Genomic DNA, 288,358 nt, shown 5'->3' with positions numbered 1-288,358 from the left:
GGAACCGCACATTGTACAAACTCACGGAAGGGGGCCGAGTCTACCAACTGAAAAGGCAGCAGTTGAAGTGCTAGCAATTTAGCCAAGCTAGCATTCAACCGCTGGGCATGTGGATGGCTGGGAGTAAACCTCTTCCGCCGGTCCAGCAGCTGGGGCAGGGACATTTGCCTGCTATAATCGGACGTGGATGTACCACTAGCAGAGTTCCCGGAAGCACTTGGCTGTGACACACCTAATTCTACACCTTCATTCCTCTCAGAGCAGGTTTCAGAGAGGACTGAAGGTCTAGTGGGTTTGGAGATGCCAGCTGATGAGGAGCAAGGAGAGGTCCGCTTTGTTCTTTGGTGTGGGTCTCTGTGGAACGCTTGCCAACGAGCTGCATGGCAGGTCAACATATGTCTGGTCAAGCATGTGGTGCCCAAGCGGCTGATGTTTTGGCCACGTGAGATACGCTTGAGACATATGTTGCAAATAGCAGCGGTGCGATCTGATGCACTCGTCTCAAAAAAGGCCCACACCAAAGAACTTTTAGAATAACGCGCAGAGCGGAGCTCTGCGGTGTGATTCAGTCGGTGTGCTGCCCCTAAGCTGGCCCCAGGAGGGCATCCTGCCTCGTTGGACATGTGCCTCCTCCTCTTCCTCCTCCTCCCTCCTTCCAGGCACCCACGTGGAGTCAGTGCCCTCATCATCCCCTCCCTCTTCATCGCTGTGGCAAACCTGGCAGTATGCTGCAGCTTGTGGAACATGACTGTCAGATTGCTGTCCTTCTTGAGCATCCCCTCTCTCTGCGCTCACGCTACTGCCTTCCTCTAGCTGAGTGTCATCATCAGAGCCCACCAAACACTGGGCATCCTCCTGGAGCATGTACCCAACACTGTGCTCAAAGAGTTCAGGAGACTCCTCAGGAGGACGTGGTGGGTCTAGGGAAGGAGTCACTGATGATGACATTGAGAGGAGGGAAGACGATGCGTTGGCAGCTGCTTTGCTACTACCCTGAGGATGAGGAGGATGAAGAGGGCTTGGTCATCCACTCTACCAAGTCGTTGGCATGTTGCGGTTCAACATGTCCAGCTGCAGAAAAGAAGGACAAGCATGTCCCATGGCCACGTGCTGATGACAATGAACCGCGTCCTCGACCAGCACTGTTGTCTCTAGACACAGAGCCTGCTTGCCCTCTTTTATCGGCTCGCGCCTGTCTGCCTCTCCTTGCTGGCCTTCCAGACATGGTAATGGCCTGAAAGGAGTTGGGTAAAACAGTAGTTGGGTAGTTTATATTGAGCTGGAGGCACACAACACCCACTAACTCCTGCAGATGCCTTTTTTATAGAACAGCAGAGATAAAGGGCTATATACAGATGTATACTGTGCTGTGCTGGAAGCACACACAACTTCCAATAACTCCTGCAGATGACAATTAGGCCCAAATAGAGAACAGCTATGTAGGTGGATTATAGCGGTATGTACTGGGTACAGAGCACGCAGACAGCACGCACTATCTCCTGACACTACTGACTGCAAGCTCTATTGTTAAAGATGGACCACTAGTTATATAGGTGAGGTGAATATCACGGTGTATACTGCGGTCAGGGCACGCAGACAATAACCAGAAAACAGCAGAGTTAAAGGGGTATATACAGATGTATACTGTGCTGTGCTGGAAGCACACACAACTTCCAATAACTCCTGCAGATGACAATTGGGCCCAAATAGAGAACAGCTATGTAGGTGGATTATAGCGGTATGTACTGGGTACAGAGCACACAGACAGCACGCACTATCTCCTAACACTACTGACTGCAAGCTCTATTGTTAAAGATGGACCACTAGTTATATAGGTGAGGTGAATATCACGGTGTATACTGCGGTCAGGGCACGCAGACAATAACCAGAAAGCAGCAGAGTTAAAGGGGTATATACAGATGTATACTGTGCTGTGCTGGAAGCACACACAACTTCCAATAACTCCTGCAGATGACAATTGGGCCCAAATAGAGAACAGCTATGTAGGTGGATTATAGCGGTATGTACTGGGTACAGAGCACGCAGACAGCACGCACTATCTCCTAACACTACTGACTGCAAGCTCTATTGTTAAAGCTTGATCACTAGCTATATAGGTGAGGTGAATATAGTGGTGTATACTGCGGTCAGGGCACAGACAATAACCACTACACAAGAGCGAGATAGGAAATCAGCCAAAAACTATTGGTGTGTACTGTGTTGAAGGTACACAGAACACCCACTGCTTCAGATGCCAACACACTACACGAGGCCGCCTCAAAGGCGGCCTTATATAGTGTGGGGTGTGCACTACACAGCCTGAGCTATGATTGGCCACAGGCATCCTGCCTGTGGCCAATCATGGCTCTCCTCGCTGCTGGCGCTGCGATTGGCCAAGCATGCGGGGTCACAGTGCATGCTTGGCCAATCATGAGCCAGCAATGCACTGCGCCACCGCAGTGCATTGTGGTCCGCGCGCGCCACACGAATTTTGACGCGAACCGACCAAGAGTTCGGATTTCGCCGAACGGACGAACAGCCAATGTTCGAGTCGAACATGCGTTCGACTCGAACACGAAGCTCATCCCTAGTCCCAACGTACGTGTTGTACGTCACCTCGTTAAGAACAATCAGATTTTCTGACAACTTTGTCTCACCGCGTGTATGCAAGACAAGTTTGGCACAAAATCCGTCGAAAAAAATCCAATGGATTTTGTTGTCGGAATGTCAGCCCGTGTGTACAGTGCATAAATCTTCACAGATCAACCAATACCTGTCACAGTGTACAATGAGGCCCCATCCCTATTTCCTTTTTTGTTTTGGATAGATTTATTTGGGATTAGAACCCCTATCAGGTTTTTACTGCAGTCTTTTTCCCTAATTTTTGTGTCAATGAGACTGAAATTGATGGAAGAGTCAAAATTTTTAATCAATTCACCAGAACAGAAAGGGGCACATTTTCTAATGGGAACACTTGTTCCAGTGACAACTGTCTTAGAGAAGATTCCACTTATTTGGAAGACATGTTCTTTCACTTTTCACCCAGACTTGATCCCCCCCAGAGTTTCCTGCAACTATTTAGGTCAGACTCCTGCTCTTGGCCTTTTTTCCTTCCTTCTCGTGCGCAGACACTGTGAAAAGAGGACTGTGGGAATATTGCCCTAAGCCAGCCATAGATGGTTTGCATCTCAGGCAGTTCAGTAGGGCCTGGCCAAGATTTGGTCCATTTATGGGCAAGCTGAATGTACCCAAGTCAATCCATTGATCGACTTAGGTACAACCAGCATGACGGATTTCTAGCATGTAATTATTGCCAGTGGCTAAAGTTTTTATTTGTAAAGAGGAGGTGTGAATGAGGCGGGAATTATTAGTGAAAATGGGAATAGAACATGGAACATTTGTTGTCGAACTTTCCGCCAACAAATGTTGGCTAGCAGGTTCTCAAATTTTCCGCCAACAAATTTTGTTGTCGGACTTTCTGATCGTGTGTACACAAGTCCGTCACACAAAAGTCCATGCATGCTCGGAATCAATGCTCATCAAACACAACATAAGCAGAAGGAGCCCAAAGGGTGACGCATGACTATTGAACTTCCTTTTTATTGGCTCGCCGTACGTCTTGTACGTCACTACGCTTGTAATTGTTGGCCAACATCTGTGTGACCGTGTGTGACCGTGTGTATGCAAGACAAGCTTAAGCCAACAACCTTCGAACAAAAATCCACGGTTTTGTTGTCGGAAAGTCCGATCGTGTGTACAGGGCACAACTGTTTTTTTTTTCCCTTCAACCCAGTGGGCTGAACAAAAAAAAAAAACTGAAGAGCTCAAGAGGAGCCAGTGTACTAACAATCCAATATGATCTCTATTGAACAAACCGATGCTGCCCCATAAATTCAGCCCATGTGTACGGCCCTTAACCACTTCAGCCCCAGAAATATTTACCCACTTCCTGACCAGGCCATTTTTTGCGATACGGCACTGCGTCGCCTTAACTGACAATTGCGCGGACGTGTGACACTGTACCCAAGCAAAATTGATATCCTTTTTTTCCCACAAATAAAGCTTTCTGTTGGTGGTATTCTCTGCATTTTTAATTTTTTGCACTATAAACAAAAAATGCGTCAATTTTGAAAAAAATAAATTTTACTTTTTACTATAAAACATTTCTACTACAAAAAAATATATATTATTTTATTCATCAGTTTAGGCCCATATGTATTCTGCTACAATTTTTTAGTAAATAAAATTGCAATAAGCGTAGATTGATTGATTTGCACAAAAGTTATAGCGTCTACAACATAGGGGATAGATTTATGGCATTTTTTTTACTAGTAATGGTGGCGATCTGTGATTTTTAGCATTACTGCGACATTGCAACGGACAGATTTGACACCTAACTGACATTTTTTACACTTTTTTGGGAACCAGTGACATTATTACAGTGATCAGTGCTAAAAATATGCCCTGTTATTGTACTAATGACACTGGCAGGGAAGGGGTTAACATCAGGGGCGATCAAAGGGTTAAGTGTGTTCCCTGTTTGTGTTTTCTAACTGTATGGGGGATGGGCTGCCTGGGGAAACACACAGATCCATCTTCCGACATTGCAGAAAGACAGAATCTGTGTGATCTCCCCTGTCAGAATGGAGATTCACATTCTGTCACTGTGGGGAACAATTGTGGGTGGCCGGCGGACTTCGAGTCTGAAGGACCCACTAATTGCCTCCCCTGCTGGCCAAATGGAGCCCACAAAAGCGAATTCCTGCGCTGACGTACAGCTATGGGGATTTGCGGGAAGAAGCCACATTGCCACAGTATAATGATAGCAGCTGATCGGGAAGTGGTTAAAGGAGTTGTAAAGTCTTGAGGCTTTTCACCTTAATGCATTCTATGTGTGGTGCAGGCGGCCCCCCAGAGCCCCCCTTTTACTTATCTGAACCCGATCTTTCCAGCGACGAGAAGGAGCCCAGCAGCTCCAGCCGCTGTCTCAGGTCCTTATTGGATAAATTGATAGCAGCAGGAGCCATTGGCTCCTGCTGCTGTCAACCAAATCCAGTGACACGGGAGTCAGGGGGTGGGGCTGAGTCCTGTTGTCTGTGTCAATTGATGCAGCAGCAGGACTCGAGAAAGGGCCTGCATGGGTGCCCACCCATGGAAAGCGGCTCCCTGTGGGGGCAATCGATTTTGGAGGAGGAGCCAGGAGTGCCGCCGGGGGACCTCAGAAAGGAGGATCAGGGCCGCTCTGTACAAAACCCTTGCACAGAGCAGGTAAGTATAATATAAATAAAAAAATGAAAAAAAAAACGAAAAAAAAAAACAAACCTTTATAAGCACTTTAACCACTTACAGACCGGACCATTTTGCTGGTCAAAGACCAGACCCCTTTTTGCGATTCGGCACTGCGTCGCTTTAACTGACAATTGCGCGGTCGTGCAACATGGCTCCCAAACAAAATTGACGTCCTTTTTTTCCCACAAATAGAGCTTTCTTTTGGTGGTATTTGATCACCCCTGCGGTTTTTATTTTTTGCTCTATAAACAAAAATAGAGCGACAATTTTGAAAAAAAAAACGCATTATTTTTTACTTTTTGTTATAATAAATATCCCCCAAAAATATATAAAAAAACATTTTTTTCCCTCAGTTTAGGCCGATACGTATTCTTCTACATATTTTTGGTAAAAAAAATCGCAATAAGCGATTATTGATTGGTTTGCGCAAAAGTTATAGCGTTTACAAAATAGGGTTAGTTTTATGGCATTTTTAGTAATAATTTTTTATTATTTTTTTTTACTAGTAATGGCGGTGATCAGCGATTTTTATTGTGACTGCCACATTGCGGCGGACACATCGGACATTTTTGACACATTTTTGGGACCATTGTCATTTCTACAGTAATCACTGCTATACAAATGCAGTGATTCCTGTGTAAATGACACTGGCAGTGAAGGGGTTAACCAGTGGGTGGCAGTGTAGGGGTTAAGTGTTCCTAGGGGTGTGTTACTAACTGTGGGGGGGTTGGGCTTTCATTTAGTGAACACTGATCTCTTCTCCAATCACATGGAGCAGAGATCAGCGTCACTAGTTGCTAGGCAGAATGGAGAAATGCTGTTTACACGGCATTTCCTCCATTCAGCCGTTCCGTGTGACGATCGCGGGTATGCCCGCGGCGATCGAGTCCGCCGGACCCGTGACCGGGCTCACGGGGGTCCCGACCGGCACGAGAGAGCGCCGCCGGCTGGCAGGGCGGCATTGAAGATTGGACGTACCTGTACGCCAATATGCCTGCCCGTGCCATTCTGCCGACGTACATCGGCGTGCGCTGGTCGGGAACCGGTTAAAGCACATTAAAGGGGTTGTAAACCTTTGTGTTTTTTCACCTTAGTGCATCCTAAGCATTAAGGTGAACAAACATCTGGCAGTGACCGTCCCCCCAGCCCCTCCGTTTTACTTACCTGAGCCCCGTAATTCTGTTAGCGGTGACGCGCTCTCCCTCTCTCCACGGTGTCCTGGCTCTTGATTGGATAGATTGATAGCAGCGCAGCCATTGGCTCCCCCTGCTGTCAATCAAATCCAATGACGTGAGCGCCTGGGGGGCAGGGCCGAGTCCAGCATTCGGCAGCTATGGATGCAAATGCTAGTCTCGAGAGTAAAAAAGTATAAATGTTAACCTTTTAAAATTAATACCTCTGGTATACACATTTTGCCAAGTCAAGATCTATATTTTAAAATGTTTTTTACCTGCACATGGCACCTCCAGAACAATGCATAGAACATTTCCTAGCATTCATTTTAAGTGTAATTATCGTTTACCTCCCCTCCTCCCTCCTACCTCCCCAGGAGATGGTCTTGAACCCTATAGGAATCCACTGAATGACCAGCGCACCATAGGGTTAGCACTAAAATGTAAACAAAGAGCAGGGCAATACTGCGGCTATAAATGTGGGAAGGGAGGGCTAGATGAGCAAAGCAGGGGAGGGGAGGGGGTTAAAGAGGGTAAGTGCACTTCAATTTCAAGTACACTTGTACTCTGCAATAAATGGCAGCTTTTTTGTGCGGTGTATTAGTTTCTCTTTACAGCTGCATATGAGAAAATGAAGAAGCAACCCCATGTGATATTTCCACTTCACTCACTAATATTTAGTCATGCAGCCATTAGGAAATCTTTCTAACGTGTGACCTCAAGCCTACGTTTAGTCTATTTGTAAAACAAAATCAGCAAAAAAAGATGGTACTTACAATCAATCAATGTGAAGTGTCCCTTATGTTGCTGATTGCAGTTTTAGTTGAAATCCAAAGTCCTCTGATACCCACCCCCTCCCACCCCTGCAACTGTAATCAGCGATGTATCTTGGCCTAGGCCAACAAGGCCCAGGCCTAGGGCAGCAATTTACAGGGGTGAGGGTCAGCAAAAAAAGCCGTTCACTCCCCCCAACCCACACACAAAAAAAAAGGCCCTTCTCCTGGATCCCACACAAAAACATACAGCACGGCCCATACAAACCGTTGACAAGCTGGCAGCAGTTGTCTACTGGTATTCCAATGTAATCTCACATGGAGCAATTACCTGGGGTTCGGGACAGATGATCACTCCAGGACACAAACAGCTTGTGTCCAAGGACAGTCATCTGTCCCTCACCATAGATAATCATTCCATAAAGTGATTAAATGTAAACATCAAGGATGCCTGGGGCTACTGTCAGCCTTTCATTGCTTTGAACAGCCTGAGCAGCTTCAACTGTCTTCAAGCACCCTAAAAATCCAACTGCAGGAGTTCACAGCAGTTGAGGTGGAGCTCTAAGAGCAAAAGGTGGAGCATCAAGAGGAAGGGGTGTGGTTTACTAATGATAGGGTGGGCATTAACCACTTCAGCCCCGGCGTATAGTCATATGGGATCTCCCATCCTGGGTGGGCATCATATGACGATTCCTGGCCATCTAGGGGGCGTCATGGCATCGCTTGGGACCCGGTGCGTGTGCCCGGCAGCCACGATGTCTGCCGGGCACCCGCGATTGGCCGGGAACACAGCAGGACCGTGGATCTGTGTATGTAAACACACACATCCACATCCTGTCAGTGGAGAGGAGACCGATGGTGTGTTCCCAGTACAGAGGAACACCGATCGGTCTCCTCCCTTTGTGAGTCCCCTCCCCCCACAGTTAGAATCACTCCCATAGGGAACATATTAACCCCTGCAGAGCCCCCTGGTGTTAACCCCCTCCCTGCCAGTCACATTTACACAGTAATCAGTACAATTTTATAGCACCGATCACTTTGTAAATGTGAATGGTCTCAAAAATGTGTCAAAAGTGTCCGATGTGTCCGCCATAATGTCGCAGTCACGAAAAAAATCGCAGATCGCCGCCATTACTAGTAAAAAAATAAATAAATAAATGCCATAAATCTATCCCCTATTTTGTAGATGCACAAACCAATCAATAATCGCTTATTGCGATTTTTTTTTACCAAAAATATGTAGAAGAATACGTATCGGCCTAAACAGGAAAAAATGTGTTTTTTTTTTATAAAAATTGGATATTTATTATAGCAAAAAGTAAAAAATATTGTGTTTTTTTTTCAAAATTGTCGCTCGTTTTTTTGTTTATAACACAAAAAATAAAAACCGCAGAGGTGATAAAATACCACCAAAATAAAGCTCTGTCTGTGGGAAAAAAAGGACGTAAATTTTGTTTGGGTGCAACGTCGCACGACTGCGCAATTGTCAGTTAAAGCGACGTAGTGCCAAATCGCAAAAAGTGCTCTGGTAAGGAAGGGGGTAAAATGCTCCAGGGCTGAAGTGGTTAAACAGGAAGGAGTGTGGCATTGACAGGAAGGGGTGGGTAGGGTTGCCACCTTTTCTTCAAGCCAAACCCGAACACTTTAGCGACACGGGGCACATTTTTATTCGTAGTATACACTATAGGATTATAAAAGACCTGAGACACCTTTGGGTGCCCCAAGCAGAGTGGTAATGCAGCAAACAGTGGGTGTGGCCAAACTGTTTTTGCTGACATCATGCCCCCCCCCCAGTGATGCCAAACCTGCCCCCAGACAGCGTCCCGCAGCTCACGAATGGCAACAGGTTTTTGTGTGACTATCTCAGTTACTTGAGGAGCCACAGCTCAGTCTAAATAATGTGTCCGGGTTTCAGGCAGACTGAAACCTGGACACAAGATTCCAAACCCGAACTGTCCGGGTGAATCCTGGACAGGTGGCAACCCTAGGGATGGGTCATATTTAAATCAGAGGGTGCATGAGTTTAGTCAGGCTTAGGGCAGCACAAAAACCTAAATACACCACTGACTGTAATCTTCTGGTGCTGTGGAGTTAATACGAGTCCAGGGACCTGTCATAGGTATTCGTCAAGAGTGAAGACTATGCCCACCCCTTCTGCCCACCTTCTCCATTACTAGAAGCTGTACTATAGCTTCTATGAATGGAGGAGGCAGACCTTTCATTCATCTATCCCCAGTGGTGGGGGGGGGCAGCCGCCCGCCACCTCCTCCCCCTTGTGGTCGGTAGGCAGGTTAGTCGCACTCCTCACCCCGTCGCTCGATCGTCAGCCCATCCAGCTTCGCACTTAACCCATCTAGGTCGAGGGCATCGCTTCCTCCTTGTCGGCATCACCCAGCGTCTTCTCCTCCTCAGCTTCACGGCGGCTTCCCCTGCACCTTCTCCTCTTCCTCGTGTTCACGGCGGCTTCCCCTGCTTCTTCTCCTCCTCCTCGACGGCCAATACAATTGCTTCTTCTCTCGGCCAATCAGGTCTCAGGATCTGCTTCCTGATTAGCCGGGAGGAGAATCAAGAAAGCAATAGCGAAGATTAATTCGCTATTGTCACACAACTGGGTGGGTTGGGGCACAGTGCTCTGCTCCCCGAGCCCACCCTTTTTTTAAGCCAATTAAAGCCTCTGGCTCTAATCATGTGCTTCTAAGAGAAAAAAAACCCCATTGGAATCCATTCGTTCGTCGCTCTGCATGTAGATTTGGGGCTGGATGCATGGATTAGGGGGGCAGCGCCCCTGTGCCCTGTATGGACAGGCTGCCCCTGTTTATACCACTTCCATTCATAAATCATGTTTCATTGATTGAAACTATAGTACAATTTTTATGAATAAAGAAGGGGCAAAAAGTGCAAGCAAAGTTGGCATTCTTGACAAGTGCCTATGACAGCCCCCCCAGAAGATTATGGCTGTGGGGAAAGAGGGGATCAGAGGATTTCAACAAAAACTGCAGGCAGCAGCACAAGGGACATTTCACACTGACCATCAGTACTGTCCCTTCTGGGGATTTCTTTTTTTAATTTTTGACTAAACTTAGGCTTAAAAAAGCAAATAAAAACTGACAAAGGTTTATAACTCATTGTATTCAAAATGATTTAAGAAAACAGTACTGTATGTTTTGCATCTATTAACCACCAGGTCCTTTTTTGCAATACAGCACTGCATCCCTTTAACTGACAATTGCGCGGTTATGCAATGTTGCACCCAAACAAAAAGATGTCCTTTTTTCCCACAAATAGAGCTTTCTTTTGGTGATATTTGATCACTTCTGCGTTTTTTATTTTTTGTGCTATAAACCAAAAAACACCAACAATTTTGAAAAAAAAAAACAATATCTTTTACCTTTTGCTACAATAAATACCTCCCTCGCCCCCCAAAAAAATCGCAATAAGCGTATATTGATTGGTTTTCACAAAACTTATGGCATCTACAAAATAGAGAATAGATTTATAGCATTTTTATTATTATTATTTTTTTACTAGTAATGGCAGCGATCTGTGATTTCTTTTAGTGGGACTGCAACACTTTTTTGAGACCAGTGACATTTATACAGCAATCAGAGCTACAAAATAGCCACTGATTACTATATAAATGTCACTAGCAGGGAAGGGGTTAACACTAGGGGGCGATGAAGGGGTTAACTGTGTTCCCTCAGCGTGTTCTAACTGTAGGGGGGTGGGCTACCTAGGACATGATAGATCACTGTTCCTGATGACTGGGAACAGAAGATCTCTGACAAGTCACTGGGTAGAATGGGGAATTGCCTTGTTTACATTTCCTCATTCTGCCTCTGTGCACCGCGATCGCCAGCAGGCATTGAGTACACGGGACCCGCGGGCACGTTAGCCTCCCTGCAAAGACCGATGTACACCTATGGCGGTTTGTGCAGGATAGCCGACCTGCTGCTGTATAATGATGGTGGCTGGTCGGCAAGAGGTCTGGTCCTTTAGTTAAAGTGGAAGTAAACCCATCAATTTAAACAGTTAAAAAAAAAGGCATGCCGGGAATGCTAACGGCACATTGGCTGCGCTCTCAGCCAAACTATCAAACCATCCAATGGCTGGTGTCATAACGAATCACATGTGCAGCACCATAGCAGTTGAAGATTAAACAGAGGCAAAGATGGCAGCTTCCTTGGCTGAAAACGATAGGGGAGTTTACTTCCACTTTAAGCAGTCAGGTTGGTTGACAGCTTAGCTGCCAGTCATTGATATACATGTAGCGTTGGTTATGCATCTTCATTGCATTGCTAGGCTGGCCTGGACTCTAAATGGACAGAGATACAGTATGTCAGCTTTGCACAAGAGACTTCCCCCCTTCCATCTTCTTCTTACAGACAAGGCAGCCCACTCTGCCCTTTTGCCCTAGTTCTGTATAGGCAGAGGTGAGTGAGCCAATCAAGGGAGAACTTTGGGAGATGCAAGGGACTTTGGAAGATGGAGTTCCTAGCACATACTGATTTTATTTATTTATTTATTTCAGTTACTTATATAGCGCCATCAATTTATGCAGCGCTTTACATATACATTGTACATTCACATCAGTCCCTACCCTCAAGGAGCTTACAATCTAAGGTCCCTAACTCACATTCATACATACTAGGGACAATTTAGACAGGATCCAATTAACCTACCAGCATGTCTTTGGAGTGTGTGAGGAAACCAGAGTACCCGGAGGAAACCGACGCAGGCACAGGGAGAACATGCAAGCTCCAAGCAGGTAGTGTCGTGGTTGGGATTTCAACCAGCGACCCTTCTTACTGCTAGGCGAAAGTGCTATCCACTACACCACTGTGCCGCCCATGACGGATTGAGATAAACACGCAGAGAACTACAGATCCCTAGAAGCACTTTTGCATGGGAGAAGTTTTACCAGAGGAGCTTTCTGGGAGGAAATCAGAGCTACCACGAGGCATAGAAGAGTCTGGATGCGGGGACAGAATGCTGCAGCCTTAGATCTGGGGGAACGTGCCTGCTACAGCCTGGTGGACATCTGGAGCTAAAGGAGGCCCCAGAGGGCATCCCCATCAGCGTGCGATGTTCCTGTGAGGAGGTGTCAAACGGGCACTCATAAGGACCGGTACTACAGCATCTTCCTCCACTACACAACTGCCAAGTGGGCCAGTGGGGTTGAGTCTGTTCTTGGGGTTGAAGAGGCAGAGTAGGGAACCAATAAAATTCAAGCGGCTCCTGCGAAGGTAGCGCTACATACAGATGATATTAAATCCCTAGATTTTATACCTATTTTTCCCTCTGAACATTTTGTAAAATCTACAGCAGTAAATCACAAGCTTTTTCTTAGAGACACGTCAGACTGAAATGTCTGGTAATATAAAATATGTACCATCAAAGATCTGACAGTTCCCTTTGTGCAATCTAAGGTTGATACCCAAGTCGTATCTGTCAGTTTGCAACCTCGAATGACCGCCATCATTTAGTTGCGGAAATTCTGAGCATTATCTTTTCCTGCCAGTCACACACCACCTCATCCACTGCAAGGATGTATATTTAAATGTGGACTTCCCACGGGTATCTGAAGCCAAATCCCACAGTGCTTTAAAGATGAATCCAACTTTCTGATGTGTTATCGTACTTTTTTCTGAATTTAGAAATGTTTGATATCAGAGATAAAGGCCTTGCTTTATGATGTTCAAAATCATACGACAACAGTAGTTTGCAAGGACAATTCTTGCTGAGAATCATAAGATTCTGTTAATGAATAAAATATTTCCCATAGCGGAAGAATGATTTCAAAGAAGAAGCTGGGTGAAACAAGTTAATAAAGAAGATGTGGGCTGGCATATTTGCATATTCACTACTATGTAGGTGGCAATGGATGATCCCTATGGTGATGATATAATATTCATTTTTAAACTACTAAGAAAATTAATGGATGCTCTTTGTTTAGTTTAAATATATAATATTTATGGTTTGCATGTATTAGAGCTGAATTTCAGCTTTAAACATTTGCTGTTGTGTGGCTGCTGCCATACAGATCTGCATTATCAGTCCCGCAGTATCATCAGTTATCAGTTATCAAATGGTGGGAGCCACCCGTGCTCTATTTTGGCCCGTTTCTGGAATTTCCAGCGGTGAGCCGTGTGCTTTGTAGTATTAAGGTGTTAAAAATATTCCGCAAACTGTGATTTTGAGATGTTTTGAGATGTTTGTTGCATTATGCTAATAATAATTATGTTCAGCCGTAGATTTGTACCAAGAAATTTCCTGAAGAAGCGGCTTTCAGTCACGAAACTAGTTGAAACACACGATCAACTTGGACATTAGTCTCTGTACCCTGAACTTTCTTATGTTATAAGGCCGGGTATCACTTGATTGTACAACTGTTTATTGTTACTATATTGACTGTCAACAATCATTTCTTAAATTTATAATTCTTTTCAAAATAAAAATTATTTTATTTATACTTGTTGTTTTCACCTGGGTATCAAGATAGTCCTCGATTCCATTGGGGGGTGCGTGGTTGCCTGTTGTCGGAGTAGCCCATGTCAATGTTTTTCCTCCCCCCTGCTTCTTTTGTCTCCCCTGCTTTAAACTTCTCTGCAACTTTATCCCTGACCTGTCTGGTGTGTTCCTTGGCCTTCGTGATGCTGTTTGTTCACTAAGGTTCTCTAACACACCTCTAAGGGCTTCACGGAACAGCTGTATTTATACTGAGATTAAATTACACACAGGTGAACTCTATTTACTAATTAGATGACTTCTGAAGGCAATTAATTCCACTAGATTTTAGTTAGGGGTATCAGAGTAAAGGGGGCTGAATACAAATGCATGCCACACTTTTCAGCTATTTATTTGTAAAATAAAATTGAAAACCATTTATCATTTTCCCTCTAGGTCACCATTATGTGTTACTTTGTGTTGGTCTATCACATAAAATACATTTACGTTTTTGGTTGTAACATGACAAAATGTGGTAAATTCCATGGGGTATGAATACTTTTTTAAGGCACTGTACATTACAGAAGTGAGAAACGAGCATACAGGGCCATTGGACCAGGGAAGGCTCACATATTATCATTCTCAGCCTTGCTTTTTTAACTAGTTAGCCCCTAATTGTGATCTAGCAGATTTCTTATGTTACAGACAAGGATAAATACAACTGATTTTATGGTCAGGTAAACTCAACTTAAATATTATAACAAGTCAGTAATAGCCTAGGAACAGAAAATCTTCGGATCGGTAGCACACCCACACAGAAAGTAAAGTATAAAGTCTTTATTGAAGCATAAATATTAAAAGCACTGGATGGGTACAAGCCGGGGAAATGCAGGTAGATTAAAGTAATAGCCTACCTACATATAACAATATTACACCCCTATATATCACTATATGTTGTTCATCATAGAAAAGCACACAAAAGCTTAGAATATTATTTTTCGCTGGTACGTTTACGATTATAACCCTTTTCCTTCATAAACGGGAGTCTTATGCCCCATACACATGGTCGGAAATTCCGACGGAAAAAGTCAGATCAGATTATGTTGTTGGAAAATCCGATCGTGTGTGGGCTCTATCGGACTTTTTCTGTCAGAATTTCCAACGGAAAAAGTTTGATGGCCGGATCTAAAATTTTCCGACAACAAAATGCGATCGGACTTTTTCTGATCGTGTGTAGAGAATTCCGCCACACAAAGTGCCATGCATTGCTCAGAAAAAATTTGGAGATGAAAGCTATTGGCTACTGGCCTCTACTTAGTCCTGCCGTACGTTCTGTATGCCACCTCGTTCCGAACGATCGGATTTCCCGACAACTTTGTGTATGCAAGACAAGTTGCAGCCATCATTTTGTGGTTGGAATGTCCGACTGCTTGTATGGGGCATTACTCACTGGTGGAGTAATGACATTATCAACTAACCACTGTCTAAGAGAAGGGTTCTTTCTATATATAAAATTAGGTGTTCTGGGCAATAAAGGTCCCAATGTTTTGTTTATGGGAAGGATAGGCCAGTATTTCTTAAAAACATATTTTTAATAATGTACACAAAAATAAAAAAATAAGGCATATTCATAATTAGAAATCTGTCTCCCTTCCTTTTACCTAAAAGAAGAACCCCTTCCTGTATCCTCAAACTCTATAAAAAAACCTTTTCCAAATGTCCTTTATCATAACCTTTCTGCTCAAATCTATTTCTTATTATATCAGCTTATTTCTTGAAATCCTCAAATCTTCAGCCCCTCTACAGTTCCTCCTAATCCCGTTCTTTTGCGACATTATTTTTGCACTTTGAATAATCACAGATATGGGGATGTATCTATTTTGATCAATGTTTTTGTACAAATAGTATTTCTATCCTTAAAAATAGCCAGATCTAAAAAATTATTACTTTGTTTACAAAAATCCCAATGTAAATTAAATCTCCTACATTAAAGCGGAGTTCCACCCATTTTTTTTAACCTGCAATCATTCCCATGCCCATCCGCAGAGCAGTGGCATTACTGTGTAAGATCAGGAGGTGCATGCTGGGTAGCCAACTGAACCGAATCCCCGGAATAAAGAATAGCGGACTTCAGATGCCCACAACCGCAATTGACCCTGCCCGCTTCTGAGATCAGGTTAGAGTTATGCCGCGTACACACGAGCGGACTTTTCAACATCCAAAGTCCAAAGGACTGATTCCGTCAGACTATTCGATCGTGTGTGGGCTGCAACGGACTTTTGATTCGCAAAAGTCTGACGGACTTTAGAATATGGAACATGCTTCAAATTTTTCAGACGGAACTCCGCCGGACCCTTCGAAAAATTTGCTCGTGTGTATGCTATTCCGACGGACTAAAACCGACGCTAGGGCAGCTATTGGCTACTGGCTATGAACTTCCTTATTCGAGTCCAGTCGTACGTCATCACGTTTGAATCCGTCGGAGTTTGGTGTGATTGTGTGTGGCCAAGTCCGCTCAGTCGAAAAGTCTGTCAGAACTCTGTCGGAACTCCAGCAGAACTCCGGCAGGACTCCTTCGGAAGTCTGTCGGACATAAGTCCTCTCGTGTGTACGAGGCTTTAAGCAATTCCCACCCGGCGGAAAAAGGTTTCACGTATACGACCAATATCTGATATCCTTGTAATCTTTCACTACATGTTCTTTAATTCTTCTGTTTGTTATATTATGACCTATGCAATGTGATAGATAAGTAATGCCAAAACAACTGTAATTAATATTGTTGGATCTGTATACTTTAGCCACTATAGATAGCACAAAACTCCCCCAAATTACCCCATTTTGGAAATAGACGCCCCAAGCTATTTGCTGAGAGGCATGTTGAGTATTTTGCAGATCTCGCTTTTTGTTACAAAGTTTTGAAAAAAGAAACAAGAAAAAAAATTTTTTTTTTCTTTCTTCATTTTGAAAAACAAATGAGAGCTGCAAAATACTCACCATGCCTCTTAGCAAAAACCTTGAGGTGTCTACTTTCCAAAATTGGGGGGGGGGGGGTTGTGCTTTCTAGACATTTCAAAGCCTCCGTAACTGTGATAGGTAGTGAGGAGTGAAATCACCATTTTACGCCATTAGAAAGCCTGAAGGCGGTGATTGGTTTTTGGGGTCCTGTATGTGGTTAGACTACCAAAAAGTCTCACACATGTGGTATCCCTTCCTCTTTTAGCAGATGATCAAAGCTCGCCACAGCGCCTAGAGGCGATTCAGTTCGCATTGTGCGCTATATAAGTATTTCATTCATTCATTCATTCATCCCCATTCTCAGGAGAAGCAGCAGAATGTATTTTGGGGTGTAATTCCACATATAACTATGTCATGTTTGAACAATATATCATTTAGTGAAAAACTACATACATTTTTAAAAGCTTTTAAAAGCCTTTACATGTTACCAATTTAGATTTACAGAGGAGGTCTACTGCTAAAATTACTGCCCTTGATCTGACCTTCACGGTGATACCTCACATGCATTCTGCAATAATTATTTTTTTTTTTATTCTAATATAGTTTTTCTTTAGAATTTTTTATTTTTTTTAATGTGAATGCACTTTTGTTTATCGAGGTGTAGGGGGTGAATAGAGGACAAGTGCACCAAAAACGAAATGTAAGTATACATATGTTATACCTTTGGGGGCCACAGTGAAAAAGGGAAATCACTGTAGTAGCACTGCTAACTACAGTGATCACTTTTGTCTTCTGGGCCATGTGCCATTCACAGAATGCCTTGCATTTCACTCGGTAAATGAAATGCATCCTCTGATTGGAGGAGGTGGAGAGGCAGGGCAGGGATGTCTCAATTTCCATGTCCATTTAGAGAATGCATTGTTTTCATTGAGAGAAATGAAGACAGTGGAGACCACTGTAGTAGTGGCAATACTACCATGATTCTCTGCTTCCATAGCAGTCCCACAGGTGTGGCTTTTACATACTAATGCCCTGTACACATGTTCCGATTATCGTAAGACAGATCATCCACATTTTGTTGTATACAACTAAGATCGAATACAACAGTGCAAAATGTGTGTAAGATTTTTGTTGTACGATTCTGGAAAAATCTTCCGTCGTGCGTAGCTACGTATTTTAAATGATGTCAAATACGTGTGACCTGTGGTTTATTTTCATGTTTCCGATCATGCGTGGTGTTTGTCGAATTACTTTTATTGGACGCATACTGTACTGGCTAAAACGATTGTCGTACGATGGGCTGTCATCTGATCAAAGTTTTCCTGTTTGTCCCTTCGGATTTGGTTGGACGGGCTGTCGAAAGCTGCGTACTAATGATCAGATTATCGAACAATCTGTCCGAAAGCGACTTTTGTGGTCCGATAATCGGAAAGTGTGTACGGGGCATTACTTTAGTCCTAGCTGGATAAATCCAACTATGTAATAAAGTCCATACCTGAAGTTCTGTTTTAAAAGATGTGACCTATTTTTTTATGTACTCTTTGACAGAAAGTTTCACACATTATTGTTTTTATGTTTTTGTTATACCCATTTGCTATTGGAGACTGGCAAGAGACCTAAGCAAAGTGGTCAATGCTGATCACTAAAAAGAGTTATGCCCCGTACACACGACCGGACTTTTCAACATCAAAAGTCTGACGGAATGATTCCGGCAGACTATTCGATCGTGTGTGGGCTGCAACGGACTTTTGATTCGCAAAAGTCTGACAGACTTTAGAAATGGAACATGCTTAAAATTTTTCCGCAAGAACTCTGCCGGACCCAGTTCCTACCGAGAAATTCGCTCGTGTGTATGCTAGTCTGACGGACTAAAACCGACTCTAGGGCAGCTATTGGCTACTGGCTATGAACTTCCTTATTCGAGTCCAGTCGTACGTCATCATGTTCGAATCCGTTGGAGTTTGGTGTGATTGTGTGTGGCCAAGTCCGCTCATTCGGAAAGTCCGTCAGAACTCTGTCAGAACTCCGGCAGAACTCCTTCGAAAGTCTGTCGGACATAAGTCTGGTCGTGTGTACGCGGCATTAGAGATATAAAGAGTTTTGGAAACCAGTAATGCCGCGTACACACGAGCGGATTGTATGGCATACTTAGTCCGTCATACAATCCGACGGACAGTCCGTCATACTTTCCACTGAACGGACTTGACCACACACGGATACCCAAACAGTCAGACGAAAGCTTGCGCGATGACGTGTACAGCACGTACGACGGGACTAGAAATAGGAAGTCCAATACACAGCAAAGCACCCTTCCGCCGTGTAAATCCTTTCTGGGCATGCGCCATTCTTAGTCCGTCGAACTAGCATACTGACGAGCGGATTGTCCGCTGAAACCAAAGTATGACGGACAGAATTTCGAAAAATCCGAAATACTTAGTACGCCAGACTGCACGCTGAAAAAGTCCGCTGAAGCCCACACACGAGCGGACTGTCCGCTGAAATGTGTTTAGACGGACTAAGTAGGCCATACAGTCCGCCCGTGTGTATATTGTAGATATTCAGATATTGTAGTCATCAGTTCTAAAAAGGCAGGGAACATATAGTTACATAGTTGCCGTATTTATCGGCATATAACACGTGCCGGCGTATAACACGCACCCCAAGTTTAGGAGGGAATTTAAAAGAAAAAAACTTTTAGGAGGGAAGTTTAAGGAAAAAAACTTACATTTAAATGCCCATCAATGCAGCCTTATCAGTGTCATTTGCAGCCTTGTCAGTGTCATTTGCAGCCTTCCATTGCAGCCTTGTCAGTCATTTGCAGTCTTGTTAGTGTGTTTGCCATTTAAAAATGGCTCCACCGAGATACAGAGCGGATGTCCTTTGTATCTCGGTGGCGCTGGAGATAGTTGGATTATCCAGCTAGGACTAAAGTAAGGCCGCGTACACACGCGGGGACTGTTCGCCCAACTTTGTCCGCTGAACAGTGTTTCGGCGGACAGTCCGCTCGTGTGTGGGCTTTCAGCGGACAGTTTCAGCGAACAGTCCGCTGAACAAGGTTTTTCGGAAATTCCGAAAAACTGTCCGCTGAAACTTTGTTTCAGCGAACAGTCCCCTCGTGTGTAGGCTTGTTCGTCAAACTAAGTTCCGCGCATGCTCAGAAAGGATTTACACGCCGAGGTTTGCATTGCAGTGTATAGGACGTCGTTTTCTAGTCCCGTCGTACGTGCCGTTCTCGTCATCGCGCACGGTTTCAGCAAACTGTTCGTTCGTCGTGTGTGGCCATGTCCGTCCATGCTAATTTTGAGCGGACTGTTTGCCGAAACTGTTTGACGGACAAAGTTGAGCGAACAGTCCCCGCGTGCGTACGCGGCCTAAGTATGTAAAAGCCACACCTGTGGGACTGCTATGGAAGCAGAGAATCATGGTAGTATTGCCACTACTACAGTGGTCTTCACTGTCTTCATTTCTCTCAATGAAAACAATGCATTCTCTAAATGGACATGGAGATTGAGACATCCCTGCCCTGCTTCTCCACCTCCTCCAATCAGAGAATGCATTTCATTTACCGAGTGAAATGCAAGGCATTCTGTGAATGGCACGTGGCCCAGAAGACAAAAGTGATCACTGTAGTTAGTGTTACTACAGTGATTTCCCTTTTTCACTGTGGCCCCCAAAAGGTATAGCATATGCATTTTGTTTTTTGGTGCGCTTGTCCTCTATTTACCCCCTACACCTCGATAAACAAAAGTGCATTCACATTAAAAAAAACAAAAATTCTAAACAAAAACGATATTAGAATAAAAAAAAAAATAATGTTTAGGGACTTTAAATGAACACATGACCCGGTGAGGACAATATTCCATCCCTTGGGACTTTGAGTGAAATTGTGGCCCGGTTAGGGATTTCCATCCCTATCATAATGAAAAGGGGGGAGAGCAAAAGCAAAACTTAGTTTGCAAAAAGAGTAGATTGGTGGACATATTAGGATTAGTGCCTCATATAGAGTCCCACCCTTTTGCTCTCCCCCCTTTTAAACAAAAACGATAAAAAAAAGTGCCAGTGCTTAAGATTAGAAAAATCGAAAATCAATTGAGTGATTAGGAACATCGATCTCTCTCCTCCTCCAGTCAGCCCAGCCCCCATACAGTTAGCAACACCTCCCAGGGAACACACTTAACCCCTTGATCGCCCCCTAGTGTTAACCCCTTCCTTGCCAGTGAAATTTATACAGTAATCAGTGATTATTTATAGCACTGATCTCTGTATCGATGCCAATGATCCCAAAAAAGTGTCAAACGTGTCCCATCTGTCCACCGCAATGCCGCAGTCCCGATAAAAATCACAGATCACCGCCATTACTATAAAAAAAATGCTAATTGGGATTTTTTTTTTTTTTTACCAAAAGTATGTAGAAGAATACATATTGGCCCAAACTGATGAAGATTTTTTTTTTATTATTTTGTTTTGGAAATTTTAATAGCAAAAAGTAAAAAATATTGTTTTTTTTCGAAATTTTCGGTAATTTTTTGTTATTAGCGCAAAACATAAAAATTTCAGAGGTAATCAAATACCACCAAAAGAAAGCTCTATTTGTGGGGAAAAAAAGGACATCAAACTAGTTTTGGGTACAGCGTACACGACCGCGCAATTGTCAGTTAAAGCGATGCAGTGCCATATAAAAATATAAAAATGGCCTGGTCATTTAGGGGGAAAATCTTCCAGTCCTTAAGTGGTTAAAGGGTCAAAGTACATACAATCAAATTAGAAAAAATAAATAAAAAATCACATCATACATTGCTCACTTGACCAGATCATAACAGACTGCTGTAAATGTAGCCTTTACAAAAGCTTGCTGGTTTCAAAGCTACGAATGTTCAGTTAGTTTTGTTACAATTGATAGCAGATTAGATTTATATCCCTATAGGGTTATTGTGATTTCTCCTTGTGCTCTGAAAAGATAATCTGATGAAAGAAAAAAATGAAAGCACACTCCTGCCCCAGCAAATGAATTGCTTTTGCAGTGACATTTCATCGAGGGCTGATTCATCAGAAGTCCAAATGAATTCATCAGAAGAGCACAAAGTGGTGCCCTTAATCCTGCCAGTTATTATGTGGCGGCAGAAATGAGATAAGCACTGCTGGCCTCCCTGTTCACACATTTACCATCCTCCTTATACACACGCTCTCCTGTCAACCCACAAAGTGTATTGGCTCCTTATACAGCGGACAGCATAATGCTTTAGCTAATTCATGTACTTACAGCTAGTGTGTTATGTAAGTGTCTGCGAAAAGAACTGATTAAAGTTGCATGTGGCATGCATCAAGTGCTTCTCTATGTGCTATCAGTGAAGTTTAGAAATATGAAAGTGAAATTCAGAGTTCTTGCTTAGAGAAATACAGGTGTGATCTATTAACTGGTCCCCACTGATACAACTGGGATGTTTTGTACCCGGTTTTGGGCACCGGTACTCAAAAAGGATATCGGTGAACTGGAGAAAGTGCAGAGAAGGGCAACCAAACTAATAAGAGGCATGGAGGAGCTCAGCTATGAGGAAAGATTAGAGCAACTGAATTTATTCTCTCTCTCGAAAAGAGGAGATTAAGGGGAATGTGATCAACATGTACAAATACATACAGTTGTGCTAATAAGTTTACATACCCTGGCAGAATTTATGATTTCTTGGGCATTTTTCAAAGAATATGAATGATAACACAAAAACTTTTCTTTCACTCATAGTTAGGGCTGCTTTACTCGGACGTGTCCGTGTATGGAGCTCGCTCTGCTCACCGGGGGATCGCTCCGTTAATCCCCGCTGAGCAGGAAGATGACAGGTCCGTCTCTGCACTGGATGGACCTGTCAGAGCACCGCTCTCCCCTATGGGGGATCGGATGAGGACGGACCGTAGAGTCCATGGTCACCCAATTTGATCCTCGGACGGATGGAAAGTCGTTTTTTCCTCCGTCACACTTTTTCGGATCGGAGCGGGTCAGATGTCAGTGGACATGTCACCGCTGACATCCGACGCTCCATAGAGGTCTATGGAGGGTCCATTCAGGTCCGCCTAAAAAACTGACAGGCGGACCTGAACGGACAGTCCATGTGAAAGAGAACTTAGAGTTTGGCTGAAGCCATTTATTATCAAACAACTGTGTTTACTGTTCTTAAATCATAATGGCAACATAAACTACCCAAATGACCCTGATCAAAAGTTTACATACCCTGGTGATTTCGGCCTGATAACATGCCCACAAGTTGACAAAAAGGCATTTGAATGGCTATTAAAAGGTAACCATCCTCACCTGTGATCTGTTTGCTTGTAATTATTGTGTGTGTATAAAAGGTCAGTGAGTTTCTGGACTCCTGACAGACCCTTGCATCCTTCATCCAGTGCTGCACTGACGTTTCTGGATTCTGAGTCATGGGGAAAGCAAAAGAATTGTCAAAGGATCTACGGGAAAGGGCAGCTGAACTGTATAAAACAGGAAAGGGGTATAAAAAGATATCCAAGGAATTGAGAATGCCAATCAGCAGTGTTCAAACTCTAATCAAGAAGTGGAAAATTAGAGGTTCTGTTAAAACCAAACCACGGTCAGATAGACCAACTAAAATTTCAGCCACAACTGCCAGGAAAATTGTTCAGGATGCAAAGAAAAAAACACACAAATAACTTCAGGTGAAATACACGACTCTCACATGTGGTGTGGCTGTTTCAAGATGCACAATAAAGAGGCACTTGAATAAAGGTGGGCTGCATGGTCGAGTTGCCAGAAGAAAGCCATTACTATGCAAATGCCACAAAGTATCCCACTTACAATACGCCAAACAGCACAGAAACAAGCCTCAAACCTTCTGGCACAAAGTCATTTGGATTGAAGAGACCAAAATTGAGCTTTTTGGCCACAACCATAAACGCTACATTTGGAGTCAACAAGGCCTATGATAAAAGGTACACCCTTCCTACTGTGAAACACGGAGGTGGATTGCTGATGTTTTGGGGATGTGTGAGCTACAAAGGCATTGATGGCAAGATGAGTGCAGTATGTTATCAAAAAATACTGGAGGAACATTTGCATTCATCACATAGGAAGCTGTGCATGGGATGTACTTGGACATTCCAACATGGCAATGATCCAAAACACAAGGCCAAGTGGACCTGTCATTGGCTACAGCAGAATAAAGTGAAGGTTCTGGAGTGGCCATCTTAGTCTCCTGACCTCAATATCATTGAGCCACTCTGGGGAGATCTCAAACATGCAGTTCATGCAAGACAGCCCAAGAATTTACAGGAACTGGAGGCTTATTACAAAGAGGAATGGGCAGCTTTACCATCTGAGAAGATAAAGAGCATCATCCAGAAATACCACAAAAGACTTCAAGCTCTCATTGATGTTAAAGGGGGCAATACACGGTATTAAAGTGGTTGTAAACCCTTACAACACACTTTGACCTACAGGTAAGCCTAGATTAAGGCTTACCTGTAGGTCCAAGAAATACACGGTTTAGGAGATATTTGCATGCGCCGTAGACAGCGGTGTGCAGGGGCACTGAGCGCGCCGCTGTCAACGGCGATATGCCGCGAGTGGCGGCTCCCGTGCGCATGTGCGGGAGTGACGTCATCGCGGCTTCGCCGAATGACAGCGGCGGAGCAGCGAGACCCACCGAGAAGATGGATGTTCCGGACTACAGGGGACAGCGGTGACTTTGTGTGTCACATAATGACACATAATGGGCTGCTATGCGATGCATAGTAGTCCATTATGCTTTACCTTTGCAGGGCATCAAAGAGGAAGTAAACTCATCAGGGTTTACTTCCTCTTTAAGAACTGGGGTATGTAAACTTTTGATCAGTTTCATTTGGGTAGTTTCTGAGTAAATACAGTTGATTGATAATAAATGACTTTAGCCAAACACTAACCACGAGTGAAAGAAAAAGTTTTTGTGTTATTCATATTCTCTGAAAAATGGCCAAGAAATCATCAATTCTGCCAGGGTATGTAAACTTATGAACACAACTGTAAGTTGTCCATATAGTGAACTTGGTGTTGCGTTATTCACTTTAACTGTGGGTATAGGTGTGGGTATATGGGATGGTATTATTATTATTTTTTTGGTTGAACTTGTGCCTTTTTTCAACCCGACTATGTAACTATGTACCCATGCCCAATCCCCAATAACATAATCATTTTAGCACACTTTTTATGGACAGCATCACAGCACATTGTAGGGAATAAGGCAACAGTGACAATAATATTCTTAAGTTTTGTATGCTTTTCTATGATTAATAGCATGCAAGAAAGCAGAGAAGGTATGACAAGGTACATAGACTACACAATTCATACATACATGCCTCCATTTAGGCCTATATGTGTTTTTCAGCATCACATTTTCAGGTGCGCTTCCATTAAACTCTACTAGAACTTACGCTTTGTGAAAGCACATCAAAGGTGCAAGAGTGCAGGATTTTGATGCGGTTTCATGATGAACCCGGAACATCTGAGTCAAATTTGATAGGTGCTGCGGTGGAGAGGAACCCCTGAAAGAGGAGGCTATATTGGAGATGGGGTGGTGGGGGTCTGCTTGGCACCATGTTACATCCTAAATATACACTTAAAGCGTAACTCTGCTTTTGTTGAAAAAAAAAAAACCTTCCCCCCTGGTTGATCTATGTACATGCACAGATTATAACAATCTCTGTTGCAGATTCCTACCATTTGTTATTCTGAAGAAATCCCTGTGCCTCTGAGCTGAGTGGGTCTAATGGGAGTGGTTTCATAATTATCAGTCAGCTGTGCAGCTGCACAGCATTAATGAGGGAAGCTGCTGTGCCTGCATCCCTTTAGATGTGTTCCTATTGGGAGTATCTCACCAAAAATGAAATTTTTGTTGCAGGGGATGCCTAAAATCTGACTTGTATCTTAGTGCAGACTTCTGGGAAAATTGGTGAGCCAATCACACAAGCAGGAAATGTTGTTTCTGGGAAGTGGTCAGTATATATTCTGTGTACAGAACAACTCCATGTAGCCATATTGCTTTCCATTTTCAGAAAATTACAGTGGCTGCAGATTGAAAAGGGAAGGTAATTTTTAATAACATTCAATTACAATATGACTTGTGTCGCAAATGTACACGCTATATAATTTTTTCTTTATTTCCTATTTTTTTTCCACACGAAAGTGGAGTTACCCTTTAAATGTGGAGTTAGCCTCAATAAAAAAAAAAAATTAATGGCAAAAGACCAACATTGCTTTGCCTGTATTCATGAATTCCAAAATAAGCAAATGTTGTGTTCTCTGTGTAGCACTACTCCACCACAAAAACACTGATATTTCGTGAACCATTCAGCGAAACGTTCCACAAAGTAATAGCACACCAATCGGGAACAATCCGCGTGTTTCGGTATATTATTGTCTATGTAGTGTAAAAGCTGTGGGAGGAGTAATGCCACCTACACGTGACCAGACTTTGACAGCAAAGGTCCGACAGAGGGAATCCGTCGGACAATTTGATTGTGTGTGGGCTCCATGCCAGACCCAGTTCCTATATGTATGCTAGTCCAACGGATGAAAACCGACACTAGGGCAGCTATTGGCTTTTGACTATGAGCTTCCTTATTCTACTCCGGCCGTACGTCATCACGTTTGAAGTCGTCGGACTTTGGTGTGATTGTGGGTGGCCAAGTCTGTTCATTCGGAAAAGTCAGTCGGAACTCCGCCGAAAGTCCGTCGGGAAGACCGTCGGGAAGACCGTCGGACCTAGTCCCTCGAAAAGTCTACTTGCTTGTACTCGGCATTAGAGTGGTAAATTTGGCTATAATAATAATATATATGTGAGATAACAGTAAGTGGTCTTGCTATGCAAAAACACTTAATAATACAATTTAGCATACGTAGTGATTAGCAGTAGGGACTAGGCATAAGATGACATTTGGTGTCCAGATCGGCATAAGCAGTAGCAAGGCCACCTCAAGTGTAGCAATGAGCAGTAGTAGAGTTTAATCTACTGAATGCTGGATATTTACTGCCAGAGTGCATTTTTGGTGATGCTAGTCCTAGACCGACTGGTTATGGACTGTCCAACATAAAAGGAGGATGGTAGCGGAGAGGACAGGGGAACAAAAGGGCTTGCAGAATAATTATTATGGGAGGGACAGTCCTCTGAGATGTTCTTTTTCTGGCTATTGTTGGGGCCCTTTAAGAGTGTTGTTGCACTTAACAGCAGTTCCATTTAATCTGCATGCAGTATAGGTACAGTATAGTCTCAGCAGAGGTGCAAGGTAGATGTGGTTGAGATGCGGTAAAGGTTTGGAATAATGCGGTATAGTGTACTGTATGGGTGCAGCATGGATTGGGTACACTTGGTGTCCTGCTCTCAGTGGCTCAGTCCCTGCAAGCAGTATCAGAACTGGGCTAATCGCTCTCTCACCAGTCCCTGGGATGCTACAGTGACCTTTCACTATAGGAGGTGGGGAGCGCCACAGTGTCTTCCCCAAAAGCCTCCAGTGATCAGCGGTGGCAAGCAGAAGGTGCTGTAATGTGGGCAACACCCCCCCGGCTGTCCTCACTCCCAGTCTCAGACTTAGGTCTCCACTGCTATGGTTTCCAACTGACAGGTGAATATCTAGACAAAGGTATCTCTAACTCCCTCGGAGCCAAGAGAAAGAACTATCCTGGGCAGTTAAAAAAATAAAAAAATAAATCTCTCTACTCCTCCTACTGTACAGTGCATATTGGGATCTGTAGTGTAAGGAGTTCCATTATATAGATATTAGTTGTGGGTTATTGGCGCTACCTCCGGCTATTTTTATTCACAATGTTAGATTTTAAACTTAAAACAATCTCCTTTGCCTGTCCCTAGGGACTATATAATTTAAACTGTGTTTCGTGTTATATCCCAGCTGTTATGATTAGACTAAACCTATTTTTACAACACCTTAAATTCAACCAAATGTGATTAGTACAGCACTTAGTATCCCCTACCATAGGTGAACTGATAACCCTTGTCACTTATTTACCCAAAGAGCTAGAAACCAAAAAACCCTAACCAAAAACAAATAAAATAAAATCACAAAAAAACACAAAACAAGCACCCGTGATACCTCAAACTATTTGTTAGTACTAAGGTCTCCCCATGAAGTGGGAAGAGTATCAAAAGTGCCTGCAATTTACATACACATCCCTTGTGCTAATTACTATTTACGCTATGACCCCCCCTCATTAGATATGCGTGTAAAAAAATTATTTTGCGTGTGAAACAAATTATATAAAAAAAAAATTTTTGTACAATTTCATCCAATATAAAAATTAAAAATATAAACAAAACCAGAAAGAATGTGGAAAATATATATACAATTTCATCCAATAAAATATAAACCAATCCAGAAAAAATGTGAAAAATCAGTGAAAAAAATATATAAAAAAATATATAAAATAAAAAGTATTTAGTCCACAATAAATCTTCTATCAGATATCACATTGTGCAATTGTACTGCTTCAAAAGACAGGAAGGTGACTTTCGTGAGAATGCCTGCGTTTATTGGTGACTTCCGTGCTTATTCCCCCTCAAGGGTCCCCACTCACCAGATCCACTCACCCCCTAGGGGGTTATACGCTTATAATCTGTATCCCGCTTATTCGAGGATTCCACCATTCGGTTCTGTCTTCAACAGGTCCTCCACAAGATTTTTTAAGGAGATGGAAAATAAGTTCTTATATCCGCTAGTAGTTCCTCAAAGGAAAGAGAATCCACTCATGGTGTAGTATTTCTGATTAAAGTTGGGGGAGGGGGGGGAACAATCTAATATTCTTCTTTGAAAAAAAATTATATTTATAGTTATCTATGAATAGTGGGAGACTGATAGCCACTTAAAAAATACTTTATTGCAAAAAGAAAGGAAAAAACCTTTTTGTACACCAAAAAACTTTTACACAGCGCTCTGTACAAAGAAGGTTTTGCACCAAAAATACAGTCAATAAAAGATGCACCAAATGCAGCAACGTATATATATTAATTATACGGCTCAAAGAATATATAACCAAAAACCAAAAAATAAAAAATTCAAGTAAGAGGATAATAAAAGAAAAACATATAAAAATAAAAATCAAAATGCAAAAAAAATGCAAAAAGTATATATATATAACAAAAAAGAAACTACGGGTTATAAAAATCAAAAATACCATACAGTCCTTTTCATATATGTGCAGGAAGCTACATTTAGTCCTATAAGCCCTATTTCCCCAAGCCTGCAATCTCCTTCTGCGATAGAGATAAGTAGTGATTGCCTCCCCCGGGGGTACCGTTTACTAGGCTGGTTTGGGCTATTTATAGGCTGCATAAAAAGAAAAGGTACTTATATAACTAAAAAATGTTTGGCATCCTTACACAGACAGGAGCCAAAGTGAAAAAACTGCCGGTTCTGCCAGTGCACGGAGCAATCCCCCTGAGCGAGCGGCGTGCGCTCCAGCTGCGCTCCAACGGGTCTGGCGCACCGGAAGTGATGTAGTGTGCGTAATGACGCTGTACGCGTTTCGTCAGAGACGTCCTCAGCAGCGAAGGACATCTCTGACGAAACGCGTACAGCGTCATTACGCACACTACGTCACTTCCGGTGCGCCAGACCCGTTGGAGCGCAGCTGGAGCGCACGCCGCTCGCTCAGGGGGATTGCTCCGTGCACTGCCAGAACCGGCAGTTTTTTCACTTTGGCTCCTGTCTGTGTAAGGATGCCAAACATTTTTTAATTATATAAGTACCTTTTCTTTTTATGCAGCCTATAAATAGCCCAAACCAGCCTAGTAAACGGTACCCCCGGGGGAGGCAATCACTACTTATCTCTAGCGCAGAAGGAGATTGCAGGCTTGGGGAAATAGGGCTTATAGGACTAAATGTAGCTTCCTGCACATATATGAAAAGGACTGTATGGTATTTTTGATTTTTATAACCCGTAGTTTCTTTTTTGTTATATATATATACTTTTTGCATTTTTTTTGCATTTTGATTTTTATATGTTTTTCTTTTATTATCCTCTTACTTGAATTTTTTATTTTTTGGTTTTTGGTTATATATTCTTTGAGCCGTATAATTAATATATATACGTTGCTGCATTTGGTGCATCTTTTATTGACTGTATTTTTGGTGCAAAACCTTCTTTGTACAGAGCGCTGTGTAAAAGTTTTTTGGTGTACAAAAAGGTTTTTTCCTTTCTTTTTGCAATAAAGTATTTTTTAAGTGGCTATCAGTCTCCCACTATTCATAGATAACTATAAATATAATCTTTTTTCAAAGAAGAATATTAGATTGTCCCCCCCCCCCTCCCCCAACTTTAATCAGAAATACTACACCATGAGTGGATTCTCTTTCCTTTGAGGAACTACTAGCGGATATAAGAACTTATTTTCCATCTCCTTAAAAAATCTTGTGGAGGACCTGTTGAAGACAGAACCGAATGGTGGAATCCTCGAATAAGCGGGATACAGATTATAAGCGTATAACCCCCTAGGGGGTGAGTGGATCTGGTGAGTGGGGACCCTTGAGGGGGAATAAGCACGGAAGTCACCAATAAACGCAGGCATTCTCACGAAAGTCACCTTCCTGTCTTTTGAAGCAGTACAATTGCACAATGTGATATCTGATAGAAGATTTATTGTGGACTAAATACTTTTTATTTTATATATTTTTTTCACTGATTTTTCACATTTTTTCTGGATTGGTTTATATTTTATTGGATGAAATTGTATATATATTTTCCACATTCTTTCTGGTTTTGTTTATATTTTTAATTTTTATATTGGATGAAATTGTACAAAAAATTTTTTTTTATATAATTTGTTTTACACGCAAAATTATTTTTTTACACGCATATCTAATGAGGGGGGTCATAGTGTAAATAGTAATTAGCACAAGGAATGTGTATGTAAATTGCAGGCACTTTTGATACTCTTCCCACTTCATGGGGAGACCTTAGTACTAACAAATAGTTTGAGGTATCACTGGTGCTTGTTTTGTGGTTTTTTGTGATTTTATTTTATTTGTTTTTGGTTAGGGTTTTTTGGTTTCTAGCTCTTTGGGTAAATAAGTGACAAGGGTTCTCAGTTCACCTATGGTAGGTGATACTAAGTGCTGTACTAATCACATTTGGTTGAATTTAAGGTGTTGTAAAAATAGGTTTAGTCTAATCATAACAGCTGGGATATAACACGAAACACAGTTTAAATTATATAGTCCCTAGGGACAGGCAAAGGTGATTGATATAAGTTTAAAATCTAACATTGTGAATAAAAATAGCCGGAGGTAGCGCCAATAACGCACAACTAATATCCATTCTACCAACGCAGGCTGTTGAACACAGCCCGTGTATTCTAGGGTGGCAGCAACCTCATAAAACTAACAGAACTCCTATAAACCTTTAAAATTTTTGAAACTGATAGGTTTAAAAATAAAAATAATAAAAAGAATTAAAACCAACAAAAAAATTATATAGATTAAAAGGGTCTGGGTATACATAATACGTCCATACATATTCCTGTTGATCAAGACCCATCCCATAAGCGCGGCTTCGTTTGCATAACTGTCCCAGTTCCATTATATAGCTGCCATCTCAGACTACAACTCCCAGGAATCTCAGTACTTTGCATAGAAATCTATGGGCTTGCTTAGCTTTCTGGGTGGGTTAAAAGTGCCCAGCTAGTGGTGCCAAAGCACCGCTATAACAGTGGTAAAGCGCCGTTAAATCTAGCGGCGCTTTACCGCTAACTCCTGCACCGCCCCAGTGTGAAACGGGTCTTGATGTGAATCTAATCATAATAACAAACATTTATTATAGTATTGTATCTCCTTCGAGATAGTGGCTGTGTTAGTTTTCATTTTTCATGATTTTATTTTATTTTTTGTAATTTGTATCTGGTAATCCTGCAAACAGCACAGGGTGACTACTTTTACTCCTCCGCTGTGTCTATGGAGGGAACCAGGCTTTACTACTAAGAGGTCTGCTGTTTTTTTTTTATCCCCATTACATGGTGACTCATGAAACATTTTTCCTTCTATACTTGTTAAAAGTGTACTAAGCATAATAAAAGAAAACAAATGCAGACCCCCCCCCCCCCCCCCCCTTCCAATCTAAGGACAAGGTGAGCTATATAGCAATATTTAAAGTAATTAATTTAATTTCTGTTCTTGGGTTTGTATTCTTTAACAGAGTCCCAGCATAAGTGATAACAATTTTGCTGTGTGTTTAATAAAGTGGAATTAATTTGCAAACCGTTGAAAGCCAATTAAAGTTTTTAAACAGATTAAAACTAGTTTTCAGAGGTCAGGATTATTCCTGTATTCTCCTGTGATCCCATATCTATGCGAGGTAATAGGAAAAAACTGTAGATAATAAGAAAAAATGTTAATGAATCTCAAAAGAATTACTGTGTCTCTTCATTTTTTTTTGTTCTGGAAGCTTGCTTAAAGTGATCGCTAAACTAAAATAAATAAATAAATAAATAAAAGCTTTCCCTGTGAAGAAGACAGTAGATGCTTACCTCTCCTGCTGCCCATGGTGCCAAATGCCATTCTATTAATGAAGTGAAAACCCCCCGAAGCAGCAACCAACACTATCTGGAGTGTCAATCTCCTGTTCCCCTGCTGTGCACAGTGGTTCCCTCTGCCAACCCTTACATTACCATTGATGTCCTGCAGTAACCTGGGAGTTAGCAGAAGTAACCATAGAGTGCAGGGGGGGGGGGGTAGGAGTTTGACATTACCAGTAAAGTTGGCTTCAGGGGACAATTTCACCTTATTAGAGCAGCACAGTCAGCAGAAGAGGTACATATCTTCTGTCTATTATTTTTTAAAGACTAAAGCCTCGTACACATGATTATTGGTCAACAAAACCGTGGACTTTTGTCCGAAGGGCGTTGGACCAAACTTGTCTTGCATAAACACGGCCACACAATTGTTGGCCAACAATTATGAACATAGTGACGTACTGCATGTTTTTTCAGCTCTTTAGCGCCACCCTTTGGGCACCTTCTGCTAATTTTATGTTAGTAGAAGTTTGGTGAGTGTTGATTTGCGCTTTTCATTTTGCACTTTTCAGTTCGTTTCTGGCTGTTTCGAACGGCTGTTCATCAACCAGACATGTTGCGGAATCGGAGGAGATGATGTGTTATTTATTATTGGCCTTGGAGTTATTGCTTTGACATTATTATTTTTCTGTTAAATAATGATTTGATTTGGTATATTTTCTATATTTTTGGATGCATAAAATGCACTTTTTGGTTAAGTTCTATTGGCAGATAGCATGTCTAATTTTACTTGTTTTCTTGTTTTAATGCACAGTAAAAATGTAGAATAATACTTGGCTATGTGTTTTAGTTCAAATGACAGTTTGGGAGTAGGCAGTTACATTTAAAAAACACAATGTAAAATTGACAAGGGACACCAATATAGTTGTATCTTTGATATAAAAAACTACGGGATAATGGTGTTGTGGTAACTTGACCAAAAAAATAAAAAAACATAATAATATTATTCTTGATATCACTGTAAAAAAAAGCCTTTTTAAATACGTTTGGCAGAACTCCATCACCAGCAAAGCAGCTTCATTATTATCCCATTAAAGAAGAAGAGAATTGTGCGCTGCATTTCGAGATTTCATAATTTGCCACGTCACAAAAGTTCATTATCCATTACGAGCGCTAGTTTACAAGACCGACCGCTACTGGCTCGTCCTTGCTTCCGAGTATGTGTGTTTGTACTTTGGACTTTTGTCCAACGTACTTGTGTACACATGCTCGGAAAATCCGACAACAGTCATTTGTCCATGGAAAATTAGAAAATCTGCTATCCAACATTTGTCCGTGGAAAATCCGACAACAATTGTCCAATGGAGCGTACACATGGTCGGATTTACCAACAACAGCCTGTCATCGAACATTTCCCGTTGGAAAGTCCAATCGTGTGTGCACGTGGCTTAAGGCTAGCCATGCATGGGTCAAATTCCAAAAGAATTTTAATTCTTCGAATTAGTGGGCCGCAGCAATGGACGATTTTCTTACAGCCATCAACTTTGTGTGATTGGGCATATTGGAAATTTTTTTAAAAACAAACAATTTTCTAATCAATGATGGGAGAATCGTGTGGGAATTACAATCAAAAGAGAAATGTGCAAGAGCGAAAGAAAAGAAAAATCCCCCCAAAAAAGAAAAGAAGATTCCCGGACACAAAAAATATTTTCTGTAGCAACGTGAGGTGAAATTGAAAGCCTGGTTGGTCAAATTTCAAAATCATTGGTGGCACCATCGGATCACAAAACACACAACATTTTTGATTTTTGAAAGAAAATTCATTCAGAATTCGACCTGCAATTCGATGTATGGTCTGCATAAATGTTATTTGATTTTGCTAATAACAGGTGAGAAGCCTACTGACTCATCAAGGTTTACAGAGAGAGGTTTTTTTTTAAGATTACTTTTTTTTAGGTTTTTTACATAACACATACAGGACACCCAGTCATGTATACACCTTGCTTTTGCTTTTTGTTTTGGCGTTGCTTCAAAAATTATACCCCATGTAGCCTCAGTGGGGCTTCAACGCATCTTCAAAGCCTCCATAGAAGTCTATGGCAAAGCTCGCTTGAAGCCCAACCAAAGCGTCATCGAAGCACCAAGCAAAAGCAAGGTGTAAACAGGCCTGTAAGCTAACTATTTTATATAGTGACAGGGGCTTTGACTGGCTTTCAGAGAGCTTTAACAAAGCGTCTCTGAAGCCATGTTTTGAAGCTCTTAGGGCTCATTTACACTTGCTTCGGCTTTAACAAGGCTTCAACAATGCTTTGGACAGGCTTTGTTAAAGCTCTCTGAACGTTAGTCAATGCTCCTGTCACTAAATAAAATGGTTAGCTTAGAGTCCTGTTTACACCTTGCTTTTGCTTTGTTTTGCTTTGGCTTTGCTTCAAAAATTATACCCCATGTAGATTTTGTGGTGCTTCAAAGCGTCTTCAAAACCTCCATAGAAGTCTATGGCAAAGCTTGCTTGAAGCCCCACCGAAGCAGCAAGCAAAAGCAAGGTGTAAAAAGGACTGTAAGCAAAACATTTTATTTAGTGATAGGAGCGTTGACTGGTGTTCAGAGAGCTTTAAAGCGGGAGTTCCGCCATTTTTTTTTTAAAAGTCAGCAGCAACAAATACTGCAGCTTCTGACTTTTAAAATAAGGACACTTATTTTATCTCTCGATCGTCTCTCGGGTGCTGCCGCCGCCATCTTGGGTATGGGAATCAGGAAGTGGAGCCTTGCGGCTTCACTTCCCGGTTCCCTACTGCGCATGCGCGAGTCGCGCTGCGCAATAAGGATGGTCCCCGCTGTCTCTGGGATTCGTGTGTTTCCCAGCGTACATCGGGGGACCCGCAGGAAGTGGCGTAAATATCCGCAGATTCTGCGGATATCTAGGCCGGAAGTGGGTGTAAATACCTGTACTGTACAGGTATCTGCACCCCCCTTCCCCCTGAAAGGTGCCAATTGTGGCACCGGAGGGGGGGAGGATTCCAATGAGCGGAAGTTCCACTTTAGGGTGGAGCCCCGTTTTAACAAAGCGTGTCCAAAGCCATGTTTTGAAGCAAGTGTAAACTAGCCTTAAAAGACCAACTCTGGGGAAAATAAAAAATTCTCCCATAAAGAGGCTGCATGGACTGGTTTTACAGCACTTTTAAAAGTGTATATACCGCGCTAATAATATTATTATGTGAAAAAAACCTGTGAAAGAAAGAGCAGTGACACAAACATGCGATATAATCATGTACAAGACTAATAAATGGAAATAGTCGCGCTAATTAAAAGTGAACAGACTATAAGGTCTCTTTCACACAAACGATCCATTCAGGTCCACCTAAAAACAGGCGTACCTGAACGGATGCTCCATAGACCTCTATGAAGCTTCGGACGTCTGCTGACATCCGACCCGCTCCGATCCAAAAAAGTGTGATGGAGAAAAAACCTACTTTTCCATCCGTCTGCGGATCGGGTGACGGCAGACTCTGCGGTCCATCGTCATCCGATCTCCCATAGTGTAGAGCGGCGCTCTGATAGGTCCGTTCATGCGCAGTGTGCAGAGACGGACCTGTCATCTTCTTGCTCAGCGGGGATCGATGGAGCGATCCCCGCTGAGCAAGCTGAAGTTCACGGGGCGGATCATCACGGATCCGCCCCATGTGAAAGAGGCCTTAGTCTAAAAACCAAACACGTTATAAATCATTGAAAGAATATATTGTATAAATAGTCAATATAGTAAGTGACTCATAAAGCAATGTCTCTGAAAAGAGCAAAAAGTGAATAAAAAAATAACTTGTGAAACAATGTCTCTGAGAAGTGGTGAGTAGATCAGGTTCTACCGCGATACAGATCTGGAAAGAGGAGAGATATTTTTGGGGTTTCCACCACCACCAAAGGAAAATTATGAATCCCTCCATGAGGCAAACGTCAGAAGAAATAAAAACTCTTACCAGAAGGAGTGGACCTCCTGTCGTAGCGTGGTCACACACACCAGCAGATATAGCCCTCTGAGGGGTCTGAGATGGATCCAGGTTCCAAAGTGTGTAGATGAACTCTGGGCATCCTCCTCTCTCAATGGCCACCACCCGTCCCCCTTCCTCGAAAGTTCGATCTCGGAGCAAATAGAAGGACAAAGGCTCCAATAGTGCCTTACTGTTTTTTCAAACACAACTCAATTATTGTATACATTTATTTTTTCAGTTAAAAAACAAAAGTACAAAAAACATCATAAAAGCACTTTCCTGAAATAAAAATTCAAATTCAAACGAACACCCGCACTTCCACAATCACGTGAGGCGTGATGATGTCAGAGTGTAGCTCCACCATCTACGAGCTCAGTTTCGATCCTGTCTTCTCTGATCATCTTCTTCCACTGTTTGTATTTTTACAGAGCCAGGGGACAGGCTGCACATTTTTGTGCTTAGGACAGTGCATCTGATCAGCACAGGACCAATCAGAATTGTCAAGACAGAGGGTCAGGGGTCCTGCATTCTCATAGGCCAATCGTGGGAGAATAAAAACTCCTCCTACAAGTAGACATGTGTGGTTTGTTTTGTTCCCAATTGAAATTCGGACGAAACAATTTGGAAATTCAGATGCATCTGAATTTCCGAATTACAATAGTACCGAATTTAAACGTATCTGAAATAACAAAAAAAAAACCTTTTTGGTGAAATTCGAGTGGTTTTGGATACTTTTTGAATTCGAACAGTTTTCAAATTCGAAACGTTTTTGAATTTGATTCGTTTTCAAACAAATTTAACGAAACAAATTTATGTAAATAACGAATCAAAACGAAACAAATTTTTTCATTCTGCACATGTCTACCTACAAGCTTTAACCAGACGCTGACAGATGTCACAAGACTGCTCTTACTGCTGATGAGAAAAGGTATTTAGCAGTTTATATTTACTAAAATAATTGCATTAAAAAAACACACACTTAATCCAGAATATGTCTCTCACTCTCACATTTACTAGGTAACTGGATTTTTCTTTATATCTGCTTATTGTTTAGTTATTTTTTTACATTTTGCCTTAATTTCCTATGGCCAATAATATCTCCACTTCTACTTATACACAAGTCCATTTTTCCTTTCTATTACCCCAGTACAAGGTTTCCATACAGCCGTTATTTGCTTCTAGAAATTCCCTTATTTCTTCACCTTACCATGCCTTCTTCTTTATTTTTTTTGTTCCCCTTCTTCTTTCTATTTGTATTCATTTTTCTTCTTGCTTTTTTCTTTCTTTATACATCCCCACTTGTTGTTTAATTTAAGATGATTATTCTCATATTTTTTCCTCCATTTCCATCTGACATTCTTCATCATACCAGTTTGCTCTTTTTGCTTTTCTTTCAATTTACAACAGTTGGTCTGCTCAGAGAACAATATGGACAGGAAGTGGAATGCAGGCTAGAGAAGAAAGGTTTGCATTTAAAAGATGAATGGAACTAAATTTAGAAAGCAGTCACATAGCCTGCAGACCTGTCCAACTAAATATTTATTCAGATATTATTACATGTATTTTTAAATGTGGTTAGTATAATTACCTGAAATTTATTTTTACAATAATCTCCTAAAAATCCCTACATAGCAGAAATCAACCTTAAACCCTTTCATGCCTAAAGCTCTTTCTGACATTTCTTGCTTACAAGTTAAAATCAGTATTGTTTGCTAGAAAATTACTTAGAACCCCCAAACATTTTATATCTATATCTATATCTATATATATATCTATATATACGCACACACACACACACACATATATACATATATATATATATATATATATATATATATATATATATATATATACGCACACACACACACATATATATATATATATATATATGTATATATATATATATATATATGCACACACACACACACACACACACACACACACACACACACACACATACACACATATATATATATATATATATATATATATATATATATATATGTATATTGTAGACATGTCACTGGAGAAGTGATCGAGGGGGTGTACATCTCACCTAGGTTGCTACACAGTGTGAGATGGTAAATCCAGGATGGTTCAGTTTCTCAGCAGCAATATGCTGCTGAATTGTTATTTAATTTTGCCGGGCCTGGGTTTATATGGAATGGCAGGTAGGTTTGGTAGAGGGACCTGTCATTCCACATCCCCCGATCCAGTTCTGGGTTTGAGATCAGGTGAGCTTTGATCCTAATTAGCCTGGGAAGCTAAAGGCTCTGTAGGGTCTGCAGGAGATTGCTCTCAGCCAGGGAATGAACAATCTGTGTGTTGAAGGAAGCTGCAAGCACAGCCACTGCTGGAGCTAAAACTCACCCTGCGATATCCAGGCGAAAGACGCTGTGTTTGTAAGTGTCAGATAGGTGAGCAGAACCTGTTAGTAAGCGCCCAGCCGGGCTAGGACTTTTATTTTTGTTGTACTTAGAAAGCACGGTGTTGCTGTATATTTTGTTTGCTGGACTGTTTGTACCACGAATAAACGCCAAGATCTGCTTTATAAATTCCAAGTCTGCTGTGAACTGTGTCCAAACACACCCTACCCCGGGAAGATCCCTTACAATTGGTGGAGAATGCGGGCAACGCGGTTGCTAGGGGCAACGGTGTGGACAGACTTGGCTACATCTGCTGATGTCCTGGGTGAAAGCTGCAACTACACTCCAAGAACAGTCCAGCAACATGGAGGAGATGCTGAAGCAGTTTATGCAAGTGAGTTTGCAACAACAGCAACGACATGAACAGTCCATGGCTGCACAACAGCAGATGCATAAGGAAGAGTTGCAAGCTTTGCGCCAAAGCCAACAACAACTTATCGAGCACCTGATAGTAAATCGAGAGGCGCCTGTGGTTGCTAATCCACCCACAATGGAGGGAGCCGCTCCAGAGATTTTTTTTGGGAGAAGGACTGTGCAGAAAGCGCTGCAAAAGATGACTGCTGAGGACGATGTTGAAGCCTATCTAACAGTATTTGAGCGCGTGGCTGAGCGAGAGAAGTTACCAGCCGCTGAGTGGGCAGAGGTAATTGCGCCCTATTTAACAGGTGAACCTCAAAAAGCCTACTATGACCTCAGTGAGCAAGAGGTTAAGGACTATACTCGGCTAAAAGAGGAGATACTTGCCCGACTAGGAGTTACTACTGCAGTCCGTGCCCGGAGGGTACGCAACTGGAGCTACAGTCTGGACAAATCAGCGAGGTCCCAGATGTATGACCTAATCCATTTGGCAAGAAAGTGGTTGGAGCCAGACACTTCTACTCCTGCACAAATCCTAGAGAAGGTCGTGATGGATCGCTACCTCCGAGCGCTTCCTACTGACTTGCAACGCTGGGTGGGACAAGGTGATCCTAAGAATGCAAACGAACTTGTCAACCTTGTGGAGAGGTTCCAGGCGACTGAGGACTACCTCCGTGATGTTCCTGCAGCATCTTCACCTCCCCGGAGCGCCAGATCTGTGCCGTCAGCTGGTAAGAGACTTCCATCTATTGGGGGAGTGTGGAGGGGTGCTGATGGGGGGAAAAGGGCTCAAGTGGTGTCTCAGGGACAAAAGACTGTTGATGGTCCCGGGTGGCTAAGGGGCTCTGAAAAGGACTCCTTGCCAAAGAGACCAGGCCCTATCCAGTGTTGGAGATGCCATGAGGCGGGACACGTGTCGGCCCATTGCCCTCTTACCTCTGAACCCATGGAATGTGACGCTAGCCGGCGTCAGTCGCTATTTGCGGAACCATCTTGTGCTGCAGTTCCTGGACTAGAGACTGAACCGCAAATCTGCAACATCACAATCAATGACTTTCCTGTTAAAGCGTTAATGGACTCAGGAAGCCTTGTAACCTTGGTGCATGCTAGCCTGGTGACTGGGGACTTAGAGTCTAAAAAGCATATGAGCGTTGTGTGTATACATGGTGATACAAAAGTGTACCCTATAGTGCTGGCTAAAGTCGGGACTGAACAAGGCACAGTACAATATGAAGTGGGTGTGGTTAAAAACCTCATGCATAATGTAATATTGGGGCGCGATTTTCCTTTATTCTGGGCTCTCTGGGAAAAAAGAAAAATCCCCAAAAGGAGTGAGGATACCTCTAAGGTGGTTGCTTTGTCCACTGTGAATGATAAAAGTGTACAGGATGAAAATGATTGTTTTCCTTTGCAGGTCCTGGCTGGGGAGGAGGAGGCTCCTCCCACTGAGCAAAATATACTAGACTTAGAGGTGTCTAGCGATAATTTTGGGGCTGCACAATTACAGGACCCCACTCTCAAAAATGCGAGAGAGCAGGTTGCTGTTATGAACGGGTTACCTCAGGAACCAGATGCTGAAAAAAGATTTCCACATTTTTCGGTGACTAATGATCTTTTCTATAGAGTCAATAAGGTTAAGGATGAGATTGTGGAACAGCTTCTGGTACCTAAGCCGTACCGGCGTCAGGTGCTTGACATGGCACATAACCATGTTCTTGGGGGTCACTTGGGGACTGACAAAACGCGAGAGAGGGTTCTCCAGAGGTTTTTTTGGCCGGCCATATATGATGACATTAAAAAATACTGTGAGTCGTGCCCCACATGTCAGGTTAGTGCCCCAGTGTCACATTTTCGCAGTCCTTTGGTTTCGCTCCCTATTATAGAGGTGCCTTTTGAGCGTATTGCCATGGATTTAGTGGGTCCCATTGTAAAGTCAGCTAGAGGACACCAGTATATTTTGGTAGTCCTAGATTATGCGACCCGCTATCCTGAGGCTGTACCCTTAAGAAACACTGCATCTAAAACAATTGCACGTGAGTTGTTTTATATGTTCTCTAGGACTGGGATCCCCAAAGAAATCCTAACTGACCAAGGTACGCCATTTATGTCAAAAGTAATGAAGGAGTTATGCAAACTATTTAAAATCTCACACATCCGTACCTCTGTATACCACCCCCAGACGGACGGATTGGTGGAGAGATTTAATAAAACTTTGAAACATATGTTGAAGAAAGTGGTGGCAAAAGATGGTCCTGACTGGGATCATTTATTACCCTACCTCATGTTTGCTATTAGGGAGGTGCCCCAAGCGTCCACAGGGTTCTCACCATTCGAGTTGGTCTATGGTCGTCACCCTAGGGGTCTACTGGACATTGCAAAAGAGACATGGGAGAATGAGTCCACCCCATACAAGAGTGTTATTGAGCATGTAGCACAAATGCAGGACCGTATAGCCACTGTAATGCCCCTGGTAAGGGAACACCTCCAGAGGGCTCAAGAGGCCCAAAGTAGAATTTACAACCGGTCCGCAAGAATCAGGACATTCAACCCAGGCGATAGGGTCCTTATACTAGTCCCCACTGTTGAGAGTAAATTCTTGGCGAAGTGGCAAGGTCCCTATGAAATTGTTGAAAAGATCAGTGAGGTGAACTACAAGGTGCACCAACCAGGTAGAAGGAAGCCTTTCCAAGTTTATCACATAAACTTGATCAAGCCCTGGAAAGACAGGGAATCCTTGGTGGCGACAAATACTGTTAATAATTTGTCACCACCAATCCCTCCAGTCAAGGTAGGTGATACTCTATCAGTGTCACAGAAACAGGAGGCTCAGGAATTTTTACAGAAAAACAAAAACAAGTTCTCTGACCTCCCAGGGCGTACCCACCTCATCCATCATCACATTGAAACTGAGCCTAGAAGCAGAGTAAACCTTAAGCCCTATAGGATACCGGAGGCACGTAGGGAAGCCGTATCTGCCGAGGTAAAACGTATGCTTGCTCTGGGGGTAATTGAGGTGTCACAGAGTGAATGGTCCAGCCCAATTGTGCTAATCCCAAAGCCCAATGGAACTTGGAGGTTCTGTAACGATTTCAGAAAGTTGAATGAGATCTCCAAGTTCGATGCGTATCCTATGCCCAGGGTAGATGAGTTGATTGAGAAGTTGGGTAACGCCAGGTACATAACCACCCTCGATCTCACAAAGGGCTACTGGCAGATTCCACTTTCTGGTGAGGCTAAAGAGAAAACTGCATTCTCCACCCCTGATGGGCTATTCCAGTATGTAGTGATGCCATTCGGGTTACATGGAGCGCCTGCAACTTTCCAGAGGTTGATGGACTTGATTCTGCGACCACATCGTGATTACTCAGCTGCCTACCTCGATGATGTGGTCATTTTTAGCCCTGATTGGGAAAGTCACCTCTGTAAGGTACAGGCCGTGTTGGATGCCATAAGTGATGCGGGGTTGACCATAAATGCCGAGAAGTGTGCTCTAGCCCTAGAAGAGGCCAAATATCTAGGCTACATTATTGGGAGAGGGTTGATTAAGCCACAGCTAAATAAAATTGAGGCAATACAGAATTGGCCTAGACCCCTGACAAGGAAACAGGTTAGAGCTTTCCTGGGTATTACGGGGTATTACCGTAGATTTGTGCCGAACTTTGCCTCAGTTGCTGCTCCACTAACTGACTTGACAAAGGGCGGAAAGACAGCAATGGTCACGTGGACCCCAGAGGCCGAGAAGGCTTTCCAAAGCCTTAAGTCTGCCTTGTGCCAACCACCTGTCTTAGTTACCCCCGATTTCAAACGAGAATTTCTGGTCCAGACAGATGCCTCTAACACAGGCTTAGGTGCAGTACTCTCACAAGTAGTGAATGGTGAGGAGCATCCGGTGACGTACTTGAGTAGAAAATTAACCCCGGCCGAGAAAAATTATGCCATTGTGGAGCGAGAATGTTTGGCAGTAAAGTGGGCCCTAGAATCGTTAAAGTATTACTTGCTAGGCAGGAAATTCAAGTTGGTGACAGACCATGCCCCCCTAACATGGATGAAGTTAAACAAGGAGAGAAATGCAAGAGTGACTAGATGGTTTCTCTCCCTACAAAACTTTAATTTCACTGTGGAACACAGGCCAGGGAAATTACAGGCAAATGCTGACGCATTGTCGAGGGTAAGTTGTCTGTGGGGACAAAAGGCTCAGCCCTCCGGTCTGAAAAAGAGGGGGGGGATATGTAGACATGTCACTGGAGAAGTGATCGAGGGGGTGTACATCTCACCTAGGTTGCTACACAGTGTGAGATGGTAAATCCAGGATGGTTCAGTTTCTCAGCAGCGATATGCTGCTGAATTGTTATTTAATTTTGCCGGGCCTGGGTTTATATGGAATGGCAGGTAGGTTTGGTAGAGGGACCTGTCATTCCACATCCCCCGATCCAGTTCTGGGTTTGGGATCAGGTGAGCTTTGATCCTAATTAGCCTGGGAAGCTAAAGGCTCTGTAGGGTCTGCAGGAGATTGCTCTCAGCCAGGGAATGAACAATCTGTGTGTTGAAGGAAGCTGCAAGCACAGCCACTGCTGGAGCTAAAACTCACCCTGCGATATCCAGGCGAAAGACGCTGTGTTTGTAAGTGTCAGATAGGTGAGCAGAACCTGTTAGTAAGCGCCCAGCCGGGCTAGGACTTTTATTTTTGTTGTACTTAGAAAGCACGGTGTTGCTGTATATTTTGTTTGCTGGACTGTTTGTACCACGAATAAACGCCAAGATCTGCTTTATAAATTCCAAGTCTGCTGTGAACTGTGTCCAAACACACCCTACCCCGGGAAGATCCCTTACAATTGGTGGAGAATGCGGGCAACGCGGTTGCTAGGGGCAACGGTGTGGACAGACTTGGCTACAGCTGCTGATGTCCTGGGTGAAAGCTGCAACTACACTCCAAGAACAGTCCAGCAACATGGAGGAGATGCTGAAGCAGTTTATGCAAGTGTGTTTGCAACAACAGCAACGACATGAACAGTCCATGGCTGCACAACAGCAGATGCATAAGGAAGAGTTGCAAGCTTTGCGCCAAAGCCAACAACAACTTATCGAGCACCTGATAGTAAATCGAGAGGCGCCTGTGGTTGCTAATCCACCCACAATGGAGGGAGCCGCTCCAGAGATTTTTTTTGGGAGAAGGACTGTGCAGAAAGCGCTGCAAAAGATGACTGCTGAGGACGATGTTGAAGCCTATCTAACAGTATTTGAGTGCGTGGCTGAGCGAGAGAAGTTACCAGCCGCTGAGTGGGCAGAGGTAATTGCGCCCTATTTAACAGGTGAACCTCAAAAAGCCTACTATGACCTCAGTGAGCAAGAGGTTAAGGACTATACTCGGCTAAAAGAGGAGATACTTGCCCGACTAGGAGTTACTACTGCAGTCCGTGCCCGGAGGGTACGCAACTGGAGCTACAGTCTGGACAAATCAGCGAGGTCCCAGATGTATGACCTAATCCATTTGGCAAGAAAGTGGTTGGAGCCAGACACTTCTACTCCTGCACAAATCCTAGAGAAGGTCGTGATGGATCGCTACCTCCGAGCGCTTCCTACTGACTTGCAACGCTGGGTGGGACAAGGTGATCCTAAGAATGCAAACGAACTTGTCAACCTTGTGGAGAGGTTCCAGGCGACTGAGGACTACCTCCGTGATGTTCCTGCAGCATCTTCACCTCCCCGGAGCGCCAGATCTGTGCCGTCAGCTGGTAAGAGACTTCCATCTATTGGGGGAGTGTGGAGGGGTGCTGATGGGGGGAAAAGGGCTCAAGTGGTGTCTCAGGGACAAAAGACTGTTGATGGTCCCGGGTGGCTAAGGGGCTCTGAAAAGGACTCCTTGCCAAAGAGACCAGGCCCTATCCAGTGTTGGAGATGCCATGAGGCGGGACACGTGTCGGCCCATTGCCCTCTTACCTCTGAACCCATGGAATGTGACGCTAGCCGGCGTCAGTCGCTATTTGCGGAACCATCTTGTGCTGCAGTTCCTGGACTAGAGACTGAACCGCAAATCTGCAACATCACAATCAATGACTTTCCTGTTAAAGCGTTAATGGACTCAGGAAGCCTTGTAACCTTGGTGCATGCTAGCCTGGTGACTGGGGACTTAGAGTCTAAAAAGCATATGAGCGTTGTGTGTATACATGGTGATACAAAAGTGTACCCTATAGTGCTGGCTAAAGTCGGGACTGAACAAGGCACAGTACAATATGAAGTGGGTGTGGTTAAAAACCTCATGCATAATGTAATATTGGGGCGCGATTTTCCTTTATTCTGGGCTCTCTGGGAAAAAAGAAAAATCCCCAAAAGGAGTGAGGATACCTCTAAGGTGGTTGCTTTGTCCACTGTGAATGATAAAAGTGTACAGGATGAAAATGATTGTTTTCCTTTGCAGGTCCTGGCTGGGGAGGAGGAGGCTCCTCCCACTGAGCAAAATATACTAGACTTAGAGGTGTCTAGCGATAATTTTGGGGCTGCACAATTACAGGACCCCACTCTCAAAAATGCGAGAGAGCAGGTTGCTGTTATGAACGGGGTACCTCAGGAACCAGATGCTGAAAAAAGATTTCCACATTTTTCGGTGACTAATGATCTTTTCTATAGAGTCAATAAGGTTAAGGATGAGATTGTGGAACAGCTTCTGGTACCTAAGCCGTACCGGCGTCAGGTGCTTGACATGGCACATAACCATGTTCTTGGGGGTCACTTGGGGACTGACAAAACGCGAGAGAGGGTTCTCCAGAGGTTTTTTTGGCCGGCCATATATGATGACATTAAAAAATACTGTGAGTCGTGCCCCACATGTCAGGTTAGTGCCCCAGTGTCACATTTTCGCAGTCCTTTGGTTTCGCTCCCTATTATAGAGGTGCCTTTTGAGCGTATTGCCATGGATTTAGTGGGTCCCATTGTAAAGTCAGCTAGAGGACACCAGTATATTTTGGTAGTCCTAGATTATGCGACCCGCTATCCTGAGGCTGTACCCTTAAGAAACACTGCATCTAAAACAATTGCACGTGAGTTGTTTTATATGTTCTCTAGGACTGGGATCCCCAAAGAAATCCTAACTGACCAAGGTACGCCATTTATGTCAAAAGTAATGAAGGAGTTATGCAAACTATTTAAAATCTCACACATCCGTACCTCTGTATACCACCCCCAGACGGACGGATTGGTGGAGAGATTTAATAAAACTTTGAAACATATGTTGAAGAAAGTGGTGGCAAAAGATGGTCCTGACTGGGATCATTTATTACCCTACCTCATGTTTGCTATTAGGGAGGTGCCCCAAGCGTCCACAGGGTTCTCACCATTCGAGTTGGTCTATGGTCGTCACCCTAGGGGTCTACTGGACATTGCAAAAGAGACATGGGAGAATGAGTCCACCCCATACAAGAGTGTTATTGAGCATGTAGCACAAATGCAGGACCGTATAGCCACTGTAATGCCCCTGGTAAGGGAACACCTCCAGAGGGCTCAAGAGGCCCAAAGTAGAATTTACAACCGGTCCGCAAGAATCAGGACATTCAACCCAGGCGATAGGGTCCTTATACTAGTCCCCACTGTTGAGAGTAAATTCTTGGCGAAGTGGCAAGGTCCCTATGAAATTGTTGAAAAGATCAGTGAGGTGAACTACAAGGTGCACCAACCAGGTAGAAGGAAGCCTTTCCAAGTTTATCACATAAACTTGATCAAGCCCTGGAAAGACAGGGAATCCTTGGTGGCGACAAATACTGTTAATAATTTGTCACCACCAATCCCTCCAGTCAAGGTAGGTGATACTCTATCAGTGTCACAGAAACAGGAGGCTCAGGAATTTTTACAGAAAAACAAAAACAAGTTCTCTGACCTCCCAGGGCGTACTCACCTCATCCATCATCACATTGAAACTGAGCCTAGAAGCAGAGTAAACCTTAAGCCCTATAGGATACCCGAGGCACGTAGGGAAGCCGTATCTGCCGAGGTAAAACGTATGCTTGCTCTGGGGGTAATTGAGGTGTCACAGAGTGAATGGTCCAGCCCAATTGTGCTAATCCCAAAGCCCAATGGAACTTGGAGGTTCTGTAACGATTTCAGAAAGTTGAATGAGATCTCCAAGTTCGATGCGTATCCTATGCCCAGGGTAGATGAGTTGATTGAGAAGTTGGGTAACGCCAGGTACATAACCACCCTCGATCTCACAAAGGGCTACTGGCAGATTCCACTTTCTGGTGAGGCTAAAGAGAAAACTGCATTCTCCACCCCTGATGGGCTATTCCAGTATGTAGTGATGCCATTCGGGTTACATGGAGCGCCTGCAACTTTCCAGAGGTTGATGGACTTGATTCTGCGACCACATCGTGATTACTCAGCTGCCTACCTCGATGATGTGGTCATTTTTAGCCCTGATTGGGAAAGTCACCTCTGTAAGGTACAGGCCGTGTTGGATGCCATAAGTGATGCGGGGTTGACCATAAATGCCGAGAAGTGTGCTCTAGCCCTAGAAGAGGCCAAATATCTAGGCTACATTATTGGGAGAGGGTTGATTAAGCCACAGCTAAATAAAATTGAGGCAATACAGAATTGGCCTAGACCCCTGACAAGGAAACAGGTTAGAGCTTTCCTGGGTATTACGGGGTATTACCGTAGATTTGTGCCGAACTTTGCCTCAGTTGCTGCTCCACTAACTGACTTGACAAAGGGCGGAAAGACAGCAATGGTCACGTGGACCCCAGAGGCCGAGAAGGCTTTCCAAAGCCTTAAGTCTGCCTTGTGCCAACCACCTGTCTTAGTTACCCCCGATTTCAAACGAGAATTTCTGGTCCAGACAGATGCCTCTAACACAGGCTTAGGTGCAGTACTCTCACAAGTAGTGAATGGTGAGGAGCATCCGGTGACGTACTTGAGTAGAAAATTAACCCCGGCCGAGAAAAATTATGCCATTGTGGAGCGAGAATGTTTGGCAGTAAAGTGGGCCCTAGAATCGTTAAAGTATTACTTGCTAGGCAGGAAATTCAAGTTGGTGACAGACCATGCCCCCCTAACATGGATGAAGTTAAACAAGGAGAGAAATGCAAGAGTGACTAGATGGTTTCTCTCCCTACAAAACTTTAATTTCACTGTGGAACACAGGCCAGGGAAATTACAGGCAAATGCTGACGCATTGTCGAGGGTAAGTTGTCTGTGGGGACAAAAGGCTCAGCCCTCCGGTCTGAAAAAGAGGGGGGGGATATGTAGACATGTCACTGGAGAAGTGATCGAGGGGGTGTACATCTCACCTAGGTTGCTACACAGTGTGAGATGGTAAATCCAGGATGGTTCAGTTTCTCAGCAGCGATATGCTGCTGAATTGTTATTTAATTTTGCCGGGCCTGGGTTTATATGGAATGGCAGGTAGGTTTGGTAGAGGGACCTGTCATTCCACATCCCCCGATCCAGTTCTGGGTTTGGGATCAGGTGAGCTTTGATCCTAATTAGCCTGGGAAGCTAAAGGCTCTGTAGGGTCTGCAGGTGATTGCTCTCAGCCAGGGAATGAACAATCTGTGTGTTGAAGGAAGCTGCAAGCACAGCCACTGCTGGAGCTAAAACTCACCCTGCGACATCCAGGCGAAAGACGCTGTGTTTGTAAGTGTCAGATAGGTGAGCAGAACCTGTTAGTAAGCGCCCAGCCGGGCTAGGACTTTTATTTTTGTTGTACTTAGAAAGCACGGTGTTGCTGTATATTTTGTTTGCTGGACTGTTTGTACCACGAATAAACGCCAAGATCTGCTTTATAAATTCCAAGTCTGCTGTGAACTGTGTCCAAACACACCCTACCCCGGGAAGATCCCTTACAATATATATATATATATATATATATATATATATATATATATATATATATATATTATTATTATTATTATTATTCAGGATTTATATAGCGCCAACAGTTTGCGCAGCGCTTTATATATATATATATATATATATATATATGTAGCGTTTGCTCCCGACAAGCATGCACTATATGTTTTTTAAAGTTAATATTCCTGAAACCACAGTTGGGTTTTAGGGCTAAGTTTACTAAATTATGATTTCAGTACCAGTCCAGCTGGATTGCACTGGGTTTTCCTTGGCTGCAGGTGTCGCTGTCACTGACAGCAAGTGGTAGAACGCATGTTTAGCTGGGTGTATTGAGTGCCATGTTTTTCTCGAAACCAGCCCAGTGTGAGTGTTCTACTGCTGAGCATTCTGGGAGGTGGTATTTAAGGTACTGACATCACGTGCTACGGAGTTCCGTGGCAGAGGATTTGCTGTCTGTTTGGTTCTGGTCCTCCTGACCAGCCCCCATGGCCCTCCTGGCTTGGGGTGCGGTTCCATGCATTTCCAAGTCCTGGGCTGGATAGCCAGAGGCAAAGTAACTGCAGGGACAGGCCTGAATGGATGCCGAGGCCTGGTGATTCAAGGGTGGTCCTGTGCCGTCTCATCTAAGGAGAGGCCCAGCAACTGGAGAAGCATCCAGGGGAGGACTCTTCAGGAGAAGGCTATGCACAAGGCTGGCTTCTCTGAAGGAGCCTGGAGGCTCAGTTGAAGGACACTTCATGGATCCACACTCATACGGTATCGCCGGACCGGCTGTGAGATACTGTGAGATATTTTTTTAGCAGAGACCCTAGAGAATAAAAAATGGTGATCGTTGCAATATTTTATGTCACACAGTATTTGTGCAGCGGTCTTTCAAATGCATTTTTTGGGGGAAAAAAGAAACATTCTTGAATTAAAAAACTAAACAAAAAAGTTAGCCCAATTTTTTTGTATAATGTGAAAGATGATGTTATGGCAAGTAAATAGATACCTGACATATCATGCTTTGAAATTGAGCACACTCATGGAATGGCGACAAACTGTGGTAACTGGCGATTTAAAAAAAACAAATTAACGGTTACCAGATTAGGTCTAGAATTATTATTGCTCTCACTCTGCCGATCACGGCGATACCTTACATGTTTGATTTAACCACTACAATACAGGGCACTTTCGCCCCCTTCCTTCCCAGCCCAATTTTCAGCTTTCATCGCTTTAGCGCTTTCAGTGACAATTGCGCGGTCATGCTACACTGTACCCAAATGAAATTGTTATCATTTTGTTTGCACAAATAGAGCTTTATTTTGGTGTTATTTATTCACGACTCCGTTTTTAATTTTTTGCGATATAAGCGCAAAAAAATCGGAAATTTGGAAAAAAAGCAATATTTTCTTTTTTCTATTTTAAAAGAAATCCAATAAAATCAAATTTTGTCATAAATTTAAGCCAAAATGTATTCTGCTACATGTTTTTGGTAAAAAAAATTCAGTTAAGTGTATAATAATTGGTTTGTGTGATCAGGGACATATGTACGCAAATGATCATGTACATATGTGTGCAGGTGATCACGTACATATGTGTGCAGATAATCATTGGGACATGTGGTTTTAGTGGGACATATGTGGGGGACATGTTTTTATTATTATGGACATGTGTTTTTATTATTTGGGGACATGTATGTTTTGGGGAAATTTGTGTTTTGGGGACATATGTGGGGACTGTGTTTACACTGTGTTGTGTGTTGACACTAGACTGATGATCAGTGAGTAAAAAGCTGTAAAAAACAGCTCATACTCACTGATCATCAGCCGGCTGCAGCGTTCTGCTCTCCTCTCCTCAGCGATGACTTCCGTGTGAGGAGAGGAGAGCCGATTGCCTAGCAACCGGCTGTTTGTTTACATCACATGACGGCCGTGATTGGACACGGCCGTCATGTGATCAGGAGGGCCAATCACAGAGCCCTCCTGCCGATCTGAGATGTGCCGTGTCCGGGTGACACGAGCACATCGGGATAGCGCCGCTGCGCAGGCACGCGCGCGCGCGATCCCGCTACTTCTGAAGCACGTTCCTGAACGTCCTATCAGAAGTAGACGGCTCCCACCCGGCCGTATATATGCATTGGCCAGGTGGGAAGTGGTTAAACACAGTTTACATTTGCGGGAGCGACTTACATATGCGTTTTCTTTGTTGGGTGTCGGGGTAGCTTTAAAAAAAAAATGCTTATTTATTTATTTTATTTTTTGTCCCTTAAAAAAAACAATCTGATCACTTTTATTACTGTCACAAGGAATTTAAACCCTTGTGACAGTGATAGGCGGTGACAGGTACTCTTTATGGAGGGAGCAGGGGTCTAAAAGGCCCCAAATACCTCCTTTGCACTTAAAAGTTTTCAGATTGCCAAAATTGGCAATTCTGAATACTGTAATTTTTTAAAAATTGGTGCCATTGGCAGCCGAGTAAACTGGAAGTGACGTTGTGACATCGCTTCCGGGATTTTACATTGGAGACCAGATCAGAGCCAAATACCGCTTTGTTAGGGTCTCAGCTTAACTGGCGGATGTGCCGGCTAGTGGCTCAGGTCTCCTGGTGGGACCAGAGGCCCGGGAAGAGCGGCGTTTAGCCGCATTGGTTGTTATCAATAAGGAGCCAACCACCTGCTCTAAAAAATGGTACCGGGGTGATGCCTGCAGCTGCATCATCCCGGTATAACCCGTTCAAGCCATAAACACAAATTTGTGTATGATCGGTGTGAAGGGGTTAAGCCTGGTATACACTATCAGACACCAGCAATAGGGATTATTATTGTGTCCACTGACACCAATGCTGGGAGTTATTACTGCTTTAACTGATACCAATGATGTGCAATTATTGCATATACTGGCATCAATGCTGGGGGTTATTATTGTGCCTGCTAACACCAGTGCTGGAAGTTATAATTGCGTCCACTGACACCAATGAGGAGTATTATTATTGCACTCGCTGACACAAAAGCTGGGAATTATTATTGTGGCCAACTTCTTCTTCAATGTGCATTGAGATATGCTTCAAAAAGAGCGTCAGGACCACAATTTTTGGGCATGAGCTGTATTATGGCCATTTATTTTGAATGGGCTTCCTAACTTGATGCAATGCACCTCAATGCATGACAACGTACTGCTTTTGTACAGCCCCCTGTCAGGAGCTGCACTTGAGTTTTGTAAATTTTCATGTTGACCACAATTTCTCTAGTACAATAGGAAGCACTGTTTTTTTTATACCACACACTGTCTATAATCTCTGTACAACTTCATATAGTCTTAAGCCCCATATACACTATCAGAAATTCTGCTAGCAAAAGTCGGATGTGAGCAGACTTCGAGCCAGCAAAAGATTGTTCTCTATTTTTCGTTAGGAAAAAGTTCAGATCGGAAATTCGGATCATCTGTACAAATTCTGACACGCAAAATTCCTACGCATGCTCAGAAACAATTCGATGCATGCTCGGAAGCATTGAACTTCATGTTCTCAGCTCGTCGTAGTGTTGTACGTCACCGGTTCTTGACGAACGAAGGTTCAGAGAACTTTTGTGTGACCGTGTGTATGTAAGCCAAGCTTTAGCGGACTTGGATGGTTTTTCCGATGGAAAATCTGCTCGTGTTTATGGGGCACTAGTCTATTTACTAAGCATTGTCATACGTGTCAACCACTTTGGAAAATTGCTTATGGAAAGTTTTTTTTTAGTCTTTAGTTTTTAGACTTTTTAGTCAGCTGCCTTTTACCTAAACTTCAACTGAAGGTGCAAATATTTCATTTTTTTTACATGTACAAGCATGGCAACTTCATGTATACATATAGAACACTCAAAGGAATGATAACCCTGCAATAACTTATCGTGAAATAACTACCAGGGTGACACAGTAAAGGAAAAAGCAGCAAACGGAAAATAAACAAGCCTGCTATGCAAGATAAGACCAATCTCAGAAGGCCACATGAAGCATAATGGAAATTAAACTCCCAGAAGACAGAATTCAGAGCAAATAAAAAGTGCATTCCTGCAAACGTACCCTTAAACTTTTACTGAGCCTAACTAAACAACTAAAAAAAGAAAGTGAAATTGATGGAAAGACATCCTAATCTGATGACTTCTTGGCTGGTAGTAGGCAAGTTAGTATTTTTTTAAGCTCAGCAGAAACTAGGGATTTGATTTTGTCTTCATGCAGCATTTTCTTTATTGTTTTTTGTTGTTGTTGTTGCGGTTCAGTCGTTTAGTCATGTCCGACTCTTCGTGACCTCATGGTCCATAGCGCGCAAAGCTTTTCTGTCCTCCATTGCCTCCCGGATCTTTCTCAACTTCATGTTCATTCTTTCAATGATGCTATCTATCCATCTTGTTTTCTGTCGTCCTCTTCTCCTTTTTCCTTTCATGTTTCCCTGCATCAGGGTCTTTTCCAATGAGTCCTCTCTTCGCATTAGGTGGCCAAAGTATTTTAGTTTCAGCTTCAGGATCTGTCCTCCCAGTGAATATTCAGGGTTGATTTATTTCAAAATTGAATGGTTTGATCTTCTTGCCGTCCAAGGGGCTTTTCCAACACCATAATTCAAAAGCATCAATTCTTTGGTGTTTAGCCTTCTTGATGGTCCAACTTCCACAGCCATAGATTAGTACTGGGAATATCATAGCTTTGATTATACAGCACTTTGTCTTTAGGGTGATGTGCTTTTTATAATGCTGTCTAAGTTTGCCATTGCTTTCCTTCCAAGATGCAAGCATCTCTTAATTTCATGGCTACAGTCACCCTCTGCCATGCTCTTGGAGCCTGGGAAGATAAAATCTGTCACTGTTTTAATTTCTTTTGCTTCTATTTGCCAGGGAGTTATGGGACTGATTGCCATGATTTTAGTTTTCCTAATGTTCAATTTCAAAACCAGCTTTTGCGCTCTACTCTTTCACCTTCATTAAGAGACTCTTTAGTTCTTCTTCACTTTCTGCCATTAGTGTGGTATTGTCTGCATATCTCAGGTTGGTGATATTTCTCACGGCAATCTTAATTCTGGCTTGTGATTCGTTGATCCTGTTATTTCACATAATGCATATAAGTTAGATAACTAGGGTGACAATACACATCCTTTCTCAAGCTTGAACCAGTCAGTTGTTCCATGTCCTGTTCTAACTGTTGCTTCTTGACTTGCATACAGGTTTTTCAGAAGACAGGTGAGGCGGTCTGGTATTCCTATTTCTTTCAGTATTTGCCACATCTTTTAGTGATCCACACAATCAAAGGCTTTGCTGTAGTCAATAAAGCGGAAGTAGACATTCTTCTGGAGCTCTCTCTTTTTCCATGATCCAGTGAATCTTGGCAATTTCATCTCTAATGTTTTAGAAACAAATAGAATTTATTATAATTTTTTTTTATTATTATGCAGCACGTTACATATTATATTTTCAGATATATTCAGACCAGTCCCTGCCCTCAGGGAGCTTAAATCCAGGACAGGAGCAAATTAACTTACCAGCAAGTCTTTGGAGTTTCCAAATAAACTCATGCTAGCACAGGGAGAACATGCAGATAATATCCTTACCAGGACTCAAACCAGTGACCCCAGTGCTGCATGGCAGAAGTGCTAACCACTAGGCCAGTGTTTCCCAACCTTTTCAAGGCACCCTTTAAATTTCTACACAACCAGACGTATGCGTGGTAGCTCATCAATTGGATGCCTGATCTGGGATCTCCTCACTGCTCTTGCCGACTAACCTCCCTGCACCCTCCACATCGGCAGAGCCCCGGTTCGATCCTTAGCCCATGGATCTCAGAACCCCTGGGGATCACCAGGATGGCAGGAGGAATGGCTGGAAGGGATATCTCAAAACAATTGGAGCCCAGAGCTGTGACTGCGGCCTTTTCCAAGATGGCGCCCACTAATATCCCACGAGGTGGAAAACAGGGGACAGAGAACTTCATAGCAGATCAGGATGCATGCACAAACGTGCTCCCAGGCTCCGCAGTGATTAACCAATGTCCCGCTGTGCTGTCACCTGCCTCCACTGAATCGTCATAGGCAGGACTCTAGATAAGATGCTCCTTACCCCCATGGATGACTTAACCACCAGCCCAGAGGATTATAGTGCTACACACCAAGGCCTCTCCACTACATCCAATGATTTTTTCTCCATGATGACAACTTTCTCCAAAATGCTCTCTATAGGTCTGGCCCAAACTGCAGCCAAGATCACCTCCACCATCCAGGCTGACCTACACCATTTAGGTGCCAGGATTGAGGCTATTGAAATGAAAGCTGACCAGACAAACAGAACAAATCAGAACACTACCAGGATACAGGAACTACATGACCAGTTGGACACTGCACTCTACAAAATAAATGATCTTGAATATAGATCATGGAGATATAACTTCAGAATTAGGGGGGTCCCTGAATCTCTCAAAGACATTCATCAAATAGTTCGCATTTTCTTAAAGGATTTTATCCCTAACATACCAGATCACTGCCTGGAGGTGGACTGGGCCCATAGAGCCTTGCAACCCCTACACCAAGACGAACTCCCAAGAGATATAGTGGTTAAGTCTCACTTTTACAAAGTTAACCCCCCTGACGGTATTCCCGAGTCTGACTCGGGGTGGATTTTTCATACCAAAAGCGGTATCCCCGAGTCAGACTCGGGACAGCGTCGCTGGATCCAGGAGGAGGTTTACTTACCTTCTCCTTCGGATCCAGCGTTGTCTCCCCGCTGTACGAGCGAGCCGTGTCTCGCTCGATGCATTACACCGCCGATCTCCGTGCCCTGCGAGCGTTGCGACGCACGGGCACGGAGATCGGCGCCAAATTCAAAAAGTGAAACAAACAGTATACATACAGTATAATGTAATCTTACAGATTACATTGCTGTATGTAAATATTTCACATCCCCGTTGTCCCTAGTGGTCTGCCCAGTGTCCTGCATGCAGTTTTATATAATAAAAACTGTTCTTTATGCCTGGAAACTGGAGATTGCCCATAGCAACCAAAACTGTCACTGTACATCAAAAATGATTTTAGACCAGCTAGAAAACAGCGATAATAAATTAGAATCACTCGCAGAATTGAGCGATATCGATTTGTGGGGAGATCCGTCATCAAATACTGAAAAGTAATGACAGTGACAATTCTGCAACTGAGCAAATTTCAGTGTTTTTGATTTGATTACATTATTGAATAATTTTTATTATTGTTATATTATTATTTGGTACAATTATTTATAATTATTTATTATATTATAATTTATGATTTAATTTTTCAAACTTTATCATACCCGGGATGTCTGCTAGACTCTGGTTTGGACAGATGTAAGAGAGTTATTCCTAAGAATTACAGGACTACAATATAAAACGCCAAATTTTCATGCAAAATAATGGTACCGCTTTTAGCACCTAAAATCCGAAATAATCGTACCGCCAGGGAGGTTAAATAGTGGGTGAGGTTGAAAAAAGACACAAGTCCATCATGTCCAACCTATGTGTGTGATTATATGTCAGTATTACATTGTATATGCCTGTATGTTGTGGTTGTTCAGATGGTTATCTAAAAGTTTTTTTAAACTATTGATGCTCCCCGCTGAAACCACCACCTGTGGAAGGGAATTCCACATCCTTGTCGCTCTTACAGTAAAGAACCCTTTACGCAGTTAAAGGTTAAACCTCTTTTCTTCTAATTTTAATGAGTGGCCACGTGTCTTGTTAAACTCCCTTCCCTCAAAAAAGTTTTATCCCTATTGTGGGGTCACCAGTACGGTCTTTATAAATTGAAATCATATCCCCTCTCAAGCGTCTCTTCTCCAGAGGGAATAAGTTCAGTGCTTGCAATATTTCTTCATAACTAATATCCTCCTCCTTTATTAGCTTTGTTGCCTTTCTCTGTACTCGCTCCATTTCCAGTACATCCTTCCAGAGAACTGGTGCCCAGAACTGGACAGCATATTCCAGGTGAGGCTGGACCAGAGTCTTGTAGAGCAGGAGAATTATCGCTTTATCTCTTGAGTTAATCCTATTTTAATTGCATGCTAATATTCTGTTTGCTTTGTTAACAGCAGCTTGGCATTGCATGCCATTGCCGAGCCTGTCATCTACTAGGACCCCCCAGGTCCTTTTCCATCCTAGATTCCCCTAGAGGTTTTCCCCCTAGTGAGAACCTCTGGGGCATATTTTTGCAATCCAAATGCATTATTTTACATTTTTCCACATTAAACCTCGTTTGCCATGTAGTACCCCATTAATTTGTTCAGGTCTTCTTGCAAGGTTTCCACATCCTGCAGAGAAGTTATTGCCCTGCTTAGCTTAGCATTGTCTGCAAATACAGAGTTTGAACTGTTTATCCCATCCTCCATGTCATTTATGAACAAATTAAATAGGATTGGTCCCAGCAGAGAACCCTGGGGGACTCCACTTTCCAGTACTTCCCATCTATCACTACCCTCTGAACTCGCCCTTGTAGCCAATTTTCAATCCATGTACTCACCCTATGGTCAATGCCAACGGACCTTATTTTGTACAGTAAATGTTTATGGGGAACTGTGTTAAATGCTTTTGCAAAATCCAGATACACCACGTCTACGGGCCTTCCTTTATCTAGATGGCAGTTCACCTCCTCATAGAAGGTCAATAGATTGGTTTGGCAAGAACGATGAATGATTCTTCATGAATCCATGCTGAATCCTGCTAATGATACCGTTTTCTTTACTAAACTTTTTTTTTTTTAAAGAAAGGACTTGTCCAAAAACTGTCTCCTGTAATTTTAACTTTTTTGACACTTTTCTGGTGAATGTGTAGGAGTACGATGTACCCGATACCCATTCACATGGGGGGGGGGCGGGATCTGGGGGACCCCTTGTTAAAGGGGGCTTCCAGATTCTGATAAGCCCCCTGCCCGCAGACCCCCATAATCACTGGGCAAGGGTTCTGGGGATGAGGCCCTTGTCCCCATCAACATGGGGACAAGGTGTTTTGGGGGGGAACCCCAGAACACCCTCCCCATGTTGAGGGCATGAGGCCTGGTACGATTCAGGAGCCTGTTCTTTTATTGCCCCCCAGAGCAGGGCTCCACTTTGTCAGCCTCATTTATTACTGTACTGTCCCCAGCACCAATTCCTCTGACTTGTCATCTGACTTTTTCCAATCAGGTTCTATTTGCTCACCTTTTAATCTGGACTTGTAGTCAGAGTCTTCAACCAGGAAATGCGATACTCCTAAGAACCAAGGCCTGAGGTGTGCCTTGGCCTAGCTGGTCAGTAGGCCTGAAAAGAGGGAATACCCTGAATGTAAGAATAAGAAAAAATACTATGAGTATGTATGAAAGGCTGGGGGAACGGGTGGGTGGGAACCCAGACAACACTGGCCCTGACAGAGAAGGAGGATTAAATAGCCCTCTCAGGCTCCTCCTACAGCCTTTCCACTTGTCTGGTGTGGTGAGAGGTTGAGCGCCGGTCTTTGGTCCCAAGCTGGGGGGCTTCCCTCAGGCATTCGGGCGGCTAGGCCCACAGGCGGGAGGAGGAGAAGTTGGGCAATGTGCTGCGGGAATTGGGATGGGCAAGCGAGCCGTGGATCTAAGCCAGCCAGCACTGCCGAATGCCACTGCCCGCCGGGGGGGTCATTGAAGACTCAGGAGTCAGGAGGAGACACAGTGAAGGTGCTCTGGCTGCTCTCTCTGGGTGCTGCTGCCGCAGCCAGGGAAAGATAGGAGGTGGGTGGACTTGGAGCGCAGGGCAGTACTGGGTAAAGGCCTTGCTCCTCCCCGACCTCTGAGACTTTGCGAATGTGACGTCACTGGTTGCTAGATGCCAGGCGGGCAGCGAGCAACCAGTTTGGCAATCTTCTATTAGGGTGGCTATGTGTCCTCATTTCATTCCAGGACACTGTATTGTCCCGGAATGAAGGTGCCCGGGACACAAATGTGAATTGCGTGACAATCCCAGACAATCCGGGACACGTGGGCACCCTAGTTCAGACCTCCATCGGTTACATGATGGAGAAAAAAATTTACATACTGAATTTCACTGAAAAACAGTTGTGTCTTATGTAACATTCTAAAAATGAATTGTATTCACTTTGCGTTATTTTTGGTTGCTAGCAAGTAGATGTTGTCTTTTGCATTTGAATAATATAAAAACCTCTCATGCTAACTGTAACTGGTAAGACAGATGGTAAAACAAATTAAAAATGTATGCTGTCATTCACTATTAGAAATTCATAAAGGTATGTCATTGAATGGATTTTATGGCTTACACTATTTGTGCTCTGTCTAGACTTGACATGAACTGAAGTACAGCAAAAATGTCATCCCGTTTTATAAGAGCGGCAACGAAGATCTCATTCTGTCTGAATAGACGTGTGCTTTCTGTTTTAGAGTTTGCTCACATTAGCCGTGCCAGAGAAATGATTGTTGATGCCACTTTTTTTTAATTTTTTATCTAGGAGTTGCTAAGAGACATGGGCTCAGCTTTCCTGTGATATGAAACATACAATTAATATTTACTTAAAGAGGAACTGCAGTCTGCTCACATAATTTGTAATAAAAACATCTTTGCCATTCTGAAGCTTCCCTCCAACCACTTTGCATATTATTTTATATATACTGTGATTCTGTGCTTGCCAAATGTGCTGCAGAAATCTCCCTCCACTGAGTCTGGCTGCAGCCATTTTAACTGTGGGCAGCTGAAGCTGCTGCCTGTTCACTTCCTGGATTTACACAGACGGCACACCTCAAGCTCTGCAGCTCTCCTTGGCCCTCTTATGACGCACCCCTCCTCCCTTTCTGGCAAACACTCACAAGAGTGATAGAGAGAGCTGTGCATGATGTCATAAGCCTAGGCTAATGATCAGACAAGAAACAGGAAGTGGGCTGTATAAGGTATTTACTGGCAGAAAAAAAATGCTTTACTTTCTAAAGTTAAAACATCAAGGGCAGAAGATTTAATAGATGGAAAGTTGAAATAGGGTTGCCACCTTTTCTTCAAGTCAAACCCAAACACTTTAGTGGCACCCGGCAATTTTGTTTTGTAGTATAAACTATACATATATTTTGCTTTTAAATAACATTTCTAATCCTATGAAGTTAATAACAAGAGTCCCCCTTTACATCAGAGTCCACAGAGTTCCCCTTTTACATCTGAACTCACAGAGTTCCCTTTCACTGTAAGGGGGGACTCTGCAGACTCTGATGTAAGGGAGAACTCTAGGGATTCTGACATAAGGGATGCTCTTGGAACCCTGATTTAAGAGGGAACACTGAGAACTCTGATGTACGGAGAGGACTCTGATTGAAGGGGGAACACTGTGGCCTCTGGTGTAAAGGGGAACTCTGATGTAAGGGGTGCTCTGAGAAAACTGATTTACCTTAGTGTACTCACTCAGGTGCTGGAGAGAGAAGGGGGAGACTTCAGTCACAGACAGGGATGGATGGTGAGCTCACTCACCCCTTGACAGTCAGGACCTCTCATCCAGATTTATCTGAGGCTGCTGGACTTCAAATTTCCAGCCCCCACTTTCCTTTTCTTAGGAGTGTGGGCCGACACAGAGGGGTAGGGCTGAGAGGAAGAGGTGCAGATCAAGCCCTCTCTCCTCTCCCGTCTGTGTGGGGGGAGGGGGAATTGTTAGTGCTGGCTTTGGGCAGCATGAAAGAGAGTGCAACATACACTCTCAGCTTAGAAAAACATAGTCCAGTCTGAATAATGTTTCCGGGTTTCAGGCAGTCTGAAACCTGGACACATGATGAGCAAACCCGAACTGTCCGGGTGAATCCCGGACAGGTGGCAACCCTAAGTTGAAAAAATGACTGAAGGTCCGCTTTAACTAGTATCCGATTCGGAACATAAATTTGTGGCCAGTGCATAATACAGGATATACAATACAAGGCGATTACCACTTTGACAATTATTAAACTTACAAAAATGTATAGATACGGTACTCTAATCTTTGAGTAACATTAAAAACACGCCTCAAATGCCTGCTTTTAATGCCAGTGTAAACAGGGCTCTGGACACACTATGGTTCTTATGTATGGAAAGCATAATAAGAAGAAAATGTTGTGTTTCCAATATCAAACAATCCAAATTGTTATATTATTTTTTAACCCTGTATTGTGGAGCAGTTAGCAGCTGATTGGTTGGCAACGCCAGTAACAGATTTTCTTACTAACACCCTTTTCATATAAAATCCCCAAAACGTAGTTTTGAAACACAAGCCAAACCCCATTCTTTTTATTGTTCCTATTTACTTTTGAGGATTCAGGCACCTGTAGCGCGAATGCCTGAAAGTGCCAATAGCACACCCCCCAACATTCTGAGATGGGAATGAGGGACACCTACTATCAAATGTATGTAGGCATAGGCCACACCCCCTGCCACACCCCTTGAAGGAGAATTAACCCAATACCACTACTATTCCTTTATATTGGCTTTTAAAATACAAATACATTTTAAAAGTACAAATACAGCAATTTAGAATTTGGATGAAAGGTTTAGCTCTGGGAAAAACTTTTTGAAAGACAAAAAGTGTATTTTAAAAACATCTGTATAGATCAGACCAAAATGAGGGACAAATGAGGAGGAATGAGGGACAGAGGGACAGTCCCTCCAAATCAGGGACGTTGGGAGCTATGCCAAAAGATACGTGCGCTACTTCTGGAGCAGAATGGGGCCTCAATGACTTCAATGGGAGCTGCTGTGCCAAAAACGCATGTTATGTTTTTATTTTTTTAAGGTATTTCCCTAATAAAAAAAAAAGTCTGTAAGCCAAAAACATGTGAATGAAGAAACTGTTTGGTGTTTCACTCCTAATAAATGTGTGCAAAAATATGCAAACATGCATAAAAAAGCCTCATAAAATAATACCAGGTGTGATTGGAGGCTATTATAGTGCCAACATCCTGAAGTCTATCAAACCAATAGCATTGTGGGTGTCTGGGACTTTCATGGCACCAATACAATCCAAATACATGACATTTCTACAAAAACAGTTTGCATCTTTATTTCAACACATAAAACCAAAGATTACATAACAAATGTAGGTTTAAAGAGGAAGTAAAGGGCCATTTTTTTGACCTGCAAAAGTAAAGGCATAATGAGCTAGTATGCGCCACATACTAGCACATTATGTTAAACTTACCTGCAAACGAAGCGCTCGTCGTCCCTGCTGGAGGCCGCATCCATCTTCGCCCAACTTCCTTCCGAGTGCCCAGACTCTGGCTGTGTGATTGGCCAGAGCCGCGTGACGTCACTCCCTCACATTTTTAGAAGCCACCGTTCACGTTACAGGCTTCCAAAGAGACGGCACAGGTGGTCCTTCCTTCAGAGCGCATGCATCGATGATGTAATCAGCGGTATATACAGTAAATATCTTCTAAACGGCACACATTTGGGAGATATTTACAGTACCTATAGGTAAGCCTCATTATAGGCTTACCTATAGGTAAAAATAATACACGGAAGTTAACTTCCTCTTTAAACCATGGAGGAACCAAAAGAAACCCCACAAACTCTCCTAAGTTAAAGGGGTTGTAAACCCTCAAGGTTTTTCACCTTAATGCATTCTATGCATTAAGGTAAAAAACCTTCTGTAGTGCAGCGACCCCTCCAGAGCCCTCCTTTTACTTACCTGAACCCGATCGTTCCAGCGATGGGGACGAGCACAGCAGCTCCACGCGCTGTCTGTTAGGAACCATGAAATCAGACCGAGACAGAAGTACAGTTAAATCACACTTGTTTAATAATAAAAGTAAATAGAACAAACATAGTCAAAACATACCCTGTTTCCCCCGAAAATAAGACCTAGCGTGATTTTTGGTGGTGGCTGCAATATAAGCCCTACCCCCCAAATAAGCCCTACCCTGTTTCCCCAAAAATAAGCCCTACCCTGAAAATAAGACCTACAAGGACTTCAACTAGGGCTTATTTGGGGGGGTAGGGCTTATATTGCAGCCATTACCAACAATCACGCTAGGTCTTATTTTCAGGGAAACAGGGTAGCCAGAGTTCAGGAACCGGAATGGATAGTCAGACAAGCCAAACATCAGGGAGCCGGAGATGAGCGTAGTAAAACAGCAAGCAGCATCTGGAGCCAGAAGTGATGTCAGCCAAGCAAGTCTTTTAACAGAAATGCAGGAGAGCGTCTCTGTGATTTTGACCAAGGCGAAGGCCGAGATCCTTTGGGCTGGACGGCTTAAGTAGGCAGGACAGACCAGCGGGATATCATCAACAGCTGAGTAACTGTGGAGAGATAGGAGCTGGCAATTATCCGGCAGCTGACTGGCCAGCTCAGAGAAGGAAGGGCCCAGCCCTGACACTGTCTCAGGTCCTTATTGGATAGATTGATAGCAGCAGGAGCCATTGGCTCCCATTGCTGTCAATCAAATCCAGTGAGACTGGAGGCAGGGGGTGGGGCCAAGTCCTGCTGTCTGTGTCAATGGACATAGCATGACTCGGGAGTGCCGTCATGGACAACGGCTCTCTGTGGGGGCCCTCGATGCGGGGAGGAGCCAAGAGCGCCGCTGGGGGGACCCCCCGAAGATGAGGAAGAGGAGCCACTCTGCAAAACCCTTGCACAGAGGAGGTAAGTATAGCATGTTTGTTATTTTATTTTATTTTTAAAAACCTGTACAAACCCTTTAAGGCAACACTCTTGAAAAAAAACTCCAAATTGCCTATATATATATATGCTTTAATCAAGTATAAATGCATATTAGGCAACAATGTAACAAAGCAAAAAAACAAAAGGTTCCAAGACTGGGGGATAAAGGAAGGTCTGCATTGAAGCTGGCAGACAGCATTCTAATTAACACTTAGAAGTAAATCAATATATAGTTGCAAAATAAAATCCCAAGGTAGTAAAACAGAAGGAGAAACAAAGAAAATGGAAGACTCCCTTGGTTTATTTATTCCTTAGCACACAGTTATTTGGGATTTCGGATGGAGGTCAAAGAAGCGGTCAATGAGATTTGATGGATTGAGTACTGATTCTTAAATAAGAACTCTTAACTAATCACATGAATGCACTTAAAGAAGGAATATATTTAAACAGAATTTGATTGATGTGGTTAAGTATTAGTTTACAAAAAGCAGCCAAACATTTTGCTAAAACCATTTTTTTTTTACAATTTTTGGAAAATTTGCCCCCCCCCCCTTCCTTCCCACAGTAACTATACATTTAATTCTCCCCACAACATAAAAAAGCTCTTGAAGTTGGTACCCACACGTAGCGCCTGTCCCACATTTGACTGTATGAAGAGCGAAAACTAGGTGCAAGCCATCCCAGTGGCTAGGGGAATGTAATGCCTATAACAAATCTTCCTGTTTTAGGCACATATTTTTTGCAAATCACTGCTTTAAGAAAATGATGTTGGGAATGTGACGTCATAAGGGGCGGGGTCACCAGATTATATCCACCCGGTGACCCCGCCCCATGTCTATACAAGTCGTTGCACACCGCGTACATGCCATTAAAGTGGGAGAGAACGTCGAGTCAACATCGGAAAAAGAGGGAAGAAGACAATGGAGAAGACTGGGCAACCGCTAGTAAAAGAGCGGGCAAAAGAGCAGAAGATAGCGGAGAAGGCCAGTAGAAGACACCGGAGAGCATGGAGAAGTCGGAAGAGAACCCCGAAGTCGGAAGAGACTAGCTGCCTAAAAAATTACTTTAAAAACCTGTAGTGTGTAGTGTGTTTTTTTTCTATTGACACTTTTTTCCCCAGGTGAATGAGCAGGGTTACGATGCGAGTATGTACCCCATACTCATTCACACGTGGCGGGGGGCCGGGATCTGGGGGGGCTCCCAGATTCCGATAAGCCCCCCCCGCCCGCAGATCCCGACAACCAATGGCCAGGGTTGTCGGGAAGAGGCCCTTGTCCTCATCAACATGGGGACAAGGTGCTTTGGGGTGGGGGGCGCAGGCAAAGCACCACCCTCAATGTTGAAGGAATGTGGCTTAATATGGTCCAGGAGAGGAGCTCGCTCGCCCCCCTTTCCTGACCTGCCAGGCTGAGTGCTCGGATAAGGGTCTGGTATGGATCTTGGGGGGGACGCCATTTTTTTTGGTGTGGGTTCCCCCCTAAGATCCATACCATATCATTCTGGTATCACCAATGGGGGGAACCTCACGCAAATATTTTTTTGAATTTTTGCTGATTTCCCCCCTCAAGATTCTCAGCACCGCAAGATCCTCTTGGTCCGACTTCTGGTGCGACCTCTATTCAAATCAATGGGCTCCCATAGGGAACCATTGATTTTGAAGAGAGACAAAGAAACACAGCTGAAAGCCAGCACGGAGTAATGTGCATTGAATTCAATGCAAAACGCAGATACAATCGCATTTTTAACGCTGCTTTTTCCTGACGTCTGTACTGGCTTTACAGCCCATTTTTAAAATGTCTGTGGGCATGTGACCTTAAGATAAAAAAAACATCTGTGTGCAGCAGCCCCCCTAAGGCCTCTGTTTTAAAGGCAGTGAATGGGCAGCACTTCTGAAGCGCCTGAAAAGAAGCTCGGAAGCGCTGCAACACGGGCGTTTTTAACCTCTTCTTTGGGGTTAAAAGCGCCCCACTAGCAGCTAAAAAGCACCGCTTAAACAGGGGTAAAGTGCCGCTAAAATGAGCACCGCTTTAACGATAATGCATGGGCAGCCCCGGTGTGAAAGGGGTCTAAAGAGATGCAGGTCCTGCGCTTTCCTCATTAGTGACCTGCAGGTGCACAGCTGATTGATAATTATGGAACCACTCCCATTAGATTCACTTTCCCACATGGGCACAGACAAACACACAGGGATTTCATCAAAAGAACAAAAGGTAGGTATCTGCAACAAAGTTTGTTAAAATCCTTGCAATGTACAAAGATCACCCAGAGTGCAAAAGTGGAGTTATGCTTTAACAACGCTGTTCTCCTTCATCCAGAGTGGGGGTACTCTAATACAGGAGGTGTTTTTCTGGCCAGATCACCAGATGAAAACTGAGGAAAAAGGCTTAAAAAATAAAACAAATATAGCCACCACATCTAATGATTGGTAAGCTGCAATATATTACAGTTTTGGGTTTTACCACTTGCCGATCGATGCGCGCTGATATACGTTGGCACAATGGCAGCGGTGGGCAAGTGGGCGTACCTGTACGTCCCCTTTAATTGGTGCCGCATACAGGGTGACTGTGCCCACGGGACCGCAGACTTGATGACCGCCAGTCTCCTGGTGATCGTGTCACGGAGCCACAAAACAGGGAAGTGCCTATGTAAATAAGACATTCCTCCGTTCTGCCTTGTGACATGACAGAGATCACTGCGCCCTGTCATCGGGAGGGGTGATCGCTGTCATGTGAGTTGAAGCCCATCCCCCTACAGTTAGAATCACTCCCTAAGACACACTTAACCCCTTGATCTCCCCCGAGTGGTTAACCCCTTTCACTGCCAGTATCATTTACAGAGTAATCAGTGCATTTGTATAGCACTGATCGCTGTATAAATGACAATGGTCCCAAAATAGTGTCAACAGTGTCTGCCATAATGTCACAGTCACAATAAAAATCGCAGATCGTCGCCATTACTAGTAAAAAAAATATATAATAAAAATGGACTAAAAAAACTATCCCTTATTTTGTAGACGCTATAACTTATGCGCAAACCAATCAATATTCGCTTATTAGGATTTTTTTACCCAAAATATGTAGAAGAATACATATCGGCATAAACTAAGGAAAAAAACACTTTCTTAATATATTTTTGGGGGATATTTATTATAATAAAATGTAAAAAATATTGCTTTTATTTCCAAAATTGACACTCCTTTTTTGTTTATAGCGCAAAAAATAAAAACCACAGAGGTGATCAAATACCCCCAAAAGAAAGCTCTATTTGTGGGGGAAAAGGGTATCAATTTAGTTCTGGTGCAACGTCGCACGACCACGCAATTGTCAGTTAAAGCAACGCAGTGCCGAATCGCAAAAAGTGCTCTGGTCAGGAAGGGTGTAAAATCTTCCGGGGCTTAATACTGCTTTAAGGCTGATCTCAGATTATATGGAACACTCAGTTATATTCTTTTTAATATGAGCAACTGATTTGCATTTTTTAGCATATTATTAAAGACACATGGGAAACATAAAATACATGAATATTATTCATGCTTCTTTAACCATATAATTCAACAGCTTTGATTGGGTGGATAGTTTTGGAAAACTTCTTAGCTCTGGGATGGAAATGGTACTGTCTGTGCCAAGAGTGCTGGCTGATGGTAAATGTTTATTAATTAAGTCCAAGCACCTGCAGTCAGTTTGGGCAGCTGCAGCGTGATTTCAGCCAAGTTGTGATGGGAAGGCCATGATACAAATACAGGATTTCATGCTTTTTCTAACCAAACACTGCCATGTTTTAAGATATGATCCTATAATTATACTTTATCCTTTTACGCAACAATCTCCTTAGCTGTTTCCAACATCGGGAGGATTACTTTGCCTTTTCTAAAATAACAGTATTCATCACAAACTAGTTATATTTTATTACACCTAATGGGACCCTGTCAAAACAGACATACTGTTTATGCAACTCAACTTTTGGATGGAACTAACCCATTGAGCAAGCAATTGTGCTGCAATTTTGAAAATGACTTTCTAAGCTATTGTTAGACTTGCCCGGCTTCACAAGTTTGTTGCAATATTGCAGCAAGTCCGCATTGCATGACTCCAGATCAACTTTCTTTCAAAGTTCTGGTTCAGTTATGTTGTGCAATAGTCATCCCACCACAGGGGGTCACTGTGGCTGAATTTGTATGCAGTAGACTTGCAGAGCTCTTGCTGTAGACTTACCACTGCAACTTTGCTCTTACTAGAGCAGTGATTCTCAACCAGGGTCCCACCAAAGGTTGCTAGAGGTTCCTTCAGCATTGGGCAATTTCTACCTCTCAGATAAGTTCCCACCGACACCATTGATCTTTTTAGATATCTGTAAGGAGGTAATTCTTCCCAATGACCACAAGTGTAAGGACCTTTCTTCCCACTGACCATCACACTATTATATCATGAGTTGTAGATTTCTAATTTTTAGCAGGGGTTCCCCCGAGACCAGAGAACTATTTTAAGGGTTCCTCCGTGTTGAAAAGGTTGAGAAAGGCTGTGCTAGAGACTCACCACTGCAAGTTTGGTCTTGCTGTAGAATCACCACTGCAACTTTGCTCTTGCTACAGACTTGCCACACATATTTGCTACAAATTGGAAAAGCGTCAACTAGAACTAGTGCTTCAAGTGCTCTGCAAGTGTACAACTTACAAAATGTGTAGCAAGTTAACAGACTTAAAATTTAACACAAATTTGTGGTAAGTTATCCTTGTTATCTGGGAATTTCAGAAGTATTTCAGGTATGGATATTTTATACACAAATACATTGGTCCAGCTTGGATCAATTTTACTACGTGCAGAAATCACGGATGTGAATATTGCTAGTCCAGTGATCTCTTGCTTTTGGGTCCCATGCCAAGCAGCTGTTCTGCTGCATTGAGAATACAAGAGGTTGTCTGCTGGGTAGGGGTGCCATTCAGAGAATGCTTTACGTTTTTTTGAATGAATAATAATAAATACTATAATGTTCTTTGATTGGAAGAGTTGGAGAGCAGGATGTCACTGCCCCACCTCCCCGCCTCATTCAAACAGAAAAAATGCAAAGCATCCTAAGAATGGCACCCGTACCAAGCAGCCGACCTCTTGTGTTTAGAATTCAGCAGAGCAGCCACTAGGCATGGGACTCAGAAGCAAGAGCAGATCCCTTGGGTAGAGGTGCCTACTTCATGGATTTCTATCTTCCAGGGGGATCAGCCAGGTATGGCTCTGTATAGACGTAGTTGCATTGGTCAAAGCTGGACCAATTTTTTGTGTATAAAATATGCATGCCTGGAATTCTTCTTTAAGTTCTGTCATCCTGATCCTTGTTTTACCACTTCCATTCACAGACATTGAATAAAGAGTCACTTTCACACTAGTGATAGGATCAATCGCGTGCCATCAGCCTAACGTAGCGGGCTTCTAGACATGTGCAATTCGTTTCGTTCCGAATGAGTTTTTAAAATGAAATTTGTCAATTTCGTTAATTCGGAAACATCCGAGCGAGGATTTGTGTGTACACATACACAAATCCCCATTCTGGCCGCCGGACATCGTGGCTGCTGGCCATGCGCATTCGGTACCCTGCCTTGCAGCAGGCATGAGCCTCCGGCGGCACCTGCTATGGCTCTTAAAGGAGCCGGCGTACGGGTACTGCGATTCAGGGGAACTAACCACTTTGCCGCCATATTTGTGCGCGAGCCGGATGGCAAATGGTTAATTGAACAAGTTGAATTTAGATACTGATTGGTTTCCATGCACAGCTGGATCAGATTTTGCCCTCTCCAGTTTTAGTAAATCAATCCCAATATCACCATAACAAAAGCTTGATTGGCCCGAAAATGGCCCATGGTGTCAGGGCTGGGCTCAGCCCTTCCTTCTCTGAGCTGGCCGCGCAGCTGTCTGCTAATTGCCAGTTCCTATCTCTCCACAGTTACTCAGCTGATGATGATATCCTGCTCGTCAGTCCTGCCTACTTAAGCCGTCCAGTCCAGAGAAGCTTTGCCTTTGCCTTGGTCAACATAAACGTTCTCCTGCGACCCTTTTCAAGACTTGCTTTGCTGACATTCCTTCTGGCTCCAGATCCTGCTTGCTGTTCCACTACATTGATCCCTGACTTCTGGCTTGGCTGACTATCCGTTCCGGTTACTGAACTCTGGCTATGTTTTGACTGGGTTTGTTCTTTTTACTTATATTATTAACCACTTCCCACCCGGCCAATGCATATATACGGCCGGGTGGGAGCTCTCTACTTCTGATAGGACGTTCAGGAACGTCCTTCAGAAGGAGCGGGATCGCGCGCTCGCGTGCCCACGCAGCGGCACGATCCCGATGTGCTCGTGTCACCCGGACACGGCACATCTCAGATCGGCAGGAGGGCTCTGTGATTGGCCCTCCTGATCACATGAAGGCCGTGTCCAATCACGTGATGTAAACAAACAGCCGGTTGCTAGGCAATCGACTCCTCCTCTCCTCACACAGAAGTCATCGCTGAGGAGAGGAGAGCAGATCGCTGCAGCCGGCTGATGATCAGTGAGTATGAGCTGTTTTTTACAGCTTTTTACTCACTGATCACCAGTCTAGTGTAAACACACAACACACCACACAGTATAAACACAATGTCCCCACATATGTCCCCAAAACACACATGTCCCCAAATAATAAAACACATGTCCCTAATAATAAAAACATGTCCCCCACATATGTCCCACTAAAATCACATGTCCCAATGATTATCTGCACACATATGTACGTGATCACCTGCACACATATGTACATGATCATTTGCGTACATATGTCCGTGATCACACAAACCAATTATTATACACTTAACGGATTTTTTTTTAACAAAAACATGTAGAAGAATACATTTTGGCTTAAATTTATGACAAAATTTGATTTTATTGGATTTCTTTTAAAATAGAAAAAAGAAAATATTATTTTTTTTCCAAATTTCCGCTTTTTTTGCGCTTATATCGAATAAATAAAAAGAAAAAAACGGAGTCGTGAATAAATACCACCAAAATAAAGCTCTATTTGTGCGAACAAAATGATAACAATTTCATTTGGGTACAGCGTAGCATGACCGCGCAATTGTCACTGAAAGCGCTAGAGCGATGAAAGCTGAAAATTGGTCTGGGAAGGAAGGGGGCGAAAGTGCCCTGTATTGAAGTGGTTAAACAAGTGTGATTTAACTGTACCTCTGTCTCAGCCTGATTTCATGGTTTCTGACACATGGAAAATGTGAGTTAAGGGGGGTTGGTGATGTGGCAATTGGGGTTGATTAGGGTATTTTTAGCCACCCAATTCCCTTCCATATGATTATACCACTATAATATATAATATATATATATCTCTATGTGGGTCACATATACGTTAAAGGATACGTGCACCTTTTGTAACATGTTACACCGATATGCAGGGTTTAACATGTTACAAATGAACCGCCCCCTGCACCTCCTTGATCTGACAGATAGCAGATTTGCTTGCCCAGCCGCGCCACTCTTTGCCATCTCTCTGTGAATGGAAAAACTACAAGGTCCTGCAGCCTTGGCAGCTGTCGGCTTGTAGTTTTCAACAAACTACCACAGCGCTGTGGATCCATGTGGTAGTTCGTTTTCTCTCGCTGCCAGATTGTTTCTGCTTGCCCATACAGAATGTATGGGGCACACAAATACACCAGAGACCTGCATGGCACCAGAAATCTGCTGATCGCTGGTGCAATGCTTTAGAGGCTCCAGAAACCAAAATAATAAATGCACATTTTTTTTACCTGCAAAAAAATTTGCATTTATTATTTTGTGTTAAAAGTTGAGCTTATCTTTTAATGCCGCGTACACACGATCGGACTTTCCGACAACTTGTCTTGCATACACACAGTCACACAAATGTTGGCCAACAATTACGAACGTAGTGACGTACTAGACGTACATGATATCTCCATTATGAATGCTAGTTTTACAAGACCGACGCTTCCGGCTCGTCCTTGATTCCAAGCATACGTGTTTGTACTTTGGACTTTTGTCCGACGGACTTGTGTTCACACAATCGGGATGTCCGACAACACACATTTTGAAAATTTAAGAACCTGCTAGCCAACATTTGTTGACAGAATGTCAGACAACAAATGTTCGATGGAGCATACACACGGTCGGACTTACCGCCAACAAGCTCACATCCAACATTTTCCGTCGGAAAATCTGATCGCGTGTACTTTGTAATTAATATATATACTTTCAATTAAGACTTTTGATACATGTGCCTCCCCCCTTATTTACTTGACAATGCAAATATTTTACTTTTCAACTTATATATATATATATATATATATATATATATATATATATATATATATATGGATTATACTTCCACTTATAGTATTATTTTTTGGTCAGCATATTCATGGCATATACGTGTGTTTGGTACAGATATATATCGCACTTGCTATTACGCCTGCAATTTCATATTGACAATACCCCCCCCCCCCCCCCCCCCCATCAGTTCACTGTTAGATATGGACTTACTATATATATATATATATATATATATATATATATATATATATATATATATATATATATATATATATAAACATACATATATCCCTTGCAAATTAGATTGTGATTACTGTGAATACACCTTTAATTGATGGATCATTTGTTTTACTATCCTTGCAGTTGCTGTAGTCTGCTTCCAATTTCCTGCGCTTCTCAGCTTGTATTGATTTGTATTGATTTGCGCACATCTTCTATACGCAGGTATTCCAATTTACCTAATTATGCATCCACTAAGTACTCAATACTACAATATATCAATTGTCAAGATTGGGGAACTATAATTCAGTACACTGTTCTTACTTTTAGGGACTTCCCCACTTTGGCCCCAGTTTATCCTTCTGGCCGTTTAACTGCCCTGGAGTGTAAGGAGACAATGCTCCTTGGAGTTGATAACTACAACACAGATTTTTTTTATTGTCTACTTTAGTTTTATTTTTGATTTTTGATACCCATATGCCTTAAAAATAGCCACCCCATTGGCACGGTTTCTTCGTGTTATTTGCCTACACTTTCTTTAAAGTGGTTGTAAACCCTTACAACCAACTTTGACCTGCAGGTAAGCCTAGATTAAGGCTTACCTGTAGGTCCAAGAAATATCTCCTAAACCTACATGGTTTAGGAGATATTTGCCGAAAGACAGGCACCGCTGTCTATGGCGCATGCGCCGTAGACAGAGGCGCGCAGGCGCACTGAGCACGCCGCCGTCAAAGTGGCGGCTCCCGTGCGCATGCGCGGGAGTGACGTCATCGTGGCTTCGCCGAATGACAGCGGCGGAGCAGCGAGACCCACCGAGAAGATGGATGCGCCGGACTACAGGGGACAGCGGTGACTTCGCTGGCTCCTGTGTCAGGTAAGTGACACATAATGGGCTACTATGCGATGCATAGTAATCCATTATGCTTTACTTTTGCAGGGAATGAAAGAGGAAGTAAACCCATCAGGGTTTACTCCCTCTTTAAATGTTACATAACGAAATATTGAAAATAATCGTACTATTCAACACTATGTAAGTGGATCATTGTAATACTAATATTTATTATGTATGCGTATGTATTTCGATTATGCTATAGATGAATTCCTCCTTCCTCTGCACCCATGAAGAAGGATTTAAATGTGTCCCGAAATGCGTTGGGTGTAAGGAGGTCTTTTCATATACCCCCACTTTAATAATTTGCATATTTGTTTATATGATACCACTAGTTGCCTTAAAAGTCCACTTCTTTCTTTCTTAAATACTGGATGTGGCACATCTTACAGCATAATTTTCCATTCTCTTTTTCTTTCCCGTGTGTATGCAGCATCACTGTTTTACCTGCAAAAAATATTTGTAATTCCATATAGGCAATCCGACACCCCCAGCAGACAGCAAAGGCAGATTTGTAGCCTCACTTTACCCTACTGCAGTAAACGGCAACCTTCGCTGATAAAAGGCGTAGGCTGACTGTACTCAATTCTCTTCTTGTGAGAAAAAAGCAAGTTGCCTGGCTGGTTGTCAGAAACCATGAATCAGGCTGAGACAGAAGTTCAATTAAATCACACTTGTTTATTAATAAAAATAAAAAGGTAAATAGAAAAAGCGTAGTCAAGCATAGCCAGAGTCCAGCAACCAGATCGGGTAGTCAGCCAGGCCAGAAGTCAGGGATCCAAGTAGAGCACAGAAAGCAGGATAAGGAGCAAGAAGGGATGACAGCAAGCCAGTCTTTAAACAAACCGCAGGAGATGGTTTCAGTGATGTGATCAAGGCGAAGGCAGAGGTGAAGTGAGCTGGAAGGCTTTACGTAGGAAAGTCAGACGAGCATCATCAGGAACAGCTGGTAACTGTGGAGAGAGAAGAGAGCTGGCAATTAGCCGACAGCTGAGCGGCCAGCCCAGAGAAGGAAGGGCTAAGCCAGCCCTGACACTGGTATGCTGATCCAAAGGCATCACTTTGTTCCTGATTCTTAACATGTGTCAGAAAAGGACTTTGGCCTCCCATGCTCGCCATGCTATTGCGCGCATGAGCAGCGAATCAGCTCTCGATGGTGCAGCGCGCATGTGTGCGCAATGGCACACGTGTGCGCGATTGGGGGGCGAGAGTGCGCCGTGGCGCACACGCTATGGCGTGGCTATTTTTTTATTATTTCAATCCATTTTTATTGGTTTACCAAATACATGCATACAATAATTCTCTTGGAACTAAGTAATAGCCGTCACACACACATTTATCCACAATAATATAAAAAGCCATAAACCCTTTTTGTGGTCATACCCTTGACTTGGCCTCAACTTCCTCCCCTCCCCCTCCCCCTGAATTTACACCACGAGTACCAATTTTTCCCAGTCGAGTTTCTACTCCACTGGATGGGAGAGATGAAACAGAGCGCTGGTGAAGCTAGGGGGGCGGGAGTCCTCAACTCGTCCGTCTGATATACCCAAATATGCAGTCTACTAGTTCCTAGAAGGGGGCAGAGGTTCCTTCCTCTCCCTCCACCCCTCCCCCCGTCAATGTACCAGGAGTTAATGGGGCGGTAGCACAAGCTACCCTTCCAAAATCCCACACAACAAACAGCCTATCTCATTCAGCCAACGGCTCCATAGGCCCTCAAATTTCTTTAAGTCATTTTGCTGAATATACCACACCCTCTCACACCAGATCATAGACAGTGGCGGAATTATAGGGGTCGCTGTGATCGCCAAGGCGACCGGGCCCCGTGCTGCAGGGGGGCCTTGAGGGCCCCCCTGTATAATTGAAGGAGCGGGCGGCTGTGACCGAGCTCCCCGATCTTCAGCCGAAGTGTAATCGGCACTGTGCGGGGAGCTCAGAGTCATCACACTGCTTGTAACTAAAGTGAAAGCAGTGTGTGCTCTTTGTCTCCCCCTACAGTGCAGTACCCGGCAGGAAGAGGTAAGATAAAGCACTGCCGTTTTTGAACAGACTTTATGTGTGTGTGCATTTGTGTGTGTGTGTGTGTGTATGTGTGTGTGTATTTGTGTGTGTGTGTGTGTGTGTGTGTGTGTGTGTGTGTGTATGTATGCGTGTATGTGTGTGCATGTGTGCGTGTATGTGTGTGTATGTGCATGTGTGTAGATGGCGAGCGGGCAGGGGGGGGCACACTGGCGGCATTCAAGGACACACTAGCAGCATTTGATGGCACACTGGCAGCGTTTAATGGCACAGTTGTAGCATTTGAGGGCACAGTGGCAGCGTTTGGCACAGTGGTTGCAATTGATGGCACAGTGATAGCGTTTGATGGCACAGTGGCAGTGTTTGAGGGCACAGTGGCAGCGTTAAATGGGCACAGTGGCTGCAGTTGATGGCACAGTGGCAGTGTTTGATGGCACAGTGACAGCTTTTGATGGCACAGTGGCTGCAATTGATGGCACAGTGGCAGCGTTAAATGGGCACAGTGGCAGTCTTTAATGACACAATGGCAGCGTTAAATTGGCACGGTGGCAGCGTTTGATGGCACGGTGGCAGCGTTTGATGGCACGGTGGCAGCGTTTGACGGCACGGTGGCAGCGTTTGACGGCACGGTGGCAGCGTTAGACGGCACGGTGGCAGCGTTAGACGGCACGGTGGCAGCGTTAGACGGCACGGTGGCAGCGTTTGATGGCACAATGACAGCGTTTGATGGCACAGTGGCAGCTTTTGTTGGGCACAGTAGCAGCGTTTGGGCACAGTGGCTGCATTTGAGGGTACAGTGGCAGCGTTTGACGGCACAGTGGCTGCATTTGATGATTTGGTTTATAAAAATTTTTTGTGCCCCCCAAAAATTTTGAGCACCAGCCACCGCTGTTTAGATGTATTTATGCACATTTTATGTATCTGCGTTTAATCCTGCCCCCCCTTCCCATATTAGAGCTGGGCGATTTTCTAAAAAAAAAAATGTTGTAATTTAAAAAAAAAAAAAAAACTAAATTCACAAATCGAATCCAGTTTTTTTTTATGGACACCGCGCCAGTCCTGAGGAGCTGCGGGCAGGAGTTTTTAGGTGAGGCCGTGGCTTCGTCCTAGTCCGCAAGTCCGGCCTCGCGGGCTAAGCGGAAGCCACGGCCTCACCTAAAAACTCCTGCACGCAGTTCCTCAGGACCGGTGCGGTGTCAGCACTGATCCTGGTGAAAAAAATAAATATCTGAAAAAAAACTATTTGCTGAAAATTTTAATCGATTTGACCTCTCAACTCAATTCAAGATTCAAATCGATTTTTTTCCCCAGCCCTACTCCATATGTGTACAATCAGAACTGTTTTTTTTTCTTGCTTGTTCAAAGTAGCAGCAAAAAAAATGCTATTACTCTGAAAAGCGATCTGTGCTCAGATCGCTTTTCAGAGGCATTTGACAGCTGGTAAAGGGGCAATATGTTGCCTCCTGACCACCTGTTTTAATCCCTTAATGTGATTGTAAAGGTTTTGCTTTTTTTTTTTTAATAACAAACATGTTATACTTACCCTCACTGTGCAGCTCGTTTTGCACAGAGTGGCCCCGAACCTTGTATTCTGGGGTCCCTCGGTGGCTCTCGTGGCTCCGCCTCTTATCAGACAACCCCCTAGGAGAAGCGCTCTCCGGGGGGGGGGGGGGTTACCTTGCAGGCGCCCCTGACGCTCGCCTCATTGGATTTTATTAACAGCAGTGGGAGCCAATGGTTGAGCTGCTATCAATCTATCCAATCAGGAGCCGAGAACCCCGGGCAAAGGAAGAGCGCATCTCCACCTGGTGAAGTTCCAGGGCTCAGGTAAGTAAAAAGGTGGGGGCTGGGGTTCCGGTGACTGCCAGGTGTTTTTTCACCTTAATGCATAGGATGGATTAAGGTGAAAAAACACAAGGGTTTACAGCCCCTTAAATGCATCATCACTATGCTGCAACTGCATGCAATGCACACAGTTGCAGGGTGGTTGCAATGCAGCCCCATTCACCTAGGGATGTACTTAAAGGGTGCCCTGACTGGAAAAAGCTTGAGAAACACCGACATAGAGGAACCCATCTCTCCATTTTCCTCTTGCAGCCGCTGAATGCCTGTGGGAGGGAGAGGTGGAGAAGTGGCGGCAAATGGAGAAATTGGTTCCTTTACATGTAGCCACCCACTTGCAACCGGGTCCTGTTGTTCCGCCACCAAACTCGGAGTAAAGGGCCCTGTCAGGGGGGCCCTTCATGGTTTCTTGCATCGGGGCCCTGAAGGTTCTAGTTACGCCACTGATCATAGAGCTAATGACTTTAATCCATTCTACCGAGGAGGGGGATATTTTAGACTGCCAGTTCAACGCTATTAATCGCCTAACCTGGTATAGACATCTTAACACTGCTATTTTTATTGGGGTTTGAATCCTGCCCTCTATTTATCCTCTCAACAATTTCCACCCAGTATCTGAACAGTTTTGGGCATTTCCATACCATATGTTGCAAATCCCCTGGTGCTCCACACCTAGGGCATTCATCTTTAGGTATCACTCCAAATTTACACATTCTTTTGGGAGTGTAATAAACTCTATACATAAAATATAAATGGGACACTCTTTGTGAGGGGGATATTGAGACCAGGCTCCCTTGTGCTAGAATCTTCGCCCATTGTTCCTGGGTTATTGCCCCTAGGTCTCTGGTCCATCTTATTCTACTCTTATTGGGTCCTTTTCCGCTTAGATTATTATCTCCCAAATATATTTTAGAGATCAAGCCTTTCCCTGACCTATGTTTGACTATTTCCTGAAGTAGAGGGGTTTTCGCCCCTTCGATAGTTAAAGACTTGAATTGAGCCTGGATTCCATGCCTAATCTGTAAGTATTTAAAGAAAGCCCTGCTTGAGAGGTTAAATTCTTGTCTGAGGGCTTCAAATGGCTTCATAAGATTGCCATCGTATAATTGGGTCAACCATCTAATTCCCTGGATTTCCCATTCTCGAGGTCTTTCTATGTTTGCTATTTCATCTAAGTTCTTATTGTACCACAGCGGGGTATACTCTGTCACACCGATATATCCCATCAGCGATTTTGTTACCTGCCAAACTTTGCTCATTAAGTCAATGCTGGGACACCTATGGGCGAAAGAGTTAGCCTCCAATACCTCAACTAGTAGGTTATGGGGTGCTCTTTCGATCGCCATTCTATTGCTGGAGGACTCGCTCCCCATGATCCCACCCCCTACCATATGCTGGAGTTGAGCTGATATAAAATATAGCCTTGGGTGCGGAATAGCCACTCCTCCCCTCCTGGCGGAAAGCTGCAATGTTTGCATGCCAATCCTTGCTTGGCCTTCCTTCCAAATTAAGTCCCAAAATAAGGATTCAGTTCTCCTGAACCATTGTTGGTTAATCCAAATGGGGAAATTAAAATGGGGGAATGATATAGCACTTGTGGGAGCCAGATCCTCTTAACTAAATTGCAGCGTCCCACCACGGAGAGAGGGAGACGGCACCAAATATCCATTTTTGTTTTAGTTTCGCTAACAGTGGCACTAAGTTGTCACTGACATAATGATTCACATCCCGAGAGATCCAAACACCTAGGTATTTCATGGTGTTTTAGACGGCTCTGGCGTCCAAACGGGTTGCTGGTTTGTTGTCAGCTTCCCGTTTTTGCCTGATTACCTGTTTTGACCCAGACTGTCCCTGACTACGTTGCTCTCACCCTCAATTCCACCCTCGGCTTGTTTAACTGACTTCTCCTGATCTGCCTTATGGACTCTCTTGTTTGATTACCCAGATTTGACCCTTGGCCTGCCTTACGGGCTTCCTGGCCTGATTGTACGGATCTGACCTCTGGCTTGCTTCACGGACTTGCTACTCTGTTGACTGATCTCTTGTTACTTCCCGGAATGTTTACTACCACGCACGGGACCCTCAGCCAGTTCCTGAACTCCAGTTACTCACTGCTCAGCTCCTCAGCCCTCTTCAGGAACTTACAACTTCTGGTGGCCAGTGCTTCTGCGTGCCACCCGCACCCTGTACCACCTCCGGGGGACGGGGTATGCGTAGTTGCAAGGGCTAACCGCTCTCGGCATCTCTGCCTCGGTAAGTACTTGTTGTGACAAAATGTCCTTTTATCTGACATCTGTGGTCAATGAGCCACAGAAAGTATGCAGATTATGGGCCTGCGCACTTATTCTAGGTCAGCGATTCACAGTATTAAAGCCAAAGTGTTATTAGAAGGAAAACTTGGCAATGGCAATATACATGTCAGGTTTCTCTCTAGATATTTGTGTACAAATGCATTTATCCATTTCTTCTATATATAGATGGAAATATTATTTGCTAAACAATTTTCCTCTGGATTAATTCCTTTTGATGTAGGGATAAATCAAGTTCATTCGACTGAAAGATGCATTGTGCCAATGCTAATTTGAAAGTGACAGTGTGACGGAAAATAATTATTCCGCAAGGGGTTTGCTATCTAAAAATAGGTCAAATATTAGTAGGAAATGATTGACTTCAAAGCTCAGGGAATAGCTGAAAGATTTACCTATTAGGCAGATTTAGTGATTCCTCCAGCTAATTCCCCCAACACAGGAGCACTGATATTCTGCAATGACCTAGAAACGAACGTGACACGGATTAATCCTGCACTTTTAATCTTCTGCAGCAATTACATCTAAATTCTAGATCTACTTTCAGGATACAGTCCAATGCCTCTGGTGCAGTTAAGGCCGTGTCTAATGCCGCGTACACACAATCGGAATTCCGGCCAGAAAAAGACCAATGAGAGCTTTTCATCGGAAAATGCGACCGTGTGTATGCTCCATCTAAATTTAGCTGTCCAAATTCCCACCAGCCAAAAATTGATAGGATGTTCTCAATTTTCCCAATGGAAAAACTTTCTATCTGTAATTCCGATCGTGTGTATGCCATTCCGACACACGCCAAAAATCACGCATGCTCAGATTCAACTACGAGACAGAAGCTATTGGCTACTGGCTATTGAACTTCCTTTTCTAGTCCCGTCGTACGTGTTGTACGTCACCGCGTTATAAACTCGGAATTTGGTGTGACCGTGTGTAGGCAAGACGGCTTGAGCCGAATTCTGTCGGAATTCCATCTGGAAAACCATCAGAGCTTTTTCTGACGAGAATTCTGATCGTGTGTACGCGGCATAAGAAGAAGGTCTGTGAGGGCAATGTCTCCTCACACAGCAGCCTGGGGTTTAGACAAGGAAAAATACAGAGGAACAGCCCCAAATGTATAAAACTGTTTTTTTGCAACCTGGGCACTGGGAAAGGCCTCATGCACACTGGGTAGGGATGCACCGATACTTTTTTTTTTTAGTACTCGCCGATACCAATTACCGATACCTACCGCAAATGTTTTCACTGCAGCTGTCAGCAATGGTACAAAGCATTGAAAAAATAATTACAAATGAAATAATTTTTTTTTAATTTTGCGCTTTTTCAATGTGTAAATATAAGTTAACATATATGTGTAAAAATATTCGCAAACAAAAAAAAAAGTTTTAATTCTTTATCGTTTATAAAAGAGACTTAAACAAACAAAAAAAAAAAAAAAAAAGAGGAAAATAATAATTAACCACTTCAGCTCCGGACCAATAAACACCTTAAGGACCAGAGGTCTTTTTGCAATTTCGCACTGCGCTGCTTTAACTGGTAATTGCGCGGTCATGCAATATTGCACCCAAACGAAATTTGCGTCCTTTTCTTCCCACAAATAGAGCTTTCTTTTGATGGTATTTGATTGCCTCTGCGATTTTTTTTTTTTGCGATATAAATGGAAAAAGAGCGAAAATTTTGAAAAAAAAAGATATTTTATTCTTTTTGTTATAAGAAAAATCGAATAAACTAAATTTTAGTCATACATTGAGGGCAAAATTTATTCAGCCACATGTCTTTAGTAAAAAAAATGTCAATAAGCGTATATTTTTTGGTTTGCGCAAAAGTTATAGCGTCTACAAACTAGAGTACATTTTCTGGAATTTACACAGCTTTTAATTTATGACTGCCGATCTCATTTCTTGAGGTGCTAAAATGGCAGGGCAGTACAAATCCCCCCCAAATGACCCCATTTTGGAAAGTAGACACCCCAAGGAAATTGCTGATGGGTATGTTGAGCCCATTGAATATTTATTTTTTTTGTCCTAAGGGATTGAATAATGACAAAAAAAAAAAAAAAATTTTTTTTTACAAAAAGTTGTCACTAAATGATATATTGCTCACACATGCCATGGTTATATGTGGAATTGCACCCCAAAATATATTCCGCTACTTCTCCCGAGTATGGGGATACCACATGTGTGGGACTTTTTGGGAGTCTAGTCGCGCACGGCACCCCGAAAACCAATCACCACCTTCAGGATTTCTAAGGGTGCAAATTTTTGATTTAACTCCTCACTACCTATCACAGTTTCGAAGGCCATAAAATGCCAAAATAGCACAAAACCCCCCCAAATGACCCCATTTTGGAAAGTAGACACCCCAAGCTATTTACTGAGAGGCATGTTGAGTCCATGGAATATTTTATATTTTGCCAAAAGTTGCGGGAATATTACAAACTTTTTTTTTTTTTGCACAAAGTTGTCACTAAATGATATATTGCTCACACATGCTATGGGCAGAAGTCAGATTACACCCCAAAATAAATTCTGCTGCTTCTCCCGAGTACGGGGATACCACATGTGGGGGACTTTTTGGGAGCCTAGCCACGTACGGGACCCCGAAACCCAAGCACTGCCTTCCGGATTTGAATATAAAATGCTATAAAAAACAAACTAACCAGAGTCACCCGTAACACTTATACGGTGATCAGTGGTGAAAGGGTTAACTAGGGGCAATCAGGGGGTTCAAATTTTTATTAGGTAGTATATGGGGGTCCCTGGCGCTATATAAAAACCTGACGGGGAACCTAAATAACTAACTGGCTAACCAGCGTCACCAGTGACACTTATACTGTGATCGCTGGTGAAAGGGGGTGAAAGGGTTAACTAGCAGCAATCAGGGGGTTAAAACCATTATTGGGTAGTATATCGGGGTACCTAGCGCTATAAAAACCTGGCGGTGAACCTAAAAAAATAACTAGCTACCTAGCGACACTAGCGACACTGATGCAGCGTTCAGAAAAATTATCGCTTAGTGACACTGGCAAAAGGGGGTGAAAGGGTTAACTAGCGGAAATCAGGGGGTTAAAACCATTATTGGGTAGTATATCGGGGTACCTAGCGCTATATAAAAACCTGGCGGTGAACCTAAAAAAATAACTAGCTACCTAGCGACTGTAGCGACACTAATGCAGCGATCAGAAAAACGATCGCTTAGTGACACTGGCAAAAGGGGGTGAAAGGGTTAACTAGCAGCAATCAGGGGGTTAAAACCATTATTGGGTAGTATATCGGGGTACCTAGCGATATAAAAACCTGGCGGTGAACCTAAAAAAATAACTAGCTACCTAGCGACACATGCAGCGATCAGAAAAATGATCGCTTAGTGACACTGGCAAAAGGGCGTGAAAGGGTTAACTAGCGGCAATCAGGGGGTTAAAACCATTATTGGGTAGTATATCGGGGTACCTAGCGCTATAAAAACCTGGCGGTGAACCTAAAAAAATAACTAGCTACCTAGCGACTGTAGCGACACTAATGCAGCGATCAGAAAAACGATCGCTTAGTGACACTGGCAAAAGGGGGTGAAAGGGTTAACTAGCGGCAATCAGGGGGTTAAAACCATTATTGGGTAGTATATCGGGGTACCTAGCGATATAAAAACCTGGCGGTGAACCTAAAAAAAGAACTAGCTACCTAGCGACACATGCAGCGATCAGAAAAATGATCGCTTAGTGACACTGGCAAAAGGGGGTGAAAGGGTTAACTCTAGGGGCAATCAGGGGGTTAAATCTTTATTGGGGGGTGATAGGGGGCTACCCTGGACCTAACACTAACTGTCCTGACAGTTTTTACTGTCACAACTGACACTGAATGCATTGATCAGTAAAGAAATGATCAATGCAATCAGTGACACTGTGACTGGGGGGGGAGGGGGGGCGGGGGGGGATCGGGGGGCGATCGGGGGGGGGGGATCGGGGGGGGGTTTGTGTGCCTGTGTGTACCTACATGTCAGTGTAGTGTTGGTGCACACTTACTTTTAGTCTTCTCCTCGTAGTCCGGTCAAAAAGACCGCCCCGAGGAGAATGACATCACTTCCTCCTTCCTGTGTAAACAATACACAGGGGAGGAAGCTTCTCATTGGCCAGGAGCGATCCAGAGGGGGTGGCCGAAAACCAACGGCCATCCCCTCATCACGGAGCGCTCCTGGACCGAATCGGACCGCCGTAAACAGCGGGAGGGGGTCCGATCGGACCCCCCACCCGCTGGAAGGCAATCACGTAGATGTACGTGATTGTGCCTGCCTGTGCCATTGTGCTGACGTACAATGGCAATACGGCGGTCCTGAAGTGGTTAAATGGAGGAGATTAGGGAGTTAATTAAGGCTGATTAGAGTAAATTAAGGGTTATTAAGGGGTTAAACAGAGGAACATTTGTTTGTCTATTGATCTGCAGATGAAGAAACAGAAAGATACAAAAAGAAACAATGTTTCTTTTTATTTTCGTGTTTTAATGGCTGAGCAATGATATTAATAAACATTTTTTTTTTTTTACAGCTACAATTACTGGATTTCTTTAACACTTTAGCTGTCAACAGGGAAGACTCACTGACAGCTCAAAGAACAGAGCCTGAAAGTATTGGTGCATTTGCACGAGTACCGATACTTGTGCAAATACTCTGTATCGGCACCAATACTAGTATCGGTGCAACCCTAACACTGGGTGTAAAAAATGCCAATTTTAAAAGTGTTTGACTTTTTTTTCTGCCTCTGAACTCATTAATTGATATTTAATAAAATATTCCATTAGTGAAATAAATATTGAATACAAATACTTTAGTGAATACCTGTGGTTTAAATTGGCCACGGCCCTTTATTTATAGGTGCAAATATTAACCACTTGACAACTGGGCACTTAAACCCCCTTCCTAGCCAGACCAATTTTCAGCTTTCAGTGCTCTCACACTTTGAAGGACAATTACTCAGGGGTGTCCGCAAAACTTTTTTCAGGGGGGGCATCATTTTAGGGTCAGCCATGCACCGTCCCTTTTCGTAATTATGTAATTATCACATTATCATGGTCAGAGACTGCAGACGTAGTACGGTCCCTAGGATAAGTAATGGATAATGGCCAACAGACCCAGCAAAACTACAGCAGTGATTATCCTCCCTCCAGCTGGACAATTGCTCACTCTGGATTCCCTGGGGGAGACTCTGGTCAGTAGTGTAGCGTGTCTGTACCCTGGTAGTGGCTCTGTCCTTCTCTCTCTGATGGTGCTGGGCAGCGTGGATCTCTCTGGTGGTGCTGGGCAGCGTGGCTCTCTCTGGTGGCGCTGGGCAGCGTGGCTCTCTCTGGTCGTGCTGGGCAGCGTGGCTCTCTCTGGTCGTGCTGGGCAGCGTGGCTCTCTCTGGTGGTGCTGGGCCTCGTGGCTCTCTCTGGTGGTGCTGGGCAGCGTGGCTCTCTCTGATGGCGCTGGGCAGCCCACCACACTCCTTATTCTTTGCCCTGTAGTGCTCTTCCCTCAGATTTTTTCCAGGCCACAGTCTCTCAATCTCTCTCTTGATCGAGCTGTAGAAAATGGGGCCGCCGATCTTTGGGACTACATGTTCCATGATGCTCTCCTCTTCTAGTCTCCTTTGATTGACCCTCAGTTATGGTCAATAGGAAAGGAATGGAGCAGGCAGAAAGCTGGGCAGGGAAACTGGTAAGAGCCACCATCTCTTTTCCCTGATGTGAGAAAGGGGGGATGAGTGGGGGAAACTTCTGATAGCTCGCAGCTCACCTTTCTCCTGTCAGAGTTCCGCTGAGTTCTCTGCTGGACTGAGCAGGGAAAAGAGCCCAAAGTCACACTACACTGATGGGGGGGCTTGACAGCTCCTTAATGGTGACAACCCATTGGTGGTTGGCACCCGGGAGCGGGCTGCCCGCACCACGATAGCAACGCAACTGTGCTGAATTTAAGATCCGATCCCTGATTCCAGGGGGGGGGGGCACTTGACTCCCCTTGTCCCTACCTGCGGACCCCCATGGCAACACTGTACCCATATGCAATGTTTGTCCTTTTTTCACACAAATATAGCTTTCTTTTGGTGGCATTTAATCACCACTGGATTTTTTTTTGTTTGTGCTATAAATTAAAAAAGACTGAAAATTCTGTAAAAAAATGTTACAAAATTTTTCAAATTAAGATTTTTTTCTTCATAAATTTTGGCCAAATTTTAATCCACATCAGTGTATATTATTTGGTCTTTGTGAAAGTTGTAGAGTCTACAATCTTTGGTGCCAATCACTGAAAACTGATCACACCTGAAGTACTGACGGCCTATCTCATTTCTTGAGACCCTAACAAGTCAGGAAAGTAAAATACCCCCCAAATGACCCCTTTTTGGAAAGTAGACACTCCAAGGTATTTATAAAGAGTTTTTTGAAGTCGTCATTTTTTCCCACAATTCTTTGCAAAATCAAAATCTTTTTTTTTTTCACAAAAGTTTCATATTATCGGGTTATTTCTCACACACAGCATATGCATACCACAAATTACACCCCAAAATGCATTCTACTACTCCTCCTGAGTATGGTGATACCACATGTGTGAGACTTTACACAGCCTGGCTACATACAGAGGCCGAACATGCAGGGAGCGCCATCAGGTGTTCTAGGGGCATGCATGTCTAAACTAATTTTACTACCTATTACACTTTGAGGCACTGTAGTAGCATGAATGTGAACTGATGTGGCATGGATAAGCTGTGGACAGGGATGGCTAACCATGATTGAGCCATGAATGTGGATGGCTGGGTACGGCTGAGTATGGATGGGATGGCTGAGTATGGCTGGGTGGGTATGGCTGAGTATGGATGGATGGATGAGTATTGCTGAGTATGGCTGAGTATAGGTAGCTGAGCATGGATGGATGGATGAGTATTGGCAAGTATGGATGGATGCATGGATGGATGGATGAGTATTGCTGAGTATGGATGAGTATTGCTGAGTATATGGATGGATGAGTATTGCTAAACATGGATAGGATGGGTGAGTATTTCTCAGCATGGATGAGCATGGATGGGATGGATGGATGAGTACTTCTGAGCATGGATGGGATGGATGGATGAGTACTTCTGAGCATGGATGAGTATGGATGGGATGGATGGATGAGTACTTCTGAGCATGGATGAGTATGGATGGGATGGATGGATGAGTATTTCTAAACATGGATGAGTACTTCTGAGCATGGATGAGTATGGATGGGATGGATGAGTATTTCTGAGCATGGGTGAGTATGGATGGGATGGATGGATGAATACTTCTAAGAATGGATGAGTATGGATGGATGAGTACTTCTGAGCATGGATTAGTATCGATGGGATGGATGGATGAGTACCTCTGAGCATGGATGAGTATGGATGGATGAGTACTTCTGAGCATGGATGAGTATGGATGGATGAGTATTTCTGAGTATGGATGAGTATGGATGGGATGGATGGATCAATACTTCTGAGCACGGAAGAGTATGGATGGATGAGTACTGCTGAGCATGGATGAGTATGGATGGATGGATGATTACTTCTGAGCATGGATGAGTATGGATGGATGAGTACTTCTGAGCATGGATGAGTATGGATGGATGAGTACTACTGAGCATGGATGAGTATGGATGGATGATTACTTCTGAGCATGGATGAGTATGGATGGATGAGTACTGCTGAGCATGGATGAGTATGGATGGATGATTACTCCTGAGCATGGATGAGTATGGATGGGATGGATGGATGAGTACTTCTGAGCATGGATGAGTATGGATGGAATGAGTACTTCTGAGCATGGATGAGTATGGATGGGATGGGTACTTCTGAGCATGGATGGGATGGATGGATGAGTACTTCTGAGCATGGATGAGTATGAATGGGATGGATGGATGAGTACTTCTGTGAGCATGGATGGGATGGATGGATGGCTGGATTGGACACATATCAGCGCTGTGGGCACTACACATCCAGCCCACAGCGCTCCAGCACTTGATCTCTCCCATCTCCCCGTACCAATAGGTACGGGGAGGGGAGAGAGGAACCGGACAGAACGCTTAGAAGTGATCGCTCCGTCATTTGACAGAGTGATCACGTGGTAAACGGGCGCTGCCATTTACCATGATCCGTGAGGACCTGGTGTTCCCGGGTGTGTGCCCCGGGGGGCTGGGGCGTCTTTCGGCTATGGTCCAGTCAGCATGTGGTTAAATCAATTTATATCAATATATATATATATATATATATGTAGCACTAACCCCGAAGGAGCTGCTGGTTATTTTTGGGCTTACCGTTACCTTCTGCTTCTTCTTGTGACACGTCTAGGGGATATCCCGTGGTAGGTGACCCAGTAACTTGAGACTGACAATAGATCCACTTGAATGGATTTTATTTGCGAACTTCAACCATTGAACAGGCTTTTAACTTGGGATCAGAGGGTTGGGAAGGAAAGTTCAGGTATTCTCAATGTCAAAGTCTAAACATTAAAGAACTTGCACTTTGATTGCATCCAGAGAATAGCCATTCGCAGCTGGATGATCACTCAGGTTGGACAGTCCCTCTCTCACAAGGCCTAGCAGCCAACAAGGTGCTTACTCAGGAACAAAATCTTTGTCAAAGACGTTGTTGCAGAACATGTAGGAAACTAGCTGTAGAACACTTGTAGGATACTTGGATCTTTCAGCCTGCTTGGCGATATCCACAAGACCGGATTCTCTCGGTTACTTCAGCCCTTCCAGGCTCTTGTTAAGAAAACCAAACTCACATGTACATAAAGAGTCCTCCCCTGGAATGCTCGAAGTCCAATGGGTCTCTCCTGGACCGGAGACAGCACCCAACCACCTCAGAATACTTCCTTCGTTTCCATGCCTTGGGCTAGCCAGCCCAGAGGCATTAAAGTCAGGTGGAACCGCACCCCAGGCCATAGCCTTCCTGGGGGCTGGTCAGGAGGACCAGGACCATGTAATCAACACAGCATACTGGACTGGAACCCCGAACCACGTGACGTCCACATCTTAAATACCGGCACAGCGAGAGGGTCACTCCCACTGACCTGACTCCGAAAGAGAGCAACTTAAGCGCCTGAGTAGACCATAGTTCCACACCTGCCACCAGAGACAGTGCCCCCCTGTGGCCAGGCTAAACATCTCACAGTCCAGTCAGACTGACACAGAAGTCAAATTTAGACAAATAGTCCCAAACCAAACTGTAGTTTGGGTAAAGTTAAATTTTGAAAACGCATAGCGCGTGCTCTCCAGGAGCCCACCGCTGCATATATAAATAGCTTAGCCATTTAAGCTCAAGCTATAATTGTAACATCAATTATAACATCCCCTTTCAAAGGAAGGAATTAAGCCTCATAAAACAGGCCACGACAGAGAGGGAGGGAGGGATGTGCTCCTCTGCTGATCTTCGTCGTCTTCTGCCCCACTAATCACGCATCCTCTTTTCTTTTATAGGCTGAGACTCGTGCAAAAGGACAGTTTTTGGAGGCAACTGTCAGTTTTTCAACCAATCTCTGGTAAGTATTATTTATTTATTTTTTTGCCTTAACCACTTGCTGACCGGCTCACGCCAATATACGTCAGTAGAATGTCATGGACAGGCATATTAACGTCAGTGTTGCCAACCCCCGAAGTGAAATTTACTGGCAGAAAGCCAAAATTTACAAACGGCACCAATTTTTTACTGGCCAACAGTCATGAAATTTACTGACAGAGCCAGTTTTTTTACTGACACTGCAAAAATGCACCTAAATTTGACGTTTCAGTGCTAAACCATGCACATGTTAATATTAAAACTATAAACATGTAGCTAGTGTGATTAGCAATGTGTTTAACCACTTGCCGACCGCCGCACGACGATATACGTCGGCAGAATGGCACGGGCAGGCATATTGGCGTATATATAAGTCCATGCCTGCCCGCGGGTGGGGGGCCCGATCGGGCCCCCCCCCGGTGCCTGCGGCGGTCGGCATTCGTTCGGGAGAGATCAGGGATGAGGGGACGGCCATTCATTCATGGCCACCCCCTCGCGATCGCTCTCGACGAATGGAAATCCCCCGTGACATCACTTCCTCTCCTGTAATGTAAACACAGGAGAGGAAGTGATGTATTCTCTCCTCCGTGTCGGTATTTTCCGTTCCGACACGGAGGAGAGCGGATCGGTGAGTTGCACCAACACTCTACACACACAGTAGAACATGCCAGGCACACTCACACCCCCCCTTTACCCCCCGATCACCCCCCCAATTACCCCTGCCCCCCAGTCACAGTGACACCAATGTCATTTTTTTTTTTTTTTTTTTTTTTTTGCATTGGTGTCATTTGTGACTGTAATAACTGTTAGGGCAGTTAGAGTTAGCCCCCTTTAGTTCTAATGTACCCCCCTAACCCCCCCAATAAAGGTTTAACCCCGTGATCACCCCCCGTCGCCAGTGTCACTAAGGCTGGGTTCACATTGCAGCGGTTTATGAGAACGAATGTGATTCGCACCGCACTGCAGTGCAAATCACATCCGATCTCTGTGCGATTCGAGTTCAGCCATTCGCCGCACCCGCCGCACCCGCCACACCTGCCGCACCCGCCGCAAATTCGCACGGGACCCTTTTTTTGGCCCGCAGCAGAATCGGATCGCATGGGTGTTCACACCATGCGATCCGAGTTTGCAGATCGCACTGCGATATGCGAACTGATCTGGGGGTGTCAGTAACATTTCACTGACACTCCCAGCAGTTCGCATAGGGCAGTGTGAACTGCCGCCGGGAGGCATGCGATGCGGGAACCCGCCGCGGATTCGCGGCGTTTCCGCATCGCTCCAGTGTGAACCCAGCCTAATAAGCGATCATTTTTCTGATCGCCGTATTAGTGTCACAGGTGACGCTAGTTAGGCAGGTAGGTATTTAGGTTCGCCGCAGCTTTTTATAGCGCCAGGGACCCCCATATACTACCGCATAAAGCCCCCTGATTGCCCCCTAGTTAACCCTTTCACCAGTGATCACCATATAACTGTTACAGGTGACGCTGGTTGGTTAGTTATTTTTTTATAGTTTCAGGGCACCCGCCATTTATTACCTAATAAAGGTTTAACCCCCTGATCACCCGGCGGGTGTCATTTGTGACTAATAACTGTTAGGGCAGTTAGGGTTAGCCCCCTTTAGTTCTAAGGTACCCCCCTAACCCCCCCAATAAAGGTTTAACCCCGTGATCACCCCCCGTCGCCAGTGTCACTAAGGCTGGGTTCAGATTGCAGCGGTTTGAGAACGGATGTGATTCGCACCGCACTGCAGTGCAAATCACATCCGATCTCTGTGCGATTCGAGTTCAGCCATTCGCCGCACCCGCCACACCCGCCGCACCCGCCGCAAATTCGCACGGGACCCTTTTTTTGGCCCGCAGCAGAATCGGATCGCATGGGTGTTCACACCATGCGATCCGAGTTTTCAGATCGCACTGCGATATGCGAACTGATCTGGGGGTGTCAGTAACATTTCACTGACACTCCCAGCAGTTCGCATAGGGCAGTGTGAACTGCCGCCGGGAGGCATGCGATGCGGGAACCCGCCGCGCATTCGTGGCGTTCCCGCATCGCTCCAGTGTGAACCCAGCCTAATAAGCGATCGTTTTTCTGATCGCTGTATTAGTGTCACAGGTGACGCTAGTTAGGCAAGTAGGTATTTAGGTTCGCCGCAGCTTTTTATAGCGCCAGGGACCCCCATATACTACCGCATAAAGCCCCCTGATTGCCCCCTAGTTAACCCTTTCACCAGTGATCACCATATAACTGTTACAGGTGACGCTGGTTGGTTAGTTATTTTTTTATAGTTTCAGGGCACCCGCCATTTATTACCTAGTCTCACTAGTGTACCCCTAAATTTAGGGGTGTCTACTTTCCAAAATGGGGTCATTTGGGGGGGGTTTGTGCCATCTTGGCATTTTATGGCCTTCAAAACTGTAACGCCCTTAGAAAGCCTGAAGGCGGTGCTTGGTTTTCGGGGCCCCGTACGCGGCTAGGCTCCCAAAAAGTCCCACATATGTGGTATCCCCGTACTCAGGAGAAGCAGCAGAATTTATTTTGGGGTGTCATTTCACATATGCCCATGGCATGCGTGAGCAATATATCATTTAGTGACAACTTTGTGAAAAAAAAAAAAAAAAAAAAAAAGTTTGTAATTTTCCCGCAACTTGTGGCAAAATATAAAATATTCCATGGACTCAACATGCCTCTCAGCAAATAGCTTGGGGTGTCTACTTTCTAAAATGGGGTCATTTGTGGGGGTTTTGTGCCATCTTGGCATTTTATGGCCTTCAAAACTGTAATAGGTAGTGAGGAGTGAAGTCAAATATTTACGCCCTTAGAAAGCCTGAAGGCGGTGCTTGGTTTTCGGGGCCCCGTACGCGGCTAGGCTCCCAAAAAGTCCCACATATGTGGTATCCCCGTACTCAGGAGAAGCAGCAGAATTTATTTTGGGGTGTCATTTCACATATGCCCATGGCATGTGTGAGCAATATATCATTTAGTGACAACTTTGTGAAAAAAAAAAAAAAAAAAAAAAAGTTTGTAATTTTCCCGCAACTTGTGGCAAAATATAAAATATTCCATGAACTCAACATGCCTCTCAGCAAATAGCTTGGGGTGTCTACTTTCTAAAATGGGGTCATTTGTGGGGGTTTTGTGCCATCTTGGCATTTTATGGCCTTCAAAATTGTAATAGGTAGTGAGAAGTGAACTCAAAAATTTACGCCCTTAGAAAGCCTGAAGGCGGTGCTTGGTTTTCGGGGCCCCGTACGCGGCTAGGCTCCCAAAAAGTCCCACATATGTGGTATCCCCGTACTCAGGAGAAGCAGCAGAATTTATTTTGGGGTGTCATTTCACATACGCCCATAGCATGTGTGAGCAATATATCATTTAGTGACAACTTTGTGTAAAAAAAAAAAAAAAATTTTTTTTTTGTCATTATTCAATCGCTTGAGGCAAAAAAATAAAATATTCAATGGGCTCAACATGCCTCTTATCAATTTCCTTAGGGGGTCTACTTTCCAAAATGGGGTCATTTGGGGGGGTTTTGTACTGCCCTGCCATTTTAGCACCTCAAGAAATGAGATAGGCAGTCGTAAACTAAAAGCTGCGTAAATTCCAGAAAACGTACCTTAGTTTGTAGATGTGACAACTTTTGCGCAAACCAATAAATATACAATTATTGACTTTTTTTTTACCAAAGACATGTGGCTGAATACATTTTGGCCTAAATGTATGACTAAAATTGAGTTTATTGGATTTTTCTAATAACAAAAAGTAGAAAATATCATTTTTTTTCAAAATTTGCGGTCTTTTTACGTTTATATCGCAAAAAATAAAAATCGCAGAGGCAATCAAATACCATCAAAAGAAAGCTCTATTTGTGGGAAGAAAAGGACGCAAATTTTGTTTGGGTACAACATTGCATGACCGCGCAATTACCAGTTAAAGCAGCGCAGTGCCAAAGTGTAAAAAGACCTCTGGTCATTTACCAGCAAAATGGTCCGGTCTTAAAGTGGTTAAGTTACATGAAGGTCAGATCAATATAACACAGCCAGCACAGAGATCCACCATATAGCAGAGTGTGCAGGATTCCCCCTTACAGTGATAGGGAACTCTGATGTTAAGGGGAATGCTGCAGATCATGATCCAAGGGGGAACTCTGATATAAGGGGGGCTCTGGTCACCAGAGACCACCTTATATCAGAGTCCACTGCTTTGCCCTTTACATCAGAGTTCCCCCTTGTACTGTAAGCTGGGAATCCTGCAGACTCTGATGTAAAGTGGAATGCTGGGAACTGATGTTGGGGGCTCAGGTGACCAGAGACCACCTTCTGCAGAGTGAATACACTAAGGTAAGAGGGGGGTTACTGATATAAGGGGGAAACTTTATATCAGTGCCCCCTTACATTATTGCATTCACTCCCCCCTTACATCAATGACCCCCCTCTTCAGACTGCCTGACGCTGTCACTGACCTCCTCTCAGGTGCATCGTGCAGGGCTCAGTCAGACTCCAGGTTAGTGGCTCTGGATTTTTACATAGTCTCCTTTCCACAGTCCATACACGTCTGATCTTTTCCATGACCCCCATCCTGGTGTCACTCTCACTCTTGACTCCTCTCCAGACTCCCCCCTCAGAGACTGCAGACATGATAAAAAACAAGAGATGGTCAGAGGATGGCGGACAGGACACAGGGGATGGTCAGAGGATGGCGGACAGAATACAGGAGGTGGTCAGAGCATGGCAGACAGGACACAGGAGGTGGTCAGAGGATGGCGGACAGGACACAGGAGGTGGTCAGAGGATGGCGGACAGGAGGTGGTCAGAGGATGGCGGACAGGACACAGGAGGTGGTCAGAGGATGGCGGACAGGACACAGAAGGTGGTCAGAGGATGACGGACAGGACACAGGAGGTGGTCAGAGGATGGCCGACAGGACACAGGAGGTGGTCAGAGGATGGAGGACAGGACACAGGAGGTGGTCAGAGGATGGCAGACAGGACACAGGAGGTGGTCAGAGGATGGCGGACAGGACACAGGAGGTGGTCAGAGGATGGCGGACAGGACACAGGAGGTGGTCAGAGGATGGAGGACAGGACACAGGAGGTGGTCAGAGGATGGCAGACAGGACACAGGAGGTGGTCAGAGGATGGCGGACAGGACACAGGAGGTGGTCAGAGGATGGCCAACAGGACACAGGAGGTGGTCAGAGGATGGAGGACAGGACACAGGAGGTGGTCAGAGGATGGAGGACAGGACACAGGAGGTGGTCAGAGGATGGCAGACAGGACACAGGAGGTGGTCAGAGGATGGCGGACAGGACACAGGGGATGGTCAGAGGATGGCGGACAGGACACAGGAGGTGATCAGAGGATGGTGGACAGGACACAGGAGGTGGTCAGAGGATGGTGGACAGGACACAGGAGGTGGTCAGAGGATGGCGGACACCACAGACACAGAGGATGGTCAGAGGATGGCCCACAGGCTAAAGGAGGTGGTCAGAGGATGGCCAACAGGACACAGGAGGTGGTCAGAGGATGGCCAACACCACAGACACAGGGGATGGTCAGAGGATGGTGGACAGGACACAGGAGGTGGTCAGAGGATGGTGGACAGGACACAGGGGATGGTCAGAGGATGGCGAACAGGACACAGGAGGTGGTCAGAGGATGGCGGACAGGAGGTGGTCAGAGGATGGCGGACAGGACACAGGAGGTGGTCAGAGGATGGCGGACAAGACACAGGAGGTGGTCAGAGGATGACGGACAGGACACAGGAGGTGGTCAGAGGATGGCCGACAGGACACAGGAGGTGGTCAGAGGATGGAGGACAGGACACAGGAGGTGGTCAGAGGATGGCAGACAGGACACAGGAGGTGGTCAGAGGATGGCGGACAGGACACAGGAGGTGGTCAGAGGATGGCCAACAGGACACAGGAGGTGGTCAGAGGATGGAGGACAGGACACAGGAGGTGGTCAGAGGATGGAGGACAGGACACAGGAGGTGGTCAGAGGATGGCGGACAGGACACAGGAGGTGGTCAGAGGATGGCGGACAGGACACAGGGGATAGCAAGACACAGGGATTGTAAACATCTGTAATACTGTACAATTACACCACTACCATTCTTGCCTGATAACTGCTGCCTGTGCCTGCCTGTAGACATCACATAAATAGCATCCATCCCAAGTGATGGATGGATGGATGTTGCAGTCAGGCCAGGGGTCCGGTGGTGGGACACTCTCTAAGTTCAAGTTAGTGTGTGTGTGTATTTGCACTCCACTCACTAGGCAGAGGGCTGCAGCCGGCGCTGTGTAGCGGGAAATGCGGCTTGCGCATGACATCATTGGCAGGCGGGGGTGGGTCGGGCAGCACGGACTCAGACAGGATCGGATAATCTGGGGGAATTTCGGGGCTGCGCATGCGCAGTGCACACCCGCGGCGATCGCAGACATTTCTACTGGCACATTTCCGCTTCTACAGGCTTTTACGGGCACAAAAAAAAAGTGCCTGATTTACGGGCTGCCCGTAAATCTACGGGCGGTTGGCAACAATGATTAACGTAAGTGTACGTTGCCTTTAAGACGCAGCAAGCTCTGTGAGTGTGATCGCGGGTCCTGCAGACTTGATGTCCGTGGGGATACCCAGGATTGTCTCACGGAGAGGAAGAACAGGGAGATGCTAATGTAAACAAGCATCTCCCCATTCTTTCTAGTTAGAACACACTTAACCGCTTCAGCGCCCCCTCCTGGTTAACCTCATTTACTGCCAGTCACATTTACACAATAATCAATACATTTTTATAGCACTGATCGCTGTATGAATGTGAATGGTCCCTAAATAGCGCCAAAAGTGTCCGATGTGTCTAGAGTTGGCACCTCATCCCTTTAAACCCGAACACATATGAATTACACAGGTTCTGAAGGCTAATTTAATGCAGATAAGGCAACAAGTGAGTTTAATTACCACCTTAATCAGCCTCAGAACCTGTGTAATTAATATGTGTTCGGCTTTAAAGGGATGAGGTGGCAACCCTAGATGTGCCCGCCATAATGTCGCAGTCACGATAAAAAAGAGCTGATTGCCGCCAAAAAAAAAAAATATTAATAAAAATGCCATAAAACAAACCCCTATTTTGTAGACGCTATAACTTTTGCGCAAACCAATCAATAAACGCTTATTGCGATTTTTTTTTTTTAATAAAAATATGTAGAAGAATACATATCGGCCAAAAATGAGGGGAAAAAAATGTTTTTTTTTTATTTTTTGGGGAAGAGGGGGGGGGGGGGGATATTTATAGCAAAAAGTAAAAAATATAGTTTATTTTTTTTCCAAAATTGTCGCTCTTTTTTTGTTTATAACGCAAAAAATAAAAACCACAGAGGTGATCAGATACCAAAAGAAAGCTCTATTTGTGGGGAAAAAAGGACGTCAATTTTGTTTGGGAGCCACGTCGCACGACGGCGCAATTGTCAGTTAAAGTGGCGCAGTGCCATATAGCAAAAAGTGCTCTGGTCTATGGCCAGCCAAATGGTCCGGGGCTGAAGTGGTTAAATAACTTTAATTTACATTTTTATATGTCTGGGGTGATCCCACAGGTGGTGGGGCGGGGACATTTTATGCCCCACCCTTCTCCTTTAGGAAAGTTAAAACTGAGCAGTCGGCTCAGCAGCCACAGCCTGAAAAGAAAAGGAAAAGAAAGTCAGCTTCCTGGGGCTGTCCATTGCTTCCAAGTAAGTGTCTCCTCACCGCTCCCCCCCCAATGGAGTTATAGTTCTAGTAGCCTGTGCAGTACCTTGCCCCCCTAGTTGGTATGATGTGGGCTCACACTGGCATGCTATGGTTTGTCTGCAGTGCTGGTGAAGTGCCAGTCTTCCTGCATGCTGCCACTAGACTTCCTTTAGACCCCCTTTTGCACTGAGCTGCCCCAAGTGTCAGCGCTAAAGATGTGCTGCTTTACCGTTGTTTTAGCAGCACTATTTGGCCGCTAGTGGGCAGTTTGAAACCACCCCCTCCCCACACTAGTGACTAAAAAGGGGTTAAATCTTCCTGCAAAATGCTGCTGCATTGGTGCTTTGCTGGTGGCATGGTGGCATTGCCCCATTTGTTTTCAATGGGCAGGAGCGCTCCTACACTGCTGTAGTGCCTGAAAAACGCCTCCAGTGTGAAAGGGGTCTTGGGTTGCACATTTTTACTCCCATGTTCTGAAAGTGCACAAAACATCCTGCATACTGCATCTTTGGTGCAATTCTAAAAAATGCACAACCTAAAAGATGTCAGACTGCGGCTAAGGGAAACTATGAGTACACCTGTACTGCAGCACGCCAGTGTTTGTACTCGCAGTAGGCACTGCCACTCCACTGAAAAGCGATCAATGCTCATTTCACTTTTCAGAGGCCTTTGACAGGCTTCGGGGAGGTGCAGTCTAATTTTCTCCCTGCCTGTTTTAACCTCCTAAATGCCAGTCCCTGCAAGTAATGGCACAATTCACTTTGAACTCCACCATTTCTCTCTGTAAGATATTAGATGAGTTCTCTCCTTATTGTTTGCACATCTAATACATGAGTGTTCTGGAAATAAGGTGGAGTCCAAAGTGGTTTCTCTCTGTGCCGGTGTTCTGGCATATAGTGTCCTGCCATCGTATACTGTCCGCTCCGTACTGTGCATGCGCAGTACGGAGCAGAAGAAGCTTTTGAAAATCTCTGAAGATGAACAGCGCCTGCGCCTTGAGTGGAGGTGGTAGCCCCACCATCCAAGCGGACATAGGGCTGGCAAAATTAGAGGACCCCTCGCGGGCTGGCTTCGCTCGCCACGCTTCGGGCTCGGCCCTTTTATATTCCGTCTCTATGTCCACTTGGCTGGTGGGGCTAGATCCTGGACTCACGGCCGTTCATCTTCGGGTATTTTGGAAATCTGTGTGTGTGTGTGTGTGTGTGTGCTATCCGATGGGACTATATGATAGGACACTGGCAATGTGGAGTTCTCTCTTTTTCTTTCTCTCTTTTTCTTTCTCTCTTTTTCTTTCTCTCTTTTTCTTTCTCTCTTTTTCTTTCTCTCTTTTTCTTTCTCTCTTTTTCTTTCTCTCTTTTTCTTTCTCTCTTTTTCTTTCTCTCTTTTTCTTTCTCTCTTTTTCTTTCTCTCTTTTTCTTTCTCTCTTTTTCTCTTTCTCTCTTTTTCTTTCTCTCTTTTTCTTTCTCTCTTTCTCTCTTTCTCTCTTTCTCTCTTTCTCTCTTTCTCTCTTTCTCTCTTTCCGACGCACAGTGTCACGCATGCTCGGAATCAAGCAGAAGACCCGCACTGGCTATTGAACTACAATTTTTCTCGGCTCGCTGTACATCACCGCATTCTTGACAATTGGAATTTTCAAAAAGATTTGTGTGACCGTGTATGTTAGACAAGTTTGATGTGTTGGAATGTCCAATCGTGTGTGTATGGGGCATACCTTATACAGCAAACTGCAGCTTTACTTGGCTTGCCTGCATTGAACATGGAAATACACATTTAATGAGATGTCTGCTTACTTACAATATTAACCTCTCCCCCACAAACATTAAGTTACTAAACGATTGCTTTCTCTAGATAATAGACCTATGTATTTATCTATTTATTGTATCTATCACAAAATGTTCCTTGTCATCCCTCATTTTACTAAATTATCTTCATTAAAAAGATAAATGCATCTGTATCAGAGATTGATGGCTATAAATAACAGATGAAACAACCCTGGAGATCTGAAAGAAACACAAATACACTTCCAACAAAGCAAACTGCTGTAACTGTGTAATTAGTATAATGTCCCGGATAAGTACAAGCAATTAGCAGCCCAGGTCACATGCTTGAAGAAGGCTATTCAGATTGCATCTGCAGCCAATTTGCTTATATATGTGACCTAATTATACTAAAAAGATGGTTAAGATGGCTATTAAAGGACACCTGCGGTCTAAAAAAAAAAAAAAATATATATGGAAAGGGGGGAAAAAAGGTAAATGATAGCAACTGTTTTTTTTTTTTTTTTATTAAGCATTTGCATATTTTGAGGATTGATGTTAAACTAGGTTTGCCACCTGTCCAGGATTCACCCTCACAGTTCGGGTTTGGAACCATGTGTCCAGGTTTCAGAAACCCGGACACATTATTTAGACTGGACGATGGCTTCCCAGCAGGGTTGCTGGCTACCGTTTTCTAAGCTCAGTGTCTGTTATACTCTCACACTGCCCAAAGCCAGCACTAAGGAAAGTGGGGGCTGGAAATTTTGAAGCCCAGCAGCCTCAGATACATCTGGATGAGACTTGCTGACTGCCAAGGGGTGAGTGAGCTCACCATCCATCCCTGTCTGTGACTGAAGTCTCCCTCCACCCCTCCCCTCTCTCCTGCACCTGAGTAAATACACTAAGGTAAATCGGGGTTCTCAGAGCACCCCTTACATCAGTTACCCTTTACACCAGAGGCCACAGTGTTTCCCCTTTAGGCTCTTCTCTGTACATCTTAGTGTTCTCCCTTAACCCATTCCTGCCAAGCGTACGCAGATGTGCCTACTCGGTATTCGGGGGGGTTATACTGGGATGATGCCTGCAGCTGCAGACATCATCCTGGTACCGTTGTTTACAGCAAGCGATCAGCTTTCTGAGGATAACAACTGATGTGGCTAAAAGCCGCTTGGTTGTTATCCCAGAGGAGTGGGGGGGGGGGGGGGGGTGAACATACTCGCTCTTCCAGCAACTAGTGACAGAGTGGAACAAAGCCAGAAACGGCTATGTTGCAGTCTCCTTGATGTAAACATGGAAGCGACGTTGGGTCACTTCCGGTCTATTCAGCCAATGGTGCCGGATTTAGAAAAAAAATAAATAGTTATTCAGATACAGTTTTCAGTGATATGAATACTTTGAAGTGCAAAGCAGGGACCCCCAATTTCTCCCCCCCCCCATAAACAGTACCTGACACCACCTACTACTGTCACAAATGTTTACATTCCTTGTGATGGCAATAAAAGTGATCACTTTAAACACAATTTAGTAATATAAAAATAAAAAAATAAAAATGTCCAACTGTCACCGTAAACTCGCGCAGCAAAGAAAACGTATATGGAAGTTGTGCCCGCATATTTAAACAGTGTTCAAATCACACGTGTGGTATCGCCACGATCATCAGAGCGGGAGCAATAATTCTAGCACTAGACCTCCTCTAACTCTAACCTGGTAACCGTAAAAAAGAATTTAAAGCGTTGCCTTATATATAAGTACCAATGTTTGTCACCATTTCACGATGTGCGTGCAATTATAAAGTGTGACATGTTTGGTATCTATTTACTTGGCGTAACATCATCTTTCACATTATACAAAAAAAAATTGTGTGTGTCCCTTTTTCCCCAAAAATTGTGCTTAAAACACTGCTGCACAAATACCGTGTGACATATAATATTGCAACAATCGCAATTTTATTCTCTAGAGTCTCTGCTAAAAAATATGTATAATGTTTGGGGGTTCTAAGTAATTTTCTAGAAAAAAAATAGGGTTTTAAATTGTAAACACCAAATGTCAGAATTTTTTCTTTTTTCTTTTCCTTTGTCTGTCTGAATTTTTCACTTCCTGTTTCTCCTCAGTAAGCTGTGAAAGCCTCGAGGTGGAGCGGTGCGCTGGCAGGACCCTAAAAAAAAGTAGTGTAAGCCGCATCTTTGGAGCGGTGTGTATACCACCGGCAAAGCACTGCTGCAGCAGCACTTTGTGGGTGGTTTTAACCCTTTCTTGGCTGCTAGCGGGGGGGGGGAAAAGGGTCCTGCTAGCGGCCAAATAGTGCCGCAAAATTGATGGTAAAGTGCTGCTAAAGATAGTGGTGATTTACAGCCAAAGCACCCACCACCCCAGTCTGGAAGGGGCCTAAGATAGGCCCAGTGGTGTGAGTCAGTCACTAATGCTGCCCAGCCCTTCTCTGTGTGAAGTGTACACATGATTGATATGAATGCTATAACCATTTACATAGGTATGTCTCACTCCCTGAGCTCTGGTCCATCATCACCTTTGCTGAATGCTGCTGTCATTGGGGATGTATAACAGGCTGGGCCTACCACAGTCACTAAGCCTGCCCTCGGCCTGTACTGCAAAGGTGAGAGGATGGATGGGGGGGAGGGTGACCAGAGGTAAACAGAAGGGATTGCAGTTTGAAGGGCAAACATAACTAAAGAGGGGGTGTGCGGGGGGGGGGGGCTGGGGTGAAAAAATTAGCAGAGGTATGTGGAGATGAGGGGGGTGCAGGGATGGTTTGGGGTGCAGAGGTTAGCAGGGGGATTTAGAATTAACAGGTGTACTGAGAGGAGGTGGCTAAAGATGCAGAGAGGCAGGGAAGGGGTCTGTCATAGTAAATACCCATTACATGGTTGGTAAGTGCAACGCTCCATTCACATCATGAAAACTTACAGAGCATGCACATTCCATGCGTTGCGTGTAGGGCAGCCCCTCCCACTCTTACAGCAATGTGTTACGCTATGCCATGTTACTACCATACTAAGACTACCCAAAGTAGTCTCTCCTCCCCTCACTCGCTCTCAATTTAATCTTTTTTGTTTTAACAAGAATTTTTTGCATTTTTGTCTCTTGTCATTGGTGCCATCTTAGGAAGGTTTCTCTTCTCAAGATGAGAGCCAAGTGGAGGAAGAAGCGGATGCGCAGACTGAAGCGTAAAAGGCGGAAAATGAGGCAGAGGTCCAAGTAAACTTCTCCACTGCTGCACCTGAGACCTGCCAGCTGAGGACAGCACTCCCATGTGGATCCATCCAGTGTATAACAACCTTGGCCATAAGATCTGACTGATGACAAGTCTGGGAATACTTTGATATTCACTTGTGCATGCTTCTGGAAGACCCCTGTGTTGTGTCTTAACCTAGCATCAAGGACTGACAGTTTTGAAGTTTGGACTTGATTGGCTTCTGGTCTCATGCGGCAGATGTAATAAACATGTTTTTGTTAAACAAAAAAAAGAATTGTTTGCACTTTAATTCTTTCCATAAAAGAGAACCAAAATCCTCAACATTAGGCCCATGGTGCTCTTAACCCAGCCCTGGTCACAGGCGGATAAGGGCAATTGTACTCCTGTGACCCAAGATGGAAGTCTAATCAAAAAAAGCTCTGGCCATACTTCTAATGTCTAGATTTACAGTCTTGGGTTGCCAGTCAGAATATACAGGACAAAAAAGGGACACGTTTAAAGGAAAGTAGCCAAAGCTCCTTCAGCCCTGTTTCTGAAGATCACAAGGATGCACTTTGGTCTGGCCTCCTGTGACCCGTATTCAGTCAACAGCAGGCTAAAGTCCGCTGTCTGCTGATGTCACTCAGCTGGACCAGGCTCTGCAGAGATCTGGATTATCAGAGCTTTTGCCAGCTGCTCCCACAGCCTGCCACTCCAGTGTGTGCTAGAGTGGCAGAGTAGAGAGCTGGTGGCTTTCTGCTCACTGAATCCCAAGAACGGAGTGATCACCAGTCTTTGATCGCTCAGCTCTTAGTGTAGAGGTGTTGGGACAGATGCAGCATCGAATCGATGTTGCATCCACCAAGGTGAGCATGAAAATTCTCCACTCAAAAGACAATAATGGCAATCTGCACAAAATAATCAGTACAAAAGCAATTGGGAGAAGTGTTGCAAATAAAAGCTGATGCGGACCAGAAATGGAGATATTGTAAACCTTTCAGAAATAGGAGTGCAGGATGGGGAATGATGGCATATGGAAGAGAGCTTCTTTGGGAATGCAAGATATAATCCCTGAGATTAACATGACTCTTCCTATATATTATCCAATCTAACAGTGAGTGTATGTATTATTATTCTTCCCTTTTGTGCCCCCCTTTCTTCTATGACCGCTCTCTAGGAATCCCAGGATAGCAACTGTGAAACTCCTGTGTAAGATTTTTTACTTTACCCTCAAACGTCTACCTAAAATACATCATCCCTTCCATAGGTGTGTGCCTGGGCACACTCTAATAACCCTGTGCTGGGCAGATTTGCTTTGCTGCTGAGAAAGGGGACTGGGGATTCTATCCTTGGTCCCTTTCTCTGTCTCAAGAGTGAGACTTCAAGAGTCCAAGTGTGACGACAATGCTTCTCCATAAATACAGTGAAGGAGTGAATGTAGTCAGGGCAGGCGGTGTGTAAAGCAGCCCAAAGATTAGTCGGGGGGTGGGGGGGGGGGGGTGTTTTCTCTTGCACATTAATTGCCGGAAAAACAAACGAACTGCCTAAATGACTGCATTTCGGCCAATTTTTCGTATAGTGTATGGCCAGCATAAGTGAGGATTTGGGAATACTCATCACTGAGCTATATTGTATGCTGAAAGCAGTGAGACTTCCTTGCCGTCAGAATGTACAGATCAGCGCTGCCGGATTTAGCCGGTGGTGCTGACTGAGTGGGGAAAATCCAACAGGGTGGTTGCACAGAAGTTGATCGGTACAGGCAAACTCTTTGTCTGATGATGCTTATAAAATATTTTTTACAGGGATTCACAGCTGCTGCCTATGGATTGCTAAAGAGTTGTGACAGGAAAGAGATTACAAAACCCCTGTTGGCTGGCGTAGCCTATTGCACAGATATTGGTAGAGAGGAAAGCAAGAGGAATAGATTGGGTCATTTTAAAAGATGTCATATGTGGCCGATGTGATCTGCAGAAGAAACAACGTGCGATGTTACCTAGTGGTCAGGACACCTATAGTTGGCCTACCTTCTGAGCTAGTAGTCCAGTGAACTGCAAGTAACAATTTTAGGCTTCTTGTATACATGAAACATTCACTGATAGTTTTCCGGTGACTCTGCCTGTCTGGAAAAAAAAAATCCCAAATAGCAGTTCCCTGCTACCACCCTGGACCATTCCAAGTACTCCTCATTTATCACCACCCTCTGATTTTGCCCTTGTAGCCAGTTTTCAGTCCAGGTACTCACCCTATGGTCCACGCCAAGGGACCTTTATTTTGTACAGTAAACGCTTACGGGGAACTATATCCAATGCCTTTGCAAAATCCAGATACAGCACGTCTACAGGCCTTTCTTTATCTAGATGGCAGCTCACCTTCTCATTGAAGGTTAAAGTGGTTGTAAACCCTTACAAACCACGTTGACCTACAGGTAAGCCTAGATTAAGGCTTACCTGTAGGTCCAAGAAATATCTCCTAAACCTATATGGTTTAGGAGATATTTGCCCGAAAACAGGCGCACTGAGCGCGGCATTCTCAACGGCGGAGCTGCCGCGTGTCGGCTCCCTTGCGCATGCGCGGGAGTGGCGGCTTCGCCGAATGACAGCGGCAGGGCCGCGAGACCCCACCAACAAGATGGATGCGCCGGACTACAGGGGACAGCAGCGACTTCGCTGGCTCCTGTGTCAGGTAAGTGACACATAATGGACTACTATGCGATGCATAGTAGTCCATTATGCTTTGCCTTTGCAGGGAATGAAAGAGGAAGTAAACCCATCAGGGTTTACTTCCTCTTTAATAGATTGGTTTGGCAAGAATGATTTTTCACGAATCCATCCTGATTTCTGCTAATGATACCGTTTTCATTACTAAAATCTTGTATATAGTCCCTTATCGTCCCTTCCAAGAACTTGCATACTATTTGTTAGGCTAACTGGTCTGTAGTTCCCAGGGATACATTTTTTGGTCCTTTTTATATATATATATATATAAAAAAAATTTGTTCTACATTGGCTGGCTTTTCTACAATCAGCTTGTACCATTCCAGTCAGTAGATTGTTCATTTAAAATTAGTAACAATGGTCTGGCAATAACTTGACTGAGTTCCTTAAGGACCCTTGGGTGCAAGCCATCTGGTCCTGGTGACTTATTTATGTTAAGGTTTTCATTTTATCCTCTGTTAAATTCTGAATAGTGATGGCCGAACGGTTCGCCCGGCGGTCGTTTCGCGGCGAATTTCCGACTTTCGCCGTCCGCGGGTTCGAACGCCTTTTTCCGTCGTTCGCCCCGGCGGACTTACGTGTTTAATGTATACAAGAACTTTAACCTTTCGTGACACGTTTATCATGTGTTACAGGACAACCAATTGAGACATGACAGCTCATGGACACTTGGACATTCCCCCTAACCTATAAATACACCCGATCCGGTGGCCATTTTACATTCTTTCTTCTGTCACTGTAGGGAAAGGATCCTGTGTGGAGTAGGGACAGAGAAAACGCTAGCTATTTGGTACACAAAAGTTCTTTTCAGGACTGGTATAGGTGTTAGGTCAGCAGCCTGAGTTTCTTTTGTCAGTTTAGATAAAGGGACAGAGCGCTGTATGCTGCTATTTTAGGGACAGCTCAGCCAGATTAGTCTTTCTTCATCATCATCATCATCATCATCATTAGCTGTTACTATCAGGTCCACAAAAGAGCTGTTCCAGCTAATCGTTCCAGCCTACTCTTTTTTGCCAATTTGTATAGGGACAGGCAGGAAGCAGTGTGTCAGGCAGTGAGGATAATTTTAAAGACTTGCTGTTACTATTAGTTCCACAAAGGTTCTTTTCAGGACTGGTATCAGTGGTACGGTAATAGGCTTGTACACGTATAATATTCTTTCTTCCAAATATAGAAAGAATATTATACTTGACTGCTGCCCTTCTGCTGCAGTCTGCTAATCATTCACAACTCACTTGTTCCACAAAGCTCTTTATCAGGACTGGTAACTTGGTCTGTCTAGGGTGCTACGGTACATAGGCTTGGGTGCGGTACAGTCTGCTGTTCTGTAAGGACCGCTATCGGTCCACAATACATAGGGTTGCCGTGCACTACTGCTGACCGCTGCCCTATACTGCAGCAGTCCTTCATTGGTATAGGGACTGACGTACAGTCTGCTAATCACTAACACACAACCTGCTTGGTCCACAAAAGTTCTTATAAGGACTGGTAACTTGGTATAGGGTGCTACGGTACATAGGCCTGAGTGCGTTACAGTCTGCTGTTCTGTAAGGACCGCTATCGGTCCACAATACATAGGGTTGCCGTGCACTACTGCTGACCGCTGCCCTATACTGCAGCAGTCCTTCAGCGGTATAGGGACTGACGTACAGTCTGCTAAACACTAATACACAACCTGCTTGGTCCACAAAAGTTCTTATAAGGACTGGTAACTTGGTATAGGGTGCTACGGTACATAGGCTTGAGTGCGGTACAGTCTGCTGTTCTGTAAGGACCGCTATAGGTCCACAATAGATAGGGTTGACGTGCACCACTGCTGACCGCTCACCTATACTGCAGCAGTCCTTCAGCGGTATAGGGACTGACGCACAGTCTGCTAAACACTAACACACAACCTGCTTGGTCCACAAAAGTTTTTATAAGGACTGGTAACTTGGTATAGGGTGCTACGGTACATAGGCCTGAGTGCGTTACAGTCTGCTGTTCTGTAAGGACCGCTATCGGTCCACAATACATAGGGTTGCCGTGCACTACTGCTGACCGCTGCCCTATACTGCAGCAGTCCTTCATTGGTATAGGGACTGACGTACAGTCTGCTAATCACTAACACACAACCTGCTTGGTCCACAAAAGTTCTTATAAGGACTGGTAACTTGGTATAGGGTGCTACGGTACATAGGCCTGAGTGCGTTACAGTCTGCTGTTCTGTAAGGACCGCTATCGGTCCACAATACATAGGGTTGACGTGCACCACTGCTGACCGCTGCCCTATACTGCAGCAGTCCTTCAGCGGTATAGGGACTGACGTACAGTCTGCTAAACACTAATACACAACCTGCTTGGTCCACAAAAGTTCTTATAAGGACTGGTAACTTGGTATAGGGTGCTACGGTACATAGGCTTGAGTGCGGTACAGTCTGCTGTTCTGTAAGGACCGCTATCGGTCCACAATACATAGGGTTGCCGTGCACTACTGCTGACCGCTGCCCTATACTGCAGCAGTCCTTCATTGGTATAGGGACTGACGTACAGTCTGCTAATCACTAACACACAACCTGCTTGTTCCACAAAAGTTCTTATAAGGACTGGTAACTTGGTATAGGGTGCTACGGTACATAGGCTTGAGTGCGGTACAGTCTGCTGTTCTGTAAGGACCGCTATCGGTCCACAATAGATAGGGTTGACGTGCACCACTGCTGACCGCTGCCCTATACTGCAGCAGTCCTTCAGCGGTATAGGGACTGACGTACAGTCTGCTAAACACTAATACACAACCTGCTTGGTCCACAAAAGTTCTTATAAGGACTGGTAACTTGGTATAGGGTGCTACGGTACATAGGCTTGAGTGCGGTACAGTCTGCTGTTCTGTAAGGACCGCTATCGGTCCACAATAGATAGGGTTGACGTGCACCACTGCTGACCGCTGCCCTATACTGCAGCAGTCCTTCAGCGGTATAGGGACTGACGTACAGTCTGCTAAACACTAATACACAACCTGCTTGGTCCACAAAAGTTCTTATAAGGACTGGTAACTTGGTATAGGGTGCTACGGTACATAGGCTTGAGTGCGGTACAGTCTGCTGTTCTGTAAGGACCGCTATAGGTCCACAATAGATAGGGTTGACGTGCACCACTGCTGACCGCTCACCTATACTGCAGCAGTCCTTCAGCGGTATAGGGACTAAGAGTTTTGTCACAGGGTCATTTAAAAAATGACATGCAGAGGAAGAGGCAGGCCCTTCCGCAGGGGTGGTAGGGGTAGGGCAGGAGCAACAGGCTTGAGCCAAAGTGGGAAGTTGCAGAAGGTGCGTTCAATTACTTTAAAGGATGCACCAGACTTGGTTGAGTGGCTCGCTCAGCCTTACTCTTCTGCACCCTCCTCATCCTCTCGATCTGCACCCTCTTCTTCACTCTCTGCTATGTGCACCCCCAAAGACACTACCACCAACAACACGACCACCACCACCACCACCACATACCTTCCGCTTGAGTCACTGGAATTATTTTCCGATCCATATCAAGAGGACATTTCTGATGCGCAGCCACTCTTGGTATTGGATCAGGAAGAGGAGGTAGCAACAAGCGCTACTCAGCAGTCTGACGCCAGTACCCAGATCAGCCCAAGGAGGAGGTTGGTCCCCGGTGTTGCTGCCTACTCTACTTATAGCGGTGGGGAAGGTGACGTTGATGATGACGTGTCTAGTGATGTCACGTGGGTGCCCACAAGAGAGGAAGAGGAGGGGAGTTCAGAGGGAGATATGGACCAGCAGATAGGGAGGAGAAGCAGCAATGACTTACATTGCACAGCAGGGACAAAGCAGACTGCAAATGTATCAGGAGCGAGTCATCGACCATGTACGGTCACATCTGGCGCTCCCAGGACACCGGCACATGGCTCCGCAGTGTGGGCTTTTTTTAACGTGTCCGCTGCTGACAATAGCGTTGCCATCTGCAATCTTTGCAGTCAACGCGTTAGTCGCGGTAAGCCCAATACTCACCTAGGGACGACCGCCTTAAGAAGGCACATGAGCAGCCATCACCGAGCCCAGTGGGAGCAACGGAACACACAAAGCCACACTGCAGGCTCTCACCGTCCAGCCTCGTCTTCTACTTCTCCTTCTCCTCTCTCCTCACAATTGTCCTCCACTCCACCTTCCATCACGCCAAGCTCACATTTTTCTGCAAAAAGGCAGGCTTCCGTGGGCCTAATGTTTGAGCGTAAAAAAATGATGACGCCGGATAACCCTCTTGCCCAACGGTTGGCGGCTGGCTTGTCAGAACTCATAGCCCGCCAACTACTGCCATATAAACTGGTGGACTCGGAGGCCTTTCGCAAATTTGTGGCCATTGGAACACCACAATGGAAGGTCCCAGGAAGGAAGTATTTCTCAGAGAAGGGCATCCCAGAGCTATATGGCCATGTTCAGCGGCAAGTGAATGTATCTCTGGCACACAGTGTCGGTGCCAAGATACATCTGACCACAGACACGTGGTCTAGCAAACACGGGCAGGGAAGGTATATCAGTTTTACTGCCCACTGGGTGAACCTTCTGACGGCCGTCAAGCATGTAACCCGTGGCACCCGTGTAGATTTGGTTTTACCGCCACGGATTGCATGCAGGCCTGACTCTTCTTCTCCTCCTCCTACTCCATCCTCCTCCCTCTCCTCCTCAGCTGCCTCCTCCTTTTCCGCTGCTAGCGTCTCTTCCACTGCACCGCCCAAGCTCCCCAGAACCTATTCCACATGCCAGGTGAGACGTTGCCATGCCGTGCTGCGTCTGTTGTGCCTGGAAGCAAAGAGCCACACTGGCCCGGCACTCCTTTCAGCTTTGCGTTCACAGGCAGATGAGTGGCTAACACCGCTCAATTTGACAGTTGGTAAAGTGGTGTGTGACAACGGTGCCAATCTGCTTAGCGCATTGAAACAGGGCAAAATCACGCACGTGCCGTGCATGGCACACGTCTTAAACTTGGTCGTGCAGCGATTCCTTGTCAAATACCCTGGGGTCCAGGACATCTTGCGGCAGGCAAGGAAAATCTCGGCCCATTTCAGAAGATCTTACACGGCCATGGCTCGCCTTGCTGACATTCAGCGGCGACACCATCTGCCGGTCAGACGTCTTATTTGCGATTGCCCGACGCGATGGAACTCAACCTTCTATATGCTTGATAGGCTGCTCCAGCAGAAACGTGCAGTTAACGTCTACCTGTATGAACTCTGCGAAAGAAACGGTTCTGGGGAGCTGGGTTTTTTTTCACCGCGCCAGTGGCTGCTCATGCGCGACACATGCAGACTTCTGCGGCCATTTGAGGAGATCACCAAACTGGTCAGTCGCAGCCATGGCGCCATCAGTGACATGGTACCTTATGCCTTCTTTCTGGAGCGTGCATTGCGTCGTGTCATTGATCAGGCTGTGGAGGAGCAGGAGCGGGAAGATGAGGAAGTCGCAATGCTGGATGAATTCCCAGGGGGGGCTACTCTATCTGAGACAAGTCAACAACAGGAGTCTGATGAGGAGTCAGAGGAGGATGGTGCCGGGGCGGATGAGCAGGAGCAAGAAGAGCATGCTTTAAACCTTTCTGGGATCCCTGTTGTGCGAGGATGGGGAGAGGAGAATGAAGAGGACGACATTATCCTGGATGATGAGCAGGAGCCAGGCCACCACACCGCTTCCACTTTAGTGCAAATGGGGGCCTTCATGCTCCAGTGTTTTAATAGGGACCCCCGTATAAAAAGCATGAGGGTCAAGGACCAGTACTGGGTGGCAACGTACTTAGACCCCCGGTACAAACACAAAATGGCGGAAATGTTACCGCCGTCGCAGAGGGCTGTCAGAATGCAGCACTTCCAGGCCTTGCTTCGAGAAATGCTGCATTCTGCTTTTGCGTGCGCTGGCAGAGGAGCAATTCCCACTCCCAGAGAAGGATTTGCGGGTACCAATCCAACAGCGCCTGCAAGAAGAGGCCGGTTTGAAGATGTGTTGGTGACTTCGGATATGAGGTCATTCTTTCAGCCGACCCATCGACAGGTGTCATCCGGATCCAGCATCAGGGAACGCCTAGACCGTCAGGTGTCCGACTACATTGGGTTAACGGCCGATGTGGACGCTCTGAGGAGTGATGAACCCCTAGACTACTGGGTGGGCAGGCTTGACCTCTGGCCAGAGCTTGCCCAATTTGCAATCGAACTGTTGGCTTGCCCCTCATCCAGTGTCCTGTCCGAAAGGACGTTCAGCGCAGCAGGGGGGATTGTGACCGATAAGCGTACTCGCCTAGCTCACCACAGTGTTAACTACCTCACATTTCTAAAAATGAATGAGGCATGGATCTCGGAGGAATTCAACACATGTGATCAGTAGACCATGTATATGTCTATAAACAATTTTTGGAATCAAGCACACAGACCTTCTTAATTCATTTGGCTCACTTCCCTGACCCAAAAAAGCACACCGTACTATATGCCCCTACCCTCCTCTTTGAAGAGGTTGAGCGGTGTCATATTTCTACTGGGGCTGCTTATTATGAGGGGTTCCCACCATCCCTGTGCTGTGCTGACTTCCTCCTGGGTGTTCTTATTATGAGGGGCTCCCACCATCCCTGTGCTGTGCTGACTTCCTCCTGGGGGTTCTTATTATGAGGGGATCACACCATCCCTGTGCTGTGCTGACTTCCTCCTGGGGCTGCTTACGGTGCTGCTGTCAGCGCTGTATGTCACGGAGCTGCTGTCAGCGCTGTATGTCACGGAGCTGCTGTCAGCGCTGTATGTCACGGAGCTGCTGTCAGCGCTGTATGTCACGGAGCTGCTGTCAGCGCTGTATGTCACGGAGCTGCTGTCAGCGCTGTATGTCACGGAGCTGCTGTCAGCGCTGTATGTCACGGAGCTGCTGTCAGCGCTGTATGTCACGGAGCTGCTGTCAGCGCTGTATGTCACGGAGCTGCTGTCAGCGCTGTATGTCACGGAGCTGCTGTCAGCGCTGTATGTCACGGAGCTGCTGTCAGCGCTGTATGTCACGGAGCTGCTGTCAGCGCTGTATGTCACGGAGCTGCTGTCAGCGCTGTATGTCACGGAGCTGCTGTCAGCGCTGTATGTCACGGTGCTGCTGTCAGCGCTGTATGTCACGGAGCTGCTGTCAGCGCTGTATGTCACGGAGCTGCTGTCAGCGCTGTATGTCACGGTGCTGCTGTCAGCGCTGTATGTCACGGAGCTGCTGTCAGCGCTGTATGTCACGGAGCTGCTGTCAGCGCTGTATGTCACGGAGCTGCTGTCAGCGCTGTATGTCACGGAGCTGCTGTCAGCGCTGTATGTCACGGAGCTGCTGTCAGCGCTGTATGTCACGGAGCTGCTGTCAGCGCTGTATGTCACGGAGCTGCTGTCAGCGCTGTATGTCACGGTGCTGCTGTCAGCGCTGTATGTCACGGAGCTGCTGTCAGCGCTGTATGTCACGGAGCTGCTGTCAGTGCTGTATGTCACGGAGCTGCTGTCAGCGCTGTATGTCACGGAGCTGCTGTCAGCGCTGTATGTCACGGTGCTGCTGTCAGCGCTGTATGTCACGGAGCTGCTGTCAGCGCTGTATGTCACGGAGCTGCTGTCAGTGCTGTATGTCACGGAGCTGCTGTCAGCGCTGTATGTCACGGAGCTGCTGTCAGCGCTGTATGTCACGGAGCTGCTGTCAGCGCTGTATGTCACGGTGCTGCTGTCAGCGCTGTATGTCACGGAGCTGCTGTCAGCGCTGTATGTCACGGAGCTGCTGTCAGCGCTGTATGTCACGGAGCTGCTGTCAGCGCTGTATGTCACGGAGCTGCTGTCAGCGCTGTATGTCACGGAGCTGCTGTCAGCGCTGTATGTCACGGTGCTGATGTCAGTGCTCTGTATTACGGTGCTGCTGTCAGTGCTCTGTATCTCCTGCACCCTCTTGTTTGCCTACCCTGGTCCCTGACCTTCCCTCTCCTCCATTGCCTTCATTAGCTCCATAGTCCTGAATTGTCAGAACAATTTCCCAAATAAAAAAAAAATGCTTGTAGTTATCGATCCCAAATTCACCTCATACATGTATTATGCTATTGTCCAGGTGGTGGGACTACGTGCTACCCCCTAATAATTACCCCGTGGCCGCAAATTCGACCTAAAGGTTTGCGAAATTCGCCTCCCATTGAAGTCAATGGAGCCCGCGGCGAACGGTCGTTTTCGCGAACGTTTGTGTCCGTTCGCGTTTCGCGTTCGCGAAACGTCCCGTCGGAAGTTCGTCCATCACTAATTCTGAATACCCTGATTGAGGCTAGAGAGAGAGAGAGAGAGACACTATCGCAGGGAACTGCCATTGAGGATTTTTGCAGGATCGCTTTGATATGTTTACACACAAGCAGTGTTTTCAGCATACTGCACAAGCAAGACATAAGCTTTAAAAGCACCATTGCCTCTGGTATGGAACTGTGCTGACAATGAGCAAAGACACCACGCAAAGTCAGCCAAAAATCTCTCCTTTTATATAGCCAGTGGCCATGAAGTGGATAACTTTACTCTCTGTGCACACAAGTGAATGTAAACACTGCAATAACAGATACCACTTCATTAGCAAAAATTGCCTTGGATGAAAAAAGTCAAAAAGGATCTGACACCACTCTGCCATTTGAACTGAGTGATTATTATCATTTGTAGTTCTATTAACAAACTAGAATGGTGTCATTTCCTTAACCATAACACATTCCTCTACAAGGGACTTAGACTCCATTATTTAATGCAGGGAATGGCAAACATGACATTTCCGCCCTGTCACCATTCTTCGTCTCCTTAATTATTTCCAGACGACTTACAAAATCATTTAAAGAGGAAGTAATCCCTCTTAAAAAAAAAATTAAAAAAACCCCACCATGCAGGACAAAGGCATAATGAGCTAGTATGTCATTATGAATTACTTACCTTAGATCGAAGCCCCCGAAGCGACCCTCGTTCACATCCTCCATCGTCGCCATGATACCTGGAATGACTTCCGGGTATCGCTGCTCTGGCGCTGTGACTGGCCGGAGCAGCGATGACGTCACTCCGGCGCATGCACGTGAGAGCCGTCAGTGAAGTACAACAGTATAGGATACTGTTTATGCATCAGACTATTCCTACTAATACTTTGCTAACTGTTTGAACAGTAGATCACTGGATTTGCATACCTACCACTTTCATTCACCCTCTTCCCCCTCCCCCACACCCCCCTCCCCCCCCCACCTGCCTTTCTTCTATTTCTTTCTTCCCTTTCTTTCTTCTGCTGTATGGCATTGAAGTTGTATCAAAGTCAGACCAAAGTAGTGCAGGAACCATTTCTAAAGTCGGAGCGACTTGCGTCGGTTCAGTTAAAGTGGTTGTAAACCCTTACAAACCACTTTGACCTACAGGTAAGCCTAGATTAAGGCTTACCTGTAGGTCCAAGCAATATCTCGTAAACCTATATGGTTTCGGAGATATTTGCCAGAAAACAGGCACCGCTGTCTACGGCGCAAGCGCCGTAGACAGCAGCGCGCAGGCGCACTGAGCGCGGCATTCTCAGCGACGGAGCTGCCACGCGTGTCGGCTCCCATGCGCATGCGCGGGAGTGACGTCATCGCGGCTTCGCCGAATGACAGTGGCGGAGCTGTGAGACCCCACCAACAAGATGGATGCGGCGGACTACAGGGGACAGCGGTGACTTCGCTGGCTCCTGTGTCAGGTAAGTGACACATAATGGGCTACTATGAGATGCATAGTAGTCCATTATGCTTTACCTTTGCAGGGAATGAAAGAGGAAGTAAACTCGTCAGGGTTTACTTCCTCTTTAAGATGGCTCTCATAGGGAAACATTTTATATGGCGTGTCATGTGACTTCTGCTCTCACAAGTCAGATTCCATGTCACACCAGTGTGAACTGGGCCTAACTCTTAAATCCCACCACCCAACTTTTCCTATCTAGCCTTTCTCCTTTCTCAAGCCCTTCCGGCTGCCTGATTTCCCATTATATGGCCCTCCAAGCACAACCTGAGCTCTTAAAGTGAACCTTCAGTAATTTTTTCCATCTATTAAATATTCTGCCCTTATTGTTTAAACTTTGGATAGTAATTTTTTTTTTTCTGCCAGTAAATACCTTATACTGCACACTTCCTCTTTCTTGTCTGGTTATTAGTGTAGGCTGATGACATCATGCACAGCTTTCTCTATCATTCTTGTGAGAGTTTGCCAGGAAGGGAGGGGGGATGAGTCATAAGAGGGCCAATGAGAGCTGCAGAGCTGGCTGTGTGTGTCTGTGTAAATCCAGGAAGTGAACAGGCAGCAGCTTCAGCTGCCACAGTAAAGGCCCGTACACACGATGCAAAAATCGGATGGAAAAATTTGTACGACGAGCTGTCTGCCGATTCGGATCACTAGTACGATGCTTTCAACAGCCGACCAGCATCCCCACAACTTGATGCTGTCACACACAGCGATTTGCTTTTAGACCAAAAAGTTACATTTCGGTCTCATCTGACTAGAGCACCTTCTTCCACATGTTTGCTGTGTCCTCCACATGGCTTCTCGCAAACTGCAAACAGAACTTCTTATGGCTTTCTTTCAACAATGTCTTTCTTATTGCCACTCTTCTATAAAGGTCAGATTTGTGGAGAGCACAACTAAGCCCTTGTATACACGGTTGGAGATTCCGACGGAATGTGTCCGATCGGAACGTTTTGTCGGATATTCCGACTTTGTGTGGTCTGCATCGGACTGTTTCCGTCTGAATATCCGTCGGACCAAATTTTCCAACTTACCGGAAATATTTTCCGACAAAATGCTCCGATCGGACATACTCCGATCATGTGTAGAGAATTCCGATCGGACAAAGTGGCACGCATGCTCAGATCAAATTCTTACATCAAAGCTATTGGCTACTAGCCTGAACATAGTCCCGTTGTAACAAAATAACGTCATCACGTTCTGAGCGATCGGATTTTCCGACAACTTCGTCCGACCGTGTGTATGCAACAGTTTCGGACAAGATCCGACGGACAGAATCCGACGTATTTGGTTGTCGGAATCTCCGACCGTGTGTACAAGGGCTAATAGTTGTCCTGTGGACAGATTCTCCCACCTGAGCTGTGCATCTCTGCAGCTCCTCCAGAGTTACCATGGGCCTCTTTGCTGCTTCTCTGATTAATGCTCTTCTTGCCCATCCTGTCAGTTTAGGTGGACGGCCATGTCTTGCTAGGTTTGCAGTTGTGTCATACTCTTTCCATTTTCGGGTGATGGATTGCACAATGCTCCGTGAGATCTTCAAAGCTTGGGATATTTTTTTTTAAAACCTAACCCTGCTTTAAACTTCTCCACAACTTTATCCCTGACCTGTCTGGTGTGTTCCTTGGCCTTCATGATGCTGTTTGTTCACTAAGGATCTCTAACAAACCTCTGAGGGGTTCACAGAACAATTGTATTTATACTGAGATTAAATTACACACAGGTGGACTCTATTTACTAATTAGGTGACTTCTGAAGGCAATTGGTTCCACAAAATTTTAGTTAGGGGTATCAGAGTAAAGGGGGCTGAATACAAATGCACGCCACTCTTTTTACATATTTATTTTTAAAACATTTTGAAAACCATTTATCATTTTCCTTCCACTTCACAATTATGTGCCACTTTGTGTTGGCCTATCACATAAAATCCCAATAAAATACTTTTACAGTTTTGGTTTTTAACATGACAAAATGTGGAAAATGTCAAGGGGTGTGAATACTTTTTCAAGGCACTGTACCTCATAAGGTGATAGCGAACTGAAATTTTCAGCATCTCATGAGATATTCTTTAGTGGATTGAGTCCAAAGTATGTTTAGCTATTTATTCTTTCTCAGTTCACGCATATGTAGATGGGTTTGATCCTAGCTCTTGTATACAATTTTATGAACCCTCTCCTATCAGCAGGATCTATCCAGGTAAAATACCATCTCATTTCGAACATGTTGCTAGTTGTCACTTACCTGGTGGAGATCGAGCTGGAGAGGGGGCTTCTCTAGCCAGGGCCGTCTTTAAGGCAGGGCAAAAGGGGCAGCTGCCCTGGGCCCTGTCATTGTTGTGGGGCCCAAAGCAGCTGCCTCATACTTGCCAACCATTTCAGTTTAAATTCCCTTGTTCCTTAACGTTTTAGTCCTGTGCTGTGTCCCGATATCTCAGTGTGAAGTGCTGCTTCTAATGCTGCCCAGCTCTGCCCTATTGTGTACAGATGACTCACCTGCAGACCTGTGTTTACATGTAAATAACTGTCATTCATATGTAAATAGCAGCAACATTTATATGTAAATAAAAGTGATATTCATATATATCATGCCCCCCTGCAGTGAGTAGAAGATGTACTATAACCTATAGCAACCAGTTAGCAGTATTACTGTACAGTAATCTCTAGCAACCAATCAACAAGCAGAAATCATGTGCTGTAACCTCTAGCAACCAATCAGTGAGCCTTAATGTGTACTGTAGCCTCTAGCAACCAGTCAGTAAGCAGTAATGATATGCTGTAACCTCTGGCAACCAATCGGAATCGCTGCCTGATCTGATACAGTAAACTGCTTTTAAGTCTAGCTGCTATTTATTCTATGTCTCAGAGGTGGAGAGCAAAATTGCATGGGGGAGGAGGGCCCCAAGAAAATTTTTCCCTCGGGTCCAATCAATATTAAAGACGGCACTGTCTCTAGCACCTCCTGTCCGACATCCCTGATATCTGGTATGACCACCAATTGCCTCACGCAGTGCAGCACATCTCCTTCGCATAGAGTTGATCAGGCTGTTGATTGTAGCCTATGGAATGTTGGTCCATTCCACATCAATGGCTGTGTGAAGTTGCTGGATATTGTCAGGAACTGAAACATGCTGTCATATACACCGATCCAAAGCATCCCAAACATGCTCAATGGGTGACATGTCCAGTGAGTATGCTGGCCATGCAAGAACTGGGATATTTTCAGCTTCCAGGAATTGTGTACAGATTCTTTCAACATGGGACCGTGCATTATCATGCTGCAACATGAGATGATGGTCGTGGATGAATGGCACAACAATGGGCCTCAGGGTCTCGTCACTGCATCTCTGTGCCTTCAAAATGGCATCAATAAAATGCACCTGTATTCATTGTCCATAGCATATGCCTGCCCATACCATAACCCCAACACCACCATGGGCCACGTGATCCACAACGTTGACATCACCAAACCTGCTCACCCACACAACGCCATACACACTGTCTGCCATCTGCCCCGTACAGCGAAACCTGGGATTCATCCGTGAAGAGAAAACCTCCCCAAATTGCCAGACGCCATTGAATGTGAGCATTTGCCCACTCAAGTCGGTTACATCGACGAACTGCAGTCAGGTTGAGACCCCGGTGAGGACGACGAGCATGCAGAGGAGCTTCCCTAAGACGGTTTCTGACCGTTTGTGCAGAAATTGGCTGGTCTCAGATGATCTTGGAGTTGAAGATGCTGGATGTGGAGGTCCTGAACTGGCATAGTTACACGTGGTCTGCGGTCGTAAGGCTGGTTGGATGTACTGCCAAATTCTCTGAAACACCTTTGGGAGATGGCTTATGGTAGAAGAATGAACATTCAAAGGGCAACAGCTCTGCTGGACATTCCTACAGTCAGCATGCCAATTGCACGCTCCCTCAAAACTTGCGATGTCTGTGGCATTGTGCTGTGTGACAAAACTGCACATTTTAGAGTGGCCTTTTATTGTGGCCAGCCTAAGGCACACCTGTGCAATAATCATGCTGTCTAATCAGCATCTGGATATGTCACACCTGTGAGATAGATGGATTATCTCGACAAAGGAGAAGTGCTCACTAGCACAGATTGACAGATTTGTGAACAATATTTGAGAGAAATAGGCCTTTTGTGTACAAAAATTCGGAGATCTTTGCATTCAGCTCATGATAAATAGGGGCAAACACAAAAGTGTTGCGTTTATCATTTTGCTCAGTGTATGTAGTGCTTCAACTGCTCAATTACAAGTGATACGGAATAAATTCCCGTTTAGAAAGCAGGGTTTTGAACCAACAGTGTTGACCTTCCAAGTGATTATCCAGACAACAATGCTTTTAAGGTGCCTTCTGGAGATTCTAAATTCACCCAACAAGTCTTGTCAGCACAATGCCATTTATAAACCTGCCACTTACAAAACACACACTTGATTGATAATAATGATTCCGTCAAAACAACCAGGCAGGACTGAACAAATGACAAATTAATATGTTTGCACTACATGCTGTTTCTCTTGGTGTTAACAGTCTTTAAGGAAAAAACGACAGAATGTTCAATATCACTGCATTTACTCAGCAGGCATTAAAACGTTTAATGCTGCATGCTTTTTAGTATACATTGCAATTAAAACAGCTAGTAAATTTAACAAAGGAGAATTATTTCATGATTATGAAAAACAAATCAAAGCAGTTATTACAATTTACTGAAAGGGGGGTAGGGTTGCAACCTGTCCGGGATTTACCCGGACAGTCCGGTATTCACTTGGGCAGTGCGGGTTTCAAATCATGTGTCTGGGTTTCAGACTGCCTGAAGCCAAGACACAATATTCATAATGGACTGTCGTTCCCCAAGTAACCACAACCGCCGAGTACATAGGTGTGCGCACGGGCCCCATCTCCATACACGGACAGAAGATGAGAAAGGGCTTGATCTGCTCCTCCTCCTCCTACCCCTACCCCTCTGTCTGCCAACCCACACTCCAATCCTTGGCGTTCTGTGCCTCAGAAAAGGGATGAGTGTGTTGGAAATTTGAAGCTCAGGAATTGGCAGATACATCATGGATGAAACGTGTCGGTACCTGAGCCTCCATCCTCGGGTAAGTGAGCTCACCATCTGTGACTGAAGTCTCCCCCTCCCTCCTGCCTCCAAGCGAATGAGTACACAAAGGTAAAAGGGACTTAGACGTAAAGAGTGCCCTTTGGACTCTGATGTAAGGGGGAATGCATGAAACTCTGATCTAATTGGGAGGTTTGTTGAGCAGTTACCTTCTTCCATCAGAGTTCTCCTTCACATCAGAGTCCACAGCGTTCCCCCTTAAAAAAAAATGTTTTGTCGTGCGCCACTAAAGTGTTCGGGTTTGGCTTGAAGAAAAGGTGGTAACGCTAAAGGGGGGCCATGCTCAGAAGATGGTTGTACATTGGGACAAGGGAACTAGACTGATGCATTTCTATGGCAATCAAAGATTGCATGAAAGGTGACCAGTAATAGTGATTAAAAATTGATTGAGAAAGTAAAAAGAAAAAACTGCAATGTTTGGAAAAGTTCAGATTGTATTTCATTGTGGTGCCTTGAAAAAGTATTCATACAGGTCAGGGATAAAGTTGGGGAGAAGTTTAAAACAAGTTAGGGTATAAAAAAATACCCCAAGCTTTGAACATTTCACAGAGCACTGTTCAATCCATAATCCGAAAGTGGAAAGAGTATGGCACAACTGCAAACCTACCAAGACATCACCATCCACCTAAACTGACAGGCCGGGCAAGGAGAGCATCCATCAGAGAAGCAGCCAAGAGGCCCATGGTAACTCTGGAGGGGTTGCAGAGATCCACAGCTCAGGTCGGAGAATCCGTCCACCACTAGACTGCCGAAAAATTTGTTTGTTTTCTTTTCATTTGTTTTTTTTGTTTTTTTTCATTTTTTGGATCATTAATTATGATTGCAATTCGTAAATTTTAAAATTCACAAATTCCAAAATTCGTAAATTTGGAAATTCGATAATCCAAAAATAAGAAAGAAAATCCGAAAAGTTCAACAGAATAACTAACTAACTAATAATAACTAACTATTAAATTATAGCTATTGGAATTTCCTTTCAAATTTGGCTGTTAGTGAACGTAACGAATACAAATTTAACCGAAGTTACAAATTATCTTAAATAACAAATGCCGCATCTAAACACACGGAACAAATTAATAATAAATAATAATAATAAAACGCTTTTATTATTATTATTGTTATTTATTATTATTAATTTGTTACGTTCCATTCATTTAGATACGGCATTCGATATTTTGGATAATTGGTAACTTTGGATAAATTCCTATTTGTTATGTTGACTAACAGTCAAATTTGAAGGGAAATTTTAATACCTATAATTTAATAGTTAGAAATAGTTAAGTTATTATTAATTAGTTATTATTTCAGATTTTCAAATTTTCGGCTATCCAATTCTGCGAATTGACAAATTTTCAAATTGACGAATTTGCGAATTTTCTAATATTCTAATTTACGAATATTTGGAAAAAATTGTTAAACAGGCTTTCGTTGATTCGGATATTTCCGAATTAACGAATTTGTCTAAATTTGTTATAAAACAAATTCGTAACGAAACAAATTGCACATGTAGCACCCTGATGTTTAGGCTGTGTTGCTATTAAATGTATTTGCCAAGTGATAGTTGCTTTGGCCAATTGTCAGGAAGTCAATTGATTTCGCTCTAACTCTGGAATTGCTGCACTTCTCTCTTCTGTCGCTAGATGGCCGGGTATCTGGTGACATTACATAAGACAAGGGCAATGCAAGGTCAGATTAGGAATTAATGGGGTGTTTCAGCCAATGGGCAGGGATTTTCTTGAGTCCCTTGGCCTGCTGAGGGAGCCTATTTATTTGGGTGGAGTCAGGTGATCGGTGTTCTGTGCCACCTGGACGGCTGTCTGGGTGGACGTGTGTTGTGCTACCCCAGGCTAGGCCAGAGACCTAAGGCCTGTCCTGGGGACATCTGGCTGCTAGGCTGTCTGAGGGCCTATCCAGAAGCAAGAGTGCAGTGTAGGGTTGGGACTGCGGCTTGCAGTCCAACCAGAAGTACGGTTCTGCTGGCCAGAGAACATGTCATGGCCGGAGGTAGAGGGGAAGCTATAACCACTAAGTGACCATCCATCTTGTTACCAAGGACCACCGTGAGTAGCTGAAACAACTACCAGAGCAGTATTCTCACCAATCAGGGATGTTGAAGAATTGGGAAATTTCTGCAAATGCCAAGCCAGGGACCCAGCCAGTGGAGGTGAGGCTTGCAGAGCATTATCGTGTGCCAAGCCAGGGACCGAGCAGGCCAGCGGGATGATGGTTGAGGAGTATCTGTGAGTGCCAAGCTAGGGACCCAGCAGGGACTCAGGGTGACGCTTGAGGAAGATACTGAGTGAGAAGATTGGAAGAGCTTAGTAGATTCAGTGGCTAGGGGATCTTTTAGTCTATTGAAAGACTAGGAGCTCAATTGAGTGAAGTTTTACAAGAGGAGGTTGTAGAAGTGAAGGAGTTTGTTGCAAACTTTGTTAGAAACTGTTACAAGACTGGTACCATAGGAGGCAGAGTTCCTACTCATGCAGATGTGGTATCTAGATGGATGCCTTTCCCTGCATGGCTACCAATTAGCATTGCATCTACTTAAGGGTGTCCTGGCCCCAACTCTCTCTCCCACAGTTATGTTCAAGAGACAATAAATCTCTTTGCATTCAAGAAGTGTCTGGCACCCATCAGTCTACCTTGCATTACACTTACCATGCCTTGTAACCCACTGTACACTGAATGATGTCAGCTGTCTCTAACTCTAGAGGTCATCGTTAGGCCTCTGGGGGCCCGGGATCTTGCTACACACATGTCTACTGTCCACAGGACAGCTATTAGTTGTGTACTCCACAAATCTGGCCTTTATGGAAGAGTGGCAAGAAGAAAGCCATTAGAAGTCCCATTTGCAGTTTGCGAGAAGCCATGTGGGGGACGCAGCAAATATGTGAAAGAATTTGCTCTGGTCAGATGAGACCAAAATGTAACTTTTTGGCCTAAGAGCAAAATGCTATGTGTGGCAGAAAACTAACACTGCACATCACCTTGAGCATACCATCCCCACGTGAAACATGGTGGTAGCAGCATTATGTTGTGGGGATGCTTTTCTTCAGCAGGAACAGGGGAGCTGGTCAGAGTTGATGGGAAAATGGATGGAGCCAAATACAGGGCAATCTTAGAAGAAAACCTGTTAGCCCTTGTACACACGGTCGGACATTCCGACAACAAAATCCGTCAGATTTTTTTCAAAATCAAGGGCAATCAAAGAGTTAAATGTGTCCCTATGAGGTGCTTTCTAACTGTGGGGGTTGTGCTTTAACTGTAAGAAGACCAAAATCCTGTTCCTGCTTAGCAGAAACACAAGATCTCTGTCTTCTCCTGTCACAGAACGGCGATCTGCCTTGTTTACATAGGGAGACAGCCGTTCTGTCTGCCTCAGGAACAATTGGCGAGACCCGGCAGGCATCGGGTCCGCCAGACCTGCTGATTGGCTCCCACTGTGTCTAATCACAGGCGGAACGGGTCACCGGCGGCGTGCGTGCGCGCCCCAGACCCTGAAGAAAACATAAACTGATGCAGTATATGTACATGGGGCTGACCTTAAGTGGATAAAGTATGTATGAACCCTAACAATTAACTCTTATTTGCTACAATTTGGTGTACTAAATATACTATTGACAGTGTATTGTTACATCTGTTTGAAAAGTGCAAAAAAATACCTGTTGATCCTGTTGTCCTGGCCTCCTGGGCACTCTGCCCATAGGTTTCATGGGAAATCCATTTATCCAAAGTGAAAACAATTTAGCAATACAATGTTTTGGTGCTGGGGTGGTACCTTTTATTGGGGTCAGCTGAGTGTGGATCTAATGCTCTGTGCATACCTCCATAGAGCTTCCTTGACTTTCTACTAAGTTTCAGCTCTCAATGTATTTTTAGATTATAACAGTGGTTTCTCCATAGGCCATACATAACCAGTCTCCAGTATCCTTGCCCCTTTTGTTATTTTTGCTATTTACATACAAATATTAAATTGTATAAAAACTGACGTTTGACATTGAGGTAATGCCAATAATATTGAAAACATAAAAGGGGATCCGCGCTAAAGAAAAGAAATGGGCAGCTTGCAATAGATATATATATATATATATATATACAGTACCCAAACAAACTAAAATAATGCAGCACCTCCAAATATAGAATATTACAAAATTAAAGCATGTGCTATCAACACAGCAATCATAATGCGCAAAAAGCATCCACAATATCAACAAATTATAATAAAAAAAATCAGTGTGAATAAAGTCCAACGCAGAAGAATCCAAAATATGGGATAAATATCACTGCAAATAAAGTGTCTTCTACCAGCTAATGAAAATCCTTTCCATTACATGTGAGCTACAGAACTAAAATACGCTCACCGACATTAAAACCGGCAGAGGAAAGCAGCAACATGCACGTTTGTGTCAACAGGATCCTTCACACATGGTCAACCAGCTCAGTTTTCACAATGGGGACACCCTGCAGTACCGCTTCTCACCACTGGGGACAGTCAGAAGGCTTGATACTGCCTTAGAAAAAAGAGAAAGAAAACCGCCAGTTCAAAGTATGATGTCAGCGAATGTGCATCTTCAGGGGACACCGACGTACATAGAGTATCTCACAAAAGTCCCCTCACATTTTTGTAATTATTTTATTATACCTTTCTATGTGACAACACTGAAGAAATGACACTTTGCTACAATGTAAAGTAGTGAGTGTACAGTACGGCTTGTATAACAGTGTAAATTTGCTGTCCCCTTAAAATAACTCAACACTCAGCCATTAATGTCTAAACCGCTAGCAACAAAAGTGAGTACACCCCATAAGTGAACATGTCTAAATTGGGCCCAACTAGCCATATTCCCAAGGTCTAAGGCGTGAATGGGGAGCAGGTGTGTTAAATTTGGTGTTATCGCTCTCACTCCCTCATACTGGTCACTGGAAGTTCAACATGGCACCTCATGGCAAAGAACTCTCTGATGATCTGAAAAAACGATTTGTTGCTGTAAATAAAGATGGCCTAGGCTATAAGAAGATTGGCAAGACTCTGAAACTGAGCTGCAGCATGGTAGCATAGTGGTTTAACAGGACAGGCTCCACTCAGAACAGGCCTCGGCATGGTCGACCAAAGAAGTTGAGTGCACATGCTCAGCGTCAAATCCAGAGGTTGCCTTTGGGAAATAGACATATGAGTGCTGCCAGCATTGCTGCAGAGGTTGAAGGGGTGGAGGGTCAGCCTGTCAGTGCTCAGACCATACGCCACACACTGCATCAAATTGGTCTGCATGGCTGTCGTCCCAGAAGCCTCTTCTAAAGATTATGCAAACAGTTTGCTGAAGACATGCAGACTAAGGACATGGATTACTGGAACCATGTCCTGTGGTCTGATGAGACCAAGATAAACTTATTTGGTTCAGATGGTGTCAAGTGTGTGTGGTGGCAATCAGATGAGCAGTACAAAGACAAGTGTGTCTTGCCTACAGTCAATCATGGTGGTGGGAGTGTCATGGTCTGGGGCTGCATGAGTGCTGACGGCACTGGGGAGCTACAGTTCATTGAGGGAACCATGAATGCCAACATGTACTGTGACATTCTGAGCAGAGCATGATCCCCTCCCTTCAGAGACTGGGCCACAGGGCAGTATTCCAACATGATAATGACCCCAAACAGACCTCCAAGATGACCACTGCCTTGCTAAAGAAGCTGAGGGTAAAGGTGATGGACTGGCCAAGCATGTCTTCAAACCTAAACCCTATTGAGCATCTGTGAGGCATCCTCAAATGGAAGGTGGAGGAGCACAACGTCTCTAACATCCACCAGCTCCGTGATATCGTTATGGAGGAGTGGAAGAGGGCTCCAGTGGCAACCAGTGAAGCTCTGGTGATCTTGATGCCCAAGAGGGTTAAGGCGGTGCTGGAAAATAATGGTGGCCACAGAAAATATTGAAACTTTGGGCCCAATTTGTACATTTTCACTTAGGGGTGTACTGACTTTTGTTGCCAGCGGTTTAGACATTAATGGCTGTGTGTTGAGTTATTTTGAGGGGACAGCAAATGTACACTGTTATACAAGCTGTACACTCACTACTTTACATTGTAGCAAAGTGTCATTTCTTCAGTGTTGTCACATAAAAAGATGGAATAAAATATTTACAATAGGGGTGAGAGGTGTACTCACTTTTGTGAGATACTGTATATCACCTCCTTAAACAGCCTGCTGCTGAATAAAACAAAGACACTAGAGCACAGAAATGCCTATAAATATGCACCCCACTAGGACAACTTTAGGAAGCTGCACAACAGAATACATTGTCATTTGTCAATAAGGAAAAGAGCAGCATCCAAGTACAGTACAATAAATAACAACCAAACAGAATTAACCTTCTGCTTATCTAAATAAAACAAACAAAAATGTAATTTTCATCGATTACGGCATTGCTCTTTTTACTGCTGTATTATGTTCTCCTAATAATTTGTGGGGATGAGCCGAACACCCCCCCCCCCTCCCCCCCGTTTGGTTCGCACCAGAACCTTTGAACGGCCCTAAAATTCGTACGACCTTTAGAACCCTATTAAAGTCTATGGGACTCGAACGTTCAAAATCAAAAGGGATAATTTTAAAGGCTAATATGCAAGATATGCAACAGACAACACCAGCAATAAGGGGTATCTTCAGGTGTATACTGTGCTGGAGGCACACAACACCCATTTTAACTCCTGCACATGCCTGTATTAGAGAACACCAGCAATGGCAGCCTTATATAGTGTGGGGCGTGCACTAAACCTCTTGAGCTATAATAGGCCAATTATGGCTCTGCCCGCTGCCGGCGCTGTGTTTGGCCAAGCATTCGGGGTCACAGTGCATGCTTGGCCAATCATGAGCCAGCAATACACTGTGATGGCGTAGGGCATTGTGGGCCGTTTCTGCCACACGAATTTGGTGCGAATGGTCCACAAAGTTCTGAATTCGCCGAACAGACGAACGGCCGATGTTCGAGTCGAACACTGAGCTCATCCCTAATAATTTGTTAGCAATCATCCTATAAAAAAACCTGAAACAAAAGCAAAGGGAATGCCTTTATTTTGTTTCCCTTTTCCTCTGTTTTAGTTTTTTTAGGATGATTTCTAACGAATTATTAGGAGAACCCTTCAAACTGTGGAGTTAACCATTATAACACACATGCTATCTATGATGAAAATTTGAAACTTTTTAGAAGATAAGCTCTGGAGAAGTGCATTTCAGCACAATTCAATTTGATGACACCTAAGCCTCATACACACGGTCGGGCTTTGTACAAACTTTTCCGTGGACTTTTGTACAAAGGGCGTGGTCCACAAGTTTGTATTGCATACACACGGTCAGACTTTTTGACAACAAACACAAACGTAGTGAAGTCACAACGTACTGACGCCACTTCATAAGAGGACATTCAATGACTCCAGCGCCACCTTTGGTCAACTTCTGAATTGTAGTCTGATCTTTTGCATTGGTTCTGAGCATGTGTGTTTGTACCTTGTACAAAAGTCTGATGCTTTTGCGTACACACGGTCGGACTTTGCTCCATCGGACTTTTGTTGCCAGAAAGTTTGTCCATTCGCACAGCCAACAAAAGTCAGATGAAAACAGAAAAAGTTTGTCCGATGGAGCGTACAAACAGTCGAATGTTGCTCCAAAACAGCTAATTTGCATGTTTGTTGTCAAAAAGTCCGACCGTGTGTACGGGCCTTAATACTGTCCCCTGCTGCTCTCTTCTTTTTCAGTTGGTCCTGTGGAGATCCCATGTACTCCCCGACCCAAGTTTTTTTTTTTTAGTTTTGGATGCCCCCCTTTCTCTTTTCCTAGACCTGGGAGAGCCTGTTTAGGTGGAATATACAACTCTAGAGAGTGGTTCACAAACTTGATGGTAAAATGTTGTTGATTCATTGATATATTGGCTTATATGGATATATATTAAGTTTGTTATACCAAGTACCAACACTGTTGCTTACATTTAAGATTACTATTTTGGATCACTCGTCTGAGGCTTCATGCCCACTGAACATTTTTGGACGTTTTTACAGCTGCTGTTTTGGCTTCAGATGTTTTTTTTTCTACAGTCAATAAACTCTCCAGCATGTTATCCTATGTGTCTATGCACACATAGGCTGTTAGCACCTGTTTTTAGCTGTGGTACTTTTTGGCTGGAAAAACCCCCCAAAACTAGTGGGTTCTGGGAGGAATTTTTCAGCTCTAAGCCCTTGTACACACGGTCGGAGATTCCGACAACCAAATCCGTCTGAGTTATTCCGACGGATTAATTTCGGACGAGGTCTGGAAGTGATGTTGCATACACACGGTCGGACTAAGTTGTCAGAAAATCTGATTGTACATAACGTGATGACGTTATTTCGTTACGACGGGACTACGTTCAGGCTAGTAGCCAATAGCTTTGGTCTAGGAATTTGATCTGAGCATGCGTGGCACTTTGTCCGTCGGAGTAGGCTACACATGATAGGAGTATGTCCGATCGGAGCATTTTGTCTGAAAATTTTACCGGCAAGTTGGAAAAGTTGGTCCGTCGGATACTCTGATGGAAACAGTCCGATGCAGACCACACACACAGTCGGAATATCCGACAAAACGGTCAGATAGGAAACATTCCGACTGAATCTCCGACCGTGTGTACAAGGGCTTAGAACGCTGTAACGTAAAAAAAAAATGCCTAAAAACACAGATAAAAAATTGCGGCTCACCAGTGTTTAACGTTTTTTAGCCCCTCCAAAAAAAAAAACACTTAAAAATGCTAATTCTAAAAAATACTGAAAAACACTAATTAACGTTATTGTGAAAACTTTAAAAAAACATTGAAAATCTCACTGCAAAGCTACTGGCGTTTTTATAACGTTATTGTAACGTCCAGTGTGCATGAGGACTGAAAGTCTTCCTGAGGAAGGGGGTTGTTTTCCCCGCGAAACGTGCAGAGGCAGCAACAATTTGGACAAGGCCCCTCCACACACTAATCATGGCACTGTTTAGCCTTTGTTGAGTCCTCGATGAAAAATAGAATTTTGACCTTATGACCTTTATATGACCTACCATTTTAACCTTTATGTAGCTATATATTTAAATTTTATATTTGTCAATAAAATTTGGTAAAGCTTATTTGTGGTTGTCGTCCTTGTGCACCAGAAAAACGTTCAGTGTCCACTACTTTTCTCCCTTCTTTCCCTTTTGCTTTACAGGTGAGGGTTTCTTTTTCTTAATAATAAGAGCCCTTTCACATGAGCCTTGGGGGGGCATCGGCGGTCATTTTAGTTTGGTTTTAACCCCCCGCTAGTGGCCAAAAAGGGGTTAAATCCGCCTGCAAAACGCCGCCAGAGCGCCATTTTGACTTGCGGTATTGCATTGCTGCCCCATTAATTTCAATGGGGAGCAGCGGTGGAGCAGCGGTGGAGGAACGGGGAGTTCACCACTCCTTCACCGCTCCAAAGAAGCTGCTGGCAGGACTTTGAGTGACGCCCTGCCAGCGCACCGCTCCAGTGTGAAACGCTCCAGTGTGAAAGCCCTCAGGCTTTCACACTGGAGTGAAAGGTGCCACTTATTTCAGGCGCTATATAGGCGCTATTTTTAATGCTGTAGCGCCTGAAAGACACTGGCAGTGTGAAAGGGGTCTAAAGAATAAAGATGCTTTTGAATACTTATTGGGTACAGTATGAAACCAATTTATAGCATTTATCCACTGCTTTATCTATGGCCATCTACTAAGAAATGGGTTAATGTTTATTTTCTTCTAGAAGTTTTAGCACTCATATATTACTTTCTTTCACATTTTCTAGCCAGCTGTAGAGAGTCACACTTTTCAAATCTAATTTGGATTATAGTCATTCTGCTTGACGATTATAATTAACACATCTTTATTTTAGAATCTGGCTTCTTACCTTTGACTTGTTAATTGGTTCAGCTTTCCTTTTTCTTTTCTCTGCGTGACTGATGCTCTTAGGTGTAAATTCATTTTGGGCTACACTTCCTGTCATGCACAAATAATTTGTATTGAAGAAACTATCAGTTTTAGTTAACTTGCTCACATTCATTTTTATAATGTTGAGAATGGCCAAGTTTGACAATGATTTACAATTGCATTTGGTTACTGTTTGAATGTACATCATAACATTACTATAACTGACTATGCTTATTCTGTCGGAACTTGCAGAAATGCAGACAACAGCTATGTAAAAATATAACCACTTACAGACCGGCAGATTTTCCTCCTTAATGACCAGGCCATTTTTTGCGATACGTCGATAAGCGTCGCTTTAACTGACAATTACACGGTCGTACGATGCTGTACCCAAACAAAATTGACGTCCTACCTGCTAGACATGCCAGCAACAACACGAGACGCACCATTAATCTCATTGACCTGCTAAATAAAACAACCCGCCCAGCCCTAATTCTGAGCCTAGACGCTCAAAAAGCCTTTGATCGGCTCAGCTGGCCCTTAATGTTTGCTACCCTTTCCAAATATGGATTTAACGGCCTCTTTATGGCAGTGCTACATGCCCTATAATCCCGACCCTCCTCCCAAGTTCAGCTGTCCTCCTTTCTGTCGCCATCGTTCCCTTTGCGTAATGGCACCAGACAAGGATGCCCGCCATCCCCCTTGCTTTTCATTCTATGTTTGGAACCCTCATCCTGACATTTGTGTGGTCTCGCTGCGACAGAGAGAGTATACATTTTCTTTGTTTGCAGACGACATTATATTGACACTGACCAACCCCCATATCTCCACAACTTGTTAAAAAAATTTGGCTCAATTTTTGGGTACAAAACCAATACGAACAAAACGGAAAGCCCTACCGCTCCACATCCCCCCCCCCTGCTCTTGTTACACTACAACAGAATTACCCCTACCATTGATGCCCACACGTTCTAGGGATAAATTTAACCTCCTCATACCCTGCCCTCTACCAGGCCAATTTCCCCCCCCCCCTTTTTCATGACATTGACCGACTTTTGCTCCAGCGGGACACTCTTCCCCTCTTTCTCTTAAGGACATCCGTGTGTGGTCAAGTCCGTTCAGTCGAAAGTACGACGGACTGTCCGTCGGATTGTATGACGAACTAAGTACGCCATACAGTGCGCTCGTGTGTACGCGGCATAAGTTTCCTCAGGTGTGCTGGAGGTGCTTGGGTGACATTGGCTCACATTTCCATATATTTTGGGATTGCCCCATTATCCAACCATTATGGTCCTCCATCCAAGCCCACTTACAAGACCTATTTGAAATAAATATGCCCTTGGACCCAATTCATTACCTATTGGGCCTACCGTTCCCTGGCATCTCCAAGCACACCCAAAAACTATCTGCCTTCATCCTCCTGGCAGTGAAAAGGGCTATACCCTTGAGATGGTTATCTCCCTCCTCATCCACTCTTTCACAAGTTTTACAGATATTGGATCAGATCCATAGAATGGAACACCTTAAAGTGGTAATTCATGACTCACTTCCTCAATTTTCCAAAATTTGGGATTTATGGGACCATTCTGAGCTTAACCCAGGCGCCATACCATTACATACCATATGAGCAGCATCCTTCCATGTTACCCTGCCAATCTTCCTAACTCTTTATATCATCTTTCCATAGTGTCTCTCCCCCCCCCCCTTCTTTTTTTCCTCAAGTTAAGTTACCTCAGAGTGCCTTGGTCTTTCAGTATGGGTACTCTGGGAACCTTACTGATGAAACTAATACAATCACCTGTGCAAAATAATGGAAAACATGAAAACATGACCTGATTGGGGGGTACTTGAGGACTGGAGTTGAGAAACATTGGAGTAGGAGACCGGCCGGAAGTCACATGACTGGCTTGAAGATCGCTCTAAAATGGTATTTACAAGCTTCGTTTTTATAAAACACTTACACCATGTGTTATGACAATTAAAATAGAGGAGCTGGCAGTGACAATTTCTTATATTTTATTTTTGCTAATCGCAGCAGGAGGGGGCAGAGACAGAGACACGGAGCTGACAGCAGGTAGGGAGGGGGTGAGGGTGACAGACGAGAGCTGTGGATGAGGGAGGGACGTAAGCTGACCACAGTAGTCAGGGCTCAGCAGCCATGATTATCGTGGTCAGTACAGAGTGGGGGACAGAGGAAGTGGCAGGATCCGCCAGGTTTTTTATAGTTTAGAGAGGGGCAGATTAGACAGCACAAGCACTGTGCTGTTTAATCTGCTATAAGGGAACAGGATCTCTTTTTTTTTTTTTAGGGTAACAAACACTTTAAATTCAGTCGTGTTCAGCTAAAACTGGAAGGAAACTGTCAGTGCCAAGCCAATCAGCTGCATATATACAATAAGGTGGGGATGCTTGTGATATCATTGACCTAATATGGCCAGAGCTAGACCAGTTTAAATGGATATACTGTGAGATGAACAGGGAACACAATGGCATAAGGTAAAATCCTCAATAAAACTTTAATATAGTTTAATTAATTGTACTCACAAAAGTACTTGTAAAATAAGTTTGCCAAAACTTCCATAAATACTAATTCTCTTCAACCAATAGGTACATCCATCTGTCAGTGTTTCATTATTTGGGCTCTGATGAAGAAGGTATTCTCTTAAAATGCGTAAGTCAGGATGCAAGACTGAGGCAATGCAGCACCGATGGCTGGAATTTACTATTCACGTTTATCAACAAACTCAATTAAAGTGGTTGTAAAGTCACATCTGTTATATTCTATTATCTTCTCTGTTTTAGGAATATATTAAATGCAAATTGGGTATTCTTTTTTTTAATTATAAAGCTTTTTTTTTTATTATAAAGTTAAATAACTTCTTTGCCCTGCTCTGCTTTGTGGTTGGTTCCCCTGATGACATGTGTGCACACAAAACATGTAGGGAGGAGCTTACATGATGATGTCATGGCACCGAGCCTGTGCATCGGAGCAGCGGCCATCTTGGTATGGTGTGGCCGCATTGATTTTTTTGGAAAAGAACAACAGCATGTAATGTAAAGTTGCTTATATAAACTGAACAATAAATACTGTATGCATTACACCTTTCTATGCAACAGGTGGCACTGTAGTATTGTAGTGTATAGTACATGTAGTGCCCTGCTCCTGATGAGCAGACGCTATTGTCTTTTTTTCAATTTAATTATCTGAAGCTGTAGTTTGGCTCAGAACAATTTCCCTAAAAGTTCTGGTTTCTGTACCAGTCCAGCTGGGTTGCACTGATTCTAACCTGACCGTAGGTGTCGCTGTCACCGTCAGTGGGTGTGGAACAGCAGCAGGCTGGATGCATTGAATACCGCCTCTTGTTCGGAAATGGTTCAGTGGGTGTGGTATTCCTGCTGTGCATTCTGGGAGAGGGTATTTAAGGTACCGACGCCATTTTTCTGGGTTTGTTTTCCGGGGTCCGTGATCCCAACCCCAGTGCCCTCCTGGCCTGGGGTCTGTGTCGCATGGTCTTGCGCCTCAGGGCTGGCTGGCCTGAGGTTTCGCAGCTGAGAGTGTAGAACCAGGAATGTCTTGGGGCCTGCTGATCCAGGGGTGGTCCTGTGCTGTCTCGCCTGCGGGGAGAAGCCAAGGAAAGCTGTAGGGTCAAGGGGAGGACTTTTCCAGTGAAGGACTGAGCGCAAGGCTGGTGTCTCTGGAGGAGCCTGGAAACTCAATTTGAGGACTCATCCCGGATCAATATCCTTACAGTATCCCCGGGCCGGCTGGAAGAACCTGTTACTGTATGGTAGCACTTCCTAAAAACTCTCAAGAATCCTTAAGTTTGATTAACAAGTCTGTGGCAGAGACTTTGTTGCGCATCTACTCTCAAGAACCGCTAAGTTTAATTAACAAGTCTGTGGCAGAGACTTTGTTGGCATATCATCGGGCCTATCTGGTGACTGCTGGATCCAGTCTGTGGAGCTGCTTATGCTCTGGATCTGACTGATACCTCTATCCTGCAATTACCAGGTGCCTGAACTCACCCTTATCCCCTAACCCTCTATTAAAGGACTGTGTCTTGTGTCTTTCTTGGATGTTACCCCTAAATAAATCTTCAATAAGGACCACGTGTCTGATATATCTTCATTTGGGCTACTTTCCACGGGACCCCCTAAGATGAAGAGGCGAGCAGGAGAGGTAACGGTAAGCCCGAATAAAACCAGCAGCTCCTTCAGCGGTTAGTGCTACATACATGTTTTCTATGATATGACAGGATGTTCTGTCTATGCTCAATGCATGTACTTGTATTGTCCTGTTTCCTGTAAGATGCAATAAAGACATCCTCTATGAAAGTAAAGTATTCCCTGAATACAACAAGCTTCCAAGGGCATTATTCAATTACCTGCCAATAGATTTTTCCACGTGGTTTTAGTACTATACGTAATTTTAATCTTTAAGAAAATACTACACCAAGACATTCCTCCACGGCTCTGTGTGGTGAGCCTTTCCCCTTAGGACAGGCTTGCCCAGCTGCCGCTGATCGGGGCAATAGGAGGATATCCTGGAGATCCTAATGTGAAGCTATTGTAGCTGAACTGTCTGTTAAGCTGGGTTTATTCATATCTCTGGTGAGTGCCTAGTGGTGGAGGGTTGGAGCACACTGTGGATGCATCTTGGGTTAAATGGATGTAGCGGATGACATTTGGGATCAAATGTCATACGAATTTTAAATTTAGTTTTTAGCCTCAGGACAACAAAGGTTCTGAGGGTTAATTATTGTAGGTAGGCCTAACACCAGTCTGGCGGGCTGTGTTTGAGAGTTCTGCCTGGTCATGTGAACGGTGGGGTGCACATGACAGGCCAAAGCTAGGTCTGGTTGGATGTTTGGGTGTTGACCCTCTCGGGGGGCGGTCAGCGGGGGGTGCCGGGGTCCGCTGGGGAGTCTGGGAGGGGGTACGTAAACAGGAGTGGGTCACGTGTTCAGGTTTCCGGAGTTGTTCGTGAGACCCGTGTGGTCTGTTCTGGTTCCAGGACCGGGGTAGCCCTGTGAGGGGTCCCGGTCACGGGGTGTTCAACATCCCGTAACATGTTCCTGTCAGTGGCCCCTGATAGACCTGTCTGGTCTGGGGTAGGGACCCGTCTGTTCCCGAGTCTCAGAAACTGCTGGTCCGAGGCGCAGTAACTGAGGGAGGATTCAAAGTGTCCGGGTGTGCTCTCCGCTTGGAGGGACAGCACAGCTTGTGGAAGTTACCGAAGGAGGACTCTTCAGAGGAGAGCCAGCAAGTGGCATCCTGAGAAGTGCCTGGTTACTGAGTTGGGAAGGACATTGATGAATTCACAATTTTACAGTACCATAAAGGAAGTGGGAAACGTTCCAGGTACGGTTGGAAAAAGGTTCCTGTATACCAGGGATATTTAATTAGCGGACCTCCAGCTGTTGCAGAACTACAAGTCCCATGAGGCATCGCAAGGCTCTGACAGCCACAAGCATGACACCCAGAGGCAGAGGCATAATGGGACTTGTAGTTTTGCAACAGCTGTAGGTCCGCTAATTGCATATCCCTGCTGTATACCCTCAGTTGATTGTTCAAGTTTTGAGTCAACGTGCCGACTGCCATGATCTCTGGCTAGAGATCTGTTCAGCCTTGAAGTACCCAGCTGCGAGTGGCTACTCTTTGGGTGGAAATAGAGACTTTGCTAAACCTGCAGTTCAAGGTGCCTGAGTTCTTCACCCGTGCCCTCTGTTCCCTAAGAGACTGTGTTTTGTGAAAGTTCTACTGCAAAATAAACCTTTTTGAAAGGACTTTATCTGTGTCAGTGTACAAGTCGTTGGTTATCAACCATGGGAACCCCTAGACGCGGAGGAACAGGCCCGAGGGAAGGTAACCGGTAAGCCCATTAAGTCAAGGCCGCACTGCAACGGGTTATGGCCGTTACATGGAAAAACAATTTTTTTCCTTGGGATATTTCCACCTGATGTCTTTGGAATCACTTTGGAGATAATTCTTCTTAATGAGAGACTACCATTGTAAACGTTTTGGTTATCTTTGAACATTTTACTTTCACTTGCTTTATATGCATTTATGCACATTATATATTGCAGTTTATGCACATTTGCACTTTATAATGCACTGATTTCCAAATATTGGAGTGAGCGCAGCACATTTTCTGTGTGTTATTTGCATCATCAGGTCAAATGTCATATTCTAATTAAATTGCTGCTGTTCATGTATGCTAACTCTACTACACTCTGCCCCTCAAAAAATATATGTACAGCGCATACATTTTTAGCACAACAAAGGAAAAAAAACAGCAATGGCAATTACTAAATGCAAGTGAACTTTAACAGAGGTGATGGCTGCTTATTTTTCTTTTACAGATTTGTTTATCCAGAATAAAAGCCTGGAAATAAGGCATTGCCACCTTATAACAGCAGGCGTCTGAACAGGAACAGGCAGGATCATCAGGTATTAATTGAAAGTGATTGCAAACCTTTCTATATACCCAGTGAAGTGACTGGCCTCAGGTGATACACAGGGATGAAACAAATCCTCCTGTGTAAGCTGTACCTGTTTATCTGCAGTATTCTCTTCTCTAAATCTGTTCAAAGTGCAGCATTCATAAAGTTTGTTTGAGCTGTCAGAAAAAAAGGGGTGACGGGGAACTCAAATTACACTCTGCAGAGCTCAGTGAGGAGAACTCTGAGAGCTGATTGGAGGGAAGGGACACACCTCCCTTCTCACAGCACACAGGAACAGATCTGAGGCTGTCAATCAGATGGAGATCTCACCTCTGTCACCTTTTTTCTCTTGGTGCAAGAAAAATTGTCAGAAGTGACTCATGCTGATAACAGAGGAATGATCAGCAGGCAGAAATGACACTTAGTGCTCTTAATTGAGACAAGCACTCACTATAGAGGGATATGCTTTGTTCATACAGTATCTCACAAAAGTGAGTACACCCCTCACATTTTTGTAAATATTTTATTATAACTTTTCACGTGACAACACTGAAGAAATGACACCTTGCTACAATGTAAAGTAGTGAGTGTACAGCTTGTATAACAGTGTAAATTTGCTGTCCCCTCAAAATAGCTCAAAACACAGCCATTAATGTCTAAACTGCTGACAACAAAAGTGAGTACACCTCTAAGTGAAAATGTCCAAATTGGGTCCAATTAGCCATTTTCCCTCCCCAGTGTCATGTGACTCATTAGTGTTATAAGGTCTCATGTGTGAATGGGTAGCAGGTGTGTTAAATTTGGTGTTATTGCTCTCACACTCATATGGCACTTCATGGTAAAGAACTCTCTGAGGATCTGAAAAAAGAAATGTTGCTCTACATAAAGGCGGTTTAACAGGACAGGTTCCACTCAGAACAGGCCTCGCCTAGGTCGACTGGAGAAGTTGAGTGCACATGCTCTGCGTCAAATAGACATATGAGTTCTGCCATCATTGCTGCAGAGGTTAAAGGGTGGAGGGTCAGCCTGTCAGTGCTCAAACTATACACTGCACACTGCATCAAATTGGTCTGCATGGCTGTCGTCCCAGAAGGAAGCCTCTTCTAAAGATGATGCACAAGAAAGCCCGCAAAAAATGTTGCTGAAGACAAGCAGACTAAGGATATGGATTACTGGAACCATGTCCTGTGGTCTGATGAGATCAAGATAAACTTATTTGGTTCAGATGGTGTCAAGCGTGTGTTGTGGTAACCAGTTGAGGAGTACAAAGACAAGTCTGTCTTGCCTACAGTCAAGCATGGTGGTGGGAGTGTCATGGTCTGGGGCTGCATGAGTGCTGCCGGCACTGGGGAGCTACAGTTCATTGAGCGAACCATGAATGCCAACATGTACTGTGACATACTGAAGCAGAGCATGATCCCCTCCCTCCAGAGACTGGGCCGCTGGGCAGTATTCCAACATGATAGCAACTCCATACACACCTCCAAGCTGACCACTGCCTTTCTAAAGAATCTGAGGGTAAAGGTCCAGACCTATTGAGCATCTGTGGGGCATCCTCAAATGGTAGGTGGAGGAGTGCAAGGTCTCTAACATCCCCCAGTTTCTTGATGTCGTCATGGAGGAGTGGTAGAGGACGCCACTGGCAGCCTAGGAAGCTCTGGTTAACTCCATGCCCAAGTACTGGAAAATAATGGTGGCCACACAAAATCTAGACACTTTGGGCCCAATTTGGACATTTTCACTTAGGGGTTTACTCACTTTTGTTGCCAGCGGTTTAGACATTAATGGCTGCGTGTTGAGTTATTTTGAGGGGACAGCAAATTTACACTGTTATACAAGCTGTACACTCACTACTTTACATTGTATCAAAGTGTCATTTCTTCAGTGTTGTCACTGTGTTATAATAAAATGTGTTATAATAAAATATTTACAAAAATGTAAGGGGTGTACTCAATTTTGTGAGATCTTGCATTTCATGTCTGAGGCCGCGTACACACGGGCGGACTGTTCGCCCAACCTTGTCCGCTGAACAGTGTTTGGGCGGACAGTCCGCCCGTGTGTGGGGCTTCAGCGGACAGTTTCAGCGGACAGTTGGCCGAACAAGGTCTTACGGAAATTCCGAAAAACTGTCCGCTGAAACAAGGTTTCAGCGGACTGTTCGCTCGTGTGTAGGCTTGTTCGGCCAACTAAGTCTCGCGCATGCTCAGAAAGGATTTCCACGTCGGAAGGTTGCATTGCAGTGTATTGGACGTCGAAATTTTCGATCCGTCGTGCGTGCCGAAACGTCATCGCGAACGGTTTCAGCAAACTGTTCGTCCGTCATGTGTGGCCATGTCCGTCCATGCTAAGTTTGAGCGGACTGTTTGCCGAAACTGTTGGACGGACAAAGTTGGGCGAACAGTCCGCGCGTGTGTACGCGGCCTGAGGTTTACAACCACTTTAGTAAAAGCAGCAGATTTAAAAATACTGAAAGTTACTTTTAAAATCATACTGACATGTTAAAATTTACATGCTATTTTAGTGATCGGCTTTGAATATACTTTTAGACTGGAGGACTAAAACAAAATTGTTGCATCCTTGACCTTTAATGACCAATCAGAATTCTTCCCTATATTTTTTATTGCTTGGCAAGTTATTTGCAACAACTTCACTACAGGCAATCCCTGGGTTACAAACAAGATAAGTTCTGTAGGTTTGTTCTTGAGTGGAATTTGTATGTTGGAACAAGTACATTTTTAAAGTGTAACTTCAGCCCAAAAAATAATTGTTTACGTTTTTAGGATAGCATTTGTTTTGCTGTCTGTGCCCCTGATTTCATCTCAATTTTTTCCCTGTGACAATTGGATTTGGAAAATTTAGCTTTGTCGTGGAAACAAGGATAGTGATAAAGCTTTAGCGGACACACCTTTTTCCCATGATAACTCTTAGCCCTTGTACACATGGTCAGACATTCTGACGGAAAATGTCTGATCGGACCGTGTTGTCGAATAACCCGACCGTGTGTGGGCTTCATCTGACTTTTTCCGTTGGAATGTCTGACCAACAAAGTTTGAGAGCTGGATATAAAAATTTTCCCACAACATGATCCAATCGGATGTTCGATCGTTTGTAGAGAATTCCGATCGGACAAAGTGCCACGCATGCTCAGATCAAATTTCTAGACCAAAGCTATTGGCTATAAGCCTGAACGATCAGATTTTCTGACAACTTTGTCCGACCGTGTGTATGCAACACCAGTTTCGGACAAAATCCGACAGATTTTGTTGTCAGAATGTCCGACCAAGGTCTTACAGGAGTGAATTTCCCTTCCTAGGGTAGACTTCCTCTTACTTCCTGTCGTCTCCCTCAGTTTGGAAGTATGAGTTGTTTCAAAGTTGGGTGTTTGTAACTCGGGGAACGCCTGCATTGTACTCATTTTGGTTGGCCTGGTTTTGGTAAATCAGTCCTTTAACCACTACAATACAGGGCACTTTCACCCCCTTCCTTCCCAGCCCAATTTTCAGCTTTCAGCGCTCTAGCGCTTTCAGTGACAATTGCGCGGTCATGCTACACTGTACCCAAATGAAATTGTTATCATTTTGTTCGCACAAATAGAGCTTTATTTTGGTGTTATTTATTCACGACTCCGTTTTTTTTTTTTTTTTGCGATATAAGCGCAAAAATAGCGGAAATTTGGAAAAAAAACTATTTTTTCTTTTTTCTATTTGAAAAGAAATCCAATAAAATCAAATTTTGTCATAAATTTAAGCCAAAATGTATTCTGCTACATGTTTTTGGTAAAAAAAATTCCGTTAAGTGTATAATAATTGGTTTGTGTGATCACGGACATATGTACGCAAATGATCATGTACATATGTGTGCAGGTGATCACGTACATATGTGTGCACATAATCATTGGGACATGTGATTTTAGTGGGACATATGTGGGGGACATGTTTTTATTATTAGGGACATGTGTTTTTATTATTTGGGGACATGTATGTTTTGGGGACATGTGTGTTTTGGGGACATATGTGGGGACTGTGTTTGTACTGTGTGGTGTGTTGTGTGTTTACACTACACTGATGATCAGTGAGTAAAAAGCTGTAAAAAGCAGCCCATGCTCACTGATCATCAGCCGGCTGCAGCGTTCTGCTCTCCTCTCCTCAGCGGTGACTTCCGTGTGAGGAGAGGAGAGCCGATTGCCTAGCAACCGGCTGTTTGTTTACATCACATGACGGCCGTGATTGGACACGGCCGTCATGTGATCAGGAGGGCCAATCACAGAGCCCTCCTGCCGATCTGAGATGTGCCGTGTCCGGGTGACACGAGCACATCGGGATCGCGCCGCTGCGAACGTCCTATCAGGAATAGACGGCTCCCACCCGGCCGTATATATGCATTGGCCGGGTGGGAAGTGGTTAAAGCTGAATTCTAGGTAAATCTGTAAATACTGTGACATTATGAAAGGCGAGGTGATTGATGGACGTTACGTTTCACCTCGTCATTTGCCGAGAACTAAGGTGGAATCCTTTCCAGGGGTTTACCAGCCACCTTGGCAGGGTTGGTTCCGGACCAGATTTTGCGGTCCACTTGTGTCCACCAACAGGCGGTATAAGTTAAGCAGGACTAGAGCAAAGGATTGCTCTTGGCCTGGGATTCAGGAAGCCGAAAACCTGAGAGAGCTGCTTATCGGAAGTTTGCTGTGTAAAGCCCCATACACACTATCAGATTGTCTGCTGATTTTTTCCTTCAGGTTTACCAAAACCATGTAGTACAAGGGCCTGCCTGATTGCATACACATTGAAACCCCTAAGGTTTGACCTCATATTATATGGTTTTGGTAAATCTGGTGGAAAAAATCAGCAGACAATCTGATAGTGTGTATGGGGCTTTAGACAAAAGGTTTGCATTATATTTGTTTTGTGGGTGGCTGGGAGAAGCCCTTCATCTGTTGAGTTAGGAACCTGCAATGTTCAGTTAGTGCCTGGATGGATTTGTTTGCGTTATTTTCATGCAACCTTTTAAATAAAACTAGCTAAAAGTCAGACTTTAAGAAACCTGCCGTTTGGACTACCTGTTTTCCCAGGGAAGGTGGTCCCCTTTGAGCTAACCCCTGACAATACATAGACCAAATATACATAGGACAGCTGCTTTATCTGAAAAAGTATTTCTGTTACACCAGTCCTGAGTTTTAGCATTAAGATGTGCATTTTATTTCTGCATGAAATGTAACTTTACTAGTACATGCAGCTACATTTAAGCCGATAAGCTGTGGTTTCTGACAACTTCAGCTTTGAACAGTCCCAGCTATATTTTATGAGCCTCTGTACTTTAAACAAACATTTATATTGGTAACCGTTCCTGAAATTGACTTGGAAAATTATTTAACAAGCTGGAGAATCATTGTAAATGACTGATGTTTTTCCCTACGATTTCCATTAGCTGTTAGCTATTTCGCAATGAGTTTAGGATGATTATTAGAATTGCTAAATATTCATATCAATTTCGTCAAATTTTCTGAAAAGTCAGCCTGTCTGTGGCCGTTGCTATGGCAGAGGAAAAGGAGTCATTTCTCAAGGTTGGGCTTCAGAGGCAGACTACTGTTTCACACTGATAACCACACTGATCTCTGGGCAATATACAATAATTGTCCAAAGTTCTCTCACAAACTCACACGTACCGTATGACCAGGCCATAGATCTCAGTACCATGGGTTCGGTTCAGGCTGCTGTTGGACACCGACTGCTAGGGAGAGAGCCATACATTGATGTGCTCGCTACTGGAGGACTTGTCACCTTACCTGGTACCATGCCTAACGAATGGTTGCTTGGTGTCCTGAACCTATGCTTGGTAACTACACTCCTCTTCCTTGTATTTGCTGATTAACCCTTTAGTAATGGTGTTACTTCATATCCCATTGTGCTATACAGACCCTCATTTTATAGATATGACAGAACCAACATGCACCACTTTGAATAACTTCAGACCAGGCTCAGAACGGTTAATGTAACTTTACTGAACAAGCTGCAGGATAGGAGTTCGATATAAACAACGTCCTCATCCCTATTCTAAATACATTTGCGTAGCTGCCCAGGCATACCTCCATAAGGTAATAGTCCATGCTGGTATTCACCATGTCTTGGCTATCTTCCAAACTGAAAGGTACAGCAGTCCCAGTACCACGAACCAATCCAAGAACTGAGCAGAAGCCTGGACCTCAGCATTCCCCCTTTTTAGAACACAGGTGGGCTGGCTGGGACCAAAAAGCCCAGGAAACTGAGCACACATACCTGAACCCCTTACCCCGGCCTAGACTAGATGCTAAGTTACTAAGGCTAATGTATTACAACCTGCCTACAGAAATGTAATGTTACAGTGGGCATAACACAGGCAGAGAGACGGAGAACATATTTAAAAAAAAACTCAGCTTTTCTCTGCTGAATAGCATACTGCAGTTTTTAGTTGCTGTTCAGTGGAGACTAGAACAAGGGGCTAGACACAAGAAAAGGGAGGCAGGTGGGGGTGGGCATGCAGGAAGTACCAATACCTTGCTCTTACCTGTTGGCCTCCTGAGCTGATAGGCAACATACAGCAACAGAACACGTAGAGCAGATGGAGCATAGAGTGGAGCAAACCAAGGCACCCTGTAGACATTTTCAATTCATTTTGGTCCGAATATAATCGGATGTATCCAAATCTCCGAATGAAATAGTCACGGATGTTGTTGACATTTGACGAGACCAGAGTTTTTTTTTTCTTTTTTGGGTCCATCAGTGTGGCGGGCATCATGATTGACGATGGATCTACATCAGAGAACACTGTTTTTAATTTTTTGATAAAGGACATGTCAAAAACTCGTGTTGTATCTTTTGTAGTCAATGATCTTGATGTTTGACTCGACCATCGGGTGTTTGCCAGACATCTAATAATATGGGGCATTTGTGGCAAATTTGAGCACCGCAAAATGCCTCAGAATGCACTGTGAGATGTCTGATGATTGGCCAAAGAATGCACCTGACCGGCATGCTTTGGCCAATCACTGCATGCTCTGCCACGAGAGCCTGGGTGCCTTTGGCCAATCATGACTCATGGGGGCTTAGTCCATGCCTGTCGTGTATAGTGTGTGGACGGAGATAGATTGAGCTAGATTAGGCAGGCAGGTTAGTTAGTGGCAGTGTATTTAATATATATATATATATATATATATATATATATATATATATATATATATATATATATATATATATATATATACAGACTAGTATATGTGTATATATATATATATATATATATATGTATATATATATATATATTCTGCATTTAGTATAGACTCTATATTCAGTCAGTGCAGGCAGTGTATATACATATATATATATATATACACATTATCTCACAAAATTGAGTACACCCCTAAGTAAAAATATCAAAACTGGGCCCAAAGTGTCAATATTTTGTGTCCACCATTATTTTCCAGCACTGCCTTAACCCTCTTGAGCATGGATTTCACCAGAGCTTCACAGGTTGCCACTGGAGTCCTCTTCCACTCCTCTATGATGACATCACAGAGCTGGTGGATGTTAGAGACCTTGTGCTCCTCCACCTTCCATTTGAGGATGCCCCACGGATGCTTAATATGGTTTAGGTCTGGAGACATGCTTGGCCAATCCATCATCTTTACCCTCAGCTTCTTTAGCAAGACAGTGGTCGTCTTGGAAGTGTGTTTGGGGTCCTTATCATGTTGGAATACTGCCCCGTGGCCCAGTCTCCAAAGGGAGGGGATCATGCTCTGCTTCAGTATGTCACAGTACATGTTGGCATTCATGGTTTCCTCAATGAACTGTAGCTCCCCAGTGCCGGCAGCACTCATGCAGCCCCAGACCATGACACTCCCACCACCATGCTTGACTGTAGGCAAGATCCACTTGTCTTTGTACTCCTCACACAGACGCTTGACACCAGCTGAATCAAATAAGTATATCTTGGTCTCATCAGACCACAGGACATGGTTCCAGTAATCCATGTCCTCAGTCCACTTGTCTTCAGCAAACTGTTTGCGGGCTTTCTTTGCATCATCTTTAGAAGAGGCTTCCTTCTGGGATGACAGCCACGCAGACCAATTTGATGCAGTGTGCAGGGTATGGTCTGAGCACTGACAGGCTGACCCCTCCACAGGCTGACCCTCCACTCCACTTATATGTCTATTTCCCAAAGACAACCTCTGGATATGATGCTAAGCACGTGCACTCAACCTCTTTGGACGACCATGGTGAGGCCTGTTCTGAGTGGAACCTGTCCTGTTAAACTGTATGCTGTATGGTCAATGTGCTGCAGCTTGGTTTCAGGGTCTTGGCAATCTTCTTATAGCCTAAGCCATCTTTATGTAGAGCAAAAATATTTTTTTTCAGATCCTCAGAGAGTTCTTTGCCATGAGGTGCCATGTTGAACTAATGAGTCACATGACACCGGGGAGGGAAAATGGCTAATTGGGCCCAATTTGGACATTTTCCCATAGGGATGTACTGCCTTTTGTTGCCAGATGTTTAGACATTAATGGCTGTGTTCTGAGTTATTTTGAGGGGACAGCAAATTTACACTGTTATACAAGCTGTGCACTCACTACTTTACATTGTAGCAAAGTGTAATTTCTTCAGTGTTGTCACATGAAAAGATATAATAAAATATTTACAAAAATGTGCTCACTTTTGTGAGATGCTGTGTATATATATATATATATATATATATATATATATATGGGGGTCTGCGGGCGGGGGGCTTATTGAAATCTGGAAGCCCCCTTTAACAAGGGGGCCACCAGATCCCGGCCCCCCCTATGTGACCCCACATTGTACCCCTATCCATTCACCAAAAAAAGTGTCAAAAATGTAAAAACGACAGGAGACAGTTTTGACAATTCCTTTATTAAAAAAACATAAAACAGTGTCCCGCAATGTCCATCCATCTTCAAAATGGCACTGACAAAGCCGAAAAAAAAAAAAGCTCCACCTCGATGGGAGGTGTCCCACTATCTGCTGTCTCTTGGCTGTGACAGCTGTTGTATAAGCAATGGCGAGGGCACCCGATGACATAACCGGGTGACCCCACCCCCTTCTGACATCACATGATGTCAGAGGGGGCAGGGTCACCCGTTTACATCAGATCATATCTGGCCTGCCGGGCTGCATGCTCGGATAAGGGTCTGGTAAGAATTTTGGGGTGGGACCCACACCATTTTTTTTTAATTTGGCGTAGGGTTCCTCTTAAAATCCATACCAGACCCAAAGGGCTTGGTATGGATTGGGGGGACCTGGACACCACCATGTTTTTTTCTGAATTTTCTATTGCCAGCATTCTTGTGTATAGATTTCAGCTCTCAGCAGGGAAGCCCGCTGACAGCTGATAAGTCATAGGTTGTTAAGGACCTTAACAACCAGCTATTGTTCACACAGAATTCAAATCAGTTGATCTTTTTTTTGACCAATCTGAATTTTAATCAATCTGAAAATTTGGAATTCATTAGAAAATAATAAACCTAATGAAATTTACCGAAACAAAATGAAACTAAACAAATTCCAAAACGAATTAACAAAACAAAATTAGTAACATAACAAATCTATCCGAAAAAAAACCAAATCAAATTTTTCCATTCTGCATATGTCTAGCACCCTGTGCAAGGAGAAGCACACTAAAATTCACTAGCACTGATACTCACATCTGCCCACTACAAGCAGCTCCAACAAGGTGAAAAAATTGTGGGTTGACTATGGCACCTGGAGTGATATTTTAAATTTTGACAGCTGCCCCGTTAAAAAAAATTGTAAGGCCTCTTTCACACCAACGTGCCGTTCAGGCCCGCCTGTCAGTTTTTCAGGCGGACCTGAACGGGTGCTCCATAGAGCTCTATGGAGCGTCGGATGTCAGCGGTGACATGTCCGCTGACATCCGACCCGCTCCGATCCGAAAAAGTGTGACGGAGGAAAAAGCTATTTTTCCATCCGTCTGCGGATCGGATCGGATGACGACGGGCACTGCGGTCCGTCGTCATCCGATCTCCCATAGGGGAGAGCGGCGCTGTGACAGGTCCGTCCCTGCGCAGTGTGCAGAGACAGACCTGTCATCTCCCTGCTCAGCGGGGATCGGCGGAGTGATCCCCGCTGAGCAAACGGACATCCACGGGGCGGATCAGAACTGATCCGCCCCGTGTGAAAGGACCCTAAACGTGATAAGTGATTGAGCCAAGGTAAAGGTGTTGGCACTATAAAACATCATGAATGAATACATCATAAAAATTGATATAGGTATACCATGTGCAAAAAAAGCAAACTAATAAAGTCCAAAGTAACAATCCCAACACCATATACATATAAAATCTTCTCATTTGTTCCTTCAAATACAAGCTTCACCACGAGTGCTCATGAGGTAGATGGCAACTCACCAGAGGTGTTTGACCACTTTTTACAGCAGGTCAAATTGCGCTTTGATTGAATGGACCAGGTGGATTCTAGGTAGACATCTCTCCACTATGAGACCCCCTCCAGGAAAGGCTGAGGATAAGGGAAAACACTCCACCAAAGACACAAAGAAGATATTACAAAGCGTAGCAAGTTCTATAAAAAATGGTTTAAAAAATTGACAATCATTGCATTCACATGTGACTGTGCTATGCCCAGCACTCAGGTGTCTACAGCATGTGCAGGTTGGTATATCAAAATTGCGGCGGCGTGTGATCCATGCTTCGTTCTGAATATATTGGAAAGATGGATGTCACATACAAGACCCGGAAGTGATGAGTCCGAGTGACATTAGCACTGATTAAAGAGGAAGTAAACCCTGATGAGTTTACTTCCTCTTTCATTCCCTGCAAAGGCAAAGCATAATGGACTACTATGCATCGCATAGTAGTCCATTATGTGTCACTTACCTGACACAGGAGCCAGCGAAGTCGCCGCTGTCCCCTGTAGTCCGCCGCATCCATCTTCTTGGTGGGGTCTCGCAGGTCCGCCGCTGTCATTCGGCGAAGCCGCGATGACGTCACTCCCGCGCATGCGCACGGGAGCCGACACGTGCGGCAGCTCCTTCTCTGAGAATGCCACGCTCAGTGCGCCTGCGCGCCGCTGTCTACGGTGCATGCACCGTAGACAGCGGTGCCTGTTTTCGGGCAAATATCTCCTAAACCATATAGGTTTAGGAGATATTTCTTGGACCTACAGGTAAGCTTTAATCTAGGCTTACCTGTAGGTCAAAGTGGTTTGTAAGGGTTTACAACCACTTTAATAGAACTACAGATGCGCAGTGAGGAGACCAGTCACACAACACATATGAAGCAGACTGAGGTCCCCAGGACAGGTAATAGGGTCTCCACAGTTTAAAAAAAAAAAGCTAACTTTCAAGTCACTGCACAGTATAATAGAAAAGCCTGTGGAAAATTGAATGGAAAAACAACAAAAGGTAAGATAAAACTATTATATTGTGTGGAAAATTGTGTGCTCAGAGATGAGCTTTAAATTGGTTGAACATCTGGCATCAATATAGTTGAGTTTGACATTCGCTATGATTAGTGTGATAAGAATATTTGATTTAACTGTGTTTTTTGGTTCTAAAACAAGATATAATTAAAGTATAACATCATATTTGTCTGCCTTTTCAGCAAGCCAGCTCATACTTGGCATATTCACTAATCTGGAATTTATTACAAGTTTACATAGTAAGCATATTGAGGGCACATACAAATTAAGGCAAAGTTCCATGGAGTTCAACCTTAAAGTGACGCTCAGTTAAAAACAAAAATTCCACAATGGAGCTACATGCAAAAGAAAAGAGTCAATATTTCTGAAATGGGTTTTAAGAGGAACCCACTGTTCACTTCACTAGAGTGTGCTCTATAGAAATATGTGATTTGTTCAGATTTAATGCCTGAGATTTACAACCAGTTTGATGAACCAGTGAGCACTGCCAATGACCAAGAAGATTCTTGAAAGTAATGGTTTTCCAGTATACCTAACAATAGTCTCCAAGCAGTAAAAATATTTTTCTGTCTACTGTATAGCCAGGTAGACACTTTATGGCCACTTTATTCATGAAAAGCAATTTAATTTATTCTATCACAGTGATTTAGAGATCCTAACACTATTGTAAAATCCAAAAGAAATTAGTCAAAGGATTTACAAGAAACAAGGCTTGGGACATCTTACAGGGTGTTATTTAGGACCAATCTCGGGTACTTTTTTGAGTGTTTGTGTGTGTGTGTATCCCATACTGTTCACATATTGCTTATCAAATCTTTCCTTTACTGCTCAGGATATTGGTATAATTTACCTGTGTAAAATATGACAGCTTCAGCCCTCTGTCAGCTTCCTACCACCCCCTGTCATCTCCATCCTCCCTGTCAGCTTCCTACCACCCACCCCTGTCATCATCCCCGTGGTAGGAAAACTGCAGCTTTTCTTCCCCAATGGCCAGTAGCACTTCATTTCAGACAGCAGCTTAGGGACACCTCCCATGACAGGAGATCCCTCAACACTCCATACCTCTAGGCCCTAAGACCTGGGGCCTAGATAAGTGGATCACACAGACATCCTCTCTGGGAAATTCCCTGGAGGGAAAGAGAGCAGGAAGTGACTCAGATAACTAATAACTCTCCCAGCATACACAGCAAGCTCCCCAAGCATGATGATTGGCCAGGTATTAAATATCTATAATGTACAGTAATATCTCTAGCACACCCTGCTGGAGAACACTCATACAGCATGTGAATAATCACTGGACACTAAAGCCTCATGCACACGATCGGATTTTCCGCAGACAAACCGCCAGATTTTTGTCCGAAGGGTGTGTTTCGGGAACTTGTCTTGCATACAAATGGTACACAATTGTTGGCCAACAAACACGAACGTAGTGACATACTAGACGTACTACTACCCGATAAAGAGGAACTTAACCACTTCCCGACCGCCACACGACGATGTACGTCGACAGAATGGCACGAGCAGGCATATGGGCGTACCTGTACGTCCCTGCCTTCCCGCGGGTCGGGGGCCCGATCGGGCCCCGCCCGGTGCCTGTGGCGGTCGGTATTCGTTCGCGAGCGATCCGGGATGAGGGGGCGGCCATTCATTCATGGCCACCCCCTCGCGATCGCTCCCGACGAATAGAAATCCTTCGTGACATCACTTCCTCTCCTGTAATGTAAACACAGGAGAGGAAGTGATGTAATCTCTCCTCCGTGTCGGTATTTTTCGTTCCGACACCGAGGAGAGAGGATCGGTGAGTTGCACCAACACGACACTTCACAGTAGAACATGCCAGGCACACTCACACCCCCCCGATTACCCCTGCCCCCCAGTCACAGTGACACGAATGTCATTTTTTTTTTTTTTGCATTGGTGTCATTTGTGACTGTAATAACTGTTAGGGCAGTTAGGGTTAGCCCCCTTTAGTTCTAATGTACCCCCCTAACCCCCCCAATAAAGGTTTAACCCCGTGATCACCCCCGTCGCCAGTGTCACTAAGGCTGGGTTCACATTGCAGCGGTTTATGAGAACGAATGTGATTCGCACCGCACTGCAGTGCAAATCACATCCGATCTCTGTGCGATTCGAGTTCAGCCATACAGATAGTATGGCTGAATTCGCATCGCACCCGCCGCACCCGCCGCAAATTCGCACGGGACCCTTTTTTTGGCCCGCAGCAGAATCGGATCGCATGGGTGTTCACTGCGATATGCGAACTGATCTGGGGGTGTCATTAACATTTCACTGACACTCCCAGCAGTTCGCATAGGGCAGTGTGAACTGCCGCCGGGAGGCATGCGATGTGGGAACCCGCCGCGGATTCGTGGCATTCCTGCATCGCTCCAGTGTGAACCCAGCCTAATAAGTGATCGTTTTTCTGATCGCTGTATTAGTGTCACAGGTGACGCTAGTTAGGCAGGTAGGTATTTAGGTTCGCGCAGCTTTTTATAGCGCCAGGGACCCCCATATACTACCGCATAAAGCCCCCTGATTGCCCCCTAGTTAACCCTTTCACCAGTGATCACCATATAACTGTTACAGGTGACGCTGGTTGGTTAGTTATTTTTTTATAGTTTCAGGGCACCCGCCATTTATTACCTAATAAAGGTTTAACCCCCTAATCACCCGGCGGGTGTCATTTGTGACTGTAATAACTGTTAGGGCAGTTAGGGTTAGCCCCCTTTAGTTCTAAGGTACCCCCCTAACCCCCCCAATAAAGGTTTAACCCCGTGATCACCCCCCGTTGCCAGTGTCACTAAGGCTGGGTTCACATTGCAGCGGTTTATGAGAACGGATGTGATTCGCACCGCACTGCAGTGCAAATCACATCCGATCTCTGTGCGATTCGAGTTCAGCCATACAGATAGTATGGCTGAATTCGTGTCGCACCCGCCGCAAACTCGCACGGGACCCTTTTTTTGGTTCGCAGCAGAATCGGATCGCATGGGTGTTCACACCATGCGATCCGAGTTTGCAGATCGCACTGCGATATGCGAACTGATCTGGGGGTGTCATTAACATTTCCCACTCCCAGCAGTTCGCATAGGGCAGTGTGAACTGCCGCCGGGAGGCATGTGATGCGGGAACCCGCCGCGGATTCGTGGCGTTCCCGCATCGCTCCAGTGTGAACCCAGCATAATAAGCGATCGTTTTTCTGATCGCTGTATTAGTGTCACAGGTGACGCTAGTTAGGCAGGTAGGTATTTAGGTTCGCCGCAGCTTTTTATAGCGCCAGGGACCCCCATATACTACCGCATAAAGCCCCCTGATTGACCCCTAGTTAACCCTTTCACCAGTGATCACCATATAACTGTTACAGGTGACGCTGGTTGGTTAGTTATTTTTTATAGTTTCAGGGCACCCGCCATTTATTACCTAGTCTCACTAGTGTAGTAAATTTAGGGGTGTCTACTTTCCAAAATGGGGTCATTTGGGAGGGGTTTGTGCCATCTTGGCATTTTATGGCCTTCAAAACTGTAACGCCCTTAGAAAGCCTGAAGGCGGTGCTTGGTTTTCGGGGCCCCGTACGCGGCTAGGCTCCCAAAAAGTCCCACATATGTGGTATCCCCGTACTCAGGAGAAGCAGCAGAATTTATTTTGGGGTGTCAATTCACATATGCCCATGGCATGCGTGAGCAATATATCATTTAGTGACAACTTTGTGAAAAAAAAAAAAAAGTTTGTAATTTTCCCGCAACTTGTGGCAAAATATAAAATATTCCATGGACTCAACATGCCTCTCAGCAAATAGCTTGGGTGTCTACTTTCTAAAATGGGGTCATTTGTGGGGGTTTTGTGCCATCTTGGCATTTTATGGCCTTCAAAACTGTAATAGGTAGTGAGGAGTGAAGTCAAATATTTACGCCCTTAGAAAACCTGAAGGCGGTTCTTGGTTTTCGGGGCCCCGTACGCGGCTAGGCTCCCAAAAAATCCCACACATGTGGTATCCCCGTACTCAGGAGAAGCAGCAGAATTTATTTTGGGGTGTCATTTCACATATGCCCATGGCATGCGTGAGCAATATATCATTTAGTGACAACTTTGTGAAAAAAAAAAAAAGTTTGTAATTTTCCCGCAACTTGTGGCAAAATATAAAATATTCCATGGACTCAACATGCCTCTCAGCAAATAGCTTGGGGTGTCTACTTTCTAAAATGGGGTCATTTGTGGGGGTTTTGTGCCATCTTGGCATTTTATGGCCTTCAAAACTGTAATAGGTAGTGAGAAGTGAAATCAAAAATTTACGCCCTTAGAAAGCCTGAAGGCGGTGCTTGGTTTTCGGGGCCCCGTACGCGGCTAGGCTCCCAAAAAGTCCCACATATGTGGTATCCCCGTACTCAGGAGAAGCAGCAGAATTTATTTTGGGGTGTCATTTCACATATGCCTATAGCATGTGTGAGCAATATATCATTTAGTGACAACTTTGTGTAAAAAAAAAAAAAAAAAAAATTTTTTGTCATTATTCAATCGCTTGAGGCAAAAAAATAAAATATTCAATGGGCTCAACATGCCACTTATCAATTTCCTTAGGGGGTCTACTTTCCAAAATGGGGTCATTTGGGGGGGTTTTGTACTGCCCTGCCATTTTAGCACCTCAAGAAATGAGATAGGCAGTCGTAAACTAAAAGCTGCGTAAATTCCAGAAAACGTACCTTAGTTTGTAGATGTGACAACTTTTGCGCAAACCAATAAATATACAATTATTGACTTTTTTTTTACCAAAGACATGGCTGAATACAATTTGGCCTAAATGTATGACTAAAATTGAGTTTATTGGATTTTTCTAATAACAAAAAGTAGAAAATATCATTTTTTTTCAAAATTTGCGGTCTTTTTACGTTTATATCGCAAAAAATTAAAATCGCAGAGGCAATCAAATACCATCAAAAGAAAGCTCTATTTGTGGGAAGAAAAGGACGCAAATTTTGTTTGGGTACAACATTGCATGACCGCGCAATTACTAGTTAAAGCAGCGCAGTGCCAAATTGTAAAAAGACCTCTGGTCATTTACCAGCAAAATGGTCCGGTCTGAAAGTGGTTAAATTGTCATGCACCACTCTTTGGGCTCCTTCTGCTAATTTCTTGTTAGTAGAAGTTTGGTGAGTGTTGATTCGCGCTTTCAGTTTGTGCTTGTCAGTCCGTTTCTGAACGGCCGTTCGTCAACCAGCCATGTTGCAGAACCTGAGGAGAGAACCTATAATTATTGGCCTCGGAGTTATTGTTTTGACCCACGTCCAGTCCACGAACAGGAGGAGGAGGATTTCTTGGGCCAAAAATTGGTTGCTTAACCAGTTCCCGACCAGCGCACGCCGATGTACTTCGGCAGAATGTCACGGGCAGGCATATTGGCGTACAGGTACTTCCATTTTTATATGCCATCCTGCCATCGCATGCGCGCTGCCGGCGGCGCGCTCACATGCCGGTCGGAACCCCCGTGAGTCCGGTCGCGGGTCCCGCGGACTCGATCACAGCGGGGATACCCGCGATCATCTCACGGGGCGGCTGAACGGGTAGATGCCGTTGTAAACAGCATCTCCCCGTTCTGCCTAGCAACAAGTGACGCTGATCTATGCTCCATGTGATTGGAGCAGAGATCAGTGTTCACTAAAACAAAGCCCAGCCCCCCACAGTTAGTAACACGCCCTAGGAACACTTAACCCCTACACTGCCACCCCTTGGTTAACCCCTTCACTGCCAGTGTCATTTACACAGGAATCAATGCATTTGTATAGCATTGATTGCTGTATAAATGACAATGGTCCCAAAAATGTGTCAAAAATGTCCAATGTGTCCGCCATAATGTCGCAGTCACAATAAAAATCGCAGATCGCCACCATTACTAGTAAAAAAAAATTAATAATAAAAATGCCGTAAAACGATCCCCTATTTTGTAAACGCTATAACTTTTGCGCAAACCAATCAATAATCGCTTATTGCGAATTTTTTACCAAAAATATGTAGAAGAATACGTATCGGCCTAAACTGAGGGAAAAAAATGTTTTTTTATATATTTTTGGGGGATATTTATTGTAACAAAAAATAAAAAATAATGTGTTTTTTTCAAAATTGTCGCTCTATTTTTGTTTATAGCGCAAAAAATAAAAACCGCAGGGGTGATCAAATACCACCAAAAGAAAGCTCTATTTGTGGGAAAAAAAGGATGCCAATTTTGTTTGGGAGCCACATCAATTAGTGACACAGTGCTGAATCGCAAAAAGTGGTCTGGTCTTAAGCCAGCAAAATGGTCCAGTCTGAAGGTGGTTAACCACTTCAATACAGGGCACTTAAACACCTTCCTGCCCAGACCAATTTTGAGCTGTCAGCGATGTCACACTTTGAATGACAATTGTGCGGTTATGCTACACTGTACCCAAATGAAATTTTTATCATTTTTTCCCCACAAATAGAGCTTTCTTTTGGTGGTATTTGATCACCTCTGCGGTTTTTATTTTTTGCTAAACAAATAAAAAAATACCGAATGGATGGGTATGGATAGGCGGTACAGGTGGGCATGGGTAGGCGGCACAGATGGGCATGGGTAGGCGGCACAAATGGGCATGGATAGGCGGCACAGATGGGCATGGATGGGCACTGATAGGTGGCATGGATGGGCACTGATAGGCAGCACAGATGGTAACTGATAGGCGGCATTGTATTATAATATACTGTACTAATGGATGCCAATCAGTGCCAAACAATAATGCATGCCAATCAGTGATGCCCATTGTGGGCACTGATTGGCATCCATTATGGGCACTGATTGGCATCCATTGTGGCACTGACTGGAATCCCTGGTGGTCTAGGGTGGCATACCTTGTCCTGGGCACCTTGTCCTGGGCATCCCTGGTGGTCTGGTGGTCCAGTGTGGGCATCCTTGGTGGGGCTGCGCTGATAATCGATCAGCACAGACCCCCCTGTCAGAGGAGCAGCCAATCAGCTCTCCTCTACTCGCGTCTGACAGACGCGAGTGAGGAAAAGCCGATCACCGGCTCTTCCTATTTACACTGTGATCAGCCGTGATTGGACATGGCTGATCACGTGGTAAAAAGTCTCAGTCGGAGACTCTTTACCGAGATCGTAGTTGCAGGGTGTCAGACTGACACCCCGCAACAACGATCGCCGCAATGCGCGCCCCCGGGGGAGCGCAGCGGCTCAAAATCATGATCACGTCATATGACGTCCAGTCAGGGTTTTGAAACCACTTTGCCGCCGTCATTTTGTTATAGGGTGGGCGGCAAGTGGTTAATCGTGACCAATTATGTCATATGAGTTCCTGTATCTGGATGTTGGGAAGAACGGCCGCAACTCTAATGGAGGACTCATTATGCAGATAAAGTTCTACAAGTGGCTCCAGAATGGCACCTTAAACTTGCCACCTGCTGAGGATAATGTTGAGGGCCTCAATTTTGTATTTGTTGCAGATGAAGCTTTTGCTCTGGGGGAACATCTTATGAAGCCCTTTTCTTATGAGGAACCTCACCCCAGAGCAGAGAATATTTAACTACAGGCTCTCTCAAGCCAGAAGAGTGGTTAAAAATGCCTTTGACATCCTCTCCATTCATTTCAGGCTGTTTTTAACCCCAATTAACCTTTGCGCTATACAAAATCAATCATGTGGTATTGTGCTGCTGTATCTCTGGAGGAATGCTAGCACCTTGCCTCAGTGACAACTGACACAGACCCTGCAGTGGCAGGCCCAGATGAAGAGGCTGCAGCTCAGCCGTCTGTGGGCGTCATGACGTCTCTCGAAAATTTCTGTGCTGGATTGCCCTCCCAAAATGCAAGAGATCTACGGCAAAAATACCTGGATTATTTTGTGGGTAGAGGGGCAGTGGCTTGTAAGCAAATTGTAGATGACCATAAATATTATATTTATTTGATCATAAACTCCAATTTAATTTGAACTACTGTTGTCTGTGTTTCTTATCTGTCTAATATGTTCACAAATGTGCTTTATTTTGGCCACTTGCTTCAATAGTGCAAATGTACCTTATTTGCTACATGAGGTGACAATATCTTCTTCAGCTAGCTATCATGGTATGCTGTGGGCCTACTATAAAACAACAAATGTTATAAAACAAATCAGCATCTTGGTGTATAACATGTATGTTTTGCATTATTTTCTCTTTTTTGGGGCTAAACAGGCTTGTTCAAAAACATTAAATACATATCCCAAACTCAGGAACTTACAAAGTTCCATTTTGGTAAAGTGAAGGCCGAATGAGACATTAGTATCCCAAGACTGTGGATGTTGCCTTCCTCATATGGGGTGATCTCACCAGGCCACAGCTGCCTTTCTCAGCCAGGCCACTACTGTCCTCAGGACAGAGCCAGATGAGGCTAAGGGATTTTCTGTGGTGACTGACAATAAATTAAGGCAAATGGATGGTGAGCAAAGGAGCAGGTGTGAGGAACTAATTCTGTAGCTCCTCATCAAGGGGGTGAGTGTCAAATTAAAGAAAACACACACCTTCTGTGGTTTTTGTGGCTCCACATCCACCACAATAATGGTGTTGTGGTAACTTGCCCAAAAAAACAAACAAGCATAATAATATTATTATTGATATCACTAGAAAATAAAAGCCTCAAATACATTTGGCAGAAGTCCATCAGTATCACCAGCAAAGCAGCTTCATTATTATACCATTAAAAAAGAAGAGAATGTGCACTGCACTTCAAGATTTCATAATTTGCCATGACACGAATGTTAATTCTCCATTACGAATGCTAGTTTTACAAGCCCAACCACTTCCAGCTCGTCCTTGCTTCTGAACATGCATGTTTGTACTTTGGACTTTTGTACATACTCTCGGAAAATCCAACAGACATTTGTCCACGGAAAATTTTAAAGTCTGCCATCCAACATTTGTCCGTGGAAAATGCAACAACAATTGTCCGATGGAGTGTACAAACAATCGGATTTTCCGCCAACAGCCTGTCATCACACAATCCCAGTCGAAAAATCTGATCGTGCGTAAGAGGCTTTACAGATCACAATACACAGCAAAAAGAATTTAGAAAATCACCACATCCCTACACAATGCATTGAACATACACATGCATCCTAATATGTATCACTACTTGCATATGTTAAAATGTTTGTATAGTTTTGGGAAGGGTTAATTCCCCTGTCAGGTTATTTTTGCTGTATCTGTGCCAATGGGGAAATTGTATTCCACTTCCAGAGACACAACAGGAATGAGCGAGTGCCCCCCATTTCAAGATTTCCTCTTACCTCTTGTTCAGGAGATAAGTGTAAAATGTTGGAGTTTTCCACTTTCTTTAAAAAAATAGAATATTCTCAATGCTAATACAGACAGCAATAGAGAATTGACTAAGGGTGGCACCCTTCCTCACTTTATCCTAAACTTAAAAAAAAAATGTTGTGCCCAGAGATATATTTATTGCATGCTCATTTGCATTAACTCATATAATGTTTATAGATGTGTTGATATGCATTTCCAATGCATTCCAATTACATTTTAATGAAATGAAAGCCCACAGCATGCAAAAAACTAAACACAATGAAGTTGATTTAATAAAATTAAATGGACTGTGCACTTTTGTAAGTAAAGTTGCTCCAGAGCTTAGTAAATGAGGGAGAGCTCTGCTGACTTCATCATCATCCAATCATGTGCACACAAAAATGCTGTTTTTTTTAATTTTCCTTGCATGTGATTGGGTATTATATGTAAAGCGTGAACCAAAAAAGTGCATATGAACACACATACAAAAATGAACAGCATGCTTTAATGGTTCCCACCCTAAGAGGAAGGACCTTCCTGACACCCTGTGGGGCTAGGCACTTTGGTTCTCCTAGCCAAAAGGCCTAGCAGACCCCTCTCCTGGTGGTTAGCCGAAGCCAATCACTGAGCACTAGGTAAGGAACTCTCCCAAAAAGAGGCCCCCAGGCAGAGGAGGAAGGTACCTAAAGCCCACACATCCTCCCTCTAAACTTCAGGACAGGCCCGAAGACCTGTACTCTACCGTCCAAGTGAGTGAAAAAGGACACACATAATAGGTGCAGTGATAAAACGTGGAGAAAAAAATAAAGTGCCAAAATGCTGGGCAATGGCTAGACCTTGTTGCCTGGTATAAACAAAATTCCTAAGTCAAAAGGCCTAGCCAATGAGGGGAAGTGTAGAAAAAGAATTTGGAATGGTGACCAAAGTGCTATATCACACAGAGGAGTCCAAAACTCATGGTGTTACTCCGTCACCGAAAGGTTGTCACTCCCAGGAGCAAGTAAATGAAAAATACATTTGGTAAAACAGTGTAAATGGACCTTAGAAGTAGCCAGGGACATCAGATAATGCTTGATACTGCAAATTTTAACAATTGTTGCATCTATGGCTACACTAATTACTACAAAGGCCATAAGTTAGTAAAATTAGCAATTAGCTGTCATTTTCCCTTATCGGTCTGATAGCTTCCAATCAATTTTATGGAATCAGATGGGTGGAAAAGCAGGTTGTGCTATGTATGGGCAGTCTTTAACAATTTTATTTAGTTTAGCTTAATTCCATTACCCTTTTTGCTTAAGAAAGGATTATGGCCATCTCAGTGATTAAAATACTTGGAGCAAATGGTTGATGCGTATATGGCCAAAGCGGTTTAAAAAAAAAAGAAAAAAAAAATCAGATATTATACAAGTTTGCTGAAACGTTTTATCATGACTGTAATTTTCCTTTGCTGTTTGCACAAGTGGATATGCTGGCTCTTGCAATACAAATCTTGTTTTCTGCCCTTATATGTGTTTTTAGCAATTATATACAAATAAAATAGCATATTAATTTATTTTTGGCGTTCCTAATGTATCTTCCAGACCTTACCCTCATATACTGGAAACTAACCTCCCCAGATACTTGTTAACATTTTAGAAATAAATAAATGGGTAATACTGGGTTTAAACCAAATGCTTATTGAACAAAGTTATTCTGCAGACTATATGTGACTAAGGAAATGTTTTGCTTGTGTTGCTACGAGGCGTAGGGCTGAGAGTTTGAAGCTGAAATATAATTTAATGGATGCAGCAGTAAACTTCAGAACTGGGTTCCCAATGATACATTACTGCTCTCCCAGAGGAGTCTTAATGAAGATATAGCTTTATGTAATCACAAGAAAATAGAATTACACTGGAAATGTCTAAGCGTCCATTAATTCCTCAATAAATGTTATCTATGCTTTTGGAACTGAATGTACATATTAGCTGAATTTAAAAATGGTTGTGTTACAAGTAGTAGAAGTCAGTGCCTGGAAACAAAAAAAGCTGCTTTTGTTTAAAAAAAAAAAAAAAAGAACACGGAATATATAGTCACTACACATGCCATTTGATGCTATTAAAGTCAACCTAAACTTTGTACTTGCCTTCACTGCACAGCATGCATTACCAATTTTTTGCCAACATTGTTACCTGGTAGAAAGATAATTTAATGTTGCATTTTATTGGTAATTTTCCAAACCCATTAACGGGAAATTGTAAAAAATAGACCCATACCCCTTGCTGTCCTTATGAAGTTGGGTGAAATAAGTGCAGAACAAATATAAAACCAGGCACAATGAACATCAGTGCATTGGCAACCACAAGTCTCAAAAACGAAAGCCTCGTACACACGATCGGATTGTTGGCCAACAGAGCGTCAGACTTTTGTCCGAAGGGCATGTGCCTGGAATTTGTCTTGCATACTAATGGCACACAATTGTCGGCCAACAAACATGAACGTAGTGACCACCTAGACATACTACGTGGAATTTTAGCTCTTGAACACCACTCTTTGGGCACCTTCTGCTAATGTCGTGTTTGGTGAGCATTGATTCCTAGCATGCGTGTTTGTACTTTGGACTTTTGTGTATCGGACTTGTATTCGATACGAAAATCTGACAACAGACCGTTACCTGCCGAAAATTTACTAGCCTGCTAACCAACATTTGTTGGCCGAAAGTTGGACAACAATTGTCTGATGGAGCGTACTAATGGTTGGATTTTAGGCAAACAGTCTGTCATCACACAATTCAAAAAAATCTGATCGTGTGTATGAGGCTTAAGAGATGAATGTCTCTAAATAAGAAATCAATGTCTCATGCATGCTGAAAGGTCATTCCAATCCTGGGCCTGCTGTTTGCTGCTGCTCCCCCACAGATAAGGGATATCTCAGAGAATGAAGAGAAAAACCCCCAAAAAAACAAAGAGGGCGCAGCTAAGTGCAAACTTTATTACAAATGTGAAACATACAAAATGGCCACTCACATGTTAGTGCCAAAGCAGAGAGCATAGATAGTATCATGCATAGGAGCTTTGCTTGGCTTCTAATTCAGCCCAGAGTCGGCTCTTTGCACAGACAAATTGATCACTACTGACAGATGGCCTCTCTTGCAGTTGTGCTCAGGTCTACATAGTATAGGGAAGCCCCATGATGTCAATCCAGTGAGGGAACAGCTATGGGTGTGGCTATGCATTTCGAGGTTGTGGACCCCAAAATGCACCAACAGTACAAACAAATGGCAACCACCCCAACCTATAACTGGCCTTTGAAGTAAAGAAGCACATGGAAGGCCAAGATCATGTAAAAAAATAACAAACAAAAATTTCCAGCTCACTTACCAGTCATTCTGCAACAAACCGAATTGACCCTGTCTAACCGTTCACATTAAAAACCAAAGGGTTTCAATTGCACACATTTGCAAATACATACGTACACCCCAGATGACGTCTAAGCAGATGAAACGCGTCGGGAGGACTCCACTGCTGCCATTCTTTATGTGAGAAGCGCTTAATCAACTGCATAAATGTAAGTTTGATAACCTTTTAATAAATTGATTTGTTTTACGGAATTACGCTATTTGGCCCCATTCTTTTTCCTATATGGTTTTCTTGGGGAGTGTGACCTGTTCTGCGATTGGTGGATACTGGTTTCATGTATAACCTGGCTTTTGAAGTGATTTCCAGCGTTGAGTCCCAAGTTCCAATGCTTGTTGGCCTGAGTGCCCCACAGTCGCCTTACATCAAAGCGTAATTGACCCTTGGAGCGTATGTTCGCTTGGGTCAAATAGAGTGGGTAAGCCTACATCTGTTTAGGGTGGTGGTATCGGCACCAGGGTGTTTGCATTCAATATTCCTGTGGATTGGAGGACATCTTGATTTTTTTATTGCAGCAAGGGGGACTGTGACTGTTTTTCCACTAAAGGACTCTTATTCTTTTCATATATATGTTCACATTGTAATTGTTTAAACTATTATTTTTTGTCAATAACCATTGGAGTTTATATTAGGCAAAATACACGGGTCATACATGTGATATTTGCACACATATGTTTTTTCATTTTAGCGCAACACTTTCTTTTTATATGAAAATACATACGTAAACTGCAACGGCCACATCATGACACCCCAGTGTACTGCAGTCCTAAATCTATAAATATTAGAGTCTCCTGAGTTGGAGCACATAAATAATAATGGATAGATTAGGGGCAGGTAAGCCTGAAAGGAGCCCATCCCTCCTTAAAGTGATTCTAAAGGCAGAAGGCTTTTTTTTATCTTAATGCATACCATGCATTAAGATAAAATAACCTGTGTGCAGCAGGCCCTTTAGCCCTTGCCATTTGTTTGTATTGTTGGTGAATTGGTGAGGGGACAAGCTGGACACCTTCGCTGCCATTGTGCTTGGGCTGGGTGACGGTGTCCATTGCATACCCTTTATCTATCTATTATTATATATGTGCTCCAACTCAGGAGACAAATTTATAGAGCTAGGATTGCCGTACACTGAGAAGCTGTAACGTGGCCGCTGCAGCTTTCACATGTATATTCAAATGTGTGCAAACTAAACCCCTTGTTTTTAACTTGAGCTATTAGACAGGGTCAATTTGGTTCCTTGCAGGCTGGTTGGCAAGTGAGCTGGGAATTTTTATTTGATGTTTTTTGTACCACAAAGTCACACCCATAGGTGTCCCCTTGTTGAGTTGACTTCACGGGGCTTCCCTGTACTACGTTCATTGAAGCACTGAAGCATGCTTTATGTTATCTATGCTCTCTGCCTTGCCATTAAAATTTGAGTGACCATTTTTTATTTTTCACATATTTATTAAAGGTAAAACATACTGGACTTAGCTGCATCCTATTTGTTTCTTTATTCTTCTTTCTCTGAAGTTAGTACAGACCTCAGGTATGGACTTAAGCAAGCCAACACATACTGTACAGAACTTATTACAGAACTGCTCTAGCCCAGCCCTTGGCAGGTGTATCAGTGTGAAGAGGGTCACACCTGCATCTTAGCTTTGTGAACTCATTACTAAACAATTTTCTCAAGCACTGGGTTGGCAGATTGAACTGGGTACCCCTTTAAGATTTAGAGCTCTCCCTGCTTTTGGGCCATTTGCTAGAGTAGACCTTTCCTCTTGCCTATAAAAGGTCTTTGAAGGAGTTTTCTCAAGGTCTTTTGCCAAGGGATTTCAGCAGTGTAAAGAGAGGAGAGTGCCTTGCAGCTGTATAGCACCCTGGGATTTAGGGGATGCTGGGGGGGGGGGAGGGGCAGTGGAGGTTTATGGCTTATTTAGAATATTAGCAGCATGCCCTAAAACAGTAAGTACATCACAGCACCCCCTGGATTGTATGTGACCCACGTAAGAGCATAGATACTTTTTCGCAAAAGGGAGTTTAACAAGACTCGTGGCTACTCATTAAAATTAGAAGAAAAGAGGTTTAACCTTAAACTACGTAGAGGGTTCTTTACTGTAATTGTGGCAGGGATGTGGAATTCCCTTCCACAGGCGGTGGTATCAGCGGGGGGGGGGGGCATTGATAGTTTCAAGAAACTATTAGATAAGCACCTGAACGACCGCAACATAAAGGGATATACTGTACAATGTAATACTGACATATAATCACACACATAGGTGGGACTTGATGGACTTGTTTCTTTTTTCAACCTCACCTACTATGTAACTATGTAACTATATGTGAGCTCATACATTGCCTCTTGTTTAGCCCAAAGTTTGGACTGTCTACACTTTTACTCTTGAAATTAACCAAAGCTATGGATGTTTTAATTTATTCCTACAATTCATTAAGTAGAAGTTGAAGGAAGCAAGTCTTGGCCTCGTTACTGACTCAGTGATGTGAATTACTGCATTACAGAAGGTGGAGGTACAGATAACTGCCACAGGTAGCACACATTAGGTGACTCATGTCACAAGGGCCCCAAATGTCCAGATTGACTTTTGGGAACTTTAACTTAAACCCTTAGCAAGACACTAGCCAGTGCTAAGAATGAACAATTGTCCCCTGTCCCCACCTAGAACTAGCCTTCATAGCAAGGAGCACATGGAAGGGCAAACACATGAAAGACAGAAACAGAACATTCCATAGCTCAACTCACCAACCAGTCTGCCAACTGACCAAATTAACCTGTCCAACAGTTTGTGCCAATGCAAACTGTTGGACAGCTTAATTTGGTCAGTTGACAGTGCTAAGAATTCTCTGGGCAGAGAGGAGGTTAACAGCAGCGAGCAGGGGGATGGGGAAGAGTATATGGTCTATGGACTGCATCCATGACCTATTTAGTGTAAGCTTGGCAGAAGAAGTGGTCACGTGCCTAAGCTCTGTTCAATAAGTGGGCTGCTGTGCTGCATATGCCTCTCATGCATGATATAAAGAGTGACCCCACCCACACATGTGGGGGGCTAGATGCTCTTTTAAAATGCAATGCTACCCTTTAAGCAGCAGGGTTAGATTAACATTAGTCAGACTTAAAGTTGTAAAATCTCTGGCACACTAAATCTGCCCATACCAATGTAGATTGGCCAACCTAACACTGCTCATGTTTTGGCCATCACTGTAGACAGATGCACAGAAACACAGATTAGCGTGTATGTAGATAAAATCCTGCACCCTCATGTGGTGAGAAAAGAATTACTGACTTTTCATAACAAAAAAAAACTTAATTTCAGGGGTTAGATGTTATTAGAGACTGGGGTCACCGGGTGCCGTGCACCAGGAAATGGTTGCAACACATACCCATTTGAAAGGAAGACATTATAAAACCAGGAGACAAGAAAAAAGAGAAGGAGAAAGGTTGTCAGTAGGAGAATATTAGAAAAGTTAGAAGGGGGGGGGGGGGAGAGTAAGGCAGTCAACGAAGGGTAAAGGGTGCTAAGGTACAAGGAAAGATCACAAGGGGGTATTGATATAGTTTGCCCAAGATTTCCAGACACTCTCGAATCTCCTAAGTTTGTCTTGTAGAAAACTAACAAGTTTTTCTTGTGCCATGATCCAGCAGATCTTCCTCTTGACGGCCATGAAAGAAACTGTGGGTTGTTTCCAGGCCTGAGCTAATGTAATTTTAAGTTTGGCTCCTAGAGGGCTGTAAAAGATGGAGATTATGAATGTGTCTGGGGGTCTTCTCTATTCGTTTATGGAGCAGAGCTATTTGGGGGGTTTGAAAGATAAGACAGCCAGTGACCTTCTATATCATCCGAAAATTTTTGTTCCAAATACTTTGAATGCAGGGACATGTCCATTAGGTGTGAAAGAAGGTTCCCGAGGGACCACAGCCTCGGAAGCAAAGTGGTGAGGTGTGTGGGCACAAGGTACCAGCGCATAAAGAGTTTTACATTAGCCTCAATCAAGGAGATATTAATACTTGAATAATAATTGAAATGAAAGCACTGGTGCCAGGTGTCCAGGTCCCAATCCTCTTTGAGGTCCTGCTCCCAGCTCTGGGCATAAGTTGGCTTCTCCCCAGCTTTGACTAGCGAGGAATAAATTATGGAGATACCTCCACTTTGGTCCTTGATCTCGGAGCACCAGCATTTGTAGGCGGTTGGTCTGGGAGGGGTCTGGTTTATTGAGTGAAGATAATGTGAAATTTGGGATAGTCTGAATGTTTCAGTACTGGCCATTTCCAGTTTCATGGTGCAGTAGCTAACAGATAAGGGTTCCATAGAGTTAAAGAAGTGTCCAATATGAAATAATCCTTTATTTAAACACCACTGAAAATCTTTAAAGTGTTGACCTGGTGGAAATTGCAGATTATGCAATAGGTGTGAAAGAGGCCTGATGTCAGAGACTAGCATAGAGAGTTTATGTGCTTGGTCACAGAAGGCCAGAGAGTGCGATAGAGTGGGTGCAAGGAATGTAGGTCTAAGTTTCTGGGAACACCAAACAAGGTAATCTAGTGTGTGGTGGGGGACCGTCAGCCTTTCCATATGGATCTACTCATGTTTAGACCTTTAGGGGTAGATTGTTGAAATTTGTGCTAATTGCGTTGCCTGGAAGTATTGCCATAGGTTGGGCAGGGCCAGTCCTCCTTGTGTACGCAATCTAAAAAGTATAGACGTAGGGCACCTGTAGAGTTTTTTTCCCTCAGATGAAATGTATCAGTTTGGACTGAAAACTCTTAAGGTGATCTCTTTTAAGCAGGATGGGTAGAGAACAGAATAAATAGAGAAGGCTTGGGAGCAAGGTAATTTTAATGGAGTTAATTCTGCCTATTCAGGATAGATCATGTCTAGCCAAAAAAAACAGGTCCCCCCCTAGCTTTTTGTAGAGGGGATGATAATTAGCCTTGTATAGCTGGTCTATGGTCGGGGTTAAGTGAACCCCCAGATAAGAGGTGGAGTCCGTGCTCCAAGCGAAAGAAAAGTGAGAACATAAACTATTGAATAAAGGGGTTTTAACCATAATGTTCAGGGCTCTGTCCCAAATTCTGTAAGTAGTTTAAAGATGCTGGGTACAGAGTCAAAGGGTGAGGTAATAAACAGGAGGAGATCATCAACGAATAATGTGCATTTATGCTCTGTAGGGCCACAATAAACACCCCGAATATCAGGGTGATTTCAAATTGCTATAGCTAGTGTCTCCATGGCTATAGCGAAAATTAGTGGTGATAGGGAGCGACCCTAACGCGTGCCTTTTGATATGGTGAAGGAGTCAGAGTAATGCCCTAGAAGGTGTACTTGCGCACTAGGTGTAAAGCAGAGAGCTTGAAGAATACCTATTAAACGTGGGCCAAAGCCCCATCTCTCCAGGAAGTCAAAGAGATATGGCCATGTCACCATGTCAAATGCTTTCTGTAATTATATTGAAAGCAAAAATCCTTCTTGAGAAGGACCCTCATCCCACTGTGAGTGAAGTAGTGAAATAATATCACTTGCTGTCCTAATCTGATCAGGGCCCTGTCTCCCCAGGATGAAGCCCGCCTGGTCCTTATGTACATATTTAGCTATAAATGCAGACATCATGTTAGAAAGGATTTTAGTTAAAATGTTTAAATAATTTTTTATTAATGATATTGGTTTATAGTTGCTTACGTCGCTGGTGTATTTCCCTGGTTTGGGGATGATCGATACATAAGATAAGTTTAAGGCTTTATCAATAGCCTTGTGATCCTGGAGAAAGTTAAAGAACCTGGTCTGAAACGGAGTGAGGGTTGGGGCAAAGGCTTTAAAGTAGCAGAGACAGCCCTTCTTAATGAATTTATTTACTTCCAAAACTTCTAGTTCTGAAATTGGTATCTCTAAGCTAGAGCGATGTTGAGAGGCCAGTTTCAGAAGAGGGATATCGTGGAGGAACAGACTTTTGAGGGTGGCAGGGTCATCCACAGTATAGAGTTTCAAATAAAAAAAAAATCCCCACAAAGGACATAGTGCCAAAACACAAAAGGACGTGGCACACAAGAGCTAGGAACCAAGGAAATAGGGGCCTTTGAGATATGGTAGCTAAACTCCAGAGCACCGAAAAATCTGGGCAGTGATTTAGTTTATATACTTGAAGCAATATCATCAGGAAGCTCTGGAGTCTAGCTAATTAGTCTACCATATCTCAAAGGTCCAGATTTCCTTGGTCCCTTGTTTACGGTGTGGCATATCCTTTTGGGGTTTGGCACTGTGCCGCTTGTGGGGAGTTTGAGTTGGGCCCTCTGATCCCTATCTTCTTGGACTTCTGGTGTCTCATGGCAGCAACTTTCCTTGTTTTTAAATGATGCAGCTTTGTAGGATATGAATATGATACTATTGTGTAATTATAACCACCTACCCCTGAAGAAGAGGAACTACGTAATCTCTCAAAATGCGTTGGGTATTACTCTGATCATAGTTGTACCATTGACAGAGAATTGTGATTATTAATTGTCAGGTCACTTGAGACCAGGTGACAGATGCACTCTGTAGGAATCAGAAGTGCACCGCTAAGGTAGTGGACCCTAGGACTGACTGCTGTGGAGTGAACCCTGGGAGGTTCAAGAAGCAGGTCTACTGGATCACTAGCACAGATCCCAGTGGGAGCTAGAGCATAGATTCCCCAGGGCACGGAGTCTAAGAGCCAGCAGGTGTTCACCAGAGCCTCTAGTGGTGAGGATGGATTGTGCTGCAGTCTGGCTCCAGGTCACGGCCTCCAGGGTCTCACAGCTCACGCTCACAGTAGACTACAGAAGAAGGAAGCAGCAGGCTGGAACAACAGGGATAGTAAGGGATAAGGCAGAGGTCAGGGTGACTAGCAGACAGGAAAAACCGAGGACACACCAAAGGTTCAGGGTCACAGGCAAACAGGGATAGTCGGGGACACGTCAATAGATCAAGGTCACAAGCAGACAAGAATAGTCAAGAACACGCCAAGGTCGGTAACGGAGACAAACGTAGAGCACACGGCAAGCAGGAAACAGGAAGCCAAACACACACGGTTGATCAGCATCGCTGGCTTGCAGTGCACAGGTTAATATAGGGTTCCCTGATAGGGCCTGGCATGGAGCCATGCTTAGAGGAGAGGCTATAAAAACAGCCAGGTGAGAGAGGTTGGCCTCTAATCTGGACACATGAGGAGAGGTAAGCTGACAGAGAAAGATTACTGCATAACCATGACGTTAATTTTGTATTCATCATGTATTTACTGTAACTGCATCAACTGTATTGTTTTAATTCTGCACTACAATGTTTTGGCTTTTAATACTTACAAATACAATTTTGGACCTTTTTTAACTATAAATCCTACTTCTTTGGAGTTAATGTCCTTAAAAGTCCCACTCCCACTAGAGGGTTTTTCTGTAGATTCACACAATCTGCATGTGTGAGAACTAGTAATGAAATAAAAATTATTAGCATAACTGTGCAGCAAAAAAGGTGTTTTCTCTTTTAGAAGGTATATGTAATAGACATACATACTGTACAATACAAGACAACATGACTTGTTGAACAGGCCAAATAAAAATGACCGGACCAACACACAAAAACATAGACACACGTTGTCCCCCTCCCTGCCATACCTTATTAAATTTGGTGAGGGCACGTTCAGCTACTATAGTTTTGTTTTTATTTTGATAGAACCTTTTTGCAGGAACTCCGGTTTGGTGCAATAGAATCTTTTTATTTTAATAGGATCATTTTCCTGGCATAAAACAAAAGCAAGGGCAGCAATATCCTGAAGTGTTTTGCTGGTACCTAACTTTGGATCACGGAGAGTAGACATATCTCTGGAAGATAGGGAATGACAAACTCCAGTTGCATAGTCAGTAGGGAATAAATCTGTTGCAAGCAGCGAATAATTATTGGACAGAGCCAAAGCACATGCATGGCAATAGCTGAGTCAGAGTTGCAAGGGGGACATGTGGTAGAGTAAAACAGTCCCATTTTCCATAATAGGAATGGCGTCTAATACAAGTTATGTTTGAAGAACAACTGGTACACTTAAGTCTTGAGTGCTGATAACCATGGTGAGGAATGTTTCTTCCACTTCGTAAAATGATTTAGGTAATAATGTGGGTGTTATGGGGTTGATTTACTAAAACCGGAGAATGCTAAATCTGGTGCAGCTCTGCATAGAAACCCAATCAGCTTCCTTTTTTTTTTTTTTTTTTGTCAAAGTTAATTGAACAAGCTGAAGTTAGAAGCTGATTGGCTGCCATGCACAGATGCACCACATTTTGCACTCTCCAGTTTTAGTAAATCAACCTCACATGTGTTAAGTGTTTGAGTAATTAATGAAATGGTCTTGGGCCTGACAATGCAGAAGAGAGTAAATAGCAGAAACTTTTTTCCATTGGTTTTGGTTTGGAGTCCATAATAGCTTTTCAAGGAGTACTTAAGGTCCATTGTTGAGGAGAGTATCTGTGTAGAGATTGCGTATCTCAGAAAAAGGCATTTCGTTTTTTTTTCCGACTATCAAGGTTACAGTCTCTTTTAAGAGTCCAAAAATTGGTAAATTGTGCAGGGCTTAAACATTCACACAAACCATGACAAGCAATATGAATAAAATGAATGATGTGCACAAGTGAGTCCAAAGAGTCCAATACATATGGTGTATGTAAAAAAAAAAGAAACTACAATGTGCAATATCCAAAAAAAGGTCAGTGACGATCCTCAATTTCATATATGATAATAATCCTCAACCACATATATGTGCATATGATATGGTGACAGTCTTTAATGTCAAATGTATGCATAGGGTGTGATAACAATTGATAGTAGTTCCACCACCAGACACACCAGAAGCTGCTTACCAGAGGGATTGAAAGAGGGAGTGTACACCTAGTGAGTCAATCAAACTTTGTGATATAACGTACCAAGGGGATCAGGTTCACAATCCAGGTATGAATTCTAAATGGACCTCCAGGTGAATATGGGATGTGAGTGAGGTCAGTAGATATGGGCAATCAGCCCCACCAGAGGGATTGAACTCAAATAGGTGTACGCCCTATTTGCATTTTATTTACTGCTCATTATTATCATATTAGCCACATAGAAATACCATAAATACCTAACATACAGAGTATATCAGCTGTGCGTTTTTATATTTGGAATTAAAAATGATAGTTAATTCTTGTTGTTTAACAGATAGCTCTAGAAGGGCAACGTTAAAGCTGAACTTAAGGCATATTTTGAAGCATATTTTTCAAAAATCATTTAATTCATTAATGAATGTATGCATTCAGCATACTATATATCAGTCTGTCTTGATATCTGCCTCCTGAAATTCCCTCCACAAGAGCACTCAAAACTCTGGGGCAACCAGGGCTCTATTGCTTTGCATAAGGATCACTGTTGCACAGAGAGAGCACCTCCTTGGTGTGCCGCTGCTCCTTTATTGTCCATCATAGGCTGGAATCGGCCCTCAAACAAGCCCAGTAGCAATGTACTTTGTGAGAAGGTTCAGGAATTGTTTTCCACAAGAGTTTGTCTGAAGCTCATCTCTAAAAGGAATAAAAACGTTAAACAAACCAAAGATTGCTGCTTAGCAGAATTCCCCCCCTCACCACCAGTCTATACTTGGAATGGAAACTTGTTTATTTACAGAGCCTTTTTTGCTCAGTAAATAATTAGTAACTCTCAGCAAGAGCAACTGGATACGTGGATTCGTTTTTCCATGATATGTCTCTGCTTTAGCAATTTGTTTTTTTTTTTAAATACAACAAGGCATCACATTATCTTATCCTAATAAAGAGTTTGGCCACTGCTCGCCTGACGATGTGGGCAAGCTTCCCGCCTGCGGCTGATTGCACACAATTGTGATCCCCACTGCTGAGAAATATTGATTCTTAGTGGTGCACAACCCTGAAAGGCCATATGAATGAATAATTATGCATGGGTTTTACCTTTTAAAAGCCTTTGCTTGTGTAGACATCTAAAAGCCTGTTGGGTGTCGCCATTTTGAATGTGATTTCAGCAACCCCAGCAGACTCAGAGCTGTCACTTCAGTGACACTCTGGATTATGATATAGCTAGGCCAGCACAAGGAGTAATTAGACACTCACAGAAGAGGAGAGAGCTATGATGTGCGTAGCTGGGTGCCCACCGGCTGATGATTCTCTGCCCACTTTACCCTCCCACTTTAAGCTAAGACAATGTTGGGCCACCTGTGTGTCCATGCAGAGTGGGATGTGCTTTATGCCCGCTCACTCTCTTTTTTTCTGCCGCTGCACTGTGACAGAGCGGCTGTACGATCACCCACTCCCCCCCTACCCCCTACTGACAGCAGCAGCGAGCTTGTGATAAGGGGGGCATGATGGTAAAGGGAGGAGGATCATGCAATATGTAGTCCACAAGGAGTGCTATACAATGGTGGATAATGGGTTGTGGACTTTAGAGCCCAGGATTCCCTGCCCCATAGGAAAAGAGCGAACTTTTCACAAGGAATTTACCGGAGGACTGGGCAGTCTTGTGCAGGGGAAGCCAGAGAGTTCAGGACTGTACACTACACCAGAGAGGCAAGAGCTGTTTGGAGTCCAAATTGCCCCTTTTGGTGTTCTGTATGACCAGAGAGAGAGGGAGTAGACCTTTCGCTTGGGCGTCTGTGCCCAAATCAGAGACCAGAGACCGAGACACCAAAAGTTCTTCTACCATGCTGGGACGCAAAGCTGGAGGGACCCATTGTCATATGTGCCTACAGCCAGTGGGAGTCTGATCACGAGGAACTGATCATGAAGACATGATCACCTTCTGGGACAACTGACTGTCAAGCATATTGGACCAGATCCGTTGCATACCAGTAGTGGCGATTGGAACAACCCAGCTTAATCTAACAATATTATAACGTGCAAATATTAAGTGCGAATCAATAAATATTTTTAAAAACTCATATATATGTATAAATAAATAAATTATATGTTTATTTTTTACTGAAGAATGCATGGCCTTTGTTTATGCGCCTGTGTGCATAGGCACATTACAATTAATGGGTTGTATTTTAGCTCAGTAAAATAAAAAGCTGTACTGAGCTTTTTTAAGCTGCAGTGTGCAAGAGAGAGGCCTTAATGTTCTAGTAACAAAGGACAAAAAGCCTCCACTTCAATACCAGGCACTCTCACCCCCTTCTTGCCCAGGTCAATTTTAAGCTTTCAGCGCTGTCACATTTTGAATGACAACTACTCAGTGATGCAACACTGTACCCAAATAATTTTTTTCCCATTTTTTGAGACATGTAGAGCATTCTTTTGGTGGTATTTAGTCACCACTGGGGTTTTTATTTAATTTCTAAATACATTAATCACTTAAAGTGGTGTTCCAGCCTTAACATTTTTTTTTTTAAAGTCAGCAGCTAAAAACACTGTAGCTGCTGATTTTTAGTAAGGACACTTATCTGTCCAGGGCGCCGGTGATGTCGCCTCCCCCATCCAGGCCGAAACGTCCCTCATATAGTCTCCCTGCTCCGCCATCCTCACTAAGGGAAACAGGCAGTTGAGCCTTGCGGCTTCACTGCCCATTCCCTACTGTGCATGCGCGAGTCGGGCAGCGCTTTGTGAATGGCCCCGTTGTGTTCTGGGACACACACATGTCCCAGGAGACAATAGGGTCCTTCACCGAAGAAGAGGAAGAGCCGCGGAATAGGAAGAGGCAGATTAGGAAGACTTGCCTAGCAACAGGGGTTTCTGGTAAAAAAAAAATTCAAATGTTTTCTTTTTTTCTTTTTTTAAGAATATTAATGCTATTTTTATTTTTAGGGTGGCCCTCCACTTTAAGGACTGAGCCTCTTTCTGAGATTTGGTCTTTACAAGTTAAAAAGAGTTGTTAGAAAATTACTTAGAACCCCCAAACATTATATCTTTTTTTTCCCAAAACCCTAGAGAATAAAATGGCGGTCATTGCAATACTTTTTGTCACACCGTATTTGCACATGGGTCTTATAAGCGCATTTTTAAATTAAAAAATAAGACAACAGTAAAGTTAGCCCAATTTTTTTTATATTGTGAAAGATAATGTTATGCCGAGTAAATTGATACCCAACATGTCGCGCTTCAAAGTTGCGTGATCGTGGAATGCCGACAAACTTTTACCCTTAATAATCTCCATAGGCAATGTTTAAAAAATTCTACAGGTTGCATGTTTTGAGTTACATAAGAGGTCTAGGGCTAGAATTATTGCTCTTGCTCTAACGATCGTGGCGATGCCTCACATGTGTGGTTTGAACATCATTTTCATATGCGGGCGCTGCTCACGTATGTTTTCGTTTCTGCACGCGAGCTCGGCAGGCCATCTTCCCCTCCCTCGTCTACATGTCTGGCTAGGGAGAGGATCCGCTCGCCTCCACCGCTACCGACGGCTCTGGTAAGTGGTGGAGGGTACAGGAGAGTGGCGGGGGGTGCCCTCTCCCGCCGCCGATAAAAGTGATCTTGTGGCGAATCCACTGCAAAGACCACTTTTATCTTGAAGCGGGCCGCCCACTGAAGAAGAGGATATCAGAGTTATGGTAGCTAGCTGCTACCATAACAACGGTATTCCTCTTCAAAGTAGTGACGTAAAACTGTGACGGCTGGTCCGGAAGTGGTTAAAAAAGACCAAACTTTTTTCTTAGTTTCTGTTAAAAATTTTGGAAAAAAAGTAATTTTTCTTCTTCACTGATGTACGCTGATGAGGCTGCACTAATGTGCACTGATGTACACTGATGAGGCGGTACTGATGGGCACTGATAAGCTGCAATAATGGGCATTGATGGGCATTGATGAGGAGGTACTAACAAGGCAGCACTGATGGGCACTGATAGGTGGCACTGATATGCACTGATAAGCTGCACTGATGGGCATTGATGGGGCTGCACTAATAAGCAGGGCACTGATTACTAGTTTAAATGCTGTACTCACTTTGCCCCAAAGATTGGCTCTTCTTTCTTCACATGCTGTCCCTGTGTGAGGAATGGAGAGTCGTTAAGAGCTGATAACCGGCAAACCGCTGTTTTCATTGTAACAGTTGTGATTGGACAAAGCTGACCACATGGTAAAAAGCTGCAGTGATTGGCCCTTTACCCCAATCTATGATCAGCTGTGTTCAAAGCACACAGAGGTCACAGAGTGCACCTGATGCAGAGGCGCTCGCGGGCTTCCTCCCAGAACCAGAGCCACGCAGTAGCCCCCTATCGGCTATAGCATGGGCTGGAAGAGCAAATGGTGGGAGGATCATCTCGCAAGATTTGGGGTACTCAGCATTCCCAAGATCTTACTACAATGATGGTACCCCATGCAGTATGGAAGCTTAGGGTAAGGTAGTATATGAACTTTTTTCTCCCCATTTATTTTTTATTTTATGCTGCTCATTAATGTTGGAAGGAGGCCAAACTATATTAAGTGGACCTTGCTTTTTAATACAAAATTGCAATCACCTACAGTATAAGAAACCCAGTAGATTTCTGTGTACTGAACTTATCACTATAATATTAATGCTGAAAGGTTGCTATGGGCATTAAGGCTGGGTTCACACTTAAGCAAACTGGAAGTGGGTCTCTCCGGGAATTCCACATCCTTGCCGCTCTTACAGTAAAGAACCTTCTATGCAATTTAAAGTTAAACCTCCTTTCTTCTAATTTTAATGAGTGGCCACGAGTCTTGTTAAACTCCCTTCTGCAAAAAAGTTTTATCCCTATTGTGGGGTCACCAGTACGGTATTTATAAATTGAAATCATATCCCCTCTCAAGCATCTCTTCTCCAGAGAGAGAATAAGTTCAGTGCTCGCAACCTTTCCTCATAACTAATATCCTCCAGACCCTTTATTAGAGATTTTGTTGCCCTTCTTTGTAGTGGCTCCATTTTCAGTACATCCTTCCTGAGGACTGGTGCCCAGAACTAGACGGCATACTCCAGGTGCTGCCAGACCAGAGTCTTGTACAGCGGGAGAATTATCATTTTATCTCTGGAGTTGATCCCCTTTTTAATTCATGCCAATATTCTGTTTGCTTTGTTAGCAGCAGCTTGAAATTTGCATGCCATTGCTGAGCCTATCATCTACTAGGACCCCCAGGTCCTTTTCCATCCTAGATTCCCCCAGAGGTTCTCCCCCCAGTGTATAGATTGCATTCATATTTTTGCCACCCAAATGCATTATTTTACATTTTTCTACATTAACCACTTGCAGACCGGACCATTTTGCTGGTCAAAGACCAGACCACTTTTTGCGATTCGGCACTGCGCCGCTTTAACTGACAATTGCGCGGTCGTGCGACGTGGCTCCCAAACAAAATTGACGTCCTTTTTTTCCCACAAATAGAGCTTTCTTTTGGTGGTATTTGATCACCCCTGCGGTTTTTATTTTTTGCGCTATAACCAAAAATAGAGCGACAATTTTGAAAAAAACGCATTATTTTTTACTTTTTGTTATAATAAATATCCCCCAAAAATATATAAAAAAAACATTTTTTTCCCTCAGTTTAGGCCGATACGTATTCTTCTACATATTTTTGGTAAAAAAAATCGCAATAAGCGATTATTGATTGGTTTGCGCAAAAGTTATAGCGTTTACAAAATAGGGATAGTTTTATAGCATTTTTATTAATCATTTTTTATTATTTTTTTTTTTACTAGTAATGGCAGCGATCAGCGATTTTTATTGTGACTGCGACATTGTGGGGGACCCATCGGACATTTTTGACACATTTTTGGGACCATTGTCATTTATACAGTAATCACTGCTATATAAATGCAGTGATTCCTGTGTAAATGACACTGGCAGTGAAAGGGTTAACCAGTGGGTGGCAGTGTAGGGGTTAAGTGTTCCTAGGGGTGTGTTACTTACTGTGGGGGGGTTGGGCTTTCATTTAGTGAACACTGATCTCTGCTCCAATCACATGGAGCAGAGATCAGCGTCACTAGTTGCTAGGCAGAATGGAGAAATGTTGTTTACACAGCATTTCCTCCATTCGGCCGCTCCGTGAGACGATCGCGGGGATGCCCGCGGCGATCGAGTCCGCGGGTCCCGCGACCGGACTCACGGGGGTCCCGACCAGCGCGGGAGCGCGCCGCCGGCGGCACGCTCCCGATGGCAGGGCGGCATTGAATATTGGATGTACCTGTACGCCAATATGCCTGCCCGTGCCATTCTGTCGACGTACATCGTCGTGCGCTGGTCGGGAAGTGGTTAAACCTCATTTGCCATGTAGTTGCCCACCCCATTAATTTGTTCAGATCTTCTTGCAAGGTTTCCACATCCTGCGGAGAAGTTATTGCCCTGCTTAGCTTAGTATCGTCCGCAAATACGGAGATTGAACTGTTTACCCCATCCTCCAGGTTGTTTATGAATAAATTAAATAGGATTGGTCCCAGCACAGAACCCTGGGGGACCCCACTACCCACATCTGACCATTCCGAGTACTCCCTATTTATCACCACCCTCTGAACTCGCCCTTGTAGCCAGTTTTCATTCCATGTACTCACCCTATCAGGGGCGGACTGACAACTCATGGGGCTCCCGGGCAATAGGAGATTATGGGGCCCCCGGGCAATAGGAGAAGATTATGGGGCCTCCGGGCAATAGGAGAAGATTATGGGGCCTCCGGGCAATAGGAGATTATGGGGACCCCAGGCAATAGATTATTGGGCCACACAGTATACACACACATACAGTATACACACACAATATACACACACAGTATACACATACACACACTGAAAAGGTACTGGAGAGGCGGGGCAGCTATAATCTTGGGATTTTTAAAAAAACACAGATTTTTACATACTGTCCCTGGTTTTATTGAGGCTGACAACCCTGATGGGGCCCCTTAGTAGCATGGGGCCCTCGGGCAGTGCCCGAGTGTCCGAATGGTCAGTCCGCCCCTGCACCCTATGGTCCATGCCAATGGACCTTATTTTGTACAGTAAAGGTTTATGGGGAACTGTGTCAAATACTTTTGCAAAATCCAGATAAACCACATCTACGGCCTTCCTTTATCTAGATGGCAACTCACCTCTTCATAAAACATTAGTAGATTGGTTTAGCAAGAACGATTCTTCATGAATCCATGCTGATTACTGCTAATGATACCGATTATACCTAGAGAGCAAGCAAGTGTGCTGCAAGTTTGAAAATGAAAAATTGCTAAGCTATAAGACTTCCCCGCTTCACAAGTTGTTGCACAGTTGCAGCAAGTCCGCATTGCATGACTCCAGATCAACTTTCTATACCAACATTCTGTAAGTCTGCTGCAAGTTCTGGTTCAGTTATGTTGTGCAATAGTCATCCCACCACAGGGGATCACTGTGGCTGAATTTTCATGCTGTAGACTTGCAGAGCTCTTGCTGTAGACTCCCCACTGCAACTTTGCTCTTGCTAGAGACTTGCCATGCAAATTTGCTACAAATTGGAAAAGCTTGTGCTTCAAGTGCTCTGCAAGTACACAACGTGTCAGTGAAAATATGCAGCAAGTTAACAGACTTACATTTGAACACTGCCACAAATTTGTGGCAAGTTATCCTTGCTATCTGGGTATGTGCCGGGATATGAGCAAAAAAGTCATCAATATTAATGAAGCCTGATCATCTAAAGCACCCGTTCTTCAGCAACTTCTGCAAACACTTCTGCAAACACTTCCCCGAAGATGGCCGCTAGTATATGTGCATGTAGGGGATAGGGGCGGATCCAGGGGGGGGCAACGGGTCAATTGCCCCCTCCGAGAATACCGCCAGCTGATGACAGAACGGCCGGTTCCGCGGGTCCAATCGCGGCCGGTTCCGCGGGTACCCGCGGCCGGTTCCGCGGCTCCAATCGCGGTCGGTTCCGCGGGTACCCGCGGCCGGTTCCGCGGCTCCAATCGCGGCCGGTTCCGCTGGTACCCGCGGGCCGGTTCCGCGGGTCCAATCGCGGCCGGTTCCGCGGGTACCCGCGCGGCCGGTTCCGCGGGTACCCGCGCTGAGTGGACGGGTGAGGGGGGGGGGCAGCTGGGCAGCTTAGGAGGGCTGCTGGCCAATCAGGAAGCCAGCAGGCAGGGGAGCAGGGAGATGACATCATCTCTCACTGCCCTGCGTCCCTCCAGTTCCGCCCTCACTGTGTAGGAAGCTGTGTGCAGCAGAGAGATTACATCATCTCTCTGCTGCCTATGTTCACTCTGGGACCCAACAAAAGACCACCAGTAGGTGACAATCCGCAATGTGTGGCAGGCTACGTGGCAAGTGGGAATCCGCAATGTGTGGCAGACTACGTGGCAATCCGCAATGTGTGGCAGGTGACGTGGCAAGTGACAATCCGTAATGTGTGGCAGTTGACGTGGCAAGTGACAATCCGCAATGTGTGGCAGGCTACGTGGCAATCCGCAATATGTTGCAGGCAACGTGGCAAGTGACAATCCGCAATGTGTGGCAGGTGACGTGGCAAGTGGCAATCCGCAATGTGTGGCAGGCAACGTGGCAAGTGACAATCCGCAATGTGTGGCAGGTGACGTGGCAAGTGGCAATCCGCAATGTGTGGCAGGCAACGTGGCAAGTGACAATCCGCAATGTGTGGCAGGTGACGTGGCAAGTGGCAATCCGCAATGTGTGGCAGGCAACGTGGCAAGTGACAATCCGCAATGTGTGGCAGGTGACGTGGCAAGTGGCAATCCGCAATGTGGGTCAGGCAACTTGGCAAGTGACAATCCGCAATGTGTGGCAGGTGACGTGGCAAGTGGCAATCCGCAATGTGTGGCAGGCTACGTGGCAATCCGCATCTGGTGGCAGGCGACGTGGCAAGTGACAATCCGCAATGTGTGGCAGGTGACGTGGCAAGTGACAATCCGCAATGTGTGGCAGGTGACGTGGCAAGTGACAATCCCCAATGTGTGGCAGGTGACGTGGCAATCCGCAATGTGGGTCAGGCAACTTGGCAAGTGACAATCCGCAATGTGTGGCAGGTGACGTGGCAAGTGGCAATCCGCAATGTGTGGCAGGCTACGTGGCAATCCGCATCTGGTGGCAGGCGACGTGGCAAGTGACAATCCGCAATGTGTGGCAGGTGACATGGCAAGTGGCAATCCGCAATGTGTGGCAGGCTACGTGGCAAGTGACAATCCGCAATGTGTGGCAGGTGACATGGCAAGTGGCAATCTGCAATGTGTGGCAGGCTACGTGGCAAGTGACAATCCGCAATGTGTGGCAGGTGACGTGGCAAGTAACAATCCGCATTTGGTGACAAGTGACAATCCACATTTGGTGGCAGGCGACATGGCAAGTGACATCCTCAGGGCTCCCACTGATTCTGCATTATGGTGAGTTGAACCATTTAATTTTATATTACAATGTATTAATAGAAATAATGCGCTTCAATCATCCTGACACCATAACAACCATGGTGCCGTAATGATTGAAGCGCCAATACCAGCCATTTCCCATATAAATTGCCCCCCAAAAAACATATTTTATAGCAGTGCCCCTCCCGAGATTAGACTCTGGATCCGCCCCTGGTAGGGGATAAAACTAATCACAAGGCAATTTATTTTTTCCTTTTCTTTTACTTGTGCTGCATCCATGCACATTTTACATGTGTTGCGTTAAAATGCATACATGTTGCATTTTAGCGCAATGCAATGCAAGGTAGGTCAACACAACATTGTAGTGTGAACAGAACACATAAAAAAACAATTGTTTTTGTATGTGTCTATGTGTTGACCTACATTTTGCAAGTGCGCTAAAACACAGATCAATGCACTAGTGTGAATTAGTCCTAATAAGTGCGGTGAAGCTGTGCTGAATTTGTTCATCCAATCATGTAAGAACAAAAAGGTTATTTTTTTTTCTTTGCACACAATTGAGTACTTAACCCCTTCATGCCAACCGTATGCAAATTTGTGTTCATGGCTTGATGAGGTCAAACTGGGGTGAAGCCTGCAGCTGCAAGCATTACCCCGGTACCGTTTTTTTTTTAGAGAGGGCGGTTGGCTCTTTAGTGATAACAACCAATGCGGCTAAAAGCCGCTCGACTGTTATCCTAAAGGAGCTGGAGGCGACATCCCCCTTCCCGCCGCCTTCCCGGTCCTCCCATTGGTCCGGGAGACCCAAGCCACCAGATGTTTCCACCAGCTAGGCTGAGACCCATACGAAGCCGGATTTGGCTTTGATTTGGTCTCCGATGTAAAATCCCGGAAGCGACTTAACAACGCCGCTTCCGATTTCCTCGGCTGCCAATGACGCTGATTTGAAAAAAAATTACAGTATTCAGAATTGCCGTTTTTGGTGAACTGAATACTTTTAAATGCAAAGGAGGGGTGTGGTGTCTTTTAGACCCCTGATCCCTCCATAAAGAGTAGCTGTCACCACCTATTATTGTCACAAGGGATGTTTACATTCCTTGTGACAGCAATAAAAGTGATCAGATTTTTTTTTTTAAGGGACAATGTAATATATATATATATATATATATATAACGCACCCCCGTCCCTGCGTGCTAGCGCAGCAAATGCTTAGTAAGCCAGGCCTGCAAATGTAAAATGTGAGGTATTGCCATGAGCGTCAGAGTGAGAGCCGTAATTCTAGCACTAGACCTCCTCTGTAATTCTAATCTGGTAAATGTTAAATCTTTTTAAAGCATCACCTTTGAAGATTTTTAGGTACTGTAGTTTGTCGCCATTCCACGCGTGTACGCAATTTCAAAGCATGACATGTTACTCTATTTACTCAGCTTTACATCATCTTTCACAATATACAAAAATATTGGGCTAACTTTACTGTTTAGTTTTTTTTTTAATTCATGAAAGTGTCTTTTTTCCCCAAAAAATGTGCTTGAAAGACAGCTGCACAAATACCGTGTGACATAAAATATTGCAACGATCACCATTTTATTCCCCAGGGTCTCTAGGCGTGTGCAATTTCAAAGCATGACATGTTACTTATCTATTTACTTGGCATTACATCATCTTTCATAAGATTGGGCTAACTTTACTGTTTCGTTTTTTTTTTTATTAACCACTAGACGTCCGCACTATAGCCGAAAGACGGCTGCAGCTTGGACGCCCATTTCCGGGAGGTTGTCCCTGGACATCCTCCTGTTTACTTCCATGATGTGTGCTCCCACCAGTGCGCATCGGGTAAATTCTGTGCTGGCCATGTCCCAAGTCACAGATCGCTGTAAATTCGTTTACAGCACTATTGGCGTGTCCAATGAGAGATAATCTCATATGTAAACATATGAGATCATCTCTCATTGCTGGCTCTCCCTTGTCACACAGAGACAGTGTGTGAGGTGGGAAAGACGAACACTGCCGCGTGAGTGAAAACAAAACAAAAAAAACGGAAAATGAAGTGCCCACATGTCCCCACTGTCAGTACCACCTGTCCCCACTGCCACCTGTTCTCAGTGCCTTCTGTCCCCATTGCCACCTGTTGTCAGTGCCACCTGTCCCCATTGCCACCTGTTGTCAGTGCCTTCTGTCCCCAGTGCCACGTATAAGTGGCATCTGTCATCAGTGTCACATCAGTGCCACGTGTCATCAGTGCCACATAGTGCCATCTGTCATCAGTGCCACATCAGTGTCAGGTATCATCAGTGCCACATATCAGTGCCATCCGTCAGTGCCACCTGTCAGTGTCACATGCCATCTGTTATCAGTGTCATGTGTCATCAATGCCACATATCAGTGCCATCTATTATCAGTGTCACTTGTCATCAGTGCCCTCTGTCATCAGTGTCACGTATTAGTGGCATCTGTCATCAGTGCCACGTATAAGTGCCATGTGTCATCAGTGCCACGTATAAGTGCCATCTGTCATCAGTTCCATGTATCATTAGTGTCACATATTAGTGCGATCTGTCATCAGTGTCATGTGTCATCAGTGCCACATATTAGTGTCATCTGTCATCAGTGCCACATCAGTGTCACCTGTCATCAGTGCCCCGTATCGGTGGCATCTGTCATGAGTGCCACGTCAGTGTCACGTGTCATTGTCCGGTGCTCCAGGGCCTTCAAAAGTGTAATGCCGTGTACACACGATCGGACTATCTGGCGGACTTTGTCCGGCGGACCAGAGTCCACGGACAATACGCCCGTGTGTGGGCTCCGGCGGACTTTTTGTTCCCAAAAGTCCGGTGGACTTTGAAAGAAGTCTTGGCTCAAAATTGTTCGCCGGACTTTGCAGTCCGGCGGACAATCCGCCCGTCTGTGTGGGCTTTCACACTGGAGCGGTGCGCTGGCAGGGCATCACAAAAAGTCCTTCCAGCAGCTTCTTTGGAGTGGTAAAGCAGCAGTGAACTCACCACTCCTCATTGAAATCAATGAGGCAGCGCTGCGATACCGCCAGCAAAACGCCGCTCTGGCGGCATTTTGCAGGCGGATTTAACCCCTTTTCATCTGCTAGCGGGTGGTTAAAACCGCCCCAATAGCGGTCGAATAGCACCACTAAAACTACAGTAAAGTGGCGCTAAAAATAGCGCCGCTTTCCTGCCGATACCCGGGGTCGGGCTCGGTGTGAAAGCCATCTTAATGCAAAAACTTGCAAAGCTAGCATGGCCTACCCCTTTAGTAACTTCCTTTGCGGAATATGACCAGAAGTGAATTAAAGGGAACACAACTGGAAAAAGTCACTTAAAGATGGTTTCAGCACTCTTATGCCCTGTACGCATGGTCGGACTTTCCGACAGAAAATGTGCGATCGGATTGTGTTGTCGGAAAATCCGATTGTGTTGGTTTCCATCTGACTTTTTCCGTCTGATTTTCTGACACACAAAGTTTGAGAGCTGGATCTAAAATTTTCTGACAACAAAATCTGATTGTTTGAATTCCGATCGTGTGTAGACAATTCCAACGGACAAAGTGCATGCATGCTCAGAATAAATTACGAGACGAAAGCTATTGGCTACTGGCAGGGCCGTCTTTAATATTGATTGGACCCTGGGCAAAACTTTTCTTGGGCCCCCCCCTGCAGTTTTTCTCTCCACCTGCTCTGAGACATACAATAAATAGCAGCTAGACTCAAAATCAGTTTACTGAATCAGATCAGGCAGCTATTGCGATTGGTTGCCAGAGGTTACAGTGTATCATTACCACTCACTGACTGGTTGTTAGAGGTTACAGCACACATTACGGCTCACTGATCAGTTGCTAGAGGTCACAGCACATGATTTCTGCTTATTGATTGGATGCTACAGATTACTGTGGATATGACCACATATCAATGCCGCTAGCGGCTGCTATTTACATATGAATGCCACCTTTACATATGAATGCCACCGCTATTTGCATTTGAATGCCGGTAATCTACATGTAAAAGCAGGGTCTGCAGGTGAGTCATCTGTACACATCAATAGGGTAGAGCAGGGCAGCATTAGTAGCGGCACTTCACACTGAGATATTGGGACACAGCACAGGACTAAAACCTCAAGGGGCAAGGGAATTTAAAGCAGGATAGTTGGCAAGTATGAGGTAGCTGCTTTGGGCCCCACAACAATGACAGGGCTCAAGGCAGCTGCTCCTTTTGCCCTGCCTTAAAAACGTCCCTGGCTACTGGCCCGTTTATAGTCCCGTTGTACATGTTGTACGTCACTGCGTTCAGAACGATCTGATTTTCTGACAACTTTGTGCAACCGTGTGTATGCAAGACAAGTTTGGGCCAAAATACGTCGGAAAAAATCGGACTGATTTTGTCGTCGGAAAAGTCCGACCGTGTGTACGGGGCATTAGGCCGCGTACACACGGGCGGATTGTCTGCCCAACTAAGTCCGTCAGACAATCCGACAGACAGTCCGTTCAACTTTTGAATTAACGGACTTGACCACACACGATGAACAGACAGTCCGCTGAAAACTTGCGCGATGACATGTACAGCACGTACGACGGGACTAGAAAAACGACGTCCAATACACTGCAATGCAACCTTCGGCCGTGTAAACCCTTTCTGAGCATGCGCCATACTTAGTCCGTCCAACTTGCCTACACACGAGCGGACTGTCCGCTGAAACCAAGTTTGAACGGACAAAACCAAGTTTGGACGGACAAAATTACGGAAATTCCGAAAGACAAAGTCCGTCAGACTGTCCACTGAAAAAGTCCGCTGAAGCCCACACACGAGCGGATTGTCCGCTGAAACACGGTTCAGTGGACTAAGTTGGGCAGACAATCCGCCCGTGTGTACGCGGCCTTACTGTCACATGCTATTAGCAGTGCACATTTTATAGAAGCAAATGAATACATTTAACAATGCTTGCTTCCCCTGTGAAGTATTGGACAGGGATTGATACTTTGTAATTAGTGCTTCAGATAATAAAATCCTTCCACAGTAAATTGGTACCTCCTGTAGACAAAGGGTCCTTTGCCAGGGCATAATAATGACATTCCTCATGTATTTGTGAAGAATAATTCCTAGATTCAGCTCAGTAAAACTCCCTCTGAATAGTCCTTGTGTAATTACAAGTCACAGATATAGCTTTGGAGCGCTGGCTTTATAAAGCCAATTTTAGCAGCTTTTCATTTGCTATGAAGCCCACCACATGTCATAAAATCCCAGGCGATTAGAGGGACATTTAAGCGTGGTAATGAAATCCATTGGCGATGTGTAAACTATAAAGTGCCAATCTGTTTTCTTTTAACTCCACACAGTGAATAAAAGAACACAGAAGAACCACAGATGGAATTTGTCAAAGCGTTTTTGTTTTTTTCCCCAGTTTGTATAAAAGGCTGCGGCTGCCAGGTCTATAAATGAAAATAACTGTCTATTTTTAGTGGAAAGTAACTGCGCTGGAAAACTAAACTTGTGCTTGTAAATTAACTGAATCAAGCATATAAAAGGAGTAGTGCTTTCCTAAAGGCCACGTTTACCCAGGAGTTTTTACCTTGGGTGAAGTGAACGAGGGTTTCGATCACCGGCCAAGTCTTCCGTCTTGACTGGGATCCCCGCAAAACCATAACAGAGGTTCTGCTTTTTAGCTACCGCTACCACCAGACAACGTGAGCTCTCTTTATATTCTGATATAGAATCCCATAGAAAGTGAGAGTCTTGTCTGTGCTTCGACGCAGTGGCGGCTGGTGCTCAAAATTTTTTTTTTGGGGGGGGGGCGCAATTTTTTTTGAAAAAAATCATCAATTGCAGCCACTGTGCAATCAAACACTGCCACTGTGTCTATTAAATGCTGCCAGTGTGCCCATCATACAATGCCAGTGTGCCCATCATACGCTGTCGGTGTGACCATCAAATGCTGCCAGTGTGCCCATCAAACGCTGCCACTGTCCATCAATTGTAGCCACTGCGCCATCAAACACTGCCACTGTGCCTATCAAACGCTGCGACTGTGTCCATCATATGCTGTCAGTGTGCCCATCATATGCTGTCAGTGTGCCCATCAGATGCTGCCAGTGTGCCCATCAAATTCTGCCACTGTGCCCATCAAACGCTGCCACTGTGCCCATCAAATGCTGCCACTCTGCCATCAATTGCAGCCACTGTGCCATCAAACACTGCCATTGTGCCTATCAAACGCTGCCACTGTGCCCATCATATGCTGCCAGCCCATCAAATGCTTCCAGTGTGCCCGTCATATGCTGCCAGTGTGCCCATTAAATGCTGTCTTGGTGGGGCAGCGGGTGACAGTGATGAATGGGATCCTTAATGCGTCTCCTGCCATCCTCATCTGCCGTCCTCTTGTCTTGATAGGCGTCCAATAGCGGCGCCTGTCGTTTCAGCCAATCAGGTGACAAGTAACAGACCCAAGGACCTGATTGGCAGAGAGGCGGTTAGTGTTAGGAAAGCGAATATTCATTCACTTGTCTAACATACAGCCGAGTCACCTTTTTTGATGCCTATTAGAGCCTGAGGCTCTGATCAGGTGCTTCAAAAACACCCCCCCCCCCCCCCGGTGCTATAATTCAGGCACCCAAAAAGGGGCCAGGCGCCTGAATAGGCTTTGACGTCACTTCCTCCACCCCAAACTCGCTCATCCATGTCTTTATGGATCTTGCTTTGTGCACTGGTGCGCAGTCATGTTGGAATAGGAAGAGGTCATCCCCCAAACTGTTCCCACAAAGCTGGCAGCATGAAATTGTCCAAAATGTCTTGATATGCTGACGCCTTAAAAGTTCTCTTCACTGGAGCTAAAGGGCCAAGCCCAAACCCTGAAAAACAACCCCCACACCATAATCCCCATCAACATTGGATCATTCAGAGATCCTCGCTGAACTTCTGGAGTGAGTTTGCTGCGCTTTCATTTAAAGATTACTGGGAGTCACAGGAACCATGTTACATAGTTATATAGTTGGTCAGATTGAAGAAAGAGGCCAGTTCATCCAGTTCAACCTGTGTCATAATGATTCCGTTCAGCATCTAATGCTTTTTTCACTACCGCCCGCCGTATTGTGAAATGACGGTCATATGATGTCCCAATCTCGCTGCACTTGTGCACCCGCAAGGGGGGGGGGGGGTGCGCAGCGCTGTGGTCGGTGATACGTTCTGATTCTGCGCATAACCAATCTCGGAGAGAGCCAGTTCAGAGGCTTTTTCCCCATGTGATCAGCTGTGTCCCATCACAACTGATCACGGAAATGGCAGTTATTGCCATTCCTCTCCTCACACTGACAGCACATGAGGAGAGGAGAGCCGACCAGAGGCATTTCTCCACAGGGGAGACCTGTACAGATAATCAGGGCACTGATCATTAGTGCAGCCCCACCAGTGCCCAGCAGTGATGCCAGACTGTGCCCATCAATGACACCAATCTGTAACCATCAGTGATGCCAATCAGTGCCCATCAGTGGTGCCAGTTAATGCTGCCTTTCAGTGACCATCAGTAGCTGCTCATCAGTGCCGCCAACCAGTGCCACCAATTAGTGCCGCTTATCCGTACCACCTATCTGTGTCCATCAGTGCCGCCTATCAATGCTCATCAGTGCTGCATATCAGTGCCCATCAGTGCTGCATATTAGCGCTTCCTCATTAGTACTCTTCAGTGCTGTTATTGGTTGATGGCTCTCCTTTCCTCATACAGAGACGGCATTTGAGGAAAGAAGAACTAAACTTTGGGTGCACAGTGAGTACAGCATTTACACCAATAATCAGTGCCCTGACTATCAGTGCAGTCCAATCAATGGCCATCAGTGCAGCTTATAAGTGCACATCAGTGCCGCCTGTCAGTGCCCATCATTGCTGCCTCATCATTACCTCATCAGTGCCCATCAATGCCCATTATTGCAGCTTATCAATGCCCATCAGTGCCGCCTATCAATGCCTATCAGTGCAGCCCCATCAGAGCACATCAGTGAAGGAGAAAAATTACTTATTTACAAAATTTTGCAACAGAAAATAAGAAACTTTTTTTTTTTAATTGTTGGTCTTTTTTTCTTTTTTTTTTAGAAAAAATAAAATAAAAAATTCAGTGGTGATTAAATACCAGCAAAAGAAGGCTCTATCTGTCTTAAAAAAAAAGATAAAATAATGTGTTTGGGTACAGCGTTGCATGACTGCGCAATTGTGCAACAGCTCTGCAAGCTGAAAATTGGCCTGGGCAGGAACGGGGTAAAAGTATGGTAGGCAAGTAGTTAAAGATTATGTGCAACTTCATCCCAACATATTTATGATAATTCTTAACAAGTCACTTGCAGAAGCCCTTCTTGACCAATAGATGGAGCCAAAATACCTCAAATGAATTTTAACTGCACCTTGCTAATGTATCTGAATATTGTATCTAATGGATGTGTAACATATTAAATCATTATCAAAGTAATTATCATTCACAGGCATACAATGAAAAATTGTTGCCTTTTGATTAAAGATAGCTTGTGTAGTAAATTATATGTTAAATTTTAGGAGATAAATGCCAAGGGTGTCATGGTACTGTCTGTGCAATAATAGTAAAGCCTTGTACACCTGATCGGATTTCCCGCAGACAAAACCTCTGACGTTTATCCAAAGACGCGTGCCTGGATTTTGTCTTGCATACAAACGGTACACAATTGTCGGCCAACAAACACAAACGTAGTGACGTCCTAGACCTATTACGAGCCGAAAAAGAAGTTCAATTGTCAGGCACCTCCCTTTGTGCTCTTTCTGCTAATTTCATGTTAGTAGAAGTTTGGTGAGTGTTGATTCGCATTTTTCATTTCGCACTTTATTTTGCACTTTTTATTTCTCTCTCTTCAGTTTGTTTCTTAACGGCCATTTGTCAATCGCCCATGTTGCAGAATCGGAGGAGATAACGTGTTATTTATTATTGGCCTTGGTGTTATTGCTTTGACCCAAGTTCAGTCCAGGAACAGGAGGAGGAGGATTTCTTAGACCAAAATTTGTCATATGCCTTTGCTACGGGAGCTCCAGGAGAATAATCCAGATAATTTTTGGAATTATCTCTGGATGACGGACCCCTGCTTTCGCCAACTCTTGGCATTGTTGACCCCCTAAATTAAGAAGCAGGACACATGCATGAGGGTTTTATTTTATTTTCTGGTTGAATAATAATGATTTGATTTGGTATATTTTCTATATTTTTGGATGCATATAATGCACTTTTTGGTTAAGTTCTATTGGCAGATGGCATGTCTAATTTTATTTGTTTTCTTTTTTTAATGCACAATAAAACAAATGTGTAGAATAATACTTGGCTATGTGTTTTACTTCAAATGACAGTTTGGGAGTAGGCAGTTACATTTAAAAAAATATAAAATTGACAAGGGACACCAACATAGTTGTATCTTTGATCTTAAAAAATACGGGATAATGGTGTTGTGGTAACTTGCACCAAAAAATAAAAATAAAATAAATAACAAGCATAATAATATTATTCTTGATATCACTAGAAAAAAAAAAGCCTTTGAAAATTTGTTTGCAATAACTCCATCAGTATCACCAGCAAATCAGCTTCATTATTATCTCATTAAAGAAGAGAATTGTGCGCTGCATTTCAAGTTTACATAATTTGACATGTCACGAATGTTAATTCTCCATTGCGAACGCTGGTTTACAAGACCGACCACTTCTGGCTCGTTCTTGCTTCTGAGCATGCGTGTTTGTACTTTGGACTTTTGTCTGACAGACTTGTGTACACACGCTTGGAAAATCCAACAACAGACATTTGTTGGCAGAAAATTTTAAAGCCTGCTATCCAACATTTGTCTGTGGAAAATCTGACAACAATGGAGCATACAAACAGTCAGATTTTCCACCAACAGCCTGACATCACACATTTCCCATTGGAAAATCCAATCGTGTGTACGAGGCTTAAGCATATTAACCCACTTGCTTACTGGGCACTTAAACCTCCCTCCTGCCCAGACCAATTTTCAGCGCTTCAGCTGATCACCTGGTAAGGGCCAGGGATCGTCCCCTAACTCCGATCTGTGATCACCCGAGTCTTATTTACTCTGTGATCACAGAGCATGCTGCACATGACACGCAGGGGGCACGTGTGGATCGAGCAAATGGGGGAACGTCTATTGACGGCCTCCCGGCAATGTAGGTCTGCGCTGTAGCCGTCATTCGGCTATAGCGTGTACAGGAAGAGGCTAGCATAACAATCCAATTCCTATAGATCTTTTCTCATGTCCTAATTATAAATGAGCGTATTGTAAAATGACGGCGGCAGGAACTGTTCCTCCCTCCGGGTGGGTGTCATATGATGTCCTTGGCTTCCCAGCATTGTGGAGAGCACACGCACGTGCAGCATCACTGGGGACCTGATGTGTGTGCCCGGTGGACGCGATGTCTGCCAGGCACCCGTGACTGCCCGGTAACAGAGCCGGGATGTGGATCTGTGTGTGTAAACACACAGACCCACGCAGGGCCATCTTTAATATTGATTGGACCCTGGGCAAAACTTTTCTTGGGGGCCCCCTCCCCATGCAGTTTCGCTCTCCACCTGCTCTGAGACATACAATAAATAGCAGCTAGACTCTAAATCAGTTTACTGAATCAGATCAGGCAGCTATTGCGATTGGTTGCCAGAAGTTTCAGTGTATCATTACCGCTCACTGACTGGTTGCTAGAGGTTACAAAACACATTACAGCTCACTGGATAGTTGCTAGAGGTTACACCACATGATTTCTGCTTGTTGATTGGTTGCTAGAGATTACTGTGGATATGACCTCAAGGGGGCATGATATACATATCAATGCCACCGGCCACCTCTATTTACATGTGAATGCCAGTAATTTACATGTAAACACAGGGTCTACAGGTGGGTCACCTGGGACACAGCACAGGACTAAAACCTCAAGGGGCGAGGGAATTTAAACTAGGATAGTTGGCAAGTATGAAGCAGCTGCTTTGGGCCCCACAACAATGACAGGGCCCAGGGCAGCTGCCCCTTTTGCCCTGCCTTAAAAACGGCCCTGGACCCACGTCCTGTCAGGGGAGAGGAGAACTGATCGGATGTTCCTTGTACAGAGGAAGACCGATCGGTCTTCTACCCTCATCAGTCCCTTCCCCCCACAGTTAGAATCACTCCCTAGGACACACATTTAACTCCTTCAGCGCCCCCTAGTGTTACCACATTTATACAGTAATCGGCTTTATAAATGTGAATGGTCCCAAAAATAGTGTCAAAAGTGTCCGATCTGTCCGCCACAATGTCATAGTCACAATAAAAATCGCAGATCGCAGTCATTAGTAGTAAAAAATAAAATTAAAATAAATAATAAAAATGACAAATCTATCCCCTATTTTGTAGACGCTATAACTTTTGCGCAAACCAATCAATATACGCTTATTGCGATTTTTTTTTTACCAAAAATATGTCGAAGAATACATATTGGCTTAAACTGAGGAAAAAATGTTTTTTTTTTTTTAAATTGGATATTTATTATAGTGGAAAAGTAATAAATATTGTGTTTTTCTTTTTTTTTTCAAAATTGTCGCTCTTTTTTTGTTCATAGTGCAAAAAAAAAAAAAACGCAGAGGTGATAATTTTTCTATTTGTGGGGGGAAAAAACGATTAAAATTTAATTTGGGTACAACATCACATGACCGTGCAATTGTCATTCAAAGTGTGACAGCGCTGAAAGCTGAAAATTGGCCTGGGCAGGAAGGAGGTGAAAATGCCTGGTATTGAAGTGGTTAAAAGCTGTCATTGTATCTAAAAATGATACCGATGCAGACTGCCACATTCAGACATCTGCAGTGCCATCTGCAGGCTGAAGGCATATTTTGTCAATGAAGCCTTCTGCCTGCATGTGGACACTATTGGGGAGCGTTGCTAAAACTGGAGCACTCAGAATCTGGTGAAGCTGTGCATGGTAGCCAATCAGCTTCTAACTTCAGTTTGTTCAGTTAAGCTTTGGCAATAAATCCTGGAAGCTGATTGGTTTCTATGCAGAGTTGCACCAGATTTTGCACTCTCCAGTTTTAGTAAATAACAATAATAATAATAATATGTCACATGCCATGTACTGCCACCAGCAGTACTAAGTGGTAATGAGAAACCTTAACATATAGAAGCAAAGGCGGCTCTAGGCTTTGTGAGGCCTTAGGCAAAATTTAGACATGAGGCCCTACTCACACCCTTTGCAGGGGTTAAGGAAGAACCCCGGGGTGGAGCATCTTATTACTACTGCTGCTTGTGTGGGTGGGATGTGTACTGCACCAATCACATGAGATGAATAGGAGAGGAGGGTCAGCAAGGATTGCCGCAGTACACATTCCACCCACACAAGCAGCAGCAGTAGTAAGATGCTCTGCCTCAGGGTCCTTCCTTAGCCTCTGAAGAAGGAGAGGGTAAAAAGGGGGGAGTGGGTAGGAGATGAGTGATGCTTAGAGGAGAACTGGAGTGAAACTGGGGGATCCTGGTCTGTATAGGGATAAAAAAAGGAGAAGGATTTGTGTTGGCATGAGGGGGGGAGGAGGGGAATACTGTTGGTTGGTGAGGAATAGCCATAGTATAATCCAAGAAAATGGCTGGCATGGAGGGGGAAAGAAAGGAAGGAAAGAAAGGAAAGAAAAGGTAGTATGGCGGTGGGTGGTATGTGCAGGAGAGGGGCACAGATTGTATGGCGGTGGGTGGTATGTGCAGGAGAGGGGCACAGATTGTATGGCGGTGGGTGGTATGTGCAGGAGAGGAGCACGGAGTGACTAAGGGTGGGTGGTATGTGCAGGAGAGGGCACGGAGTGAATGGGGGTGGGTGGTATGTGCAAGAGGGGGGCACGGAGTGAATGGGAGTGGGTGGTATGTGAAGGAGGGGGGCAAGGAGTGAATGGGGGTGGGTGGTATGTGCAGGAGGGGGCACGGAGTGACTAGGGGTGGGCAGTATGTGTAGGAGGGGGCACAGAGTGAATGGGGTGGGTGGTATGTGCAGGAGGGGGCACAGAGTGAATGGGGGTGGATGCTATGTGCAGGAGGGGGGCACGGAGTGAATGGGGGTGGGTGGTATGTGAAGGAGGGGGGCAAGGAGTGAATGGGGGTGGGTGGTATGTGCAGGAGGGGGGCATGGAGTGACTAGGGGTGGGTGGTATGTGCAGGAGGGGGCACGGCGTGACTAGGGGTGGGTGGTATGTGCAATAGGGGGCAAAACTTGCCTATTGGCCTACTCCCAGACACCACAGTTGACAAGTTCCTAGCCACATTCTTGTACGAGACTCTGTTCAGTGCTAGGAAGTTGATAGCCAGACACTGAATGCGGAACATCCCCCCCCCCCCCCCCCCCAAGCTTGGATAGGGGAAATAAACTTACCTCTACCATAGAAGAAAGTTATATATCGACACAGGGGGTGTCCTGCCAAATACAACAAGGTCCGGGATAGGTGGCTTGATACCCCTGACACTTGTACTGAATAGACCAATATAACTACACGAAAACTTGGAGTCCACCGATATCTAGATGGACACGCTGGGATTACATTATAATGTGTATAGCTAGATAGTTATAGGAGCTCATGAAGCCGGAAGATGGCATGCAATCTGGAGATTACCCTGGAAGCTAGCAAATACAAATATATACAGCTCTTCTGGTAACCAGGTCAGTATATCTGCATATATTTGCTTTGTGACTTTATAATGTTATATACACCATGTACCGTGCCTGTATGTTTTGTTGTTTAATTACAAATAAACTTGCTTTTTCAAAAAAAAAAGACCCTAGGAGTTCAGGAAGACCCCACAATCCTTTATGATCCTTCCTGCATAAGTTAGGAGGATCTACATCATCTGGTGAGTGGATATCCACACTTTACTTGTTTGCACGATCCATGTACTAAGTGTTATCTGGATCATCCAGGATCTTGTTTGGGTCTTTGTTTTTCAATATTTTCGGACATTTACCTATGTGATTGTCACGTTATAGAGTTTTTTCTTTCATCAGCTATTTAACTATATTTAATCATTCACATTTCTTTCACATGGGGTACATTTGTATCCAGGTTCACATATCTAATATTCATGCATTCAATATTTTTATACACTAATATTAATTAAATTTTTTGGGTGATTGGCAATCACTGTTATCACAATTAGGTTTTGTGCAGGTTTTTCCTAGTCTCTTACCTTTGCAATGGCTTCTTGAAGTTCATTGTGGATCATCCAGTGTCTTGTTTCACTGCTTTCCTTCAGTGACTTGATTACCTCCAGCCACCTTTGACCTCACCAGCACCTACTGCCTAGGTTGTGAGTTAGCTGAGCCTTGCCTTATTTTGAGTTTATTTGTTTTGCATGCTAGTCTCCATATTGAAAATGAAGAGGTTACTAAAGTTACGAAAATACTTGTGCGACAGAATAAAAATTCAGATATTATGTAATGTATTTCATTGTATTTGTATTGTAGTTTTGGACAAAAACTGTACTGACTAAATTAAAATTGTATCATGGTATTACACGAGAAAAATGTTTGTGTTTGTCCCTTCAGATAATTTTGGATGAACTGTTGTGATTGGCCTTCAAAAGCTATGTACTAACAATTTGATTATTGTATGACCGCTTAGAAAGCAGTATTGTTTGTTTGATCTTCTGACCGTGTGTACTAGGCTTAAGTGTAGAGCATGGGTCTCCAAACTATGACCTGTGGGACAAACCTGGCCTGCTGTAAGATTTTATCTGACCCACTGATGTAAGAGTGGACTCTGATGGGGACCCTGATATGAGGGTGACTCTAATGGGGACTTTGATGTAAGAGAAGACTCTGATGTAGGGCAGACACTGATGTACAGTGCCTTGCAAAAGTATTCACCCCCTTGGCATTTTTCGTGTTTTGTTGCCTAACATCCTGGAATTAACATGGATAGTTTGAGGATTTGCATCATTTAATTTACAGAACATGCCCACAACTTTGAAGATTTTTTTTTTTTTATTGTGAAGCAAACAACAAATAGGACAAAATAACAGAAAAAGTCAATGTGCATAACTATTCACCCCCCTAAATTCAAAACTTTGCAGAGCCACCTCTTGCGGCTATCACAGCTCCAAGTTACTTTGGATAAGTCTCTTTGAGCTTGCCACATCTTACCACTGGCATTTTTGCCCATTCCTCCTTGCAAAACTGCCCCAGCTCCTTAAATTTGTATCGTTTGTGCTTGTTCTGACCACAGATTTTCTATTGGATTGAGGTCTGGGCTTTGACTAGGCCATTCCAACACATTTACATGTTTCCCCTTAAACCACTCAAGTGTTGCTTTATCAGTGTGTTTGGAGTCATTGTCCTGCTGGAAGGTAAACCTCCGTCCTAACCTCAAATCACACACAGAGTAGTACAGATTTTTCTCAAGAGTAGACTACCCCTGTATTTAGCACCATCCATCTTTTCCTCAACTCTGACCAGTTTTTCAGTCCCAACTGCTGAAAAACATCCCCACAGCATGATGCTGCCACCACCATGTTTCACTGTGGGGATGGTGTTCTTTGGGTGATGTGATGTGTTGGGTTTGCCCCAGACATAGCATTTTCTTTGCTGGCCATAAAGTTCAATTTTAGTGTCGTCAGACCAGAGCACCTTCCTCCATACGTTTTGGGAGTCTCCCACATGCCTTTTCGCAAACTAAAAATGTGCCATTTTGTTTTTTGCTGAAAGTAAAGGCTTTCTTCTGGCCACTCTGCCATAAAGCCCAACTCTATGGAGTGTACGGCTTATTGTCATCCTATGTACAGATACTCCAGTCTCTGCTGTGGAACTCTGCAGCTCCTCCAGGGTTACCTTTCGTCTCTGTGCTCCTCTCTGATTAAGGCCTCCTTGCCCAGTTTGCGGGGTTTGGTACGCGGTCGTCTCTTGGCAGGTTTCCTGTTGTGCCATGTTCTTTCCCTTTGGTTATGATAGATGTAATGGTGCTCTTAGAGATCATCAAAGATTTGGATATTTTTTTATAACCTAACCCTGACTTGTACTTCTCAACAACATTGTCCCTTACTTGTTTGGAGAGTTCCTTGGTCTCCATGGCAGTGTTTGGTTAGTGGTACCTCTTGCTTAGGTGTTGCAGCCTCTGGGGCCTTTCAAAAATGTGTGTGTTGCGGCGGACTCCTGAAGAGCACGTTTTTCAAAGTTAGAGCTTTACCCAAACTACAGTTTGGTTTGGGCCTATTTGACTAAATTTGGCTTCTGTGTAAGTCTGACTGGACTGTGAAATGTTCAGCCTGGCCACAGGGGGCACTGTCTCTGGTGGCAGGCGTGGAACTATGGTCTGGTTAGGCGCTTGAATGATTCCCTCTCGGAGTCAGGTCAGTGGGAGTGGCCCTCCCGCTGTGCCCTCTGGGAGAGGGTATTTAAGACATGGACATCACGTGGTTCTGGGTTCCGGTCCAGTATGCTATGCTGATTACATGGTCCTGGTTAGGGATGAGCCGAACACCCCCCTGTTCGGTTCGCACCAGAACCTGCGAACAGACCTAAACTTCGTGTGAACTTTAGAACCCTATTAAAGTCTATGGGACTCGAACGTTCACAATCTAAAGTGCTCATTTTAAAGGGTAATATGAAAGTTACTGTCCTAAAAAGTGTTTGGGGACCCGGGTCCTGCCCCAGGGGACATGGATCAATGCAAAAAAAAGTTTTAAAAACGGCCGTTTTTTCAGGAGCAGTGATTTTAATAATGATTAAAGTGAAACAATAAAAGTGTAATATTCCTTTAAATTTCGTAGCTGGGGGGTATCTATAGTATGCCTGTGAAGGGGCGCATGTTTCTGGTGCTTAGAACTGTCGCTGCACAAAGTGTCATTTGTGCAGGAAAAAAAGTATTTTAAAATCACTTGCGGCTAAATTGTCGGGTCTCCGTAATACAGAGAACACTCAATGAATGTTCTCTGTATTAGCCGACAATTCATTCATTCATTGATTAAAAAAAAAAAAAAAAAAAAAAGCGTGGGGGTTCCCCTAAATTCAATCAAAAGGCCCTTCAGGTCTGACATGGATATTAAGGGGAACCCCGTGTCAAATTTAAAAAAAAAATTGACGTGGGGGTCCCCCCAAATATCCATACCAGACCCTTCAGGTCTGATATGGATATTAAGGGGAACCCCGCATCAAATTTTAAAAAAAAATTGACGTGGGGGTCCCCCTAAATATCCATACCAGACCCTTTATCCGAGCACGCAACCTGGCAGGCCGCAGGAAAAGAGGGGGGGACGAGAGAGCGGCCCCCCCTCCCTCCTGAACCGTACCAGGCCACATACCCTCAACATTGGGAGGATGCTTTGGGGGTCTGTGACCCCTCAAAGCACCTTGTCCCCATGTTGATAAGGACAAGGGCCTCATCCTCACAACCCTGGCCGTTGGTTGTGAGGGTCTGCGGGCGGGGGGCTTATCAGAATCTGGAAGCCCCCTTTAACAAGGGGACCCCCAGATCCCGGCCCCCCCCCTGTTTGAAATGGTAAGGGGGTACAAAAGTACCCCTACCATTTCACAAAGAAAGTGTCAAAATGGTTAAATAAGACAAACACACTTTTGAAAAATTCCTTTATTAAAAATAAAAAAAAAAAAAAAAAAAATTCCAGCGGTGCTAATCCACTCTTGCTATCCAGCGACGGGTCTCCGGGGTCCAGTGATGGATGATCATATCCAGCGATGGGGGATCTCTTAGTCCAGCGCTGTCCATACCTCCTTCTTCTGTCTCCACTGCGGAGACACTGCAGAGAGCCGAGCGCTGACATTTCTTATATTGGGAGGGCGGGGCCACCCGTCACCTGACCCCGCCCCTCTGACGCAGGAGAGGGAAGCCAGGGGTTCCCCAGTGACGTGTGGGTGACCCCGCCCCCTCTGATGTAACGCAGGTTTCCGTTACATCAGAGGGGGCGGGGTCACCCACACGTCACTGGGGAACCCCTGGCTTCCCTCTCCTGCGTCAGAGGGGCGGGGTCAGGTGACGGGTGGCCCCGCCCTCCCAATATAAGAAATGTCAGCGCTCGGCTCTCTGCAGTGTCTCCGCAGTGGAGACAGAAGAAGGAGGTATGGACAGCGCTGGACTAAGAGATCCCCCGTCGCTGGATATGATCATCCATCGCTGGACCCCGGAGACCCGTCGCTGGATAGCAAGAGTGGATTAGCACCGCTGGAATTTTTTTTTTATTTTTTTTATTTTTAATAAAGGAATTTTTCAAAAGTGTGTTTGTCTTATTTAACCATTTTGACACTTTCTTTGTGAAATGGTAGGGGTACTTTTGTACCCCCTTACCATTTCAAACAGGGGGGGGGCCGGGATCTGGGGGTCCCCTTGTTAAAGGGGGCTTCCAGATTCTGATAAGCCCCCCGCCCGCAGACCCTCACAACCAACGGCCAGGGTTGTGAGGATGAGGCCCTTGTCCTTATCAACATGGGGACAAGGTGCTTTGAGGGGTCACAGACCCCCAAAGCATCCTCCCAATGTTGAGGGTATGTGGCCTGGTACGGTTCAGGAGGGAGGGGGGGCCGCTCTCTCGTCCCCCCCTCTTTTCCTGCGGCCTGCCAGGTTGCGTGCTCGGATAAAGGGTCTGGTATGGATATTTAGGGGGACCCCCACGTCAATTTTTTTTTTAAATTTGATGCGGGGTTCCCCTTAATATCCATATCAGACCTGAAGGGTCTGGTATGGATATTTGGGGGGACCCCCACGTCAATTTTTTTTTAAAATTTGACACGGGGTTCCCCTTAATATCCATGTCAGACCTGAAGGGCCTTTTGATTGAATTTAGGGGAACCCCCACGCTTTTTTTTTTTTTTTTTTTTTAATCGATGAATGAATGAATTGTCGGCTAATACAGAGAACACTCATTGAGTGTTCTCTGTATTACGGAGACCCGACAATTTAGCCGCAAGTGATTTTAAAAGACTTTTTTTCCTGCACAAATGACACTTTGTGCAGCGACAGTTCTAAGCACCAGAAACATGCGCCCCTTCACAGGCATACTATAGATACCCCCCAGCTACGAAATTTAAAGGAATATTACACTTTTATTGTTTCACTTTAATCATTATTAAAATCACTGCTCCTGAAAAAACGGCCGTTTTTAAAACTTTTTTTTGCATTGATCCATGTCCCCTGGGGCAGGACCCAGGTCCCCAAACACTTTTTAGGACAGTAACCTGCATATTACCCTTTAAAATAAGCACTTTAGATTTCTCCCATAGACTTGTATAGGGTGTTCCGGCTTTTCGAATTTGCTGCGAACAGCCCAAATTGTTCACTGTTCGCTGAACAGGCGAACAGGCAATGTTCGAGTAGAACATGAGTTCGACTCGAACTTGAAGCTCATCCCTAGTCCTGGTCCTCCTGACCAGCCCCTAGGAAGGCTATGGCCTGGGGTGCGGTTCCATCCGACTATGATGCCTCGGGGCTGGCTAGCCCAGGGCAAGGGAACTAAGGAAGGATTCCAAGGTGGATGGGTGCTGTCTCAGGTCCAGGAGAGACCCAGTGTACTTTGAGCATTCCAGGGGAGGACCCTTTAGAACAACACCACGCGTGAGGTTGGTTTTCTTAACAAGAGCCTGGAAGGGCTGAAGTAACGGAGAGAATCCGGTCTTGGGGATATCGCCAAGTGGGCTGAAAGATACAGGTATCCTACAAGCGTTCTACCGCTTAGTTTCCCTAGGTGTTCTGCAACAATGTCGGTGATAAAGACTTTGTTCCTGAGTAAGCACCTTGTTGGCTGCCAGGCCTTGTGAGAGAGGGACTGTCCAACCTGAGTGCTCATCCAGCTGCGAATGGCTATTCTCTGGATGCAGTCAAAGTAAGCAAGTTCCTTAACGTTTATAGACTTTGACATTGAGAGTACCTGAACTTCCTTTCCAACCCTCTGATCCCAAGTTAAAAGACAGAGAAGCACGGATTAAGGAATGCAATGACATAAGGAGTGCTGGGCATGACAGTGTGTATGAGAGACTCACGGGGTTAAGCTGGATGGGTGGAGCTGAGAACAAAAGGTTGGCAGGAAGCAGGCTCAGTGAAGGGGAGGGGCCATATAAAAGGGAGGGGTGGGGCCTTAAGGGATCATTCGGATCCCAGCGTGACACAGAGGAGGCAGTTTTTCCCGCCCTCCCGCCCTAATGTTATGTGTTGATTTTGGTGTGCCGTTTTTGTTGCTGGTCTTTTCTACTTTTGCAGGTTTCGTCGGTTGTCACGACAGCTGAAGGTTTTCCTGGTGGGCGGTGTGTTTTCTGGTGGTTTCTGACGGTAGACAGGTACTCAGAAGGGATCTGAGGGTGTGGGGAGCTCATCAAATGATCGGCCCCTCTGGGTATTCCTGAACGTTGGATGGAATACGGTTATGTTCACTGGTGGAAGTTGTCTCCGACCGGTCACAGGTGGAGGCCTTTGGGAAGTTGGTCAGGTGTACCGCAGTGATTTGGTATTGGCTTAAGTGGGGTCACCGTCAGAGATCACCAGAATGGGCAGTTAATGTTATTTAATGTTGTTTAATGTTAATAAAGTTATTTATATTTATATATTTATATAGATTTATATATTTATATATTTTCATATTTACAAGTTATTGGAGTGAATTTTTGAGTTATGTTTAATAAAGGCTGTTGTGGCCAGTTTACTCCAACCTATGGTGTGGTCTCGTTTCTAATAGGGGAAGGTATTGGTAAGGAATAATATAAGGGAACATTCAGACTACACTAGTCATGTTCAATGGTTGACGTTTGCAAATAAAATCCATTCAACTGGATCTATTGTCAGTCTCAATTTACTGGGCCATCTACCACGGGACATACAGTGCCTTGCGAAAGTATTCGGCCCCCTTGAACTTTTCAACCTTTTGCCACATTTCAGGCTTCAAACATAAAGATATAAAAATTTTATTTTTTGTGAAGAATCACCAACAAGTGGGACACAATTGTGAAGTGGAACGAAATCTATTGGATTTTTGAAACTTTTTTAACTAATAAAAAAATGAAAAGTGGGGCGTGCAAAATTATTCGGCCCCCTTGCGTTAATACTATGTAGAGCCACCTTTTGCTGCGATTACAGCTGCAAGTCGCTTGGGGTATGTCTCTATCAGTTTTGCACATCGAGAGACTGAAATTCTTGCCCATTCTTCCTTGCAAAACAGCTCGAGCTCAGTGAGATTGGATGGAAAGCGTTTGTGAACAGCAGTTTTCAGCTCTTTCCACAGATTCTCGATTGGATTCAGGTCTGGACTTTGACTTGGCCATTCTAACACCTGGATACGTTTATTTGTCAACCATTCCTTTGTAGAGTTTGCTGTATGTTTGTAATGATTGTCTTGTTGGAAGATAAATCTCTGTCCCAGTTTCAAGTCTTTTGCAGACTCCAACAGGTTTTCATCCAGAATGGTCCTGTATTTGGCTGCATCCATCTTCCCCTCAATTTTAACCATCTTCCCTGTCCCTGCTGAAGAAAAGCAGGCCCAAACCATGATGCTGCCACCACCATGTTTGACAGTGGGGATGGTGTGTTGAGGGTGATGAGCTATGTTGCTTTTACGCCAAACATATCGTTTTGCATTGTGGGCAAAAAGTTCGATTTTGGTTTCATCTGACCAGAGCACCTTCTTCCACATGTTTGGTGTGTCTCCCAGGTGGCTTGTGGCAAACTTTAGACGAGACTTTTTATGGATATCTTTGAGAAATGGCTTTCTTCTTGCCACTCTTCCATAAAGGCCAGATTTGTGCAGTGTACGACTGATTGTTGTCCTATGGACAGACTCTCCCACCTCAGCTGTAGTTCTCTGCAGTTCATCCAGAGTGATCATGGGCCTCTTGGCTGCATCTCTGATCAGTCTTCTTCTTGTCTGAGCTGAAAGTTTAGAGGGACAACCAGGTCTTGGTAGATTTGCAGTGGTCTGATACTCCTTCCATTTCAAAATGATCGCTTGCACAGTGCTCCTTGGGATGTTTAAGGCTTGGGAAATCTTTTTGTATCCAAATCCGGCTTTAAACTTCTCCATAACAGTATTACGGACCTGCCTGGTGTGTTCCTTGGTCTTCATGATGCTCTCTGCGCTTTCAACAGAACCCTGAGACTATCACAGAGCAGGTGCATTTATACAGAGACTTGTTTACACACAGGTGGATTCTATTTATCACCATCAGTCATTTAGGACAACATTGGATCATTCAGAGATCCTCGCTGAACTTCTGGAGTGAGTTTGCTGCACTGAAAGTAAAGGGGCTGAATAATTTTGCACGCACCACTTTTCAGTTTTTTATTTGCTAAAAAAGTTTAAATTATCCAATAGATTTTGTTCCACTTCACAATTGTGTCCTACTTGTTGGTGATTCTTCACAAAAAATTTAAATTTTATATGTTTGTGTTTGAAGCCTGAAATGTGGCAAAAGTTTGAAAAGTTCAAGGGAGCCGCATACTTTCGCAAGGCACTGTACCCTAGACGTGTCACAAGAAGAGGAGGAAGTTAATGGTAAGCCCAAAAATAACCAGCAGCTCCTTTGGGGGTTAGTGCTACATGTGTATATGTAATGACAGATCACGTGACACTTAGGTTGCACAATGGTGCACATCATTTCACTAATTATGTGACTTCTGAAGGTAATTGATTGCACCAGAGCTTTTCATGGGCTTCATAACAAAGGGGGTGAATACAGACGTACATGCCAATTGTCATTTTTTTTATTTCTGAAAAATAGTTTTATGTATATATTTTTCTAATTTTACGTCACCAACTTTGGCTATTGTGTTTTGATCCATCACATATAATTCAAATAAAAAAAACATTGAACTAAAGGCTGTTATGTAACAAAATAGGTAAAAAGCCAAAGGGGTGAATATTTTTGCAAGGCACTGTAAGTGTACAAACAAGAAAATGGAAAAAAGAATATCGGACTGTGCAGGCCAGAAAGAGGAGCATAGACTCATTAGATAAAAAATTACATATTTTATTTAAGTTTCAATCATTAAAAAACATTGATGCAAACGCATCCATCTTCCTCATAGAACATAAGAGTTGTGTGAAGCAGTTTCCCGCATTCGTTCTGTAGCGAGAGAATGAGCACTAGTGTATTGGGTCCTCAAGTGCCAACGCATTTCACCGGTTATGCTTCATCAGGCATTATGAAGATCACACAGTACTCATCTATGTAGACAAGCAATATCATTTACAGCCATATATGGGTACATACATTTGTTTTTATCTATTGCAACCATATGTCAGTCATGTAGAACCCACCTCAGACAGCAAACCACATGCACACACAAACTCCCTGGGCGGGCACCGGGACCATAGAGAGATTTCAACCAGAGAGGTGTTGCCCTAAAACATTTGCAGGATTATATTGACTATACATGTAGTGATACACACTCTATATTTATAGATATATAAATCCAGTGGATAGGATACTTACTATATGACAATTCTCTCGAGACTCAACCTGATCAAACAGGATCCAAAGTAGTTCCACCAAGTCAGGTAATGTACGAATCAGCATAGAGGGGAGAGTATTGTGCGGGAAATGGTGTATTCCAAGGGCACACTTATGCCTTAAAGACAAAAACATAGGAGTCTATCTCGTACTGATTTACGTGAGACTTTCATTTACGGGGGGACGTGGATGTAAGGAAGACTTTGATGGGGACCCTGTGGTAAGGGAGGACTCTGACAGGCTCATGTCTATGTGGAGATTCTTTGTTTTGCTTTAACATAGTTTTAGTTTATTTTTGTTGTTGTTCTAAATCAGGGGTCTCCAAACTATTGAGTATGATGTCAACATTATATATTTAACACATTATTGCATGGTTTTATAAATTCACAAATTAAAATTAAATTAATGAATAAACATGCTTCAAGAAATGACTTCACATCAGAAGCCCCCTTCACATCACATCAGAAGCCCCCCTTCACATCAGAGCCACCTTTACATATCAATGTCTCTCTCCACCTGCTCTGAGACATACAATAAATTGCAGCTCGACTCAAAATCAGTTTACTAAATCAGATCAGGCAGCTATTGTGATTGGTTGCCAGAGGTTACAGTGTATCATTACCACTCACTGACTGGTTGCTAGAGATAACAGAACACATTACAGCTCACTGATTAGTTGTTAGAGGTTACAGCACATGATTTCTGCTTGTTGATTGGCTGCTAGAGATTACTGTGGATATGACCTCAGGGGGGAGGCATAATATACATATCATGCCCTCCCGAGGGAGGGCATGATATCCCCTATTTACATATGAATTCCCCCACTATTTACATATGAATGCCCGGCAATTTACATGTAAACACAGGGTCTGCAGGTGAGTCATCTTTACACAACAATAGGGCAGAGTTGGTCAGCATTACTTGCAACACTTCACACTGAGATATTGGGACTCAGCACAGGACTAAAACCTCAAGGGATGAGGGAATTTAAACCAGGATAGTTGACAAGTATGATGCAGCTGCTTTGGGCCCCACAACAATGACAGGGCCCGGGGCAGCTGCCCCTTTTGCCCTGCCTTAACCACTTGCCGACCGCCGCACGACGATGTACGTCGACAGAATGGCACGGGCAGGCATAAGGGCTTACATGTACATCCTTGCCTGCCCGCGGGTCGGGGGCCCGATCGGGCCCCCGCCCGGTGCCTGCGGCGGTCGGTATTCGTTCGAGAGCGATCCCGGACGAGGGGACGGCCATTCATTCATGGCCACCCCCTCGCGATCGCTCCCGACGAATGAAAATGTCCGGTGACATCACTTCCTCTCCTGTAATGTAAACACAGGAGAGGAAGTGATGTATTCTCTCCTCCGTGTCGGTATTTTTCGTTCCGGCACCGAGGAGAGAGCATCGGTGAGTTGCACAAGCACTACACTACACAGTAGAACATGCCAGGCACACTCACACCCCCCCTTCACCCCCCGATCACCCCCCAATTACCCCTGCCCCCCCAATCACAGTGACACCAATTGCTTTTTTTTTTTTTGCATTGGTGTCATTTGTGACTGTAATAACTGTTAGGGCAGTTAGGGTTAGCCCCCTTTAGTTCTAATGTGCCCCCTTAACCCCCCCAATAAAGGTTTAACCCCGTGATCACCCCCCCTCGCCAGTGTCACTAAGGCTGGGTTCACATTGCAGCGGTTTATGAGAACGAATGTGATTCGCACCGCACTGCAGTGCAAATCACATCCGATCTCTGTGCGATTCGAGTTCAGCCATACAGATAGTATGGCTGAATTCGTGTCGCACCCGCCGCACCCGCCGCAAATTCGCACGGGACCCTTTTTTTGGCCCGCAGCAGAATCGGATCGCATGGGTGTTCACACCATGCGATCCGAGTTTGCAGATCGCACTGCGATATGCGAACTGATCTGGGGGTGTCATTAAAGCGGGAGTCCACCGGGACTCCGCGTTTTTTTTTTTTTTTTAAAAGCCAGCAGCTACAAATACTGCAGCTGCTGACTTTTAAATAGTGACACTTACCTGTCCAGCGCGCCCGCGATGTCGGCACCCGAAGCCAATCGCTCGCTCGGCTGCCGGGTCCCGCCGCCATCTTGGGTATGGGAATCAGGAAATGGAGCCTTTCGGCTTCATTTCCCGGTTCCCTACTGCGCATGCGCGAGCCGCGCGGCGCAATCCGGACGGTCCCCGCTGCCTCTGGGAGCTGTGTGTTTCCCAGCAGGCAGCGGGGCACTTGCTGAAGGAGGCGGGCGCTTGCGGAACGTACGCCCCGTTCCGCAGAGAGCTAGCCCGGAAGTGGGTGCAGTTACCTGGATTATCCAGGTAACTGCACCCCCCTCCCCCCTGAAAGGTGCCGATTGTGGCGCCGGAGGGGGGGGGGATTCCGATGAGCGGAGGTCCATTTTAGGGTGGACCTCCGCTTTAACATTTCACTGACACTCCCAGCAGTTCGCATAGGGCAGTGTGAACTGCCGCAGGGAGGCATGCGATGCGGGAACCCGCCGCGGATTCATGGCGTTCCCGCATCGCTCCAGTGTGAACCCAGCCTAATAAGCGATAGTTTTTCTGATCGCTGTATTAGTGTCACAGGTGACGCTTGTTAGGCAGGTAGGTATTTAGGTTCGCCGCAGCTTTTTATAGCGCCAGGGACCCCCATATACTACCGCATAAAGCCCCCTGATTGCCCCCTAGTTAACCCTTTCACCAGTGATCACCATATAACTGTTACAGGTGACGCTGGTTGGTTATTTTTTTATAGTTTCAGGGCACCCGCCATTTATTACCTAATAAAGGTTTAACCCCCTGATCACCCGGCGGGTGTCATTTGTGACTGTAATAACTGTTAGGGCAGTTAGGGTTAGCCCCCTTTAGTTCTAAGGTACCCCCCTAACCCCCCCAATAAAGGTTTAACCCCGTGATCACCCCCGTCGCCAGTGTCACTAAGGCTGGGTTCACATTGCAGCGGTTTATGAGAACGGATGTGATTCGCACCGCACTGCAGTGCAAATCACATCTGATCTCTGTGCGATTTGAGTTCAGCCATACAGATAGTATGGCTGAATTCGCGTCGCACCCGCCGCAAACTCGCACGGGACCCTTTTTTTGGTCCGCAGCAGAATCGGATCGCATGGGTGTTCACACCATGCGATCCGAGTTTGCAGATCGCACTGCGATATGCGAACTGATCTGGGGGTGTCATTAACATTTCACTGACACTCCCAGCAGTTCGTATAGAGTAGTGTGAACTGCCGCCGGGAGGCATGTGATGCGGGAACCCGCCGCGCATTCGTGGCGTTCCCACATCGCTCCAGTGTGAACCCAGCCTAATAAGCGATCGTTTTTCTGATCACTGTATTAGTGTCACAGGTGACGCTAGTTAGGCAGGTAGGTATTTAGGTTCGCCGCAGCTTTTTATAGCGCCAGGGACCCCCATATACTACCGCATAAAGCCCCCTGATTGCCCCCTAGTTAACCCTTTCACCAGTGATCACCATATAACTGTTACAAGTGACGCTGGTTGGTTAGTTATTTTTTTTATAGTTTCAGGGCACCCGCCATTTATTACCTAGTCTCACTAGTGTACCCCTAAATTTAGGGGTGTCTACTTTCCAAAATGGGGTCATTTGGGGGGGGTTTGTGCCATCTTGGCATTTTATGGCCTTCAGAACTGTAACACCCTTAGAAAGCCTGAGGCCGGTGCTTGGTTTTCGGGGCTCCGTACGCGGCTAGGCTCCCAAAAAGTCCCACATATGTGGTATCCCCGTACTCAGGAGAAGCAGCAGAATTTATTTTGGGGTGTCATTTCACATATGCCCATGGCATGCGTGAGCAATATATCATTTAGTGACAACTTTGTGAAAAAAAAAAAAAGTTTGTAATTTTCCCGCAACTTGTGGCAAAATATAAAATATTCCATGGACTCAACATGCCTCTCAGCAAATAGCTTGGGGTGTCTACTTTCTAAAATGGGGTCATTTGTGGGGGTTTTGTGCCATCTTGGCATTTTATGGCCTTCAAAACTGTAATAGGTAGTGAGGAGTGAAGTCAAATATTTACGCCCTTAGAAAACCTGAAGGCGGTTCTTGGTTTTCGGGGCCCCGTACGTGGCTAGGCTCCCAAAAAGTCCCACATATGTGGTATCCCCGTACTCAGGAGAAGCAGCAGAATTTATTTTGGGGTGTCATTTCACATATGCCCATAGCATGTGTGAGCAATATATCATTTAGTGACAACTTTGTGAAAAAAAAATTAAAAAAAATTAAAGTTTGTAATTTTCCCGCAACTTGTGGCAAAATATAAAATATTCCATGGACTCAAAATGCCTCTCAGCAAATAGCTTGGGGTGTCTACTTTTTAAAATGGGGTCATTTGTGGGGGTTTTGTGCCATCTTGGCATTTTATGGCCTTCAAAACTGTAATAGGTAGTGAGAAGTGAAATCAAAAATTTACGCCCTTAGAAAGCCTGAAGGCGGTGCTTGGTTTTCGGGGCCCCGTACGCAGCTAGGCTCCCAAAAAGTCCCACATATGTGGTATCCCCGTACTCAGGAGAAGCAGCAGAATTTATTTTGGGGTGTCATTTCACATATGCCCATAGCATGTGTGAGCAATATATCATTTAGTGACAACTTTGTGTAAAAAAAAAAAAAAAAATATTTTTTGTCATTATTCAATCGCTTGAGGCAAAAATAAAATATTCAATGGGCTCAACATGCCACTTATCAATTTCCTTAGGGTGTCTACTTTCCAAAATGGGGTCATTTGGGGGGGTTTTGTACTGCCCTGCCATTTTAGCACCTCAAGAAATGAGATAGGCAGTCGTAAACTAAAAGCTGCGTAAATTCCAGAAAACGTACCTTAGTTTGTAGATGTGACAACTTTTGCGCAAACCAATAAATATACAATTATTGACTTTTTTTTTACCAAAGACATGTGGCTGAATACATTTTGGCCTAAATGTATGACTAAAATTGAGTTTATTGGATTTTTCTAATAACAAAAAGTAGAAAATATCTTTTTTTTTCAAAATTTGCGGTCTTTTTACGTTTATATCGCAAAAAATAAAAATCGCAGAGGCAATCAAATACCATCAAAAGAAAGCTCTATTTGTGGGAAGAAAAGGACGCAAATTTTGTTTGGGTACAACATTGCATGACCGCGCAATTACCAGTTAAAGCAGCGCAGTGCCAAATTGTAAAAAGACCTCTGGTCATTTACCAGCAAAATGGTCCGGTCTGAAAGTGGTTAAAAACGGCCCTGGTGAGAACCCCCTGCATGGGAAGAGCTATCTGTATGAACTTTGACTTGCTTTTAAATAAAAGTGGACTGCCATGCCCTAAAATACAGTTTTGGACTGCCACAACTCATTGTAAACGCACCTCCTGCTTGAGCTTAATCACCCCAATCTCACACTAGTTATTGAGCGGTCTACTTAAAGGTGCCCTCTTCTTATTTCAGATATTAATACAGGCTGCATTGACCTCCTATAGCTTAGAGGTCTTTAGTCTCTGGTAAGAAGCTTGAGAACTTGGTGTGGGAACACAAGGAGAATGACAAGATTTGCAGTGTTGTTCTTGATGGCACCACTTAGTCTATGGTTTATGGACTTTGAGCATTAAAGTGGTTGTAAACCCTTACAAACCACTTTGACCTACAGGTAATCCTAGATTAAGGCTTACCTGTAGGTCCAAGAAATATCTCCTAAACCTACACAGTTTAGGAGATATTTACTAAAATACAGGCACTGCTGTCTATGGCGCATGCGCCGTAGACAGTGGCGCGCAGGCGCACTATCGCCGCTAGCATCATGCAGCTGCTAACGGCAACATGCCGTTAGTGGCGACTCCCTTGCGCATGCGCAGGAGAGATGTCATCGCTGCTCCGGCGCTGTGAGTGGCCGGAGCAGCGTCACCCGGAAGAAGATGGACGCTCCGTACTACAGGGGACAGCGGTGAAATCGCTGGCTCCTGTGTCAGGTAAGTGACACATAATGGGCTACTATGCAATGCATAGTAGCCCATTATGCTTTACCTTTGCAGGGAGACAAAGAAGAAGTAAACCCATCAGGGTTTACTTCCTCTTTCATTTTGGTTTATTTTATACTATTTAATGGAACACATTAATAATGTATTTATTCAATTGATGTAACACTTATGCACTTTTTGGTATAAGATATCATACTTTGGGATGTTGTTACATAAAAAATTTTGATTTTCAATACATTTTCATAATTTCACTCATATTATTGCCTTTACATTGATGCACTTTATTTGTGATATGTAAATCATTATACATTTTATGAGCACTTAAAGGAGAAGTATGGGAATGCAAAAATAGGTAGTACATGCTACCCTCATACCTGCATTGCATTTCTTTCTTTCCCCAGTCCTTAGTTTTTTTTTGCAGAATAGTCTTTTGAAGATCCCAGAATCAGCCTCTAACTGTTCTTTCTCAGTTCAAAAGTTTCCTGGGGGGTGGAAACATCTGCATAATCTAGCCCCTCCTTCACTCCCTTCCCCTGGAGGACATGTGGGTGTGTTTGGTGAAGAGGCGCACACCCATGCTGCTATCTACAACTGGCACGTTCTTCACATGCCTCTGTTTCCATGGCAGTGTGTGCCCAGCTAAAACCTAGAAGGAGAGCTAGTGTGATATAAACACTGTAGTCCTCACCTTTCTCTGGTTGTTATTTGCAAGTGTGACGGACTGGGGTTTATATGGTCACAAAACAGACACCCCAAAGCAAAGTACATACTCATTTTTTTTTATATTTCTAAACATCTCCCTTCTATTCTATTAATAACCAGTAGATGGCAGAGAAGGTACACAAACAGAGTCTATATAAGGCCACACACCATGTGACTGAAAATTAAACTACTTCCAGCCATAAAGTCAGTGGTCATATCTCATGCTGTTTGTGTGATTCTTTGCAGGTATGTACTCTAAATTGTTCCTAATCTGTATTAACCTGTGATAGAAAGATTCCTAAACATCTTGAGCAGATGCAGAAAAAGTCTCAGCAGATTTTATGCTATAGTTTTGCTGTAATTAGAAGTTTAGAACAGCATGTGTCAGAAACAAGTGAAAAGTGCATAAGAACATGAAAATACTGCATTAGTCAGAACAAATGTCTATGATAAACACTAAACCTTTCTAAATAAGTATATTTAAACCTGATTTATTGGAAATTGCACAGATTTATAGAAGCACATGTTTTCTGTTATTTAATATAGAGAAAAACCTATTGTATGTAAAGCTTATGTATTGCATCATACAGACATGCAATGTGCACCATCTAGTGGTTAAAAAAGAGTACTACCATGAAAATATTTGTATTAAAGCAATACATTGCTAGTATGATTATTGCACACTGAAAGTGTACCAGAGAGATAAAGATAATTATCTATAACACTGAATAACAGGGATATATATGTTATTAAAATATAGTAATGTTCATTGTTATAACTACGTTTTAAAATACTTTAGTTAAAATCGGTATTATATATATTGTTAATGGTTATAAACATGTGACTATAAAAATGTAAAAGATGTATTGTTATGTAAAAATAAAACTACTTCCAGCCATAAAGTCAGTGGTCATATCTCATTCTGTTTGTGTGATTCTTTGCAGTCCACGCCAAGCTGATCACCTTATCTCATCGCGTCTACAATCATCGGCTCTCTTAATTCACATTTTGAGGCCGGTAACACAAGCTCTCCTCTGAGAGACTCCAACACCTCTCCCCTGGGCTTTGATGTCCCTTCCTGTGTCCTCTGAATTCCCTCCTCCCCTCACTCATTCAAAGTCTCTATCAGTGTCTCCTCCAGGGGGGAGGAGAGAGAGTCCCCTCTCATGTCCAGAATTGAACACAGCTAATCTCTCTACACAGAGAACTGTGTTATATCAGAAGAGGAGACATGGTGAGGAGCATAGTGACCTGTGCCCTGTGTTTTTTCTTTGAAATGAACACAATGCTATCTGTAGAGAGCATACCTATGTACAGCACATAGGAGACTGAGACCTCCCCCACATCTAAAGTGACCCCCGATATGTCCCCAGAGTCTCCTTTATCATACATACAAATCATCCCTCTGTCACTGTACTCCTATACATGTGATGTCTCTGTACGGCTTGGGATGTCTCTGTACGGCTTGGGATGTCTTTGTACGGCTTCTGATGACTCTGTACGGCTTGTGATGACTCTGTACAACATGTAATGACACTGTACGGCATGTTATGACTCTGCACGGCATGTGATGGCACTGTACAACATGTGATGGCACTGTACAACATGTGATGGCACTGTGCAGGAGCACAGTGGTGTAGTGGGTAGCACTCTAGCCTAGCAGTAAAAATGGTCACTGGTTCGAATCCCAACCACAACACCATGCATGCTCTCCCTGTGCCCGCGTGGGCTTCCTCTGGGTACTCCAGTTTCCTACCACACTCCAGAGACATGCTGGTAGGATAATTGGCTTCTGTTCAAATTGGCCCTAGTATATGAATGAGAGTTGGGGACCTTAAAAACAAAATGTGAGTTGGGGACCTTGGATTGTGTGCTCCTTGAGGCCTAGGGACCAATGTGAGTAGGAATAGAGACAATTGTAGACACATACCCACACTCACTCAGGTTCAACTGGATGGAATGGTGTCTTTATTCAACCTTACTAACTATGTAACTATGTGATGACTCTGTACAGCATGTGATTATGTAATAGACATGGGCGCCATCAAAAAATTTGTTTCGTTCCGTACGAAAAAACCTTTTGTATTTCGTAATTTGTGTACGAAATTCAATTTGGATTCATACGAAATATGAATTTTCGTTAGATTCGTAAACTTTTCGTTAAAATAACGAAAGTTTGTTATGATGAATTTATCATTATGAGAGGTTCCCACCATTCCTGTGCTGTGCTAACTTCCTGGGTTTTTAACTTTTAGGTTTGTTAACTTTTCGTAACAATTACGAATGTTGGTTATGATGAATTGATCATTATGAGGGATTCCCACCATCCCTGTGCTGTGCTCATTATGAAGGGCTCCCACCATCCCTGTGCTGTGCTCATTATGAAGGGCTCCCACCATCCCTGTGCTGTGCTCATTATGAGGGGTTCCCACCATCCCTGTGCTCTGCTCATTATGAGGGGCTCCCACCATCCCTGTGCTGAATCCTGGGTTTTTAACTTTTAGGTTTGTTAACTTTTTGTAACAATTACAAATGTTCATTCATAAAAATAAATTTTTATTTTGTACGGCATTCCTATGCATAAAAATTTGTATTTTGGATTTGTACGAATGTACAAATTTCTGGAAATTTGTACGAATTTTCATTTCGTACTATACTAATTGCACATTTCTATCCTGTAATACTCTATTTACAATGAAGGAAACATTATTACTATAGGGGTATTAGGTAATACACCAATTATGGGGGAGCTCAATTATGTCTGAGGAGCTCTGTGCTTCTGTCACGTTGTCACTGGTGGAAGGAGCCCGGAGTGCAGGGAGCGGCCTCTCGTAAGCCTCTGGCTCGAGATCCCCTGAGAGTGGGAACAGGGACTCTAGAGGTCAGAGGGCACAAGTGCCAAGTCAGTGATGGTGGGTATGGCCCTGGAGCTGACGTCAGACAGTGGCGGGTGCAGGCAGGTGGTTCTGGAACAGCTGGTGAGCAGTCAGCGGCTGGCAGCAGGTGCAGGAGATAGTGCAGGAACGGCTGGCAGGCGGGCAACAGGCAGCAGCGGTCACAGAAGGCAGACTGGATCAGCTGGCAAACAGCAGGGTCAAACACAGGCCGGGTCGTCAACGGGCAGGCAGCAGAAGTACCGAAGGAGAAGGCAGAAACGTGGTCAGGAAGTCCGAGGGTCAGGGCTGGCAGCAAGCAGGAGTAATCAGGAACAGGCCGGGTAGATCAGAGGCAGGAACAATCAGGTTAGCAGAGGTAACTCACAGGAACGCTGTAGACAGAGCAGCACCGGGCCACTAGAACGGATTCCTTAAGAAGCCCTCTGGGCGCCAAGAACAGTCGCACGGCGTGCCCGCGCGCACCCACGTGAAACCGTGAAACCGTTCGTGACCCCGCGCACCCGCGTGCGCACGTTCGCAACCTCGCACCCGCGTGCGCCCGTTCGTACCTGCTCGCACCCGCGTGCGTCCGTTCGCGCTAACGCGCGCCCAGGAAGACCTATTAGCGCTCAACGGACCAATTCTGTGGATAGGTCTTCCATGGGCCGCTGGATCTCGGGAACGACCATGACATTGCCCCCCCCCCAAGGGGCAGCCTCCGGATGCCCAATTGAGCCATTTTATTCGGATGGGCCCTCTCAAAGGCGAGAATCAGTCTCCTGGCATGAATGTTAGATTCAGGTTCCCAAGAATTTTCTTCGGGTCCGTACCCTTTCCACTTCACCAGGAATTGAACTTGATTCCGTCTACGCCTACAGTCCAAGATGGATTCCACCTCGTACTCGACTTCACCGTCGATGATCACAGGTTCAGGTGGAACGACCCTCCGGCTGTCAAAGGGATCCGGGACGGCTGGTTTGAGTAAAGCCACGTGAAATACGGGGTGAATCCGGAATGATTCTGGCAGTTTTAGCTCAAATGCTACGTCATTTATCTTCTTCACAATTGGGAAGGGACCCACAAACCTTGGCCCCAACTTCTTAGTAGGACAGGCCATCTTTAGGTTCACCGTGGAGAGCCAAACCTGGTCCCCAACTTTGAGTTCAAGTTCCCCCCTTCTCCTCCTGTCAAAGACTTCTTTATTATATCTTTGGGTCTTTGCCATGGTCTCCTGCAGCAGTCTGTTATTGGAGCTGAAAAAGTCAATACTCTCCTGGACCGCTGGTACCGGGCTTTCAGGCAGGTCTTGGGACAGAAATGAGGGATGGAAGCCTTAGTTAGCGAAGAACGGGGACTGACTTGTGGCAGAGTGGATGGAGTTATTGTAAGAAAATTCTGCTAACGGGAGCAAAGGAGCCCAGTCGTCCTGAGAAAAAGTCGAGAAGCAGTGCAGGTACTGCTCCAGCGTCTGGTTCGTCCGTTCTGTTTGCCCATTGGTCTGTGGGTGGTAAGCAGAAGAGAGACAAAGATCAATCTTCAGGGCCCTGCAGAGTGCTCTCCAGAATTTAGACGTGAATTGCACTCCCCGATCAGAGGTAATATTTGCGGGAACGCCATGTAGCCTCACAATTTCTTTAATAAATACCTCGGCTGTTTCCGCAGCGGAGGGGGTGCCCTTCATCGGCAAGAAGTGGGCCATCTTGGTTAGCCTGTCCACTACCACAAAGATTGTGGAATAGCCTTCTGACGGTGGAAGCTCTACGATAAAGTCCATTGATATCATCCGCCAAGGCCTCTCGGGAACAGGTAATGGTCTCATCAGACCCCAAGCCCTGGACTTGTTGCTCTTGTTCCGGATGCAGATGACACATGCCTCCACGTACTTCTTACAGTCGGACTTCAACTGGGGCCACCAAAAGGTGCGCTGAACCAATTCGGTGGTCTTGAGGGCTCCGAAATGGCCGGCCAGCAGGTGATCATAGCATGCACTGAGGACTGGTATCCGAGTCTCCTGGGGAACAAAAATTTTGCCTTCATACCCAGGGCTGGTGCAAGGATTTTTGACACCCTAGGCGAAACCTCATTTTGCCGCCCCCCCCTTGGCTCCACCCCTGACTCCACCCCCTTTGCCCTGCTCATGTAATCCCCACCTTTTTAATGGCCGCTACTATTTTGCATGCAACACTTTGCTAGACCAACTAAATTTTACAGTTTTGCCCCAAACCAGGTTTTGGATCAAATAATTCAAAACGAATTTTTGCGCCCATCAAATACAGACTCACCAGCACTCATCAATGCCACTTTACCAGCGTCCATCAAATACAGACTCACCAGCGCCCATCAATGCCACTTTACCAGCGTCCATCAAATACAGACTCACCAGTGCCCATCAATGCCACTTCACCAGCACCCGTCAAATACCATGTCACCAGCGCCCATCAAATACAGACTCACCAGCGCCCACCAAATACAGACGGATCAGCGCCCATCAATGCCGCTTCACCAGCGCCCGTCAAATACCATGTCACCAGCGCCCATGATCCAATAGAGACTCAGCAATGCCCATAAAATACAGACTCGGGGGGGGGGGACATTTTAGCAGATCAGTCAATATATAATACATATACACTCATACACATTTTAAAATGACATTTCATATACAATCTCATTTAGGCTGGGTTCACACTGCTGCGGGGGGGAGATCCGGATGTGATTCGCACCGCACTGCAGTGCAAATCACATCCGATCTCCATAGCGATGCGAGTTCAGCCATACAGATAGTCTGGCTGAATTTGCATCGCTCCCGCAGCAAACTCGCACGGGACCCTTTTTTTGGTCCGCAGCAGAATCGGATCGCATGGGTGTTCACACCATGCGATCCGATTCCTGTGCGAGTGTGCAGATCGCACTGCAATATGCAGACGGATCTGGGGGTGTCATTAACATTTCACTGACACTCCCAGCAGTCCGCATAGGGCAGTGTGAACTGCTGGCGGGAGTCATGCGATGCGGGAAAACGCTGCGGATTCGCGGCGTTCCCGCATCGCTATAGTGTGAACCTGGCCTAAGAGAGAAAGCAACAGTTTTTAATTATTCCACCAGTGACCCCTGTTTCTCACTGGCACCCACTCTGCTGTGTTGTCTGTGTACAGTGTGTACCTGCTGGTTCTGTTCTGTGTCCTGTGGTGCCTCTTCCTGTTACAGCCAGCCCAGGCTGCACCTGTCCCAAAGCCCGGAGAGAGCTGCCGCCAGGCGCCACGCAGCCATGTATCCCACGATGCTTGCATCCTCCATTAATCCATGACACTTACTCCGTTCCAGGAGCGCGTGGGGGGGGGGCGGGGCCGGGGGAACTGTGTTGCTGGAGTCTGGAGAGTGGCCTCGGCGAGATGTGTCATGTGACAGACTGACAGACAGTCAGAGAGCAGAGAACGGAGAGAGGAGAGCGAGGGGGGGTGGAGTTCGCTACTGCTGCCTGACACAGTGACACACACAGAGAGCGTCCAGAGGTTTACTGGCTGGCTCCCTGCAGTGTGTGTTTACATCAGCGGAACGGAGGGGGGGCGGGGCGGGGGTTGGTGGCGGCGCTGCTTGACATGGCAGGATATACAAGGACAGTGCACTGTGCAGGAGAGGAGTACAATAACCAGCGGCTGGGCGCCCTAGGCGGCAGTGCGCCCTAGGCGGTTGCCTAGTCCGCCTAGTGGTAGCACCGGCCCTGTTCATACCAGAGAAGTTCGTCTTTGGCCAGAAGTGTGACGTTAGGTGGAGGAGTGGCACCAGCGGAAGCTTGCTTGATCAGAGACAGCAGATCTGTTTGAAGGAGAAGAAAGTTCCCTGAGGTCAGGATGGTGTCTGGATGTGGAGAAGTCTCTGGCTCGTTGAACATTCGGGACAGGGCGTCCGGTTTGGTATTCTTGGACCCCGGGCGATAAGTTATATGAAATGAAAACCGGGAAAAGAAAAGAGCCCATCTGGCCTGATGTGGCCTCAACCTCTTGGCGGACTTCAAATACTCCAGATTTTTATGATCTGTGTAAATAAGGATTGGGTGTGTGGCCCCCTCCAGTAGGTAGCGCCATTCTTCAAGGGCCACTTTAATGGCTAATAGTTCCCGATCTCCGACGTCGTAATTCGCCTCTGCTTCGGATAGCTTACGGGAAAAGAATGCGACTGGGTGCAAACGGGACCTAAGCCCATGTCTCTGGGATAGAATCGCCCCAACCGCAATTTCAGAGGCATCGACCTCTAGAATATAAGGCCGGGTCGGGTCAGGGTGCTTGAGAATAGAGGCCGACACAAACAGGTTCTTCAGAGTAGAGAAGGCTTCCTGAGCCTCTGGGGACCATTGAAACTTCAGACCCTGCCTGGTCAGTCTTGTGATGGGGGCTATAATAGTGGAAAATCCTCTAATAAATTTCCTATAGAAATTCGCAAATCCAACGAATTGCTGGACCCCTTTTCTGTCAGTGGGAGCGGGCCAATCATGGATAGCGGAGATCTTCTGAGAGTCCATCTCGATGCCATCTACAGAAATCACCAGCCCCAGAAATTGAATGCTTTGTTGTTCGAAGGTACATTTCTCCGGTTTGGCATATAGCCCGTGAAGTCGGAGTCGGAATAGTACTTTCCTGACATGTTCCCGGTGTTCTGCCAGGGAGGAGGAGAAGATCAAGATGTCGTCCAGATAGGTAATGACGAACAGGTCTAGGTAGTCTCTGAAGATATCGTTGATGAAGTGCTGGAATGTGGCGGGAGCGTTACATAAACCGAAGGGCATGACCAGGTACTCAAAATGCCTGAAGCGAGTACGGAAGGCAGTCTTCCATTCGTCGCCATCATGGATCCGGACCAGATTGTAGGCCCCCCGGAGATCCAGCTTCGAAAATACTGCTGCTGACCCCAATCTTTGGAAGAGTTCCGGCACAAGTGGTAGAGGATAACGATTCTTGATAGTTATCTTGTTAAGGGCCCGGTAGTCAACGCAGGGGCGCAGGGTCTGGTCCTTCTTTTCCACGAAAAAGATTCCCGCTCCCGCTGGTGAAGTAGAAGGACGTATAAATCCCTTCCTTAGATTATCATCCAGGTAGGTCTTCAAGGCCACCAACTCAGTCTCTGATAGTGGGAAAATTCTCCCAAAGGGGATTTCTGCCCCTGGAAGTAATTCAATAGGACAGTCATATGGCCTGTGAGGGGGTAAGGTCTCCGCACCCTTTTTACTAAACACATCCAGGTAGTCATGGTAGGCAGGAGGTACAGCTTGGCGGGTTTCTGCGTCAACTTCCAGGCAGAGCAATGAAGAGGAGGCCTGGTTGGATCCCGACAAGCAGTGCTGGAGACAGTAAGGTGAGAGGAATCTTAATTCCCCGGTGGACCAGTCAATAAGGGGGTTATGTGCCTTTAGCCAGGGCATGCCGAGAATGATAGGGAAGAGGGGGGAAGTAATAACATCCAGACAGAGCAACTCTTGGTGGATCCCGGCAATAGAGGTTAGTAAGGGCTGAGTCTCCTGGGTTACAGGACCGGACTTGAGAGTAGAACCATCGGCCAGATGTATAGAAAGTCCCTTTGCTCTGGGCCGGAGAGGGATGTTATGTCTTGTGGCGAAAGATAAGTCCATAAAGCCACTGCAAGCTCCCGAATCAATAATGGCGTTGGTCTGGACGTTCCCTCCTGGTAGCTGCAAGGAAATGGACACAGTCAAATGGGAGGTAGTACTAGGACAGTCTAACGTAAGGGCAGGAGATACGGAGAGGCACTTACGGAGCTTGGCAGGGCAACTACGCACAAAGTGTCCAGACCCTCCACAGTATAAGCAGAGATTTCCCTCCCGACGGCGTTGGCGTTCTTCCGGCGTTAAGGAGGGCCTAAGTAGGCCCAGCTGCATGGGCTCGGGGAGGTCCTGGTTCGTCGTGGTGACAGCGGGAGAAGCAGGATGAGGAGAGCTGGGGACCCGAGGAAGCATCCACACCGGACGAGGAACTGTTGAGGACCGCTCCAGACGGCGTTCCCTCAGCCGCCTATCTATTTGGATAGCTAGCTCCACCAATGCTTCCAAAGTCTCTGGAATGCCCACTCGAGCGAGCTCGTCCTTTAAGGGTTCCGATAGGCCCATACGGAACTGATAGCGTAATGCTGCATTGTTCCAATCAGTGTCGGAACTCCAGCGTCGGAATTCCGACACATAGTCCTCCACAGGTCGGCGGCCTTGCTGTAGTGAGTGCAGGGCTGCTTCAGCGGTGGCGGTTAATTGTGGGTCCTCATATAACCGCGACATGGCCTGAAAGAAGATGTCCAGGGTTTCAAGGGAAGGATCCTTCTTCTCTAGCAAGCGGTGGGCCCAGGACTGAGGTTCACCAGTTAGCAGAGAGATGACATAACCCACCTTGGTGGCCTCGAGGGAAAAGGTCCTGGGCTGGAGAGCGAAGAAAAGTTCACACGAATTGCGAAAGGTCCGGAATTTTCCACGATCTCCAGAGAATCTCTCGGGTGTGGGCACCCTGGGTTCGGGGGGCAGCATCACTACAGAAGGAGTAGCAGAAGTCCCGGAAGCAGCTGGGGAGGCAGTAGACAGGGCCAGGACCCGTTCCTCCAGCTGACTATAGCCCTCCTGTAAACTCTTCACCGCTTGGGTGAGTCCTGCGAGGTGGCGGCAAAGTTCGTCCATAGGAGAGGCTCCCTGCGTGGGCTCGGACATTGCTGCTCTGTACTGTCACGTACCTGGTGGAAGGAGCCCGGAGTGCAGGGAGCGGCCTCTCATAAGCCTCTGGCTCGAGATCCCCTGAGAGTGGGAACAGGGACTCTAGAGGTCAGAGGGCACAAGTGCCAAGTCAGTGATGGTGGGTATGGCCCTGGAGCTGACGTCAGACAGTGGCGGGTGCAGGCAGGTGGTTCTGGAACAGCTGGTGAGCAGTCAGCGGCTGGCAGCAGGTGCAGGAGATGCTGGCAGGCGGGCAACAGGCAGCAGCGGTCACAGAAGGCAGACTGGATCAGCTGGCAAACAGCAGGGTCAAACACAGGCCGGGTCGTCAACGGGCAGGCAGCAGAAGTACCGAAGGAGAAGGCAGAAGCGTGGTCAGGAAGTCCGAGGGTCAGGGCTGGCAGCAAGCAGGAGTAATCAGGAACAGGCCGGGTAGATCAGAGGCAGGAACAATCAGGTTAGCAGAGGTAACTCACAGGAACGCTGTAGACAGAGCAGCACCGGGCCACTAGAACGGATTCCTTAATAAGCCCTCTGGGCGCCAAGAACGGTCGCACGGCGTGCCCGCGCGCGCCCACGTGAAACCGTGCAACCGTTCGTGACCCCGCGCACCCGCGTGTGCACGTTCGCAACCTCGCGCACCCGCGTGCGCACGTTCGTACCTGCTCGCACCCGCGTGCGTCCATTCGTGCTAACGCGTGCCCAGGAAGACCTATTAGCGCTCAACGGACCAATTCTGTGGATAGGTCTTCCATGGGCCGCTGGATCTCGGGAACAACCATGACAGCTTCAGTATGAAAATACGAGTAGATGTGAATGGAAAGTTTCATTGTCTCATATAAAAATCCAGATAGTCAATAAAAGTGAAGGGGGAGCAGCTAAATGACAGGAAAGTGGGTGGATCACGACTCCAGAGCCAGACCATTGTCGGTATTACAATGTATGAAAGTCTGTAGCCCCTCCCACAGGTATTTAGCTTGATTTTAACAGAATGGGGGCACTTCTGAGAGGGCTGGAAAGATTTTTAGATATCAGCAGCTTGCATAGAATAGATGTAAGAAAAAAAAAGGAAACCCATACTTCTCTTTTAAAGGGATAGCGCACCTATCTTGGTATCTACAGTGGTGTGAAAAAGTGTTTGCCCCCTTCCTCATTTCCTGTTCCTTTGCATGTTTGTCACACTTAAGTGTTTCGGAACATCAAACCAATTTAAACAATAGTCAAGGACAACACAAGTAAACACAAAATGCAATTTGTAAATGAAGGTGTTTATTATTAAAGGTGAAAAAAAATCCAAACCATCATGGCCCTGTGTGAAAAAGTGATTGCCCCCTAAACCTAATAACTGGTTGGGCCACCCTTAGCAGCAACAACTGCAACCAAGCGTTTGCGATAACGTGCAATGAGGCTTTTACAGCGTCCTGGAGGAATTTTGGCCCACTCATCTTTGCAGAATTGTCCTAATTCAGTTACATTAGAGGGTTTTCGAGCATGAACGGCCTTTTTAAGGTCATACCACAACATCTCAATAGGATTCAGGTCAGGACTTTGGCTAGGCCACTCCAAAGTCTTCATTTTGTTTTTCTTCAGCCATTCGGTGGTGGACTTGCTGGTGTGTTTAGGATCATTGTCCTGCTGCAGAACCCAAGTTCGTTTCAGCTTGAGTACACGAACAGATGGTCGGACATTCTCCTTCAGGATCTCTTGGTAGACAGCAGAATTCATAGTTCCTTTTATCACGGCAAGTCTTCCAGGTCCTGAAGCAGCAAAACAGCCCCAGACCATCACACTACCACCACCATATTTTACTGTTGGTATAATGTTCTTTTTATGAAATGCAGTGTTCCTTCTACGCCAGATATACTTGGACACACACCTTCCAAAGAGTTCCACTTTTGTCTCATCGGTCCACAGAATGTTGTCCTAAAAGTCTTGGGGATCATCAAGATGTGTTGTGGAGAAATTGAGACGAGCTTTGATGTTCTTTTTGCTCAGCAGTGGTTTTCTCCTTGGAACTCTGCCATGCAGGCCATTTTTGCCCAGTCTTTTCCTGATGGTGGAGGCATGAACGCTGACCTTAACTGAGGCAAGTGAGGCCTGCAGTTCCTTGGACGTTGTTGTGGGGTCTTTTGTGACCTCTTGGATGAGTCGTCGCTGCGCTCTTGGGGTAATTTTGGGCGGCCGGCCCCTCCTGGGAAGGTTCACCACTGTTCCATGTCTTCGCCATTTGTGGATAATGGCTCTCACTGTGGTTCGCTGAATTCCCAAAGCTTTGGAAATGGCTTTATAACCCTTTCCAGACTGATAGATCTCAATTACTTTCTTTCACAATTGTTCCTGAATTTCTTTGGGTCTCGGCATGATGTGTAGCTTTTAAGGATCTTCTGGTGGACCTTACTGTGTCAAGCAGCTCCTATTTAAGTGATGCCTTGATTGTGAACAGGTGTGGCAATAATCAGGCCTGGGTGTGGCTAGAGAAATTGAACTCAGGTGTGGACAACCACAGTTATAGTATGTTTTAACAAGGGGGGCAATCACTTTTTCACACAGGGCCATGATGGTTTGGATTTTTTTTCACCTTTAATAATAAACATCTTCATTTACAAATTGCATTTTGTGTTTACTTGTGTTGTCCTTGACTATTGTTTAAATTGGTTTGATGTTCCGAAACACTTAAGTGTGACAAACATGCAAAGGAACATGAAATGAGGAAGGGGGCAAACACTTTTTCACACCACTGTATATCTGCTAATTCTATGTCCCTCAATTAATGCTAAAGAAAGCAGGATTTGTGTGCTTACCCTTAAATCTGTTTCTTGGAGTTCATTGAGGGACACTCTGTGTTTGTACTGAGGCATGACAGTTGGAGGCTGAGTTATACAGTAGGCTGGCTTAAAGGTTAACGCCACTTTCGGTGGGAAAAAATTGCAAATAAAGAAAAAATAATATAGCGTGTACAATTGCGATACAAGTCATATTGTAAATGAATGTTATTAAAAATTACCTTTCCTTTTCAATCTGCAGCCGCTGTAATTTTCTAGAAATGCAAAGCAATATGGCTACATGGAATTGTTCTGTACACAGAATGTGTACTGATCACTCCCCAGAAACATAATTTCCTCAGTGGCGTAACTATCGGGGGTGCAGCAATTGCGTGCCTGATTGGGCCCTCTGCTGCAGGGGGCCCATGCGCCACCCCTCTATATATAAGGCTGGTGGCAGCATAGGCGACTAGGAGTACCAGTGCACCGTGCACACGGGTGGCTGGAGGTGGGGCGTGACTAGTAGAGCTCCATGCTTGACTACCGCACTGGCTGCTCTTTAGTTGTGAGATCCCTGCATGACCTGTGTCCTCGGTCGGCTCCTCCAGGTCCCCCTCTCCTGCTTCATGCAGCGCCGCTCAGTCCGGTGTCTGTCCTCCCCCGAGTCCCGCCCCCTAAGTCCGGCTCACACTGCATTGAATGCTTCTCCAGATGCATTCACACAGATGCAGTGCAGCCCTGTGAGAGCCAGCTCCCCGGAGGACACAGCAGACTTGTCTGCCCCCCCTATTCATCATACACAGATGATGACAGGTCTTTCTGGGAGATACGCTGATTGCCAGCACACTGGAGGGAGCCCAGGCCACCACGGATGAATGCCCGGCCTGCAGCTTGATCATGGTGAGTGAGGTGACCCCATCCTCTACAAACCATTGCATACCCCCCTGCATCTCCCCTGGGGAAGGGACCCCATCTCCCCTGAGGATAGGGACCCCATCTCCCCTGGGGACAGGGACCCCATTTCCCTTGGGACAGGGACCCCATCTCCCCAAAGGACAGGGACCCCTTCTCCCCTGACAGGGATCCCTTCTCAACTGAGGACAGAGACCCCATCTCCCCTAAGGATAGGGACCCTATCCCCCTGGGGACAGGGCCCACTTCTCCCCAAAGAACAGGGACCCCATTTCCCTTGGGGTCTGGGACCCCATCTCCCCAAAGGACAGGGACCCCTTCTCCCTTGACAGGGACCCCTTCTCAACTGAGGACAGAGACCCCATCTCCCCTAAGGACAGGGACCCTATTCCCCTGGAGACAGGGCCCACTTCTCCCCAAAGAACAGGGACCCCATTTGCCTTGGGGACTGGGACCCCATCTCCCCAAAGGACAGGGAACCCTTCTCCCCTGACAGGGACCCCTTCTCAACTGAGGACAGAGACCCCATCTCCCCTAAGGACAGGGACCCTATCCCCCTGGAGACAGGGCCCACTTCTCCCCAAAGAACAGGGACCCTATTTTCCTTGGGGACTGGGACCCCATCTCCCCTAAGCACAGGGACCCCATCTCCCCTAAGGACAGGGACCCCATTTCCCCTGGGGACAGGGCCCACTTCTCCCCAGAGGACAGAGACCCAATTTCCCTTAGGGACAGGGACCCCTTCTCATATAGGAACAGGGACCCCATCTCCCCTAAGGACAGGGACCCCATCTCCCCTGGGGACAGGGCCCACTTACATAGTTACATAGTAGGTGAGGTCGAAAAAAGACAAAAGTTCATCAAGTCCAACCCATGTGTGTGATTATATGTCAGTATTACCTTGTATATCCATGTATGTTGTGGTCGTTCAAGTGCTTATCTAATGCCGCTTACACACGATCGAATTGTATGACGTACTTAGTCCGTTGAAACGCATTTCAACGGACAATCCGATCGTGTGTGGGCTTCAGCGGACTTTTTCAGTGTGAAGTCCGGAGTACTAAGAAGGCCGGTTTGCACACCAATCTTCCCGTCGTACTTTGGTTTCAGCGGACAATACGTTCGTCAGTATGCTAGTCCGACAGACTAAGAATGGCGCATGCCCAGAAAGGATTTACAGGGCGGAAGCGCTCTGTCTTGTAAAACTAGTGTTCGTATTGAAGCTAGCATATTCGTCATGCTGCTAATTTTGTGATCTTTTAATATAGCACATTCTTTTCTTCTTCATAATGCGAGAAAAATGAAGTTGCTTTGCTGCTTATATTCACACAGAGTTATCACAAATGTCTTTATTCATCCTCATCTTATGATTAATATTCCAATTCGAGAATAAATAAAATAAAAAAATAACGGATGAATTAAGCTGAAGTCTGAAAAGCGCGAATCGTCTCTAACCAAACTTCCACTAACGCAAAGTCAGCAGAAGGAGCCCAAAGGGTGCTTTGCTGTGTCTTGGACTTCCTATTTCTAGTCCCGTCGTACGTGCTCTACGTCATCGCGCAAGCTTTCGTCGGACTGTTTGTGTATCCGTGTGTGGCCAAGTCCGTTCGGTAGAAAGTCCGCCGGATTGTCCGCCGGATTGTATGACGGACTAGGTACGTCATACAATTCGATCGTGTGTACGCGGCATAATAGTTTCTTGAAACTATCGATGCCCCCCACTGAGACCACTGCCTGTGGAAGGAAAATCCACATCCTTGCTGCTCTTACAGTAAAGAACCCTCTATGTAGTTCAAGGTTAAACCTTAAAGGACAGGGACCCCATCTCCCCTGGGGACAGGACCCACTTACATAGGTACATAGCTACATAGTAGTTGAGGTCCCTGACCCCATCTCCCCTGGGGACAGGGACCCCATCTCCCCTTGGGACAGGGACCATTTCTCCCCAGAGACTAGGGATCCCATTTCTCTTGGGGACAGGGACCCATTCTCACGTGGGGACAGGGACCCTATCTCCCCTGGGGATAGGGATCCCATCCTCCCTGTGGACAGGGCCCACTTCTCCCTAGAGGACAGGGACCCCATTGCCCTTGGAGACAGGGAGCCCTTCTCACCTGGGAACAGGGACCACTTCTTACCAGGGGACAGAGACCTCATCTCCAATAGGGACAGGGATCCCATCTCCCCTGGGGACAGGGATACCATCTCGCCTGGGGACAGGGCCCACTTCTCCCCAGAGGACAGGGACCCAATTTCCCTTAGGGACAGAGACCCAATCTCACCTGGGGACAGGCACCCTATCTCCCATGGGGACAGGGCCCCCTTCTCACCTGGGGGGCAGGAACTGCCCTGGAGAAAAGGAACCCATCTGTCCTGGGGACAGGGACCCCATCCTGGACAGGGACAGGAATCCCATCTTCCCTGGCAACAGGGACTCCATCTTACCTAGGGGACCCCATCTTCTCTGAGACCAGGACCCCACCTCCCCTAACAGGAACCCCATCTACAGACCATGCTGGCTGGCAGGGCTGGTGTCAGCCATCCTAGGGTGCCAGGATGAAGGAGGGCACAGAACAAACAAAGGAAATCTGAATCCCCAGCCATTTGGACACCGGGGGGGTACAGAAGTACCAACTTGGGGAGGTTGGAGAACAGACAGGGGTCTAGCAGTACCAGTGTGGGGTGGCCAGAGGATGGGGGGGTACAGCAGTACCAGCATTGGGTCACTGGAGATGGGGCTGGATACGGCAAGTTGTGCTCTCCAGCCCCTGTGTGCTCTTTTCTGGACCCTCTGGCTGGCTCTGCCAGGTTCCCCCATCCCCTCTCCTGCTGGCTGCTATTTGGGATCTGTCAGCACGGAGTGTGGGAAATGGGCCGGTAAATGTGGAATTCCCCAACCTCTTTTTTTTCTGAATTGAGAGTCAGTGATCTGTACTGCTCACTGACTCTGTCCATTCATGACTGTGGCATATAATAAACTGCATTTACTATGCTTCAGTTTATGAATGGATGGCTCTGTACAGAGCTATTCCTGTCCATTCATTCTATGTAGCTGAGGCTGCAGAGATGGAGATTGGGGGCTGCGTCCTCAGTCTTCCTCTTTGTCTCAAAGGTGGATCATAGGTCTGTTTAGACCTCTGATATCTCAACAAAGTCCCCCAACGGGCACCTAAAAAATAGTAAAAAAATTAATAAAAAAAACTACTGATACCAGTGGCGGAACTACAGGGCTCACAAAGGTCATACCTGTTACTGGGCCCTGAAGTTCCACCACCGGACTCAGAGAGAAGGGCCTCGGCTGGGGTCCTAGTTACGCTACTGAATTTCCTGTGTCATGGTTATGCAGTAATCTTTCTCTGTCAGCTTACTCCTCATCATGTGTTCAGACTAAGAGGCCAGCTATTCTCACCTGGCTGTTTTTATAATCTTTCCTCTAAGCATGACTCCACCTCAGGCCCTATCAGGGAAACCTATATTAACCTGTGCACTGCAAGCCAGCGATGCTGATCAATCATTGTGTGTTTGGCTTCCTGTTTGCCGTGTGCTCTTCGTTTGTCTCTGTTACCGACCTTGGTGTGTTCTTGACTATTCCTGTCTGTTCGTGACCCTGACCTTTTGACGTGTCCACGACTATCCCTGTTTGCCTGTGACCCTGAACCTTTGGCCTGTACTCTGTTGTTCCTGTCTGCTAGTCGCCCTGACCTCTGCCTTATCTCTTTATTATCCTTGTTGTTCCAGCTGCTGCTTCCTTCTCCTGTAGTCGAGCGTGAGCTGTGAGACTCCCTTAAGAGACTTACAAACAGATTTTATGGTAAATGTGAAATCCTGTTATTAGAATTTGCAGTGAATTTAAGTGCATTTGTTTTAAATTGGTCATATCGGGCTGGGAAGAGACTGGAGGTTTCCTGCTGCACTCTTTAATGGGAGTCTGGACAGGAAGTCAACCCTGTTGCATAATCTATCCCCCTTAATCTCACACATTACCAATGTTGATAACCGTGGCATTCAAATATATCTGCAAGCTTATTATTAGCCAGTGTGATATTTTATTAAACATACTTTTAGCACCACCACTGCAGTCCTTTCTCTCTCACACATTAGGAAAAAGACAAACAGTATATTGTTGCCTAGTACAGAGGCAAATAAAAACCCAATTCTGATTACACTCTATAGCAGTGCACAGCTGGGGTTACTACAACCTATATTACTCCTGAACAATATGTACATAACCATTTTCAAGAGAACATTTTATTCCCAATGCAGTCCCATACTGCTTACATAATTGGTGGAGAGCAGGTAATCAATAAAATAATTGGCTGGTTTGGCAGAAACATAGGCACTATCATGTGGTTAATATGTAATTGGCTTTTCTGCAGTCTCTACTGGGGTTCTTTGGAAAAAATGCCAAGTACAGCTTTCTAAAACTAATTGGATGCAACTTGTAGGGCTGCCTTTCCATGGTACCTAATTCTTTGTCCAATAATTATGTAGAGAAAGTAGGTCACTTACTCATTCTCCCATTGTTGCTACTTTTTTTTGTCTAGATCAAGTGTCATGTAGCTTAAAGTGGAGGTCCACCCTAAAGTGGACCTTCCGCTCATCGGAACCCTCCCCCCCCTCCGGTGCCACAATCGGCACCTTTCAGGGGGGAGGGGGGTGCAGTTACCTGGATAATCCAGGTAACTGCACCCACTTCCGGGATAGCTCTCTGCAGAAAGGGGCGTAACTTACGCCCCTTTCTGCAAGTGCCCGCCCCTTCCCGCAAGTGCCCCGCTGCCTGCTGGGAAACACACAGATCCCAGAGGCAGCGGGGAGCGTCCTTATTGCGCAGCGCGATTCGCACATGCGCAGTAGGGAACCGGGAAATGAAGCCGAAAGGCTCCATTTCCTGATTCCCATACCCAAGATGGCGGCGGCAGGACCCAACAGGCGACCTAGAGATCGGCTTCGGGTGCCGACATCGCGGGCGCGCTGGACAGGTAAGTGTCACTATTTTAAAAGTCAGCAGCTGCAGTATTTGTAGCTGCTGGCTTTAAAAAAAAAAAAACGCGGAGTGCCGGTGGACTCCCGCTTTAAGGCAGAGCCCGGAATGCAGGGAGCGGCCTCTCGTAGACCTCTGACTCGGGAGACCCTGGTAGTGATGACAGGGGCTCGGGAGCACAGAGGGGCACAAGTGCCTGACTGGATGGTTGATGTAGAAAGCAGCAGACCGTTGATGGTGGAGGTGTCCTGTAGTCCAGCAGCGGAATGCAGGTAATGGTAAGGTTCAGCAGACAGCGGGAGGATTCCTGTAGTCTGGCAGCGGAGTGCAAGTGATCGCAGGATACAATGGACAACGGGAGGAGTTCTGTAGTCCAACAGCGGGTGCAGGTGCAAACAGGATATAGCGGGTAGTGGGAAGAGTCCTGTAGTCCACAGCAAGAGGTAGGAGGCAACAGGGCACAGAGGAGACAACAGCCGGGTACGGTGGTGGACTGGGAGGTGTCCTGTAGTCCAGCAGCGGTAAACAGGCAACTGGCAGATAACGGATAGTACAACGGTCCAGGTCAGGCACAGGCGAGCAGATCAGGTACAGAAACGGAATCCAGAAGAGTAGTCAGGTACAAAGCCAAAAGTCGGGGGCAGGCAGCAAACAGCGAAGTCAGGAACAAGCCGGGTTCAATACGGATCAGGATACGGATTCAGATTCAGGTTCAGATACAGGATACCAGAGTACACAGGAACGCTGTTGATCGGGCAGCAAGGCAGTAAAGCAAGGATCCACTTTAAATAGCGCCATTGGCGCCAATTGCGTCAAACGGCCGCGCGCTCCTGCATGCACGCGCACCGCCGACCGCGATAACGCTCTTCTTACCGCACAGAAGATGTTCTGTGTCTTACGCCGCTCGGATGCCGGTGAGAAGGATCTTCCTGACATTGCCCCCCTCCAATGGGCAGCCTCCGGATGCCCAACTGGGACATCTTACCTGGGTGAGATCTTTTGAAGGCCAGAACCAACCTCTTGGCGTGGATACCAGTCTCTGGTTCCCAGGAGTTTTCTTCTGGCCCATACCCCTTCCACTTCACCAGATATTGGACTTGGTTGCGTCTCTTTCTGCAATCTAAAATCGCTTCAACCTCAAATTCTTCCTTACCATTAATAAGCACAGGTTCAGGGGGACCAACATTCCGATCGGTGAAGGGATCCTGGATTGAGGGTTTTAGAAGGGCCACATGGAACAGTGGGTGGATACGAAACGATTCCGGTAGTTTCAGTTCATAGGCCACATTATTAATTTTCCTGGTTACTGGGAAGGGACCCACAAATCTTGGGCCCAGTTTTCTGGATGGACATGCCAATTTCAAATTCAGGGTAGACAGCCAAACGAAATCCCCGGGTTTTAGATCGAGCTCCCCTCTCCTCTTTTTGTCAAAAACCGCCTTGTTGCGTTCTTGGGTCCTTGCCATCGTCTCTTGAAGCAGCTTGTTATTGGTGCAGAAAAAGTTCAAAGTTTCTTGAGTTGCCAGAACCGTACATTCTGGAATGTTGGTTGATAAGAACTGAGGGTGAAAACTATAGTTCGCAAAAAAGGGAGATTGATTCGTTGCAGAATGAACGGATTTGTTGTAGGCGAACTCGGCGAGTGGTAAAAGGGATACCCAATCGTCTTGCGAAAAAGAAGAATAACATCGCAAATAGTGCTCGAGGGTCTGGTTTGTTCGTTCGGTCTGGCCATTGGTCTGGGGGTGGCAGGCAGAAGAGAACGAAAGGTCAATCTTCAGGGACTCACACAAAGCTCTCCAAAATTTCGATGTAAATTGCACCCCACGATCGGAAACAATGTTTGCAGGTATACCGTGGAGCCTTACTATTTCCTTAATGAAGATCCTTGCGGTCTCAGAGGCAGAAGGTGTACCCTTCATGGGCAGAAAGTGAGCCATCTTGGGGAATCTGTCAACCACCACAAAGATAGTGGTGTGGCCTTCTGACGGTGGGAATTCAATAATAAAGTCCATGGAAATCATTTTCCAAGGCCTTTCCGGAATAGGGAGTGGTTTCAGCAACCCCCAGGCTTTGGTCTTGCTACCCTTGTTCTGGGTACAGGTGATGCATGATTCCACATAAAGCTTGCAATCTCTTAGCAGCTGAGGCCACCAGAAGGTGCGTTGGAGGAGTTTGGCGGTCTTGTGTACCCCAAAGTGGCCGGCCAGTTTGTGGTCATAGCAAGATTTAAGAACAACAACCCGTAGTTGTTGAGGCACGTAGATCTTATTTTCATGCCACAACAAATCATTGCTGGAGTGTAGGGTGGTGTTTGATGGGTGCGAAGCCGATGATGAAGCCTGCTTGAGTTGGGACAAAAGATCTTCCTGGAGCATAAGGAAGTTTCCGGGTGCAAGGATGGTATCTGTTGGTTGAAAGACTTCGGGTTCGCTGAACATCCGAGACAGCGCGTCGGGTTTGGTGTTTTTTGACCCGGGCCTATAGGTAATGTGGAAGGAAAATCTCGTAAAGAAAAGTGCCCATCTGGCCTGACGCGGCTTCAGCCTCTTAGCAGTCTTCAAGTATTCTAAGTTCTTGTGGTCAGTGTATACCAGAATGGGATGAGCCACTCCCTCCACAAGATAGCGCCATTCTTCAAGTGCAGCTTTGATAGCGAGTAGCTCCCTGTCCCCGACGTCATAATTCCTCTCCGCTTCAGACAATTTGCGCAAGAAGAATGCCACCGGATGCAATAAGGCCTTGGGGCCCTGTCTCTGAGAGAGAACTGCCCCCACTGCAATCTCGGATGCATCCACCTCTAGGATATAGGGTAGCGCAGAATTAGGGTGCTTCAAGACAGATGCTGACACAAATTGTTCTTTAAGGGAGGTGAACGCAGCCTGAGCCTCCGGAGTCCACTGGAACTTGATACCCTGTCTGGTTAATCTTGTGATTGGGGCGATGATAGTAGAGAAACCCTTGATGAACTTGCGATAAAAATTTGCAAACCCCACAAAACGTTGGATTCCTCTCTTATCTGTAGGAGCTGGCCAGTCCAGGATGGCGGAAACTTTTTGTGGATCCATCTTGATTCCATCCACCGAAACAATCAGCCCCAGAAACTGAATGCTGCGACGTTCAAGCTCGCACTTCTCAGGTTTCACGTACAAGCCGTGTTGACGAAGCCGAGTAAGAACCTTTTTAACGTGTTCCCTGTGAACGGGCAGAGAGGGGGAGAAGATCAAGATGTCGTCCAGATATACTGTATTTGCTGGCGTATAAGACTACCTTTTACACTTAAAAAAAATGCCCAAAAATTGGGGGTCGTCTTATACGCCGGGTATACAGGTATACAATGCTGCCCGATGGATGTCAGCCCCCAAATGTCTGCTAATACTGTATGTGGCTTCAGCAACAAACAGTATACGCCATTGAGCCAATCCCAGCGAGCGATGTATTCTATTAATGAATACAGAGCCTGCTTGGATTGGAGTAACAACCACTGCCAATCCGAGCAGGCTACATAGAGTAGCCTGCTCGGATTGGCTTTGAGAGAGAGAGAGAGAGAGAGAGAGAGAGAGGCAAGGGCTGATGATGCTACAGCCTCTGCCAATCCAAGCAGGCGTTGTATTCATTAAAATAATACACCGCTCACCATACTTCCCTGGGTAAATCCATTCACTGATCTCCTACTACTATACATCCTGCTGTTTGCCTTTGAGGTCTCAGGCACCCAAGAGGGACAGGTAAATCTGGGACATATGACAGGGGGGTTATTAAATGCATTTTGGTGGACAATTCCCATAGAATGTAACCCAAAAGTGGTATAGGTTTGGTTAGTGAAAAATTCTACTTTCCAGAGTTGTGGCATTCAATAGATCTCTGTTTGTGTTATTATTGTTTGATTTACTTTATGACATAACACAGCATGGCGGATGAGTAGTTGGCATTCTTGCTTTGTATTTTTTAATCGTTCTAATGTTTTTTTAAAATGGTGTTGCCCCAGAAGGGGGGGTAGTCTTATACCACGAGCATTGCCTATTGTTTTCACTTGAAAAATAGGGGGTCGTCTTATACGCCCAGTCGTCTTATACGCCGGCAAATACGGTACTATGACAAACAGGTTGAGATAGTCTCTGAAAATATCATTCACAAAATGCTGGAAAGTCGCAGGAGCGTTACATAGCCCAAAGGGCATTACGAGATATTCAAAGTGTCCGAAGCGGGTGCGGAAGGCAGTCTTCCATTCGTCCCCGCTTCGGATATGGACCAAATTATAGGCTCCGCGAAGATCCAGTTTTGTGAAGATAACGGCTGATCCGAGGCGCTGAAATAATTCAGGCACCAAAGGCAATGGGTACCGGTTTCAGATTGTCATCAATGTAAGTCCTGAGAGTCTCCAGTTCCACTTCCGTTAAGGGAAAAATCCTCCCGAAAGGGATTTCAGCTCTGGGAAGGATCTCAATTGGACAATCATAGGGTCTATGAGGGGGAAGTGTTTCCGCCCCCTTCTTGCTGAACACGTCCAAGAAACTATGGTAGGCCTCTGGAACACACTGGCGAGTTTCAACATCGATCTCCATACACATTAAATGGGGCGAGACCTTAATTGCTTCTTGCAGGCAGTGCTGACGGCAATAGGGAGAGGAAAAGTTAATGTTCCCGGTGGACCAGTCAATTTGCGGGTTGTGTGCCTGAAGCCAGGGCATACCCAGTATAATAGGGAAAAGGGGAGATTCAATAATGTCCAGGCAGAGTTGTTCCTGATGGTTACCGGAAATAGTGGCAGTCAAAGGAAGTGTCTCTTGTGTCACCGGCCCGGATTTGATAGCCGATCCGTCGGCAAGGTGTACAGTCAATCCCTTCGCCCTGGGCCGTAGGGGAACTCGGAATTTTCGGGAAAAAGACATGTCCATGAACCCACTGCACGCTCCTGAATCAATTATCGCGGTGACTTGAATGTTCCCTCCTGGAAGCTGAAGAGAAACGGGAACAGCCAGGTGAGTGGCATTACTAGGCACAGCAGGTAAAACAGTAGTAAACAAAGAAGAGTGCTTATGGAGTTTGGCAGGACAGGATCTCACGTAGTGTCCGGACTCCCCACAGTAAAGACACAGATTGTTGAGCTGCCGGCGTTGTCGTTCTTCGGTAGTGAGAGTTGGTCTAAGTAAGCCCAGTTGCATGGGTTCAGGAGTGTCAGCTGCGGGATGTGCAGGAGGGTTGGGAACACGGGGTAACATCCAGACTGGTCGGGAAGGACCGGCAGTGCGTTCTGCTCTCCGTTCTCTCAGGCGTCTGTCAATCTGGATGGACAGATTAATAAGGGCTTCAAGTGTTGCTGGAATACCAACCCGGGCCAATTCATCTTTTAAAGGTTCAGAGAGTCCCATGCGAAACTGATAACGTAGAGCGGCATCGTTCCAGGTAGTATCGGAACTCCAGCACCGGAATTCGGACGCATAGTCCTCTGCCACTCTACGGCCTTGCTGAAGTGAATATAACGCTGCTTCCGCAGTGGCCGCTTGTTGTGGATCCTCATAGAGCAAACCCATCGCTTGGAAGAAAGTATTCAGGTTTTTAAGGCATGTATCCTTTTGCTCCAAGAGGCGTTGGGCCCATGCCTGGGGCTCACCCAGTAGAAGGGAGATGACAAAACCCACCTTAGTGGATTCAAGGGAGAAAGTTCTGGGTTGGAGTGCAAAAAATAGTTCACAGGCATTGCGGAAAGCCCTATACTTGCTGCGATTTCCCGAAAACCTCTCCGGAGTTGGGACCTTAGGCTCAGGGGGCATCATAACCACTGATGGTGCAGAAGAAGATCCCAGCACGGTAGGGCCTGTGGTAGATAAGACCTGGACACGCTCTTCCAACCGGGAATATCCCTCTTGTAGGGATTTAACAGCCTGGGTAAGTCCAGCAAGATGACGGCATAAATCATCCATAGCAGAATCTCCCTGCGTGGGCTCAGACATGGCTGCCCGATACTGTCACGTACCTTAAGGCAGAGCCCGGAATGCAGGGAGTGGCCTCTCGTAGACCTCTGACTCGGGAGGCCCTGGTAGTGATGACAGGGGCTCGGGAGCACAGAGGGGCACAAGTGCCTGACTGGATGGTTGATGTAGAAAGCAGCAGACCGTTGAAGGTGTCCTGTAGTCCAGCAGGGGAATGCAGGTAAGGGTAAGGTTCAGCAGACAGCGGGAGGATTCCTGTAGTCCGGCAGCGGAGTGCAAGTGCTGGATACAACGGACAACGGGAGGAGTTCTGTAGTCCAACAGCGGGTGCAGGTGCAAACAGGATATAGCGGGTAGTGGGAAGAGTCCTGTAGTCCGCAGAAAGAGGTAGGAGGCAACAGGGCACAGAGGAGACAACAGCCGGGTACGGTGGTGGACTGGGAGGTGTCCTGTAGTCCAGCAGCGGTAAACAGGCAACTGGCAGATAACGGATAGTACAACGGTCCAGGTCAGGCACAGGCGAGCAGATCAGGTACAGAAACGGAATCCAGAAGAGTAGTCAGGTACAAAGCCAAAAGTCGGGGGCAGGCAGCAAACAGCGAAGTCAGGAACAAGCCGGGTTCAATACGGATCAGGATACGGATTCAGATTCAGGTTCAGATACAGGATACCAGAGTACACAGGAACGCTGTTGATCGGGCAGCAAGGCAGTAAAGCAAGGATCCACTTTAAATAGCGCCATTGGCGCCAATTGCGTCAAACGGCCGCGCGCGCTCCCGCGTGCGTGCGCACCGCCGACTGCGATAACGCTCTTCTTACCGCACAGAAGATGTTCTGCGTCTTACGCCGCTCGGATGCCGGTGAGAAGGATCTTCCTGACATCAAGTAAATAACTAGTATTTTAAACAATAGATCTTATTATGGTATGAAAAAACATAATTTTACCTGCAAATAAGCTGTTCTTTTAGAACTGAAGGGACTGGTATGGATTATATTTTGGGGGGGGGCACCCATGCCATTTAAAAAAAAAAAATTGGTGCGGGGTTCCCCTTAACCACTTCAATAAACTGTGTTGTATATACTACACTGCCTGCGCTGACTGAATATAGAGTCTACACTGAATATCTAGTCTACACTAAATGCAGAGTATATATATAGAAAGGCCAGTATGGTGGCCTGAAATTATGGGAGGAGCCCGGTGGTGTATATAACCTGCCGTCCGCCTATCTTCCTCGTCGGTTCCGGTGCGCGATACCTGATACGTCAGATATCAAGGGCCGACTATCCAGATCAGACGCAGCGAGCCTGTTCGGCGGTTCCCGCGTTTTCGTCTTCAATTCGACAATCCCGTCTCGTCCATCAGCGTCCGTAGATTCGTCGTCGCTATACCCATCGAATTTGTCGCTCGGGCCGGCTGTCGCAGGTAGGGCTTCGGCACCCTCTTTTCATTACGTTTTCGATGTACCGTTATTTTGCTTGTACGCACGAGCCGCTCTGTTCTGTCATATCGAATGTTTCGGTGGCCTCGTACGCTTGTCACTGTATGCTACTTTCGACGCAGGCGTTGTCATCATTCGACACGTTCGATTACGCCACGTCAGGCGATTCATTCGCAGCTACGGCATTCGAAACCGTTCGACTGCCCGTGCATTTCTATTGTAGCGGTCGAATCGTTCGACCCACAGCCGACTGCTTGTTACGACAAGGCAATCAGTCCGCACGTTTCGCTTGCTCTGCTCCAGTTCGAATGTGTCTCTTCATTTCTTGCAATTATGTTATGTGTTCACCTCGTTCAAACATTTCAGTCCCAGTCATTTCTGCTGCTCCAATATCATTTCTGTCACTAGTCGCGCTCCGTCGCGAATCCTGTCGCACCGCTGGTGCACCGATTCGCTTTGAAGTGCCCCAGGGTTCGGCCTCATTTCTGTACATGCTCCAGAGACTGAATCACTTGCAGGTTCACGCTCGGTCCCTGATTCTTGTCTTTGTCATGGCATATCATTTCTGTCACTTATTACGCTCCAATTCGAATCCTGTCGCATTCCTCTATGCACCGATTCGTCCTGGTGCGCCCAGCTGCTACGCCTCATTTCAGTACATGCTCCAAAGACGGGATTCATTTGTTAGGTGCATGGGCTCGTCTTCTGATTCCAGTCTTTGTCATGGGTTTCATTTCATTTCACCTATCACGTTCCGGTACGAATAGTCATGTTCATGGACCAATTCGTCTCGGCGTGCCCCAGGAATGGCCTCATTTCAGTACATGCGCCAGAGACGGATTCATTATTTGCTACCATCGGTCCACTCGTTGAATCTTGTCTCTGTCATGGGATATCATTTCTGTCACTTATTACACTCCAATTCGAATCCTGTCGCATGTTACTATGCACCGATTCGTTCTGGCGTGCCCAGCTGCTACGCCTCATTTCAGTACATGCGCCAGAGACGGATTCATTATTTGCTACCGTCAGTCCAGTCGTTGAATCTTGTCTCTGTCATGGGATATCATTTCTGTCACTTATTACACTCCGATTCGAATCTCGTTGCATTTATTTGATGCACCGATTCGTTCCGGTGTGCCCAGCTGCTACGCCTCATTTCAGTACATGCTCCAAAGACGGGGTTCATTTGTTAGGTGCTTGGGCTCGTCGTCTGATTCCAGTCTTTGTCATGGGTTTCATTTCATTTCACCTATCACGTTCCGGTACGAATAGTCATGTTCATGGACCAAATTCGTTCCGGCGTGCCCCAGGAATGGCCTCATTTCAGTACATGCTCCAGGTTCCGTTTCGTGCTCGGTCGCAAGTTTGTGGCATGGCGATTCGGATCTCTGTCATGGCAGATTCACTCATTTCACGGTCACGTATTACTTCCCGCTTCTAGTCCAGTTGATTCTTCAACGTTGGATTCTTATCGGGGGGCCTTGCTCATCAGCCTCATTTCACCAAAAAAAAAAAAAAAAAAAAAAAAAGGGGGGAAGGAAGAAAAAAAAAAAAAAGGGGGGGGGGGCGGTTCAGGGGGGTGGGAAAGAGGGAAATTTATTTCCTTCTTTGGTGTCGTTTATCTCGTGTGTGACGTCTCACTTCCACTGTTAGCTAGCCTTCGTCAGGTGGGAGTCTCAAACAAACTTCACCTTCATCTCCTCAGGTCAGTCGAGTTCAGTAGGTCCAGCCTGCACCTGGTCAGACGGTGCCTTCTTAGGTAAGCATAATCATCTAGCAGGGAAATGCCCTTCAGCAAAGCTGCCTTCTTTGAAACAGGTATTTCTTTAGGAGTCTCCAACCAGTTGTAATCCATCTCACCCCTTATAGGTCCGTATTAGGAGAAAGAATCGCATCAGAGGGCTTGTGGCCTCGTCAGACCCAATTTCCGCCACCATGTCCCAGGCCGGCAGCGAGGACCTCACGGCTCCATTGTCTCCATCCGGTTCAGAGAATGGCAGCCAAAGGGCCTTCAGAGCTTGGACCATTCCCAGGCTAACAGCCGAGCTAAGACGCAGGGGTGTCCCCTTTCCAGCAACAGCCAGAAAGGCAGAGCTTTTCCGGCTCCTGTTTCCTCCTCCCGCGGCGGTGGAGGCTTCTACTCAGCAGGCCTCCTTAGGCTCCATCGCCTCTTCTATCTCCCAGCTCCACACCCTGGTGTCATCCATCACGACCTCGATGACAGATCTGCAGGGCCGAGTAGCCCTCCTCGAGACCCAACCCTCTGTTTCTCCGCCTGTACCAGCATCCCTACCAGTTGTGAGCCCTCCTGCAGGTATCCCCGGAGCTGCACCGATAGTGTACCCATCTCATATGGTGTCAGCAAACATCAGGAAGGACATCTTAGAGGGAAAGGACGTCAATTTGGCTTCCCTGCTGATCTCAATTCATGAGCTGGCAGAGAATAAGGCCTATACTTGGGGGGACGTATCAGTGGTCCTCAAAGCTAAGGACTCCAGATTAGATAGGAAGCTCTCAGTTACTGAGTTTACCTTAGCTTTTGGCATGATGAGGGACATCATTTGCTCAGCCTCCCCTGGCAGGAGGGAGGAGCTGGATCGGTACCTCCATGTGGTAGTTGACCTGGGCTACAAATACGGCGGATCTTCTTTTTATGACTACCACCGATCCTTCTCCGCTAAAGCAGCCGCCAGGCTTTCCCAGTTCCAGACCCCTACGGATTGGAGCACCATGGACACAGAACTGTTCTGCCGCCACTTCGCGGGGCTTCGGTCCCCTCTGTGTACAATCTGCCAGTCAGCAACACATACTGCGGCCTGGTGCGCTACCTCAGTGGCAGCCCCGCCCTTCGTCGGCCCATCTACCTCGGGGGCCGCTCAGGGCCTGCAAGTGCCAGCTCGCCCGCCACAGACCGATAAGCTAGGGCGCCCAGTTAAGACCATGGGCGGTGCTTCGATCTGCAATAATTATAACAGTGGGTCGTGTAATTTCAGCCAGTGTAGGCTGCTCCATGTGTGCACCCAATGTCATAGAGCTCACCCCCGGCTCATGTGCGAGATCAAGCAGCTCAAAAGGTCCTGACTAAGCCGGCTCAATGTGTCGTGGCTTAGCGTCTACCTATCCAGCCACCCTACCCCCTCACTGTCCACCTTCCTCGTCCAGGGCTTCACGGAAGGCTTTCACACTGGACTCATCTCTCTTCCTCACGTCACACACGAGTGCCAGAACCTCCGCTCAGCAGCCACGGATGAGCTAGCCATCGACCAACTGCTGCAATCTGAACTAGATCAGGACTTTGTCATCGGCCCTTTCGTACAGCCCCCATTCGTCACCTGGCGAGTCAGCCCTATTGGGCTTGTCAAGGGCAAGTTCTCTAATAAACTCAGATTGGTTTATGATTTGTCAGCGCCTCATTCCTCTACGGTCCCCAGTCTCAATTCCCTTATTCCCTCTGAGGAGTTCTCCCTTAAATATGCATCAGTAGACATGGCCATCCAGGCCATTCTTAAGACAGGCACAGGTACCTGGCTCTCCAAGGCCGACATCTCAAATGCTTTTAAACTTCTTCCTATCCATCCTTCCCTCTGGTGCTGGCATGGAATCAAGTGGAGGCAGCAGTACTACTTTGCCACTAAGCTCACGTTCGGGTCCAAGAGTAGTCCTTGGCTCTTCGACACCTTCGCACAGGCTCTTGCTTGGATCTTGTTACATGTAGCCCAGTGTCGGGAAGTCATTCATTATCTGGATGACTTCCTGCTGATAGAGCCGCCCGGCTCTCCCCCACAAGATCTGGCTAAGTTGAGGGGAGTCTTCAGTAACCTTAATGTCCCCATTGCGGAGCACAAGGTGGAGGGTCCGTCGCAGGCTATCACCTTCCTCGGGGTCAGCCTAGACACTAACACCATGCAGGCCAGCCTTCCCCCGGATAAACTGACCCGCATCAGGACGGTCCTGAGGGACTTTACTCATGCCAGGACTTGTACCAAGAGACAGCTCCAGTCCCTCCTTGGTATGCTCAATTTTGCTATGCGCATCATCCCCCAGGGGCGCTCGTTCGTGTCACGCCTGCTGGCCTTATTATCCCACTCTCAGGACCCGGAGCAAGTACTCAACCTGGATTCCGCGGCTATTGCAGACCTAGCCATGTGGGAGGAATTCCTGTCCTCCTGGAACGGAGTGTCCCTGTTCGTCCCCTCCGTGTCCGCCCTTTCACCTCGGGTGGTGACCGACGCAGCGGCCTCCACGGGCTTTGCGGCTATTTTGGCAACCTCTGGCTCGCAGCCCCCTGGCCTCCACAGATACTGGCTATTCCTGGCTTCACTGAGACGTCCTCCCTGTTTGAGCTATATCCCATTGTAGCCGCTGCACACACCTGGGGCCGCAGCTGGTCAGGCCAGACGGTGGTCTTTTCTACAGATAACCTGGCCACTGCAGAGATTGTCAATAAAGGCAGGTCCAGATCTCTACAGATTATGTCCTTCCTGCGGCGACTGACCCAGCTCTCATTATTGTTTCAATTCAACCTTCATTGTTCTTTTGTCCCCGGCAAATTTAATCAGGCGGCGGATGCCCTCTCCCGCTTTAACTTTGTTTCGTTTTTTGATCAGGTACCCGGAGCCGGACCAACTTCTGCAGCTATCCCGGACTGGTCTCAACTGACATTGGATTAGCCCCGCACTTGTCAGCAGCGACTCAACTTATTGATCACTCCCTCTCAGACAATACCCGCAAGGCCTATCAGTCGGCCTGGAGGGCCTTTACTCGCTTCATATCATCCCACAATACAGAGACCTCCCGGGTCAAGCAAGTCCTTGCCTTCCTTTCCTACTGCCATTCGGACTTGGCATTATCGTTCAACACAATCCGATTGTACTTGGCCGGGGTACAACACTTCACGTCCCTCCAGGACCCTACTAAGCCCTCCTTATTCACCTGTCACGCCGTCCGGGCACTCATGCGCGGCATTCAGAAACGTCGGCCGGTTTCCAGCATCAAACGGCTGCCTATCACGGGCGAAGTATTCAGGGACATGTCAGACATTCTGGCCTCCTCACCTTTCGGTCTCCATGTCAGTGTCGTCCTGCAAGCAGCCATACACCTGGCCTTCTACGGCTTCTTGCGGCCAGGCGAGTTTACCTGCAGTAGCCCCTCGGCACGTATGCTGTGCAAACACCATCTAGTAAGGTTTGAGGACCATTTCATCCTACATTTAGCGGTCTCAAAGACACAGCAGCTTGGCCCAGGTACGGACATACATCTCTATAAGACCCACAACCGCTGGTGTCCGGTCGCTGTCCTCACCCGCTTGCTGACCCTTTTGGCCGATCAACCAGGGACTGGCCCACTTCTCCCCTTTCACTCCAAACCTCTCAACGCAGCCCAGTTCGTGGAGCATGTCAGGATACTCCTGGGCATCCTTCACCTCAATCCTGCGCACTACTCGGGACATTCGTTTCGCATCGGGGCAGCTTCAACGGCCTCCCGCCAAGGGGTCCCGGTCCACGTCATCAAAAAGTTGGGTAGATGGAAGTCCTCCTGTTTTGCCCGTTATGTACCCAATCCGCAAGTTGAGATGGCTCAGGCCTTTGTCAAACTTACCCAGTAACAATCTTGGTTCAATAAAATGCATCCCCTACCTGAGTGTTTTGCCCCCTTATTTTGGTATACCGTACGTTAGACCAGGGCACACTTTCAGGTCCATTTCAGGTAGCGAGTTTATGTTGTCCTTGTCTATCATCCTTGTCCGTATCGGTCAGAGGGCTCTTCACCATAAATAGAAAGGCCAGTATGGTGGCCTGAAATTATGGGAGGAGCCCGGTGGTGTATATAACCTGCCGTCCGCCTATCTTCCTCGTCGGTTCCGGTGCGCGATACCCGCCCACCCGTCCCCTTTTATCAGGCCTTCACTCTAGCATACTCCTCATATGAGTACTCATTTCACCCATTTCATATTCATTTCATTTTAGGGTATGCCCCCTTATTTTGGTATACCGTACGTTAGACCAGGGCACACTTTCAGGTCCATTTCAGGTAGCGAGTTTATGTTGTCCTTGTCTATCATCCTTGTCCGTATCGGTCAGAGGGCTCTTCACCATAAATATATATATATATATATATATATATATATATATATATATATATATACACACACACACAGCATCTCACAAAAGTGAACACATTTCTGTAAATATTTTATTATATCTTTTCATGTGACAACACTGAAGAAATGACACTTTGCTACAATGTAAAGTAGTGAGTGTACAGCTTGTATAACTGTGTAAATTTGCTGTCCTCTCAAAATAACTCAACACACAGCCATTAATGTCTAAACCGCTGGCAACAAAAGTGAGTACACCCCTAAGTGAAAATGTCAAATTTGGGCCCAAAGTGTCAATAATTTGTATGGCCACCATTATGTTCCAGCATTGCCTTAACCCTCTTGGGCATGGAGTTCACCAGAGCTTCACAGGTTGCCACTGGAGTCCTCTCCAACGCTTCCATGATGACATTACAGAGCTGGTGGATGTTAGAGACCTTGCGCTCCTCCACCTTCCATTTGAGGATGCCCCACAGATGCTCAATAGGGTTTAGGTCTGGAGACATGCTTGGCCAGTCCATCACCTTTACCTTCAGCTTCTTTAGCAAGGCAGTGGTAGTCTTGGAGGTTCAGAGCTTCACAGGTTGACACTGGAGTCCTCTTCCACGCTTCCATGATGACAGAGCTGGTGGATGTTAGAGACCTTGTGCTCCTCCACCTTCCATTTGAGGATGCCCCACAGATGCTCAATAAGGTTTAGGTTTGGAGACATGCTTGGCCAGTCCATCACCTTTACCCTCAGCTTCTTTAGCAAGGCAGTGGTAGTCTTGGAATTGTGTTTGGGGTCGTTATCATTTTAGAATACTGCCCTGCGGCCCAGTCTCTGAAGGGAGGGAATCATGCTCTGCTTCAGTATGTCACAGTACATGTTGACATTTATGGTTCTCTCAATGAACTTTAGCTCCTCAGTGCCAGCAGCATTCATGCAGCCCCAGACCATGACACCTCCACCACCATGCTTGATTGTAGGCAAGACACACTTGTCTTTGTACTCCTCACCTGGTTGTCGCCACACACACTTGACATCATCTGAACCAAATAAGTTTATCTTGGTCTCATCAGACCACAGGACATGGTTCCAGTAATCCATGTCCTTAGTCTGCTTGTCTTCAGCAAACTGTTTGTGGGCTTTCTTGTGCATCATCTTTAGAAGAGGCTTCCTTCTGGGATGACAGTTTTGCAGACCAATTTGATGCAGTGTGTGGCATATGGCCTGAGCACTGATAGTCTGAACCCCCACCCTTTCAACCTCTGCAGCAATGCTGGCAGCACTCATACATCTATTTTCCAAAGACAACCTCTGAATATGACGCTGAGCACGTGCACTCAATTTCTTTGGTCGACCATGACGAGGCCTGTTCTGAGTTGAACCTGTGCTGTGGTCTTGGCTACCGTGGTGCAGCTAAGTTTCAGGGTCTTGGCAATCTTCTTATAGCCTATGCCATCTTTATAGAGAGCAACAATTCTTTTTTTTTCAGATCCTCAGAGAGTTCTTAGCCATGAGGTGCCATGTTGAAGTTCCAGGGACCAGTATGAGAGAGTGAGATCGATAACATCAAATTTATCCACCAGCTCCGTAATGTCATCATGGAGGAGTGGAAGAGGACTCCAGTGGCAACCTGTGAAGCTCTGGTGAACTCCACGTCTAGGAGGGTTAAGGCAATCCTGGAAAATAATGGTGGCCACACAAAATATTGACATTTTGGGCCCAATTTGGACATTTTCACTTTATTTTGAGGGGACAGCAAATTTACACTGTTGTACAAGCTGTACACTCACTACTTTACATTGTAGCAAAGTGTCATTTCTTCAGTGTTGTCACATGAAAAGATTTAATAAAATATTTACAAAAATGTGAGGGGTGTACTCACTTTTGTGAGTTACTGTACTAGCAGGGCTCCAAACATTACAACTAAAAAGAGCAACCACTCACAGCTTGTTTAACCCCTTCAGATCCACGCTATAGTAATGACGACCACAGTGCGGACCTACTTTGCGGGGAGGGCATCAATAGATGTTGTCCTGTGCTTGAGAGGCTTGCGCGCCCCCTGTAGGGTGCACAGGGCACGCTCTGTGATCAGAGAGTCGATCAGACTCTGCTGATCACAGATTGGAATAAGGGGTCGATCCCGACCCCTTACCACGTGATCAGCTGTTAGCCAATGACAGCTGATCATGTGATGTAAATCGAGACGGTAATTGGCCAGTGCAGCCTATCAGTGCCCTCAGTGCCACCTCATCAGTGCATATCAATAAAGGAGAAAAATTACCTGTTTGCAAAATCTTATAACTAACTATGAAATATGATTTTTTTTTCAAAATCTTCAGTTTTTTTGTTTGTTTAGCAAAAAATAAAAACCCCAGTGGTGATTAACCACTTGCTTACTGGGCACTTAAACACCCTTCCTGACCAGACCAATTTTCAGCTTTTGGTGCTCTCACACTTTGAATGACAATTACTCAGTCATGCAACACTGTACCCAAATGAATTTTGTGTCCTTTTTTTCCCACAAATAGAGCTTTCTTTTGGTGGTATTTGATCACCTCTGGGGTTTTAATTTTTTGCGCTATAAATGAAAAAAGACCGAAAATTTTGAAAAAAAACGCATATTTCTTTGTTTCTGTGATAAAATTTTGCAAATTATAATTTTTTTTTCATAAATTTTGCCCACAATTTATACTGCTACATATCTTTGGTAAAAAATAACCCAAATTATTGGATATTATTTGGTCTTTGTGAAAGTTAGAGAGTCTACAAGCTGTGGTGCGGATCGCACAAAATTGATCACACCTGATGTACTGGTGGCCTATCTCATTTCTTGCAACCCGAACAAGTCAGGAAAGTACAAATACCCCCCAAATGACCCCTTTTTTGAAAGTAGACATTCCAGGGTATTTACTAAGATGCATGGTGAGGTTTTTGATGTTGTCATCTTTTTCCCACAATTCTTTGCAAAATGAAGATTTTTTTTTTCTCACAAAATTTTTAATGTAATAGGTTATTTCTCTCACATGGCATGTGTATACCACAAATGACACCCCAAAATACGTTCTACTACTCCTCCTGAGTATAACGATACCAAATGTGTGAGACTTTTACACAGCCTGACCACATACAGAGGCCCAATATTGAAATAGCACCATTAGGCGTTCTAGGGGCATAAATTACACATCTCATTTCTCAACCACCTATTACAGTTTTGAAGGCCCTGGAGCACCAGGACAATGGAAATGCCCACAAAGTGACCCCATTTTGGAAAGCTAACACCCCAACGTATAATCTATGAGGCATATTGAGTCGTTTGAATGGTTCATTTTTTTTCCAGAAGTTTTGGGAAAATGTGGAAAAAAAATGAAAACGCATTTTTTTATGCAAAGTTGTCCATTTATAAGATATTTCCAACACATAGCATATACATAGCAAAAATGACACCCCAAAATACGTTCTACTACTCCTCCTGAGTATAACGATACCAAATATGTGAGACTTTTACACAGCTTGGCCACATACAGAGGCCCAACATGCAAGGAACACCATCAGGTGTTCCAGGGACACATAGCATGCACATACCAAGAATTACACCCCAAAATACATTCTGCTGAGAAAAGAGTAAACAAAAGATTACCTGTGGTTTTAGCAGCGCAGTTGTCCACAGGATGATAGCACTGGTCCAGGCAGCAGGCAGGGACTTGGTCAGCAAAAGTGAACACAATTTTCCAGGCAACAGGCAGGTATACTGTCCATAGTCAATATTGGCAGCAGGCAGGGATACTGTCCATATACAGTCCAAGGTCAGTGCAGGCAGAGATCATCAGCATTGCCAAAATATTGGTCCTGGTAGTAGGCAGGAACATGGTCCATCCATGTGCTGTGGTCAGTTCATGCGACAGGCAGAGGCATGATGGTATAGGTCCTACAGGCAGCAGGCAGAAGTAGGGCCTTGTTCAGGACAGAATGGGGATAGGGGTAGAGGCTTCTCCCACCCAAATCTCTTTGAAGCCTCCGAGTCTCCAGACCCTAATCTAGGAATGAGAAAACAAAGGAAATTGTCTTCTTCATCCAAAAAAAACTATTCTGGAGCCCCTCACATATGTGAGACCCCTGTTATGAATCCCACTAGTCCACAGAGGGTACAAGATCAGTCCAAGAGGCAGGCAAAAGGCATGGTCAAACAGTCCAGGGTCAGTTCCAGATCAGGCAGAGGTATGTACAGAATCAGTAGGCAGAAGCATGGTCGAATAACAGTCCAGGGTCAGTTCCAGATCAGGCAGAGGCATAAACAGAATCAGTAGGCAGAAGCGTGGTCGAATAACAAGCCAGGGTCAGTTCCAGATCAGGCAGAGGTATGTACAAAATCAGAAGGCAGAAGCGTGGTCGAATAACAAGCCAGGGTCAGTTACAGAGCAAGCAGAGGCATAAGGGGTTTGAAGGTAAATGGCAGGAAGTGAGGGTTATGGTTACCATACTTCACTAATAATTCACTGAAGTATGGTAACGGCGGAAACAGTCACCTATGCAGAGGCCTGGTTGGGAAGGGCATTGGGCACAGTGATAAGTGGTGTCTCTTCTCACTCCTCGTTTGCTGCACACCCGACATTTTTTCTGATGTCTTCGGCCTGTTGGTCTGGGAGGGATTTTGTCAGGAAAGTGGCGTTCAGAGAGTCTGCTAATTACATCGGATCGAATGTTTTGTGGTGGGCCGTTGGGGTATATAAGGGCAGTGGTGATTTCCTCCTGGTAGCCAAGGAAGGGTATGGGTCTTTCTGTGGACTTACGATAAATGACATATGTGTTGTATATGGCCAAATTAAAGAAATAAATTGCAATTTTTTTATACCACTTGTATGTTCTTCTCGTGGCAAGATAGGGTTCGAGCATCTGGTCGTTCAAGTCGACACCCCCCATGAACATGTTGTACTCATGTATACAAGTGGGTTTTAGTATTGGGCCATCCCTCCTGGTGATCTCAACAAAAGTGTTGTTGTGGATCGAAGAAAGCATGTAGACATCCCTTCTGTCCCTCCACTTCACAGCCAAAATTTCCTCGTTCCGTAAACTCGCCGCTTCGCCTTTTCTTAGCCTTTTGTTGACGAGGCTTTGAGGAAAGCCCTTCCGGTTCGTTCTTACGGTGCCACATGCTGGAGTTTGCATTCTATGGAGGTTGCGGAACAGGGGTAAACTGGTATAAAAATTGTCCACATACAGATGGTAGCCTTTCTCCAGGAGTGGGTTTATGAGTTCCCAAACAACTTTTCCACTCGATCCGATGTATTCGGGGCAATTAGGGGGATGTAGCTGGGTATCCTTCCCTTCGTATACCATGAAGGAATATGTATACGCTGTGGCTCGATCACACAACTTATACATTTTCACCCCATAGCGGGCCCTTTTGGAGGGAATAAATTGCTTTAGGCCCAGCCTGCCAGAAAATTTTATCAGGGACTCATCCACACATATGTGTTGGTCTGGGGTAAACAACTGGGGGAAAATCTGAGAAAAATAATTTATTAGCGGCCGAATTTTGTAAAGTTTATCAAAATTTGGGTCATTCCGGGGAAGGCACTGGGTATTGTCATTAAAGTGTAGGAATCTCATTATCGTTAGATATCTGGTCCGGGACATTATTGAGGAAAAGATGGGCATGTGATAGATGGGGCGGGATGACCAATATGCACATATTTCATTTTTATTGTTTAGTCCCATACAAAATGTGAGGCCCAAAAAAATTTTAAACTCCTCCACTGTTAGGGCTCTCCACTTGTAGGGACGGGCATAAGAGGACGTTGGGTTGCTTTCAATAAATTGTTAGGCATATAGGTTGGACTGGACCACAATGGATTCAAGCATGTCCTCTGTAAAAATTAGGTGGAAAAAGTCCATCAGGGAAAAATTGTGTGTGTCCACCTGGACTCCTGGGTTGGCAGTGAAAGGGGGAACGTTGGCTTCTCCTGAGTTAGGAGGAAGCCACAAGGGGTTCTGGAAGGAATAGGGAAGGCTGGCATGGGACCTAACCCTTTGGGGCCGAGTTGACACCCCACTTGTACGTGGCCTTTGCCGAGGTACTGTGGTGCCGGTGGATGGCACTGGGTTGCCGGTGGATGGCTCTGCGGTGCTGGTGGATGGTACCGCCTCCTCACCAGTGCGCCTTCGTCTGACGGGCGGACTATCATCTTCCTCCTCTGAGGCTGTCATGGTACCGCTGCTGAGGACAGGCTCGTAGTCCACGTCAGAGTCACAATCTGAATATGAGGAGGAATCCGAAGCGGAAACCTCCACGTTGCTCTCGTCGGCTGCAAGGATATCATATGCCTCCTCAGCTGAATATAATCTTTGTGACATTTTTATTGATCACAAATGGCACTGACAGGTGACGCTGATCTGGCAGATGACACTGACAGGTGACGCTGATTTGGCAGATGACACTGACAGGTGACGCTGATGTGGCAGGTGACACTGACAGGTGACGCTGATTTGGCAGATGACACTGACAGGTGACGCTGATGTGGCAGGTGACACTGACAGGTGACGCTGATCACAGGTGACACTGACGTGGCAGGTGGCACTGACAACACGTGGCACTGACAAATGGCACTGGAGGCAGATGGCACTGGAGGCAGATGGCACTGGAGACAGATGGGGCTGACAGATGTCGCTGGCAGATGTCGCTGACAGATGTCGCTGACAGATGGCACTGGGGCTGGCACTGGCAGATGGCACTGGCAGATGGTGCTGGCTATTTGCTCTGGCAAATGGGGCTGGCAGATGGCACTGCGGCTGGCAGATGGCGCTGGCAGGTGGCACTGGCAGGTGGCACTGGCACTGGCAGGTGGCACTGGCGGCACTGGCAGGTGGCACTGGCACTGGTGGCACTGGTGGCACTGGCACTGGCGGCACTGGCACTGACGGCACTGGGGCTGACGGCACTGGGGCTGATGGCACTGGGGCTGACGGCACTTCGGCTGAAGGATGGCACTGGCGTTGGCAGGTGGCACTGGCAGGTGGCACTGGCAGGTGGCACTGGCAGGTGGCGCTGGCACTGGCGCTGGTAGGTGGCACTGGCACTGGCGGCACTGGCGCTGACGGCACTGGGGCTGACGGCACTGGGGCTGATGGATGGCACTGGCAGGTGGCACTGGCAGGTGGCACTGGCGCTGGCAGGTGGCGCTGGCACTGGCGCTGGTAGGTGGCACTGGCGGCACTGGCGCTGACGGCACTGGCGCTGACGGCACTGGGGCTGATGGATGGCACTGTCGCTGGCAGGTGGCACTGTCGCTGGCAGGTGGCGCTGGCAAGTGGCACTGGCGGCACTGGCACTGGGCTGACAGATGGCACTGGGCTGACAGATGGCACTGGCACTGGGGCTGACAGATGGCACTGGGGCTGACAGATGGCACTGGGGCTGACAATTGGCACTGGGGCTGACAATTGGCACTGGGACTGACAGACAATTGGCACTGGGACTGACAGATACAATGTATCACTCACAGATCCGCTCTCCCTCCTCACACGCTGTCTCTGTGTGAGGAGGGAGAGACACGGCAATGGGAGATGATCTCATATGTTTACATTTGAGATCATCTCCTATTGGCAGCTTCGATCACTCTGTGAACGGCCGCTTTGATTGGCCGTTCATGGCGATCTGTATTTGCCTGTCTCCGGGAGACACGGCGAATACAAAACTTCCGCGATGCGCGCCCCCGGCGGCGCGCATTGCGGAAGTAAACACCAGGCCGTCCAGGGACGGCCAGGCGAAGGAAGCCGCCCGCTCTAAGGCCGTCATTCGGGTGGGAAAGCGGTTAAATACCACCAAAATAAAGCTCTATTTGTGGGAAAAAAAGGATAACAATTGAATTTGAGTACAGTGTTGCATGACCACGCAATTTTCATTCAAAGAGTGAGAGCGCTGTAAGCTGAAAATTGGTCTGGGCAGGAGGGGGGTTTAAGTGCCCAGTAAGGAAAATGTTAAAGTAAATTTATTTATTTTTTATTTATTCGTGTTTTTATAAAATAGATTTAAAAAGACCTAAGCCTCAAATCATTGAATTTAAATATTGATTTTTTTCTTTGATTTCATTTAGTTTTGGCAGCCTAACTGGAACAGTCAGTATGCACAGTCCTCAGCATCAGACTTTGTTTCACTGATCCCTAAACCCATTCTAGATATTCATTCTCTACTATTCCAACCCTGATCAAAGAGAATCCTTGTAGCAGGGCCGTCTTTAAGGCAGGGCAAAAGGGGCAGCTGCCCTGGGCTCTCTGATTGTTGTGGGGCCTAAAGCAGCTGCCTCACACTTGCCAACTATCCCAGTGTAAATTCCCTTGTCCCTTGAAGTTTTAGTCCTGTACTGTGTCCTGATATCTCAGTGTGAAGTGATGGTACTAATGCTGCCCAGCTCTGCCTTATTGTTGTGTACAGATGACTCACCTGCAGACCCTGTGTTTACATGTAAATAACCGGCATTCATATGTAAATATTGGCAGCATTACTAAGTAAATAGATGCGGCTGGCAGCAAGGATATGTAAAAAAATCCCCTGCAGTGAGGAGATGATGTGCTGTAACCTCTAGAAACCAATCAGTGAGCAGTATTAATTAACCGTAATCTCTAGCAACCAATTAACAAGCAGAAATCATTTTCTGTAACTTCTAGCAACTAATCAGTGAGCCGTAATGTGTGCTGTAACCTCTAGCAACCAGTCATTAAGCAGTAATGATATGCTGTAACCACTGGCAACCAATTGCAATTGCTGATCTGATACAGTAAACTGATTTTAAGTCTAGCTGCTATTTATTGTATGTCTCAGAGAAGGTGGAGAGCAAAATTGCATGGGGGGGGGGGGGGGGGGGCAAGAAAAAATTTGCCCAGGGTCCAATCAATATTAAAGACGGCCCTGCCTTGTAGCCTCTAAAATGCATTGGCACACTTTATTTAAAATAAATAATGCCTACTCTAGACTTTTTCCAGTGGAATGGCTTCCTTACATATATAGTTACATAGTAGGTACATCAAGAGTTATTGTTTTATCTCTGGAGTTGATCCCCTTTTTAATGCATGCCAATATTCTGTTTGCTTTGTTAGCAGAAGCTTGGCATTGCATGCCATTGCTGAGCCTATCATCTACTAGGACCCCCAGGTCCTTTTCCATCCTAGATTTCCCTCCAGAGGTTCTCCCCCCAGTGTATAGATCGCATTCATATTTTTGCCACCCAAATGCATAATTTTCCATTTTTCTACATTAAACCTCATTTGCCATGTAGTTGCCCACCCCATTCATTTGTTCAGATCTTTTTGCAAGGTTTCCACAACCTGCAGAGAAGTTAACTCCAATTATCTTCCAATTTCTTTTAATATACATTTTTTGCCATAAAAACAGCCGTCTGGTCAAGCATTTTCTAAATCTCAGGTTTACTAGCAAAAGTGTGCCCGTTCCAGGAAAAAGGGACTTAATAAAGGAGGCTACACCCTCCAAAACATGTTATCGTAGCAACAGCTCAGACACCCCATCAGCAGCCAGCTGCTCACATCACGTGACCCCAAGCACATTTTCCTGTGCATGTAAACTCTCAGTGTGTGTGACATCAAGCACAGTGGCAACTGAATTTGATCCGGGACTGCTGCCATATCCACACTGTCAGTTGGAGCTAATATCAAGAGCGGTGAGAGAATTTCTGATTCGTGTTTTCTTGTGAGTGCATTTTTATCTAGTTTTTATCATAAAATAAAGGGTATTGCTCAAGAGCCTGTGCGCTCTTCTCTCTTGTTTGTGCATTCCAGGAAAAAACAAGTTAGGGGCAGCTGGTCTTGTGGCAGATGTGATGGTGAAAGTGAAGCAGACCCTTAAAACATGATTGTGGGGAGCATAGATTTCAGGCACAGTGGTCAGGGTCAGTTGGTATGCAGGCATGGTGGTGTAAGTTGACCGTACACATGTGCATTGTGAGGGAGGGTGGTGGCAGAGTGTTTGGTGTGGGATGGGTGAGTAGGATTGGATAAAGAAGAGTCAAGAATTAAGAAGTGGGAGCTGCCCACAATTAAAGTACATTCTGTATATACAATGGTTGCTGAACACACAGCAAAAAAGGTTCCCCTGGATTTATTTATTTTTAAATGTTGGCAACTATGCAAGAAGCAGCAGAGTGATCTTTCTGTCCTGAAGGATATTGTATGAATTATGGGGGTAACCCCTTGTGCTATTTTATTTTTATATTTCCCCTATTAACATCTTCACCAAAATGTAATCTAGGGTTGAAGATATAGATGAAGGCCTACAAACAGAATGAAACAACTGGGAGCTGTCATTTTAAACACACTGTCAGTTTTGCAGTAATAGGTTGTATACATCATACAGATGTGCCTCTTCACAGGTTGGGCCACAACTTTCCCCTGGCATTTTATTTAGTGGAGTCTTTCAATTTTTTATTTTTTTTTTATTTTTTTTTATCAGACGGAATGTTTATTGAAGTATCAGCACAATACACTTGTAAATGAGAACATGGATATGGTACACAGAAGCATCTTTTGACAAACACAACATCTCAAATTGTCACATAGGTTAAAATGAAATGAACAAACCAGCATATTAGTCAATCCTACATCTTCACTCATAATATAATATACTAACAGTTTTCAGCAATGCTGTAAAACACCTACATGGGTATAGAGGGTAGGCAATCATCAGGGCAGCCATCAGAACTTTTTGGGCCCCTTACACAGCTTTAGACCTGGGCCCCCCGACCCCCCCAGCCTGACCAACAACATTCCCCAGGGCTTGCCTATGGGCCAACCTACAGAATCCCCCCCCCCCCCACACACACCTGTATATATGTCAGCACCCCCCCCCCCCCCCCACACACACACACTTGTATATATTTCAGCCACCTCCTCCCACACACACAACTGTATATATGGCAGCCCCACATACACAAATCTGTACACACACAAGCCTCTGGCCTCTCCCTGTACACAAGGAGCCCCCTCCCTTACCTTCACAGCCCCTACTTGTAACTTCCTACCTGGTCCCACCCCTTTTTTACAAAGCTGACATGTTGCTGAGAAGCATAGTACAGGCAGATCACTGTCACACGAGGGGTGCACATGCACATAGTAGCCAGAGGTGGCAGTAAAGAGCTCAATGTCTAAAATCAATGACACAAGAACTGCAGAAACTGTGAGATTGTTTCTATACTGCACAGCACTGATCCCCTTCACCCGTCATGCCTTCTTCTGGCCCAGGCAGGCCCCTTACAGTTGTAACAGCTGTACCCCCCTGAAGGCGGCCCTGGCAATAATTGCTCCTCAGACCTCCTCCCAGAGCAAATTCAACTAAAGAAACTAGACGGTAGGAGGGAGGGGGGTGTGGGTGACCAAGATAGTAAATAAATTGCATAGTAAGTACTAGAAAGATGGAAGTAGGAGGGGGGCAGAACCAAAAGGGTTTAGAGAGAGTAATTAAAAGCAACCATATATCTTAACACGAGGGAATAATAGATGTTCATAATAAAACACAAGGCAGGCCTACCAGCTGTTCATATTGTGTCTGGCCTGAACCCAGACCGCCCGAATTTTGTAAAATTTCTTCAGACAGTTAAGTCCCGTATATATAAGCTTGTACAGGGGCAAAGTAGCATGCTGAAAGCATGGGAGGATCCGGCAGTTTCCATTTCGACAAGATATCCTTGCATAATAATGATCACAGAATTCAAATAACTTGTGTGTTGTGCTTATTAGTGGGTAGGTTATCAGTAATACCCAAAAGAAGGATAAGGGGGTCTGTTTGTAAGTCCAGCAACTACTTTGATGTCAGAAACTACTGCCGGCCAATAAGTCTGCATGAGCGGACATGACCACACCATGTGAATGAAAGTCCCCACCGACTACCTGTATTTTGGACAAAAGTTCTTTACGTTATGGTTGACTGATAGACTTTGAGGAGTGTAATACTGTACACCCTGTGCAGAAACTTTAATTGTACGAAACGGTCTTTAGCTGAGATCATAAGTGGGATGTATTGCAGCAGACCCTCGTCCCAGTCCTCCTCTGTCAGGGTAGGGATATCGCGCTACCAAGCCCGAAACACTGTTGTCATTTTAGAGGTATCTTTACAAGTAATGCCACATACACACGATCAGAAATTCAGCCATCAAAAGACCGATGAGAGCTTTTGGTCAGAAAATGCGACAATGTGTATGTTCCATCTAACTTTTGCTGGCCGAATTTCGGCCAGCAAAAGATCGAGAGCATGTTCTCAATTTTTTCGGTTGGAAAAAGTTCATATCCAAAAATGCGTTCGTGTGTATGCAATTCTGACGAGCAAAAACTCATGCATGCTCAGATTCAACATACGAGACGGAAGCTATTGGCTACTGGCTATTGAACTTCCTTTTTCTAGTCCCGTCGTATGTGTTGTATGTCACCGCGTTCTTGACAGTCAGAATTTGGTGCAAGACAGCGAAATTATGTTGGAATTCCGTTGGGAAAACCATCAAAGCTTTTTCCGGCCAAAATTCTGTTTGCGTGGACGTGGCATAAGTCTTACTTTACAAGTAAATAGATGATAAAGTCCTATCTATATATTTGGCCATAAAGAGAGATTCAGCAGAGTGTGTAGCAAGGCCCACCTCATCAGGAAATTGCGTCCGAACAGTATACCTGAAGAACATCCAGGGAGGAAACTTAAATTGATGTTTCATCTCTACAAACAAGAGAAGATATCCTTCAGACATAATGTGTCGCAATGTCTTGATTTCGTACCTAGCCCAGATCTGCAGATCTGGAACAGAACCTAAATGCGATAAGATGGGGTTACCCCATAGCGGAGTATGCGGAGATACAATACCAGGTTCATTAAGGTACAAAGTGACCTGTTTCCAGGCTACGATCGTTGTTTTCGTGGGTGTAGTAAACTGGGGGCTATATCTCGGATCTCTGTACACCAAATTGCTGAGTTTGGAAAATGATCCCATGAGCGCTGCCTCCAAGTTTACCGCTGGGTTGGATTTATCCTGAGCAAACCACCACCTCACAGTGACCAGTAGTGATGGACGAACTTCCGACGGGACGTTTCGCGAACGCGAAACGCGAACGGGCACAAACGTTCGCGAAAACGACCGTTCGCCGCGGGCTCCATTGACTTCAATGGGAGGCGAATTTCGCAAACCTTTAGGTCGAATTTGCGGCCACGGGGTAATTATTAGGGGGTAGCACGTAGTCCCACCACCTGGACAATAGCATAATACATGTATGAGGTGAATTTGGGATCGATAACTACAAGCATTTTTTTTTTTATTTGGGAAATTGTTCTGACAATTCAGGACTATGGAGCTAATGAAGGCAATGGAGGAGAGGGAAGGTCAGGGACCAGGGTAGGCAAACAAGAGGGTGCAGGAGATACAGAGCACTGACAGCAGCACCGTAATACAGAGCACTGACATCAGCACCGTGACATACAGCGCTGACAGCAGCTCCGTGACATACAGCGCTGACAGCAGCTCCGTGACATACAGCGCTGACAGCAGCTCCGTGACATACAGCGCTGACAGCAGCTCCGTGACATACAGCGCTGACAGCAGCTCCGTGACATACAGCGCTGACAGCAGCACCGTGACATACAGCGCTGACAGCAGCTCCGTGACATACAGCGCTGACAGCAGCTCCGTGACATACAGCGCTGACAGCAGCTCCGTGACATACAGCACTGACAGCAGCTCCGTGACATACAGCGCTGACAGCAGCTCCGTGACATACAGCGCTGACAGCAGCACCGTGACATACAGCGCTGACAGCAGCTCCGTGACATACAGCGCTGACAGCAGCTCCGTGACATACAGCGCTGACAGCAGCTCCGTGACATACAGCACTGACAGCAGCTCCGTGACATACAGCGCTGACAGCAGCTCCGTGACATACAGCGCTGACAGCAGCACCGTGACATACAGCGCTGACAGCAGCTCCGTGACATACAGCGCTGACAGCAGCACCGTGACATACAGCGCTGACAGCAGCTCCGTGACATACAGCGCTGACAGCAGCTCCGTGACATACAGCGCTGACAGCAGCACCGTGACATACAGCGCTGACAGCAGCTCCGTGACATACAGCGCTGACAGCAGCTCCGTGACATACAGCGCTGACAGCAGCTCCGTGACATACAGCGCTGACAGCAGCTCCGTGACATACAGCGCTGACAGCAGCTCCGTGACATACAGCGCTGACAGCAGCACCGTGACATACAGCGCTGACAGCAGCTCCGTGACATACAGCGCTGACAGCAGCTCCGTGACATACAGCGCTGACAGCAGCTCCGTGACATACAGCGCTGACAGCAGCTCCGTGACATACAGCGCTGACAGCAGCTCCGTGACATACAGCGCTGACAGCAGCTCCGTGACATACAGCGCTGACAGCAGCTCCGTGACATACAGCGCTGACAGCAGCACCGTAAGCAGCCCCAGGAGGAAGTCAGCACAGCACAGGGATGGTGTGATCCCCTCATAATAAGAACCCCCAGGAGGAAGTCAGCACAGCACAGGGATGGTGTGATCCCCTCATAATAAGAACCCCCAGGAGGAAGTCAGCACAGCACAGGGATGGTGTGATCCCCTCATAATAAGAACCCCCAGGAGGAAGTCAGCACAGCACAGGGATGGTGGGAGCCCCTCATAATAAGAACACCCAGGAGGAAGTCAGCACAGCACAGGGATGGTGGGAACCCCTCATAATAAGCAGCCCCAGTAGAAATATGACACCGCTCAACCTCTTCAAAGAGGAGGGTAGGGGCATATAGTACGGTGTGCTTTTTTGGGTCAGGGAAGTGAGCCAAATGAATTAAGAAGGTCTGTGTGCTTGATTCCAAAAATTGTTTATAGACATATACATGGTCTACTGATCACATGTGTTGAATTCCTCCGAGATCCATGCCTCATTCATTTTTAGAAATGTGAGGTAGTTAACACTGTGGTGAGCTAGGCGAGTACGCTTATCGGTCACAATCCCCCCTGCTGCGCTGAACGTCCTTTCGGACAGGACACTGGATGAGGGGCAAGCCAACAGTTCGATTGCAAATTGGGCAAGCTCTGGCCAGAGGTCAAGCCTGCCCACCCAGTAGTCTAGGGGTTCATCACTCCTCAGAGCGTCCACATCGGCCGTTAACCCAATGTAGTCGGACACCTGACGGTCTAGGCGTTCCCTGATGCTGGATCCGGATGACACCTGTCGATGGGTCGGCTGAAAGAATGACCTCATATCCGAAGTCACCAACACATCTTCAAACCGGCCTCTTCTTGCAGGCGCTGTTGGATTGGTACCCGCAAATCCTTCTCTGGGAGTGGGAATTGCTCCTCTGCCAGCGCACGCAAAAGCAGAATGCAGCATTTCTCGAAGCAAGGCCTGGAAGTGCTGCATTCTGACAGCCCTCTGCGACGGCGGTAACATTTCCGCCATTTTGTGTTTGTACCGGGGGTCTAAGTACGTTGCCACCCAGTACTGGTCCTTGACCCTCATGCTTTTTATACGGGGGTCCCTATTAAAACACTGGAGCATGAAGGCCCCCATTTGCACTAAAGTGGAAGCGGTGTGGTGGCCTGGCTCCTGCTCATCATCCAGGATAATGTCGTCCTCTTCATTCTCCTCTCCCCATCCTCGCACAACAGGGATCCCAGAAAGGTTTAAAGCATGCTCTTCTTGCTCCTGCTCATCCGCCCCGGCACCATCCTCCTCTGACTCCTCATCAGACTCCTGTTGTTGACTTGTCTCAGATAGAGTAGCCCCCCCTGGGAATTCATCCAGCATTGCGACTTCCTCATCTTCCCGCTCCTGCTCCTCCACAGCCTGATCAATGACACGACGCAATGCACGCTCCAGAAAGAAGGCATAAGGTACCATGTCACTGATGGCGCCATGGCTGCGACTGACCAGTTTGGTGATCTCCTCAAATGGCCGCAGAAGTCTGCATGTGTCGCGCATGAGCAGCCACTGGCGCGGTGAAAAAAAACCCAGCTCCCCAGAACCGTTTCTTTCGCAGAGTTCATACAGGTAGACGTTAACTGCACGTTTCTGCTGGAGCAGCCTATCAAGCATATAGAAGGTTGAGTTCCATCGCGTCGGGCAATCGCAAATAAGACGTCTGACCGGCAGATGGTGTCGCCGCTGAATGTCAGCAAGGCGAGCCATGGCCGTGTAAGATCTTCTGAAATGGGCCGAGATTTTCCTTGCCTGCCGCAAGATGTCCTGGACCCCAGGGTATTTGACAAGGAATCGCTGCACGACCAAGTTTAAGACGTGTGCCATGCACGGCACGTGCGTGATTTTGCCCTGTTTCAATGCGCTAAGCAGATTGGCACCGTTGTCACACACCACTTTACCAACTGTCAAATTGAGCGGTGTTAGCCACTCATCTGCCTGTGAACGCAAAGCTGAAAGGAGTGCCGGGCCAGTGTGGCTCTTTGCTTCCAGGCACAACAGACGCAGCACGGCATGGCAACGTCTCACCTGGCATGTGGAATAGGTTCTGGGGAGCTTGGGCGGTGCAGTGGAAGAGACGCTAGCAGCGGAAAAGGAGGAGGCAGCTGAGGAGGAGAGGGAGGAGGATGGAGTAGGAGGAGGAGAAGAAGAGTCAGGCCTGCATGCAATCCGTGGCGGTAAAACCAAATCTACACGGGTGCCACGGGTTACATGCTTGACGGCCGTCAGAAGGTTCACCCAGTGGGCAGTAAAACTGATATACCTTCCCTGCCCGTGTTTGCTAGACCACGTGTCTGTGGTCAGATGTATCTTGGCACCGACACTGTGTGCCAGAGATACATTCACTTGCCGCTGAACATGGCCATATAGCTCTGGGATGCCCTTCTCTGAGAAATACTTCCTTCCTGGGACCTTCCATTGTGGTGTTCCAATGGCCACAAATTTGCGAAAGGCCTCCGAGTCCACCAGTTTATATGGCAGTAGTTGGCGGGCTATGAGTTCTGACAAGCCAGCCGCCAACCGTTGGGCAAGAGGGTTATCCGGCGTCATCATTTTTTTACGCTCAAACATTAGGCCCACGGAAGCCTGCCTTTTTGCAGAAAAATGTGAGCTTGGCGTGATGGAAGGTGGAGTGGAGGACAATTGTGAGGAGAGAGGAGAAGGAGAAGTAGAAGACGAGGCTGGACGGTGAGAGCCTGCAGTGTGGCTTTGTGTGTTCCGTTGCTCCCACTGGGCTCGGTGATGGCTGCTCATGTGCCTTCTTAAGGCGGTCGTCCCTAGGTGAGTATTGGGCTTACCGCGACTAACGCGTTGACTGCAAAGATTGCAGATGGCAACGCTATTGTCAGCAGCGGACACGTTAAAAAAAGCCCACACTGCGGAGCCATGTGCCGGTGTCCTGGGAGCGCCAGATGTGACCGTACATGGTCGATGACTCGCTCCTGATACATTTGCAGTCTGCTTTGTCCCTGCTGTGCAATGTAAGTCATTGCTGCTTCTCCTCCCTATCTGCTGGTCCATATCTCCCTCTGAACTCCCCTCCTCTTCCTCTCTTGTGGGCACCCACGTGACATCACTAGACACGTCATCATCAACGTCACCTTCCCCACCGCTATAAGTAGAGTAGGCAGCAACACCGGGGACCAACCTCCTCCTTGGGCTGATCTGGGTACTGGCGTCAGACTGCTGAGTAGCGCTTGTTGCTACCTCCTCTTCCTGATCCAATACCAAGAGTGGCTGCGCATCAGAAATGTCCTCTTGATATGGATCGGAAAATAATTCCAGTGACTCAAGCGGAAGGTATGTGGTGGTGGTGGTGGTGGTCGTGTTGTTGGTGGTAGTGTCTTTGGGGGTGCACATAGCAGAGAGTGAAGAAGAGGGTGCAGATCGAGAGGATGAGGAGGGTGCAGAAGAATAAGGCTGAGTGAGCCACTCAACCAAGTCTGGTGCGTCCTTTAAAGTAATTGAACGCACCTTCTGCAACTTCCCACTTTGGCTCAAGGCTGTTGCTCCTGCCCTACCCCTACCACCCCTGCGGAAGGGCCTGCCTCTTCCTCTGCCTGTCATTTTTTAAATCACCCTGTGACAAAACTCTTAGTCCCTATACCGCTGAAGGACTGCTGCAGTATAGGGCAGCGGTCAGCAGTAGTGCACGTCAACCCTATGTATTGTGGACCGATAGCGGTCCTTACAGAACAGCAGACTGTACTGCACTCAGGCCTATGTACCGTAGCACCCTATACCAAGTTACCAGTCCTTATAAAAACTTTTGTGGACCAAGCAGGTTGTGTGTTAGTGATTAGCAGACTGTACGTCAGTCCCTATACCAATGAAGGACTGCTGCAGTATAGGGCAGCGGTCAGCAGTAGTGCACGGCAACCCTATGTATTGTGGACCGATAGCGGTCCTTACAGAACAGCAGACTGTACTGCACTCAGGCCTATGTACCGTAGCACCCTATACCAAGTTACCAGTCCTTATAAAAACTTTTGTGGACCAAGCAGGTTGTGTGTTAGTGATTAGCAGACTGTACGTCAGTCCCTATACCAATGAAGGACTGCTGCAGTATAGGGCAGCGGTCAGCAGTAGTGCACGGCAACCCTATGTATTGTGGACCGATAGCGGTCCTTACAGAACAGCAGACTGTACTGCACTCAGGCCTATGTACCGTAGCACCCTATACCAAGTTACCAGTCCTTATAAAAACTTTTGTGGACCAAGCAGGTTGTGTGTTAGTGATTAGCAGACTGTACGTCAGTCCCTATACCAATGAAGGACTGCTGCAGTATAGGGCAGCGGTCAGCAGTAGTGCACGGCAACCCTATGTATTGTGGACCGATAGCGGTCCTTACAGAACAGCAGACTGTACTGCACTCAGGCCTATGTACCGTAGCACCCTATACCAAGTTACCAGTCCTTATAAGAACTTTTGTGGACCAAGCAGGTTGTGTGTTAGTGTTTAGCAGACTGTGCGTCAGTCCCTATACCGCTGAAGGACTGCTGCAGTATAGGGCAGCGGTCAGCAGTAGTGCACGGCAACCCTATGTATTGTGGACCGATAGCGGTCCTTACAGAACAGCAGACTGTACTGCACTCAGGCCTATGTACCGTAGCACCCTATACCAAGTTACCAGTCCTTATAAGAACTTTTGTGGACCAAGCAGGTTGTGTGTTAGTGTTTAGCAGACTGTGCGTCAGTCCCTATACCGCTGAAGGACTGCTGCAGTATAGGGCAGCGGTCAGCAGTAGTGCACGGCAACCCTATGTATTGTGGACCGATAGCGGTCCTTACAGAACAGCAGACTGTACTGCACTCAGGCCTATGTACCGTAGCACCCTATACCAAGTTACCAGTCCTTATAAGAACTTTTGTGGACCAAGCAGGTTGTGTGTTAGTGATTAGCAGACTGTACGTCAGTCCCTATACCAATGAAGGACTGCTGCAGTATAGGGCAGCGGTCAGCAGTAGTGCACGGCAACCCTATGTATTGTGGACCGATAGCGGTCCTTACAGAACAGCAGACTGTAACGCACTCAGGCCTATGTACCGTAGCACCCTATACCAAGTTACCAGTCCTTATAAGAACTTTTGTGGACCAAGCAGGTTGTGTGTTAGTGATTAGCAGACTGTACGTCAGTCCCTATACCAATGAAGGACTGCTGCAGTATAGGGCAGCGGTCAGCAGTAGTGCACGGCAACCCTATGTATTGTGGACCGATAGCGGTCCTTACAGAACAGCAGACTGTAACGCACTCAGGCCTATGTACCGTAGCACCCTATACCAAGTTACCAGTCCTTATAAGAACTTTTGTGGACCAAGCAGGTTGTGTGTTAGTGATTAGCAGACTGTACGTCAGTCCCTATACCAATGAAGGACTGCTGCAGTATAGGGCAGCGGTCAGCAGTAGTGCACGGCAACCCTATGTATTGTGGACCGATAGCGGTCCTTACAGAACAGCAGACTGTACTGCACTCAGGCCTATGTACCGTAGCACCCTATACCAAGTTACCAGTCCTTATAAGAACTTTTGTGGACCAAGCAGGTTGTGTGTTAGTGTTTAGCAGACTGTGCGTCAGTCCCTATACCGCTGAAGGACTGCTGCAGTATAGGGCAGCGGTCAGCAGTAGTGCACGTCAACCCTATGTATTGTGGACCGATAGCGGTCCTTACAGAACAGCAGACTGTACTGCACTCAGGCCTATGTACCGTAGCACCCTATACCAAGTTACCAGTCCTTATAAGAACTTTTGTGGACCAAGCAGGTTGTGTGTTAGTGTTTAGCAGACTGTGCGTCAGTCCCTATACCGCTGAAGGACTGCTGCAGTATAGGGCAGCGGTCAGCAGTAGTGCACGGCAACCCTATGTATTGTGGACCGATAGCGGTCCTTACAGAACAGCAGACTGTACTGCACTCAGGCCTATGTACCGTAGCACCCTATACCAAGTTACCAGTCCTTATAAGAACTTTTGTGGACCAAGCAGGTTGTGTGTTAGTGATTAGCAGACTGTACGTCAGTCCCTATACCAATGAAGGACTGCTGCAGTATAGGGCAGCGGTCAGCAGTAGTGCACGGCAACCCTATGTATTGTGGACCGATAGCGGTCCTTACAGAACAGCAGACTGTAACGCACTCAGGCCTATGTACCGTAGCACCCTATACCAAGTTACCAGTCCTTATAAGAACTTTTGTGGACCAAGCAGGTTGTGTGTTAGTGATTAGCAGACTGTACGTCAGTCCCTATACCAATGAAGGACTGCTGCAGTATAGGGCAGCGGTCAGCAGTAGTGCACGGCAACCCTATGTATTGTGGACCGATAGCGGTCCTTACAGAACAGCAGACTGTACTGCACTCAGGCCTATGTACCGTAGCACCCTATACCAAGTTACCAGTCCTTATAAGAACTTTTGTGGACCAAGCAGGTTGTGTGTTAGTGTTTAGCAGACTGTGCGTCAGTCCCTATACCGCTGAAGGACTGCTGCAGTATAGGGCAGCGGTCAGCAGTAGTGCACGTCAACCCTATGTATTGTGGACCGATAGCGGTCCTTACAGAACAGCAGACTGTACTGCACTCAGGCCTATGTACCGTAGCACCCTATACCAAGTTACCAGTCCTTATAAGAACTTTTGTGGACCAAGCAGGTTGTGTGTTAGTGTTTAGCAGACTGTGCGTCAGTCCCTATACCGCTGAAGGACTGCTGCAGTATAGGGCAGCGGTCAGCAGTAGTGCACGGCAACCCTATGTATTGTGGACCGATAGCGGTCCTTACAGAACAGCAGACTGTACTGCACTCAGGCCTATGTACCGTAGCACCCTATACCAAGTTACCAGTCCTTATAAGAACTTTTGTGGACCAAGCAGGTTGTGTGTTAGTGATTAGCAGACTGTACGTCAGTCCCTATACCAATGAAGGACTGCTGCAGTATAGGGCAGCGGTCAGCAGTAGTGCACGGCAACCCTATGTATTGTGGACCGATAGCGGTCCTTACAGAACAGCAGACTGTACCGCACCCAAGCCTATGTACCGTAGCACCCTAGACAGACCAAGTTACCAGTCCTGATAAAGAGCTTTGTGGAACAAGTGAGTTGTGAATGATTAGCAGACTGCAGCAGAAGGGCAGCAGTCAAGTATAATATTCTTTCTATATTTGGAAGAAAGAATATTATACGTGTACAAGCCTATTACCGTACCACTGATACCAGTCCTGAAAAGAACCTTTGTGGAACTAATAGTAACAGCAAGTCTTTAAAATTATCCTCACTGCCTGACAACACTGCTTCCTGCCTGTCCCTATACAAATTGGCAAAAAAGAGTAGGCTGGAACGATTAGCTGGAACAGCTCTTTTGTGGACCTGATAGTAACAGCTAATGATGATGATGATGATGATGATGAAGAAAGACTAATCTGGCTGAGCTGTCCCTAAAATAGCAGCATACAGCGCTCTGTCCCTTTATCTAAACTGACAAAAGAAACTCAGGCTGCTGACCTAACACCTATACCAGTCCTGAAAAGAACTTTTGTGTACCAAATAGCTAGCGTTTTCTCTGTCCCTACTCCACACAGGATCCTTTCCCTACAGTGACAGAAGAAAGAATGTAAAATGGCCACCGGATCGGGTGTATTTATAGGTTAGGGGGAATGTCCAAGTGTCCATGAGCTGTCATGTCTCAATTGGTTGTCCTGTAACACATGATAAACGTGTCACGAAAGGTTAAAGTTCTTGTATACATTAAACACGTAAGTCCGCCGGGGCGAACGACGGAAAAAGGCGTTCGAACCCGCGGACGGCGAAAGTCGGAAATTCGCCGCGAAACGACCGCCGGGCGAACCGTTCGGCCATCACTAGTGACCAGTACCTGCCCCTCCAAGTTAGCCTATGTATCCATGCACACATAGGCATTTAGAGGCAGAAAAAACCCCATTGCCAGTGCATCCAGGAGCAGCAGTGCTTTGGCAGAAAAAACGCTTGGCATGTGTAAATGCATCCAAACACTTGTTAATGCTAGGCGTGTTATTATTCTGGCCAATAAAATGAATTAACGTCTAAAGCCCCGTACACACGAGCGGACTTTTCGACATCCAAACTCCGACGGACTGAGTCCGGCGGACTATCCGCTCGTGTGTGGGCTGCAACGGACTTTAGCTTCGCAAAAGTCTGACGGACTTTAGAAATGAAGCATGCTTCAAATTTTCCCGACGGAACTCCGCCGGACCCAGGTCCGATGTAGAAGTCCGCTCGTCTGTATGCTGTTCCGACAGTCCTAAAACGACGCATGCTCTGAAGCAAGTACGAGACGGAAGTGCTCGGTCTTGTAAAACTCCAGTTCGTATTGGAAGTAGCACATTCGTCATGCTGCAAATTCTGTGCTCGTTTAAATGTATAGCGCATCTTCTTTATAATGCTAGAAGAACGAAGCCTTTTTATTTATAATGCTAGAAGAACGAAGTTGCTTTGCTGCTCATATTCACTCACAGAGTTCTCACCAAACACATTTCTGTTTTATTTCTCCTCATCTCATGAATGATCTTGTTTTTATTTTAAAGCCCCATCTCAATATTTTTTATTTTTATGTTTTTTTTAATAATTTTTTTTACTCCATATTTTTGGTACAATTCTTTACCATGTTTTTCTTGTGATCTCCATATTTAATTATTCTGTCAATTAAAACCAAAAAAAAAAAAAAAAGTTGTTAACTTGACCGAATAATTAAATATGGAGATCACAAGAATAAAAATGTTCATGAGTTCACCCAAAAATATTGATTAAAAAATGACTCCAAAAAAATAAAAAAAAACAAGAAAAAATGTTGGTGACTAATTTTTGGCCTACATATTTTTGGTACAATTCTTTACCATTTTTTTTTTATTGTGATCTCCATATTTAATTGTTCCGTCAAGTTAAAACCAAAAACTTTATTTTATTTTATTTTTTTTCATTACCACAATAACCTTTTTATTTTTATTCTGGTGACAAGTTACCACAATAACATTTTTATTTTGTTTATAACCTCAAGGAGGTTAGTGTCCCTTGTTAATTTCACATTGTCTTTTATAGAAAGGTATTTGACCAAAAAACACATAGGCAATTATATTTTCAAAAAAAAATAGCCATTTATTCTGGTTCTACAAACAAAAAAATGAAGGCAACACTGGAGAAAATTGTGACATTTCTGTAGCCTTTTGGCCCCAGGGCAAACGTGAAACTATGTGGACAAGAAAATTCAAATATTACAAAATCCAATATGGTCCCAGAATCCCAGACATCAAGAGCAGCATCAGATGGTATATATGTCCCCAGGCTGTGGTTGGTCGGACCAGAGTGAAGCCAGGTCATCACCTTCTTCTCTTCGCTCCACCCTTCACTGCACCCTTCCCTGCAGACTTCCCTGTAGCCTTCCTGGGAGGCTGTGTCTCCGGTGGTGGACTCGTGGCAGGAGGAGGAGGAGGAGGAGGAACAGGAGGAACTTGCTCCACAATAGTACTGTTGGCCGATAAATCTCCACTGAGCCCCTTCTGTAAGGACAGGAAAATGAGCCTTTCGCAGTGGAGACGTTGGCCCATCTCTAGTTGCTGGAGCCGGCTGGCAATGTAGCAGCCATAGGCCTCTTCTGCGTCAGGGGGGCTGTTTAAAACATTAGTCGCCTCTCTAATTAGTCGCAGGGATTCCTCCTGTGCCTGTGTATTTTTTTTGGCCCTTTTGGATGGAAGACGGAGGGGAGGCACTTGAGAAGTCGTCATGCTTCTACTAGGCCCGGCCACCTCCTGCCTGACAGAGGGCATGGACTCCTCCTGGCTGAGAGTGGGCATAGCCTCCTCCTGCCTGCCACTTTCACCACCTTCCTCCTGGCTGAGCTCCTCCTGTGTATAAAAAAGGGACATTGTTTTAGTTTTTTGTTCATCAATCCTAAACATTTTTCAGCTCCTGACTTCAAAATTCTGTTAATACATATAAAAGAGTATCATTATGACACCACTATTTCTTGTTTCTGCTGGTGACAAACATTTGTGGCCACTACTGTAAATTGATATGTCCAAATTTTAACTATTTTTTAACATCAATAATAGCGTACAAATTCGAATAACATCGAGTTAACATCATTAATATTCTGAATATCACTATTTTTGGTAAAAAAATACCTGGCTCCAGCTGGGTGCATCCGCTTCCTCCAGGATGGAAGGCTCATCAGCCTCTGCTGAGGTGGAGGGAATGCTGCAGGGAAGGGTGGAGGGAAGGGTGGAGGGAAGAGTAGAAAGCGACTCCCTGGGTCTACACCGGTCGTCCAGGAACCGTAGCTTTTCAAAGTACCACAGCCTGGGTACATATACATCACCTGGTACTGCTCCTGATGTTTGGGATTGTTCTATTTTCCTCTTTTCCTTTCGGAACATATTTTGCAATATTTGAATTTTCTTATCCACAAAGTCCACGTCTGCCTCTGGGATCCAAGTCTGCACAAATGTCACAAATCTCTCCAGTGTTGCCCTCCTTACTTGTTTATTAAAATAATCCTTGTGCTTGGTATGCCACAGATTAGACATTTCTTTATACTTGTCGATAAACAGACTTAAAAATTCTGGATCCCTGAATTTTTTATTCATTTTTCTGCAAGACAATACACAAGCCAAAAAACATAATGTTAGCTCAGACTCTCCTAATCTTAGCCCAAGATAGACTCCAGGATCTGCCACCTATTTGGGGAAATGGTTTAAACTTACCTTCGTTTTTCTTGCTCCCAACTTCTGTTCCTATTTTCGCAAACGAACATACGACATGTGATTTTTGTCGTTATATACAGTGCGTACGCGTAGAACTACGCCTGCGTTGCCCGCCCCTGACGTTCTTTTAGTCAAGTTCATGGTTTCCCGCCCCTTTCTGCGCACTTAACGTACGTACGACATGTGCATTTTGGCTTAAGATCCAGTGCGTACGCGTAGAACTACGCCTGCGTTGCCCGCCCCTGACGTTCTTTTAGTCAAGTTCATGGTTTCCCGCCCCTTTCTGCGCACTTAACGTACGTACGACATGTGCATTTTGGCTTAAGATCCAGTGCGTACGCGTAGAACTACGCCTGCGTTGCCCGCCCCTGACGTTCTTTTAGTCAAGTTCATGGTTTCCCGCCCCTTTCTGCGCACTTAACGTACGTACGACATGTGCATTTTGGCTTAAGATCCAGTGCGTACGCGTAGAACTACGCCTGCGTTGCCCGCCCCTGACGTTCTTTTAGTCAAGTTCATGGTTTCCCGCCCCTTTCTGCGCACTTAACGTACGTACGACATGTGCATTTTGGCTTAAGATCCAGTGCGTACGCGTAGAACTACGCCTGCGTCGCCCGCCCCTGACGTTCTTTTACAAGAATATTTCCCGCCCCCTTTTCTCTACGGTGCGCAGTAGGAGAAACATGGCGGAAACACAACAGGTGCTTGATATGAACGACTCCAGTAGTCACGAATCCCCGGAGCCACAAACGTCCCGATCCGGAAAGAGGAGATTTAAGGCCTCAAATATGGCATTTCAAGAGATGGTGGAGATGGTGGGAATCTTGCGAAGTAGGGATTATGATGGCAAGCATGGACCATACACCCATCCGAACTTGCGCAAGGCCAGAATCATGGCCAAAGTAGTTAAGACCCTGCATAATCGTTTTGGGGTACGACGGTCAAAAGACCAATTGAGGAAACGGTGGTCCGACCTGAAATTGAGGGAGCCGGATCAATACAGAAGGATCAAGAAAGTTCTGAAAAAAAGTAAGTACTTGTCGTGTGTTCCTATTTTATGATTATTGCATACAGATCCATATGCTTTACCTTTGTACAATGTAAAAAATTGCTGCTTTCATGTTGTATACAGTAAAAGAATCGTATCGTTTTAACAAACCCTCGTAAATTGTTCGTGGCAAACCTCGTTTATGATACAGGGTTTGAACAGCATTTTTTGGGTGTGTAATTTTTAGGACACAACAAATGATTAGGACATTGTGGTTTAGATGTGTTTCAAAATACAATGACTAGAAAAGAACATTCAGTGTAATTGAAGGAGAGGACACTTGGCAGCTGGGTAAAAACACATCTGCACTCATGAGCAAAGGTGTGGGACACCAGAGAACATTTATTAGGGTAAACCACACGCCACACGGGGTTCCCTGGTATACTTGGGGGGGGGGGGTTGGGCATGTGTGAACCTTGGCACAAAAACCTAATTATTTGCTTTTTTGGCAAAGTGAATTGATTTCTCATGTCTTCACATTTTGCATCTCTTCATAAACCGACAATTGTACAACACTTCTAATCAAGGTTTCATCTTCCTAGTTCTGGCCTTAAATATCTGTGTGCTAAAGTATACCTTTTGGTTTGTTAATTTCTCATAGGGGAGAAAAGCCTCACAAAGCAGGATCCCAGGGACCGCCATCCTTGCCAGCAGGAATGTGAGGTTAGCCCCATCCCCCCCGTGGATGTGCATGTGGAGGAAGGAGAGGTGGAAGAAGGAGAGGAGATGGGCACCCCACCAGGTGAGTGTCTGACACCACAGCTTCAGGTAATCGATGTATACCTGCATATTTCCAAACACATGTTTTTACATCTATTTTAGGTGATGTTGTGGTTGTGGAAAGCGACACATTTCCAAGCACCAGTGCCCCCCCCCGAGGATGTCGAGGAAGGAGAGGTTGAGGAAGGAGAGGTGGAGGAAGTAGGGGAGATGGGCACCCCACCAGGTGAGTGTCTGACACCCCAGCTTGTTGAAATCCATGTATGACTGCCTAATTTTTGACCCAATTTTTCCCATCTATTGTAGGTGATGTTCTGTTTGTGGAAAGGGCCCCATTTTCCAGTGACAGCGCACAAAGGCTGATTGGCCAGATAATGGGCTGGAATGGGGAACTAGATGACATGCGAACTAGCCTGGATCTCATGAAGACTCAGATTGACAATATGCAGCTGGAAATGAAGAACATGATCGATATTTTGGGGAGAATATAATCCGTTTCTCCATAATATCGATCATGTTCTTCATTTCCCTTGTTTTAGTTCAAAGATTGTTTTACTTCACCAATTTTTACGATTGTGGCTGATTGTTGTTTTATACATTTTTCATATTTTTTCTAGAAAAATAAAAACCAACAAAAAAAAAAAAAAAAAAAAAAAGTTTTTAAAAAATTGAAAAAAAAGGAAACAAAAAAATGTTTGGCAAAGAAAGTTAAATAAACCCCCAAAAAATTTTAGATCACTAAATATTCAATGGCACATGTGAATGTGGCCAAATTAAAATTTTGAAGAATCAAGAATGTGTGGCGTATTCTTTCAATGCTTAATACCAGTTTGGGAAAAGGGATTTTGTGTATCCAGTGACAATGGGCCTTATTGAATTTAATGAAAATACACTTGGCACTACAAGTGCACTAGGATAACATAGGAGACAGCACAAACCAAAAGCAAGCAAGAAAACACATTTCAGATTTGAGGTTATTTTATTATTTTCCTCTTTTTTAAAATTAAATATTGGGTGGCATTGCAATGGCCCCCCTACCATTAAAATAAGTGACATATCTTTCACGCACTTCCCGTGCACTTTGGGGGGCCAAGCCAGTACGGCCAGTATCCAGGCCTGTCATGGATTCTGGCCCAACTCCAGCCTCCGGCATTATTCCTGAGAAATATGTATTGGAATATTTGTGCAAAAAGTTGTGCAAAATGCAGCACGTAAGGATGACATAGTTCAGTTTGTATTCCGCTAGGTTGAGATCCGTCAGAAATACACGGAACCGGCTGGCCATTATGCCAAAAGCATTTTCCACCACTCTTCTCGCTCTGGCCAGCCGGTAGTTGTAAACCCTCCTCTCCGGGGTGAGGGCTCTTTGGGGGAATGGCCGCATTATGTGGTTGTCCAGAGCAAAAGCCTCATCCGCAATGAATACAAAGGGTAGTTCCTCCACATTCTCCGAATCAGGTGGCAAGCCCAGGCCACCTGTCTGTAGACGGCGGTAGAACTCCGTCTGGGCGAAGACTCCTCCATCCGACATGCGGCCATTCTTCCCCACGTCCACATAGAGAAATTCATACTGTGCCGACACCACCGCCATTAACACAATACTGTGAAACCCCTTGTAATTAAAAAAGTATGACCCCGAATGGGGTGGTGGCACAATGTGGACGTGCTTCCCATCTATGGCACCACCGCAGTTAGGAAAGTCCCACCGGGTGGCAAAATGGGATGCCACAGTCTGCCATTCCTGTGGCGATGAAGGAAACTGGGGAGGCAAAAAGCAGAAAAAAAACAAAATAAGTACTTTGGCACATTAAACATTGTACATTACAACACAAACTTTATTTCACGCTTCTGCCTAGTCACATGACACCGATCGTCTGCTCCCTGTCATTGGGAGCAGTGATCAGGGTCATGTCACTGCTAGCCCATCCCCCAGACAGTTAAGAAAAACACTCACCCAGAACACACTTTAAACCATTCCTTGGCCCCCTTGTGCTTAATAAAACACCTTCACTGCATGTGACATTTTTACAGTAATCAAGACAATTTTGGACAGCATTGATCACTGTATTAATGACAATGGTCACAAAAATGTATGGAAATTGGCCAATGTGTCCGCCATAATGTGGCAGTCACCAGAAAAAAAACTAAAAAAAAATAAAAAAAAACGGTTAGCAACGCCATTACTATTTTCAAAAATGGCAAGATTTTACAAATGCCAGCAAAATAGACCATATTTACTAAACGATAGAACTTTAAAAAAAAAAAATCAAGAAACGCTTAAATTGTGATTCATTTTAACACATTTTTGTTTACTAAAAGACTACGTATCAGCATCAAATGATGTCCCAAAAAATCATGGTGATATATTTTTGTGACTATCTTTCTTTAGAGCGAAAAGAGAGAAAAAAAAGCATATTTAGAAAAATGCATTTTGGGTTTGTTGGTGGTTAATCACCAAAACTAAAAAAGCAGAGGTGATCAAAGACAACCAAATACAAAATCGCTTTGTGCTAATAAAATGAAGATAATTTACTAGGAGGAGCCATGTTACAAGGACGCACAATTGTCAATTCAAACAACGCACTGCCAAATCACCCAAAAAAGTGATGAAGGTCAGGAAGGGGGGGAAAATCATTCCAGGGTTGAAGTGTGTTAAAAATACAATATATAATTCAACATTAATTTAAGGACACACAGACTCGTTGGAATTATATTAAGTGTGTGTGGGGGGGATCCAGTTAAAGGACACACAGACCATTTGGGATACTATTAAGGGGGGGGGGGGATTCAGTTAAGGGGACACAGACCATTTGGAATAAGCTTTAAAATGTTTGGTTTTAGGATAAAGCAATAGAATGGAGCTGACAAAAGACATTTTAAGTGACTAGACTAGGTGGATATGGGCCTACCATAGCATGTTGGTGAGGTTTAATGAAGGCAAATATGCATGAAAAAGAAAAAAGGAGCATTAAAAGATTGCAGCATGCATGAGGACAAAGGGGACATTCACAGCATATTGCAATCATGGTAATTAGAGATTGAGGAAAGAAATACAAGGCATTAGCAAACATTAAAGACAATAAAATGTGATGTTAAATGCTAAATCTTACCTTAATATAGTCCTCCTGCAGGACCTGTATAATGGCAGAACAGGTCTCTGGGATAATGATCCCCAGAGCCTGGGGGGAGATGCCTGTCGAGAACTTCAAGTCCTGAAGGCTTCTCCCTGTCGCCAAGTAGCACAACGAGGCGACGAGCCTCTGCTCCGGAGTGATGGCTTGCCGCATGCAGGTATCCTGCCTGCTGATATAAGGGGTCAGCAAAGCCAGCAGACGGTGAAAAACGGGGTCCGTCATCCGGAGATAATTCCTGAAATCATCAGGATTATTCTCCCGGATCTCACGAAGCAAAGGCATGTGCGAGAACTGGTCACGCTGGAGCAACCAATTCTTCGTCCATGAACTCCTCAACACCCCGTCCAAGGACTGCTCTTGGGTTGCAGAATGAACTACAACACCAAGCGCAAGCAAAGCACGAACTCGACGACGAGTACGTACACGCAACATGGCTTCAAAACGGTCGGATTGTCAGAGCGGACTTAACAGATGTCACTGAAGAACAGCAAGGCCTGTGAAGAGCGAGCTGAAGGTCAGCGAGCGCAGTTAGATCGCACTGCAAAATACAGACACGAACTGACTACACGCACTAAAAAACAGATACAAACCTCACAAGCACAAACTGAAAAGCAGTGAAAAACGGTCTGAAAAATACGAGTCTGAAAAACGCGAATCGTCTCTCACCAAACTTCTACTAACACGAGATAAACACGAAATTAGCAGAAGGAGCCCAAAGGGTGGCGCACTTGGTATTGAACTTCCGTTTTATAGTCTCGTCAGACCTGGTGTACGTCACCGCGGACCAGACGGGCGGACTTTAGTGTGATCGTGTGTAGGCAAGTCCGTTGCGTCGGAACTCTGTCGGAACTCCGGCGGAACTCCGGCGGAACTCCGTTGGGAACTCCTTCGGAATTAAGTCCTCTCGTGTGTACGGGGCATAAGCGCTTGATGTGCCTAAATGAGCCCAGACAGGTGTTCACATGCATTTACATGCATCAAGCGTTTTATTAATTCTGCTGCCAGGATGAAAGGCGTTTAGGAGAGCTGGGAAAACGCTCTGTGTGCATGGGACCTAAGCATTACTAAAATCACTGCTCCAGGACAAAATGTCTTTTGCTTTGATTCATGTCCCCCAGGGCACTACCCAGCCCCCCATTCCCCCAACCCATTACCTATTTCCCTAGAAAATGGCCATTACTGTGTTTTTTTTTAATTATTATTATTATTTGACATCAGTGGGGTTTGGATTTGGCACGTCAACTATAGTAATGTTCACTGAGCCCTGCTTGGACTGAACCCAGGTACGTGCAACGCATCGCATCATTTTCAGCTGCATTGCCTTCTGTGTTTTATCCCAGTACAAAATTATGCTGCTACTAATATACATTTTTTCTTCACGACCGCCTCACGTACATATACCGCGCCAGTTTGGCAGCCCTGCGCGAACCACCGTACTGGTACGTCGGAATCTTCAAGAAGCCTTAACATGCACGTGCGCCAGCTGCGCGGCGGGGGAACCGATGCGCGTGGCCGGCGGTCACCATACCCACTGGCCACCCGCGATTGCGGGCGCGAGAGTCAGGACGGGGATCTGTGTGTAAACACACAAATCCCAGTTCTGTCAGGGTAGGAGAGACAGATTGTATGTGCCTAGTGATTAAGAACTGCGATCGGTCTCCTCCTCCTCCAGTGAGTTCAATCCCCCCACAGTTAGAAACACCCATGAGGGAACACATTTAACCCCTTGATCGCCCCTAGTGTTAACCCCTTCCCTGCCGGTGACATTTACACAGTAATCAGTGCATTTTTATAGCACTGATTGATTAAATGTCAATGGTCCCAAAAAAGTGTCAAAAAGTGCCCGATGTGTCAGACCTGATAAGTAGTAGAATTTTTTTAATTGATAAAAAAGGCCATAAATCTATCCCCTATTTTGTAGACGCTATAACATTTGCTTTGCTATAACTTTTGCGCAAACCAATCAATATACGCTTATTGCGATTTATTTTTTTTGTGCAATGGCATTACAGCCAATAGAGTTTTTTTTTTTAAGTTTTTTTTAAAGTTTTTTTTAAGTTTTTTTTTGTTATTTTTTTATTTTAAAGTTGCACTTCTGTTTGTCAAAAAGCAATCACAACGGCTAAGGGCCTGTTCACACCACATGCGGGGCAGTATTTATTTATTTTTCTGAAAGTTGGTTATATGGGTTCTAATGGCATATTTCACACCAGTGCAGTGTGTTCCAGTGCTTTTCCGTTCCAGAAAAAAAACATGCTGCTTTTTTCCCCACACAGTACTGTACTGGAACGCGCTGAAAAGCATCAAAAAGCATTAAAAATGCACCAGACAACAGTACAGTGGGGGAGAAAAAATCCAAAAACACATTAAAAAAACGCACTAGAATGCATAAAAAAAAGCTTTAAAAAAACGCACACACAGAAATGCTTCTGGAATGGATCTGGGCGACGTTTTTTGTGGTGTGAACTGGTCGTTATGTCTGTCAGGCATGTTCAAACCTTAATACCATGAATAATAACATGTTATTAGATTTTTATTCCAGGAGTATATAATGAGTTTGGCAATTTCAGAGAAATGCTTAAATAATGCATTACTATTTTACCACTTCAGCCCCGGAAGATTTGGCTTCTCAATGACCAGGCTATTTTTTGCAATATGGCACTGCGTCGCTTTAACTGACAATTGTGCTGTCATGCGACGCTGTACTCAAACAAAATTCACGTCATTTTTTTTCCCACAAATATAGTTTTATTTTGGTGGTATTTGATCACCTCTGCGGTTTTAATTTTTTGTGCTATAAACAAAAGAAGAGCAACAATTTTGAAAAAAACACAATGGGGGTTATTTACGAAAGGCAAATCCACTTTGCACTACAAGGGCAAACTACAAGTGCAAAGTGCACTTGAAAATGCACTGAAAGTGCACTTGGAAATGCATTCGCTGTAAATCTAAGGGGTAGATCTGAAATGAGGGGAAGCTCTGCTGATTTTATTATCCAATCATGTGCAAACTAAAATGCTGTTTTTTATTTTCCTTGCATGTCCCTCTCGGATCTACAGCGACTGCACTTCCAAGTGCAATTTCAAGTGCACTTTGCATTTGTAGTTTGCACTTGTAGTGAAAAGTGGATTTGCCTTTATCTTTTAATTTTTGCTATAATAAATATCCCACATTTTTTTTCCCCAAAAAATTATTTCTTCCTCAGTTTAGGCTAATATGTATTCTTCAACATGTTTTTGTTAAAAAAAAAAATCGCAATAATCGTATATTGATTGGTTTGCGCAAAAGTTATAGCGTCTACAAAATAGGGGATCGTTTTATGCCATTTTTATTATTATTATTTTTTTATTACTAGTAATGGTGGCGATCTGTGATTTTTATCGGGACTGCAATATTGTGGCGGGCAAATTGGACACTTTTGACACATTTTTGGGACCATTCACATCTATACAGCGATCGGTGCTATAAAAATGCACTAATTACTGTATAAATGTCACTAGCAGGGAAGGTGTTAACCACTAGGGAGCGATCAAGATGTTAACTGTGTTCCCTAGGTGTGTTCTAATTGTGGGGGGGGGGGGGGAGTCTGATTAGAGGAAGAGAGAGATTGGTGTTCATACTTTGTATGAACACATGATCTGTGTGTGTTCATACTTTGTATGAACACATGATCTGTCTCCTCTCCAATGAGAGAACCAGATCTGTGTGTTTACACACACAGATCCCAGTTCTCAGTCTGTCACAAGTGATCGCAGGTGCAGGGCGGCCCGCGGGCACTCGCATCAGCTCTGGGCACACGCTGCGGGCGTGGGCGCACACCTCCAGCGACACACGCGCGCACCCCTAGTGGCCAAAAGGTGAAGCAATGTAAGGTAACGCCGCTTTGCCCAGCTGTGCCATTCTGCCCCAGTAAAACTGCGGCAGCTGGTCGGTAAGCAGCTAACTAAACCCATTTGATTCTAGTTGACTAACATGTACTGGAGATTTTAGAAGACTAAAATAGGACTAAAACAATTGACGACTAAAATACAACTAACACTAAGGTGGAATTTTAGTGAAAAAGACTATGATTAAAATTAAATCTAAACGTTTAATTTATTTCACCTGCACATGATGGGGAATTAAAAGTGCACAGGAATTTTCTTTTCACATAAATAGATAATTCAAGTGAATATTCACCCAATTTATAATGTGAAGGGTCTTTTTTTTTTTTTGCTAAACCACCCTTCCTTCATTGGCAGATCCAATGAGTTAGGCTCCATTAACATGGGCATTTTGCCTCACTGCATATCCCAGCATCAAGAATCTGCTGAATCCTCTACTGAATCCTGCTGTTGGGACTGATGTGCAAATAGCAGCGGCCGCCAAGCCCGTTCATTGAAATGACAGACTGTTAGCAGCCACAGCTATTCATGCCTGTTCTCACAGCTAGTGATTACCTGAGATGATTGCAGCTTGATGCACTTTACTGGGATTCAGTGGCGGCCTGTCCATTAAGGGCACACGGGCGCCGCCCCCTCTATCAGGCCACCCCCTATATGAGTAAAGGATAGATTAATGCATAGCTGGTTAAATGCCACCAGGGGCTCACAGTGGCTGCATTTGATGGGCACAATGGCTGCAATTGATGGAACGGTGGTTGCAGTTGATGGCACATTGGCTGCATTTTATGGACACGGTGGCTGCATTTGATGGACACGGTGGCTGCATTTGATGGGTACGGTGGCTGAATTTGATGGGTACAGTGGCTGCATTTGATGGGTACGGTGGCTGCATTTGATGGACACGGTGGCTGCATTTGATGGACACGGTGGCTGCATTTGATGGACACGGTGGCTGCATTTGATGGGTACGGTGGCTGCATTTGTTGGGTACGGTGGCTGCATTTGATGGACACAGTGGCTGCATTTTATGGACACGGTGGCTGCATTTGATGGGTATGGTGGCTGCATTTGATGGACACGGTGGCTGCATTTGATGGACACGGTGGCTGCATTTGATGGGCATGGTGGCTACAATTTGATGGGCACAGTGGCTGCATTTGATGGGCACGGTGGCTGCATTTGATGGACACGGTGGCTGCATTTGATGGACACGGTGGCTGCATTTGATGGGTACGGTGGCTGCATTTGATGGGTACGGTGGCTGCAATTGATGGGCATGGTGGCTACAATTTGATGGGCACAGTGGCTGCATTTGATGGACATGGTGGCTGCATTTGATGGGTACGGTGGCTGAAATTGATGGGCACAGTGGTTGCAATTGATGGGCATAGTGGCTGCATTTGATGGGCATAGTGGCTGCATTTGATGGCACAGTGGCTGCAATTGATGGGCACAGTGGCTGCATTTGATGGGCACAGTGGCTGCAATAGTTGGCACAGTGAGGCTTCAATTGATGTTTTTTTTCAGAATTTTTCAGTTTGTTTGCTCCCCCCCAAAAAAGAAAAATTGAGCACCAGCCGCCACTGCTGGGATTTGCAGTGTGGCAAAACATCCATGCAAATGGTACCGTACTCTCCAGTTTATACATTTGTTTTTTTTTTGTTTCAAGTAAATGTTGATTTACTATGCTTGAAACCACAAGATGGCAGCATTTCATCTTATCGAACAGCTTGCATCCACATTAGTGCAGAAAACCACATAAACCAATTAGCTATTATGTTTAGTCATTCCATACTACAAACTAATGTTTTATATTCCCTAATATGTTACATAAGCTTACAAAGCAAAAGCTAATCACCAGATGGATTAAAAAAAAAAAAAAAAACACTTTACAATCCAGTTATGTGTTCATAAAACAAATTATAACCATCCCTTACTCTATCCAAAATGAAAAAAAAAAAAGTTTGCCTGTAGTACTACTTTCAGAAAAGCTGCGTGTATGTTCTCCTCACAGACATGCTAGCACACTCACCTTGGATGCTCCTCCACCACCATACTCTCTCTCAAGGTAAACCAATACACAACCCAGTGGCAGCGCTTTCTTAAAGAGGAAGTAAACCCTGATGAGTTTACTTCCTCTTTAATTCCTTGCAAAGGCAAAGCATAATGGACTACTATGCATCACATAGTAGTCCATTATGTGTCACTTACCTGACACAGGAGCCATCGAAGTCACCGCTGTCCCCTGTAGTTCAGAGCGTCCATCTTCTTGGTGGGTCTCCGTGGGTCTCCGTGGGTCTCGCTGCTCCGGCGCTGTGATTCGTCACAGCGCCGCGCACGGGAGCCGAGACGCGCGGCATTGCGCGGCATCTTCGTCATCGACGATGCCCCGCTCAGTGCGCCTGCGCGCCGCTGTCTACGGCGCATGCGCCGTAGATGCCGGTGCCCGTCTTCGGGCAAATATCTCCTAAACCGTATAGGTTTGGGAGATATTTCTTGGACCTACAGGTAAGCCTTAATCTAGGCTTACCTGTAGGTCAAAGTGGTTTGTAAGGGTTTACAACCACTTTAACAGGTCTTTCTTTCCTTCCTTTTCTCGGCTCCTCTATCGCATTGGCTAATGTGACTTCTCTTAGTACTTATCTTAGTACACCTTCAGTGGTTCAAATCACCACCTCTCTCATGCATCCTTCACGGTTTACATTTCTTCCTATTTTTTCCAATTTTTTACATATTTTTCACATTTTATATTTTTATATTTTTATTATTTTCTTTCATCTTTCAAATTTTATTACACACTTCTTCACATCACATTTAACCTTTCTCATTCATTTTCACCAACTAACGGTCACCTCATTCACTCATTACAGGTCACACTGCAATCTTCCCATCTTCATTCTGGACGTTCCTTGGAGAACAGGGACCTGTGCTTCTCTGGGCAGACTATTTGTGCGCCCCTATGGATATGGGGCATTCTACCACCTCAGCTCCTGGGACGGACCACTCTTGTGGGCCGCGTTCTGCTCATGCTGCATTTCGTCGTTATCTGGTGGCACGTAAGTACTTAGGGCCAACAATCATGGTCTGTCCTGCTGTATCTATCACTGTATTGGGCACAGGTCAGGCTGTATTGGGCATCGGTCACAACGTATTGGGCACCAGGTCACAATGTATTGGGCACGGTCACTCTGTATGGGTCACATGTCATGTTTTATGGGGCACAGGCCACGCTGTATGGGGCAAAGGTCACTCTGCATTGGCTGAAGCTATGCATTATCAATCAACTGTGTTTACTCTTAACCATAATGACAACAGAAACTACTCAAATTACCCTGATCAAAAGTTTACACACCCTGGTGATTTTGGCCTGATAACATTCAGACAAATTGACACAAAGGGGTTTGAATGGCTATTAAAGGTAACCGTCCTCACCTGTGATCTGTTTGCTTGTAATTAGTGTGTATGAAAGGTCAATGTGTTTCTGGACTCCTGGCATAACTTTGCATCTTTCATCCAGTGCTGCACTGACGTTTCTGGATTCTGAGTCATGGGGAAAGCAAAAGAATTGTCAAAGGATCTGCGGGAAAAGGTAGTTGAACTGTATAAATCAGGAAAGGGATATAAAAAGATATCCAAAGAATTGAAAATGCCAATCAGCAGTGTTCAAACTCTAATCAAGAAGTGGAAAATGAGGGGTTCTGTTGAAACCAAACCACGGTGTCAGGTCACCTTGAGGCGAGGTGACAGATGCACACCATAGGGATCATGACCTGCGTAGCCCAAATGTCCCCTTTCTTATTGTTAACCCATAACACCTCTATCCCCTTATCAACCTTTAATAATAATAATGAGACCACACCTTCTCTTTGGAGTAAACTGGCCACAACAGCCTTTTATTAACACACCGAAATTTTAACTCACTCCAAAGATATGTATATAAATATATAAATACATATATACAACCATAAACAACATTTTAAACCAAAGTCCAGTCTGGTGATCTCTGACGGTGACCCACTTTATAACCAAAAACCAACCTCACTGCGGTACCATTAACATAACCAGGCCTCCAGCTGTGACCGCCCGGAGACAACCAATTCCTGCAGTGAAAAACACCCATTATTCCGTCCACCGTTCGGGAATACCCCGGAGGGGCCCCATATTACTGATGAGCCCCCCCACCCCTTTTAGATCACCTCCATTTACCGCCACCATCAAAGACCACCAGAAAGATAACGCTGCAGCCCCCAATAGGGCTGTTTTCACTGTTGTGACGACCAAGCCTCTGCTCCTGAAAGAAAGAAAAAAAAACAACGACCAGCCAGATACCGAGAACCTGAATGCTCAAACAACCCCACATTAGGGAGGGAGGGTGGGAAAGCTGCCTCCTCCTGTGAACTCTCCACGTGTACTGGCCCCGTATAAGCTCTGCCCCCTTTTTATATGGCTCCGCCCCCCTCGCTTCTCTCAGTTAATTCCCACTTCCCTCGCTTCTATTGGCTCCCAGGCACCAGGTCATGCCCGCCCCTCATTACCCCTCCCCTTGGGGTCGGATCATTCCGTGGCTCCCTTGACCTGCGTAGCCCAAATGTCCCCTTTCTTATTGTTAACCCCATAACACCTCTAGCCCCTTATCAACCTTTAATAATAATAATGAGACCACACCTTCTCTTTGGAGTAAACTGGCCACAACAGCCTTTTATTAACACACCGAAATTTTAACTCACTCCAAAGATATGTATATAAATATATAAATATATAAATACATATATACAACCATAAACAACATTTTAAACCAAAGTCCAGTCTGGTGATCTCTGACAGTGACCCACTTTATAACCAAAAACCAACCTCACTGCGGTACCATTAACATAACCAGGCCTCCAGCTGTGACCGCCCGGAGACAACCAATTCCTGCAGTGAAAAACACCCAGTATTCCGTCCACCGTTCGGGAATACCCCGGAGGGGCCCCATATTACTGATGAGCCCCCCACCCCTTTTAGATCACCTCCATTTACCGCCACCGTCAAAGACCACCAGAAAGATAACGCCACAGCCTGAAAGGGTGACCCCCTTACCCTTGAGGGCAACCCCACACCCTCAAAGCAGTTTGAATGCCCCCTTGCAAACCCAGGGACCACAAGTCGATGCCGACATCCGTGAGATGTACGCCATCCCGTCTCAAATATAAGCCCACATTAGACTCCAGCTCCCTGTGTCTAATCACCAACCCTCCATTCTTGACCACGAACCTTCCCACCACCTTATTCACCCTGATCTGTGTCTTCTGGATACTCGCCACCGATCTAGCCCACCTCCACTTCGTCCGGGCCACGATGTCTGACCAGAGTAAAATCGTGTTCGGGAACCTCTCTGGGAGCCGCAGAAAATCCGCCTTTATGTCCACGAGCAGGTCCCGGACCTTACGCAACCCCAGGTCATTCCCCCCAGCATGGAGCACCAACACATCCGGGGGCCCGTCTAAAAGCACATACCTGTCCACCACACCCATCACCCCGTCCCACTGCATGCCCGGGATTCCCAACCAATGTAACTCCGCTGCTCTCCTGGAAATCCCCAGCTGCCTCCCATCCGGCCTCATGTCACCTCTCCTGGCCCCCCAACATACATAAGAATGGCCCACGATCCAAACGAGGCGTGGTGCACCTCCATCTGAAACGAAAAGACCACACACACTGGCACTGAAACGGGGAGAGAACAAAACAAAAACACATCAACCAGACAACAGTGCCATCCCACAAGACCCCGATCCCTCTGTAACCAAGTTGTTGTTTTTCCCTATTTTTTTTTTTTTGTATTGCTGTTATCCGCTCCCTGTATGGGCAACCACACGCCAAACCAACCACCCCACCGCTATCACCCTACCGCCAACTGCGGCCTAATGTAGGACCTGAACCTACGCGACTCCCACCGACCTATCTTGCGCACAGATGCCTCGTCCAACCCGCACCAGGCCGCTTCCGTGGCCGCCCCGATGCGGAAGGAGTGTGAAGCATACTCCGACTCCACTAAACCTCGATTCCGCAAACACCGCCGAAAAACCGACACAAACTGGAACCTCGACAAGAAGGACCCATCCTCGTGCATAAGGAACCGGCCTGACCCCCCGATACCCCTGAACAGCAGCAACCGGGCAAACCGGGGACCCAGGTAACTGAAACAACGAAACCTCCACACCCCGACCCCGCTGGTCAGTTTTCGATCGTCGGATAAGCAAACAAACCTTATCCCCCGCCACCCGCACGTCCTGATCCAACAGCCCTCCCGGTATTTTTTTGGACGGGCTGATCAACTCACCCACCCTAAACGCCCCGTAAAACGCTAACGAAAAAGCCGTAGTAAACAGTCGCACCTCAAAACTAGACGCACAAACCGAGCCCAATTCCGCGCATATGGCCACCAAAAGGTTGAACGTCACCGGACGCCGTCCGTCCCCCCGCTTAATCTGTTTACGAAAACCCCGCAGCATCTGCCGTACCCAAAAGTCTTTAGTCCAATCCTCTGAACCCAGCAGTTTAAAAAGAAACGACAAACCTGCCATTTTCTTGTCAATCGCGGCCGCTGAGCGCCCGCCCTCCATATTCCGGACCACAAAATACAGCACCAGCAAACGCCAGTCTCCGGCATCCCCGTCCGAGGACACCTCCACCACCAACCCTTGCCATTCCCGCCATACCCTTTCGTATGCTGACCAGGTAGTCCCACTTACGGACCGCCGTATCCATCCCGCGGCGATTCCAAGGGCAGCGCCCACATCCACTCTGGGCAAGGGAGTCCGTCCACCGCCGCGCCAGGCGCCAGTTCCCTGAACTTGTCCCACTGGAAACGAGACAGTGAGTCAGCCAAGGAATTATCCACCTCTGGGATGTGAACGGCATATATGAACACGTTTAAACGCAGGCACCGAAAGACTAAATGACGCAAAACTCGAATAACCGGGGGGAAAGACGCCGACATGCGATTCACCACCTGCACCACCCCCATGTTATCACAGTTAATTCGCAATTTCAAATCCTTGCACCTCTCCCCCCACAGCTCCAATGCGAGCACTATCGGGAAGAGTTCCAGTAACACCAAATTGCCCAGGAAACCTGCCTCCTTCCAGGAGCTCGGCCATGGTGCTGCGCTCCATTCGCCCTGAAAAAACGCACCATAACCCGTTGACCCGGCCGCGTCGGTGACCAACTCCAGGTCGAAATTGCTCACCGGCCCGGCCATCCAGACCGCCCGGCCATTGTAAGAGGACAGGAATTCATGCCACGCGCCCAAATCGTCCCTGTGTTCCCTCCGCCAGCAGTCGCGCCGCCTCCCCGTCCGGATACTTATTTAGGACCTTCACCGGCGTCCTCCCTCTTGTTAGAAGCGTCTCCGGTGCGTTTTCCCTTCTTAAAGCACCGAGACAGCGCGTGGGCCCCCCCGCAACCAGAACATTCGTGCTTGAATCTGCATGCACCCCCGAACTTGCACGCACCCTCGTTGAACTGCCAGCAAACTCCCCACTTCTTTCCGGCGGACAGTCCTGAGGAGGTTGCACCCCCGGCCCCCCCCTGAAAAAACGAAGGCGGGGCCCGGGCCGCGGACATCAGCCGCATCCAGAGGCTGATGTCCTTGTGATCCCACCGCAGTTCCTGACGCACCGCCTTTTGCTGCCGGAACTGTTCATCATACCGCAGCCACGCAACACCCCCGTACACCCTGTGGGCCTCTCCGATGGCGTCCATGTAGCAAAACAACGCCGAGCAGTGCTCGGGGTTCTTTTCCCCAATGACGCTCACCAATATCGCGAATGCCTGCAACCAATTTGCAAACGTCCGCGGTATCAACCGGTAACGCCTCTTTTCCTCGTCATCCTTCTTGGTGTCATTAGGCTTGACCCGATCCAAATTGAACTTCTCTAACGGGAGCAGCGAGAATATCTCCACGTACTCACCTTTCGCAATCTTCTCCCGGACCTCCGGCTTCAGGTGCGCTCCAAGCGGGCCCTCGAAGCAGACGTACACCTTGCACCGTGCCGCATCCCCAATTCTGACCGCGTCCGACCGACCCGTCGCCACCTCTGCGACCTTGTCACCACCGGCCCCCCCACTCGCTGCCGGCCCCTCCACCCCGGGTGCCGCGGGTTCAACCACCGCCGCGGGCACGGCCGCGGCCGCCCCCAGAATCGCACCCGACCCCCAAGGTGCCACCAGAGCAGGCGTGCCCTGAGCCCCCCCAAACCTCTCCACCAATGCCCGCAGGCCGTCCAGAAGCCCCTGCAGCTGCGGTGCGGGCGCCGGCATAGCCGAGCCAGGCCCCGCCCCCCGCTGCTCCCCCCCCACCGGCACCGCCGGTGCCGGAGACCCAGTTGGCACCCCTTGAACCACCCCCAGCAACCCCTGCAAAGCATTAGTCAAAACATTATGCATGGACTTACCGGGCCGACCAGGAACAGCTCCCACAGCCGCACTGCCGCTCTCCACTGCCGGATCCGCCACCTCGTCTTCCGTGGACAGCTCTCCTTCCGACCGCTCCGCCACGTCCGCCTCTGCTTGCGAAGGGAGCCCCCTGGGCGATCTCCCCCCAGAGGCCGCATCACTCCGGCGGCTGGAAAGGTGTGTCTCCACAGGGTGCGCACTCCCATACCGGCGGTGAGAACCGGACCTGGGGTGCCCCCCCGTACCGCCCTTCGCCTCCACGTGTCCCCCGCGGAGCCCCGCTTGGCCATCCGCAGGTCTGTGTCCCTTCCCCCCTGTCTGCAGCTTCCTCGCGACACTCCTGACGCCGTCTTCCGCCCCTGGCACCTCTTCCACCCGAACTCCGCTCGTGCTGGGCCCCCCCCCCCGAGCTCCCCCACGCGACTGGTTGCCGGGCTGTGAGACGGGGAACCAGCGCAGATACTGCCTGTGGCCCCGCTCCCTGGGGCGGGCCGGCGGCGTGTCGACCGCCCTGAGCCCCGACACTCCTGTTGACTCTTCTTAGCCAGGGGGACCGAGCCGTCCCTCCCCGAGACCGCCGGGCCCGCTGTACAGTCCCTCCGCCGCCCCCCGCTTCAGCACTATCCCCCAGCAGCTCCTGCACTTGCCTGGTCAGCCATTCCGGCCCCCTCACCGCCGCCTGCGATCGCAATCTCGCCAGCGCCGCCTCGATCGCCGCCATTTTGAGTGTGGAGGAGCAGTGATAAAAGCTGCCTCCTCCTGTGAACTCTCCACGTGTACTGGCCCCGTATAAGCTCCGCCCCCTCGCTTCTCTCAGTTAATTCCCACTTCCCTCGCTTCTATTGGCTCCCAGGCACCAGGTCATGCCCGCCCCTCATTACCCCTCCCCTTGGGGTCGGATCATTCCGTGGCTCCCTGGAGTGCACCGCAAGGTTGTGGACCCTACGGCTGACTGCTGCGGACGGGAGACAGGTCCCACCGGGGTTAGATCGTAAGATTCCCTGGGGCGCGGAGACTAAGAGCCAGCAGGTGTTCACCAGAGCCTCGAGTGGTGAGGATGGACTTGGCTGCAACTGGCTCCAGGTCGCGACCCCCAGGGTCCCCCAGCTCACACCCACAGTAGGCAACAGGAGGATAGGGATGGTGAGGGACAAAGCCAAGGTTGGGGCCACAAGCAGACAGAAATAGTCAGGGACACGCCAAAAGATCAGGATCACAGGCAAACAGGGATAGTCAAAGACACGCCAAAGTCGGTAACGGAACAACAGAAGAGCACACGGCAGGTAACAGGAAGCTAAACACACAAAGGAATACACAATGGTTGATCAGCCCTGTTGGCTTGCAGTGCACAGGTTAATATAGGGTTCCCTGATAGGACCTGGGGTGGAGCCATGCTTAGAGGAGAGGTTATAAAAACCACCAGGTGGAAGTGTCTGGCCTCTTAGTCTGAACATATGAGGGGAGGTAAGCAAACAGGAAGATCACTGCATAACCATGACACACGGTCAGGTAGACCAACTAAAATTTCAGCCACAATTGCCAGGAAAATAGTTCAGGATGCAAAGAAAAACCCACAAGTAACTTCAGGTGAAATACAGGACTCTGAAAACATGTGGTGTGGCTGTTTCAAGATGCACAATAAGGAGGCACTTGAATAAAGATGGGCTGCATGGTCGAGTCTCCAGAAGAAAGCCATTACTACGCAAATGCCACAAAGTATGCCGCTTACAATACGCCAAACAGCACAGAGACAAGCCTCAAACCTTCTGGCACAACGTCGTTTAGAGTGATGAGACCAAAATTTAGCTTTTTGGCCACAACCATAAACACTACTCTTGAAGAGGAGTCAATAAGGCCTATGATGAAAGGTTCACCATTCCTACTGTGAAATGTGAAGGTGAATCGCTGATGTTTTGGGGGTGTGTGAGCTACAAAGGCACAGGAAATTTGGTCAAAATTGATGGCAAGATGAATGCAGTATGTTATCAAAAAATACTGGAGTAACATTTGCATTCATCAGCCAGGAAGCTGCGCATAGGACGTACTTGGACATTCTAACATGACAATGATGCAAAACACAAGGCCAAGTCCACCTGTCATTGGCTACAGCAGAATAAAGTGAAGGTTCTGGAGTGACCATCTCAGTCTCCTGATCTCAATATCATTGAGACACTCTGGGGAGATCTCAAATGTGCAGTTCATGCAAGACAGCCCCAGAATGTACAGGAACTGGAGGCTTTTTACCATCTGAGAAGATAAAGAGCCCCATCCACAAATACACAAAAGACTTCAAGCTGTCATTGATGTTAAAGGGGACAATACACAGTATTAAGAACTGGGGTGTGTAAACTTTTCATCAGGATCCTTTTTTGTAGTTTCTGTTGTCATTATGATCTAAAGAGAGTAAACACAGTTGATTGATCATAAATGGCTTCAGCCAAACACTAATCATGAGTGAAAGAACAGTCTGTGGGTTATCATTCATATTCTCTGAAAAATGGCCAATAAATCATAATTCCTGCCAGGGTGTGCAAATTTATGAGCACAACTGTATATAAAATGCACTTTTTATCTATCAAAAAGTGTTTCCCAGCGCTAAATCTTTCCTCTGATTTCTAAATTGCTACATTTGTAAATTCCAAAAGCCAATATAAAGGAATAATAGTGGTAAAAAAACACTTGTGGGTTTAAGCAATCTTGTTTTTTTGTACAATTCTCCTTTAAGGGGGCATGGCAAGGGGTGTGTCCTATGCCTGCATACTTTTGCTGATAGGTGTGCCTTATTCCTATCACAAAAAGTCAGGAGGTATGGACTGTTATGTATTAAATTACAGCGATGCAACTCTTTTTTAACCACTTAGCGTCCACGCTATAGCCAAAAGACGGCTACAGCGCGGCCCTCAATTGCCAGGAGGGCATCCCTGGATGTCCTCCTGTTTACTTCCAAAATGCGCGCCGCCGCGTATTAGCGACATCTGTCATCAGTGCCACATATTAGTGCCATCTGTCAGTGTCACATGCCATCAGTTATACGTGCCATCTGTCATCAGTGCCACGTGCCATCTGTTATCAGTGTCACGTGTCATCAGTGCCGCATATTAGTGCCATCTGTCATCAGTGCCACGTATTAGTGCCATCTGTCATCAGTGCAACATCAGTGTCACATGTCATTAGTGCCACGTATTAGTGCCATCTGTCAGTGTCACATGCCATCAGTTATACGTGCCATCTGTCATCAGTGCCACATCAGTGCCATCTGTCATCAGTGCCACGTATCAGTGTCATCTGTCATCAGTGTCACGTGTCATTGTCCTGGTGCTCCAGGGCCTTTAAAAGTGTAATAGGTAGTCAACAAGTTGGATGTGTCATTTATGCTCCTAGAACACCTGATGGCACTCCCTGCATGTTGGGCCTCTCTATGTAGATAGGCTGTGAAAAAGTCCCACACATGTTGTATCGTAATACTCGAGGAGGAGTAGCAGAATGTATTTTGGGGCGTTATTTGTGGTATACACATGTCATGTGAGAGAAATAACCTATTACAATGACAATTTTGTGAAAACAAAAAACAAAACAAAAATAAAAAAATCTTCATTTTGCAAAGAATTGTGGGAAAAAATTACAACATCAAAAACCTCACCATGCCTCTTACTAAATACCTTTGGATGTCTACTTTCAAAAAAGGGGTAATTTGGGGGGTATTTGTACTTTCCTGGCTTGTTAGGGTCGGTTCACACTGGGACGAGTCGCCTGACAAGTCGCGTCCCGTTCTGTACAATGGAACTGTTCTAATCGGAGCGACACAAGTCGCTCCGACTTAGAAAAAGGTTCTTGTATGACTTTGGGGGCGACTTGAGGCGATTTGCATTGACTTCTATACAGAAGTCGTTTTGCAAGTCACCGCAGCTGTCGTTTCCAGGTCGCCTGAGCCAGTCGCACTGCAAGTTGCGTTGCCTCAGTGTGAACCGACACCTATACCCCATACACACGATGAGATTATCGCACGAATGATCGTCCGTTTTTTATTGCATGCTAATCTCAGATCGAATCTGATGAGTTTACTAAAGTCACGAAAATTCCCGCACGACAGAAAAAAAATTCGGAAGTGATGTCATGTGTTGTAATGCATTTGTATTGCATTTTCGAAACGATAGCTGTACTGATTAAACGAAAATCGTACGATCTGGTATCGTACGAAAAAAATTCCGTGCACGTCCGATAGAATAATATCGGATGAACTGTCCTAATCGGCTCTCGAAAGCTTTGTACTAATGATCCGATTATCGTACGATCGCTTCGAAAGCGGTATTATACGTACGATTTTCGGATCGTGTGTACGGGGCATTAGGGTCGCAAGAAATGAGATAGGCCACCAGTACTTCAGGTGTGATCAATTTTGTATGATTTGCTCCACAACTTGTAGACTCTCTAACTTTCACAAGGACCAAATAATATCCACTAATTTGGGTTATTTTTACCAAAGATATGTAGCAGTATAAATCGTGGCCAAAATTTATGAATAAAAATTAATAATTTGCAAAATTTTATCACAGAAACAAAGAAAATTTTGTTTTTTTTTTCCAAATTTTCGGTCTTTTTTCATTTATAGCACAAAAATTTTTAAATCCAGAGGTGATCAAATACCACCAAAAGAAAGCTCTGTTTGTATGAAAAAAAGGACAAAATATTCATTTGGGTACAGTGTTATATGACTGAGTAATTCAAAATGTGAGAGTGCTGAAAGCTGAAAATTGGCCTGGGCAGGAGGGGGGTTTAATTGCCCAGTAGGCAAGTGGTTAAGCAGCCAATTCACTTCCGAGGAATGCTGGATAAATAGACTGTCAATTCACAGCATTCTGATAATCCACATCAGTATTTTAGAATTCATTGGCAATGATGGAAATTCCAACCAAAACAGATAGTATGAAATACCCAGAAGAGGGAACTCTTGTATCATAGTCTATAGACATACAGTGGGGAAGCACGGTGAGGATCCAAAAATGCTCACACAGCATAATCTCTGAATCATTGCTTGTGTGAGATCATACGGGCAGCTTGGAATTCCATTTTTTTTAAAACTACACCAGAGCTTCCAAATGTCCCTAATTTGGAGTCACTGTCCCTCTTTTGAGACTAAATCTCTCTCTCCCTTGTTATTCCTCTTTTTTGGTCTGATGTCTACATCTCTATACAAAATGTACTATTTTACTACCATAAGTAGTAACTAAACTTTTTATTCAACCTCTAGCTCTGTGTTTCTCGATCTTTTTTTTAGTCAAGGCACCCTTTAAAAGTCTGCAGAATCTCAAGACACTCCATTATTTTATATAAATGTAGCACTACTCCTGTAGGATAAGGTGACCAGATTTTTAAAATGAAATCCGGTGACACATTTTTTTATTTTTTACTAGTAATGGCAGCAATCAGCGACTCATAGAGGGACTGCGATATTGCGATGGACAAATCGGACACTAATGCCGCGTACACACAACCGGTTTTCCAGTCGGAGCAAACTCTGAGCGTTTTTCCGATGGAGTTCCGCTGAAACTGTCTTTCCTACACAGGATCACACCAAAGTCCGACCGTCTAGAACGCGGTGACGTACAACACGTACGATGGGACTAGAAAAAGGAAGTTCAATAGCCAGTAGCCAATAGCTTCCGTCTCGTACTTGCTTCAGAGCATGAGTCGTTTTTCGGTCCGTCGGAACAGCATACAGACGAGCGGTTTTCCCGATAGGAATTGGTTCCGTCAGAAATATTTAGAACATGTTCTATTTCTAGGTCCGTCAGAATTTTCGAGAAAAAAAAAGCCAGATGAGGCCCACACACGATCGGAATATCCGATGAAAAGATTCCGTCTGATTTTTTCTGTCGGACATTCCGCTCGTGTGTACATGGCATTAGTGACACTTTTGACACTTTGTAGGAACCAGTGACACTAATACAGTGATCAGTGCTAAAAATATGTACTGTCACTGTACTAATGAAACTGGCTGGGAAGGGGATAACATCTAGGGCAATCAATGGGTTAAATGTGTGCCTAACAAGTGTTTTCTCACTGTGGGGGAGGTGCTTTTACTAAGAGAAGACATAGATCCCTGTACTTGCTTTGCAGGAACACAGGACCAATGTCTTCCACACTGACAGAATGGTGAACTGCCTTGTTTACATAGGCAGATGACTAGGCGAGTCCGCCGGATCTGATGATGGCTCTGGCACTCAGAAATGCAGTATCACATATATAAGTGATCCTGCGCAGCGCGACCGCCCTGTAGCAGTAAATCTGCTATCAGGTGATCGGAAACTGGATAAGATCATCAGCATTATGATAACTCATAGGCAGGGGGCGCTCTATCATGGCTCTGGTTGGCTCTGTCACAGTGTGTCACATAACATGGCTGCTGGGTGCTGATTTTGTGAACTTCTGACCAATAAGTGCTGCTGCCTGTGAGTTCTGATACCGTCCATTATGCCAGAGAGACAGACACAGTGCAATGTAGTCTATTCACAGACACCCCCAAAGCTCACCCATGTTGAAGCCTTGAAGGCACTGTCAGCCCCACGATTGGACCCCCTCCCCCTCTATTCCTGCTGCTGGACATCATCAGCTGAGCTCAGCTGCCTCTCTCTGCCCGTCACCTCCGCCGGCCTCACAGCCTCTCAGGTCTCACTCTCCG

General features: G+C 45.5%; 1 pseudogene; it reads left to right on the top strand.

Annotated features, from left to right (window-relative positions):
- The first annotated feature begins 84,547 nt into the window (after window positions 1–84,547).
- Window positions 84,548–249,801, top strand: LOC143929824 (uncharacterized; annotated as a pseudogene).
- The last annotated feature ends 38,557 nt before the right edge of the window (window positions 249,802–288,358 follow it).

The sequence above is a fragment of the Lithobates pipiens genome, unplaced genomic scaffold (assembly GCF_037356315.1).
Source record: "Lithobates pipiens isolate NorthernLeopardFrog02 unplaced genomic scaffold, aLitPip1_a1.2 Scaffold_25, whole genome shotgun sequence".
Taxonomy (NCBI): domain Eukaryota; kingdom Metazoa; phylum Chordata; class Amphibia; order Anura; family Ranidae; genus Lithobates; species Lithobates pipiens.
This window is presented reverse-complemented; position numbering and strand designations above follow the sequence as displayed.